The sequence below is a fragment of the Bos taurus genome, chromosome 24 (assembly GCF_002263795.3).
Source record: "Bos taurus isolate L1 Dominette 01449 registration number 42190680 breed Hereford chromosome 24, ARS-UCD2.0, whole genome shotgun sequence".
Taxonomy (NCBI): Eukaryota; Metazoa; Chordata; class Mammalia; order Artiodactyla; family Bovidae; genus Bos; species Bos taurus.
In genome coordinates this window covers 30,219,186-30,497,921 of record NC_037351.1, presented here as the reverse complement: position 1 = coordinate 30,497,921, position 278,736 = coordinate 30,219,186, and the positions used below count along the sequence as shown (strand labels likewise).

General features: G+C 44.1%; 1 protein-coding gene and 2 long non-coding RNA genes across 7 annotated transcripts; 1 reads left to right on the top strand and 2 right to left on the bottom strand.

Annotated features, from left to right (window-relative positions):
- Window positions 1–59,105: 59,105 nt before the first annotated feature.
- Window positions 59,106–271,274, bottom strand: KCTD1 (potassium channel tetramerization domain containing 1). Of its 5 annotated transcripts, none has more exons than XM_024984411.1 (5): window positions 270,979–271,274; window positions 110,664–110,842; window positions 82,848–82,992; window positions 64,438–64,743; window positions 59,106–60,023 (listed from the first exon to the last, which is right to left on the bottom strand). In XM_024984411.1, the coding sequence occupies exons 1-5, from the start codon at window positions 270,985–270,987 to the stop codon at window positions 59,865–59,867; spliced, it is 798 nt and encodes a 265-aa protein (XP_024840179.1). In that variant the 5' UTR covers window positions 270,988–271,274; the 3' UTR covers window positions 59,106–59,864. The 5 variants fall into 5 exon arrangements, with proteins under 5 accessions (XP_024840179.1, XP_005224134.1, NP_001073829.2 ...); XM_005224077.5 differs by lacking the exon at window positions 270,979–271,274 and adding an exon at window positions 162,205–162,714; NM_001080360.2 differs by lacking the exon at window positions 270,979–271,274 and adding an exon at window positions 160,056–162,120.
- LOC132343767 (uncharacterized) lies at window positions 175,328–178,135 on the top strand. Its single transcript, XR_009492711.1, has 2 exons — window positions 175,328–176,443; window positions 177,898–178,135. It is a non-coding gene; the product is annotated as an uncharacterized lncRNA (long non-coding RNA).
- Window positions 209,420–240,393, bottom strand: LOC132343766 (uncharacterized). The gene is made up of 2 exons (XR_009492710.1): window positions 211,976–240,393; window positions 209,420–209,758 (listed from the first exon to the last, which is right to left on the bottom strand). It is a non-coding gene; the product is annotated as an uncharacterized lncRNA (long non-coding RNA).
- Window positions 271,275–278,736: the final 7,462 nt, after the last annotated feature.

Genomic DNA, 278,736 nt, shown 5'->3' with positions numbered 1-278,736 from the left:
TTGATCTGTGTGTCTGTTTTTGTGCCAGGACCATACTGTTTTGATTATTGCAGCTTTGTAGTATAGTCTGAAGTCAAGGAATATGATTCCTCCAGCTCTTGTTATTTTTTCTCAAGATTGTTGTAGCTATTTGGGATTTTTTTGTGTTCCCTTACAAATTTTAAAATTATTTGCAGTTGTAAAAAATGCCATAGGTATTTTGATAGGGATTGCATTGAATCTGTAGATTCAGTGCCTTGAATAGTATGGTCATTTTAACAATATTAATTCTTCCAATTCAAGAACATAGTATATCTTCCCATTTGTTGGTGTCATCTTCAGTTTCTTTCATCAGTGTCTTATAAATTCCCAAGTACAGGTCTCTTACCTTCTTAGGTAGGTTTATGCCTAGGTGTTTTATCGTTTTTTATACAGTGGTCAATGAGCTTGTTCCTTAATTTCTGATAGTTCATTGTTAGTGTATAGAAATGCAACCGATTTCTGTATATTAATTTTGCATCCTACAAATTTATCGAAGTCATTGGTGAGCTCTAGTTTTCTGATAGCATCTTTTTGGTAACGTATCATCTACAAACACTGACAGTTTTACTTCTTCCTTTTTAGTCTGGATTCCTTTTATTTCTTTTTCTTTTGTGATTCTGTGGCTAGAATTTCCAAAATTATGTTGAATAAAAATTAAAGCCTGTATTTCTTGAAATCTGCTTTGAGGTAAATTTTGTTTCATTAGAATGTTGGCAGAACTTTATTTAGAATTAAAACCATTTATACTAGTTATATCGTATTTGCAGCAAAAAACAAAAACCCACAAGCAGTATTAGGGCATATTCTTTAGAAAAATAAGGAACCAAGGTCTCAGGATGATTGAGTTGGACTTCATACCTCCTTGTACAATGAACCAACTAAGTGTGAAACTTTAATGTTAACAGGAGTCAGTGATTCTACAGGAAATAAAACTATAATATAGCCTATGTTTATATATGACCTGGTAGCTAATTTTTGTTTTTAATGTCATTAGCTTTTCAGATATTTTCATATGCCTTGCTGCACTGAAACAGCTTTTTTTTTTTTAAACATTTAGGCACAGTTTACGTCTAATAAGCAGAGTAATTCTTATGTCCATGGCATTGCCGATTAACTTTCTTGTAGGGTTGGAAGTCGGAGAAGGCAATGGCACCCCACTCCAGTACTCCTGCCTGGAAAATCCCATGGATGGAGGAGCCTGGTAGGCTGCAGTCCATGGGGTCACTGAGGGTCGGACACAACTGAGCGACTTCACTTTCACTTTTCACTTTCATGTATTGGAAAAGGAAATGGCAACCCACTCCCATGTTCTTGCCTGGAGAATCCCAGGGACGGGGGAGCCTGGTGGGCTGCTGTCTGTGGGGTCACACAGAGTCGGACATGACTGAAGTGACTTAGCAGCAGCAGCAGCAGCAGCAGGGTTGGAAGTAGTAATGAAGCCATGCTGTTATTTTAAATTTTTTAATTGAAACTATTACAGATATTGTGAACAATCAAACTGTATAACAGAGCATGCCAAAGTAATTCTCCTGCTAACAGACTGCAGAGGTGCTGTGCTCCCCTCCCTGGGTTCACCCACTTTTTCCAGTTTCATATTTCCCTCACCAGACATAGTCTGTATACATATAAGCATGTAGTTGTGGATTCCTCCTTTATTTCTGTATGGGAGCATACTGATCTATCCATTGCCATTTTCACAATCTCATTATTCTTATTCAGTTTATACTGTGTCTCAGCCCGGGAATCCTAGAAAAATCTTGCTGCAAATCTTTGAGAAAACTACACTGAAATTTTCCTTGAGGGGTTTTAGTCTCAGATTTTCTTACTGTTCAGTAAATTTTCTTTTCTCAGTAGAAGAATCCAGTCATATCTGAGTGTGTCAACAATGTTCCTCTAATAAACACACATCATGAAGAAATCAGCAAGGGGAGTAGAGGTTTTCTCTAGTAGGAGGTAGGGAGAAGGAAAGGGAAAAATCACTTAAGCTAAGAATTGAGTGTGCCAGTTATAAAGTTTCACTGACAGGACCCTTCCACCATGAACACTAGGATTGCAAGTTAACCTGAATTGAGGGTCACTTCAACCTCTTTTTTTTTGTAAGATTGATGTTCTTCATTTAAAGGTAATAAGTAGATCTTAATAGGGATGATCTAAATTTGGGTTCCCGGGAGTGATCCCTGAAGGATTGCTTGATCCCGAAATATTCATTTGGCAAACTTGTAAAAATATTCTGCACTGTGGGGAACAAGGGCTTTCCTGGTGGCTCAGACAGTTAAGAGTCTGCCTGCAATGTGGGAGACCTGGGTTCAGTCCATGGGTTGGGAAGATCCCCTGGAGGAGGCATGGCAACCTACTTCAGTATTCTTGCCTGGAGAATCTGCTTGGACAGAGGAGGCTGGCAGGCTACATTCCATTTGGTCGCAGAGTCGGACACGACTGAGGGACTAAGCATGGGGAACAAAGATGCATAAGACAGAGTCCGTGTCCTCGAGGGGTTCTCTAGTCAGAGATACGGACTCAAGATACATAAACACACTAATAATGTGAAGTAGCATATATTCCCTGTCTCATTATTTGCATTGGGCCTCTATGTGAGAAGGTAATGTGGGAGAAGAATTGCCAAAATTGTATATATAAACTACTGAGCAGAATCAAAGCTAGTGTGGAAATGTTACCTATGAGATTTAGACTATAGGACTTATAACTTTATGGTTTGTAATTTTAATGGAGGCTTTACCTGAAGATTAGAGGAAGGTAAAGATTTGCTGGTTGATTTCTTGAAATCTCCTGACTTAGGTTTATGCGTGTGCATGCATGTTCAGTCATGTCTGATTCTTTGTGACCCCATGGACTGTAGCCCGCGAGGCTCTTCTGTCCATGGAATTGTCCAGGCAAGAATACTGGAGTGGGTTCCCGTTTTCCTTCTCCAGGGGATCTTTCTGACCCAGGAATCAAACCCACGACCCTTGCCTCTCCTGCCTTGGCAGACAGATTCTTTACCACTGCACCGCCTGGGAAGCCTGTCTTAGGTTTTTATTTCCCCGAATAGAGGTGTGAAGTTGTGCCAGGCAGTTTCCAAGGAACCTTTTACCTTCAGATGGAGATACGAGTATCTCACAGGGTGCTTCCTGGGAGTGTTAATTCCTGTCAGAGTAGACAGTGGTTGCTGTTAATGCCAAGGAGAGCAATTGAGTAAATGGTGCATCTTGTCTTCTCTGTGTCTTCTGGTGTTATCAAGAAGTGTAAGTTGGGCGTGGTACTGGACAGACCCCAACCAAAGAACTATTCAAGTGCCCTTCTTGATCTCTCCTGAGTTGGAGGAGGCTCCCACGGCTGCCATAACAAATTGCCACAACTGGGTGGCTAAAAACAGTTAAATTCTCTCAGTTCTGGGAGCCAGAAGTCTGAAATCAAGGTCCCATGGCAGTCCCACACTCCCTCCAGAGGCTCTTGGAGAACCTTTGCCCTTCTGACCTCCGGTGGTTTTTGCTGGCCTTGGCTGTGGCAGCAGAACTCGAGTCTGCTTCCCTCTTCACCAGGTCTTCTCTGTGTCCTCGCGTCTTCTTATAAGGACACTAGGCATGGAATTCAGAGCCCACTGTAGTCTGGTCTGATCTCATCTTGACCCTCAGCTAACATCTGCAAAGACCCTATTTCTGTTTGTTTTGTTTTTTTTTTAACTTTATTTTGTATTGGGGTATAGCCAGTTAACAATGTTGTGACAGTTTCAGGTGAACAGCAAAGGGACTCGGCCATGCGTACACATGTATCCATTCTCCCCTAGACTCCTCCCATCCAGGCTGCCATGTAACATATGCTCCACAGGAGACAAAAACCCTATTTCTAGATCAGGTCCCATTCCGAGTTTCCAAGCGGACATGAATTTGGGAGGGGAGACACTATTCACCCTACTACAGGGAGTAGGATGAATACTGTGTATGATTTATATTCCTGATACTTTATTTTCTGCCTCTGACTTGCAGAGTAATGAAAAAACGTCATGGTTATTAAAATGAAAAGGGGTTGGTTGATTTTGTGTCTCCTGGAACAGGTAACTTAGAATCTGGTGGTCTGTCAAGACCCTTGTCTTCCCCTTCTCCCCACGTCTCTCCTCTTTAGGCTCAGAAGTTTCTAGTAGGTGACTCTGTTCTGAGCAACATGTCTGATGTGGTGTAGACTGCCATCCTGCTGTTTACAGAAGTGTCTTCAAGTGACTGTCTTCTGAAGCCTTTTGAGATTTTGCACGTTATGTACATGTTGACTGTTCTTAAGTAAATTCTCCACACGGTGAGCAAATCATAAGTTTATTTCATGTGGAAGTGCAGATTCTAACAGGTGTCAAGTATTAGACATTTTTTTTTTTTTATAAACATGAACTCAGGCCCCCTCTGCAAGAACTTCAAGAGATTACAGGCATGCCTTGTTTAACTTGTTAAAGAATGTGCTTTGCCTTCTGCAACTTTCAAAGGCCAGCCTCTGTCTACTTCTTATGGATTTACTGAATAACTAGGCAAAACAGTTGCTACAGGTTTGGGGGAAAGGCCCTTAGAAGAAGTCTGCATATATTCTAGGTAGAACCCCACAGAAAAATCTATCAAGTGTAATCTGTAAAGGTCAGAAACCAGCAGGATCTGCCTGAAATGTTAATGTAGGATCAATCATCTAGCAGATTCTCAAACTTGTTTTCATGACATAGTCTGCAGTTACCTCAAGGGAGGATTCAAACCTCAGGTTCCAAGGATGAAATTTTAATCCATCTTTTTTTTTTAATTTTATTTTTAAACTTTACATAATTGTATTAGTTCTGCCAAACACCAAAATGAATCCGCCACAGGTACACATGTGTTCCCCATCCCGAACCCTCCTCCCTCCTCCCTCCCCATACCATCCCTCTGGGTCGTCCCAGTGCACTAGCCCCAAGCATCCAGTATCGTGCATCGAACCTGGACTGGCAACTCGTTTCTTACATGATATTTTACATGTTTCAATGCCATTCTCCCAAATCTTCCCGATGCAGACACAGGCATGAGATAAGGAGAAAAAGATATCAAGTCAAGCAACAGGGTAGGGTGTTGCATCCTCTTATCTGGTCTCATTTGTTTCAAGGCTACTGAGTGACATCCATTGCTGAGGTGCAGGCTAGGCTACAAAGGTGAGAGTCCATAAAACAAGGATGTTGATGTGGTCCCGTTTACCACATTTTTGTGCAAATCCCCTTAGAATCAAACCACTTATTTGCAGCCCAAGGTTCTTGATATTTCTGAGGCTATTCAAAGGTTAGCTGGTCCAATATTCAATGAATAAAGGAACTCCATTTGGCCTCCCTTAAGCCAAAGTCCTCTACTTGAATAGCTCCAGTGATGGGAACCTTACTGTCATCACAGAATCCATAATTGAACTATTATTTCTTTGTTTTGTCTTGCTGCTGCTGCTGCTGCTAAGTCGCTTCAGTTGTGTCCAACTCTGTGCAACCCCAGAGACGGCAGCCCACCAGGCTCCTCCATCCCTGGGATTCTCCAGACAAGAACACTGGAGTGGGTTGCCATTTCCTTCTCTTTTGTCTTGGTTTGATCTGAAATCTGTCTCCCTATAATTTAATATTTGGGAACTACATTTGTTCTCCAAAGTTAAGTGATAACAGCAGTTTGTTGAGTGACGACTAACAAACTGGGACTAGACTAGAGGGACTAGACCAAACTCAGCATTCTCTCTGTGCTGTCTAAACCATCACCCTCAGAGCAGCCTTAGGAGAGAAAGCAGCTGGGAGTAGCTGGCTGTTCACCACGTCCGTTTCTTCTTGGGCTTAACCACGTTTCTGAGTCTCCCTGTCACTGAATGTGACCTTGTTTCTGAGGTCTGGCCAGTCATGTGCAGGCAGAAGTGATGTGTCACCTGTCAGAGCTGGCTCCTGACAACCTGCTGTGTGTGACCTGCTTGCTCTTTTCCTTTCTATCAAGACCCTGCAAGGTTCATGATGTTGGCAGAGCCACCACAGGGAAGGAGCAGTGGTCACTGAATTTGCCAATTGGAGCAAAGCTAACTGCTAATCAAAGATACCTCTTTATTTATTTATTCACTTGGCCGCACCATGAGGAATGTCGGATCTTAGTTCCCTGACCAGGGATTGAACCCCTGCCCCCTGTATTGGAAGCTCAGAGTCTTAACCACTGGACCACCAAGGAAGTCCCAAGAACATCCATTTTAGACTATACACAACTGAGAAATAAACACCTAATGTGTAAATCACTAACATGATGTAACTATCATAGCAGTTAATTGCTAATAACTATAAATGTAATATGGGCTTTCCCAGGTGGAGCTAGTGGTAAAGAACCAGCCTGTCAATGCAGGAGACCTAAGAGACGCAGATTCAGCCCCTGGGTGGGGAAGATCCCCTGGAGGAAGGCATGGCAACCCACTCCAGTATTCTTGCCTGGATAATCCCATGGACAGAGGAGCCTGGTTGTTGTGTCGTGTTTCAGTTTGTTTTTCTAATGCTCTGGAGCTCTTCACAGCATTTTAAATATCTAGCAATAGCTGCTATATCATATCCTGCACATGGTGTTTCCTTCTGTCTGCTGAAGCGTCCCAGTTCTTCCATTCTCACCACGTAGATTCTAGATGTCTCAGAATTTTATTTGTTCTCTTGGTCACATTCTACTCCACTAAAGGCCACATTAAAACGTGGTTTTCTGTCCTAAATGCAATACAGCAGAAGGGGCTGGGGCATCAGAGGATAGTAGGGCCATTCATTCGTGTGAAATCTGATTGTGGTCGTGTGAACGTATGGTTGACAAACCGCTCAGGGCTTTTTCAGCCTCGCTATTCATCCCCAGGTCGGGAAGAAGGGCATCATGAAGAAGGGCATCCCGGCTCCAGTATTCTTACCTGGAGAATTCCATGGACAGAGGAGCCTGGTGGGCTACAGCCCACGGGGCACAAAGAGTCGGACACGACTGAAGTGACCTCGCACTCCGAGAGTAGCCAGTGGTCCGGCAGCACCCTCTTCACCCAGCAACTTGTCAGAAAAGCTTTCGAGCCCCCACTGCAAACCTGCTGAGTCAGAACCTGCCTTTTAGAGAGAACCCCAGGTGTGTCCCGTCCTCACTGCTGGTGGAGAAGCACCTGGCTGTCAGTTGCCTCTACCAACCTGAAAAGAACCTTACTCTGCTCTGCTTGCCTTGTGTTGTTAGTTTGGGCCTGTTCTAGCCGGTCCTGATCATTCGTATTTTGATTGTCACTCAGTGAGGACATTTGAGTTCAAGCTCAATCCACTGTGCAACCCATTATCCTGTTCAGCCTTGTGTCACCTACACATTGCATCAGCGTGCCTTCTGTGTTCATTCTGTCTGCCCAGAAGTGTGTTGAACAAGACAGGGCTGGCTTTGAGACCATGAAACTTGTTGCCGCCCTCAAGCATCAGTCTATTTTCTTTATTTTTATTTTTTTGGCTGCGCTAGGTCCTCGTTGCTCTACAGGCTTTCTCCAGTTGCAGCAAGTGGCAGTCACTCCCTAGTTTCGATGTGCAGACACCTCATTGCAGTGACTTCTCTTGGTGTTGAGCGTGGGTTCTAGGATGTATGGAGTCAGTAGTTGTGGCTCGCAGGCTTGGCTGCCCTGTGGCATGTAAAATCTTACCAGATCTTACCAGGATGCTCCCCCACACCGCAATCAGATGCTTAACCACTGGACCGCCAGGGAAGCCCCTGCCGTGGCTTTTTGGTAGAAGTGGTCATCTGGCTCCGGTGAGATGATCTGAAGTGGTACTTTCTGTTTGTGTGAGAAACATGGGGCTTAAGTGACGCTAACTAAGATGCCTCAGGGCTGTTTACTCCAGTAACCACCTAGATGAAATAAAGGATTGATTCAAAGGGCAGGATCACTTCTAGGGTCACAAGGTACAGAGAAATGTTCAATGCGTATGCGTTCATGGGCTTTAATCAAAGCTTACGGGAAACTCCAGAATACCACACACCTGTGGTCAGGCTTCTGGGAGAATGAAAAGTCCTCACCATACAGCACTCTAGCAGTCCTGTCGTCCTGTCCCCTCGACTTCGGCATCCCTTTCTCTGGAATCCCGGTCCCTGCCTCTCCTGCTGACTTTCTGCTGCTGTCTTGCTCTCTGTTCCCTGCAAATGTGTCCTCCCTGCACCCGCGTGCATCTGGGTGTCACATTCAAACCACCCAAGACAGAGGAAGCATGTGGGAGGATTAAATAAATGCTCTTCCTTTTGGACATTCATACCTTTTGGATAATGATTTTGTGCTAAACTATCCCACAGGTGACTGGCCAGCCTATAGATGGTTGCTCTGGGGTCAGGGCTGGTCCCTGGGTCAGAAAGCTGTGTCACAGGTATAACGCAAGACAAGAGCGTGAGGAAGTGCCATTGGCAGTGTTGTTTACCGGAAGGCTTTAGCATAGCGGGCAGGCTATACCCTTGCCACTCAAGCTGTGGTCCCGGGACCTGCAGCACAGGCCTCCCCAGGAGCTTGTTAGATGCGGGACCTTGGCCCCACCCCTGAGCTGCTCAGTCAGAATCTGCATTTTAACAAGATGCCCAGGGGATTTGTATGTGTGTGATTTAAGTTTCAGAAGCATTGCTCTACCTATCACTGCCTTCATTGGTCTTTGGTAAATTACGACTTCTCTGAATATTAAGTTTGCTTAGGGGGCTTCCCAGGCGGCACTTGTGGTAGAGAACCTGCTTGCCCATGCAGGACGCAGGTTCAATCCCTGGGTCAGGAAGATCCCCTGGAGAAGGGCATGGCAACCTACTCCAGTATTCTTGCCTGGAGAATCCAAGGACAGAGGAGCCTGATGGGTTACAGTCCACGGGGTCACGAAGAGTCGGACACAACTGAAACAAATTAGCACACATGATGCAGGTTTCTTAAAACTGCACACCCCTGTGGGTCAGATAAGATCCAAGCTTAGGATTTTAAAGGCGTACTGAGCCTTAGCCTTGCAGTCAGATTTCAGGATGATAAACTGAAACCCTTTAGAGATTAGTTTGCCTGAAGACACAGTACTAGAATGAATTTAATGATGCACAATTGTCTAGAAACACAGGTAGTATTTTTTAAAATTACCTTCTTATGCAACCTATCAACAACTGAGTCAGTTTCAGATCCAGATGAACGTGAGAACCGGGCCTAAACTTATTAAAGCAATGGACAAATTACCTGACTGCGTACAGGAACTGCATTCAAAGGGGTGAGTGCCATGGAGGATTGGAGAGAAGTTGGAAGGATTGTCTGCCCAAGAGAAACATCACCTTGCTTCCAGTTACAGGGGCCAACACTTGGCTTGGAGAGTCACTCTATCTGGTCTTACCCTCTCAGAAGAGATTATTAACATCTATCCCATTTCTAACCAAATTCTCCCACCTCTTTTATATTTTAAATTTCCATTTTGATTTGCATCAGAATGCCTTTGATCTAAATGGCTGCTGCTGCTGCTAAGTCACTTCAGTCATTTCCAACTCTGTGTGACTCCATAGACAGCAGCCCACCAGGCTCCCCCGTCCTTGGGATTCTCCAGGCAAGAACACTGGAGTGGGTTGCCATTGCCTTCTCCAATGCATGAAAATGAAAAGTGAAAATGAAGTCGCTCAGTCGTGTCCAACTCTTAGTGATGCCATGGACTGCAGCCCACCAGGCTCCTACGTCCATGGGATTTTCCAGGCAAAAGTACTGGAGTGGGCTGCCATTGCCTTCTCCGTGATCTAAATGGACACCTTGATAATAAAAGCATTTGTAGTAGTGGCGTTGGTAGCAATAATAGTACAGCATTTCACATCTACTATATGAATGAACTATGTATGTTGCACTGATAGTATGACTCTAAAAAAAAGTACCATTGCAATCCTGTTTTCCCTGATGAATTTTCCACTCATAAATAGATCTTATGGTCTAAAATACTTTTCTAAGGTTTTGTAGTGGTCACTGTTCATTCAATATTTAGCTATGGAAGACTTCGATGGTGGCCCAGTGGTTAAGAATCTGCCTGCCAATCTGAGACATGGGTTTGATACCAGGCCCAGGAAGATCCCACGTGCTCTGTGGCAACTAAGCCTGTGTGCCACAACTACTGAAGCCCACACACCCTAGAGCCCGTTGCTCAGCAACAAGAGAAGCCACTGCGATGAGAAGCTCATGCACCGCAACTAGAGAGTAGCCTACACACAGCAATGAAAACCAGCACGGTCATAAATAAATAAATCTAGCTACAGAATATCCCCTTTGCAGAGCTTTTGAGGGGGTGGAATTATACACGTGAGCAGGCTAAGGGATGTTTGAGAGCCTTTAACAGGCACCTCATTTTACAGATAAGAATAATGCCAACAAATGGTCAGTAGCAAAACAGACAGCTGGTACCCAGGGGGACAGAGGTTTGAATCATTTATCAAGTTAGTAGGGTGTCCCCTTTGGCCATGAACTTGGCCTTGGGAGCCTGAGAGCCTGACATCTGGGCATTTGCTTGAGCTGTCTGGCAAAATACTTAACAGCAACTGTCTTAGCTGTGGCTAAGACTTGGCTCTTGCTTCCAAGTGTACACGTGTCTTGGTTGTAGGCTGCATACACTCCAATGCATTCCACCATTTTCCCTCAACATGTAGTTGCTGCTCCTGTCTATGGATTTCTTGCATTCACTGGTTTTGCCAAACATCCAGCAGACATTTGGTGCCTACTATGTACCAGGCACTACAGCTCATACAGTAGGATTCTAGGATAAAGGAGACACACGCTCTGTCCCTGGAGCTTCCTGTGTAGATGAGACATATGGGAGGCACGTGGCTGGAACACAGTGTGGAGAGGGCTCCGGGTGAACCCAGTGCAGTGGGAGGGCTTTCATTCTTGTTTGTATCAACTCTATTTCTTTCGCTTTCTGTCTTTTCTTTCAGTTTCTTTTCCTTCTTGAAAACAAATATCAAATAGTTCAAGGATAGTAATTTATTGTTTTTTTTTTGTTTAGTTGTTCAGTTGTGTCCAACTCTTCACGACCCCATGGACTGTAGCCCTCCAGGCTCCTCTGTCCATGGAATTCTCCAGGCAAGAATACTGGAGTGGGTTGCCATTTCCTTCTCCAGGGAATCTTCCTGACCCAGGAATAGTAATACCTGCTTTTATTTTATCACATGTCCTTGTCCCCAAGCAAGGTGATGGGTACACAGAGGTGAACTATATCCTTGACAGGTGACAAACTTGTCATCAAGCAGCTGCATGGGGTGTGCTCAGTACTGGGACAGGAGGCATGCAAGGCCCTGCCAGGTGCACAGGAAGGAGGCCTGCTCTGGGAGAGACTTGGGAAATTTAGGAGCTACCCAGGAGTTCCCTACTGGCTCAGATGGTAAAGAATCTGCCTGCAATGCAGGAGATCAGGGTTTGATCCCTGGGATGAGAAGATCCCCTGGAGGAGGAAATGGCAACCCACTCCAGTATTCTTGCCTGGAGAATCCCAAGGACAGAGGAGCCTGGCAGACTATAGGCCATGGGGTCACAAAGAGTCAGACACAACTGGGTGACTAACACTTTCACTTTCACTTTACCTAGACTCCTGGGAGAAGGAAGGTTGTTCAAGCAAAAGGCAAAGGTCCATGATGTATCTTTATTTGAGGACTTATTCATTTCTTGAGGCTGGAGCACATTGGGAGAGAGTGCAGACGGACAGCTTTTGTAAGCCATCTGAGGAGTCTGGGATCAACCCTCCAGTGGTTGCACAGGGCATGCATCCCAGACGCCCTTGCCCCTGTAAATGATATACATGATATACGCCCTTTAAAGGATACATTGATGGTACCCACGCAGGCTTTCTGAGGGGTAAGGCCTGCTCCAATTTAAGCATGAGAGAAACAGCTTTCATAGTCTACCCCTTTGCCCACCAGTCACACACACATACCAGTCATGGCCAACCATGGGTTTTGGTCTTTCACATGCAGCGGGACTAAGGATAGAGCATCTCACGGCCGCCGTGCCCACCTGCCTGCCTGGCACCACCACCAAGAGAGCAGCCAGGGGGTGAGTCACTGCCCAGCTGCCTGAGCCACTGCCATGTCAGACCCTGGAGCCTCTTCTGGGGTCTGCTCTGCCCCATGCCCACCCTCCTCCTCCGTGGTGGTACCGGTGGGGATGGGTGAGGACACAGCTCCGGGTTGTATGCACACGGCCTCACGTGTGGTGGGGCCACTGGGGCCCCACGTGACTTGTGCCGTGGGAATATGCAAACAAGGTGCCCCTTTGCTGCAGCCTCGCTTGGCAGGGGACGCCCAGGTCTGGTTTTAGAGGTATGAAGATCGAGGCAGGGCTTGTCAGCCCTGGTGGGGCTGAGGGGGTGGGGCTCAGCAAGAGCAGAGGTCCCCTCGCCAGGCACTGGGATCTGGGGAGCTTCCTAGCTGCCCAGTAGCCTGAGCCGGGGGGAGGAAGTGCCTATAGATGCTGTCATTAGGGACTTGATCTTTTTTTTTTTTTTTTTTTAGCTGCCTTGGAATGGAATTTCTGGAAGTCAGCAGGAGCAAAGTGGCTGGGCGGGGCCGGGGTGGGGGGCGTTTCTCCTGACTGTTGGCGGCAGCACTCACCACCTCTGAGTCACGGGCACGGTTCCGGGCTCTTCCTGCGCGGGCTTAGGTGAGTCCTCCGAGTTCAGAACCCTCTTGCGTCACTTCCTCGAAGCCAGCGCCAGCAGGTCGCCTGTGCCGTTTAAGCCAGAAACTCTGGTTAAGCACCTCCCGGCGTGTTCTGTAACAGAAGCCTGGCTCCTCTCCTCTCGTCGCCCCTTCCCCTCCTCCCGTCGGGGGCCGTGTGGGGTCCCAGCCATTTCTCCCTCACGGGGTTGGACCTTGCCTCTCAGACTGAAGAACCGAGGAGGGAAGCTCTGCGTTTTCCCCTCTCAGCGCCCTGTCATCCTGGGAGCGACACCTCCAGCTGCACAATCATGATGGGAGGACCTGTCTTACTTCTAGACCATCGATCCATAACCCTGGGCTCCCATTAGAGGCCCGTTAACCACCCCCAGGCTCCCTGGTCACTCTTTGGAAGGAGTGGGGCGGGAGGACCCGTTCATGGCCCAGAAGGACTCGTTCATGGCCCAGAAGCCTAGTCTGTCCACTGTGGGGGTCTTTGAGAGAAGAAATCCCTCCCAGATACCACAGTAGGCTGCTAACAGCCCCAAGAGGGTTATGTGAGATCAGATGTGCATTTACGGGTGCCAGGGGCGAGGAAGATGAGTACCCCGAGATCCAAGCAGCCCTGCTGGTGGTGCCCACATCATCCAGGCTGGAGTGGAAGCCCTGAATTACAAAGAGGGCCAGGAGGTTGTGGTGGGGGCGGGGGGAGGACGGGGGGGGAGTGATGCTGGCGGAGGGACTCACAGCCCACATGACAGAGGACCGGAGGGTAAAAGCAGTGGTTCTGCGCCTCAGTGTGGGACAGGAAGTACTCCCAGAAAGGTCTCCAAGTAGAGCATCCATTCAGATGGGCAGAGGGAACGTCACTGTGGTCCCACACTGCCGTGTCTCCTACTTAAAATCAGGACCAGTGGTTTGACACGGAGGACGGCTGCTATCTAGAGTGTGAGAGCCTGAGGGTCCCCACAGGGTCGGCCTCCAGGTCAAGTTCGTGCTGCATTTCCTGGCTGCCCGTGTTTCTCAAACTCACCCACCTGGATGGCAGAGAGGCCAGAGGGAGGAGAGCTGAAAGCCCTCAGCAACCAAGCAGCCTGTACCCTTCTCCAGCTCTCCTCTCCAGCCTCTGCGGGTCCATCCATGCGGGGTGGGGCGGGAGGTGCCTACTTTTTGCAGGATCACTGGATGTCTCAATATGCAGATGCCCAGGGCCAGCCTGGGATGTGTGAGACGCTTAGGAAATTAACCGATAAGTGAACAAGCAGACTTCCTACTCAATCTGACATCCCATACATATTTCCTTCTGACCCAGGGCAACCTCAGCCTCTAGAATCACAGCTGGAGGAAAGTTTGATGGAAAAGAATTTGTGAAATCTTCTCTGGCAGGAAGCGTGGACTTTGGAAAGCTGTCTTTGTACCTCGATCCGGAAGTGTGTGCCGGAAAATGTTAGAGTCTGGGGCTTGTTGCCTCTGTGCTGTCCCTGTGCAAGCCCCCTGTGTACACCTCCAAGCCACTTCAGGGCCTAAGTAAACAAGATCAAGTGTGCTATACGAAGCAGAATCATGGGAGTATCTTTTCTTCCTGGATTGAACAATTTCAAACTTTCTTCTGATGTCTTTTCAGGGGAGGGTGGAGGAGGGTCTTAACTTTTAATAAAAAAAAAAGTCAGAAATACTCAGAATCTCCTGGAAACCTGAGGCCTCTGGACCTGGAGGCTTTCAGCACTGAGAGTTGACTATAAAGACCAGTGTGGCCAAAACCCACAACTGAGTGCTGTTACTGGAAAGTGAGTGGATGGGTGATTCTCTTTAATTCAGCAAATAACATGGCTTCCCTGTATCTTTACTTCTCATGGGTGCTGGCTTTGCCAAGCCAGTCAGTCTCTTTTATAGATATATATGTGCCTGTTTTATTCAAACAAAAGCCTCTTAAATGCAGATGATACGCTTCCTGCTTGCTAGTCCTCACAGATTCCTTGTTGCAACCCAAGCGGGCGTGTTACTTTGATAGTCGTATGAAATAACCTTCCTTTTGCCTGGGGATATTTATAACAAAACATGCAGAATTATTGCACCATAAAGCCTGCTTCACTGATTCTTGCTGATTAAAAACTTTTTTTTTTTTTTAAAGACTAATGTAATAAAAACCAAAGACCTAGCAGCTGGAGCTCTGAGGACAGCCCAAGTGGAGCCAGCAGCTCACCCTCCGCCCTTTGATTCAAACCCCGCACCCGGGAAGCCAGGCCAGCACCATGGCCCCTTCCCAGAGGCACTTCATGCATCACCGATCTTCCCGCCCCAAGTCCAGGCCAGGAATGAATGGCCTGGGAGGGACAGGCTTGTCTTTCTGCCACGCTGGAGGCCGGTGCCAAGTTTTGCTTCAGGAAAAACGAAGGCAGAGCAATTCCGGGCATTAAGCAAGGCCAGTGTATCTCACCCTGTGCCCTGGAAGGCAGGTCCAACAGGACAAAGCCATTTTTAATTGATGCTAAAAACTTGCAAGCATAAGAAGTTGGCAGGAACTAACACAACCTTTTCTTCCTCCTTCCAAGGTGCCCATTTGCTGAATACATCCTCAAGGGCACTATTAACTGGTGTGAAATCAGATCCAGTGGGTTTTTTCCCTCTGCTATTGGCCAGAGTCAAACTGGTTTCGTCAGACTCCGAGTGTCAACGCTACCTGTGTTAACTGGTGTATTCAGAGTTAATTCTCACTTTCTCTGGGTGCCACGAGGAACTTTCCCATAACCTCTCCCATTGATTTGGGGCCGGAACCGGCACCACCCCACTCTCTTCCCTTCTCTCACTTCCCCTCATCCTTCTTCAGCTCCTCCCCCGGCCACCTACACAGACACACATGCAGAATCCTTAAAACATCAGAGTCAGCCAAGTTCCCTGACTCTGCCTGCTGCGTGCGTGCTAAGTCGCTTCAGTCGTGTCCAACTGTTTGCAACCCCATGGACTGTAGCCCACTAGGCTCCTCTGTCCATGGGGATTCTCCAGGCAAGAAGAGTAGGTTACCATGCCCTCCTCCAGGGCATCTTCCCCACCCAGGGATCGAACTCAGGTCTCCTGCATTGCAGGTGGCTTCTCTACTGCTGAGCCATCGGGGAAGCCCCTCCCTGAATCTAGCTCAGGCGGAAAAAACCTGTTCTGTTTTTTGTTTTTGTTTTTGTTTTTTTAAAAAAAGGTATTTTCTTATTCCTGAGGGGGTTACTGAAGAGAAGGACAACACATTTATCTCAAGCCCCACCCCCAGGAAGTGGGGGCTGAACAGGAATCCCTCTCCTGTAGGGGTGTCTCAGCCACCATTCGCCAATCCTGATGACCCTCACTGTAATGAGGTGGAATAAAGACTCATGGTTCAGGGAACACTCATGTGCCCAACACTCACTCTATTCTTATTTTTTGTCTTGATATCACTCTAGTTGTTTTATTTTAATATGTTACGGTGCTCTGCAGTTAATTATCATGAATAATTTATTCACGGTTAATATTTTAGAGTCAAGGAGGAGGATTTACTCTATTACATGATAGTGTCATTTCATAAAACACACAAGCCGTGCAGAGTCTACAAAAGTATGCGGTTTAATGACAAACCGGAGAAAATAAGTCAGTTTAAACCACTGATGTAGATTATTACAATTATGTTGTAATTCATCTATATAAATTTTATTGAAGCAACCCTAAGAGTAAGAGTGAGCAAAAAACGAAGCCAAAACAAAAAAAAAAGCCTATGACTCTACATTAGAGGCGGAGAAGGCAATGGCACCCCACTCCAGTACTCTTGTCTGGAAAATCCCATGGATGGAGGAGCCTGGTGGGCTGCAGTCCATGGGGTCGCTGAGGGTCGGACAGGACTGAGCGACTTCACTTTCACTTTTCACTTTCATGCATTGGAGAAGGAAATGGCAACCCACTCCAGTGTTCTTGCCTGGAGCATCCCAGGGACGCGGGAGCCTGGTGGGCTGCCGTCTATGGGGTTGCACAGAGTCGGACACGACTGAAGTGACTTAGCAGCTACATTAGAGGGCTAGTTTTCCAATACAAATAAGGACAAATTTTACTTTGCCAACAGTGAATTAAATACAAGGCTGCTGCTCCTACCCCAGGGTCCCCCTGTGCGTCCTCTTTGGTCTAGCTCCTTTTCTCTCCCCTCAGAAATGATCGGTCATCCTGAACTGTGTGTTCACGATTCCCTTGCTTTTCTTTATGTTTTCATGTATATTGAATATCTCTAACTAGAATCTTCAGTTGGCATGTTTCTGGACTTTACATGATGGTTATTCCTTCTTCTGTGACTTTATTTCTGGCAACATCAGGCTCCCGAGAAGCATCACTTTGGCTGCAGCTGTGAGTTGTCCAGCGTCGCTGGTGTATTGAATCCCATCGTATGTTGATGCTGAGTCCAATAGCCATTGAGGTTGTTCCACTGTTTTGTTTTGTTACTATTTCAGACTTTCCTGCTCTGCTATATTCTAGATATGTCTCCTTATTCAGCACTTGCTCTGGAAGTAAAAAGACTGGTTCTAGACAGTGTGCATCTTCAGTTTTCCAAAGTGGCTAGCTCAGTGTCCACTCTGCTGCAGTGTAGTAAGCGTACCGTTCGTTTCCTTACAACCTTGATGTTGTTTTTTGTCTTTGCCAATCCAGTGAGCAGAAAACGATGGCTCAGTGTGGTTTCAATTTGAAATCCCCATTGGTTAATGGCGATGGATATCTTTTAATTTTGCCAATTAGCCAGTATGAAGCACCTATTCAAATATTTTGCCTGTGTTTTTTAATGGATTTATAGGTATTCTTCACATATTTTGGATATTAATCCTTAGTTATGTGTGTAACAAATTTATACTCTCAGTTTTGACTGATTATTTCACTCCCTTTGTGGAGTCTGATGAATAGAAGTTGTTAATTTTAACATGAAGTTCTTTAATCTTTCCTTTAGAATAATTATAATCTTTAATATAAATAATAATCTTTCCTTTTGTATAATTGTGTCTGGTTTCAGGAACCCTTTTCTACTAAATACAATTCCATAGTCTCCTAAGCTGTCTTTTAAGAGCTTTGTGGTCTTATCTTTTGTATTTGGTGCTTTAGCCCGCTTGAAATTCTTTTTGTTTTTTAATAGTATAAGTTCAGGGTCCAATTAAAAATTTCCATCCATATGGATAAGCCATTATTCCAGGAATTTATTAATAGTCTGTTCTTCCCACTGATCTGTAATGCTGCCAATTTCATATCAATGTTAGTCTCTTTGAGGCTCTCAATTCTGTTGTCAATTTCTCTATCTCTGCATTGTTTTATTTATTATGGCTTAAAACAAATATCGATTTAGGTCGTACCTGAATGGTCTAGTGGTTTTCCCTACTTTCTTCAATTTAAGTCTGAACTTGGCAATAAGGAGTTCATGATCTGAGCCACAGTCAGCTCCTGGTCTTGTTTTTGCTCACTGTATAGAGCTTCTCCATCTTTGGCTGTAAAGAATATAATCAGTCTGATTTCGGTGTTGACCATCTGGTGATGTCCATGTGTAGAGTCTTCCCTTGTGTTGTTGGAAGAGGGTGTTGGCTATGACCAGTGCATTCTCTTGGCAAAACTCTGTTAGCCTTTGCCCTGCTTCATTCCGTATCCCAAGGCCAAATTTGCCTGTTACCCCAGGTGTTTCTTGACTTCCTACTTTTGCATTCCAGTCCTCTATAATGAAAAGGACATCTTTTTTGGGTGTTAGTTCTAAAAGGTCTTGTAGGTCTTCATAGAACCGTCAACTTCAGCTTCTTCAGCATTACTGGTTGGGGCATAGACTTGGATTACTGTGATATTGAATGGTTTGCCTTGGAAATGAACAGAGATCATTCTGTCGTTTTTGAGATTGCATCCAAGTAGTGCATTTCAGACTCTTTTGTTGACCATGATGGCTATTCCATTTCTTCTAAGGATATAATGGTCATCTGAGTTAAATTCACCTATTCCCCATTGAAAAGAAATACAAATTCCCCATGGAAAAGAAATGCAAAAAAGCAAAATGGCTGTCTGGGGAGGCCTTACAAATAGCTGAGAAAAGAAGAGAAGCAAAAAGCAAAGGAGAAAAGGAAAGATATAAGCATCTGAATGCAGAGTTCCAAAGAATAGCAAGAAGAGATAAGAAAGCCTTCCTCAGAGATCAATGCAAAGAAACAGAGGAAAACAACAGTATGGGAAAGACTAGAGATCTCTTCAAGAAAATTAGAGATACCAAGGGAATATTTCATGCAAATATGAGCTCAATAAAGGACAGAAATGGTATGGACCTAACAGAAGCAGAAGATATTAAGAAGGGGTGGCAAGAATACACAGAAGAACTGTACAAAAAACATCTTCATGACCAAGATAATCATGATGGAGCCAGACATCCTGGAATGTGAAGTCAAGTGGGCCTTAGAAAGCATCACTAAGAACAAAGCTAGTGGAGGTGATAAAATTCCAGTTGAGCTATTTCAAATCCTGAAAGATGATGCTGTGAAAGTGCTGCACTCAATATGCCAGCAAATTTGGAAAACTCAGCAGTGGCCACAGGACTGGAAAAGGTCAGTTTTCATTCCAATCCCAAGGAAAGGCAATGCCAAAGAATGCTCAAACTACCGCACAATTGCACTCATCTCACATACTAGTAAAGTAATGCTCAAAATTCTCCAAGCCAGGCTTCAGCAATATATGAACCATGAACTTCCTGATGTTCAAGCTGGTTTTAGAAAAGGCAGAGGAACCAGAGATCAAATTGCCAACATCCACTGGATCATGGAAAAAGCAAGAGAGTTCCAGAAAAACATCTATTTCTGCTTTCTTGACTATGCCAAAGCCTTTGACTGTGTGGATCACAATCAACTGTGGAAAATTCTGAAAGTGATGGGAATACCAGACCACCTGACCTGCCTCTTGAGAAACCTATATGCAAGTCAAGAAGCAACAGTTAGAACTGAACATGGAACAACAGACTGGTTCCAAATAAGAAAGGAGTACGTCAAGGCTGTATATTGTCACCCTGCTTATTTAATTTATATGCAGAGCACATCATGATAAACACTGGGCTGGAAGAAACACAAGCTGGAATCAAGATTGCCGGGAGAAATATCAATAACCTCAGATATGCTGATGACACCACCCTTATGGCAGAAAGTGAAGAGGAACTCAAAAGCCTCTTGATGAAAGTGAAAGTGGAGAGTGAAAAAGTTGGCTTAAAGCTCAACATTCAGAAAACGAAGATCATGGCATCCGGTCCCATCACTTCATGGGAAATAGATGGGGAAACAGTGGAAACAGTGTCAGACTTATTTTTTGGGGCTCCAAAATCACTGCAGATGGTTACTGCGGCCATGAAATTAAAAGATGTTTACTCCTTGGAAGGAAAGTTATGACCTACTTAGATAGTATATTCAAAAGCAGAGACATTACTTTGCCAGCAAACGTCCGTCTGGTCAAGGCTACGATTTTTCCAGTGGTCATGTATGGATGTCAGAGTTGGACTGTGAAGAAAGCTGAGTGCCGAAGAATTGATGCTTTTGAACTGTGGTGTTGGAGAAGGCTCTTGAGAGTCCCTTGGACTGCAAGGAGATCCAACCAGTCCATTCTGAAGGAGATCAGCCCTGGGTGTTCTTTGGAAGGACTGATGCTAAAGCTGAAACTCCAGTACTTTGGCCACCTCATGCGAAGAGTTGACTCATTGGAAAAGACTCTGATGCTGGGAGGGATTGGGGGTAGGAGGAGAAGGGGACGACAGAGGATGAGATGGCTGGATGGCATCACTGACTCGATTGACGTGAGTCTGAATGAACTCCAGGAGTTGGTGATGGATGGGGAGGCCTGGTGTGCTGCGATTCATGGGGTCACAAAGAGTCGGACATGACTGAGCGACTGAACTGAACTTAAGTAAAAATAAATATCCATACGTAAGAATGCCAGTTCCTCACTCCTCCCGCATTCTTTTTCAATAGGGTCTTGGCTTCTAGACTGTTCTCGTCTCTTTACACTTCCATATAAATTTTAGAATCAGTTCATCAAGTTCCACAAAAATCCTCCTGTATTTGCCTGGATCTGAACTTGGTAGATGAGTTTGGGAAGACTCGGGATCTGTTGATGAAAAGATTTCGATTACTACTGTCAGGTGTATTTTTAAAACAAGCTTTCTAACATAGTCTGTCTGTACTCATATTTATTTTTTATTTATTTCCCTTTTTCTTAGTTTGGCCATGCCCCATGGCATGCAGGATCTTAGTTCCTGACCAGGGATCGAACTCCTGTCCCCTGCAGTGGGGGCACAGAATGTTAGCCACTGGATCACCAGGGAAGTCCCTTCACTCGTATGTTAAATTCCTTATTTTATCTTTTAAAACACGTATTCTGTATCTGATCATCCCATGGGTTCGATTCTTCTGTGTGTATGTTTTTCCCTCCTGCTTGTACCCGCTCACGCTTTGTTTCCTTATGTATTCTGTGATTCTTGACTTCGAGCTGATACCTGCAGGAATGATTTGAGGCTTTGTTGACGAATTTCTCTTGGGAAAATCTGTATTTGGCTCTTTCAGGCATCTGGGGCACCTCCTGTCATAAACATCTTTACACTAAATATTCAACTTGAAGTCTTTCCTTCCTCCTCCATTCTGTGTTCACAGAGGCAAATCTCTTGCATCCCCTTGGAGGAGGGAAGAGATGAATCTATTTCTCAGTTCACACTTACATGGAAGATATAGAACCCCACTGGGGTTCTAACTTTATGTAGGGGTTTTTCTAGTAGACTTCGCTTCTTGATTGAGCCCGGTTTCCTTCACACAGCAAAGCTGTGGACACCAATATTCAAGTTCACTGTTGCAGCAAATGTCATCAAGGAGAAAGCTGGCTTTGGAATTCCACTCATGTCTCTGGTTTTTCACTGTCAATTAATTTTCAGTCTCCTGCCATTTTTCTGGCCAAACTCAGCAGTGCTTTTTATAGATCAGCGTTGTTCATCATTTCCCATAGGAGGGTAGGCCAGTGTACCTTTTCCAGAAGCAGAAGTCCTCCCAAGAGTCGCTACTCCAGTTCCTCTTCCCAGACTGTTGATTTTTGTTAGACAGAGTTTTCAGACTTTGTGATTTCAATTGAACAAGCCACCTGGATGCTTCGCAGTCTGTGTCTCCATCTCTTTTAAACGCCCTTTTCCTCTTGACCTTGACCCCCAACCCTCTGCTTTCAGAGGCTCCTCTGCTTCCTATCTTACAAAATACAGTGAGACCAGCAGGTATGAGTTCTCTTGTTCTCCCCCCTTTCTGCTTTCCAATACCTGTTTTGTTTTTTAATTATTTATTTGGCTGCATCAGGTCTTAGTTGTGGCACGTGGGATCTTTCGTTGCAGCAGGTGAGTTTCGGCACTGAGGCTTCTCTCTAGATGTGGCATGTGGGCTTAGCTGCCCCTCAGCATGTGGGATCTTAGTTCCCTGACCAGGGATCGAACCTTTGTCCCCTGTATTCAAAAGTGGATTCTTAACCACTGGACTACCAGGAAGTCCCCCCAATTCCTCCCTATTTATTCCTCCATTAAGGCCAGCTCTTCCATCCTTGCATGCTGTCTTTGTAGCAGGAATTGCTCCTTTCTCACACGCTTCCTTTGCATCTTCGGCAGTCGTATTATTGCACATCTTCTAAGGCTGAATATGGTACTTTCTCTTCTGTGATGCCTTCTGAGGTGTCCCTTTCCTTTTAATCCCAAATTTCCTCTCTGGTCCCCAACAGTACTTTACTGCTAAATGAATACAGGGCTCAAACTGCCATGCAACATTACTACTTGGGTAACTGTCACCTCTCCTACTCAGTGGTGGGTTTCTTAGAGGAAGCACTGCTTTTCATTTTATCCTTATTATGCTTACTGTGCTGAGCACAACACTTTGCAGATAGATATTGGCTCCTTGTCCCTGAACTGATAAGTCCCTGCTTGCCTTCTGTAGAAATCAGCTTTTACAGTGAGCTCTCTTCCTTACTCTCCATCTTCTCTAGATCCTTCCATTCTCTAGGGAAGACTTGGAAGGGAAAGAAAAATCTCTTGCCTTGGTCCTGTATTCCCTTTTTTATCCTTTCTCTTCTAAATATCTTAAACACGCGGTCTATGATTTCTGTCTTCTTTCTTTGCCCTGAGTCTTTCTTTAACCATCTGTAATCTGACCTCCATCCTCATCTCTCTATTGAGATCACGGTCTTAACAACGAAAGTTTGCCTTCTGTCACTGGCACATCCTCCCCTCAGCTCCCTGTAACGATTCTGAGCTCGCCTGCTGGTAGGTGTTCTCTGCCCCGGCAGCCCTACAGTCCCTGGTTTTCTCCCTGCCCTGTGACTGCTCCACTCAAGCTTCTCAGCCCACAGCTTCCCTCCCTGTCCTGGGGTTCCCCCGCCTTTGGGACTTTAACCTTAATTAATGCGTCTGCTTTTCACATCTTGATTCGCATCCCTAATTTCCAGACATTTCGTTCCAGTGCTCAAGATGGCTCTCTTTTCTAAATTTTTAACATTCATATCTTCCATCATCTCCCAGGTCATTTAGGTTCATAAAAATTTCAATTTAGCTTCGTACCTCCCACTTTCTTATTCCTCTCTCCCCTCTCTCTCACCTCCCATCAAGTTGGTTCAGCCATCACAGTATCTCTATCCCCTCTGGTTGCCATGGTTGCCATGACTCTGGTTTAGGGTTTCCCCCTCTGGACCAGTGTGTCAGGCTCTGCTTTAGCCTCTTTCCTTCCTTAGCCATGTTGCCTAGTCTTCCAGAAATCCTTCTGTCCCAGGATATGATGGAGGGCTCTCAAAAAAAGAGCGTGGATTTTGGAATCAGACAAACCAGAATCTGAACCCCAAACCCACTGTCAGTGGCCGGGGAGTGCCAGTTTCTTCAGGTGCTATGACAGTTGGACTTGGGTGAGTATAAAGTGAGAGGATATCATAAAGTTACCTACCATATTAACAAAAAATTAACAGATGAATAAGCAGTTTCAGAGCTGTTAAGTAACTTTCCCAAGGTCACAGAAATACAGTCTATAAAGCAGAATACAGTCTATAAAGAGATTTTTCACATATCTCACAGATCAAGGTGAGCATAAGCCTTTAATTGGCCTATGTTACTGAGTCCATATGCCGAAGGTCTAGAAACAAATTCTGGATTCATCTGGTTTTTCAGAATCCAAGAAAGCACACTGACTGTGTAGGCCTGGAGCCAGTCCACTTTGATATCAGGGGCCGAGACCAGGGATGGAAGACAAGGTCATATGGTCAGTGTGGAGGCCAGCACACGGACACGGGGGGGGCGGGTGAGGGGACAGGAGCTCGGGACCAAAGGACCCCTGCCCGCCCGACTGTCACTGGAAAATGAGAAAGGATGTGGAGCTCATTGTGTATTTTTATGATGTTCAGTGAATTTAATCCTTTTCTGCCTAGGGCAATTCACTCTTCATAGGGGTCTTGGGGATTTGGCCAATTGTGAGAATGTCTGTGGTGATATTAAAGCTCATTTTATGAGGTTGGCAGCCATTACTTTCAAACCATAAATTTCATCCTTTAAAACAATGAGAATGACCACTTTGAAAAATTTCATTTGATGATGGAAAGTACAGTTACAAGAAAAACAAAAACAAAACTCAGGATCCCTCCTTCTGGTCTCAGGCCTGGCTGGGAATGGGGCCAGGCGTCTGGGCCATGTGAGGGGCTGGGGCCTCCCCCAACCCAAGCCTCTGTGACCAATGCTGTGGTAAAGCCAGGAAAAGACCCAGGAGCATGTACTCAGAAAGAAGGGAGAGCAAAAGAAGAGGATGGTGCCTCACTCCACCTCCCTTGGCTTGACTGCCTGGGGTTGTGTGTCTGGCTGCTTCAACATGGCGCAGCATGGTCTCGATTTGTCCCCTCCTAAGTCTGGGAGCTGTGCCTTTTCCATTTGCTCACATACCTAGAGCAATGGCTTGAGGGAGCCACTCCTGTGTGCATGCTGTGAGTGCTTAAGTCTCTTCAGTCATGTCAGATTCTTCACGACCCCGTGAACTGTAGCCTGCCAGGATCCTCTGTCCATGGATTCTCCAGGCAAGAATACTCCAGGAGTGGGTTGCCACGCCCTCCTCCAGGGAATCTTCCCCACCCAGGGATCGAACCTGCATTTCTTATGTCTCCTGCATTGGCAGGCAGGTTCTTTACCACTAGCACCAACTTGGAAGCCCATAGTTACTCCCTTAGAACTCCTTGAATAAAAGCATTTTGTGGTGAATTCTGTTTTGGAAAAGCTTCGTGTTATTCTCTCCTTCTGCAAGTTCAGTGACTACCTTCAGTTGGAGTTAAGACTCTTCGTTAGTGAATAACCTTCAGGGCCCAGGTGACAGTTCTCAGGATGTTCCCAGGGCCCACATCCTGCTCTGGAGGAGTTTCGGAGACTCTCACCTCTCTGGAGATTTCCACCATGTCTGTGGTTTGTGGCAGTCACTCCCTGGCAAGGGCGCACTGTGGAAGAGAGGTCAGAGTCTCCTTCCAACCTGCTCACAGCCAGGAGCTCCTGGTTGTTCCCTTTACATAATTTGCTTCCTCATTCACTCCTCCCTCTAATCGAAGGAGGAAATCCACTTGTCTGTGCTGCAGGACACCCTGGCTAGTTTAAAAGTAAAGTATGGTTTAGGGATGGAAAAGCTTGAAGCTGTGTTAGGGGGAGCAGGTTGCATTGTTACAGCGACTAAAGCCATCGGCTGGTATGCAGTGGGGAGGGGCTAAGCTCAAGAGCATCACTGGGAGTCCCACCCATGATCATTATCAAAAGTCAAAGGTCACAGATAAACTCCAGGACAGGGGGTTCAGAATGGCAAACTGGTTCAGCATGCAGGCACTTAAGTTCCCCAACAGGGATCGAACCCGTGCCCCGTGCAGTGGAAAGCGCAGAATCTTAACCCCTAGGCCATCAGGGAAGTCCCTCATTGATCCTTTTAAAATACAATTTCTTTTCTTCTCTCTAACTCTGCCCTCTCCTAGGGATACAGTGAGAGAAGTTCTTAGGGATTTTCAGAGTTAAATTTGATGAAAAACATGTGGAAGGAGGCCACTCTGGTCAGAACTCAAGCCTTACGTGTCGCTGCCCTGTTTTCTGACCCCAGCAGTGAGTTGCCTGCCGCCCGCAGGGGGACCCCAGATGGTTTTCTCCACAGCTGTTCCTATCTGGAGAAGGGAGTTCTGGAAAAGTTGTCTCTAAAATGTTTCTATTAGTGAAATAATTTGTGTATTTAATGGCATATAACATTTTAAACATTGTCAACATCTCATAAAGATTAAAAACTATATTTTAAAATGTTATACTTGAAGAAAAACTACAGGCACACCTTAGAGATCTTGTAAATTTGGTTCCAGACCACCACAATAAAGCGAAAATTGCAATAAAGCAAGTCATACAATTTTTCTGGTCTCCCAGTGCATATAAAGTTAATACACTACACTCTAGTCTATTAAGCGTGCAATAGTGTTATGTCTAACAAAGAATGTACATATCTTAATTACAAATTCTTACTAAAAAATGCTATCATCTGACAACACAGGGTTGCCACAAGCTTTCAATTAGCAAAACAAAAAAAACCAAAAAACCCACATTATCTGTGAAGCAAAATAAAATGAAACCTAATAAAATGAAGGTGTGCCTACAAAGTAGCAATAATACAAAGACATACAAGCACAAGGCTTTTCCTGGTCAAGGCTGGAAAGTGTCAGCTGGTAGGGCTGAATGCCACACCCCCGGCCAGCTGCCCAGGGCTGCAGCCTGGGCGGTCACCCAGAGCCTTCACACGCAGGACCGTGGACTTGGAGTAATACACCCTCGCTGCTGTCTTGAAGTTCCCGACACCCTGTAAACAAGGGGCCTCACGTCTTCATTTTGCTCTGGGCCCCTAACTATGTGGCCGGGCCTGCCTCACTTGTTGCCCATCCTGGTAGGATGAAGACTGCTCCTGTAAACTCCCCAGGCCCAGCCCTGCACCCCTCCTGGACCCCTTATCTGCTCTCTGTGGGGGCTCAGGGTGGCTCGTCCCAGGCTCAACACTCCCCACACGGGCTTTTGCCTCTGGCTTTGCTGAGCTGACCCTGGCTGGGGAGGCCTCTCCCTGCTCCTCAGGTATCCGCTTCTGCCTCCTCCCTCCTCGAGCGTCCCTCCTCCCTGCCACTGGTCCAGCTCAAGCGCTCACATTTCTATGCAGTCATCCACCACACCCATCCCATTACACTCACATCCTGCGTGTCGGTCCCCTCCACCCCGTGAGCCCCTCTGGGTGGACACTGTGCCCAGCCACCCCAGGCCACATGTCAGATGTAATGTGAGATGAATTGTTCAATGGATGGCCTTTAAATTGCCTGGCAGCGGGGTCTCTGGGACCAAGGTGGGAGGGCTGTGCACAGTCTTGACTTGCTCCCAGCACCTCCTTGACCTCTGAGTACCCCGGCATGGTTTATCCCTCCCCTCCAAGCCTCCTTTTGTGGCCAGTAGAAAGAGACAGTTCTCTTGTGGAGCGCCGACATGTTGCTCATGCCGTGAGAACACAGCACTCAGGCTGTTCTTCACCCCGTGCGTCCCTGTGTGCCTCTGCCCCAATGACCAGGACGGTTACCTGTGTCCATTAGCGTAACCGAGGTCAAGCGACCCTGTGGACGGTAGCCTGCCAGTGTCCTCTGCCCACGGGATTCTCCAGGCAATACTGGAATAGACTGCCATGTTCTCCTCCAGGGGATCTTGCCAGCCTAGAGATCAAACACGTGTCTTGTGTGTCTCTTGCATTGGCAAGTTGGTTTTTGTTCACCACTAGCGCCACCTGGGAAGCCTGTTTCTTCATCATGCTGCTGCTGCTGCTGCTAAGTCGCTTCAGTCGTGTCTGACTCTGTGCGACCCCATAGATGGCAGCCCACCAGCCTCTACCATCCCTGGGATTCTCCAGGCAAGAACACTGGAGTGGGTTGCCATTTCCTTCTCCAATGCATGAAAGTGAAAAGTGAAAGTGAAGTCGTGTCCGACTCCTAGCGACCCCATGGACTGCAGCCCACCAGGCTCCTCCGTCCATGGTAAAACAGCCTAAATAGACTGCTTCCTCACCAGGCTCTGGGAAGGTCAAATGAGATAATGTATGCAAAAGCACATTATAAGTCAAAAGCACCATGCTTCCTGGTTTAATACCACCATCACCACGCCCTGCAATCTCATTCACCCCTCTCCATCTTCAAATTCCTTAGTCAAGAGTTGGTTTTGTTGTCTTGATATGAGGCAAGAATGATTTCTGAAAAGCAAAGTTACTGCCATGTGCAAGGTCAAAGTTTTTTAGGCAGCTGCATTTTAGGATGATGCAGTAATGGAAAGATAAAAGGCTGGGACTTCCCTGGAAGTCCAGTGATTAAGACTCCATCCTCCTACTTCAGGAGGCATGGGTTCTATCCCTAGTTGGGGAACTAAGATCCTGTATGTTGTTTGGCGTGGGCAAGGAAAAAAAAGATAGAAGACTGATGTCAGAATGTCTGATCTCTAGTCATGGGAATGTCCTTGTCCTTATTTTCCATCTTTAAACATTAGCACCATCCTTTCATTCTTTAACACTCTACTATAACCAGACTCTGCTAGACACTGAGGCAGGAAAAAAAGTCTTAATTCTGGCCTTCAAGAGGTTCAGCCTAGTCTTTCTGGCAAAACTTGGGCTGTGGTAGCCCATACTGTTGTTTGCAATTATTTGCTGCCATGGCTCGGTGATGAAGAATATGCCTGCTAAAGCAGCAGACATAAGACATGCGAGTTCGATCCCTGGGTCAGGAAGATCACCTGGAGAAGAAAATGGCAACCAGCTCCAGTATTCTGGCCTGGAAAATTTCATAGACAGAGGAACCTGGTAGGCAACAGTCCATGGGGTCACAAAGAATCAGACACGATTGAGCATGCATACACCTTCTTGTGAGAGGATTGTTTTCCTCTGCCTCATTGACATTGGCTTGGGCAGATGACTTCCACTGGCCAGTGAGATGGAAGTGAAAGTGGCGTTTACTGCTTGCGAGTCATTGCATGTCTTCAGGTCCTATGGTTCTTTTTCTCTACCACAAGACCAGCTTGTCCCAGAGAGGGATGTACCTTCAGCCTAGGTTCTGAAATGGAAGAAAACATGTGACTGACTCATAGAAGATATGAAATGGGAGCAAAAAATGAACCTGTTGTTGTAAGACTCAGATTTGGGAAGACATTTGTTATGCAGCCTAACCTAGCAAAAGCTGAGTGATACAAAAGGAAAGAATGGTTTTCTGTTTCTTTGCTTCATCAGTTTGGTGATAAGAACAGTAATACTTGTGACTAAATTAATAGATTTTATGTTGCTTTAAAACTTACTTCATTCTTTTCTTGTCTTTAGAGCCTTGAGGTCTAAGTAGCCAGGGATCCAGGCAACCAGGACAGGTCAAGTGCACAGAAGCCCACTGCCCACTTCTCTATGGCCTTGGTGGCTCTAGCGTCCCAGGCTTCAATGTCTCTTTGCCACTATTTCTGATGAGTGGTTGGTTCTTCGTGTTGAAATCACCCTGAACCGCTTCCCTGACCATACCTGTAAGGCAGGATCCTAGGGTTAGTTGTCCTTCATGAGTTGAATCAGGACTTAACTTTGGAAAGAAATTCCCTATTAGATCATATTGACCTGGGTGCAGAAGATTCAACTGCCTGTCTGCTTTCCTGAGCCCCTCTCAGAGTCCACCCCTGAGGAAACCCCAAGTCACTTCTCTATTTCATCTTCCTGTTTCTTCTGTCCATATAGTCAAAGCTGTGGTTTTTCCAGTAATCATATTGAACGAATGTGAGAGTTGGACCATGAAGAAGGCTGAGCACCAAAGAATTGGTTCTTTCAAACTGTGGTGTTGGAGAAGACTCTTGAGAGTCCCTTGCACTGCAAAGAGATCAAACTAGGCAATCCTAAAGGAAATCAACCCTGAATATTCATTTCAGGACTGATGCTGAAGCTGAAGCTCCAATACTTTGACCACCTAATGTGAAGAGCCGACTTGTTGGAAAAGACCCTGATGCTGGAAAAGATTGAGGGCGGGAGGAGAAGAGAGTGATAGAGGATGAGATGGTTGGATGGCATCATGGACTCAATGGACATGAGTTTGAGCAAACTCTGGGACATAGTGAAGGACAGGGAAGCCTGGCATGCTGCAGTCCATGTGGTTGCAAAGAGTCAGACATGACTTAGTGACTGAACAACCACTGTTTACACAGGGTTACTTTTTTTTCTTTCCCATTGGATGGAACTGAAGGGACACAGCCAGTTCCTTTAGAGTGTCAGGTCTGGAAGACAGACAAACTTTCGTCGAGCTGATCCGAAGTGCCTCACACAGCCTAACTTCATGTAGTAGTAGTAGTGTTAGTCACTCAGTGTCCGACTCTTTGTGACCCCATGGACTATAGTCCTCCAGGCTCCTCAGTCCATGGGGTTCTCCAGACAAGAATACTGGAGTGGGTTGCCATTCCCTTCTCCAGGGAATCTTCCTGACCCAGGGATCAAACCTGGGTCTCCTGCATTGCATGCAGATTCTTTACTGTCTGAGACAACTTCATGTATTAAGCATGTTAATATTAACCCCAGGTTGGTAGGTGCCAAATATGCTACTGGAGAAGAGTGGAGAAATAACTCCAGAAAGAATGAAGAGATGGAGCCAAAGCAAAAACAACACCAAGCTGTGGATGTGACTCGTGGTGGAAGTAAAGTCCAATGCTCTAAAGAACAATATTGCATAGAAACCTGGAGTATTAGGTCCCTGAATCAAGGTAAATTGGAAGTGGTCAAACAGGAGATGGCAAGAATGAACATCAACATTTTAGAAATCAGTGAACTAAAATAGATTGGAATGGGTGAATTTAACTCAGATGACCATTATATCTACTACTCGGGGCAAAAATCCCTTAGAAGAAATGGAGTAGCCCTCATAGTCAACATAAATCTGAAATGTAGTACTTGGATGCAATCTCAAAAATGACAGAATGATCTCTGTTTGTTTCCAAGGCAAACCATTCAGTATCACAGTAATCCAAGTTTATGCCCAACCAGGAATGCTGAAGAAACTGAAGTTGAACGGTTCTATGAAGACTTACAAGACCTTCTAGAACTAACGCCCAAAAAAGATGTCCTTTTCATTATAGGCGACTGGAATGCAAAAGTAGGAAATCAAGTGATACCTGGAGTAACAGGCAAATTTGGCCTTGGAGTACAAAATGAAGCAGGGCAAAGACTAATAGAGTTTTGCCAAGAGAACGCACTGGTCATAGCAAACATCCTCTTCCAACAACACAAAAGAAGACTCTACACATGGACATCACCAGATGGTCAATACCAAAGTCAGATTGATTATATTCTTTGCAGCCAAAGAAGGAGAAGCTCTATACAGTCAGCAAAAACAAGACTGGGAGCTGACTGTGGCTCAGATCATGAACTCCTTATTGCTAAATTCAGACTTAGGTTGAAGAAAGTAGAGAAAACCACTAGACCATTCAGGTATGACCGAAATCAAATCCCTTACAATTATACAGCAGAAGTAACAAATAGATTCAAGGGATTAGATCTGATAGAGTGCCTGAAGAACTATGGATGAAGGTTCGTGACATTGTACAGGAGGAAGTGATCAAGACCATTCCCAAGAAAAAGAAATGCAAAAACGCAAAATGGTTGTCTGAGGAGGCCTTACAAATAGCTGAGAAAAGAAGAGAAACTAAAGGCAAAGGAGAAAAGGAAAGATATACCCATTTGAATGCAGAGTTCCAAAGGATAGCAAGGAGAGATAAGAAAACCTTCTTCAGTGATCAATGCAAAGAAATAGAGGAGAAAAATAGAATGGGAAAGACTAGAGATCTCTTCAAGAAAATTAGAGATACCAAGGAAATATTTCATGCAAAGATGGGCACAATAAAGGACAGAAATTATATGGACCTAACAGAAGCAGACGATATTAAGAAGAGGTGGCAAGAATACACAGAAGAACTATACAAAAAAGATTTTCATGACCCAGATAATCACAATGGTGTAATCACTCACCTAGAGCCAGACATCCTGGAATGTGAAGTAATGTGGGCCTTAGGAAGCATCACTATAAACAAAGCTAGTGGAGGTGATGGAATTCCAGTTGAGTTATTTCAAATCCTAAAAGATGATGCTGTGAAAGTGCTGCACTCAATGTGCCAGCAAATTTGGAAAACTCAGCAGTAGCCACAGGACTGGAAAAGGTCAGTTTTCATTCCAATACCAAAGAAAGGCAATGTGAAAGAATGTTCAAACTACTGCACAATTGCACTCATCTCCCATGCTAGCAAAGTAATGCTCAAAATTCTCCAAGCCAGGCTTCAACAGTATGTGAACTGTGAAGTTACAGATGTTCAAGCTGGATTTAGAAAAGGCAGAGGAACCAGAGATCAAACTGCCAACATCCACTGGATCACTGAAAGAGCAAGAGAGTTCCAGAAAAACATCTACTTATGCTTTATTGACTATGCCAAAGCCTTTGACTGTGTGGATCACAATAAACTGGAAAATTCTAAAAGAGATGGAATACCAGACCACCTGACCTGCCTCCTGAGAAATCTGCATGCAGGTCAAGAAGAAACAGTTAGAACTGAACATGGAACAACAGACTGGTTCCAAATTGGGAAGGGAGTACGTCAAGGCTGTATATTGTCACTCTGCTTATTTAACTTATGTGCAGAGTGCATCATGTGTAATGCCAGGCTGGATGAAGCACAAGCTGGAATCAAGATTGCAAGGAGAAATATCAATAACCTCAGAAACGCAGATGACACCACCCTTATGGCAGAAAGCGAAGAACTAAAGAGCCTCTTGAAAGTGGAAGAAGAGAGTGAAAAAGTTGGCTTAAAACTCAACATTCAGAAAACTAAGATCATGGCATCTGGTCCCATCACTTCATGGCAAATAGATGGGGAAACAAAGGAAACAATGAGAGACTTTATTTTTGGGCTCCAAAATCACTACAGATGGTGACTGCAGCTATGCAATTAAAAGATGCTTGCTGCTTGGAAGAAAAGGTATGACCAACCTAAACAGCATATCAAAAAGCAGAGACATTACTTTGCCAATAAAGCTCCATCTTGTCAAAGCTATGGTTTTTCCAGTAGTCATGTATGGATGTGAGAGTTGGACTATAAAGAAAGCTGAATGCCAAAGAACTGATGCTTTTGAACTGTGGTGTTGGAGAAGACTCTTGAGAGTCCCTTGGACTGCAAGGAGATCCACCCAGTCAATCCTAAAGGAAATCAGTCCTGAATATTCTTTGGAAGGACTGATGCTGAAGCTGAGACTTCAATAGTTTGGCCACCTGATGCGAAGAACTGACTCATTGGAAAAGACTCTGACACTGGGAAAGACTGAGGGCAGGAAGAGAAGGGGACGACAGAGGATAAGATGGTTGGATGGCATCACCAACTCATGGACATGAGTTTGAGCAAGCTCCAGTAAATGTGAAGGACAGGGAAGCTTGGCGTGCTGCAGTCCATGTGGTCTCAAGGAGTCGGACACAACTGAGTGACTGAACTGATTAACCATACTAACCAAGACCCGCCCTGCCTCCCACCTTCCTTCCCTCCTTTTCTTCCTTCCTTCTCTCCTTTAATTCCTTCCTCCTTTCTCTCATTTCTTTCTTACAGCAAATATTTAGTGATCTCCTACAATATTTTAAGTCACTGTCCCGGACACTGGAAAGGTGTCCGTGAATAAAACAGATCAAGAAGCTCCTCCCTAGGACTTCCCTGGTGATCCGGTGGTTAAGAATCTGCCTTGCAATGCAGGGGATCCCAGTGCAATCCCTGGTCAGGGAACTACGATCCCACATCCTTCATCCTGTGGAGCAACTAAGCCTATATTCCACAACTAGAGAGTCCATGTGCCATAATGAAAGATCCCATGGGATGAAACTAAGGCCAGTAAATAAACATTGAAATAAATATGCCACCAAATAAACATTGAAGGATTTTTTTTAATTTTAAAAAAGAAGAAGCTCCTTCCCAAGAGCTGGGGGAATGCATGGGGTGAGTGGGCATGCCAGTCCATCATTCTTTCATACAGAAATCTGCCACATTGGTATAACTTATTATTCTTTTCAGTTATTCTAAATGCAGACCTTTTGGTAGAGATAAGATGGACAGATAAGGAGATGAAAGAGGAACTGGTAACAGTTCCTAACAATTTCTCCTGGAAAAAAATTCTCTGTAGGTTTATCAGGCTGGGCCTTGCTGTCTTCTAAATGTTGGAGCAAAGATGGGAATAAATGATCATTTTGTCCAGTGCTCCCCAGAATTTCCACCAAGTGGCCCTAGGGGCACAGCACCGTGAATCACGGTCCATGAAGGAGACAGATTTACCGTGAAGCTGCCAGATACAAGGGACATTGTTTTGAATTATCTTCTGCAACTTAAACATTAATGTAATTTTTTGCTTGCTTTTTATAACATAGCTGTTTTGTTTTCATATAAAAATTATCCTCCCAAGACCATATATTAATTCCACTTACAGGGAATGCCCAGAATAGGTAAATCTATGGAGACAGAAAGTAAATCAGTGGTTGCCCAGAGCTCCCAGAGCTGGAGGACATGGAGGAGATGGCTGAAGGGTACCGGGTTTCTTTTTCTGGTGATGGAAATGATCTAAAATTGATTGTGTGATGGTCGCACAACCCAGGAATATATTAAAATCATTGAATTGTATGCTTTAAATGGGTGGATTGTATGTGATATGAATTATATCACATGTGTGTGTGCTCAGCTGCTTCAGTTGTGTCCCATTCTTTGTGACACTATGGAGTGTTGCAAAGGCTCCTCTGTCCATGCAAGAGGAGGCAAGAATACTGGAACGGGTTGCTGTGGAATCTTCAGAGAATCTTCCCAACCCAGGGATCCAATCTGCGTCTCTTATATCTTCTGCATTGGCAGGCAGGTTCTTTACCACTAGCACCACTTGGGAAGCCCCTATGTATCTCATAAGATGGCTTAAAAATAAAAAATAGTCCCTCCCAAACTTCCTGTAAAGTTGGCATTCCAGGAAGATAAGTAGCTTGTAGCTTTTCACCATTGAGTAGGCCGTGGTTGAAAGTACCCATTTGAGAAGTCTGCCTGGTCCAAGCCTGTCAGTTTACAGATTTACAGAAGCCTGAGGAGACACGACTTGCCCAAGAACCCGGGAGTAAGGAGCCAAGCCAGGTTTCTGGAGTCTGAGTCCAGGAGTACAGGGTAAACCTCCAAGTGTACTTTGCACTGAACTTGGCATTCATTTTGTTTCCCTTCTCTACGTCATTTTCTTCCCGAGTCAGCTCAGCCACACATTTCCTGGTCCATGTCATGAGCCTTCTTCTCTTGATTTCTCTGGCTTCCCACATCCTGGATGGCCCCCCAGATAAGTGGCTACACCTGCGGATCCCTCGCCCCTACCTCTCCCGGGGGCCGGGTGGGAGGCTGGGCAGAGGAGTGGAGGAGGGGCCCCACCCATTCTTGCCTTGAGCCCCAACTGAAGCTGTGGGAGTCAGAGCCACTATCTGTTTAATCATGGAGGAACCAGCGGTATCTGGATGGAACACCAGCCAGGACACTTTGATCCTAACCTGCCCGACACTGGGCAAGCTGTGAACATGAGCGGCTCCGGTCAGACATGAAGAATCGTGTGCTGACCTGCAGTCCCTATGGACCGGCTGTCTCCAGAACGCCCCAGCCCAAGAACTCCCCAGGTGTGTCTAGGTCAAGGACTCTCCCCGCCAGGCTGACCCTTTTCACTGAGGGGTGGACTCAGAGGGTCTCTGTAACCTTGGGACCTCCTTCTGTATGGTTCTAAAAGTTGCTGGATCCATTCTTTATTATTATTATTATTAATTAATTTATTTATTTCTGGCCAAACTGGTTCCTCACTGCCGCCTAAGGGCTTCCTCTTGTGGCAAGCAGGGGCTGCTCTCCAGTTAAGGGCAGGGGCATCTCTTGTTGTGGAGCACAAGCTCTAGGAGCCAGGCTCCAAATCGTTGTGGAGCAGAGGCTTAGTTGCTCCTTCACATATAAAGGAAATCAGTCCTGAATATTCATGGGAAGGACTGATGCTGAAGCTCCACTACTTCGGCCACCTGATGTGAAGAGCTGACATTAGAAAAGACCTTGATGCTGGGAAAGATTGAAGGCAGGAGGAGAAGGGGACGACCAAGGATGAGATGATTGGATGGCATCACCAACTCAATGGACATGAGTTTGAGCAAGCTCTGGGAGATGAAGGACAGGGAAGCCTGGAATGCCGTAGTCCCTGGGGTCGCAAAGAGCTGGACGTGACTGAGCGACTGAACAACAACCACCTGTGGAATCTTCCCAGACCAGGGATTGAACCTGTGTCCCCTGTATCTGAAGGTGGATTCTTAACCACTGGACCACCAAGGGACCATACAAGGGAAGTCCCTTGTATCCATTCTTTCATGAGATCTTTAGAAAGGTTTTGTGAGGCGGGCAAAGCAGATATTACTGAGCTTTGTTTTTGTGGAAGATGTGGAAACCAAGGCATAAGAATGCTCATTATTTGCCCAGGTGGTTTTTAATGCCAACAAATGAAGGAGCTGGGTTTGCTCCAGACTTCTGGGCCAGGCTATTTCTCCACACTCTGACCCCAGATTAGCAGCAGTTTGCAAGGTGGCCCATGGCTTCAAAGGACGGCATGAGCATTAATCACCAAGCATCTGAAGACCACCTCCAGAAGAATTTCATTTGAAATCCATGCCCAGGGCTGAAATTAGATTGAAAAGATAAGAAACAGCACACAGCAGTCCTAAGTATACTCAGAAGTATTTCCTAATAACTAATTCTCCCCTCCCCTGTTTCATGAATGTGAGAGTTTGAGAAGTTAGTGGTCACAGACAGAGATGACAATGTGAGGTATTTCACCAAGTAGGGGTTTAACCACCACTTGTCCAGCAGAGGAGCAACTGGCCCTGGAGATTAACCAAAAACTAGTCCTTTACAGGGGCTTCCCTGGTAGCTCAGACAGTAAAGAATCCGCCTGCAATGCAGGACACCTGGCTTTGATCCCTGGGTTGGGAAGATCCCCTGGAGGAGGGCATGGCAACCCCCTCCAGTATTCTTGCCTGGGCAGTCCCCATGGACAGAGGAGCCTGGCAGGCTACAGTCCATGGGGTCACAGACAGTCGGACACGTCTGAGCAACTAAGCACAGCACAGCACAGTCTTTACAGAAACGTGGGGGCTCTGGAATTCTGGGGCCAGGCTGTCACACTCTCCCTGCCAGGCAAGATCCCTCACCTTATGTCTGATTGGAGCTCCCATGTCTTACTGTCTTTTAATTAGATTTATAAGATTAAAAATTATCTGATTAGTCCAGAATTTTTAAAGCACTTAAAAAAAAAAAAAAGCTTTAGAATTCGTTTTCCTCCAAATAAATAAGAATTCATACATCCAAGAAAAGCAGAGCTGGAAAAAAGGACCACCTTGGGAACTTCCCTGGTGATCCAGTGGTGAAGACTCCACGCTGCCAATTCAGGAGGCCCAGGTTCGATCCTGGCTGGGACACTAGATCCCACATGTAGCAACCAAGAGTTCCCAGCCCACATCTAAGACTTGATGCAGCCGAATAAATAATAATAATAAAACAAATAAATATTTTTTAAAAAGAAACATCTTGGAGAGTGAGTTACCTTGAGCTCCATCCTTGAATAGTTCTGGTAGCCCTTCAAAGTTTTTGAATTTTTCTGAAAACTGATTTAATTTCTCATTTCACTTACAGGTGAAACTGAATATAGCAGTGGTAATTGTGCTTATATTTAATTGCATCTTATTGTGTACTCGTCTTTTATTCTCCCAGTGATCCCACATGACAGGTCCCATGAGATAGAAAAGGAAGTTGAGACCCAGGACAGTTAGGCAGGCAGCTTGCTTGGAGCCGCCCAGAGAACGTGTGGAGGACAAGGGACTTCTGTCCAGGACTGTCTCACTGCAAAGCCAACATTGGGCCAAGTCCTCAAAACCACAGATTTCTCACTAGACCCAGACTCTAGAGGAATAAGACCTTAATGGAGACTTGATGTAGATTTGTTTTTCCACCCCCAAAAGGGCCAGCTTTCATAATACCTACTTTGAACACTGGAAAGGCACTGACCGGTGACCTTAGATAGGATATGTGGCTTTCGGTGTTCTAGGGGAGGTGTTGGCAGTTTGTCAGTGGCTGAGATGAAAGTCAGACCAAGTTCCAAAAGTCACCTTGAAGCTGGGGCAGCAGAGGGTGAGGTGCCTCCATCCCTGACACAGAATCGCATTGTCACTTGGAATGACTTCTGTCTGGCAGCTGGCATTTGTGCAAGGAACTAGGCATTATAGAAGGTTAAGAACTCTGGAAGAATCTGCTCTGATGTCCTCATTTTACAGATTTAAAAACTGGGAAATGAGTCCTTCCCTGTGGGCCTAGTGGTTCAGAATCCTCTTGCCAATGCAAGGGACACAGGTTCCACCCCAACTCAGGGAAGATCCCACAAGCTGAGGGGCAGCTAAGCTGGTTTACCACAATTACTAAAGCCCATACCCCCGAGTCCATGCTCTGCAACAAGAGAAGCCATTGCAATGAGAAGCCTGTGCACCGCATCTAGAGAGTAGCCCCCACTGGCCACAACTAGAGAAAGCCCACACATGGCAACAAAGACCCAGAGCAGCCAAATAAATACACGCACACATAATAAGAAAAAGGAATAGTTTTTAAAAACGTGGGAGATGGAGTGGCAAAGAAGGAAGAGGAGGAGGAGCAGGAGAAGAGAAGATGGTCCAGGGAAACTGGGGCCCCAGCAATATAGGCTAAAAGCATCTTCATGTAAGGAGAGGGTCAGTAACGGCAGCCGTGGCTCTTTCATCCAACTACTGAATGAGAACTTACCATGTGCCTGGCACAGGGTACAGGATACATGCCTGAACGAAACAAAGACCTCTGCCCTCCTGGAGCTCACAGCCCAGTGGGTGAGCCAAACACTACAAAGTCATCACCACTAATGGTGGTCTTCAGAGTTTGTTGAACAACCTTGGAGTACAAAGCCTTTGATATGGTTCCTTCACTATAATTATATTTATTTATAAATTATATCCATGTGCATCTACACTAGTCTATGGGCTTCCCAGGTGGCCCTAGAGGTTAAGAACCCACCCGGCAATGCAGGAGACATAAGAGATGAGGATTTGATCCCTACCACCCTGGGCCACACGTGTGGATCCTCTGGAGGAGGGCATAGCAACCCCTGCAGTATTCTTGCCTGGAGAATCCCCTGGACAGAGGAGCCTGGTAGGCTATAGTCCATAGGGTCGCAAAGAGCTGGATATGACTGAACCAACTTAGCTATGCTATTCTATATTATGTATATTTAAGAAAGTGAAGTCCCTCAGTCATGTCCAACTCTTTGCAACCCTATGGACTATAGCCCACCAGGCTCCTCCATCCATGGGGTTTTCCAGGCAAGAATACTGGAGTGGGTTGCCAATTCCTTCTCCAGGGAATCTTCCCGACCTAGGGAGCAAACTCGGGTGTCCCTCATTGCAGACAGACTCTTTACCATCTGGGCCACAGGGAAGCCCCATGTATATGTAAATCTACTGCCAAATAGAAAAAATTTAAAGAATGAATTCAAATATAAACACAGAAGTTCTAATATTTTTTGGCCTCTTTCCAGTTGGATTATATTAGAAATAGACTCGAAGCACTCAATGGAGAATTCTGGATGAGCCACCCTACAAGCTGGGGAAGTTAGGCATTCTGAGGTCAAATGTTGTTTTAGGTTTTTTTTTTTACCCTGAGTTGCAGCCCTCTCATAATATCAGTACTCCATTCAACTTTTTAAAAAACTGTGGCAAAATATATATAACATAAAATTTACCGTCTTAACCATTTTTAAGTGTACAGTTTGGTAGCATTAAGCACATTCACCCTGCTGTGCAACTGTTACCCCCATCTGTCTCTAGAACATTCTCATCCCCTCAAAATGAAACTCCGTACCCATTAAACAGTAACTTACCATCCCCCAGGGACCCTGGTACTGTCTGCCTCCATGAATTGACTACCACAGGTCAATAATTATTTTTAAGCTCCTATGATGACTCAGGGTGGTGGTTTGGCACCTAGGAGTCAGTGGTGAGCAAAGCAAACCAGGTTTCCACTCTCCAAGTAAAGTCTTCTTTAACCTAACCTGGTACTGCCTTGGGTCAGTGTCTTTGGTGTGGCAAGGAGTGTATGTATCTATGTATGTGGCCTAGAGTGGTAGGGCAGGTGAGCTCAGAAGAGGTGGGAGGGGTGAAGCTAGAATTGAGTGAGATGTGACCGCTGACCATCTGATAAAGGAATTCCTAAAAAATTGAGAGAGAGGTGGGGCTTCCTGCATTACGTAGGTTAAGACTGTATTTATTTTAATCGAATGACATAGAAAAGGCGATCCCAGAAGGCTGGTGGACATGGGAATATTAGTGTGTCATTTATTGTCAGTAACCTTCAAATGACTTGGGGCTAAGGCAACTTAGCCAGGGCTGGGGAGGATCAGGTTTCCATTACAGAGATGGGGATTTGCACGTGGACTATTCTCCCAGGGTGAAGCTTGGCCAAGTGGCGGAAAGCCTCCCACGCTCTGCCCTTCTGCCTGCCTTTACCTTAGGATAAAATTATACAGTTCCAATTACAGGACTGGTCAAAAATCAATACAAAAGGTGGGAGAGAACAGATCATTTTTCTTATGGAAGTAACTGCTTTCATTAATTTTTCATTAGTGCTGCCTTCGCTTTGCTATCCATCACTGGCGGAGCCGTAGCCTGCCTTTCAGCCAGTGTGCGTGTTTCTTGAATTCAGGAGATAGTGGTTGATAAAACCTGCAGGTTCCTGCCAGGATTGCTGCCTGTGGAACTGGTTTAGGTGACTGTTCTAAGACCATTTTGCTGGTTGCAACGTGCTTAAAAATAGCAGGTTTCCACTCACCAAAACTCAGTCTTAACTCCATCGTGAACATGCTAACTGTAGAATAAGGTCCTGCTTCTGTTGGATTTATTTTGGGGGGGTGTATATAAATCAGTTTCTTGGTGGGCACTTTGGGCATTAATGGATGTGATAGGTCCATTTGGCTGGTGCATTTGGCTAAGGGCTGCCTTGGGGGCCTGGAGTCTTGGGTGGGGAGGAAGAGGGGGCAGGGTCTCAGGTCTTTGCAGATGGGCTTCCCCGATTTTATTCTTTTTTTAAAAAATAGAGATAGGCAGCTTTATTTTTTTTAAATATTTATTTATTTGTCTGCATCACATCTTAATTGCATCATGCAGGCTTTTTTATGGTGGTACCAGGGCTCTCCAGTTGTGTTGCATGGGTTCCAGATGCGTGGGCTTAGTAGCCCTGTGAGAAGTGGGATCTTAGTTCCTCCATGAGGGATCAAACTGGCATCCCCTGCATTGCAAGATGGATTCTTAACCACTGGACCATTAGGGAAGTCCCATCATTTTATTCTTAAACTCCTCCCTCAGTTTCCCCATCCTCAGCCTCCCCCATCCTCTCAGAAGCTTAAAGAAACAGCAGCCCACTCCAGTATTCTTGCCTGGGAAATCCCCTTGGACAGAGGAGCCTGGTGGGCAACAGTCCACGGAGTTGCAAAGAGCTGCACCCGACTGAGTGACTGAGCACACATGAAGACTTTGCAACCCAGAACTTCAGCAGAATTTTTCGACTGGTCACTTTTATCCCCTCCTTCCTCTTAATGCTTTTCATACTATAGTGTGTTGTCTATTCCCGTGGGCCTCCCCTAACCAACCTTGTGTTCCCTGAGGACGGGGCAGTGGCTTTTTATTTTTGGATCTTCGGTACCTAAAAGCACTTGGTCAATGGGAGGTGATTAATTAATGTCTATTAAATGAAGGAAACGACCAGAAATCCTTGCTTTGCGTAAGCCGGGGTCAGAGCCCTCATTAGCTGAGGAGACGAGACTGACAATACTCCTCCAGTTGCCTCTTATCCTATTGATGCTGAAAGAACTAAGTGCTAATCCCAGCTGTGTGGGTAATCAGCTGTGGGACCATGAATAAAACTCACAGGGTCCTTATCTATAAAGAGGGGATTCTCTTCCGGCCCTCATGTCCTTAACCCAAGAACCTCTGAGCTTGGAAAAGAATTATCCCCTGCTCAACCCTCCAGCTGAAATGACACATGAGCCTCGGATGCCAGCCCCCCAGCTGGCCCTTGCCCAGGCCCTGAGCTCACAGGTCCTCCTTCTTAGGACTTAGAGGCTTGTCTGGAGCTAAGCCTGCATCTCTGGTTTCAAACCAAGCCCTTCAGCCTGCTCCCTGGCTTTGGTTCATCAGTTAGCTCTGGACATTTTCCTATTGGCCTTACCACCCCTTATGCACCTGATCTAGTCTGATCTCAGAAGCTAAGCAGGGTCGGGCCTGGTTAGAACTTGGATGGGAGATCACCTGGGACTATCAAGTGCTGTACTCTAGGCTTAAAAATAATAAAAATGATAATAAAGTAAAGTTTATTTAGATATGACTACATTTGGGATGACCACCTTCATAGGAAACATTTTCATTACCCCAGAAATTTCCTTTGAGCCCCCATCCCCTTGCCTCCACCCTAGCTAGAGTCATTACTATTCCAACTTCCATCACTGGAAACTAGCTTGGCCAGTTTTGGAGCCTCACATACATGGATCCATACAGTATGGATTCCTTTGGTTGCTCAATTTTTCACTCAACATAACGTTTTTGCAATCCATTTGTGTTCTTGCGTGTACCTGTAGTTCGTTCTTTTTGATTACTATATTTTGTTGTTGGAATAAGCTAAAATTTGTTTACCAACTTTCTCATTAGAAGACATTTGGATTGTTTCTGGCTCTGGCCCTTTTGTGTTTTTAACTTTCATGTTTAGCCGTTTCCCTTAATTTCTCAATATGACAAAATCATTAAAAAAAATTCACCATCACTACCTAACCTTGTGAACTTGAGTGGGTTTCTTAGGTTCTCTTAGCTACAGTTGCCTTATGTATAAAATGGGATAATAATAGTATCTTTGAAAAATATTTTTTCAGGTATTGTTTTGGGCAATAGTATTTTTTTTCATAGGCCTTCTCAGGTGGCTCAGATGGTAAAGAATCAGCCTGCAATTCGGGAAACCCAGGTTCTATCCTTTGGTCAGGAAGATTCCCTGGAAAAGGGAATGGCAACCCACTACAGTATTCTTGCCTGGAGAATCCCATGGACAGGGGAGCCTGGCGGGCTAGAGTCCAAAGCGTTGCAAAGAGTCGGACATGATGTTTTTTTTTTTTTTTTTTTTCTTTCAAGGGTAAAATTTTTGTTTTGAGGAACTTCATATGCATATTTTCAAAGAAAGTCACATAAGAAAGGAAAAGATGTTATCCTCCCCTCATCCTAGAAACAAATAAGAAGGGCATAAAGTTTATTTACAGTCGTGACTCTGGGAAGTTTAGTACCAGCATCTAAGATGAAGAAGAAAGGAGGGAAAAGCACTTACTATATATTTCAGATTTCATTGGTTAGGGGGTCTTCCTTTGTGGTATTAATATTTCTTCTTTCAGTTCATATTACCAAAACAGCAAAAACAAGGAAAATATATTTCATATATTCGTATGAATGTATACCCAAGTTACAATGATTAGGTTTATATATTGAGGCACTTAGGGTATCGCCTGGAATGTAATAAACACTGTATAAGTGTTTGCTGTTATTTACATTATTATTGAACTGTTGTGAGGATTAAATGGGTCATATTCTGCTCAGAACAACACATTTGTGATGTGAGATTTATGCAAAGAACATGGATTTTGAGCCTCATCTTTATCATTTACATCCCTTTTCCTAAGTAAGCTCACTTGTAACCCTGGTATTAATTTTTTTTCACTGCGAGAATATGAAGTGATATGAGTAGATATGGCTCTCAAGTATTCCAACTGAAAAAATAGAATCACTCTAACTCGCTGAGCCCCTATCTTAGGAATTGCTGGGATAGAAAATATTTCTTGTAATTCTTGGTCTACAGAATGTAGGAAACAATAACTATATCAAATGGTTCATGTTCTGGCATGCCATGTTAATACAGTAAAGAGTTCCAAAAAGAAAAAGACCTCTGGGTATCACTCTGCCATTTCCTTCTGGTTGCTCCCTGAGCTCCCTTTTCCTTCACAAGTTCTTAAAAAGAATAATGGACAATCAGTGTCTTTCCCTCCCTGCCTCTGAGTCCTTTCTCAGCCTGCTGTGGTCTAGTTTCAGGGCCCAGAACTTCACGATGGATTTCTCTAGGGTCAGCCGTGGTCTTGCAGTTACCATACCTGCCGGACCTTGCTCCGACACTGGACACATTCATTCTGTTCTTTGAAACTCTTTCTTCACCCCAGTTTCCCACCCCATCTCACACTGTTTCTCATCCTCCCTCTTGGCTGTTTCTTTTAATTTTTTTTAATTGGAGGAGAATTGCTTTACAATGTTGTGTTGGTTTCTGCTGTACAGCAATGTGAATCAGCTGCATGTGTACAAAGATCCCCTACCTCTTGAGCCTTCTTCCCCCCCCAGCCCCGCGCCCCCGCCACGTCTCACCCCTCTAGGTCATCACACAACAGGGAGTTGAGTTCCCTGCGCTCTATAACCTTTTTCCGCTAGCTTTCTCTCTTACACATGGTACTGTATATATGTGAATGCGACTCTCTCAATTCATCCCGCCCTCTCCTTCCCCCGTTGTGTCCACAGGTCTCTTCTCTACGTCTGTGTCTCTATTCCTTCGGCTTTCCTTCTGAGTCTCCAAATACCCCTAAATGTTGGTGGCCTCTCTATAATGTGGTGACCACATCCCATCTACAGGCCCTCCCTGGGCTTCGTGGGCAGTTTCTTGTGAGTCACCCCTCCAAAGCCACGTGTTCAAGCTCAGCTCTTCCCCGCAGGACTGACCCCCCTACCCCCGAGTCTGGACCTCCGGTTGCCCTCAGGCACCTCCCCATCACATGCTCAAAACCAAACCCTGTTTAGAATCCCCTTTACCTGCCTACGAATACAAGCTTCTGCTTGGCCTCCATTCCATCTTTCTCTTCAGGGCTCCCCAATCCTTAAGAACCTGAGTTAGAAACTTCGGAATTATCCTCGATTCTTTTCTCTCCTTCACCACCCACATCTAATTGCTCATCAAGTTCTGTTGTTTCTGCCTTGGAAATATCTCCTGAATTTACCCCCTCTTCTACCTTCCAATTGCTTTCATTTATCAGAGCTCCATGAGACAGCTGGAATAATCTCCTGATTTATTTCTCGGTCTCTGCCTGATCTACTTCCTTCTCCATTCTGTCACCAAAAGAAAAAAAAAAAAGTATTTCTTAAAAACAAGTCTAGTTGCATCACTCTTAGGATTTAAAATGTCACTGATTCCTTGTTGCCTATGGCTGGTTCCCACACAGGGCACCGGGCCCCAAGGTCACCCGGAGGTAGATTCCTGGGGCCCCACCCCAGGAATTCTGAGTCACTAGGTGGAGCCTGGCTATCTACAGTAAAATGTGCTCTGATCCTAGCTTCCCCAGGCCGCTCTAGAAGCTCTCTTTCCTGCCCCTGCTTCTGCCCCCCGGGAAATGCTATTCTTAGTACACTGGCATCTTGCTTGTTCGAGCCTCTGTGCTTTGCAAACTCTCTGTCACTGCCTGGAAGATGCTCTGCTTCCCACTCCCGCTCCCCCTTCTTTCTGGTGGGATCACCAAGCTGCCGCAAAGTCTTCTCAGGCTTCCCTGGGGTGACTGAGTTGTCCCCTCCTCTGTGTCCCCCAGGGCAGTCTGCACGAGCCCCCGTCAGGGCATCTATTAACTCTGCTGCTGTATGATCAGCCTCCTGCCTGTCTTGCTGGGTGCATCTCCTGAAAGGCAGGACACCGTCTCCTTCTGCCTGCATCCTTGGTGCCTCGCCCCGTGCCTGGCACACCAGCCCCTGTTCTGACTTAGTGTCCATCAAGTAAGAGAAGGAACCTCCCTTCCTCCTCCTTTCTTATTTCAAGCACTGCTTGTCAGATGATGCCATTGGCAGTGCTAATAGTTAGAAAAAGCCCAGTGTGAGTCTGTAAGTGTTGCTCTGGTTAGGACTCCCAGTTTCTCTGAGTCCGTTTTGGTACATTTTATTTCACTTCTTACTTTTCTTTCAGCAGCAGAAAATTAAGGAGAGATTGAGGAGGAGCAGCAGGAAAGAGACTGCAGAACCTCCCACGTGAGGCTTCTCAAGTCTGCCGCCCCACCAAGCTTGTTGGACTTGGGTGTTGTGAGGCACTCCCCCCTCCCCACGATTTCACTGGCAAGAACCACCTTAACTGTCTGAAAAGCCCCACTGAGGCGGCTTCCACGTTTCCTGGGATGTATCATTTATTTCTTTGGCCAACAGGGCACTGCTTTCTGTGGCCTGGGGAGAGCAGGGGCAGTAGCGGGGTCCGCATCCTGCTAAGTGACATCGAGGGTGACGTCTAGGGAAAGACAGCTGATCCGCAGAACACCGATTAGTAGATGGGCGTCCTCCTGGAGAGGAAACTTTGATGGTGTTTCAGTGGGACAAGGACATCTGTGACTTGAAGGAAAACGGACAGGCCATGTTTCAGCCAAACAGAAATGAGTGAACAGCCTTTGGCACATAGCCAAACAGGCTTCCAAGAGTTAAACAATTTTGGCTATTCTTTAGCTGTTACTACTAACAAACAAACGGGCTTCCCTGGTAGCTCAGATGGTAAAGAATCCGGCTGCCATGCAGGAGAACCCAGTTTGATTCCTGGGTTGGGAAGATCCCCTGGAGGAGGGCACAGCAAACCACTCCAGTAATCTAGGGCTTCCCTGGTGGCTCAGACAGTAAAGAATCTGCCTGCAATGCAGAAGACCCTTGTTTGATTCCTGGGTCAATAAGATTCCTTGGAGAAGGGCATGGCAACCCACTCCTGTATTCTTGCCTAGAGAATCCCCATGGGCAGTGGAGCTTGGCGGGCTGCAGTCCATGGGACCGCAGAGTCAGACACGACTGAGCAAGTAAACACGTGTGCACGCACTAACATACACTTGGAGCTGGCCTTGTCCTTCACCAAGCTAATTACTCTCTGACTCCATATAGATTATACTCAGCACCTGGCCTTCTTCTCCCCCTACACTCTCTTGTAGCATCCTGCATTTCAGAAAGAAGGTCATAGGCCGATAACTTCAGGGACACCAGACCCGATTGATGAGTTGCCTGAGCCAGCTGTGGCTGTTTTGAAAATTGGCAGGAGAAAAACAAAAAAGCAAGACCTTCATGAGGATGTAAAACCCCTCCCTATTCCTGAGAAAGTGGGGCACACTTCTTGAGGCGCTAGCCCGCTGCGTTTCCCTTTTGCCTGGCAAAAAAACAAATTCTGTGTCCATACTTCCACTGGGCGGGCATCAGTGGGCGGGGAGCCATGATTTTGGCAATTGCCACGCTCACAGAATTCTCACAACTAAGACTAGAAAGAGGGCAAAGAGCTTCCTGGAGACAGACAAGGATTGCCAAGGCACCCGTGGGGCGGGGATGAAGGAGAGACACCAATCCCATGCAGTTTCACTGGACTAATGGCGAGTTCTTCATTTGGTTACAGGATTCCCAGCCTGTTGGAGGTCAAGATCAGAGTGGGTGTCTGTTTCTGCATGTGAGATATGGCATCAATGTTACGTTTCTTGAGAGCTATGTAGGAGTATGTTCTTTTTCTTAGGAGATACCATGCTGAAGTACTTAGGGGTGGATTGACGTGATGGTTGCAATTTATCTTCAAATGGTTCATCAGAAACCACACACACAGTGAGACAAGTGGGAAGGGCAGATGTGGTGAAGTGTTAACTGATGAATCTAACTGAAGAGTGTGGGGTATTACTTGTACTATTGCTTCAACTTTTCTGTAGGTTTGAATATTTTCAGATGAAAGCTGAGGCAAGGGTGGGTTAACACTGAAATAAGGGCTAATTTGGCTAATTTCAAGAACTGTTTTTGCTGTATTATAAGCCTAAAAATGAAAAGCTCCAGTGGAGAGTAGGCAAGTTAAGGCAAACCATTATTACCTCTCTCCTTAGCCGTGGAAAGCCAGTAAGCTACCGAATAAAACAAAGGCTATTTTGTGTGGTAGGTGAACTCATTTATCAGCGCATTCAGACTGGAGAGGCAGCGGGAAAGATCAGACTGTTTAGTCTCTTTCCTCCACCCCCTATTGCATCGCTCTATTTAACCCTATAGTTACTTCCTGATACTTAAGAGAAGGCAGCCCAACCTCAAGCTAATGCAGCCAGTGTTCCAGCATGTTGCCACACATAGAGCATCTTTGAAATACAAGCCCTAATTATTTTTGACTTTCTGGCAAATGCTCTTAGTTTAAAAGAAATACAGAATTTAACAATCTATTTTAAAAAGTTAATTTTGAAAGTCAGATGGTTTGTCAAAAAAAAGGAGTGTTTTTTAAAAAATTTATTATAATTCACTTACAGAGGAACAAAATATAATTTATTTTTCAACCTAAAAGTACTGCTGGGAAGTGTTTGGGTTGCAAACGTGTAATTTGGAGGGTAATTCAACCTGTTAGAGATACTTTCAGGGGCCCAGGAAATTTTCACACAAGCCTCGTCCAACCTGTTTATCAATCTGGTGAGCCTCCCAGAACCCCACAGAGTCTGTGGGACCTGGGTGTGACAGGTGGCCAGACCTGGCTGGAATGTGGGCTCCGTCATCCATTTACTCTTTGGCTCATCCCTGGTACCGACTATCTGGCTGGAGTTTCTTTTCCTCGGAGTTCACTGAGCTTCTTGGGTCTGTGGGTTGACAGTCATCTTCAGACTTGGAAAATATTTAACCATTATCTTCAAGTACTTTTCTGTTTCTCTCCCCATGCTCCTGAATAGAGACTCCAGTTGCATTTCTAGTAGGCTGGCTGAAGTTGCCCCACAGCTCAGCAATGCCCTGTTCATTTTGTCTCAGCCTTTTAAGAAAGCCATGTTTCATTTTAGATAGTTTCTATTGCTCTATCTTCAAGTTCGCTAATTTTTTCTTCTCTAGTGTGTAATCTGCTACTAATTCTATCAGGTCTGGTTTTCAGGCATGATAACATTTCTTTCTGGAAATCTGACTTTGTTCTTTTTTATGTTTCCCATGTCACCAGTTAACATGTTCAGTTTTCACTTTAGTTTCTTGGACATATGGAATATAGTTTAATGTCCTTGTCAGAGAAGGAAATAGCAACCTACTTCAGTATTCTTGCCTGGGAAATCCCATGGACAGAGGAATCTGGCGAGCTACAGTTCATGGGGTCAAAAAAAGTCAGACACAACTTAGTGACCAAACAACAATGTCTTTGTCAACTAATTCTATCATCTTTATCATTTCTTGGGTGGTTTAGATAGATTGATTTTTCTTCTTACCATGAGTTGAATTTTCCTGCTTCTTTGCATGCCTAGTAATTTTTTATTAGATGCCAGACATTGTGAATTTTACCTTGTTGGGTGCTGGATATATTTGTATTCCTATAAATATTCTTGAACTTGTTTTAGCATTGAGGTTGAGTTACTTGCAAATAGTTTGATCCCTTTGGGGTTTGGTTTTAAGCTTTGCTAGGTGAGATCAGAGCTATGTTTAGTTTATGGCTAATTTTTTCCTACCACTAAGGCATTCTAATATTCTAGCCAATATGCCATTAATTACGAGGTTTTCCACACTGACTGGTGGGAATAGGAACTTTCGTTGGCTCTGCGTCTGCAATAGTTTTTCTAATCCTTCTACATGGTCTTTACTTAGCCTCGGGCAGTTTCCTCAGCCACAGGCACTGATCAGTACTCAGCTGAAGACCCTCTTCAGTTCTTTGGTTTTCTCTCTCTGTGTGTAGCTCTCTGCTTTCCATTACTCTGCTCCATAAATTCTAGATTTCTTGGCTTCCAACTCTCAACTCAAGAAGACCACTGGCTTCTGCCTGGGCTGCCCTTTCCCTGTATGATGCCTGCTGTTAGCCTGGGCCACTGTAGGGATCGCCTTGTTTGTTTTCTACCTCTCAGACCTCATTGTCCTCTACTGCCTGGTAGCTAGTGTCTTGAAAACCTCTGTTTCGTGTATTTGGTTTGATTTTTCAGTTGTTTCAGGTGGGAGAGTAAATTTGTTACTCCATCTTGGTCAAATGTGGAAGTCCTCCAAGACTTTTAATTGGGCAAAATCTGAAGTCCACATTTAAACACCAGTAGTGGGAGGACTTCCCTGGTGGTCCAGTGGTTAAGAATCCACTTTCCAACGCAGGGGATTTGGATTTGATTCCTGGTGGGGGCACTAAGATTTCACATGCCGTGGGGCAAATAAACCTGAGCACTGCAACTAGAGAGAAGATCGCGTAGCACAACAAAGAGCCCACGTTCCTCAACTAAGACCCAACACAGCCAAATAAATAAATATTTTTTAAAAAAACCTACAGTGCTTGAAGAATTTAATATTACTAATAGTGGATTCCCTATTGTATGTCCATTCCTTTACATCTACTTTTCATTTAATCTAGTGTTTATGAGAATTAACAATCTCTCCATTTAATCTAGTGTTTATGAGGATTAAAAATCTGTCCACGTGATGCAGTTAGTAACATGAGACACAGACTCTGCCTTTTCTAGGCATAATAGACATCACTTGTTTATTTCATCTGTCATCAACAAATAATTTATTTAGCACCCTTACCCACTCCAGTGTTCTTGCCTGGAGAATCCCAGGGACGGGGGAGCCTGGTGGGCTGCCGTCTATGGGGTCGCACAGAGTCGGACACGACTGAAGCGACTTAGCAGTAGCAGCAGCAGGTGTGACATAAATATAAATAAGTCAGATTTCTCCCATCGATGATCTTAAGTTTGGCCATTAGATATAGACATATAAATAAATATTTCAATGTTATGTGATATAAATGTCATACTAAAATACAAATAGGATGCTTTAGAGGGGTTGCCCAGCTGAGGGACACATGGGAATGTGTAAAGGGAATCTTCAAGGATGAGGGGAAGGTGATTAAGCAGGTAAGAGGATGTATGTATTCCAAAGCAGGGAGACTTCAAACAATACAACACATGTGTGTGTGCTAAGTTGCTTCAGTTGTCTCCAAATCTGTGTGACCCTATGGACTATAGCCTGCCCAGCTCTTCTGTCCATGGGATTTTCCAGGCAAGGATACTGGAGTGAGTTGACATGCCTTCCTCCAGGGGATCTTCCTAACCCAGGAATCGAACCTGCATCTCTTATCTCTCCTGCTTTGACAGGTGGGTTCTTTACCACTAGCGCCACCTGGGAAATCCATCCAATATGACAAAGGGGAGAGCTAAAATCTCATGTACTTCTGTACAGGCTGAGAGTTAGAGGGCAGAGAGCCTTGTATACCACACTAAGGAAACAAGAGGACTCTGAAAACAATGAGGAAGCAATGTTTGAGCTTTTATCAGGGGAGTGAGAAGCTGCAATGTGGAAGAAGCATTTTAGGAGTGACACACCCAATTCCTGGCCAAAAAAACCTATTAAGATCTTATTGATGCACTTCCCTGGCAGTCCAGTGGTTAGGACTTGACCTTCCAATGCAGGGGGTAGGGGTTCGATCCCTGGTTGGGGATCTAAGCTCCCAAAGGTATTGTGGCCAAAAAACCCCAGGACATAAATAAGAGAAGCAATATTGTAACAAATTCAATAAAGACTTTGAAAATGGTCCACATCAAAACAATTCTAAAAAAAAAGACCTTATGGAAATAGTCCACATAAGAGGAGTTGATGCTTCTCTTGTGGCTCAGACAGTAAAGAATCTGCCTGCAATTCAGAAGACCCCAGTTCGATATCTGGGTTGGGAAGATCTGTTGGAGAAGGGATAGGCTACCCACTCCAGTATTCTTGGGCTTCCCTTGTGGCTGAGCTGTTAAAGAATATGCCTGCAACGCGGGAGACCTGGGTTTGATCCCTGGGTGGGGAAGATCCCCTGGAGAAGGGAAAGGCTACCCACTTCAGTATTCTTGCCTGGAGAATCCCCATGGACAGAGGTGCCTGGAGGGCTACAGTGCATGGGGTCACAGAGTTGGACATGACTGAACGACTAAGCACAAGCACAAGAGGAGTTGATAATATGACACTGAGAAGTAGTAAAAGGGATGGAGAGGAAGAGACTGGTTTGAGAAATGCTCAGGAGATACTTTCTGTAGAACTTGGTGACCAGCTAATGTGGGGAGAACAGGAAATTGATTCCTGGTTTGGATGGAAGAAAGCACCTGAATTGAGATAAGAAATTTAAAGGAAGAAAGGACAGGGCTACGGCTAAAAACAAGATCAGTTCTAGATCATAAAACGGAAACATTGTTCAGACCCTACATTTGTCATAGCTTATCACAGAACACATTAAAGTGATCTGATTACATGCTATTCACTTGCCTGACTGAAGTCGACTGGCAGGACCATATCTTACTTGTCACTGTATCCTCACAGCTGGCTACCCTGCCCGAAGCTCTGGGATAAGTTGAGCCTGAAGCACAGGTGATGGGGAACCCATCTATAGCTGAGATCATCCAGGGAGAAAGAGGAGGCCAAGAGGAGCACTGACACCCCCAAAAAGATGTTCACACCTTGGGGTGAGAAACCGAGAAGTGAGGGACCTGGCTTCACACTGCCATGCAGCTTTCCCATGGACCCGAGGAATACCAGCTGCTTTGTCAGTGTTTTTGGTTTAGGTAAATCATTTTCTTTGTAGATTAACACAAAAGCTTCTAGTGATTGTATAGAAGTATTTGGATCCTTCACTTGAGTATCTTTGCTTGGAAGAAAAGATCCAAGGAGCAAGATTGGGGGTGGAGATGGTTAATGCAGACTGGAGAGAGGCAAAAAGCTACGGGAAGGAAAGATTTGGGGTGTGTGTATGTAGCTCCCCCGACTCCGGAGCTGTAGGAACTAGCTCTGATTTTGCAGTTATGATGGTAGTAAGGAAAAGACTATCTAGGTCAATGTTCTGTTATAGAAATACATCTACTATGCTTAAAGTAAGACCTATAACTGAATTATTTTCATGAATACACAACCTACTGAACAAAATTCCAAATTTTCCGGTATTTATATATACTGTGTCCTAAGTCACTTTAGTCGTGTCCAACTCTTTGCGACCCTATGGACTATAGTACTCCAGGCTCCTCTTTCCATGGGATTCTCCAGGCAAGAACACTTGTGGGTTGCCATGCCTTCCTCCAGGGGATCTTCCAGACCCAGGTATCGAACCCACATCTCTGTCTTCTGCACTGGCAAGGGGTGTTCTTTGCCACTAGTGCCACCTGGGAAGCCCATTTATGTATATTAAGAGGCCACATATTTGAGAATATGACTATAGAACAATATTTTAAATCATATAATACCATTTCAAATATATGGCTTCCCTGATAGCTCAGTTGGTAAAGAATCCACCTGCATTGCAGGAGATCCCAGTTCGATTTCTGGGTCAGGAAGATCTGCTGGAAAAGGGAGAGTCTACCTATTCCAGTATTCTTGGGCTTCCCTTGTGGCTCAGCTGGTAAAGAATCCACCTGCAAGGTGGAAGACCTGGGTTCGATCGCTGGGTTGGGAAGATCCCTTGGAGAAGGAAAGGCTACCCACTCCAGTATTCTGGCCTGAAGAATTCCATGGACTGTATAGTCCGTGGGGTCGCAAAGAGTTGGACACGACTGAGCGACTTTCATTTTCACTTTCAATGGATGCAAAACTTAAATGTTATGGCCCATAGGCAATCCATCTCCCACCATTTCCTGTTGCCAATCCAGCTGTCCATTACTGCTGCCTAATAGGAAAACCAGTGGAGAAAATTCCTTGGCAATCCAGTGGTTAGGACTCTGCACTTTCATTGCCGAGGGCCCAAGGTTCAATCCTTGGTTAGGGAACTGAAATCCTACAAACCATGCAGTGTGGCCCCCAAAAAACCAGTGCCATCAAATAGATGATTTAATCTGCAGATCTGCAAATGATCCTTTTGAGCATCCTCATTTGATGTAATAAACTGTCCCTACTGATCTTGCTTCTTTTCCAACTAAGGGGAGGCTTCCTGACAAAGATTTGGTCTTCAGCTTCCAGAACAGGCTTTCTGAGTCAAGTTCCAGAGTTTTGAGTGGAATGCACAGCAAAGGTTCCTCTGGCTTTTAAGTCCTGTTGTATGTGTGCTCAGCTACTCAGTCATGTCTGACTCCCTGTGGACTGTAGAATCTTCCCATGGACTGTGGCCCACCAGGCCCATTTGTCCATGGAATTCTCCAAGCAAGAATACTGGCGTAGGTTGCATTTCCTACTACAGGGGATCTTCCTGACCCAGGGATCGAACCCACGTCTCTTGGGTCTCTTGCCTTGGCAGCTGGATTCTTTACCACTGAGCCACCTGGGAAGCCTAGTCCTGTTAGCCAACAGTATAATTTAATAGCTGTACTGTCTGTTCCTAATTCTGACAAGCACGATCTGATCAACAGATTGGGAGGAGTGAAATGCTGTGTTTCACACTGAGAGTGAGGGAGAAAGGGGAACGGGGAGCGGGGCAGGGAGAGAGAGAATGAACCTGAAGTCGTGTGAAACAGTCAGACTGAGCTCTCTGAATCTGGCATTTTTAAAGCATATGCCAAGGAGTTTTGTGTTAAAATGGTTAGAGTTACAGATGTACAGACTTCTTCAGATTCTGAAGGTCAAAGCTTCATTTACATTTCAAAGAAACTCACACAAATTAAAATAGATGGGAAATGTTGGATTCCTGCACACCTGTCATCAGCTGCTGTCACAGGTGGCAGATGCTACAGTACTTCTCTGCTGTAAGGTTCATTCAAGCTTCCGATAACTTGTTAAGAGGCAGTGAAAGGATTCTGTAGCTGGTAGACTAATTCCACAGGACTAGGCAGGAAAGGATGAGGACCCTCCTGTTAAATTTCAGTAAAGTACTTCCCCACCCCCAGTAACTCTATTGGGAGTATTCAATCTGGCCCTTCAAGCAAACAGGAGAAGCCAACTATTGTTTAATCAACATCAATGAAGCCATAAAAAGGCAAGTCAAAAAGTACCCCCAGAAGGTTCTCATCTACTATTCTTAGTCTAAGTTGACAGACACAGTAAATTCACCCAGTATTTTCCAAACTTGCTGATTGGAGAGTCGCCTGTGATGGGCATTGTTAAAATACAGATTCCCAGGTTCATCACTTCAAGACTGAGATTCAGGACATTGGTGAGGAGAAGGGGAATCAGGGACTGCTGGGGGTGGGGGTTGGATACAGTAGCTTTAATAAGTGCCTTTTTTTGTGTCTTATGAATGGGCAAGTTTGGGGTACCTGGAACCAATGTAAACTTCTGAGAACTGTTCCCTGATGGTTACAAAGTCAGAGACAGCATCTTCTCAGGGCTTAGTAACTTCTACCCTATAGCCAGTACATAGGGCTTCCCCAGTGGCTCAGTGGTAAAGAATCAATCTGCACGCAATGCAGGAAACGTAAGAGACGTGGGTTCAATCCCTGGGTTGGGAAGATTCCGTGGAGGAGGGCAAAGCAACCCACTCCAGTATTCTTGCCTGGAGAATCCCATGGACAGAGGAGCCTGGCGGGCTATAGCCCGTGGGGTCTCAAAGAGTCAGACACGACTGAACGGCACACACAGTAAGTTGCTGCAGCCGGATTTTTGTCTAGTGCCTTTATAATGAACTTACTGAAGCTGCCAATGACAGAGCAAAGGTTTTGTTTATTAATTAATTGAATTAATTAGTCAACTGATTGCCACTGGCTCTTTGTTGTGACACACAGGCTCTCCGTTGCTGCGCGCACAGGCTTTCTCTAATTGTGGTAAGTGGGGGCTGCTCTCTTGTTGCAGGACACTGGCTTCCCATTACAGTGGGCTCTCCTGTTGCAGAGCATAGGCTCTAGGGTGTGTGGGCTTCTGTAGTTGTAGGACACGGGCTTAGTTGCCCCAAGGCATGTGGGATCTTAGTCCCTGGACCAGGGATTGAACCCATGCCCCCTGCATTGCAGGCAGATTCTTAACCACTGAACCACCAGGGTAGTCCCCAAAATAATTTTTTGGCATAAATTAGAAAACCAGAAAGAGTTGAGTCTAAGGTACTTATCAAATGCGTGTGTGTGTGTGTTTGTGTTGTTACAAGTGTCTTGTGGCATTTGGCATTTTTAACATACCAGTGTTCTTATCTGTAAAACTGGGATAATAATGCCAACTTCACTGAGTTTCTACAAGGACTGAAGAACATCTATAAAACCCCAGCGCAGTGCCTGGCATAGAGTAAGCTGGAATGGAGGTAGACTGAGTCACAATTGTCATTTACACACCAGGATTTACATCGTTATGCTCAAATGATATTATGACTAAAAGCTTGCCTTAAACATCCAGAGGTTATAAAAGTCATGTTCTCACACAATTTAGTTCTGGTGCCATCACTTATGATACAACCTAAATGGAATTTTTCTAGACTATCTCAAACCGTTTCATTATTTTCATAATATTCAGAGTGACACACCGCACAGATGTCTTGCGTGGTCTGTACATTTTGGGGGAAAAAAAAAGTTCATTCTAACACATACATTTAGAGATTGCACATAAAAATCTAGATTTCCAGGTTTTTCCAGGAAATTGAGAGGTTTAAGGATACAGGCCTCTTGTTCTGCTGGAGAACCTGCTGGAGTGGAGGCGGGGCTGTCCCTTTGAACCGGTCACACATGCTGGTGTCTGTCTGCCTCCTGATTCCTGTGACTCACTTGGCCCTTGTAGGCATCTGAGTTTGTCACCCTAACACCCAAAGTGATGTCTTATTTTCTCATACATCTTTGGACTCAGCTCTTTGCCTGGTTAGTAGCTTTTTGAGAAGTACACTTTTATAATCACCAAGGTAATGACTGATTCAGGAAAAGATTACGAATGAATGTTAAAACCATTCCGTGAAAGTGTGAATGAAGTACAGGGCATTTCCAATCTCACAATTTCATCCCATAGACTAGTTGTTGACTACACAGGGAAGAGACGCTTTTACATTGGAGAAATCTGGTGACTGTGACCTCAACTGAGTGTTCAGAATTACCATCCACAAAGGGAAACCACAACTGACATGCAATAAGATCTATAATAGCAAAAAATAAAAACAAAAAATAAACTTATCATCACCATCATGGGCCAGACAGACCCTTGTGATGTGATATATTGAGGAAGTAACATCAGCTATGCAGTCTTCTTGCAAAAAAATTAATCTGACTCTACCAGTGAAGAACCAAGCAGACAAATCCAGATTATGCAACCAACTCCAGAACAACTGACTTACTCTCTTCAAAACCAATCTCATGGAACACAGGAAAAGAAAGAAAGAAAAGATGGGGAAACCTTTCTGAATTAGAGTCTACAAGACATTAGTAGTCAAAGCAGTCCTGAGCCTTGATCTCACCCTCTATGGAGAAAACAAACAGCTATACAGACCCTTGCCTAACCACCCCCCACTCTGCCCCCAGTGGCTCAGTGGGAAAGAATCTGCCTGCCAATGCAGGAGATGCAGATTTCTGGGTTGGGAAGATCCCCGGGAAAAGGGAATGGCTGCTCACTCCAGTATTCTTGCCTGAGAAATCCCATGGACAGAGGAGCCTGGCGGGCTACAGTCCAAGGGGTTGCAAAAGAGTCAGACACGACTGAGTGACTAAACACCACCACCATAAAGATCCTTATTGGGACAACAGGTGAAATATGGATAACTATATATATTGTATAATTAAATGCAGGGCAAAAAATAAGATTGTAACTCCATTACATTTTGATTGACCAGCTCTCTGCTGAAGTACTTTGGTATCCAGGAATCTATTTCACTGTAAGGCCTAAAACTGTGAACATAACTTGTGATGTGTTTGCTCTGTTGAAATAGATCAGAGTTTCTGTAGAAAAAAATGTGCAATTGGGTTGGAGTTGTATAAATGGGCCTAAGAGCTCAGAAAAGAACAAAGGGCACAGAATTGCGTGCAGGGTTTGGTTGGGACAATACTAACTGCCCGGAGAGAGTGCTGGGTAAATGTTAAGTGATGACAATAAGCAGCAGAAAGTCCCAAAGCGGAGCCTTTGCTTTATTGCTTTTAGGAAATTTTACCCACGGAGAGTGGATTACCAGTAAAAAATCATACAGCAATTTCATTCTCCTTTCAGCAGACGCAGATGACCAAGCAGCCAGTGGGAGCAACCCTGGCTGTCTCCACCTGAGACAGTGGTGTATAGTCTCAAATAAGGAGAAATGAAACATGTGAAAGCCTGGCTGGCAGTCATTAGAGTAATTCTGTGTTTGGGCTGCCTCTGTGTTTTGGGGCGGGGTGGGGGGTTGGTGATTGGAGCCATTAACAGCTTACTTTTAGTTTCAGAAGCCACAGATATTTTCATTACTAGTGTCCTCAGGCATAGACTTTTTAATTTAAAAAAAGAAGGAAAGTTCAGGATGGAAATAGCCCATCACCACAGGAACATCTCTGCAGCAGAAACACATTATAGTTTGCCTGTCAATCTTATCATCCGTCACGCCAGGTTTCTTTTTGAGGGTCTGGAATGAGGAGGAGGAAGTGGGGAAGAAAGGTGATGGCAGGGCTGACAGAGGGGCCTCCAGAATCACTACTACGCTGGAAAAGCTGAGGGCTCAATTCCCAAGTGGTATCGACATCTCGGGTTTCTCACCTCCCTGGCTGATAAGAAACTGATCATTCTGAACCTGAGATTTTCCCTACTTCTTCCAAAGCCATTAATACCCTACTTTGAGGATTCTTTTGGACAGGTGTTATGGTAGATTCAAGTTGGCTACAAATTCTTGGTCGCCTCCCCAGTGACCAAGGATGGGTTTCATTCCCCTCCCTTCCTTGAATCGGGGCTGGCTCCGTATCTGCTAAATTAACACATCCCTGCAGAAGTGCATCGAGCAGTTGCAGGCCTGGCCTTCCAGGGGACCTTGGCTTCCTTCCCTCCTCTTAGAACCCAGCTCCCAGGCTGGCTGGGGCCCAAGCCACTCGGGGAGGCCCATGGCCAGCCAGCAGGGATTGGCAGCACCAAGGGGGCCATCATAGCTATCCATGCCCCAGATGACATCGTGTGCAGCCCAAGAAGCCCAGGCCAGGCCAGTCCACACAAAAGGAGCCCAGAATCTGGAGAGAGAATAAAACGGTGCCCTTGGCTGCTACGTTTGAGTGCGGTTTGCTCTGGGAGTTGACTGGAATTGGTAAACTCGCAAGAAAGGTTTATCTTGCTCACCAATGCAGAAGCATGGGACCCAAACCTTACTAATGGGAACAGAACCATTCAGAACAAGGGTCAACATCCTTATTCTCGAGTGGGTTTTGATCTCAACATTGGGTTCAGCTTTTGGATCTCTTTCTGACACTCCACACAGAAAATTTTACAATAGAAAAATTTCATTTTACTACAGCCTCACCCCAACACGTGTGTCTCACACAGACCTTATTTTTTAAACAGAGTTTATTGTATTTAATACATTATAAAATTTGAAAAATTGTAGGAAAGCAGCAGACTCAAACTGGAGCAACTCTAACAAGGAATAATTCTGGCCCCTTTGCAAAACTGATCAGTTTAAAAACAAAGTAATGTTCATATCGGTGAGGCGGACAAAAAAGTGTGACTTCTGTACAAACTATATTTAAAATTTCATGTCTCGCATCTTTCAAATGCAGTGTGCTCATGAGAGTTTTTTTTTTTTTGAAGTTCTGCTCGGTCCCCCATCTCAAGAGAGACATGAAACTTCCCATATGCAGAGAAATGCGATTCTAGGTGTTTTTGTTTTCAAAGGAAAAAGAAAGACAAAGGAAAAAGAAACAATGGATGGCTGTTGGCAATGGAAACCGTAAGGAGATTCGTCCTCATTGCTCATGGCTTGTTTATTGGTCAGAGGCCTTGGGAGGCCCAGGACACTTCACGGCCATCACAGCACCAACTGTAGCTACCACCTTTTTTCTTTTTGCATTTCCTACCTTTTGACATATATATATATATTTATATATTTTTTACACCTTGAGGATATCACTATTCCAATTGTTCCCATATGAATACAGGTGTGGTCTCTATTGGATATAAATGTGTCTTTTATTCAACTTTAGGTCCAGGACTCAGTTTGCTGTCCCAACTGCACATAAATGTCCCTTTTTGTGTTTGCGTTATTTGTGGTGTATGTTTTTCTCCTTTTGGCAGAAGAAATACATCCATCTAGTCCAGAGGCTCTTGCTTTATCCGGATGACAGAGGGTCCACGGGGTGTCCGCCTCAGTTCCCGCCGCAGGACGTATTCGCTGAACTGAGATGAGTCCACGCCTCCCCCACAGGAGCCCACGACTTCAAATCCTCTTTGCTGCAACCTCTCGAGGACCTGTGAGGGGTCGAGACAAGCATCTGGTTAGCGACCAGCTAGGTCCTTTGGCCACGTAAACAGCCCAAAGACTGTCCCACAGTTTGACATCATGCGCAGCTTGAATCCATCTTATCCAAGCCCTAAGTCTCTCTGAGTTTCTGTTTTCAAAGACTCTGGATTCCAAGGCAGGAGGGAGCGAGCAAACGTTTCTAGTACCTACAATGTGCCGTCATAAGCTAGCTCCACAGGTGCCAAGTTATTCACTCATTACAACCACCTGGCAAAACAGGCGGAGCTGGTCCACTTGACAGATGAGAAAACTGAGGCTTACACCTAGTAAGTGATGGAACTGGGTTTCCAACTCAGGTCTCTTTGGCCTCAAATCCCATGTTTTCTGCAATGCCATCTTGTCGGCAGAAAGACAGGGTTCACATTTCAAAGCTCATTTACCACTAACATATCCGGTGAGATGATAAAGACTATGGAGAGACAGTGATGTTATCTGAATTTACTTCATCAGTGATTCAGCCTCAACTCATCCACGCTTGATTCAGCCACTGTTCTAACTGCCTGACACTGAGTTAATATATTTCAGCCTGGAAGACCGATGCAATTTCAACAGCAGAAGAAATGGACTATTAAAGACAGTCAAGCTTTATCTAGAGCTTTTCAAGCTGTGGCATTTGAAATAGATTTATTGCCTAGTGTGCATCCAGAGAGGCAAGAATAAATGCAATGGTTATTTATATATGTCCTATATTAGAAAACATCTAAAAATTTCTCATATAATTAATAGATATTTATAATATAATCTAATTTTGAAACCAAATACCTAATGCCAGAAAGATCCCTAGGTTTGTCATTACTTGTCTGACACTCTTGAATGCAGGGAAGAATTCTTGCAACTCTTACATACACAAAAATATAGGAAACTGATCCACAGCAGTATGTTTCTTTAGGAATCTAACAAGTATTAGACTTCCAAATGTTCCCTGCCAGAATTCTGGATATAGTTAAATTATCTCTACACCACTCTAAAGGCAAGATGATTCAATCATAACTTTAAAAAAATGCCCGGCTCAAATTTTTTATTTTTATTTTGGGGGTTAAGTGAAATATTATCAAATAACTTTCAAAATGTGAATATACAGTAGATCCCTTACTATGTCTTTTTTTTTAACTATTATTTTTGGGGTGCCTACTTTTACATGGAATATAATCTGCTATTTTGCAAAATAGCTAATTAGATGAGACTGGAAAGCAAGAATATACTTTCTAAAAATTAAAACTTCAAATGTTGGCAAATTAAAAAAAACCCAAGCAAGTCCTTATGAGAACAAAATGAACACTCTTCCCTGCAGCATCTACTTCTGTACATGAATTTACAATGCATATGCACACCAGGCAGCAAAAGGACACAATGAAGAAAACAACCTCTAGGTTTAAAAGTAAGACATTAAGATGTGGTGGCAGCTGAGTAAAAAGGTGAAGAACCACTCACTCTAAGATCTCCCCAGTAAAGGCAGGAATGTAGCTTGTCAGCAAAAAAAACACACTAGTTTGCTCGGCCAAACCACAGCCTTGGTAAGGATTCACCTTGATAAGGAGAGGAATTAGGAAGGTAGAGGAAGTTGAGCAATAAAGAACTTATCTCGGATATCGTTTGTCTCTCAGTGTTGTTAGGTTGTTGATTTCCTTTTATAAGGACATTTCTAAGCTGCCTCCCCAGAGGATCTAATATGCATAATATGATAATTATTCAATACAATCGATCCAAGGTTACCTTGGAGGTGGTAAAACTTATTCCCATGTAATGCAGACAGCGTATGCTTCTTGGCCATTCTTCTTTAAGTATCAACTGGTTAACAGCAAAGTTCCTTAAAGTCAGTGATCATTTGGGAATATTGAAATCACTCTGGTAGATACATTGCTCCTGTGCCTTAGCCTGAAGCCTCTGAACACCTAGAGGACTGGGCCTGTCCTCTAGATGGGGCAGGAGCTAGTATGGCCATGTCGTATGACAATGTTAACCCAGATGAAAACCCACCTCTGATCAGACTTGAATAATGGGGCAACATGTCAGGCTTGTGAATGTCTGATAGTTATTCAGGGGCAGGGCCCTGGAGAAGTGATGAAATGCTCCTAGAGAGAGCGGGGGGCAGGGCACGGGTGGGAGAGATTTCAGGGCTCTGGAAGCCCCGCTCAGGAGTGGCACCGGGTGGCTCAGCTGTGCCTCTGCACCTATGTAGCCCAGGGCTGCATCTGGGGTGTGTACCTTCCTCCTGCACGCCCAGCGCTCAGGGTCGGCCAGTCTCCTGCTACTCTGCTCTCAGCCATCTATTCACAAAATTCAAAAATTATAAACAGTTGGGAAACCATCCTTAAGAGGCAGAATGGTAGAGTGGGTGCTTCTAGTCTTGGAGTCTGGGGGGAGTTTTTGTTGGGTCAATACTGAATAAAATCATGGGTCCATTCCAATGAAATCACTCCATGGATTTCCACTGAGTTACACAGACCTGGAGTCAAGACCCAGTTGTGCTTTGTTTTCTCATCAGCAAGACACGGAATTAATAGTGCCTACCTGTTAGGGTTGGTGTAAAAAGACAAAGCACTTGGCCCAGGGCTGGCACACATCAGTTACAACAGTGATCACACCCGCTGGCGTCTAAGGCACGTGGCCCCTCACACTGTGTAAACCCAACTTCTGAATTCTGCCCTTAAGTCTTCTTCTCCTCCCATAAACATCTCTACCTCAAAAGATGCTAATTCCATTCATCTCATTTCTCCATCAAAAATCATAGTCATCCTTGGCTTTGATCCTGTAGCTCACAGCCATTATCAGAAAACCTTGCCAGCTCTACGTTCAAGATATTCACAGTGGTCCAGTGGTCAGGACTGCACTCTCTCAATGCTGAGGGCTTGGGTTCAAGTCCTAGTCAGGGAACTAAGATCCCCCTAAGCAGTGAGGGGAGTGCCCCCAAAACAGAACAAACAAAAATTACTTTGGGAATTCCCTGTCAGTCCAGTGGTTAAGACTCTATGCTTCCATTGAATGGGGGCAGGGGTTCAGTCCCAGGTTGGGACACTGAGATCCCACAAGCCTGCAGCAAGGCCAAAAACATTTTAAAAATAAAAATGAAAACAGAAGCTGAAATTTGTTCAAGGCCATGGGACAATTTTTAAAAAAAGATTTATTTATTGATTTGGCTGCATCTCATCTTAGTTTCCCTGCCACACGTGGGATCTTAGTTTCCCGACCTGAGATCGAACCTGAGTCCCCCTCACTGCAAAGCAAATTCCTAAATGCTGGACCACCAGGGAAGCCCCTCCATACAACAGTTTTAAGACATCATTCAGTACTCTGTTCATCAAGCCATAATGGCACTCGTGAACATGTATGTGCTATGGCAAGTGTGTGCCTGCTTGATTTTGTTAAAGTGTGGACTAGTTTGGGAACAGGCATTGGAACACCTGCATGGCACAGCTAAAAGAAAAAGATATTCAGAGTCGGACACGTCTCAGTTATTGCTCGGACCCACTTTCTAACTGGTCCCCCTGCTTGCCCTGGTTTCTACCTGCCGCTGGAGTATTCATTTTCAAATACGAGTTACAACATGTCGACTTGCTCAAATCCTCAAATGACTTTCCATTTGACTCACACAAGCGAGGGAATCAAGCCCCAAAGAAAGCAACACGAAGAATCCCAGAGTGCTTCCCACCCTCTGTGAGGCCCTCCACTGTCTGTACCGGGGGGCTCGGCACTCCCCACCCCACCTTCACTGCCTTCAAGCCTCACTGGTTTTTCCGATGTTCCTCAATACATCAAGCATGTGCTCCTACCTGGGGAGCCTCAGGACTAGATGCCCCCACCCCTCCAGGATACGCAGCCCCAGGCATCCTCCTCTCACTACCTGCTCAACACTTAGGAGGGTGACTGTTCGCCCGGCCACCCTACTCCATTCTCATAATATAAGCTCCATGAAAAGGCAGCTGTGGTCTGTCTTCTCCCTCTGTATCTCCAGTGCTCATACCAGCACCTGGCACATAACAGGTGCTCAGTAAATGTTTGTGGAATGACTGAATGAAGGCCATGGAGCAGCAGTCCCCAGCCTTTTCGGCACCACAGACTGCTTTTGTGGAAGAGAGTCTTCCCCACACTGGGGTAGCAGACGGTTTCAGGAGGATTCAAGCACGTTACATTTACTGGGCACTTCATTTCTATTACATCTGCTCCGCCTCAGATCATCATGCGTTAGATCCTGGAGGCTGGGGACCCCTGCTGTAGAGGTGTGAAGAGTTTACCAGCCCAGCAGAAGTGCTACCACGTGAGGGCTCTCCAGCACCATGGAGGAAACGCACCCCATAAGGACAAGAGTGAGGAGCAGCCCCGAGAGGGACCCTGGCGGCCACACAGCGCGTGACGACGCGGTACCTGGACTGAGTTGAGGTGACAGTAGCCATTCAGCGGAAACCTGATGACGTGCGTCGAGTCGTGATTCCAGCCCGCGTTGACGGAGTTGCACATCACGTCGCCGATCTCTGGGAACACTTCTTCTATCAAGGATTTGTCTCCGCTGAGCGTGATCCTCTCTCCGAGGTCTGGGGCCACACGCACCACGAGGCACTCGCAGGGCCTTGAAAAGCGACCACTTTCTCTGTCCTGCTTCCATCTTTCCATCTCCAACAGCATGGGCTGAAGCTGAAAATATTTTGCCTCTTCATATAACAAAGTGTAGTCCTTAAAAGAAAAAAAAAAGGTATCTCATACTTAAAAATGCAAACATAAGGTACTGAATATGTCCACATCTAGGGGGGTGAATTTCTTACCTCTGTTATTTTGATATTCAAATCTGGGTGTAAATGTTTTATTTGTAGAGACAATTTGCATTCACTCATTCTTGCAGTGATTGTAATAGGAGTTAAGAGTAATAACTGGGCTTCCCAGGTGGCACTGGTAGTAAAGAACCCGCCTGCCAATGCAGGAGACATAAGAGACAAGGGTTCGATCCCTGTGTTCGGAAGATCCCCTGGAGGAGGGAACAGCAACCCATACCAGTAGTCATGACAGGAGAATCCCATGGACAGAGGAGCCTGGTGGGCTACAGTCCATAGGGTCGCAAAGAGTTGGACACGACTGAGTGACTTGGACAAGAGTAATAAGGGGTAGGTGGGACACTTCCCATGAACTAAGTCCTACCATCCCCAGAGTTACCCAGTGATTTGGGAATCGTTTTTATTCCCATTTTGCAGATGAGAAAACTAGTGTGTGAAAGGATTCACCAAGACTTCTGTCTTTGTAGGAAAATGCCTTTGAGTATTTAAAGCTTGATTGTGTTGTTGAGAATCCACGTTATAACCTCAGGATGGAACATGTACGTGTGTCGAGGTGACAGAGGCATAGCTGTGCCCTATTCACCCCGAGTCTACGCTCCTTGCCACCTGCAGTGGCAGCTCTAGGACTTCTCGAGGAGGGGGAAGGGCTGGCCCACCCTGCAAGTGGGGGTGGAGAGCTAGGGAATGAGCGCCTGCTTTTACTTATGGATGGGTGAGGGTTTGAGAGAGGCTGATGGATGATGCGCTGACCCCTGCCAGCCCTCAGTGCCCCCATCACAAAGCGAGAGAGGCGACAACCTCCGGCCCGGGCTCCTGCAAGACGGTGGTGCAGTCCCCAGTGTTCACCGCCCCACTGTTTACAACAGCCAAGACGTGGAAGCAACCCCAACATCCGTCGACAGAGGAATGGATAAACATGTGGCACATATATACAATGGAACATTACTCAGCCATTAAAAAGCATGAAATAATGCCATCTGCAGCAACGTGGAGAGACCTAGAGATTGTCATACTGAGTGAAGTTAAGTCAGACAAGGAGAAATAGCAAACAACATCCCTTATGTGAGAAAATCTAAAAAAGAAATGGCACAAACGAACTTATTTACAAAACAGACTCACAGACTTAAGAGAATGAACTGGGGGGAGAATGGGGTGCAGGGGTAGTTAAGGAGTTTGGCATGGACATGTACACACTGCTATATTTAAAACAGATAAATAACAAGGACCAACTGTATACCACAGGAACTCTGCTTAATGTTATGTTGCAGCCTGGATGGGAGGGGTGTTTAGGGGAGAATGTGCATGCTCAGTCATGTCTGACTCTTTGCAACCCCATGGACTGTAGCCCACCAGGCTCCTCTCTATGGGATTCACCAGGCAAGAATACTGGAGTGGGTTGCCATTCCCTTCTCCAGGGCATCTTCCTGACCCAGGGATCGAGCCTGAGTCTCAAGTCTCCTACACTGACGGGTGGATTCCTTACCACTCCGGCCACCTGGGAAGCCCTTGGGGGAGAATGGACACATGTCTATGTATGGCTGAATCCCTTTGCTGTCCACCTGAAACTATCACAGTGCTGTTAATAGGCTGTACTCCAGAATAAAATAAAAAGTTAAAAAAAAGAAAAAAGACAGCAGTGCAGGAAAGGAAACTAACCTACTCTGAAAGCACAGGAACCCAGTCTTCGGGAGTAGTTTCTTCTCGTCTTAAAAAACTCTATTAACATACATACAAGCCACAGAACGGGAGGACAAGAGAGGCTGAGCGGGAGGCAGAAGCTTAGGAACAATGTTATCAAGCAGGTCAATATTATGTCTAAACGTAACTATGGCCACAATCATTTCTGGCTGTAAGATACGTGGGTGCTTGTCCAGACACGCTGGCTGAGAACATTTTAATCACTGACAGGCATGTTGCCTTCCTTCCAACTGGCTGGAGCTGGCAGGCGTTGCCCGGGGCCTTGCAGGGAGAGCCAATGCCTGAGCTCAGGGCCCGAGTGCCACCAGAGGCCTCAAGACGGGACAGGGCAGGAGGGAGGGTCACCACGGGGGAATGCTTTATTTGTCACTTTGCTCTTTTTGGCAAATAGCAGCGGTGACATTATTCAAGCCTTCCAGAGAAAACAGTTTGGAGGAGCAGGAAAAGAACAAGCGAGCCCCTGCTGGATCACTGCCTTCGAAACAGAGAAACTCGGGCCAGGTAGAAGACACGATTGTGGACGCAGGTCAGCAGAAGGGGCTGCTGCTCTACTGTCGTCTCCTAGCAACCCCATCACTACGGGAGCCCCTCCCATCATCTCATTTCACCTGCTCTGCCTCCTGACTCACAGGAGCTGCTGTTTCGTTTGGTGTTGAAAACCAAGCTGAGGTGTGGCCGCTCTTAGGGCAGAGCTGAGCCCCTCAGCCCAGCCCAGCCTGAGGGTAGGAGTGGGGTCTGCGGGTTCCTCCCAGTCCACCCGGGGTCTCCACTACCGTACCCTGGCCGTCTTTGAAGGCCACCAACTGTGAGATACCAACCTTAGTACTTACTCATCAAGACGACGGCTCTCAAGGAAATTTAAGAACATTATTGAGAGTTAGTTACACAAGCAATAGAAGCGAGACCTTCTGCTACTGCTTTTTATTTCTCTGTGAGATTTAATTACAAATTTTAACACAAGAAAGAATCTGGACTTCTGAAAGGATGCCATCAAGTCTTTAAATCTTTTCTTTTTCTTTAAATGCTTTTATTTATTTTTGGCTGTGGTGGGTCTTCACTGCTGTGTGGGCTTTTCTGTAGTTGTGGCGAGCAGGGGCCCTACTCTCTAGTTGCGGTGCATGGGCTTTGCATTGCAGTGGCTTCTCTTGTTGCAGAGCGTGGGCTCTAGGGTACAAAGGCTTCAGCAGTTGCGTGAGGGCTCAGTAGTTGTGGTTCCCGGACTCTAGAGCACAGACTCAATAGTTGTGGTGCACAGGGCTTGTTGCTCTGTGGCAAGTGGGATCTTCCCGGATCAGGGATTGAACCCATGTCTCCTGCACTGGAAGGCAGATTCTTTACCACTGAGCCACCAGGAAAGGCCAAGTCTTCAAATCTTAAAGGTGCTCACAGCAATGTTCTTGACCAGCCTTGACCCTGTGCAGGAATCCTTTCTAACATCACTGAGTCATGACCACTCAACCCCTGACTGAATGTTTGATGCTTATAACCTAACAAGGCACAGTATTTTCTTTGTTTGCAGCTCTGATTATTGTAAATGTCTTCATTAGAATGACCTGAATTTCCTGTTAACTTCAACTTACTTGTTCTTAATTCCACCCTCTGGAGTTTCAGCCATCTTAATCTTTGACAAAGCCTTTGACTGTGTGGATCACAACAAACTGTGGAAAATTCTGAAAGAGATGGGAATACCAGACCACCTGATCTGCCTCTTGAGAAATTTGTATGCAGGTCAGGAAGCAACAGTTAGAACTGGACATGGAACAACAGACTGGTTCCAAATAGGAGTACGTCAAGGCTGTATATTATCACCCTGTTTATTTAAGTTATATGCAGAGTACATCATGAGAAATGCTGGACTGGAAGAAACACAAGCTGGAATCAAGACTGCCGGGAGAAATATCAATAACCTCAGATATGCAGATGACACCACCTTTATGGCAGAAAGTGAAGAGGAACTCAAAAGCCTCTTGATGAAAGTGAAAGTGGAGACTGAAAAAGTGGGCTTAAAGCTCAACATTCAGAAAACGAAGATCATGGCATCCGGTCCCACCACTTCATGGGAAATAGATGGGGAAACAGTGGAAACAGTGTCAGACTTTATTTTTTTGGGCTCCAAAATCACTGCAGATGGTGACTGCAGCCATGAAATGAAAAGACGCTTACTCCTTGGAAGGAAAGTTATGACCAACCTAGATAGCGTATTCAAAAGCAGAGACATTACTTTGCCAACAAATGTTCGTCTAGTCAAGGCTATGGTTTTTCCTGTGGTCATGTATGGGTGTGAGAGTTGGCCTGTGAAGAAGGCTGAGCGCCAAAGAATTGATGCTTTTGAACTGTGGTGTTGGAGAAGACTCTTGAGAGTCCCTTGGACTGCAAGGAGATCCAACCAGTCCATCCTGAAGGAGATCAGCCCTGGGATTTTTTTGGAAGGAATGATGCTAAAGCTGAAACTCCAGTACTTTGGCCACCTCATGTGAAGAGTTGACTCATTGGAAAAGACTCTGATGCTGGGAGGGATTGGGGGCAGGAGGAGAAGGGGACGACAGAGGATGAGATGGCTGGATGGCATCACTGACTTGATGGACGTGAGTCTGAGTGAACTCCGCGAGTTTGTGATGGACAGGGAGGACTGGCATGCTGCGATTCATGGGGTCGCAAAGAGTTGGACAGGACTGAGCGACTGATCTGATCTGATCTGAATGTTTGACAAGTTAACCCTTCAAACATTTGAAGACGACTGTTGTGTCTTAATACTATTCAGGCTGAAAATACCCAATTGTTTCAGCTCCTAATCATTTGTTAGGACTTCAAAGTTCTTCAACATCTGGTAGCTACAACTGGCCCTTAAACAACACAGCTTTGAACTACATGGGGCCCACTTATAGATGGGATTGTCCCACTAACTATGTACCATGATGCTACAGGATCTGCGGTTTGGTTGAATTTGTGGATGTGAAACTACAGACACAGAGAGCCAGCTGCACGCAGGCTTGGAGCTCCTAACCCTCACACTGTTCAAGGCGCAATGGTACTTGAACTTGTCAACAGCCTTCCTAAAACCCAGACCAGAACGGAACCTAACGTTTCAGACATGCTCTAATAAGCGCATCACACAACCTTCGTACAACCTGGCTGGACACTGAAGCCACCGTGAACTCAGCCTGTGTTGGTTCTCAGTTGCTGTGGTAATCATTACCGCCTGTTTAGTAGCTTAAAGCAGCACTTGTTTATTCTCCTCCTGTTCCGGAAGTCAGAAGTCCAAGCGGGGTCATCACAGCTGTGTTTGTCCTGGAGGCTCTACGGGAGAATCCGTTTCCGTGGCTTTTCCGGCTTCCAGAGGCTGCACCCCTGGCTTCCGGTCCAGCAGCACCGCCCCCTCTGCTTCCAGTGTCCCATCTCCTGCTCTTACTCTGACCCTTCACCTCCTTTTTTCACTTGTAAGGACCTTTGAGTACGTTGGCTTCATCTGGATTATCCAAGATAATCTCCCCATCTCAAGATCCTTAATCTAATCACACCTGCAAAGGACCTATTACCATGTGAGGTGACATCCTCATAGCTTCCAGGAATTAGGACATGGATGTCTTTTTTTAAAAAAAAATCTTTTTAAAAGACTTTTTGATGTGGGCCATTTTAAAAGTCTTTACTGAATTTGTTACAATACTGCTTCTGTTTTATGTTTTGGTTTCTTGGCCCCGGGGTGTGTGGAATCTTAGCTTCCTGACCAATCTTAGCTTCCCAATCAGTATGGAACCTGTACCCCCTGCATTGGAAGGCGAAGTCGTTAAGACTGGACCACTGGGAGGTCCCCAAGGATGCCTTTGGGAGGCATTATTCTGCCCTCCACACAGCATAAGATCCTATTAGTGTTCCTGGCAGCCCCAAAGTCCCATTATTCTATTCACATTCCCTCAGAGTGAAATTCCTACACCTTTTTTTGCACAGCTGTTATGGAGCTAGATCTGCCTCATTCAGCATTTATGAACAATTTAAAATCCTCTATTACTTATCCCTCTTTAAATTACATACTGGAGGTTCTGGACTTGTTCCAGTGTAACGAGAAAATTCAGATTCTTTTACCCAACGTTCTTGGTCTCCTTCTCATTTTGGTGTCATTTTGAACTGGGTGTTCTGTTTCTATGTGTGAATCATTTTTTAAAGTACAGAGAGGACAGGGCTACCTACAGGCCTTTGTTCAGGCTGACTCTTGGGTCATAAATTTAGTCTCTGGATTCAGAATGCCAAGTGGTTATACAACCTATAATCCAGCTCATAACTGTGGCATCTATTAGACATCTTTTTGAAATACTGTGCATTTGGGTGGGACTTTGTGGGGAAGGCTGGAGGTGTGCAAGGGGCTCCAGGTTGCCATATTGCCAGAGACTCCCCGTTAACTGTTTACGGCTCCAGGCTACTTATCTGTCAAATGAGGGGGATAAATTGCATTCAAGTTGCTTCCGGCCCTGCTAAACTATGAGTCTGTGTCCATGACAAAGCCCGGACCTACAAGTTTGTCTACCATAACCCCAAAGTAATGAGACTAAAGGACTTGGGTTACAAGTCCCCCTACACTGACTCAGACCACCTCTTTTTTTTTTTATCTCTGAGTTCACAAGCTGGGTGTGTAATAATCCATTCTGAAATCTGCCCATGGACTGACAGCCTCTTCCTACCTAAGTTGCTCACTGCTGCTAAGTCGCTTCAGTCGTGTCCAATTCTGCCATAGATGGCAGCCCACCAGGCTCTGCTGTCCCTGGGATTCTCCAGGCAAGAATACTGGAGTGGGTTGCCATTTCCTCCTCCAATGCATGAAAGTGAAAAGTCAAAGTGAAGTCGCTCAGTTGTGTCCGACTCTTTGCGACCCCATGGACTGCAGCTTACCAGGCTCCTCTGTCCATGGGATTTTTCAGGCAAGAATACTGGAATGCGGTACCATTGCTCACAGTTATATTATCTGCTTTGGGAAAATTAGGGAAACACTGGCCTTTATCAGGTTTTTGGCCCTGCTCAATGATGTCTCAAGGATCCTGCTAAGGGTCATTCAAGTGAAGGATTAAAAGGGTTCCTCTGAAGGTCAACCAGCAGATGGGACGTCATCTCACGGACCTAGCCTTGAACCATCTCAAGCTGCCTGGTGTTCTTTTAGTCTCTCTTGACTACCTTGGCTCCATTTCTTCCTTTTCCGCTGATCTGCAGGGCAGAGCCCTCTTGTGCCGCAGGAGCGAAGGCTGGAGAAGGGTTGAGCACATGCGCTTGGTGCAGCTATCAGCTCCCCACGCCAGCTTGCCTCCCAGCATGGTCCTCCATCAGCCCTAGAACCAAAAAGGTGGCTCCTGTTGTTACCATCTCCTGTATGGCTAAGCTCACGCTGGCCATCCTTTTCTAGGTAGGCTCCTTTGTATCAGTCCTTCTCTGCTTCCTGAGTTTCCCTTGTGGCTCAGCTGGTAAAGAATCTGCCTGCAATGCGGGAGACCTGGGTTTGAAAGGTCCCCTGGAGAAGGGAAAGGCTACCCATTCCAGTATTCTGGCCTGGAGAATTCCATGAACGCTACAGTCCATGGGGTTGCAAAGAGTCGGACACAACTGAGCGACTTTCACTTTCACTTCTCTTTGCTTCCCAGCCGCCTCCCATCTCATCAGAGAACTCCCTGCAGAACAGCCCGCCTCTACCGCCACTCTCCTTTCTTTCCTCAATAGCAATCACACAATTATACTGTCTCAATTGCACATTTTTTAGAGATTATCCTGTTTCCTTTTAGGCTTTCTGGCCTTGTGGTTATCTCTTTGGTCTCTCAATTTCTTTTGAAGTCATTTTCCCTGAAGCCTCAGTTCCTATCTGATGATGCCTGCCTTCCTTTTGTCAATTTTTGCAAACTCTGGACGACTCAGCCTCCTGGAGACGGGCAGGTGTTTACGGAACCACAGCAGGTTTGGCCCCAGTTCTTCTTATGAAGGAAGTGAATCCAAAGCATCACCTCTGCTTTCAGCAAAGTGAGTCCAGAATGTTCTAGATGCCGTCACCTTCTCCACTCCCAGGCTGATGTTACCTTCCCTAAGACAGCATCAACCATATCTCTCAGCCTCATAACCAGTAAAAGAGAGGTTATTCACAGACCTTTTCATGCTGAAATAATTTTAAAGTCCTAGAACACACATTTTTTTTAATTAAAAAAATTTTCTGAGATTTGCAAGTTTTGAGAAGCAGAAAGATCAAGATCTCATTTTACAGGTGATTCCACTGACGTTCCCTGAGACGCTGGAGAGAGGTACACAGAAGAGGAAAGTAAACGTGAGCAGACTCTAAGAGGCATATGGGCCATGTTTCAAAAGTTTATTTCTTGATTAAATATTTGAATTCAGAAGACATTTTCCTACAGGGAGGAAAGTGATATACGCAGTACGCTGCTTTCCTACTGCTGCCATCAGAGATTACCACACATTTGGTGGTTGGAAACAGCACAGATTTATTCTCTTAAGAGTTCTGGAGGTCACAAGTCTGAAATGGGTCTCCCGGGGCTAAAGTCGGGGTATTGGCAAGGCCACCTTCCTTCCAGAGGCAAGGGGAAAAAATATTTTTCAGCTTCCAGAGGCGACCCTGTTCCCCTGGCTCCTATCCAGCCACCACACCACTTCCTTCCTCACATCTTGTCTGACTCTGACCTCCTGCCTTCCTCTTTCACTTCTGAAAACTCCTGTGGTTCCACTGGGCCCGCCTGGATTATCATGGATAATCTTCCCAGCTCACTGGCTCTTAAACTTAATCACATCTGCATGGTCTCTTTATGCCAGGTAAGGTGACACTCACAGGTTCTGAGGATTAGAATGCAGACGCCTTTGGGGGCCATTACTCAGCCTCAACACGCAGCTTCCAGTTCCACAAAAAACTTCAAAGGCTTATTTCACTCCTAAGGTACGTGAAGTTTTACGGGTCCTTCCACTCAAAAGGCAACTCAGCCACTCTTTCATGCATTTTAAGACCTGTCTATGTGCAGCTGCCAAGCTAGGCACCGTGGGCATAGAGAAGGCTTTTTGGTGGGAAATGCGTCCAGCTCTCCCCACAGAGATCTAGAAGCCCTCCTCCTACCCACGCTTGGGACATGGGATCCTGCTCCTGGGCCATGGGATCCTGTTCCTGGGCTGTGAGATCCCTCAGCTTGCTTCCCAAGATGGCAGGTCATGTACGTATCAGGGCACTTGCCGAGAGGAGGTGCCAAGAAAATGAGGGGAAATGAAAGTATTTTTTATATTACATTTCATCAAAAGCACTCATGTAGTAGTTATCATAAACAAAAACAGATCCCCATAAAACTTTCCTTAAACAAATTTTTTTTGAGAGCGTGGGCCACCACAGTTTTCTCACTGTTGGAGGTTTGGGACTTCTAAAATTCTTAATTTCCCTGGCTCTGCAACCTTCCCTCCCTTTCTTCCCATATTAATTTTTTAGAGCAGTTTTGTTCAGGGCAAAATTGAGCACAACATATAGAGATTTCCCATGTGTCCCCTTAACCCTACATGAACAGCCTCCCCCAACTTCGACATCCCTCATGAGGGGACCATTTGTCACAATCTATGGACCGACACTGACCCACCATACCCAAAGTCCTCATTAGGGTTCATTCTTGCTGTTGGCCATTGTGTGAGTTTGAACAAATGTCTGATGACATGTATCCAGCATTATAATATCATACAAAGTGGTTTCACTGCCCTAAAAACCCCTCTGTGCCTCGCCTATTCCCCTCCTCACCCGCATACGCCTTTCTTTTCCTCAAAGCCTGGAAGGACTGGTCCACTTACTTCATTCCCCTTGCTACCACTTGGGACTTCTTGCCAGGAGGCTTGCTCCCTGTTCAGTGCCATTGGCTTCTAGCTCCTCCTGACCACTCTTGTTTTCCTGGGGCAAGGATGCCCAGCCTACAATTTAAATGATGGCCAGTAAAGGAAACACAGGCAGTGGCGAAGTCCCTTCTCTCCCTGCCACTGTCTCCACTCTCAACTCTCCAACTTTTCAAAAGAAAGCCTAAAGTGTACACTTAAACCTATCAAGTCTTTAGACATACGTTGCCGTTTATGAGAAATGAGAGGCTAGAGTAATGAGCTCCCATAATCAGGCAAATTCAGATGGTGGGACATTCCATAGGGCAACTGGCCAGTCTCTTTAGCAAGTCAGCATCATATAAAAACAGAACTATGTGTGTTCATGTTCAATCGCTTAGTTGTGTCTGACTCTGTGACCCGTGGACTGTAGCCCACCAGGCTCCTCTGTCCATGGGATTCTCCAGGCAAGAATACCGGAGTGGGTTGTCATTTCCTCCTCAGGGGATCTTCCTGACCTAGGGATTAAATCTGTGTCTCCTGCTTGGTAGGCAGATTCTTTACTGCTGAGCCACCAGGGAAGCCCCCAGAATGGTATTATACGAGATAATAAAAAGGTACGGACATAACTAGATTCAATGAAGTCTTAGATGAGATATCAACTCGGGAAAACCAAATAGAAAGGACATTTTTGGGGTCAACCATGGAAATGTGAATATGGTTGCAAAATTAGAGGAAATAAAATTTATTAAAATGGAAAGATAGAGATATTGTCTGAAATAAGCATAGAAAAAGACCCAGAAGGCTATGCACTCAGGTTTTATCAATAATATCAGCAATCTCTGAGTGGGATATACTGTTTAAACTTTTTTTTTTGGCTTATCTATATTTTCAAATTGTCTACAATGTACATATGCTTTTTCTACAATATTAAAAAGCTATTAGAAACAACTAATAGACGTTTGAACTTAAGCCAGGAAGAGGTAAGTTGGGGACTATCTGCTGAATTTTTCTTTATCTAAGAAGGCTAGACATTCATCAGATACCAAAAGAGATGTCAGCAACATGGCGGACACTTACCAAAGATGTTCAAAATAGAAGCCTAGAGAGGGATAATTTTGTGGTTCTCCATTAAAAAAAGGAACTAAAGCTCTGGACTCCTGATGAAGTGGGAATCACAAGTGTGTGCTTATGTACATGCATGCATGAGTGTATATGCATGTGTGCACCCACACACACCTATGCATGCATGGGTGTGAGCAGAAAAGAGAGCAATGATGAATGAGTCAGTGTAATGGAGGTGGGGGGCAGGAAATGAAGGGAAGATGAACAGACAGTCTTCACAATAAAACCCAGCAGAGAGTTGTACAATCACTTATCTAGAGAAGAGATTCCAACATCTTTCAGTGGGAGCAAGGCACAAGCAGCTGCCACTTAAGTGGTGTTCTGAAGTATGAAATTATCTAAATTGTTAAATGGGTATCTGGCTCAGACAGCACATTTGCAGAATGAGATTTTCAGGGGCTGAGGATGCTGTGATTTCGAGATCGCAGGCATGTGCTCAACCCAGCATCAAACAGCTGGAGATGGGGGGCAGGTAATCAAGGAATGTGTTCCCTGCAAAACCAGGAAGAGAGATGCTCTCCACATGTCGGATGCCACGTCCCTTTCCCAAGGTCAGGAAATAAACTCTGCTGAGGAAGAAAGCACTATTGTACTGCTCAGGAAGGGGCAGACTGAGCCCGTCTGCATGCTCCAGCGCTTGTGATTTGCACGATCTGCAGTACACACACTCCCATCATCAGCCAGTACAGCTCAGGTTCTCCCGCTGCTCCACCAGGATCCCGACTCCCTGTACTTTACAGCCTGTCACCCAGAGGTTCCGCGGGAAACATTTCAGAGCTCTGGGACACGTGAGGTTCATCTGAAGTACTTTTTGTCTTCCCCCAAGCGTGGGCTACAGTTGAATCCGTAGGCAATTAAAGGGTGTGTTCTGTGCTCAGCCTTGATGAACGGCAGGTCTTCCAGGGCTCTGGAATCCCAAGGGAGCACCATAGCGCAGGGAAGCACCCATCCCATCCTCACCAGGGGGGTGACAGGTTGAGTCCTCAAGGAACCGTCCTCTGGAATAGGTCACAGCTTAACTCCCATGCAGTCTTTCTGAACGTCTAACTTGAATGTTCTTGGAGGAAAAATAATGCCTGCCACATTTAAATGTGTTTAAAACGCCTAGCTCTGTTTCTGGAACAGAATGCAACTAGAAACTCATGGCTATTACCAGGTTCTCACTGTGATTCACCATAAATTGCTTTATATTCCCTGGCATCTGTATCTCTTTTAATCATGGAAATTATAAATTAATATATTTGCCACACAAGTAGCTTAGGATGATGTTGCAAACGTACAGGCTTTATGTTTTCCATTTAGTCCTATAAGGTTTTAAAATATTTGTATTTATTTTTGGCTGCATTGGGTCTTAGTTGTGGCACACAGGATCTCTGGTTGAGGCGACTGGGCTCAGCAGTTGTGGCACGAGGGCCTAGCCAACACGAGGCACATTGGCTTGCCTGGGAAATCCCATGGACAGAGGAGCCTGGTAGGCTGCAGCCCATTGGGTCACAAAGAGTTGAACACGACTGATGTGACTGAGCACACACGCGTGCACACAACTGTAATATTAAATATCAGCCACAAGTGTTGAAATAGCCAGTCAACAGCACCTTAAACTAAGGGAGATTTGTTTTTCTCACATGAGAAGTCAGAGGTCCCTGGCTATTGGCAGTGGTATCTGCCTAGTGATGTTATCAAGGACCGGACGCTGTCTTTTTGTTATGTCATCTTCAGTGTTGACGTTCTGGCCTCATGCTTGTCACCTCAGGGTCATAAGGTGACTGTCATAGCACTCACATCTCTTAAGTCTCCTGCATTGGCAGGTGAGTTCTTTACCACTAGCACCACCTGGAGAAGGCAATGGCAACCCACTCCAGTGTTCTTGCCTGGAGAATCCCAGGGACAGGGGAGCCTGGTGGGCTGCCGTCTATGGGTCACACAGAGTCGGACACGACTAAAGTGACTTAGTAGCAGCAGCAGCACCACCTGGGAAGCCCATACAGCTGGGTACATAGTGCTAAACAAGAGAGAAAAATAATTACAAATACACTGTGTGTGACCATGGAAAATAGGGGATACAGGCAAATCTAAGCTAGACTAGGCACAGGATGGCTTAGTGATGAAAATGATGACCCCTAAGTGATAAATAGGGCTTCCTAGGTGGCTCAGTGATAAAGAGTCCACCTGCCAAGCAAGGGATATGGGTTTGATCCCTGGATCGGGAAAATCCCCTGGAGAAGGAAACGTCAACCCACTCCAGTATTCTTACCTGGGAAATCCCATGGACAGAGGAGCCTGGTGGGCTGCTGTCCATGGGGTTGCGAAAGAGTTGGACAAGACCTAGGGACTAAACAACCAGAAGTGATAAATCAAGGTCAGGGAAAGAACATCAGACAGACGGAGCAGTCTGCTCTGAAGGGGGACAAGAAGATGGTGGGGCACAGGTGTAAGAGCCAAACAGGCAGGGGTCTCGGGGGCTCTGACAGGGCTGTGCTGCTTTGCTCCATGAACAATGAATGGGAAGCCCCTGTAGAGGGAGTCTGAAGCAGAAGCAGGTCACAATACAGTTTGTTTTTTGTAAGTGTCCCTAGGTGAGAGGTGGAGTGGGAGATATAGGGAGGAAACGGAGACGAAGGCACGGCCGTAGAAGGGCAACAGGAGGGGACCTGGCCACAGTGGAAGTGTTTTGACCTTCACCGCATCAGGGTCGACTTCCCATTGTGAGGCTGTGGTAAGATTCAGTGAGAAGTTACACCAGGGAGAACTGGGATCCCTCCACTGTTTCTGACAACTTCATGAGGATCTACAATGATCCCAGAAAGTTTAATGAAAAGAAGTGTCTCCTAGTTTCAACATGGAAAGTGGAGGAGAAGGAGTAAGTGTAGAAGAGAGCAGACCAGTGATGAGTCATCTGAGCTGCCGGACCTTGGACCAGGGACGGGGGATAAGAGATGTGGATTGATTCCAGAAGTATCTGGAGCGTTCTATGGGCCGATGGATGGATGGATGTGGGAGGGGCAGGACTGGAGCAGAAAGGCAGATTCTGGCATTTTCCTGAGATAGGACACAAAGGAAGAGGAGCTGGTTTGGTAGTGGGGAGGAGGAGGCGGGCCTGGCCAGCTCCTGGGTGGGCAGCTCAGGTTAAGGAGGCCATGAATGATCCAGGTAAAGGTTCTGAGTGGAAGTGCAATCACCTTAAAAGAGAAATAAAGGTGACATTTCGCCTCCACCCGCTTCCCAAGCCCCAGTGCCTTCCTTCTAGGAAAACATCAGAGACTAAAGCCCCTTTGGTCCCATGGCAGCCCGGACATCACACTTGGCGTCCTTTCTCTACTGGCCCAAGTTGCTCTACCAGCCGTAACGCCTGCCACCTGGGGCTCTGGGTCTGCAGAGAGGCTGGGGTCACCCCCAACCCCCACTGTCCGCCCCCCCACCGCAGCCGCCTCTCCCCTCCCCCACTCCTCCCTTCACTTCTGTGCATCTCCACAGGGGGCCTCTGCCTGCTTTCTAGCAGCAGCCCTCACTTTCTTCCTCTTTTTTTGACCTTCTTCCATGGCAGCTGGTGTGGGAAGTGGGTGGTGATGTTCAACTCTGCAGCTGGTAGGCCCGGAAGCATGGGGCCTGCTGTCTACCATCCACTGGCTGGCTCTGCTTGGTCTAAGCAGGTTGCGTCCCCAGCTCTAGGCTGAGTGCTGGAGACAGAAGACTTGCCGCCTGGGGACCTCCCTGGTGATCCAGTGGTTAAGACTTCACCTTCCAATGCAGGGGCTGTGGGTTCGATCTCTGGTTGGAGAGGTAAGATCCTGCATGACTCATGGCCAGAGCCCCCACAAAAAAAAAAAAAAAGAAGACTCGTGGGCTGGCAGGAAAGGGCACGCGGAGAGAAGCATGTATATCGTGGGCTGGCAGGAAAGGGCACGTGGAGAGAAGCATGTATACAGTGAAGAGCACCCTTGAAAACTGCCTAGTAAGGCGCCATATTACAGATCCGCAAGACAGTTTCCTTTCCGAGTTGGAAGAGACTATCACTGATAAAGCTGCCAACTTTCATTTAGGAGCCACGTTGCACAAACCAACTTCCCACATCTGTAAACGCTGGAACTGGGCTCAACACCAAGAGAGGCCGGCTCTGGAAGGTTCCCAGGAACTGCCACTGGCTGGGGAGCAGCAGGGCCAGGAGAATTCCTCCAGCTCATTCCAGGGCTGCAGGGAGCTCTACATGCTCACTGCAGTTATTACTCTTAGTTTTCTGCCAAGTGTATATTGTTCTCATGGAAGCGACATGTGTACATGACATGACTCTTCTATACTCTTTCCCATGTGGCTAATCATGCCTGGCACAGGCCCACTATTCAAAGTCCTGAAGGAGAGGGTGGATGAGAGGCCCCTCAGATCCCTGTTAATTTTAAGATCTATTCTTCTTTTGGTGCAGTGGTAAAGAACCTGCCTGCCAGTGCAGGAGATGAAAGAGACCCGGGTTCGATCCCTGGATCAGAAAGATCCCGGGAGGAGGAAATGGCAACCCACTCCAGTATTCTTGCCTGAAGAATCCCATGGACAGAGGAGCCTGGAGGGATACAGTCCATGGGGTTGCACAGAGTTGGACATGACTTGGCACTTCTAGATCTTTTTCTATTTACACATATATATGCATAATTTTTACATGAATAGAAACATACTATACATATTCTACAACTTAATATTTTCATTGAATAAAATCTTGTTTTTCCCCCCACATATCAACTAATCCATAGTATGAATATTCTATAATATTTTGTAACCATCTGCCATTGTTAAGCATTTTTGATTGTGTCCAGTTTTGCTATAACAAATATAACTATAGTAAATGTTCTATGTACATGTATCTTTGAATATTTATGTGTTATTTCTAGAAATAAATGAATAGACATGGAATTGTTAAACATTCTAAGTACATATATCTGAATATTTATGTGTTACTTCTAGAAATGAATAGACATCTATAATTTAAAGATTTTGAAACTACCACTAAACTGTCCTCCAGAAGTATTTAATAGTTTTCACTCCCAACCACACTGTTCCTCAATACTATATCTTGGGCTTCCCTGGATTGCAAGAATCCACCTGCAATGAGACAGACCTGGGTTTGATCCTTGCATTGGGAATATTCCCCTGGAGGAGGGCATGGCAACCCACTCCAGTATTCTTGCCTGGAGAATCACCATAAACAGAGGAGCTTGGCAGGCTTTAGTCCATGGGGTTGTAATGAGTCGGATACGACTGAGTGAATAAGCACACAGCACTACCACTAAATTGTCTTCCAAAAATATTTAATAGTTTTCACTCCCAACCACACTGTTCCTCAATACCATATATTACCAACATTTTAAATTTTTGCCAACCTGATATAAAGTTTTGCCAGATTTGCCAATCTAATATATATTTAAGTTCTGCTTCTTTGATACTAAAGAGATTGACTATATTTTCAAAATTTAGTGGCAATTTCTATTCTTTTGAGAAACTTGTTTATATTTTTAAATGTTTTCCATTGGGTTGTTTCCATGTTTCTTGTAGATGTTTCAGTTCAGTTCACTTGCTCAGTTGTGTCTGACTCTTTGCGACCCCGTGGACTCCAGGCCTCCCTGTCCATCACCAACTCCCAGAGTTGGCTCAAACTCATGTCTTTTGAGTCGGTGATGCCATCCAACCATCCCATCCTCTGTTGTCCCCTTCTCCCGCCTTCAATCTTTCCCAGCATCAGGGTCTTTTCCAATGAGTCAGTTCTTCACATCAGGTGGCCAGAATATTGTAGATGTTAAGGAGCTCTTTTACGATGGATATTAATTTTTCACTGTAAATATTTCTCATCTGACACTTGTGTTTTATTTGTATATAGTGTCTTTAAATTAGCAATTTTCTTTCTTTTTTTAAGGATGCCTTCTGTGTAGTTAAGTTTTGCTCAAGTAGGTCTTCTCTGCCTAACAATTATACTTTTGTGGAATCTCTTTTTATTTTCCTCTAATACTTTGATAGCTTTACTTTTTATGTTTATCCCTGGAATTTTTACGAACTTATGATACAGACAGGGCTCTGGCTTTACATTTTTTCCAAAGGTCTTGGTTTCAGCTGTCTCAGTGCCAATTACTGACTATTCTTTTCATTTCCCACCAATTTGAAATACCACATTGACAATATATCAAATTCCAACATACACACACATCTCTCCCCCAATCCTGTTTTTTCCCATTGATCTATATGTGTATTTTAGCATCTATTAGGATCACACTTTCTTATCACTGTATCACTGTAGTATGCTGTGATGTCTGATATGACACATTTCTATCACCACCAAACATTTTTTAGCTATTCTTTTTTTTAAATTGGAGGATAACTGCTTTAAAATATTGTGTTGGTTTCTGCTGTATAATATCACTTTTTAAGCTATTCTTAAGCCTCTTTTTTCTTCTACACAAATTTTATAAATGGGTCAAATTTCACTGAAAAAATCTATGACTTAAGTGGGTTTGCACTGAATGTATAAGATAGTCTGAGCATAGCTGACATCTCAACAATATTGAGGCTTCCCATCCAAGAACACGAACATCCCTTCATTTATTCAATTCTTGTTTTAAACTTGCATGTAGAGATTTATAGTTTTCTTAATCAGACTCTGCATATTTCTTAAGTTTATTCCTGGGTGTTATAATTTTTGTTGCTACTGTAAGTGGTATATTTTCCCATAACATTTTATGATTGGCTTTGGTAGTCTATCAGTAAGCTATCAATTGCAGTATATTGGGATCTTGAATATGGATGCTGTAATGAGTTCTTTATTAGTTTTAATGATATTTAGTTGATTCTTTAGAATCTTCTATTCAGAGAAGTATTAAGGAGCTGCAAAGATAACATTTTTATATATTCCCTTCTAATATTAACCCTTTCTATTTCTTTTTGTTGTCTAATTTCACTGCTTAGAGTTTCCAGCACCTTGTAGGACTAAGTCTAACACTTGTTAGTAATTTTGAAAGGGAACAACTCTAAAATTTTACTGGTAAGCATAATGCTTGCTTTAAATTTCTGGGAGAAAAAGTCTTTATTAAGCTAAAGAGGTTTCCTTTTATTCTCTACCTAAGACTTATCAGAGATAAACTTTGAATATAATCAACTCATTTTCAATGTATTAAAATGGATTGTAATTCTATTCTTCACATAAAAGCCACCCTCTTTTGACCGTAAACGTCAATGACTGTATACTTTATTCCACAAAGACGGTATAACCATGTCAGAAACCTCTGATGCCATTAAAGTTGGTGTATGTTAAAAATGTAGAGCTAGAAATATTTTGGGGAGCACATTAAAAAAAAAAAAGCACATATTTAGGCTGTTGTTAATTTAATATGAATCCCTCACCTTGAAATCATCAGGAATGAGGAGTTTTGATGTTCGTAGAAAATTCAAGATATATCTGAACATCTGTCCGTCTCTGTCAATGAAATAGTGCTGTTTGAGACTGTCCAAAACAATGGGCTCTGTACCATCAAAAAGTCTTCCGATTCTGCGGTAGGAGAGAGGGAACAGTGAAGACAATTAGAATCAATCGTTCGGCCACTAAGACGGAAAGCTACTGTTCTGTGTCACCGTCAAAGGCAGCACTTCTGAAGATGGCAGTCAGGGAAAATCACCCACTAAGTAGTTATGGTTCGCTGAGAAGTACTGGCCCCTGCTTGATAAATATCTCAAGACCAGACAATTCAGAATAGTCACAGCCTTTCTCAAGTAAATTCTATTATTCAATGTCTTTTACCTGTAAAGAAGATGTTCCTGACATGGTGATTAGGGCTAAGTGCTGTCACTGTAATGGAAGATCATGTCTTTCCCTCTGTGTTACTTAAAACAACCTTCTCTGCCATTAAAAAAAAAAAAGTGTGATTGCTCCCAACTGTATTTTAAACAGAGTCTACAAAAAAAAAGTGCATTTTTGTTTTTAAGAAATCTGTTTTCTGAGCTTTCCCTACCTATAAGTCCCATATTTTCTAAAAGTAAAGCAATGTCTATATGCTAACATCTACATTTAATTATAAAAATGAATCTCTGAGAATATCACTCATCTAAGAGTATATGTTTTTCATTAACAATGTGCAGTCTAGTTTCCTAGGTCTCAGCAAAAATCATTTGTAACAGCCAGGAATCATTATAAAATATAAACATTTGACCACCCAAAAAATATGACCTAGTTCTGGAACGTAAGTGGCAACGGGTAATTTTTAAAAACAGGAATCCATAATATGTGTTTCCTGTTTACAGTTAACATTTGAAAAGTGTGCTATAGTTAGAGCATTTTGTATCCAATATCATTCATCTCTTTAAGGCAGGCTGAACCTATACACTTTAGTATACACTCAGTTAATAGAAAATGGTCACATCTATACTATGAACAACTAGAGGGTTGGCTAATGAAAAATAAATATCCTGTATCAGAAAATAGAATTTACACACTTGAAATCTCTTCCTTTGCCAAGAGGTACATTTGACTTTCATTAAAAGCGTAGGCAGGAAAATGGTTCCATTTTTTAAGAAAAGATTTTTGTGGAACTCATAACAAGTCTCTCTCTGATTTGGAACACCATTTTATTGCTCTGATGATGATTTTGGAATCATACATTTCCTAGTCTTATTTTTGAAGTGGGACAGATGTAATGATAAGTTGATAATTCCATCCCTCTTAAAATACAGCAAACAAACCAACAAATAGGAACGCTGCTCCCCTCTCCCCCAAGAAAGACTTGTGAATGTGCTTCAATAACAATCCTTTAAAGATAATTAGAAAACTCCTGTCCTACCTGAAGGTAATAGGTGCAAAGAAGAAAGCAACTATTGAGTCAGATGGTATCCTTAAAACCCAATATATTTTTCTCAACTACTGTTTTCATTCAACTTTCCATGAATTGAGGGTGATCATGTAGGGTGTAGGTTACAGTCATCCAAGGATTCTACCTTGCATGCTACCTTGTCATTCATTTCTTATAAACACATCAATCAAATGGTAGATTATGTAAAGAAGCAGCAGTAAAACTAAAACACCCTTAGTCACTTATTTATAGCATTTCCAGGGCAGTTTGGTGCAGGATGGGAAAGAATGAGACTTGTTTGCCTGTTATTAAAACATTCTACTTTTCACTGTTAATGATAAATTTACAGATGACAGTGGAAGAAAAGGGAGCTATATTTATGAACTGCTTTCTATATACCTTGCCCTCATCTAAGCACTTTATGTAACAAACCCATTATCCTCCTTTTAAAGATGAAGAAATAGGCTCAAAATGATGCGTAACTTGCCCAACTAGTTAAGTAGCACTGGGGGAGTTGGGTACAGTCTGTTTGATCTTAAAGGGGCCTCCCTACAATGACTGGAATGAAAAGAATTACCACTACTGAATGAACACTTTAGGTCTAGAGATTTCAAGTCTATCTTAGATTTGTTTGGCAAGAGTTTATAATGAAATCCAAATGTGTACACTGATTATTTTTGTGGCCTGAGATAAATTAATATCAATGATCACAAGTCACTTTACTAATGAGATGAAAAGTAAATATTTTATTCTTAAATAAATCCCAGGCTTTTAATTTTTAAAAGCTCATTTTCAAAATCTAGGCTTGGAAGTGAGCCAGCACAGAAAGTGATCAAATAAATAAATCTTCATGGAGTGAATGAGTAAAAGAGTGACTGAAAGAGGAGAGGAATGAGGCTTGGCCAGTTACTAGCTGTAATCTGAGCGAATCAACTTCTCTACATCTCTATTCTTTTATAAAATTACCCCTTTTCTCGGGGTTTTTGAAAAAAATCAAAAGGGGTCGTGGCATGCTCAAAAAGACAGCAAAAGAAGGTACCACAAAACAGCAAATAAAAATTTCTAGGGAAACAGCTCTTTGAAGCCTGAGGGCAGTTTAGGGTACAGGGTTTAAAGGAGTAAAAGGAACAATCATGGCTGAGGTGTATTGTTACAGAACTTTCCAAGATAGGAGAAAAGTGTCATGTTAAGTGGCAAGGAGATCCAACCAGTCCATTCTAAAGGAGATCAGTCCTGGGTGTTCTTTGGAAGGAATGATGCTAAATCTTAAACTCCAGTACTTGGACCACCTCATGCGAAGAGCTGACTCATTGGAAAAGACTCTGATGCTGGGAGGGATTGGGAGCAGGAGGAGAACGGGCGACAGAGGATGAGATGGCTGGATGGCATCACCGACTCGATGGACGTGAGTTTGAGTGAACTCCGGGAGTTGGTGATGGACAGGGAGGCCTGGCGTGCTGCTGTTCATGGGGTCGCAGAGTCAGACACGACTGAGCGACTGAACTGAACTGAACTGAAGTGGTTTTTAAGATACTGTCAAAACAAACACCCTACTACCAGCGGATAACAAGAAACTGAACAGTTGCAGTAAGAAGCACCTTTACATCTGATTTAGTGGAAATAGCAAAAGATGCAAAGGCAAGAGGAGGGAAGTCTGAAAGGAGACTCAGCAAGGGGACAGGAAGGTGGCTGTGGCCCTTGGGAGACGCAGTGGGAGAAGAAGCTGGGAGGAAGAACAGGATTCTACTTGGCAGATTAGAAACCCCACCATGGAGCTGTCCCGAGGGCGGGTTAGGAAGGCCTGCATGGCCCGGAACCTTCTCTTCCAGCTTGCTCCAGGCAAGGGAGGGCGCACTCTGCAGACCCAAAGGCGGGGAGGGAGTGGCCTGAAATTGGTGGGAAAACCCTCCCCGCCTCCTGTACCAAAGGCGGAAGCAGCATGGTTGACGTGGGAGCCCAGAGGAGGGGGATGGCAGGCTCGGAAGGAAGAGCTCATGGCCGCGTCAATGCATGCACATTCCTGGCTGCAGTGAAAGGCCCCTCGGAAAAGAAAGAGTCCCTGCGTTTGAGTCAACAAATGTTACAAGTCATAAAAGGAAACACTGGGCTGATTTTTGCTACCTTTAAAAGGAGGAAGGTTTTGAATTTGTGAAAACAATGCGGAAGGGCAGGGTGGTGCCAGCGATCGTAAACTGGGGTCCTGCATTGGTTTCGAGGTTGAATGTGTTGTGGAAAAGCATTGTTTGGCTAAGCAAATAGAGGGGAACACCGACACAGGCTATATTTCTTGTGGACACATGAATGGAGTTACAGATCAACAGTTGTGACTTGTAAACTCTGGTGCCTGAAAACGCTGTGGACCTGATTACAGTTTACCAGCCTTGGAGAACATTCCTGTTTTTCAACTGACCAAGACCCGGCTGGCTCCAGATGATGTATGACTGCCTTTAAAAAAAAAAAACCCACTCACTGAACCAAGTGGCAGTACTGAGAAAAACTTCCTCCCACAGTTTTATTCTTTTGACATTTATTTTTTAACATTCTGTTTTGGACAGTTTCCCTGTATGCCAAAGCAGGGAAAATAGGATAATGAACTCCCATGTGTCCATCCAGCTTCTAAAGCTATCAGTTCTTGTTCAGTCTTATTTCACCTGTACCTCTCTGCGTCCCTCTCCCCGCTCTGGGATTTTTAAAGTAAATTGTAAGCATCCTATCATTTTTATGTACAAATAACTCATTAACTAGAGGATTGGGCTTCCCTGGTGGCTCAGACGGTAAAGAATCTGCCTGCAATGCAGGAGGCCCAAGTTCAATTCCTGGGTCAGGAAGATTCCCTGGAGGAGGAAATGGCAACCCACTCCAGTATACTTGTCTGGAGAATTCCATGAACAGAGGTTACAGGTTGCAAAGAGTAGAGGCTTATAAAGGTTCACTTAAAATACACATTAATAGACATTCAAATGTGCTCCTCTTTCTTGCTTTTTAGAGTTAGAACTCTGTTGATTACTCTATGCCACAAATAATGCAGCCCAACCACCAAGGAAATTAAGTTCCTTTTGGTGAAAAGTTAGTCTGCTTCCTCACTGTGGCTCCCCTTCTCCCCGGCATTAAAGAATGGTCTTAAATGAAAGAGACCTGGCTTAGTGTGAATATTAGTCACTAAGAATTTCTTTTTTCTTGTGTATTCAATCATTTATAAGACTTAGGTTCTTTAATTTAACTGTGACTCAGTTCCTCAAGAATTTTGCTTTCCTGGGAATTCCCTGGCGGTCCAGTAAGTTAAGACCTCCCACTTCCACTGCAGGCAGCATGGGTTCAACCCTTGGTTAAGAAACTATACATCCCACATGCCATGCTGCATGGTCAAAAAAAAAAAAACAAAAACAATTTTTTTTTAATTGTATAGTCACTCAGTTATTTGTTCATTCTTTCCACCAATACTCACTCAACCTGATCATGTGAAATACAGGGAATGCAGTGGTGAATAAACCACACTCTTGACTTTCATGGAATTTAACAGTCTGTGGGGCTGGGAATGCAGATCAAGTGGTGTGACTGAGTATGCAGTGGGTATGCAGAGTGGGCTGTGGGAGTACACAGGGAAGAAAAAGAAAGTTCACAGGAGAGCCTGAATGATAAGCAGAAGCTGGTACAGAGGTGGGAGCTAAGATTAGATAAGAAAAGACAGGTGTAGGGAAGATACAAAGGCTTGAAGGTGGACAAAAAAAAAAAAAAAACACTGCCATATGATTACTCTCCACTAGGGCATAGAGACAGGCCAACTGAAAAATGAGACGGGCAGCAGAAGTCAGACCAGGAAGAGCTGTGTAAGCAGGTCAAGGAGTTTGGGTTTGGTTTGGAGGGCGGAGGGCGATGGGGACTGATGTCAGGCTATGCTCTCAGCAATGTTTAGGAAAAGAGCAAATTCAGAAGTGAGAAAATCAAAACACTATCTCTGAGATCACATCTCCCCACAGAGGCAGCTTGCAGTTTATCCAAGTCCTGTCTCCTTTCCCTTGTTTTTGACTATGTCATTTGTATAGAGTGGTGCTTCTTAACCCTGGTTGCACAGTGGAATTACATAGGGACCTTTTAAAGAATACAGACGCCCAGTGCCAGATATTCTGATGTAATTATTGCTCAGGGTTTAGACCCCAAGCATTTGCATCTCTTAAAACGCTCCCCAAGGAAGTTTAATGAACTGCTGAGTTGGGAACCAGTGCAAAGGCAGATGAGCAGAGAGACTAAAGAGGAGCAAGTCAATGTCGTCAATTTGAAATAATCTCAAGTTGGTCATTCTGTCACCCTGAACTGTCACAGCATGTTTTCTTAATTAGCCACCAACATTTTTAGAGGTTAAGGATCACCAGCATAACATAGATCAACCTCCCATTTTACAAATGGAGAAATGACTCAAGGATGCACAGTTGGCCAGACAGAGTTGGCAGACCCACCATGCTGGGGTGGGGATGGGCAGAGGATGGTCACATTCAAGTCTATGAGGACACCTGCTAGTTATTATTGATTGAATATTATTAGGTGCCAAAGAAGGAGCTGCCTGCTTTATGGGCTTTATTTCATTTCATTCTTACAATGATCCTATAAGGTGACCATATTATTCCCATTTCACAGATGAGAACACTGAGCCCACAATGGCCATCACTTGGCTCAGGCTCCAACCTAGGTCTCATTCTAAAGCCTGTGTTCTTGACCACTAAATATACCTCTTTTTCATTTCTAATTAAAAAAACAAACAAACAAACAAACAAAAAAACCCCTAGAACAAGCAAGAAGAAAACAAATGAACAACATCCAATGGGAAATGCAGTTTTTATACAGTTCAGTAAGATTTTGCTAGTGTTGCATGTTATCTCAAGAAAGCTTGATTATTACCAGCTTTGTGGGGAAGCTATCATTTACTTAACAGCTGAGAAAAAGTTGAAGCTCAGGGAAGCTGAACCAAACCAAAACAAACCGAACTAAAACACCCCAAGACTTCAGAGGTTACTTTCAAACTGTTGGTACAACTATGCCATAATAGGGGCATAAGAATAGATAGGAAAGTCAAGATACTTAGGACAACGAAAACTTCTTCCAGGTTGAGGCGTATACCTGAAATGGCGTATTTCAACTCCGTTTACCTTGAGTTCTTGCGTCCCATTATGTGCGGTGCCCCTATTTAATTCTGCCAATCCCCCTGTGGGAATGGTCACTTTACAGCTAAAGAAATTTAGCTTGGAGATGCTTCCAACTCTTCTGAGCTCCATCCGCCCAGAGGTCCTTGTGCGGTCTGACCCCACACCACGTGAAGCACCATGGCAGGCAATGCAGCACCCGGCCCTACTTTACCAGAGGCAAGCAGGTTAATCCTTTCAACTCTTGAGGAGCTGGTGCACACATGGTAATTACAAGGGAGGGAGGCGTAGGACAAGGGCCTGTGGGCAGTGCCCATGCTAGGATTAACTTGCTCAGGGAGGGTGGAGAAGACCCTACCCAGGGGTGGGGTTGAGAGCTAAGTGCCAAAGACACACGGAGGGATAAAGATGGTGAGAAAAGGCAGGACACGGGTTGTGGAACCTTTCACCCACTCAGCTCTCCTTTGCCAAGAAAAGCCTTTCCTTCTCCACCTCTGGGCTTCCAAGCCATGGAATATATGGTCTGAACTTTAGGAAAATGTTTCCTTTAGTTTTCGGTCCAGATTTATTTTGCTGGTGAACCGTTTCACAGGCAATATCCAAGTGACCTCTTGAGCACTGCTTTTGGTGGATATTTTTAAATTATAAAAGCAATAACTACTCATTGTTAAAAACTAGAAAAGCACAGAGGATGAAGAAGCAGCAAAATAGAAACACAATCTGTGATGAGTCCACCAATCAGTAGGATATTACTTTTTTAAAAAATCTGATTTACAGCCTTTTTCTATTGAATGATTTTGTTTTCAGAAGCACTGTGGCTTCATACTTTTCCGAGCCTACTAACCCAAGTTCCCTGATAGCTCACACTTGGTAAGGAATCCACCTGCAACGCAGGAGACCATGTTTTGATACCTGGGTCGGGAAGATCCGCTGGAGAAGGGATAGGCTACCCACTCCAGTATTCCTGGGCTTCCCTTGTGGCTCATCTGGTAAAGAATCTGCCTGCAGTGCAGGAGACCTGGGTTCAACCAAGCTTCTGTCCTAATATTTGATACCTAAGGAAGACAGCAAATGAGATAGAGGGCTGGGAGAAGGTGTGTGCTTGTGCAGATGTGTAAGTGTATGTGTGGGAGTGAGTGTCTGTGTTTGTAGGTGTGCGTACATGAATGAGAGATGTTTAGGAAGCTGTCCCTGCAGTGGAACCTAGACTTGGAACAGCAGGGAAGGAAAGAAAAGCAGAGAAAAATCAGCACTGGGACTTCCCTGGTGGGCCAGTGGCTAAGTCTCTGAGCTCCCAGTGCAGGGGGGCCCAGGTTCGATCCCTGATCTGAGAACTAGATCCCACATGTAGCAACTGAGTTCCCATTCTGCAACAAATGTTGAAGATCCTGCATGCCAAAACTTCTTAAGACCCCGTGGAGCCAAATAAATTTTAAAAGCTTTTTTTTTTTTTTTTAAGAAAAATCAGCACTGGAACCAAAGGGTCCCCTTTCCTCCTTTCTGTTGGGATGGGAGAGGAGGGAAGTAGAACAGATGGAAGGGAAGAGAAATGCTGGGTTGATTCCAGAAACCTTTTGAAATGCCGGGGTCTTCATTTCATATCTATTTTTGCATATTTTTAAAATTAGTTTTTATTATAGTATAGTAGCTTTTCATATATTTTAAAATGTCCACAATAGGGAATTTCCTGGCAATCCAGTGGACTCTGCTGTCTCACTACCAAGGACCTTGATTCAATCCTTAGTTGGGGAATTAAAGTCCTACAAGTCATATGGCCAAAAGAAAGAATAATATCCATAATAAAAAGTTTTTCTTAAAAAGGGGAGAGGTGATGCTATGCTGGGTATTATTATAATGTAAAAAATCCCCAAAACCAAAAAACACCAGTCAACTCACTGTTAGAGAATCCTTACTTATCGAACAGCATTTAATTTGCATATAATTGTTTACAAAATTTGAGAAATAGTTGTGTAGAGTTTCCACACTTGGGAAGTTTCATCGATATTTCAGGAACACAGATAAAAATGAATTCAGAGCTTGTTACAGAAATGGACAGAAGTAATTTAAGAGAAGAGAGAAAATACCTTCTAAGGAAAAGCAAACAAAACAAATTATATCTACTTATGAGGAAGTAATGTTTCCAGTACCTGTTCCCTGTGGCAGCATCATTTTCTTAAATGATTCACAGAGCTGAAGAAAGCAGGGGAGAAAAAGAAAGGCAAGTTTAAAATATAAAAAAATATATGAGCGCGCCAGGATTCTGGCACTCAGGGTTTTGGAGAATTGCTAGTTGACAGCAATACTGATGGCTTCACGGGGAGCCCAGGGCCACTGGGGGGAGGGGGAGCTAGTCCTTCTCATGACGCACAGGGAAAATTTTTTAAATTAGAGTTACTTTAATTGCTTACTATAAAAAATGTATTATAATTAACTTGATTGCTTTGAAAAAACACCACCGGAATTTACCAAAGTAGGCTTTCTATTCCTACATTTATTGAATGCTTGTCATGTTCCTGGGTACTCTGCTGAATCTCTTATTTTTAAGTTTTTTTAAAGATTTGATTTTTTTGATGTGGAACCCTTTTAAAGTCTTTATTGAATTTGCTATAAGACTGCTTTTGTTTTGTGTTTTGTCTTTTTGGCCCCGAGGCACTCAGGATCTTAGCTCCCTGACCAGGGATAGAACCTACACCCCTTGCATTGGAAGGTGAATTCTTAGCCCTGGACCACCAGGGAAGTCCTAGGGCCCACTCAGATGAGCATGATTCGGGCCAGCTGGGGGCTACAGGACCAAGGACAGGGACTAGCCAGCCTGGGGCAGGCAGGGAGGGCTTCCTGTAGGAAGCAATGCTAGTATTGGGTCTTCAGGACGGCCAGGCATAAAGAGAAGGGCACAAGGGCTTGGAGGAGGGATTTCAGGCGAGAAACAGTGTGATGGGTGAGGTGGGGACTCAACAAATGAGGAGCGCCTCTCTCAAAGCGTCGGCCTGAGTGGAGCAAGTGACGGCACAAGAGCTTGGGCGCCGCGCTTTCAGTCATCTCTCAGGAGCCCCTGGAAGTTCAGCTGTGACTCAAGAGACCTGCTGGAATCCTGGCTTTACCATCTTCAAGACCAAATTGGTTTGAGTTTCGATTTCTTCATCTGAGGAAGGGGATAATAGCCCATCCAAATAATTTTTATGAAGAAGAAATGGATGTCTGACATGAGCTACATTTACTGAGCGTCCACTACCTGCAGGGTGCCGAGTCTTGACAACAGCTCTTCCAGGTAGATACCATCACCTGCATCTCGCAAATGAGGACCCTGCAGTCAGTTAACCAGCGTGGAGGCAGCAGAGCCGCAGGGTCTCGCTCAGGGTGGCTCTCTTACTGCCCAGTGATTCTTCTGCTTCTCAGTTAAGCCTAGACTTAGTCAGTGCTGACAGATTTTCGTACCTTGGAGAAGATGTGCAATGCCAAAACAGAATCCAACTGCACAGAAAATCCTGTTGAGCACCGTGATTTGGAAGACAATGTTTTAGACCACCAGTTCTTTGGTTTGAACAACTGTCTGTTTTCAAATGGTTTCCAGGGTTTACCACTACTTTTTAAGACCAGGCCTGGATTAGAGCATCACTGTGTCTCATGGGAGCCCACTTTGGTATTTTCGGCTCCAGCGGTTTCTGCTTCGCCTTCCCCTTGCTTTCTCTGAGGGCAGGCAAGCCCGCACGTGTGCAGAGGTCTCTCCCCAGCCCACCCCCACACTCCTCCCCACTAGCTGTTCTATATTTGGAGGTATTTGTGACATACTCCTGTTTTCTCTTGATTTAAGAATCTAGAAAATGGTTTTCAGTTTACAATATAATTACTGTTCAGAGAAAAAAAATGTTATAATAGCTAACATTATTTGAGTTTCTGTTAAGTGTGAAAATGTCAGTTGCTCGTGTCCGACTCTTTGCAACCCTATGGACCGGACCGTAGCCCAACAGGCTCCTCTGTCCATGGAATTCTCCGGGCAAGAATACTGGAGTGGGTTGCCATTCCCTTCTCCAGGGGATCTTCCTGACCCAGAGATCAAATCTGGACCTCCTGCATTGCAGGCAGATTCTTTACCATCTGAGCCACCAGGGAAGCCCAAGTTTATGTTAGGAATGCTGCTAAAAACTCTGTGGATTAGCTGATTTAATCCTCACCACAACTCGAGAGTATCTACAGGTGATATTGTGATGTGAGTAGTGGAGATGCTGAGGCGTGGAGTCACCGGATTGCTAGCTGAGGGTGGCTGAACCGTGCAGCCTCCTATCCTGGAAGAGTGAGGGCCAGCCCACCCTTGTCACTGTCCCCAAATCTCAGTGGTCATCTGTCCCAGAACTCCAGCTCCGGCACCTCCTGCCAACCCGTCTGCATCTTGCTCCACCCCAGTTTTCTCGTCACATAAGCAAACCCTTGCACGTGTTCCTGCTGAACTTAACCTACTTTTTTAACATTTATTTTTAAATAATAATAATAATTTTTGGCTGTGCCATACAGCATGCAGGATCTTAGTTCCCCGACCAGGGATCCCACCCATACACTGTGCAATGGAAGCGTGGAGTCTTAACCGCCAGACCATCATGGAAATTCTTAACCTTTTTTCGACTGATCTTATTCCCAGGATTCTGAGTATCAGCAGCCCCAACCATTGAAGGAGTGCCTTCCTCTGTGACTGACTCCTCCATCTGTGTCATCAATCTCCCTCATATGGGAAAGGGACTCAGCCCAGCCCCCTGTGATTGTGGTCCCCCAGTGGCCCCCCATTCTCTCCAGCATACTTGGAGACTATCAGCAACAACAGGATGTGGACTGGAGCCTCTTCCCATTTCTGCTGCTGTCTTACTACCCCAGCCTGTTGGAATTGGCTCAGTATATCACAGCAGTCCTTTCAAATAAAAGCATCCTATTAATTATGTGACACTATGAGAGGGCTATGGTGAAGCCAGCTGTTTTTTTTTTAATTCAATTTAACAGTGTTTTCCTACTTGTAATGGGACGAGCAAAACAGCAGTTTACAACAAAGCACTTACATATTTTGCAGAGTACCCAAATGTGAAAAACCAGAGGCTCCACCCAGTGCTTGATAAAACAAAAAAGAAGGAAGAAAGATACAACTTACCTACGGACCATGTAAATGCTTTGTGAAAACTTAAAAGGAGATGTATGGAAGAAAGTAAGTGAATCTATACTGACTCCTTTGTATCCCTTTCCTGCTCCTACACACACACACACACACACACACACAGCCATTACTGACACTGTTCAAAGGTCTTATAACAGAGCATCATTCAAAAACTCAGGAGGATTGAAAGGTGGTTAGATGAATGAAAATGAATTATTCTATCACTGTATGACTTCAGAGTGACTAGGAGGCTTAAAAACACTTTCACAAACTAGGCTTTGAGATGACACAGCCAAAAGGGAGGAGATTTAGCCCCAGGACTGTGAGTTATACCACCTCAGAAGCTAAGAAGGAAAGAAAGCTGCTAACCGGACGAGAGTCATATTTACACAGCTTCAAAAGCATCTACACGTTTTAAAGAATATATAAAATATCCATACCACCCTTTTGTTGAAAACACCATTCAATTATCTCTTCAAATCATGAAGGATGATGTGCCTGGTTAGCTTTGTACTTTGAGAGGCTTAAGGTTTTGAATTTATGTTGCAAGATTATTTACACAGTCACTAAATCAAAAGTGACATGTGAAAAATATGAAGTTTTTATCAGCTCATGATTCAAAGACAACATTCTCGGGTGTGAGGGGTTGAGAAATCAGGAGGGTGCTTACTGACAGCACCTGCCTTTGGCTGCACCAGGATCAACAATGCGTTGTCATAGGTGTGCGCGTCTTGTGCAACTGTCGACGCCCTTCTGGGACTCAGGCTTGGTTTATCACAGTTTAAGAATTTACCCAAAGGCGCCAAGCCAGTCCATAGACTCGCTGGGCGGTAGATGTATCTACTGATGTTTCTCCTCATCCCTTCCAACAAAAACCAGAACCAAGCACTGACCTACAACACATTTAAAGAAAAAAAAAGTCTCCCTGCTAATGACAAGATTTTCTCATGTTTCCTCTTCCTTACTGTGATCATATAAATGGGACAAACTGCAGATGTCACCTGATACCACTGTTTCCCATATCTGTTGCTCCCATAACTTTTACTTTCGAGTCTTGAGGGGAAGTGCACTAAAACCAAAGCTGCTTTTTACAAATAATGACTTTCTCAAAGTTTAAAAATCTACATGAAGTATTACAAACGTGTTCTTTAAGAGCCTGGCAGGATATATACTTGGAAATACAAACTGTATCATGACTGTTGGGTTTTTGTAATCATCATAGATTGTTTGCCAGAGTGGAGACCAGAACTTCAATTGCACTGCTCACGGCTCCTTAAGTTCACTAGGCTGTTATAACCTTGTTCTAGTTCATTTTAACATGGATTAGACAGTAAAGAATTTAATCTGCCTGTAATGCAGGAGACCTGGGTTCCATCCCTGAGTTGGGAAGATCCCTTGGAGAAGGAAATGGCTATCCATTCCAATATTCTTGCCTGGGAAAGTCCATGGATAGAGGAGCCTGGCAGCTACAGTCCATGGAGTCTCAAAGAGTCAGATATGACTGAGCGACTAACACTTTCACTTAATGTGTCCAGCAATCTTCTCCGAATTCCATCCTTCACACCACCTTATTCCTTTTGCAATGTATCATCAAAATGATTATGTTGTGATGAAGTACCTTCCTCAGGGTCCCTAAGATTATGGGTTAGCAAGATACACTTAAATGTATATGCTTCCTTTTTTTTTCCCCAGGAGGTTAAAAAAAGAGAAAATGACAAAAGGAAGAAACCTGAAGGTGAAGAGAATCTGTAGAAGTTTTATGGAAAAAAAAAAAAACCCTTGATAAAGGAGCTTTATATGTTGTCAGAACTGGTTAAGATTGGAACACATTTTATTTTATTTTTTTTGTTGTTGTTTTATTTTTTGTGTGTGGCCACCCCACCCCCCCCTCCACCCAGCTCTGTCCCCGGAACACATTTTAATAAATAAGGTGGTACAAAGTTAGAATTTGGTTTTCTCTCTGTCAAGAGGATAGTTTTCTTGGACTATTGATCTGATTTTTTCCCTTTTTTATTGAAGTATAGTTGATTTACAATGTTGTATTAGTGATCTGCTTTTTATAACAGATTATAAAATTTCTTTACCTTTTAAGTAGTCTGTATTTGCCTTTGAAATCTTTTCTTGTCACTAGGCTAAATGAATAAGTATTATTTCACAGTGAATAAAAGGGAAAAAAAAATCCTTTTTTTCTTTGACACTGACTGTTTTGTACTGCTTCAAGACTAGAAGTTTCATTTCTGAGGTAAGGTCTGAAGCCCTCAGGGCCTCCTAAGCTGTGTTTTTTTTAAAGTCAGTTTTCGGAGGGGTGGCCGGGGCCTAGCCAAGCCCTCACAAGGCGGGGTGGGAGCTCTGAAGCACGTTTGGTTCAAATCACTGAAACAGGTTTGGGCGAGTTGAGATTCACCTCTAGTTACGAAGCCCTCTGAGCCGGGCGAGGTAGGCCACTGTTTGAAAGTGGCGGTTAGCTGATGTGCACAGTTGTCATTTATCTTCTGAATATGGGGAACACAATACGAGAAGTTGCACAGGAGGAAAAATAATCATTACCACCAAAAAAGACACACAGTGAGGTCATTACTAAGCAAACATGGCATCTACGAGGCAGCAGGAGAACGTTATCCAAGTGATGGTGTCCTTTCTACTGACTGTGTCTTGATTAGATTCAGACAGTCCAGCAAAACCCTGTTACATCTGTGGGACCAAATTTTTTATTTTTTAATTTTTTTTTGGCAAACAGAATTGCCACCCAGTTAGAACCCTTAGGTGTCTGCCTTGGGAATAAGACCACAGGAAAAGCATATGCCCGTAAGAGCACAGCTCACTTCCCACCCCCCGCCACCTCTCACATCCTTCATCCTCCCAAAAGGACCACCCTGGGCACAATCGGAAGCCACGCGTAAAGCCTTATGTACCTACTTCAGCTTGCTGCTTTGGAGACAGATTGTCACAACTTTCTGTCTCCAGGCACCTCGAGAGTTACCATTTGGAAGCAGAGTATTGATAATTCATCGATTTGAGACAATGAATCCTGCATTTCTAATGCAAAGAAGTGGCATTTTAATTTCGGTTATTTATATATCAATAATAGAAAGAGCTGCCAGACATGAAACGGACACATCTAGCACCACAGCTCAGGCTTCGGCCGAGGACATGTGGGTGTACAGCGGACCCATCAGGGATCCTTCACTGTGACTTTCAAAACTGTTTTTGTTTTTAAGTCCTCAGAGTTTACATGCAAATTGTAACACCATGTGCTTTTGTTTTGAATAAATGCTTCTCTTTGGAAGGGAGGAAAAGTTTAGTTTCTGCATTGGCTTCATAGAAAAAGAGCTTCATTCAACTTCAGAATGACTTATACATTGTTTATTCCAGCCAAGAATACATATAGCATACACACCTTGCTGTGTTCTGATACAGGGAGATACAGAGAGTTTTCAACTCTCTGTAGACCACAGCAATTTGGGAAGATGGTATCAAGACCAATATGGTAGACCCAAGCCACGGTGGGGTGTAATATTCTACTCACAAAGCTCCCTACGGAGCCAAAATGTAGTCTGTCTTTTGGAAATTCACCTAAAATTAATGTTCGTTCTCCTTTGCCATGAAAAAGCTCTCGAAGCACTCAACCAGAATCAGAATTATGTAACCAACAGAAACTAAAGGGTTTGGGGAACCAAAGTCGTGGGAGATTTGTGAGCTGGGTTGTGTAAAATTAACGTTGGTAATTTTAAGCCCTTTTAATGGAATTGTTCTCAAGAACACAGTAAAGCAGAGCATATTTTTCACAGGTTAACCTTGGATGAGATGAGTGGACTCTTCTGTGAAATACCTACAAATTAACTTTTTTCAAGTAAGTAAATAGAATATATAGTTTATTATAAACGTACTTTCTTCAGGAAATATGAAAATGTGATTATAAACACACAGCAAAAACGACATTGGTGTTGCTCAATGACATTATTCATTGTGACAGATCAAAATGAGCACAGTCTGTATTATAGTCCCAAGTGCTGAGAATCAAGAAAGACTCAACAAGAAAAGCATCGCACTAACCACGTGTCCCTGGCCACGCCACCACCATTTCCACCAGGCTGCAGGTGGATACGTTCGTGTTTTACAGTCCTCTGCAGATCTGGGGCCCAAACTCTGAGATGTAGGTGGATCACCTGGATGTCAATGGAAACTGCTCATTTCCCTCACATCCTGGGATACACATGGGCAGAGTGGAGGAACCTGCACCATTTTTTCCCCAAGCATCTGGAGATGATCCTGATCTGAGAGGTTCAGGGAGGAAGTTATCAGTGGGAGGAAAACATGCTGAAGGCAGGTGTTACCCTTCTGTTCATCTGGTTCATGGGTGTCTGGGTTACGACCAGACTGATGGATCCCCTTCTCCTTACTTTTTTGATTCAGGGTAATTAGACTAGAAAATCCCTTTCTAGGCTCTGCTTTGGAGAGACTGGGATGTTAATCTTTGCTTCCCAGATTGGACTAGGCCTGCCGTTAAGATCTGACATCACCATAGCATCTGATGATTCAAAATGTGGTTGAGCTGAAGCAGCCCTGAGGTGGTTAAGCTGCTCCAGGTCAAAGCAAAACTCATGCCACTCAACAAAACAAAAATCATTCAACAAATACTTACCCAGCATTGCCAGGCACAGTACAAGTTGCTGAAGACTACTGGTAGACCTATTATTTGGCTTAAAACCTGAAGCATAAGCTTAGGGGGCATGTTTTAGAAACACATTTTAAAAATCTTGAAAATGATGTTTCTGATGGGTGCATGCACGTGTGTTTTGCACAGGGGTGTGAATGTGAGATAGTCTATAGCATCTTGCACTCGGCTTCACTGCTTTAACAGACAAGGAGGAGCCCAGCACAGAGGTGGTGAGTAATGCATCAGTGGGCATAGAGACTCCTAACCTGATGAGCAGCCTTACGTGTCCTGGCATCCCCTAGACCATTCCTCCCCCTGGGCACAGCATGCCGGTGCCAAAGCTGATTCCTAAAAGTTTTCCTAATGGATTTCTCTTCACATGTGCAACCCAGCAGCCATCAGCAGGTGGCACGGTCACTGGTCCAAGGCCAACTTTGCCCCTTGCTATGGGAAGGGTGTGTATGCTGGACATGGGAAATGGAAAATAAAAGTCTCCTGAAACCCAGTGGCAAGGAAGAACAAGACTCATTTATCCCACTATCCCATCTAAGGTGGTGCTTTTCAGGCTTCTTCAAGTCATGACACATAGAAATGGATGGCATGGTATTTGGACAACCCTGGGCCACAAGCTCACGGCAGGAGACCCGCATGGGAGCTCTGGCACCCAGGGGTCCCACATGCCCCAGCTAATGCTGGGTGAAGGCCACTTGAAAATAAAGGAGCTTGAGATATTGTAGATGATCTGCTCCCTTGGCCAAAGCCCACCTTTAGAACACAGTTCCAGAAGGTAGCAAGATGGACTGTGTGGCTGAAGGTGGGAAGCATTAGCAAATCCCATGCCTAGGCCCTGCTCAAGGCCAATGCAATCAAAATCTTTGTGGGCAGGACCAGGTTTTCTTTTTCAGGTCTCAGCTGATTCTAACATGCCACTAAGGTTGAGAAGCACGGCTCTGTTGTGTTGTTATTGTTATTCAGTCGCTAAGTCATGTCCAAATCTTTGTGACCCCATGGACTACAGCACGCCAGGCTTTTTCAGCCTGGGTCTTGGGTCTTTTCCAGCAAGTCAGCTCTTTGCAACAGGTGGCCAAAGTATTGGAGCTCCAGCATCAGTCCTTCCAATGAACATTCAGGGTAGATTTCCTTTAGAATTGTCTGGTTTGAACTCCTTGCAGTCCAAAGGGACTCTCAAGAGTCTTCTCCAGCACCACAATTCAAAATCATCAATTCTTCAGCGCATGACTTTAAAAGAATAAAAGACAGCCGGGAAACTAATCCCACCACCATAAAACCCGAGACTGCAAGCCATGTGACAGAGCTGTTCTTCTGGGTTCCCTTACCCTCCCTGCTCTCCGCCCGGGCGCCCTTTCCTTGCTTTGTCAGCAAAAGTAAATAAATTAATAAATAAAAGAATAAAAAACCAAGGTCCTGGAGCCAGAGGGAGCTGGAATCCTGGTCTTTCCCCATTTGCTGAATAAGGGTGAACGCATTGCTGAGCCTTGTGGAGCTGTGTGTTCTTATCTGTTAAATGAGGTCAATAACAGGCCCTCCTATAATGTTATGGTGGCACATGGAATGGTGGAGGCGATGAACCCAGGCCAGCTTTAAATGTAATTTTCTATTTTGAAAAGCTTCACTTGATTATTCAACCTTCACTGTTTTGAAGCTCTGGCTGCTGGGTACAGTATTTTACCCAATAATTAATTCACATATTAACCAAACTCTTGAATGTCCACTGTGGCTCGCCTGATACTAGGTACCAAGGATTCAAGGGTGAGACCTAAGTTAGAAGGAGCTTTCCGAGGAGGTTTCTATCTAAGTCGAGGCTGAGTGCTTGGCAAGTGAGAAGTTATTAAAAATTGAGATGGGGCTTACAGTCCTGTCCTGAGCTGTTTCACTCTAAACACCCGGTGTTACTCCCCGCCCATGGTCACTGCTCTGCCATCAAAGGCTCCGGCGCTTCTCCTGTGTCTAAGGATTGGGCTAAGGGATCCCAGCCTTGTTATTATTTGCCTGCAAGGGCCTTCTGCCCACGTTTATTTTGAACATCTGTTAACTCTCTACTTCGGTTAATACCAAATAAAACTTCAGTCACCACCAGATGCAAAAATATAGAAAATGTACCAGAAACAGCATTATGGTTAATATAACTAGCGAGGTAATCAGGACATGATGGACGGGGCTGGAGCTGTTCCGTACCCACGGCCCAGACAATAGACATGACCCTGAACATCCCCCGCTGAGATGAAGGGTGAATGTGTGTATCTGCCACATATTATATAATAGGAGTTGAATCACAGAACGCAGAACAGGCCACTGGGACTCCCCCGGTGGTCCAGTGGTAAAGAATCTGCCTGGTAATGCAGGGGACAGGGCTTCGATCCCTGGTCCGGGGAGATTCCACATGCCACAGGGCAGCTAAGCCCGAGTGCCACAACTACTGAAGCCCTGGAGCCCTAGAGCCGGTGCTTCGCAGCAAGAGAAGACACCATGATGAGATGCCCGTGCACCACAGCTAGAGCGCAGCCCCTGCTCACTGCAGCTAGAGAAGGCCTGTGTGCAACAGCAAAGACTTAGTGCAGCCAAAGAAATTAATAAGCAAAAAATAAAATTAATTACTTAAACTTAAAAAAAAAAAAAAAAAAAAGGACAGGCTGTTGATCACAGATCAAAGGTGATCTGTGATACCAAAGTCACAATGACCTGCTTCTGCATCGACCCTGAAATGTGACCTAGATTTTTGTCTAGAAAAATGTAGATGAACAAATAAAGATGTATCCTGAAGAAAGAGACACCAGAATAAAATTATCTGCAGACTTAGCATAGGAAGCAAACTACATCCCAAGGCTACTTACCTGTTTTATTTCTCTTCCTACTTCGCTTATACCACCTCAAATGTTATTTGATTGTGTACTTGTTTATTGTCTGTCTTCCACCCCACTCCCATGTAAACGACAAGAGAGCAAGGACTTTTGTTAGCTAGTGTATGCCACAGTTGATAGACAACACAGAATAAATCTGTGGAATGAATAAAAGAATATGACAGGGAAAACTACAGGCCAGTGCCTGTAATTTGGCTGCACTTTTCTTCGGATAATGCTCTAAGGTAAGACTTGATGAGCTAGATTACTTTAAAACTCAGGCCTATGTTGCTCCCAGCGGCAGAGCAACTTGGCTGAATCTGCTAGTCTAAGATACTGAAGCTGGCTTTTCAGCCTTAAACAGAAAATCCAGCTTCATCGTTTTTGAAAAACAAACAAAAAACAAATAGTCTTTTGAAGCTGGTTTTATTTACTCTTTGCCTATATAACTGAGGAGCAATTTTGGAAAAGCAATATTGTAAGATGAAAAGAAGAAACAGGGAAGAAGAAAAATTTCCCTTATTATCCTGGAGAGACTTTCCATTGTTCATTGGCCAGGTGCTTTTCCTCCTTTTGAGTCACCGCATAAACTAATTTCTTTTTTTAAGTATATTTATTTATTTTTTTACTGTATCAGGTCTTAGCTGCTGCACATGGTCTCAACAGTTGCCTCAGTATGAGGGTTTTTTCTCCAAGGCAGGCAGGATCCTAGTTCCCCGACCAGGGATCAGACCCAAGTCTGCTGCATTGCAAGGAGGATTCTCAACCTCTGGACCACTGGGGAAGTCCCTTCTTTTAGTTTTTTGTAAAGATCAGCCAATCAGAACTGCTCACCAGTAGACTGTCCTCACTGTGTGAAGGTCCACAGGCATTTCCCCAGCAGCTGTCTCTTTCCATTTGAAGTGAAGTGAGAGTCACTCAGCCGTGTCTGACTCTTTGCAACCCCATGGACTATATATAGTCCGTGGAATTCTCCAGGCCAGAATACTGGAGTGAGTAGCCTTTCCCTTCTTCAGGGGATCTTCCCCATCCAGGGATCGAATCTCGGTCTCCCATACTGCAGGCAGATTCTTTACCACCTGAGTTATATTCAGTGCCATGCAGCAATCCCAAATGAATGTTTAGGGAACAGTTTGCGAAACAGGGTACATTAATTTGGGGGCATTTTTGTTGAGATCCTAAAGTGTGAGCCTGTGAGATGACACCTGGGGACCCACTGTGTGTGTCTAGGGACCACAGTGTGAACTGGAACTGTTGACGTCACAGTCAGAGCGCAGAACCCCCAGCCCTGACACAGGATTACAGAAAACTCCCGAGCCCGGCACGCAGAAGTTACCTGGAAATCCACACCGTGAGAATGCAATTGTCCTGAAACTGCGGACCAACCTCTTAATGTTGCACACGCCCAGCTTTCCCTTCAGTGCTGCCGTTGTTGTTTTAGTCTCTCAGTCGTGTCCGACTCTTTGCCACCCCATGGACAGTAGCCCACCAGGCTCCTCTGTCCATGGGATTCTCCAGGCAAGAATACTGGAGTGGGTCGCCACTTCCTTCTCCAGGGGATCTTCCCAACCAAGGGGTTGAATCCAAGTTACCGGGAAGCCCTCCCTTCAGTGCAGCTCCAGGTAAAGTGCCGTGGAATGGCCAGCACGTTGGGGGTGAAGCCTGCCAGAGCCGGCTCTCTGCTGGCAAGGCACACATGCCTAGCACTGCCATCCTAAAGCACCAGATACACACACCCCTTGGGTGGCCATGGGTGTTGACTGCAAGGCTGAAAGCTGAGTCTCTTGGGTTTTGCAATTAGCTACATATGCCAGTGTGCTTAGTAACTCTGCTGCTATTCAGAAGAGACCAATTCAGCATAATCTTATGTGGGAGTTAACTCATATACTTGGTTTAAAAGATATAAAAGCTCTGTGAAGCACACAGATAGGATGGCTCAGGGGACTGTAACATGAGATCTTGTCTTTCACTTCCAGGTTAGCAGCTCTTTTAGCTAGGCATTGCCTCACTGCCACCCGATAGGTTTGCTTAATCAGTTGTATCAACCCACTTCCTGGTTTTAAGAAGTCCACATCAGAATAGCCATCAATATAACAACTGCTGTTAATATTATTTTTGATCAAGGTGACCATTAAGGCTGAAATAGACCTAACTCTGAACTCAGATTTACGTTTTCTTTTAAAGCAGGGATCTCTAGCCTCTAGGATCTAATGCCTGATGATCTGAGATAGAGCTGATGTAACATAGAAATAAAGTGCACAATAAATGTAATGTGTTTGAATCATCTTGAAACCATCATCCCCCATCCCTGGCACAGTTCATGGAAAAATTGTCTTCCATAGAATTGGTCCTTGGTGATAAAAAGATTGAGGACTACTGTTTTAAAGCATGGGCTTCCCGGGTGGCTCAGATGGTAAAGAATCTGCCTGCAATGCAGGAGACCTGGGTTTGATCCCTGGGCCAGGAAGATCCCCTGGGAAAGGAAATGGCAACCCACTCCAATATTCTTGCCTAGGACATTTATTTAGTGGCTAGGTAGATATTTCAGTGTCAACATTCAGTTCAGTTCAGTTCAGTCGCTCAGTCGTGTCCAACTCTTTGCGACCCCATGAATCACAGCACGCCAGGCCTCCCTGTCCATCACCAACTCCCGGAGTTCACTCAAACTCACGTGCACTGAGTCGGATGCCATCTAGCCACCTCATGCTCTGTCGTCCCATTCTCCTCCTGCCCCCAATCCCTCCCAGCATCAGAGTCTTTTCCAATGAGTCAACCCTTCACATGAGGTGGACAAAATATTGGAGTTCAGCTTCAGCATCAGGCCTTCCAATGAACACCCAGGGCTGATTTCCTTTAGGATGGACTGGTTGGATCTCCTTGTAGTCCAAGGGACTCTCAAGAGTCTTCTCCAACACCACAGTTGAAAAGCATCAATTCTTCACAGTCCAACTCTCACATCCATACATGATCACTGGAAAAACCATAGCCTTGACTAGACGGACCTTTGTTGACAACGTAATGTCTCTGCTTTTCAATATGCTATCTAGATTGGTCATAACTTTCCTTCCAAGGAGTAAGCATCTTTTAATTTCATGGCTGCAATCACCATCTGCAGTGATTTTGGAGCCCAGAAAAAAAAAGTCTGACACTGTTTCCACTGTTTCCCTATCTATTTCCCATGAAGTGATGGGACCAGATGCCATGATCTTAGTTTTCTGAATGTTGAGCTTTAAGCCAACTTTTTCACTCTTCTCTTTCACTTTCATCAAGAGGCTTTTTAGTTCCTCTTCACTTTCTGCCATAAGGGTGGTGTCATCTGCATATCTGAGCTTATTGATATTTCTCCCGGCAATCTTGATTGCAGCTTGTGCTTCATCCAACCCAGCGTTTCTCATGATGTACTCTGCATAGAGGTTAAATAAGCAGGATGACAATATACAGTCTTGACGTACTCCTTTTCGTATTTGGAACCAGTCTGTTGTTCCATGTCCAGTTCTAACTGTTGCTTCCTGATCTGCATACAGGTTTCTCAAGAGGCAGGTCAGGTGGTCTGGTATTCCTATCTCTTTCAGAATTTTCCAGTTTATTGTGATCTACACAGTCAAAGGCTTTGGCATAGTCAATAAAGCAGAAATTGATGTTTTTCTGGAACTCTCTTGCTTTTTCCATGATCCAGCGGATGTTGGCAATTTGATCTCTGGTTCCTCTGCCTTTTCTAAAACCAGCTTGAACATCTGGAAGTTCACAGTTCATGTATTGCTGAAGCCTGGCTTGGAGAATTTTGAGCATTACTTTACTACTGTGTGAGATGAGTGCATTAGGAGGTTTTAAAAAGGCTATGTAATTTGTTACCAATATTACTTACTTAGGACAAATTAGATACCTAGATTTTTGTTCCCAATGATGTTAGTGGGGACCTTGGATTTTTGCGTTAGATATAATCAGGTCTGTTCTTAAACTGTGCAGGGCACAAGGCAAGATTATAAGTGAGGTTCACCTCCCATTTGTCTAGATATTTACAACTTAGAAATCAAGCTAACAAACTCCTTGTATATCTATTTAAAATATTTTAATGCTGATAATATTTTTTCTTGACACTTTTTAGTTTTTGGTTCCACTTATTTGATGTAAAATTATTACAGATCCAAACTGGGTGGTTTTCCTGGTGATTCCAATTCCAAAAGCAGCCAGAATTGGAGACTTGTAGGCTCCCATGAGCGGAGAAGGCAATGGCACCCCACTCCAGTACTCTTGCCTGGAAAATCCCATGGACGGAGGAGCCTGGTAGGCTGCAGTCCATGGGGTCGCTAAGAGTCGGACATGACTGAGCGACTTCACTTTCACTTTTCACTTTCATGCATTGGAGAAGGAAATGGCAACCCACTCCAGTGTTCTTGCCTGGAGAATCCCAGGGACGGGGGAGCCTGGTGGGCTGCCGTCTATGTGGTTGCACAGAGTCGGACATGACTGAAACGACTTAGCAGCAGGCTCCTATGAGGGCTTCCCAGGTGGCTCAGACAATAAAGAATCCACCTGCAGTGCAGGAATCGCAGGAGATTCAGATTCGATCCCTGGGGTTGGAGGATCCCTGGAGGAAGGCTTAGGCAACCCACGCCAGTATTCTTGCCTGGAGAATCCCACGGACAGAGGAGCCTGGTGGGCTACAGTCTATAGGGTCACAAAGAGTCAGATACAACTGAAATGACACGTGCAAAGTTCCCCTGAAACGGAACAGTGATCATCACTGAGGTGGTATGGATCAGCCTCTGTCTCATAAACACCTCCAAAGACCTGTTTTGCATCTTACATGAAACACTGGTAAAGACACACCACATCATAGATATATGCAGTACTACAGTTAATTTGAACCCTTATGTCCAGTCCTGTTAGCTAAAACCCACCTGATAATAAAAGTGAATAACAATGTGAGTAATTAACCTTGTTGTAAAATGTAGAAGTCAACTCGCTTACTGAATCCTTACTTAGGGTTTGTAAACCAAAAAAAAAAAAAAAAAAATAGGGCACATCAGTTCGTACCTCAGGGAACCTTGCTAATTAAAGAAATGAAGATGGAGATGTATTTTCAATGGTGGAATGGCCATTATGATATAGCACAAAATATCAAAATATTCATTGAGTAAAAGACCTATATTCACTTGGAGGGACCATATAGAGCCGTATGGTGAAAATCAGGATCGCTCAGGAAAATTGCAGAGGTTCTTGTTTCATTGTCTGGGGTCTCGAATGGTCTTTTAATGCTTCCCAGGTGCTTCTAATGTTTACCTGTGTCCAATTTACCACTTTCTGGGGACAATGTTCTAAAGCAGGGGTCCCAAACCTCTGGAATCTAATGCCTGATGATCTGAAGTGGAGCAGATGTAACAATAATACAAATAAAGTGCAGAATACATGTAATGTGCTTGAATCACCCCAAAACCTCCCCATCCTGGTCTGTGTTAAAATTATTTTCCATGATACCCGTCCTTGGTGCCAAAAAGGTTGGGGACCACTGTTTTAACGGTAATCTTTAGTCTAGAAGACAGTAAATAGAAATAGAATAAAAAATCACCTACGATATTTCAAAATGAAGTAAAGACTCTTGCAGGACCTTTGATTTACAGAAAGACATCATATCTTTTAAGATCACTTGTTACAAACAGCATTGTACTTTTATACTACAGGTCTCCTCTTGAAATCCTTGAAAAGAAAACCAAGGAAAAACCCCTTCCCCTCTGGGCTACACCAAGGAAAAGATGGATAAAAGAGGAACCAGGGGGCTGGGAAAGGTCCCACAGGCTGAGAAGGGTTCAAGACACCCTAGAATCTAGAGAACTTGGCTTGGAATTATTATTTGTCATTCCATGGCCACGGCCAACCTAATATCCTAAAATGTATCCCCCAAACATTGATGATATTGTGAGATTTTCCTAGAATTTGGAAGGAGTATCTGACAGCTATGGAAAAAAACATGAAGAACTATTTCTTCCCTATATCTCTGGCTACTAAAAGTTGTGGTTTTGTGTTCAGAAGTTCAGTCATGTATGACTCTTTGTAACCCCATGGACTGTAACCCTCCAGGCTCCTCTGTCCATGGGATTTCCCACGCAGGAATACCGGAGTGGGTTACCATTTCCTCCTCTAGGGGATCTTCCCAACCCAGGGATCGAACCCGAGTCTTTTACATCTCTAGCATTGGCAGGCAGATTCTTTACCACTAGCATCTCCTGGGATTGATCCCATTAAACTGACTGCTGCTTTGAAATGACCATTTAATTGCTTTCCAAGTCCCTCTGCCCCAAATCCAAGGGGAAGCAAAGCAACACACGGTGACCAATTCAACATCCACACCATTGTCTTCTGACCAGTGTCATCTGCTTTAGGTGTAAGCAACAGAAACAGAAGCTACTTGTAAGGCTTGTTTCCAAAAGTCTGGACATATGGTTAAAAACATCTCCTTGGAATGGCTCAGCAGTTCTACAACATTAAAGATAAAGGACCAGAAGATGCAAGCAAGGAGGCCTTTGAGCCTGTAAGAATCCAGGCAAGAATCCAGAAGTGAGGCTGTTACTGTGGTCTAGGAAATGAAGGAATGGGATATATTTGGAATTTGGAAGGCAGTTTGAGAAGAAACAATTGCTGGGTTTGGCAGAGGATTAAGTATAAAGGCAATACTATGTGTTGGGCACAGGGCCATGGCGTGCTTTCTGTAATCACGTATAATCCTCCCAATAACCGTGGAAGAATACATATTTGCGTCTATTTCACAAGATAGAACATAGGCGCTTAGAAATTGAACCTACCTAGGTCCAGATAACTATTAAATGGGAGTGTCAAGATTCAAACCTGGGAATAATGAACCACAAATTATTTCTGATGTTGCTCTCTGGATACCACAGCTCACTGTATGTGACAAGGAAGCACAGAGAAAGATTGAGAAAAAAAGATGAACACTGTATCTTCTCTTATTAAGTTGGAGAAAGAGATATTCAATTTATGATATATGTTAAGTATCAGGAGGTTGGGAGAGGGAGAGGTTTAATTATGTATATGCTTTTTAAATCTCTGTATATATAGTTCAGTGCTGTCCGACAGTAATAAAGAGCGAGACACACATGTAATTTTGTACTTTCTGGTAGCCACATTAAGAGTAAAAAGGAACAGGTGAAATCAATTTGATATATTTTATTTAACTCAATTATTATTTATGACTCAATATATTATCCTACCCACTCCAGTGTTCTTGCCTAGAGAATCCCAGGGACGGGGGAGCCTGGTGGGCTGCCGTCTATGGGGTTGCACAGAATCGGACACGACTGAAGTGACTTAGCATTAGCATACTATCCTACTGGGGCTTCTCTGACGGCTCAGTGGTAATCCACCTACAGCGCAGGAGACACAAGATACACAGGTTCGATCCCTGGGCCAGTAAGATCTCCTGGAGGAGGGCATGGCAACTCACTCCAGTATTCTTGCCTGGAGAATCCCATGGACAGAGGAGCCTGGTGGGCTGCAGTCCATAAGGTCACAAAGAGTCAGACACGACTGAAACGACTTGGCACACATGCATATTCCTTTATAAAATTATCAGATAGTGAAGTGAGATTAACAAAAACCAAAAGAGCAGTCTTCGTGCAGTTATGACAGTGATTTCATCAGTGCTCTCTCCTTAGGCTGTAAGTTACCTGATACCTGTCACATTATAGGAGGTGCTCAAAAAATGCAATGAGTGCTCTTCTGAAGCCCAAGTGCTCTGTTTCCATTTCATTTGAGCAGAAACAAGTAGGGAAAACTCTTTATCCTGACATCAGCCCATGTGAGCTCATGCCTCTTTCTCTACTCAACAGCCTAACCGCCTAAGATAAACTCCCTAATAGGTTCTGCCACAGCCCCCAGATCCAGATGTGCTGAGGTGGGGGGGGCAGTGGGGTCCGGGGGTGCAAAGTAAATTGTTTCCTTGGAACTCCTTTAGAAATGAGTGGACGGGGACTTAGGAGGGGAGCTCTCCTCAGAGTGGTATACACAGCCTGTCTGTAGAAGAGCCTCCCCCCTTCACATCCTTTTTATATTTGCTTATCTGCCTTGAGCTCTTACAGTTCCACTGCCCTTCATTTTTTTTCAAGCGAGACTATCTTTCTGGACTTTTGCCAGCTGTTCTAAATATACTGCCCTACTGATAAGAGTCTCGATTTTTTTCCAGTTCACAAGTTGGAGGGCCAAGTGATCCCTTATAAAATTCTAAGACTTGATAAGAAAGTGTGTTTTAGCAGAAGAGGACAGAAGAAAGGTCAGGGGGAGAAATTACCATCCTTTGTTTACCATGCTAAGAAATGTGAAGATCTCAGAGGAGTGAAATATCGCAGAACTCCATCCTCGGTGACACTCTCATGCGTACTCGGCTAAGCTCTGGATCAAACCCTGACTCACAGATTTACGTTCGTGTCCCAGGGCAGCGTCTGGGGCAGGGGTTGGAGCGGGGGAAGCACGCAGGTGCATGATGCCTTTACGTTCTACTCCTGGCCGCAGTGAGGCCACGCTGCAAAGCTGGTCAAAGGAAGAACAGTTAGCTCATCAAATACATGCACTTTTGGATTACCTTGACTCGGGGTATTTGGTGAGGGTGGCCAGGCTGCTGGTGTACATGTGGCCGCCCACGTCAATGTGGACGGGTGCGTTGGATTTTGTGAGCTGTGCTGGAGTAGGAATGCCTTGATTGTTCAGTGGAGATGCAGGAGATCTAGTGATCAGAGGTCTTGACATATTGGGCCGACTGTCCTACAGAGAGAGAAGCAAGTTTAGACATGTTTGCTTTATTCAGTGGAGAGAAAGGAAACGCATACCTCCTACAGAATAAGCCAGTGACTAGCGCTGATATTTGTTCACTAATAAATTCTGGAAAATCAACAAGCTCTCACTTTTACTATTACGCGTGTGAAAAAACTCCGAGATACATGACAAAGAAAAGGAAAACTTCCAATGCTCAGAATCAAGGAGCTGAACTAATGTTCATTTCACATAGAACCATGCACTGTGACGGCTTATTTTACTAATGAATTCTTGCATTTAACAACTGGTTAATGGCTTGTGGAGAACTACTATTCATTACAAATGAAAAGATAATCAATACTTGAAACGGTCTCCATCCAGATAAAATACATATGCTTTATCCTTCTCTTGGAAAACTACCTTACTGCTGTGGGCTGGGGATAAATACAGACCTTCAGCACTTGGGTTCTGCAGAATGGTTTCTTCCAAATCAGGAAAAAGGGGGCATGACTGGTCTAACCATCAGTCCACACACTCAAAGCAAGCTTGTAAACAGGTACCAGAAATTCATCAGTCAACAGATGAAACAAACAAAAAAATAACCCCCATCTACCCACTGGGTTCCTGCTTCTCTCACTAGAAGACTATGGAACTGGGCACACTTTGAAAAGCGTGTCCCCTCCAGTGGTCAGGTATGTGCTTGGGAGCCATGAGCCAGCCGCTCTTGTGCGTGCTGAGCTTGTAGTAGAGATCATTTTCCAAGATGGGGCTGAGGCACATGGCCGGGCGCAATGTGCTGCCCCACAAAGACATCCTGGAAGCAAACAAAGCAGAAGGAGGACATCACACGATGGCACAAGAACGTGCTGAAGAAACTGTACTCTTGAGAAAATAAAACCTGCCATCCTTTCCGTGGATACAATACAAATATTTCAAACACCATCCAAACATGGTCAATCGCTTTCAAATTAGAGCCCAAACCACAGACAAGTCAAGTCAGGTCTCTGGCACTCAAAGAAGAGGGTCAAACATTTAGAATCTACAATTAGGAAAAAGCTCAAACAGCACTTATGTCTGAATTCTGCCAGGCGATCGCCACGAGGGTGCTTGTAGATTTACAGTTTAGCCAGAGATTGTTTGCAAATAACGTGCGGCAGAGTCAGTGATAAGGCATAATAAAGGGATTTTGAGAAATGCCTTTGATAGAGATTACAAATGGGAAATCATCTAGTTTTTGTGCATAAAGCCCAGCATGATGAAATATAAATTTGCAAAACATCCTAGATTTTATGATCCAAAACAGCTTCAGGAGTTACCTGGGGCACAACTGTTGGACTAGTTAGCATTAACCACATGTCCAGGCAAGACTGGGAATGCACGTTTCTTCTGAAACTCCGCATCCACTGTGAATGGGGTGGTGACTGAGCTTTTACTCAAAATGTTGACCATCTGTGTGGTGCTTTTCTCCATGCTGAATTAAACAGAGCCCAGGAACAGTCATAGAAAGGGTTCATGCTTTATTTCTTCAACTGGGGGAAGTGGGTTTGTAGACGGTCACCGTGTTATTCTTTGCATGTTCCTGTATATTTTTAACAATGCAAAATAGATATTAAAAAACACAAGGGATGATTGCAACACAGAGAGAAAAGTGAAAGAGGTACTGGATGGGGAAAAGAACTAAAAAAACAAGGACACACGTCAGTAGGAAATGTAAAGCAGTGAAGGCTGAAATAGTCAACAGCATTTTAAAATCTGGGTGTCAGAAAATGCGTTTTTTCCTTTAAAAGTACAATCATAAAAGTACAATAATATAATCCACTTTTAAGAACTATGTACTACCTGACTTGCTTTTAGAAAATGATTTCTTGGCTAAAGACACATACACACACACACACACACACACACCCTAGTCTCTGTTACAATTCAGTCCATCACAGCACTGTAGCGTCTGTAATAGTTTTTCAATTGGACACATTCTATACCCTGCCTCAGGGTGCTGGGGTGAAAATGAACAGATTTGCAGGGTTAATACTGTAGTTAGACTGTGACCTCACTCAGCACAGCTCTAACACTGCCAGGTCTACGGAGAAGGAGGAAAAAAGAAAGCGTAACTGATCGGTTGAAGGAATCCAGATTTCTCAGAATATATACCATGTACACTGGAAATCATATATGTATGGATATTGCTAAATTTAAAATTAAACCAGTGTTTCCTTGTGGGGGGAGGATGGGAGGTGGGGGATTAACCCTTTAGGTCAAAGTTTCCTAATGGGTGGGCTCAGGCAGATTAGTAAGACTTTTTTTTTTTTTAATTGATTTGTCTCTGCCAGATCTTGTGGCACACAGGATCTTCTCTCTCTGTGGCGGCTTCAGGATCTAGTTCCCTTAGTCGCTCAGTTGTGTCCGACTCTTTGCAACCCTGTGACTTTGTGACTGCAGCACGCCAGAATTCCCTGTCCTTCACCACCTCCCAGACATGCTCAAACTCATGTCCATTGAGTGGGTGATGCCATTCAACCATCTTGTCCTCCGTCATCCCCTTCTCCTAGTTTCCTGACTGAGGATCAAACCTGTGCCCCTGCATTGGGAGCACAGACTCTTAGCCACTGGACCATCAAAGAAGTCTCCCCCCATCCCCGTTTTTTTAACTGAAATATAGTAGATGTAACAATGCTGTGTTAGTTTCATGGGCACAGCAAAATGATTCAGCTATAATATCCATCTCTATATCTATACAGCTTCCCTGGTGGCTCCGACGGTAAAGAATCTCCCTGCAATGCTGGAGACCTAGGTTCTATCCCTGGGTCTGGAAGATCCCCTAGAGAAGGGAATGGATACCAACTCCAGTGTTTCTGCCTGAAGAATCCCCATGGACAGAGAAGCCTGGCAGGTTATAGTCCATGGGGTCACAAAAATTCGGATACGACTGACCAACTAACACTTTCATTTCACATACACACACACACACACACACACACACATATATATATGTATATGTATATATATCTGGTCTTCTCAGGTGCCACAGTGATAAAGAATCTGCCTGCCAATGCACGAGCTGTAGGAGACACCAGTTTGATTCCTGGGTCTGGAATATCCCTTGGAGAAGGAAATGGCAACCCATTCCATAATTTTTGCCTGGAGAATTTCATGGACAGAGGCGCCTGGCAGGCTACAGTTTATGGGGTCACAAAGAGTCGGACACGACTGAGCACACAAATGTGCATACACACACACTCACGCATCTATCTTTTCAGATTCTTTTCCCTTATAGGCTATTATAAAATATTGAGTCTAATTTCCTGTGCTATACAGTAGGTTAACTTATACGCAGAGTACATCATGAGAAACGCTAGACTGGAAGAAACACAAGCTGGAATCAAGATTGGTGGGAGAAATATCAATAACCTCAGATATGCAGATGACACCACCCTTATGGCAGAAAGTGAAGAGGAACTAAAAAGCCTCTTGATGAAAGTGAAAGTGGAGAGTGAAAAAGTGGGCTTAAAGCTCAACATTCAGAAAACTAAGATCATAGCATCCAATCCCATCACTTCATGGGAAATAGATGGGGAAACAGTGGAAACAGTATCAGACTTTATTTTTTTGGGCTCCAAAATCACTGCAGATGGTGATTGCAGCCATGAAATTAAAAGACACTTACTCCTTGGAAGGAAAGTTATGACCAACCTAGATAGCATATTCAAAAGCAGAGACATTACTTTGCCAACAAAGGTTCGTCTAGTCAAGGCTATGGTTTTTCCTGTGGTCATGTATGGATGTGAGAGTTGGACTGTGAAGAAGGCTGAGCGCCGAAGAATTGATGTTTTTGAACTGTGGTGTTGGAAAAGACTCTTGAGAGTCCCTTGGACTGCAAGGAGATCCAACCAGTCCATTCTGAAGGAGATCAGCCCTGGGATTTCTTTGGAAGGAATGATGCTAAAGCTGAAACTCCAGCACTTTGGCCACCTCATGTGAAGAGTTGACTCATTGGAAAAGACTCTGATGCTGGGAGGGATTGGGGGCAGGAGGAGAAGGGGACGACAGAGGATGAGATGGCTGGATGGCATCACTGACTCGATGGACGTGAGTCTGAGTGAACTCTGGGAGTTGGTGATGGACAGGGAGGCCTGGCGTGCTATGATTCATGGGGTCGCAAAGAGTCGGACGTGACTGAGCGACTGATCTGATCTGATCTGATCTGATACAGTAGGGTTCCTGTTGGTTCCAGTAAGACTTGAAGGGTTACAATTCGTCTTTGGTGAGCCCTTCTAGCTCTTCTCTGAGGCTCTGTCTTCTCATCCTGGGAGTTTTCTGTGTTCTGCATTTGTCCCCTTAGTTAGATCATTTCTAAGGTATTAACTGCTATTAGCTAATGGAATAAAGGGTTTTCACTCAGTATTTTCCACATTGGTGCAGGCTAAAAGGACTTTTTAAATCCACAGGCTCGGGATAGGAGGGCGTGTTTGGGGCTAGGTGGTCTTAGCGCTTGTAGGAGACACTCAGATCTGTTGCACTGATTCCAGGTGTTTCAGTTGACTCAGCCGTGGCTACCTCCTCCCCTCTCCAGTAACCAGAACTGGCGCTCTCTCTTCTTTAACTGGACACTGAGGTCTCAGATAGGATGTCTGCACCTGCCAGCAGCAGCTACTTCCCTACCAGCCTAAGGATGAAGCCAACACCCAGGCTGGCTGAGCTGGATCCTCCCTGGCACTGTTGAGACACTGGATCCACCGACTCTGAGCCTCCAATCTCTATGTTTCCTGATACTCGGGAAGATAAATTCATCTTTAAAGCTAGACTGAGCTGGGACTTCTGTTACCTACCCTGCTTCCTACCTTTCCTGGATACAGCCACCTCCCCATGGGGTCATTTGGGTTGGTGAGACTTGGTCTGTGATGCCCAGAACAGCTGCTTGCAGACAGACATGGCAAAACTTTCTATCCTATTATCACCATGCTTCAGCTCCACTTTCCCATCTTTAATCACTTTCCCAGCATCATCTCATTAGTTTGTGTGTGTCTTTCAACATCACTTCCGATGAGATGAAAACCATGAACTTTAACCAGAAGAGCGCACAAGTGTTTTGAATGTGCCAACATCGCTGCTGGAGAAACAGCTCAGGGCACTGAGGTGTATTTGGAAAGTGGCCAGACAGAATGGTGGTGTTTCTGATCATTCCTCCTCTGGAACAGACTCCTCACCCGGGTGGTGGGCTGGTGGACGGAACCCCATCCTAATGTTAAGTTACTCGGTTATGGCCCCCTCCTCGTGTAGCCCACTGTTCCCTCCTTCCACAGTCTCAGGCAGTGTCCCTAAGGATGCACATACCCCGGGGGACAGGACAGGCTGGTCCCTGGCCTCAGCAAGCTGGTTCAGTGGGAGAGAGGAGACAGGAAACAATCAAGTACAATAGGCAGGGGGAAGCCAGGTTACTGTGGCAGTTTTAACTACGAGGACATGTAATCCAGGCTTGGGGGCTGGGAGGAGTGGTGGGGAAGACTCCCTGGAGACAGTCTAAGCTGAAATCTGATAGGTGAGAAGTCAGCTCACTGTGGGATGCAGGAAGGAGACCACACGGTACATTCTAGAAATTAATTCACAGCAAAATTTCAGTACACTGTGAGAATTCTCCTACTTGTTTTCTTTCCAAGTACGGAGGGAAAGTGCAGGAAATGGAAGCTTGAAGATGATGGTCTGAGGACCACAGAATTAAATGTCAATTTACAATGAAAATATAAATAAACCCACCAGAATATTATTATGATGGGAAAACGGGGAAGAAGAGGAGGAAGGAAACTCATAGCCAGTTTTCTAAGCAGCTGTCTAACAGAACTTTCTGCAAGAATGGAGACAATGTTCCATACCTGCACCATTTAGTAGGGTGGCCACGTGTGGCCATTCGAGGACCTGAAATGTGGCTAGTGCGACTTAGGAACCATATTTGTAATTTTAATGCATTTTAACTAGTTTAATGTAATGTAGGTAGGTCAAGTGTTGGAGGCAACACTGGAGGCAACCCACTCCAGTATTCTTGTCTGGAGAATTCCACGGACAGAGGAGCCTGGTGGGCTGCAGTCCAAGGGGTCACAAAAGTCGGACACAAATGAGCAACTAACTCTAAGGTTAAGTGTGACTAGTGGCTGTCACGTTGGACAGGACAGCGCAGTAAACCTTGTTTGAATTTTTCTTGATATATGGAGGCCCAAATCATGATAAACTTGACCTTTAATCACTCAGGGAGAAGCAGGGGCATTTTAAAGTGAATACAAATGGTTTATGACCCCATCCTTTCCAACACATTCATTTCTGTCTCCCCTTCTAACTGTACTTCTGCCTTCTTTACTGATTTTATGAAAATTAAAGAGATGAGTAACCACGCAGTAAGGATGCTGCACATACTACATCTCTGGGTCTCAGAGAAGCAGCTGAGACATAAAAGCACATCCTGAATGACTCCGTTCCCAAGATGTTACAGGCAGCAAAAGGAATCTGTGATGACAGAGCTCAGAACACTGGCCACCTTCTTTTTGGCAGGGCGGGTGGCTGGCTAGGAGGGGATAAGAATGAATCTTCTGGAGAGCTAAAAAAGTCCTGAATCTTGATCTGGGAAGTTAAACAGTTATATACATACGTATGCGCATGTGTGTGTTTCAGTCGTGTCCGACTCTTTGAGACCCCATGGACTGTAGCCCGCCAAGCTCCTCTGTCCATGAGGCTTCTCCAGGCAAGAATACTAGTGTGGGTTGCCATTTCCTTCTCCAGGGGATCTTCCCCAACCCAGTGACTGAACCCGAATCTCCTGCATTGGCAGGTGGATTCTTTAACTGCTGGCTGAGCCACATTGGAAGCCCATACATACATGCACCTAAGATTTATTCACTTGACTTTTAAGTTCTACTTAAAAAGAAAATAAACCAGAAAATAATCTCGGAAGAAACTCCTCCAATCCAAACACTTTTCTGTCCAAATAGTCATTTAAATTACTGTGAAATACTTCTTTTAAAAGCCAAAAAGACACTTCTTATTTCCTCGCATCCGATTCCCCAAATCTGACTCTAATACCTGGACATGAAATGGTGCCTGAAATTCTATTTCTAATTCTCCATCCCCTCATTTCTATCCTATATAGATTTTTCAGGCATGTTGATCGGTTTATCTTTAAAATTTCCATTTCTCAGCTGCTTTCAGTCTGCGGCTTCCTTGTACCTTAATCATCCATCTCACCTACCCAACAGAGCAGCAATGATTCTGGGCGAGGAGAGTCCTTCAAGGGATTTGACTGCAGGCATCTTTCAAAAGAAGCTAATGAAAAATGTGCCTCCTAGATCTAACCTTGCTGTGTGCTGTTCAAACAGGAGCCCCAGGGGCACCGCCTGGAACAAATGAGCTGAAGTTTAAACTGAAAGTTTTAATGACTTTATTTGTTAAGAACGTATGCCCCTGCCTCATGTCACGTTCCACTATCAGGCTGGACTATATTATCTCTTTCACTGGGAAAAGAAACACGCTTCTCAGGAATACTTCCAGAAAAGCATGTCAATAGTAAAGTATTTACCTATATTATTTGATACATGCAATAGAGCAGTGATGGAATTTAACACAAACCCTAACTTTTCCCACAAAATTCAGCCTGGGTTTAAAAATACATGTATTTATATCACCCGTACTCTCACATGTACCCAAGTAGCATCTCAATTATATGGAATGCATGGAGAGTGGGGTGTTCTGATTAATTCTGTTTTCTGATACTCAGCCAACCATTTTGGCCATGCAGCTTATAATCAAAGTGTCTTAGACAAGGATCTTGCTTCCTAAGGTAGAAATCCGGTGTTGCCTTGGGAGGGTTAGTTTAAAACTGACACCATCTTGCTGGACTCACAGTAAAGGTTCTTATAGAGAAACATCCCCTAAGTTGTGTGCTGAGACTCGCAACCATAAAACCAGCATATTTTGTAAGGGCCCTCATCGTTTCTTCATTCAAGTAATATTGACTGGGTTCTTGAGTGGGTAGCCAGTGCCTTCTCCTGAGGATCTTCCCCGCCCAGGGGTTGAACTCTGGTCTCTTAGGCTGCAGGCAGAGTCTTTACCATCTGAGCCACCAGGGAAGCCTGACTGAGCTCCTACTATGTGTCAAACTTTAATAGCAGAGTGACACTGGAGAGAGAGAGAAATAAATCGCTTCTTAAAATTTCACATAGGTTAAACAAAAAAACAAACAAAAAAAAACAGGCCCGAGCAATATTTCAAAATTGAAGACTGTTTCTGTCAATCTCTGAAGTCAGTGGAGAAGTAGGCTAAAAAGTCTTCAGAGCATCCAAATTTGATATCAGATCTTCCATTCATTTTATTCACAGGTACTCCCTTCAAACTCACAGAACCTGCTTACTCCTGACTCAGAGATTCATAACAAGTGTGGTCATTGGTTTTCTAGCCTATACAAAAATCACTCCAAATTAATTCATCCCCAGATCAAGCCCCACATTAACTTAGATTGTAAAATATATAATAAAATGAAGAAAAACTTCTGCACAAATATGATTTTAAAAAAACCTTCTTTTTAAGGTAAAACAATTTTGAAAACTTTACATAGCTGGAAAAAATAAACCAAAACAGACCATCTCAAGTGTGCAGGAGAATGAAGCCTGGTTTTTGGAATCTGAAGACCTGGTTTGAGTTCAGGCTCAGTCTTTAGGTCATCTTGGAGAAGTTACCAAACCTACGGGGTTCCAGCTTTCTCATCTCTAAGACAGGATGAATCTTCCCACTCTACAGAGAGGTAAAGCCAGCAGAGGGTAAAATGTTGGTGATGGCTTACAATACAGGATGTTGCACAGAGAAAAGACAGAGGAATTTCTGCAGAAGGAATTCTTTCCTTCTGCACATGAAAAATGAAATTTAATACATCCATACACTCCATGTACAGAGATGTCTATGGATCCAGCAAGACATACAGAGAACGTTTAAAGCAGTTGACGAGTAAAGATTCATAGATGAGAAAGACAGCATTTTACACTGATAAACTATTACATAATGGGGTACAGATAAAGAAGAACAGAACAGTGTTCTATTCACTAATAGTGAATAACACTAATAGTGTTCTATTCACCAGTTCTAATCACTGGTAGTCCAGTGGTTAGGACTTTGCCTTCCAATGCAGGGGCTGTAGGTTCCATCCCTGGTCCGCGAGCTAAGATCCCAAAGGCCTCACAGCAGAAACACCAAAACATAAAACAGAAGCAAAATTGTAACAGAGTCTATAAAGACTTCAAAAATAATGGTCTACATCAAGAAAAAAATTTTTTAATTAAAAAAAAATAGGATGGAACATTACAAGATGAGAGCCGGACAAAGGCTATGAAAAGAAGTAAAGAATGAGATCATCACAGTAGGTTCATAAAATGAAATAGCACGTGAGCTGTATTGATTTTGTTTTCAGATCAAATCTTAATTTCACAGATTAAAAAAAAGGAAATAAAAAATAGGAGGCTTCAAAGTTGTTTCAAAATGACTAGCAACTGTGTTAAATTAATCTGTAATTACTTCCTAATCTGAAATAGCAAAATGTTACTCCTCTTGCCTCAGGCCAGGAGGATGGCTTACTACTGTTTATCTACTTTAATGCACAATATTTACCAGATATGGAGTCTCCTCAAAGTGCCTTCTTCCCTCAAATAGTGAAATATGTATCCAAGAAGTTCCCTTATTAGATTATCAAGCTGGGACCACGAAAAGAAAACTATTTGCCAAGATTTCTCTGCCTTTTTTTTTTTCCCTCAAAAATCAAAGTGAATTTATAAAAAGAACATTTTGATAGAATTTTGCTGTGTTTATTATAGCTGGATTAATTTTTAAATTAGATTTCTTGGACAGTTTCAAATATACTTAAAAAGTCACAGGCTAGTATTTTTAAATAGACATTATAGCTCAACTATGGATATTACTATCTTTTTAAAATTAAAACATACCATTAAAGTGAAAGCAGTCTCTGTTAACAGTTCTATAGGGAAAAGTAATTTTTTTTTGCAAAAATAGGTGTAGGTACAATGAAAATATTTGAAATTAAATGCACCCACATATCAGTAGGGTGTAGGACTGGGTAATGATGTCACAGGCAAATTTTGTTTTTGTTTTTTCTCTTATACTTTATGATACGGAACACTGAAATTAAAAAAAAAATTCTATTAAAAAAAAAAAAACAGGAAAGAAACACCCAGCACTATACTGCCCAATTGAATCAATTAGTACAGTCTTGGCATGCTGTTATATTTTACTTTCATCATCATCAGAATTTTGTGGACATTTTAAAATGAAGAACAGAATGAAGAAATACAGAAATGGAACAGAACTTAGGGGTGAAGTTTCCTTTTCTTTTATTTTCTCACCAGGAAGGAAATGTGTGGAAAAAAAATTAAATGGGCCTCAGGTCATGGTAAGCTCATATTTAGCTGACACGGAAGTCTATTTAGTTTGATCCTGAAAGAAAGGGGCAGAAGCCTACGGTTTCTACACTCTTGGGAACTATCTGGTCATCTGTCCCCGCCCTGGGGTCCCCTCGATTTCCAGGTCTAAAACCTAGCAAGAGCAAGCTGGTAAAAGCCACACATGAACACTGCCTGCTTTTCCAGAAGTCAGTCCGGCACCTGCTTTCTTGCAAGAAGGTGCAGGCGGCAGCAGAAAGGCTGGCAGTGAAACACTCTCTCACGCTCAGAGAGGGCCTTCGGGTCTGAAACCAGAACCCCCTGCGCAATGTTAAGTATTACCACCGTTTCACAGAGAAGGAAGTTGACTCTGAGGTCAAGTGGCTTAGTCTATAATTGTCTAGTAATGAATTTACTGTGATATTTTACACGCTCGCCATTGTGTACCAGTATAAGGTTACCACTCTCCACTACTAAGTGATCCATACCTTGGCTTTCACAAGAGAAAGGACAGATTTGCCTTGCTCCATCTACCTTCTTCCTTTCAGTCTGTTTTGGCATAAAGACAATGGGTTTGAGAGTTTGAAGGATGGATGGTCAGTGGTCATGCAGAAGACAAGTGACAGCTAGTCCAGGAAGCAGACACCTCTCCCCAGCCCCCATCTCTGTTTCCCAAAATGAAACAAATGAACTGGCGTTTCATTTACTCCTCTGTTAGTCCTTGATGCTAACTACAGGGCACATCTGTCTCTAAATAAACAATAAACTTGACTTACTGTTTTCTTGGATGTGGTCATAAAAATTGGTCATAAAAATTCATTGTCCAACAGTGTCAAAAGTTAAATAGGTTTCTTTCAAGGACTTAACTGAATCCCTTGGAAGCTCCTCTTAAGATTCTTAGATGCCTTTCTGCTTACCTTTATGCACTTTAAAAAATAAAAAATTAACATACACAAGTTTTTAAGTATACTGACTTACTCTCATTTACATAATAGGGGTGTTCAAAAGTTCATTTGATCACTTGTTCATTCAGTGAGAAATGATGGCTCACTATTTGGTGAGGGACTAGGGCACTGAGGGCTTTCCTGATAGCTCAGTTGGTAAAGAATCCACCTGCAATGCAGGAGCTGCTGCTGCTGCTGCAAGTCGCTTCAGTCGTGTCCGACTCTGTGCGACCCCATAGACGGCAGCCCATCAGGCTCCCCCGTCTCTGGGATTCTCCAGGCAAGAACACTGGAGTGGGTTGCCATTTCCTTCTCCAGAGCATGAAAGTGAAAAGTGAAAGTGAAGTCACTCAGTCGTGTCCGACTCTTAGCAACCCCATGGACTGCAGCCTACCAGGCTCCTCCATCCATGAGATTTTCCAGGCAAGAGTACTGGAGTGGGGTGCCATTGCCTTCTCTCGACCCCGGTTCAATTCATGGATTGGGAAGATCCCCTGGAGAAGAGATAGGCTACCCACTCCAGTATTCTGGCCTGAAGAAGTCCATGGACTGTATAGTTCATGGGGTCACAAAGAGTCAGACTGAGCAACTTTCCCTTTCACTTTTACTTGGAGCACTATGGATGTGAACAATTCAAGGAGTGAGAGTCTGCCTTGGGAAGAAGCCACATACATGCACAGGGAATTCCTGATGACAAGAGAGCCCCATGGGAATAAAGAAAATGAATTAAATTGTGCTTTAAATGTCCTGAGAACTAGTTATGGACAATCTTAAGCAAACAATAATTTGGTACAGTCAGAAAATAATCACTCTCGGTTTTAAGACTCTAGAGTACATTATTTTTAAATAAGACACGTTTGTATTTAGTAATTTCACATTACCAGGATCATACTCCTAATTTTTCCATTTACCTTTGCAGATAATACCAGCAGCAGTGTTTCTAACAGTGTCGACATCGATGTAAGTTTCTAAATTCAGTCTTTTTCCTGAGGATGTGACAGAGTGGAGGCCCAAGTTTTAGTCTGAGGCATGTCACTGATGAGTTATGTGGCCTTGGCAAAGTATGTCATTTCTCACTTCATTTTTCCCATTTATAATAGATGCAGCTGACCCAACTGATGTATAATGCTTTTCTCAGTCCTCATTTTTAAAAATAATTATGTGATTGTAAAAAACATAAACTGTAAGAGATTAAAATGCTTTAAGAAAGTTAGCATTTTAGGAGGTCAGAATTCAAAATTATTTCGAAAGAAAGAAGAACTGGTCATGAAATGAAAGGCATTTCAAAACTATGAGCGCAAAAGCAGAAAAAAAGAACCCAACACAGAGAGATTTCTTAATAATCACAGCGTTTTCTCTAGCTGATTAGGGAAGATTACATTTTAATCACTACTGCTTTTTATTTGCCTTCACTGACAGGATGAAACAGCCAACAAAATACGGTGCCTGGTGACTAGAATGCCTACTTTAGAGAGATTTTTCCCATAGTGCTGTTTCGCTTGCCACTATTCTGCGATACTGGAGTGCTCTGAAAGCAGCTTACCTGAGATTCCCTGACGGAATAGAAAACATTTATCCTGGTGATAGGAAACAAATGCTTTTTAATAAAGTAAGAATCTCTTGTAAGCCACATCAGCGTCATCTCTTCAGAAAGAAATATTGAGTAATATAGAAGAAAGAAATTAGGGCAAGTGAGAGTTACCATCTCGATGTTTCCGCACCAGAACCAATGGGTGTTGTGTCGTATTGACAGGCATGCCAGAGGGCGAATGGCTTGCCAAAAATGCTTCTCCTAGGGGACATCTCAGGCTTCCCTGATAGCTCAGTTGCTAAAGAATCCGCCTGCAATGCAGGAGACCCCGATTTGGTTCCTGGGTTGGGAAGATCCACTGGAGAAGGGATAGGCTACCCACTCCGGTATTCTTGGGCTTCCCTTGTGGCTCAGCTGGTAAAGAATCTGCCTGCAGTGTGAGAGACCTGGGTTGGGAAGATCCCCTGGAGAAGGGAAAAGCTACCCACTCCAGTATTCTGGCCTGGAGAATTCCATGGACTGTATAGTCCATGGGGTCGCAAAGAATCGGACATGACTGAGCAACTTTCACTCACTCACTCAGGGGACATCTCCTGCCAGGTACAATCTGTTCTCAGAAGATGGAGGCTGATTCTGGCTGTTTGGGTCATCCTGGTTTTTAGTTATTACATGGGTCCCATCTGAGCCGCTGGTGGTATGAAGCAAGAGTGGAGGTGAGTCTATGCTCTGGGTTGGCTTCCGATGATGTGGTGGAACTCAGATCTGGCCGCAGCCAGCTGTGGCCAGTGACCACTGGAGAGGTGACAGTGCTTGTAGCTGAACTACTGGTCCCGGGATGAGACATGTCTCTTCGGAAATTTTAGAGGGGACGTTGACTGATGAAACCTGCTTAGGAGCAGATGGATGAAGAGATAACACTGAAAGCACAGCTTAAAAAGAAAGTGAATGAGCAGTAAAGACAGCATCGAGGCCATCTCCCTCCTCCGATTTTATTGCAACAAGCCGTTCCTTACAGTTTTCATGCTGTAAAGGAGGAGACATCTGTGTTCTTGGAGAAGTATCTTAAAATAAATACCAACAAGAGTTTAAAAAAAAACTAACTTTTTAAAGATCAACCTGGCTGGCCAGAAAACTATGGTACAAAAAAGGGAAACAAATTAGAAAAAAAAAAATCATACCTGGAATTTATATAGTGCCTTATGTATATGAAGCAGTTAATCTATGAAATCCCAGACCTTGTGAGTAATAACAACCCATAAGCCTTCTAAAAGGTCCAGAGAAGGAGGAGGGTAAGGCCAATACTGTCTTTTGCAAAGAAGGGAAATTGAAGCAGGAATATTCAAACTGTCCAATGGTAGCCCAAAGTCATCGAAAGTTAGCTGATGAAAAAAGTCAGAAGCAAAATATCCTGGAATCTAAGCCTGCATTTTTCCTCCTGAAATGTGCCGCTTTGGCCTGGGGCAATCTAGTAGCATGTAACCCACCAGGACTTAAGACTCTGAAAGCAGTCATTTGGTTCGCCTACAACAGCAGACAGGACTTCACCAGAGCATTTCCACTTAAGGCAGTGAAATGTGTAGGAAAGTGTCTTTGGTAGTCTTAAAAGTCCCGGTTTAATCTTATTAGATGGTTATTTAACCACAAGATACAGCATATATGTCTGTCTCACCTAGAGCCAGACATCCTGGAATGTGAAGTCAAGTGGGCCTTAGAAAGCATCACTACGAACAAAGCTAGTAGAGGTGATGGAATTCCAGTTGAGCTATTTCAAATCCTGAAAGATGATGCTGTGAAAGTGCTGCACTCAATATGCCAGCAAATTTGGAAAACTCAGCAGTGGCCACAGGACTGGAAAAGGTCAGTTTTCATTCCAATCCCAAAGAAAGGCAATGCCAAAGAATGCTCAAACTACCGCACAATTGCACTCATCTCACATGCTAGTAAAGTAATGCTCAAAATTCTCCAAGCCAGGCTTCAGCAATACATGAACCGTGAACTTCCACATGTTCAAGCTGGTTTTAGAAAAGGCAGAAGAACCAGAGATCAAATTGCCAACATCTGCTGGATCATGGAAAAAGCAAAAGAGTTCCAGAAAAACATCTATTTCTGCTTTATTGACTATGCCAAAGCCTTTGACTGTGTGGATCACAATAAACTGTGGAAAATTCTGAAAGAGATGGGAATACCAGACCACCTGACCTGCCTCTTGAGAAACCTGTATGCAGATCAGGAAGCAACAGTTAGAACTGGACATGGAACAACAGACTGGTTCCAAATAGCAAAAGGAGTACGTCAAGACTGTATATTGTCTCCCTGCTTATTTAACTTATACGCAGAGTACATCATGAGAAACTCTGGGCTGGAAGAGGCACAAGCTGGAATCAAGATTGCCGGGAGAAATATCAATAACCTCAGATATGCAGATGACACCACCCTTATGGCAGAAAGTGAAGAGGAACTAAAAAGCCTCTTGATGAAAGTGAAAGAGAAGAGTGAAAAAGTTGGCTTAAAGCTCAACATTCAGAAAACGAAGATCATGGCATCTGGTCCCATCACTTCATGGAAATAGATGGGGAAACAGTGGAAACAGTGTCAGACTTTATTTTTTTGGGCTCCAAGATCACTGCAGATGGTGACTGCAGCCATGAAATTAAAAGACGCTCTCTCCTTGGAAGAAAGGTTATGACCAATCTAGATAGCATATTGAAAAGCAGAGACATTGCTTTGCCAACAAGGGTCCATCTAGTCAAGGCTATGGTTTTTCCAGTGGTCATGTATACATGTGAGAGTTGGACTGTGAAGAAGGCTGAGCACCAAAGAATTGATGCTTTTGAACTGTGGTGTTGGAGAAGACTCTTGAGAGTCCCTTGGACTGCAAGGAGATCCAACCAGTCCATTCTGAAGGAGATCAGCCCTGGGATTTCTTTGGAAGGAATGATGTTAAGGCTGAAACTCCAGTACTTTGGCCACCTCATGCGAAGAGCTGACTCATTAGAAAAGACTCTGATGCTGGGAGGGATTGGGGGCAGGAGGAGAAGGGGACGACAGAGGATGAGATGGCTGGATGGCATCACTGACTCGATGGACGTGAGTCTGAGTGAACTCCGGGAGTTGGTGATGGACAGGGAGGCCTGGCGTGCTGTGATTCATGGGGTCGCAAAGAGTTGGACACGACTGAGCGACTGAACTGAACTGAACTACAGCATACAATGCCACAACAACGGCAGTGGTGGTATAGTGAGTGAGGAGGCAGATAGCAGAATTCCATCTAAGAGGAAAAACAACTGCTGTTAGAACAGCAGCAGCAGAAGAGAAAATAGCCCAAGAGTTGAGACCAAGAAGAAATGCGACAAGAAGGGATGCAAGAGAGGTTTAGGAAGGGAGAAAAGGCCAGTGATGTGGGAGGGGGACGGAAAGAGAAACTGATGGAGAGGGAAGCGCAGGAGGGACAGGAAGAAACGCAGATGTGTTGGGAAAGTAGGGAGGATCAGACCAGTTTCACCTTGTTTCCCAACCAACCTGTCGGCTCTTCTATTCAGGAGGTCAGTTTCTAATGCCTGGCTGCTGGCCCCCAGGTCCTCCTTTTATTCCAGGGTAGATCGCATTTGACCCCTCTGAGTCAGGGGTCCCCAACCCCCGGTCTGTGGACTGTTAGGAACCGGGCCACACAGCAGGAGGTGTGCACGGGTAGAAGCTTCACCTGCATTTACAGCTGATCCCTGGCACTGTCATTACCACCTGAGCCCCACCTCCTGTCAGATCACCAGCAGCGTAATAAACGGAATGCGCTTGAGTCACCCCAAAACCATCTCTCTTCCCCACCCAATCCGTGGAAAAATCATCTAGCACGAAACTGGTCCCTGGTGCCAAAAAGGTTGGGGACCACTACTCTAAGTGGACAGTCAAGACAGAGGTTTGTGGGGAAGGTCTGAAGGGTTCTCTAGGTCCTACAATTTGCAAGGGTCTCCTTTATAACGAATCTGAAAGATCCCTCTAGGTACTGCTTCCTTCTGAAGATTATCAGGAGGAACAAGCCTAACTTTCAGAGAACCAGGTAGATAGATCTGTGACCCTCATGCAAAGCTGGCCCCATAAATGAGCTCACAGATCAATGACACCAGCCAGCAGGATGGAAGATCACAGGCATCCAGCGAAAGCTTACAGCCTTCATCGGAGTGAAACCAGGGTGTGGCGAGCACTGCCGGGTTATTTTTCCTACCAGTTCCCCACAGTACTTAATGAAATACATTTTTATTTTTGCACACAGTGGAAAATGAATACACAGTACTGATGATGATAAAGCAAGTCTATAAGGCTCCATAATTGAGGGCTCTGATCGCCTTCCAGTAAACAACTTCAGCGATTTCTTCCTTCGGGCAATGGCCCTCAAACGCTTTTTGATTGTTATCTACCCATTCCATCCATCAAGTGAAAAAGACAAGACAAAACCCACCAACTCGGGGTGTTAATAGGCACGAATGTCAATTAAGGAAAAATCAAACACTAACGAGGCGAAAGGGATTTTGTGAAAATAAAATAAACCCGTACTTCCCATGACAGAAGTCTAACGCTGTCAGACTGCACAACAAAAAGACCAGCACTCGGAGGTTAGCAGCCCACACTCCAAGAAGCAGGGTGCAAGGCGTACTGGCATTGCTGAGGTTTACAGAAAATGATAAGGGCCCAGCTCGGTGGGGCTGACTCTGGGTCCCTGTAGATCTGAGGTACAGACTCAGGGTGGGTGGGGTAAGGCTGCACAAGAAAAGAGAGTCGAACACCACTTCATCCCAGTCCAGGGTGAAGGGTTTCATAAATGAGAGGTACTCAGAGTCACCCAGTATTCTTGCCTGGAGAATCCCCATGGACAAAGGAGCCCGGCAAGCTACAGTCAATGGGGTCGCAACTATAGTCTAAGGGTCGGACACGACTGAGAGACTAAGCACACACACAGAGTCACTCCTGGACATCAACTAGACTGCACCTCCGCAGGGACCGCAGCAGTGCTTTGTTCAGTCTCCAGCACAGAGCCTGGCACTTACCAGGCACTAATAACCAATTGAAAGTGAAAGTGTTAGTCATCCAGTTGTGTGACTCTTTGCCACCCCATGGACTGTACACTTCCAGGCTCCTCTGTCCATGGAATTCTCCAGCCAAGAATACTGGAATGGGTTGCCATTCTCTTCTCCAGGGGATCTTCCCCACACAGGGATTGACGGTAAAGCGTCTGCCTACAACGCGGGAGACCTGGGTTCGATCCCTGGGTCGGGAAGATCCATCCCCTGGAGAAGGAAATGGCGACCCACTCCAGTACTCTCGCCTGGAAAATCCCATAGATGGAGGAGCCTGGTAGGCTACAGTCCATGGGGTCGCAAAGAGTCGGACACGACTGAGTGACTTCACTTTCTTTCACTCCTGCATTGCAGGTGGATTCTTTACAACTGAGCCACCAGGGAAGCCTAATAACCAACTGATTGAGGAACCTGATACTGAATTCCAGGAGGGGCTGTGAAAGGTGGGTGTACCACTAGCTGCTTTCTCGTCTCTGCACTAACCACAGAAGGTGCTCAAAACCGCTTCAGTAGAGAGAAGAGGAACAGAAGGGGAAACAAAAAACGAACCTGAGGCTGGAACAAGCAGAATGCTTCCAGCAACATAACAGAGCAACAGAGAGCAGCACGCGATTTGAACAGACACTATGAGAAATGTTATGAATAACTTAGGTGGACATTTATTCGGTAATAAAAGTAATAACATTTTCAAATGAAGTAAAATATTTTATGGTATAATCTGATGAATTGACAGCTATTCTTTCTAAATTCTATTTGGAAAAATATTACTAACACATCAGCAGCAGTGCACAGAGGCAGAGTCAAACTGAGGGCTCCGGGGCCAGAGTGCTGGGCTTCTATACACTAGTTTCATCACGAGCTTGCTGGGCTTGATTTAACAGCTCTCTGCTTCAGTTTCCCCATCTTTGCGTGCTGCTGTGCGCTAAGTCACTTCAGTCGTGTCCAACTCTTTGCGACCGCATGGACTGTAGCCACCAGGCTCCTCTGTCCATGGGATTCTCCAGGCAAGAAGACCAGAGTGGGTTGCCATGTCCTCCTCCAGGGGATCTTTCCAGCCCAGGGATCAAACCCTGGTCTCCTGCATTGCAGGCATATTCTTTACCATTTGGGCCACAAAGGAAGCCCATTCTTTAAACAAGGTCAAAATAATGCTTTTTTGTGATTATGGAGAAAAATCAGTAATTCATGTTATGGAGTAGACAGTTACAAAAAGCACTTACCTAGTACCTGGAATATAATCTTTAACAATAAGCTATTTCTTTCCTTCTTTCTTTGGGCAGCACCTTGCAGCATATGGGATCTTAGTTCCCCGACCAGGGATTGAACCCATGCCCCCTGCTGCGGAGGCTCGGAGCTGAACCACCAGGGAAGTCCCCAAGTAAAGCTATTATTTTTAATGATGGTCTTAATTTTATAAATTATTATTTTATTTCTAAAGGACTTAATGATTATTTTAAGAGATACTCACAAAATACCTGTCTACATGTATATCACTCACACAACCTTTCTCATTCCCTCTGTTTTCCAGTGGTTCTGAACTTGTTGTGAAGTCCCAGCTTACATTATACTATGTGGTATGCAGTACTGTACAACAACCAGAAACTTAAACTTTACAAGTATTATTATTATTTTTTTGCTGAGAAAAGAGAATATATACTATCTGATACATATAGTATATATTGATGAACTTCTGATATTATACTGCCAAGAATAATAAGCAGTACATTCATTTTTTTCATGTTTTGAGTTTATTTTTATTACTTTGTTCTCCAGTCTGTTTAAGGACAACTTCTAGCTCAGTGAAGACATTTGGTGAATGAAAACTTGCCTGACTTTCACAATAATGTTAAGTCCCACAAGTATCATTTTTCACGTGTCTTCAGAAACTGCTACTTCTGATGAGGGCCTCGGCCACTGCCTAGAGAATTCCCCTGAGACTAGAAGTGCCCCCAGAACTAGAAAACATGCCTCCTTCTGTAACTCTTATGCAAGTGTGGTATAATATTAATGCACATATATGGAATCTAGAAAAATGGTACTGATAAACCGATTTGCAGGGCAGGCATAGAGATGCAGACACTGAGAACAGACTTGTGGACACAGCAGGGCAAGGAGAGGGTGAGATGAATTGAGAGAGAAGCACCGACACATGTGCATTACCATATGCAAAATAGATGGCTGGCAGGAAGCTACTGCACAGCACGGGGAGCTCAGCTCAGCTCTGTGAGGACCTGGAGAGATGGGATGGAGAGTGGGGTGGGAGGGAGGCCCAGGAGGGACAGGATATGTGTATACTTATGGATGGTTTGAGCTGTTGTACAGCAAAAACCAACACAATATTGTAAAGCAATTATCCTCCAACTAAAAGTTAAAAAAACAAAACAAAAAAACAGAGTGATGCTAAATTCGTAACTGCTTGTTTTTAAGTCAGTCAGGTTTATATGGGAAAGTGTTTTGTTGAAACAAATAAACATTCTAAATCTTTACATTTAAAGATGTGCTGCCCTTCTATTAGAAATCTTAAACTAAAAGGTAATTAAATGAAGTTAGTAGTAATGGGGAGGATCTCAGTATTAATCTTAGCATTAATATTCAGCCAACCATTTATATAAACTAAAGACTCAAAATAAATTTCATCACTGGAATTACTTTACCTGCTAATAATGTACTTGATACATCCTGTTTCATGTAGTTGGACTATGGAAATTAAAACATTAAATTAAGCAGTGATTACCACATCTCTCTAAATCTATATTCGGTTGTGGTAATACATTTAGTTGGATAATAAGAAAGAAGGATGTAGGAGGAGGTAAGAAATTAGAGCATACTGTACTTAAAAGGTAAAAGAATAACCATCGTGGAGAAAGAATATGGCTGTTTTAGGTAAAAGTCTCCACACTTAGAGCCAATCGCTGCCACTTGTTACTGTTAATTTAAAAATCTGTAAAAAAGCATCAAAATCAATTCAATTCAGTCTTAATGAGACAGCTCGAGCAGGAGCCTATTCACTGTACCTGTTCTAATTAGCATGAATATATCCTCACTGTCAACTCTGACAATACACTTAACTAAATTACTGTTAGTCCCCTAACGTGGGATCACATTTGAGGCAGCAAGTCTAAAACAGAATTTGCACATTACTGTTTTGATAATAAATACCAAATGAACTCAGGGCTGGAAAAGAGCTGGTATATTTTGAGTGTTCTCCAAAAAGGGAAACTGAGGCTCAAGGAGTCTTGCTCCCAGCCCACAGCTGAGAGGCGCCTGGTAAGCAGGCTCTAAGGCCAGCTCCTTTCGCTCTGCCATCTCCCCAGAGAGAACCAGAGCCCTTGGTAACCCTGTAAAACTAAATGGAAGTCACGTGCTATCCCACCTAAATTATTGATGACGAATAGTATTTGTTCAGACGCCACAACAGAAGATCTTGGGTATGCTGGTGGAGGTTATTAAGTATAATTCTTTGCTTTTTAATTGCCACTTAAGCTGAAATTACTACCTCTTCAAGATGGATAGGAAGATAATTCGAAGATTTAGTTGGAGGTGGATGTCAACACACATGCTAATTGACCTTAATTCACACGCATTTCAAAAGTGATATGAAGGGGTAAGGGATGAGGAAAATATGACAAATTAGAGTTAAAAAAAAAAAAAAAAGGGAAAATGACTGCTAAAAAGATGGTGTCAGCCAATTCCACATTTTAGCTCTAAAAATGTCCCGAACTAATATGTCCCAAACTAGACGCTGTAAGGTAACTTACAATGTCTATGCCTATCAATGTTTCTTCCAGCCTGACTGGCCCAGGAAATGCTGAGATGGGTAAGAACAGTCCCCATTATGAACCGGCATAAAGTTACAATGTTGATGTGGGGCTGGCATCGCCCCAGTTTTAATTTTCTAAAGGCTAGAAATCTGGAGAGCTGGGTTCCAGTGCTCCTGCTGCTCAAAGGTGATAAACCTTGTCCTGTCATTAAATGAGGAGGCTGAACTTCAGGAGAGCACCCATGTTTGTTCATGGGGAACCCTTACTTTTCAGAAGAAAGTTTAAGGTTTTCTTTGTTGTTTTAACGTGGACCATTTTTAAAGTCGTTATTGAATGTGTTACAGTATTGCTTCTGTTTCACGTTCTTGGTTTTTTGGCCATGAAGCATGTGGGATCTTAGCTCTCTGACCCATGTGGAACCCACACTCCCATGCATTGGAAGGTGAAGTCTTAACCACTGGACAGCCAGGGAAGTCCCAGAAAGCTTACACTTGAGTCACAGTTGAAAAGCAAAATAAGGCTGCGCTGCTGGAATGGGGTAGTGGGGGTGGGGGGAGGAGGGGGCAGGGGAGACAGGCTCACCCTCCCCCCATCACACTCACCCCTCCCTAGAGAGGGGTGAACCCTCCAGGTCCCTGAAGGGTGAGAAGCTTGGGCCTGGATTATTATCTAGCTGTGACACCTTGAGCCCACCAATGACCACAGTGACAAGGAGCACTTGGGGGCCCTCGCTGTGTGCGAGGCGTGTATACACAACACTTGACACACACTATCTCATTTAATCTTTAGATCAACCTTGTGATACTTCACTCAAAATATCATTACAGCTATATTCTGATGTTCCACTTCCCTCAACTAAACACATTTACCAGTAGCATTAATCAAAGACCGCACTCCGCCCCCACCCCTCCAACCACCAAATGTGCTAAGAAAATGCCTCTTTTCCTGCCACAGTGGCAGGAAGCAGATCAGTGATGGATTGCCAAGGGGCTGGGCAAGGGCAGGGGGCTGACTGAGGAGGGACCAGAGGAAACTTTCTAGGATGATGAAAACGATCTGTATATTGACTGGGATGGTAGTTACACAGTTATATACGCTGTATAAATTCACTGAACTTAAACTGGACACACTTTGTTCTATGTAATCCTACCTTAGGGCTTCCCTTGTGTCTCAGTAGTAAAGAATCTGCCTGCCAATGCAGGAGACATGGGTTCGATCCCTGGATTCAGAAGATCCCCCTGGAGGAGGAAATGGCCACCCACTCTAGTATTCTTGCCTGGGAAATCCCATGGACAGAGGAGCCTGGCGGGCTACAGTCCATGGGGTCGCAAAGAGTCAGACACGACTTGGTGACTAAACAACAATCCCACCTTAATAAAAGTGATTGAAAAAAAGTAGTTCTAAGAGGGGCAAAAAGTAAGTACAAAATTTTACAACTAAATATGTAACCACCTTTCTTTCTCTCTCTCTTTTTTTAAATATTTATTTGGCTGTGCCAGATCTTAGTTGTGGCATGTAGGATCTAGTTCCCTGACCAGGGATCAAACCCCGGTCCCCTGCATTGGGAGCACAGAATCTTAACCACCAGGGAAGTCCCTGTACACACGATTTTAACTTTTCCCTTAGCAATGATTTGTTTTACTTATGTGAACCCCCCAATTCACTAATGCTCAGGAATCAGTATTCCAATGACATTATTCCACCTTCTTTCTATATTGTCTGATTTTTTCCCCCAGACCTTTGAATAGCTGCCATACATCCAAATATTTAAGAAAGCACTACCTTTCAAAACTCATAGGGGATGCAGACAATATTTTGAACATGCATATTAAATGGCTGAATCCTAACAATTTGTAAGAAAATGTAACAGTGGCTATCTCTAGTGGGGAACCAGAGGTCAGGAGTGGGCGGCAAAGTCATTTTTCATAGCATATTTTAAAAATTTACTACATGCATGTGTTAAATTACAAAACATTTCTTTAAGAAAAGACTCTAAAGGCACAAAGCCACATATGCCCTTCTGGAGTTATTTGTTAGAGCCATGACTTTTACTCTTCGCCTAACAAAATGCCTTGATCTCCCTGTTTATATGTACCGCCTGGATAAATTCTGCCCAAAAAGCCTCGCTGGAAAGAATGCTGAATATCAAAAGAGTTCATTTTCCTCAAAAAAAAAAAAAAAAAAATCCCTCTCCTAGAAAACGCAGCCAATACCAGCCACTAGTCTCGACAGTCTTCCTTTGATGAGGCTGGCAAAAAGCAGAATTACCCAAACAACTTTGCAAATCTTGGTTTATTTCTCACAGTCATCTCTTTCTACCAATAAAGACTTTCCAGAAGGCCTCAGGGGTTAACAGGGAGATTCAGCTAGCGAAACCTTCACCAGGTGCTTTAACATGCCAGGTCTTTCGCCAAGCGATCCCCCTGCAGGAGACAGAGACGCTAGTAAGGCTCCTTGACAGATCAGATGTAGTTAAGAGGTGCAGTAACCTGCTTTCCTGGTGGCTCAGTCAGTAAAGAATCTGCCTGAAATGCAGGAGACGAGGTTTCAGATTCCTGGGTCAGGAAGATCTCCTGGAGGAGGAAATGGCAAACCACTCCAGTATTCTTGCCTAGGAAATCCCATGTACAGAGGAGCCTGGTGGGCTATGGTCCATGAACAGTGTCAAACACGACAACAACTAAACCACCATGACGAACCTGCTTCAAGCTTTAGACAAACTACACCAACATGCACGCGTTGCATTTAGCAATCCGCTTGTGTTCAGTGTTCAATTCTAGGACATGATAAGTTGGTGTAAGCCGGGGTCCCTATTTCCCCATCACCTCCAGGAAGATCCAACCAGCTATCTACTCCATTGCCTTTTTTTGCAGCCCAGCATTAAACTGAACTAACTTGGCATTTCCCAAAGATTTTCCAAAACTTTTACACATACTGTTTCCTCTGCCTGAAGCACTCTTCCCAGGGTGGGCCTTTTGGTGTCCCTTCTAAGCGGCCCCACATCCCCATAACCACCTGTCATGTCCCTGGGATTTCCTCTTCTGTAGAACACAGCCTACTATATAGTATGGTGCTACTTTCTTACTGTTACCTATTCCCCCTTTTGTCTCTTTAGAAGATATAAGCTCAGGGGAGGCCCTTGTCATTCTGACAACAGTTGTCCTTTCCAGACCCCACACAGCACCTGCTGATAGTAACTAAGCATGTTACTCAGTTTAATAGTAACTGAGTGTGTTAGTCGCTGAGTCAGTGTCCAACTCACTGCCACCCCATGGACTGTAGCTCACCAGGCTCCTCTATCCATGGAATTCTCCAGGCAAGAATACTGGAGTTCCCTTCTCCAGGGAATCTTCCCGACCCAAGGACTGAACCCAGGTCTTCCGCACTGCGGGCAGATTCTTTACCATCTGAGCCACCAGGGAAGCCCAACTGAGAAATACAGAAAGGATTTAAGTATCTCTAAGCTCCACCCCCTAGGGCGGAGGCCACACAGTCACATAATCCTGACGGCCAGAGACCAGTTTTTTTTAAGTGCACCATTTTTAAAGTCTGAAATGAATTTGTTACAATACTGCTTCTGTTTTACACATTGTTTTTCTGGCCGGGAGGGATGTGGAATCTTCTCTCCCCGACCAGGGGATCGAACCTGCACCCCCTGCATTGGAAGACAAACAGCTAGCCACTGGACTGCTCAGCAAGTCCCAGGAGACCAGTCTTTACAAGCATTTTTCTCTGGGTGCGAAAAAAACAAAATCCAAGAATGTACAAAACTGTGATTTAGTCGAACGTGAGGAGAGACCAGCAAGGAAGCAGTCCTTCCTTGACACTTCTGGGGACCAGGGAGCAACTGGAGGAGAGACCAACCGTGCCTCGTGTGCACGATGAACCTCCTGGGGCCTTGATTCATGGGTTTCAGGCCATCAGGGGTCCTCCTCCTCTGGGAGACTATCGTCTAGACGGACATTCCCACACAGGGGACCGGTGCATCTTCTTGCTTTAATAAATTAATAAATGCATTAATAGTTCTCATTAATAAATAAATAGTTCTGTGTGTTTTAGTAAGTAGTAGAAAATACAGCCAGCATATCAAAGCTATGATTTCCTGGCTACTGTCACTTGGGATGAGTGTGAAAGTCATTAGAAAAATACTAGGCAAATATGAACCCGGGCGAAACAATAAACATCAAAAGTCACAACGTCCTTGCAAAGTGGCATCGGAGAAGTGATTCCCACTTTACCCCGTCTCCTCCGAGGCATCCTCAGGGATGCTGGAAACCCAGGTGACCTGGGTAAAGCCTTGGTTATGGAAACACAACCCATAATCAAGAAGCTTGAACGCTTGGAGGCTCTTCTCTGAACTGGTATTTGCAGTCCAATTTTCCCTGCACATTTTGGGATTTTTTTTTTTTCCCCAATGATTTTCAAACCACAGAATTTACAATGACCAGTTTCCACAGGCTTTAAGGCAGCATCCTTTCTGTACAAAGTAGCTAAGAGTAAAAAGCAGAGCCTTGAACACTAATGCTTTAACCCCTTAATCCCCACACGACCTTTCTTCATCTTTTAAGGCCCCTGCAGCCAACATTGCTGCCTGTACCTTTAAGAAGCTTCTTTGATTCTCTTACGGGCCTTTAGGAACAGAACTCAAGACTCCGGAGAGGCCCAGGACACAGCCTTAGTGAGTTGCCCTGTTAGTAGTTTAGTAGGGTCAAGAGCAAATCTCTCTGCCCTTCCGGCCACCCCCACCCCCCATGCCCAAAGGAGGAGCAGGAAAAGTCCTTCCTTGAAATGTTAACTGTTGTTGTTTAGTGCTCAGTCATGTCTGAGTCTTTTACAACCCCAAGGACTGTAGCCCAATAGGCTCCTCAGTCCATGGGATTTTCCAGGCAAGGATATTAGAGTGGGTTGCCATTTCCTTCTCCAGGGGATCTTCCCGACCTAGGGATTGGACCCGGGTCTCCTGAACTGCAGGCGCATTCTTTACTGTTGAGCCACCATGGAAGCCCTGAAATGTTAACTACAGGGGGCTTACAAAGTGGGGCAGGGAGAGAAGGATAAAGACTGAATAATTACTATTATTGCTTTAAAGTCATAATTCCAGACCAGGGACTGAATTTTTCTGTTATGTACCAAAGTACTCAAAACTCAAAGCTGTTATTAAGGTTCTATCAAGATCTTCTGAAGGAGATACTGAAAAACTAATTTTTATGTTTACACAGAAGATAACTGCCAAAAAAGCCAACAGACACACATAGAAAGAAACAGGGGAAGGAGGGGTGACCGGGCAGAGCACAGAGGATGTTTCAGGGCAGTGAAGGGACTCTGTCCGATGCTGCATCGGTGGACGCAGACACTGGTCATCTGTCAAATCCTATAGAATGTACGACATCAGGGATGAGCCCCAATGCACACTGTGGAGTGTGGGTGCTCGGAGGTGTCAGCGGAGGTGACCAACTGTAACAATGGACCACCGACAGTGCAGCAGGCTGTACTGTACGTGTGTGTGCTAAGTCGTTACAGTCAGGACTGACTCTTTTCCACCCTGTGGGCTGTAGCCCCCCAGGCTCCTCCATCCATGGGATTCCCCAGGCAAGAACAGAGTGGGAGAGTGGGTTACCATGCCCTACTCCAGGGGATCTTCCTGACCCAGGGGTCGAACCCACATCTGCGTTGGCAGGCAGGTTCTTTACCACTGGTGCCACCTGGGAAGCCCGTACTGTTTGGGGACATGGTATCTATGGGCACTCTGAATTTTCTGCTCCGTTTTCCTGGGAACCAAAAACTGCTCTAAAATATAAAGTTTATCAATTGAGAAAACATTTTAAAAGTCATACTTTTCACAAATTACAGCAATTTTTTTTCCTCCCAGAAAAAGCCAGAAGCCTGAAAGTTAAAAACTGTTTCTGCCTGCACACACACACACACACACACACACTCACACGATACTCAGCATCAGTTAAAGGGATGCCAACAAGTGTCCATCTTCATTCTAAGAAACTTGAGACCCAGCAGTTCTCCTGTAACTCATTCATTCCCTCCCTGAGAAACGGTTTCAGACAGTGTTCCTATTTTACTTAGCTTCCCTTTGGATTAAATGGGCCCCTACCTTGAAAGGGATCCTCCCCTCTGTCACTGACTCAATTAAAACACAATGGATGTTCTCCGGGTGAATGAGGAAGGCACTTGAAGTGGGGATCTTTCACCACCAGGATCCCAGACTCCCTGGGGAACGCTGATGGAGGGGGCTGGGATACTGAGGGCTGGCAGAGGAGGTGAGGTCTCAATGTCATCTGAGTCTAACCTGGGTCACCGTTTCCCTTCCACGATTTTTGAAAAGTACATCAAATGTAAACAAGACCGCCCCAAGCCAGCCACCAAACCAGCCACCCCATCTGTCCTTGGTATGCCCCAACTCTCATCCCCATTCCTTCCATCCTGCTCCATCACCTCCTCCCCATCAGCATGTAAACATGGTCACGTGTCTCCCATGTTAAAAATACATGAAATCCCCTGCCAACTTGTCTCGGCCCTAGCTCCCTCTAGCTCCCTCTCTCCTGGATGGTCAAGCCCGGAAGTAGCTCAGCTGTTCCTGGGTCCTCACCTCTCATGTCTCCTTCAGCTCCCTCCCTATGGTTTCTGCCCGCTGCCCGCCACCCCACAGAACTGCTCCGTGGAGAAGCCAGAGGGCGTAGTACCCCAAGGTCTCATCTTATGGCAATCTCAGGCCCATTAACAAAACCCACCACTCCCTTTGGCCCCACTACACTACACCCCAACCCCCCAGTGCCCCAGGCATCCCCCACCCTGGCTGTATGCCAGGCCACCCCCTTCTCTGTCCTTCCACCCAATATTCAAGTTTCTTCAGGCTCTCTTTTATTCTCCAGCTAGGATTTCTTTCTAAGCAAAACAATCCACCCCAAGTGGCTTCCATTATCATCCACAAACTGGTGAACTTCCAAGTTTTATCCTCCAGACAACTTCTGCCAGACCTGTTTATCTGCCTGCTTATCTGACATGCCCCTCGGGTGTCCCTGAGCCTCTCAAATCCCTAAGCAGAGCTCAACATCTGCCCCCAGGGCTTTCCCCCGCCCTCACCCCCCACCACCCCCTAACCCCGGTGCAGGGGAGGGGTTTCACCCTTCATCTGTCTGTCCATCACCTGAACTCCTGTCCCCACAACACCGACCTCCGTGCCCTGAGGAGTCCACCTCCCAAATATCTCTGGGAACCATCTGCTACTATCTTAGTCCTTGGACACCATCACCTCTCCCTTGCTCCAATTCCTCTGCAATCCAAGGTCCACATCTCTCAACAGAACAGAACTTGTTAACAACAAAAGCACACGCACAAAAAGGCAAACAAGTTGACTCCTGTCCTCCTCTGCTTAGAGCCCATCCACAACAGACCAGACCATCAGTTGTATCCGACTCTTTGCGACCCCATGGACTATAGTCTGCCAGGCTCCTCTGTCCATGGATTTCTCCAGGCAAGAACACTGGAGCGGACAGCCACTCCCTTCTCTAAGGTATCTTCCCAATACAGGGATTGAACCCAGGTCTCCCGCATTGTAGGCGGATTCTTTACTGTCTGAGCCACCAGGGAAGCCCAAGAATACTGGAGTGGGCACCCATTCTCTTCTCCAGGGGATCTTCCCAACCCGGGGATGGAACTGGGGTCTCCTGCATTGCAGGCAGATTCTTTTACCAGGTAGATTCTTTACCAGCTGAGCTACCAGGGCTACCAGACACCTCTTTGAGTGTTGGCAGATAAAGATTTACTTATCTATCTATCTAAAGATTTATCTGCCAGCAATCAAAGAGGTGTCTGGAGTCTATGATCAAACTTCATAAAAGAGAAATGGGATTAGTGACAACAGTCATTGATATTTTCTAACACAGTACACTACGTCCTAATATTGATAAAATTGACACAGGAGAGAAACAAGAGGCCAAATTACCACAAAAGCCCAATGCAGACAGCTGGAGAGACAGACACAGACAGACAGACAAGCAAAAGGAACTCTTTCCCCTAAGCCCAAGTTATCTAACACTGACCTCCCTAAAGTCGGAGTTCCCTCCCTAAGAAATTCGTAGTTGTGCACTGACAACTCTGTAATTGGAGCAAACACTACATTCTGGATGATTCTATGAAATCAAATGGATTTCTTTGCAAAAGGGTTTCTCTTCATTGTTATGAGGTTGGAGGTGGAGCCAGGGAAAGGAGGAGGAGAAAAAATGAGGGCTCTGGGGAAGGGAAAAAAGAAAGGAAAATCTGAGTAGGCCGGAGGTGGAGAGGTGAACACTGTCCAGACATGAAGCACAGAACAGGCGGAAGTCCAGGTGTGGGGACCTCCAGGCAAGGCCACCCTCGTCCTGCCCACCTCATCTGTCATCCCCGGAGGGCACCACCACAGACCTGCATCTCTACTAGGCCAGCACGGCTACCATCACCATATTTAACCTGGAGGCTTGTTTATCTGAGTGTCTGTGATCCCTGTCATGTGCTAGGAAATCAGCGGAAGAGAACGAATTACATCTGCAACATACGCAGTACAGAGCTGGATTTAGTCTTCAGGGCACTGTCTTAATCGTCTGACCTTCGGAGAAGAGAACAGTGCTAGGTACACCGTAGGTGTGCCACAGGTATTTATGGAAATGTGTGTTTTATTTTTTTCCCTTATATGTTGTTGGAGGAGCGTTTTATTTCCAACCTTCACAGTGAAAGAATTCATTTTCATTTTTTCAAATGAGAGCAAAAATATTTAGATCCATTCTGCTCAAGGCTAGGAAGGCAGAGATTATACATTAACCTTTACTGTTATTACAAAATATTTTTATTTTCTTCTACAAATACTTTTGTGCACCTAAAATGTGCCCAATCACTGTGCCAGGAGCTGGGGATAGAGCAGTGAGAAAAGGAAGCAACATGCCAGGAATGATTCTTATACAAAGGGATCTAATGAAACTATCAACTCACTTTAAAAAACATTCAACCATTAGTTCTTGAAGGGCTACCCACTCTGCATACAGCAAATAAAGGAGAAAACAACCCTAAATCGGTTAGAAATTTTCAACCACAGGCTGAGATCATTAAATCAGATATACCACTTTATACATCATATTAACTCAAAAATTATGGGGGAAAAACAAAGACATACATCCTTGAAACATAAACCCAGCCCAAAATGGCAACAGACACTAGAAAGTATAGAAAGGTATCTTTAACATTAAATAGCCTGACCAGATACTGGAGGTCACATTAAGAGAAAATGAGGATTCCAAAACAGAATTCCTTCATGTCTTTGAACTGCGATCTAATTTACAAACTTCTGTACAATTCTGATCTGTAGACATTTTTTGTCCAGGATGAAATCATAGGTTCTTAGGGCAGAAGGGATTCTCAAGGTCACCTGACCAGGTATTCCAGTTAATGCCTGTCTCATCAAGAGCTTCTCATAAATTGGTTTAGGTGACTTGGCCTGATTAACACCCAGAGAGATGAGGGCAGTATAACCAGCAGCCATGCCAGGTGACCTCACTCTTAAACGCTAATCCCACGATCCTTCAGCATCACAAATACGGAGAAGCCAGTGCCCAACCCATGTTGATATTTTCTCCTGCTTCCAGAAATAATATCTTAGCTGCTTTCTTGTACAGGAGTGGGGAGAAAAGTACACATTTTCTGACAAATGTCCTTAGTGACACAGTTTGGGGAAGTGCGTCCCCGAGAGAAAGAAGACCCCAGTCCTTTGAAGGCATGGGAGGACCTTGCCCACAATCAACTGGATAAACTCTGAAGCTATCACATCGTAAGGGTTACACATAACCTAGCGAGAGGGCTTCCCTGGTGGCTCAGACAGTAAAGAATCTGCCTGCAATGCGGGAGATTTGGGTTCAGTCCCTGGGTTGGGAAGATCCTCTGCAGAAGGGAATGGCTACCCATTCCAGTATTCTTGCCTGGAGAATCCCATGGACATTGGAGCCTGGCAGGCTGTAGTCCATGGGGTTTCAAGAATCAGACACAACTGAGACACTAACACTTCAGCAAATAAGGAGGCGGGGCTTTGTTGTCCAGGAAGTAGATTCTGAGCCTTGAATCTGGATCATTTCCTGGGCTTCCGTATCTTCCATCTGCCCTCAAGCTAAGGTGGGAAGATGTGTTGTCCACCCCGAGTTCTTAAGAAAGGAACAGTGCTAACATCTGTTCTATGCAGGTTACGTTCCTTCCCCTAATATTTAAAAAAAATATTTATTTGGCTGTGCTGGTTCTTTGTTGCAGCATGTGGGATCTTTAGTTACTTTACATGGAATCTAGTTCCTGGACCAGGGATTGAACCGGGGCCCCCATCATGGGGAACACAGAATCATAGCCACTGGAATACCAGGGAAGTCCCCCCTAATATTTTAATTGGGGAAACTGTAAGTCTGATTTCAAAGCGCCCACCTGTACCTAGGGGAGTAGACGAGGCCAGTCACAGGTCGATCTGCTCTGGGCTCGCACAGAGCCTCCTCTGGGGCTGGAGGAGCACACGTGCTTAGCATGTGGGACCTGCTCTGGTGCAGGTGAGACCCAAGTGATGGGGAGGTAGTAGCTGCCTCTGGTCACTTTGGTCTATTTCAGTGACAGTTTTGTTAGTTCTAATGTCTGTCTCTCCTATTTGAATGTCAAGTTTATGAGAAATGAGACCTTCCACCTCAATCTTTATTGGATCATCAGTGACTGGCACATAGTAGGTGCTCAATTAAAATGTGTTGAATGAAAAGTTCAAGTGAGAGCCTTGGTTTTGCCATTTACTAACTGAACTTTCTGGGACAGGCTCCTTCATCTCTCTGGGCTACAAGATGGTTATGTGGATTAGAATCATGGAATCAAGACTGTTACGCAGATGGAATCACATAGGCTGAGTATTTACTGTAACATGTTACACACATACGTGTCAGCTACTGGATGGATCATGGGGATGAATATTTTAGGAATGAGATGTGTATCCTTGCTACCAGGCAGTACACTGAAGACTAATAACCTAATGATAGTTCATATTTCATGATACAGACAATATTACTGACTTCATTTCTAAACATGTTGGTATAAACTAAATTACGACTAAAATGTGAAATATTTGATGATTTATCTCAGTTGAGCAAGTACTTTATTTGGAAAAGAGTTAAAAGCATGACATAATCTCTCAAATTAGCACTTTGACACAAAGAGTGCCATTGTTCTCTATAATACATTGCCAAAAAGTTTCATATTCTTTAGTATTTGGATGAGATCTTCTCTGGTTGTAAAGTGGCTGTGAGAATGTTTTCAAAACTATTATTTAAAAAAAATGAAATTAATCATCTGGTCACATGTACTGTTTTTAATGATAAAAGTTTAAAAGACCTTAATTCCATATTCTATATGATTAAGATATTTTATTTATTCAAATAAATTTAGAATATATTTAACCAGAAGCACAACATTCTAATGAAAATTAGAGATCAATTTCCATAAATGTATTGTTTATAATTAAAAGAAATCAGAAAGCAGGAGTAGCAATACTCATATCAGCTAATGTGAAAAGAGACAAAGACGGACACTACATAATGATTAAAGGATCAATCCAAGAAGAAGATATAACAATTATAAATATATATGCACCCAACATAGGAGCACCACAATATACAAGACAAATGCTAACAAGTATGAAAGGAGAAATTAACAATAACACAATAATAGTGGGAGACTTTAATACCCCACTCACACCTATGGACAGATCAACTAAACAAAAAATTAACAAGGAAACACAAACTTTAAATGATACAATAGACCAGTTAGACCTAACTGATAGCTATAGGACATTTCACCCCAAAACAATGAATTTCACCTTTTTCTCAAGCACACACGGAACCTTCTCCAGGATAGATCACATCCTGGGCCATAAATCTAGCCTTGGTAAATTCAAAAAAATTGAAATCATTCCAAGCATCTTTTCTGACCACAATGCAGTAAGATTAGATGTCAATTACAGGAGAAAAACTATTAAAAATTCCAACATACGGAGGCTGAACAACACACTGCTGAATAACCAACAAATCACAGAAGAAATCAAAAAAGCAATCAAAATATCCATAGAAACAAATGAAAATGAAAACACAACAACCCAAAACCTGTGGGACACTGTAAAAGCAGTGCTAAGGGGAAAGTTCATAGCAATACAGGCATACCTCAAGAAACAAGAAAAAAGTCAAATAAATAACCCAACTCCACACCTAAAGCAACTGAAAAGGAAGACATGAAGACCTCCAGGGTTAGCAGAAGGAAATAAATCTTAAAAATTAGGGCAGAAATAAATGCAAAAGAAACAAAAGAGACCATAGCAAAAATCAACAAAGCCAAAAGCTGGTTCTTTGAGACGATTAAATAAAATTGACAAACCATTAGCCAGAATCATCAAGAAACAAAGGGAGAAAAATCAAATCAATAAAATTAGAAAAGAAATGAAAATGGAGAGATCACAACAGACAACACAGAAATACAAAGATCGTAAGAGACTACTATCAGCAAATATATGCCAATAAAATGGACAACGTGGAAGAAATGGACAAATTCTTAGAAAAGTACAACTTTCCAAAACGGAACCAGGAAGAAATGGAAAATCTTAACAGACCCATCGCAAGCACGGAAATTGAAATTGTAATCAGAAATCTTCCAGCAAACAAAAGCCCAGGTCCAGACGGCTTCACAGCTGAATTCTACCAAAAATTTAGAGAAGAGCTGACACCTATCCTACTCAAACTCTTCCAGAAAATTGCAGAGGAAGGTAAACTTCCAAACTCATTCTATGAGGCCACCATCACCCTAATACCAAAACCTGACAAAGATGCCACAAAAAAAGAAAACTACAGGCCAATATCACTGATGAACATAGATGCAAAAATCCTTAACTAAATTCTAGCAATCAGAATCCAACAACACATTAAAAAGATCATACATCATGACCAAGTGGGCTTTATCCCAGGGTTGCAAGGATTCTTCAATGTCTGCAAATCAATCAATGTAATACACCACATTAACAAATTGAAAAATAAAAACCATATGATTATCTCAATAGATGCTGAGAAAGCCTTTGACAAAATTCAACATCCATTTATGATTAAAACTCTCCAGAAAGCAGGAATAGAAGGAACATACCTCAACATAATAAAAGTTATATATGACAAACCCACAGCAAACATTATCCTCAATGGTGAAAAATTGAAAGCATTTCCCCTAAAGTCAGGAACAAGACAAGGGTGCCCACTCTCACCACTACTATTCAACACAGTTTTGGAAGTTTTGGCCACAGCAATCAGAGCAGAAAAAGAAATAAAAGGAATCCAAATTGGAAAAGAAGAAGTAAAACTCTCACTGTTTGCAGATGACATGATCCTCTACATAGAAAACCCTAAAGACTCCACCAGAAAATTACTAGAGCTAATCAATGAATATAGTAAAGCTGCAGGATATAAAATCAACACACAGAAATCCCTTGCATTCCTATACACTAATAATGAGAAAATAGAGAAATTAAGGAAACAATTCCATTCACCATTGCAACGAAAAGAATAAAATACCTAGGAATATATCTACCTAAAGAAACAAAAGACCTATAAACTATAAAACACTGGTGAAAGAAATCAAAGAGGACACTAATAGATGGAGAAATATACCGTGCTCATGGATCAGAAGAATCAATATAGTGAAAATGAGTATACTACCCAAAGCAATCTATAGATTCAATGCAATCCCTATCAAGCTACCAACAGTATTTTTCACAGAGCTAGAACAAATAATTTCACAATTTGTATGGAAATACAAAAAACCTCGAATAGCCAAAGCAATCTTGAGAGAGAAGAATGGAACTGGAGGAATTAGCCTGCCTGACTTCAGGCTCTACTACAAAGCCACGGTCATCAAGACAGTATGGTACTGGCACAAAGACAGAAATATAGATCAGTGGAACAAAATAGAAAGCCCAGAGATAAACCCACACCCTATGGACACCTTATCTTTGACAAAGGAGGCAAGAATATACAATGGAGAAAAGACAATCTCTTTAACAAGTGGTGCTGGGAAAACTGGTCAACGACTTGTAAAAGAATGAAACCAGAACACTTTCTAAAACCATACACAAAAATAAACTCAAAATGGATTAAAGATCTAAACATAAGACCAGAAACTATAAAACTCCTAGAGGAGAACATAGGCAAAACACTCTCCGACATAAATCACAGCAGGATCCTCTATGACCCACCTCCCAGAATATTGGAAATAAAAGCAAAAATAAACAAATGGGACCTAATTAAAATTAAAAGCTTCTGCACAACAAAGGAAACTATAAGCAAGGTGAAAAGACAGCCTTCAGAATGGGAGAAAATAATAGCAAATGAAGCAACTGACAAAGGATTAATCTCAAAAATATACAAGCAACTCCTGCAGCTCAATTCCAGAAAAATAAACGACCCAATCAAAAAATGGGCCAAAGAACTAAACAGACATTTCTCCAAAGAAGACATACAGATGGCTAACAAACACATGAAAAGATGCTCAACATCACTCATTATCAGAGAAATGCAAATCAAAACCACTATGAGGTACCATTTCACGCCAGTCAGAATGGCTGCGATCCAAAAGTCTACAAGCAATAAATGCTGGAGAGGGTGTGGAGAAAAGGGAACCCTCTTACACTGTTGGTGGGAATGCAAACTAGTACAGCCACTATGGAGAACAGTGTGGAGATTCCTTAAAAAACTGGAAATAGAACTGCCATATGACCCAGCAATCCCACTGCTGGGCATATACACTGAGGAAATCAGAATTGAAAGAGACACGTGTACCCCAATGTTCATCGCAGCACTGTTTATAATAGGCAGGACATAGAAGCAACCTAGATGTCCATCAGCAGATGAATGGATAAGAAAGCTGTGGTACATATACACAATGGAGTATTACTCAGCCATTAAAAAGAATACATTTGAATCAGTTCTAATGAGGTGGATGAAACTGGAGCCTATTATACAGAGTGAAGTAAACCAGAAAGAAAAATACCAATACAGTATACTAACACATATATATGGACTTTAGAAAGATGGTTACGATAACCCTGTATGTGAGACAGCAAAAGAGACACAGATGTATAGAACAGTCTTTTGGACTCTGTGGGAGAGGGCGAGGGTGGGATGATTTGGGAGAATGGCATTAAAACATGTATAATATCATATGTGAAATGAATCAACAGTCCAGGTTCGATGCATAATACAGGATGCTTGGGGCTGCTGCACTGGGATGACCCAGAGGGATGGTATGGGGAGGGAGGAGGGAGAGGGGTTCAGGATGGGGAACACGTGTACACCTGTGGCGGATTCATGTTGATGTATGGCAAAACCAATACAATATTGTAAAGTAATTAGCCTCCAATTAAAATAAATAAATTTATATTAAAAAAATAAATCAAATTGCATATTTTTAATAAAATGGGTAATTGTATTGAACACTATAGACATGTTGTCAAAACTTGTAAGTCATTCCAACTTTTTCAAGATCTACTTAAAAGACAGTCCAAAATTAATCCTTAATTTTTAAATTATCCTCTTCATGGTATAAAGGAGAGAATAAAAGTTTGTGGATTTAATTTTATTTTTATATTTTAATGAGTTATACACTGGCTCAACAGGGATATCTAGAATTTAACATGCATTTTTCTATATAAACTTTAAAGTTATTCTTTGCCTTTTGTTTTTCATTATTTTGTCGTTACCACAGATGGGGGTTTTCCAGCTGGTTTATTTGCATATTTCCACTCTTTCACCTGTGTTTATAAATATTTTGTGGGTTTTTATGAGGGGGGATCCTCTGTTTTAGCTCAAAAAGAGAATACTGAGGATCAACTGGAAATTGTATACTGCCCCTCTACTTTTCCTGTACCCTGTCAGTAATCTCTAATCAACTGAAATTTTTAAAATCTATTAGTTGCTGAGCACTTACTATGTATGGGCTTTTACCACTCACAGCAGGAATGCAGTCAATCCTCTGTGTCTATGGGTACCCAGAGTTTCAATCAACTGCAGATCAAAAGTATTTAAAAATATTGCAAAAATCACTCCAGAAACTTGAATTTGGGCTTCCGTCTATGGGGTCACACAGAGTCGGACACGACTGAAGTGACGTAGCAGCAGTAGCAGCAGCAACTGTTTAAGAACATTTACATTGTATTTATAACTACTTACACGGCATTTACATGGCATCAGGCATTAGTAATCTAAAGATGGTGCAATGTTTAGGGAGGACATTTACAAGTTATATGCAAATATGACACCACTTTATATAAGGGACCTGAGCATCCCAGGGGGTTCTGGAACCCATTCTCTGAGGACACCGAGGAACAAGTGGACTGCCACCTAAGAGAAGAGAAACTAAGTAACCTGCCCAAGGATAATTCAGCTTAACTTTAATTTGGTATCTCCTTTGGGAGGTCTAATTAGAACTGATGGAGAATGTTGGTTTTGCTCCAAATGTCCAGTAAGATCGGAGGCACTTTAGCTACTTGCCTTCCGTTTAACTTTTTTGCTACTGTGCCTTTTCCCTTCTCACTAAAGCGTCCTGTAAACCTTGTGTTACCCACTGTCACAATTAAAAGGGCTACATGTCTGTGGTGGTCACTTCCCAGTGAGGTTCCTGCAGGAAAAAGTTGGGTGACTCCAAGACGGCAGTGCCCGGGCACTTCGCCTCTACCGCCTGGGCGGGAGCTGGCGGCCAAGGGCAGCCGCCAGGAAAAGCCTCCATGGGAAGCCTGTCATCCCATGCCAAGAGGTAAAGCCTTGCCCCATAAAGTACCTCAGCATTATTAAACATTTTCTATTTGTCAGGCACTTTATTGTCATTTTTATTGGCTCTTTGTACTAGTCATAACTGCATCAGAACTGTGTACACTCTTTCTTTTAATTAAGTGCTTTGGCTCAAGTGGGAAAAGACAGAACTATACAGCTCTCCGTGGGGGTCAGTCCTCAACCACTGCAGGGGGCGGGGCTCCAGGAGCTGGGCTTCACTGTGAGGAAAGATCCCCCACAGTCAGTCTGGCTGGAGCTGTCAGCCACTGACATCTGGAGCACTGCTGGACCGTTCTACTTCACCCTGATCCAGAATGTTCTTTTGGACTGTCCTAAAACACCAAAAGCACGAAAATCACATTAAGACTCTTTGAGTTCTTAAAAGACACATCCATCCACATACTTGTGCTTCGGTGTACTTTTTTTTTTCTTTCTTCAGTGCCTGACAGCAATGCTTTTATAACTTCAACTAAGGAATTCCCTGGTAGTCCAGTGGTTAGGACTCTGTGCTCTCACTGCCAAAGGCACAGGTTCAATCCCTGGTCGGGGAACTAAGGTCCTGCAAGCCATGAGGTGTAGCTAAAAATTACAAACGAAACAAAATAACCTTCAGCTATACATGACAGCCCCAGAAGTAGCACTGTAAAAGGGCCCAAACCTAGACTTGGAACTTAACTCCTTGGGAACGAGGTGAACTTGAGAAACTGCCTAACCTCTCTAAGGGTCAGTTTTCCTCATCTGGAGGATGGGTATAATTCCAGCTCCTACCTTTCCCCTTCATGTTTTTTTGTATAACATCTTGACTCTGCTTAGATCACCACTCACATCTCAAAGATTGGTTCTAAAATCCATCACTCGAGATACCACAGGAGTTATCACACGTTGGGTCACTTATCTGCCTCCTCCACAAAGCTGAGTCCTCCCAGGACAAGGAGTTAATCTGTGTCCCCACAGTCTGCCCAACCCAGTAACTGACACTAGGAAGGGCCCTGCAAAGCTTCCTTAGAATGAAATCACATATTAAAAAGCTCTTTGCAACCTGTAAAGCATTATTCTTATGGACCTCAGATGTGGCAGCCTACTTCATACTGGGACAGCTAAGACAGCCATGAACTAAGGCTTTCCCACAAAAGGTCACAGCAATGAGAAAGCTTACATTTTGACAAGGCAAGATTTTATTTCTTCTGAGATTTTACATTTTTCTCCTCACACACTGTTAAGGTTTAAATGTTTAGTCTTTCAGTTTGGTCAGGCCACCTTTGGTCCCATTTCTTAGAAAGCAATACACACACTGTTTACTCCCCAGGCTTTACTGGTGAACAGCCAGTAGCTGGGCCAAGACCCTCCCCTCCATCAGGTCCCCCTCCTGACTTGCCCACTGCAGTTTACACTGCAGGTATTCCCACTGTCGCTTCTCCAGCGTCTTCCTTTAACTACGTCTAAGTTATTTTTTACCTTCAAATTCCTGTCCTTGCACACAGTAAGTGCTCAATAAATGAATCCTACTTTCAGAGTTATTTTGTATAACATCTTGACTTTTCCTAGCTCACCACTCACAACTCAAGGAGTGGTTCTAAAATCCATCACTCGAGATAGTAGTTAAATGCACAAAAAGGATCTAGGATTCCACGATCCTCTTTGTAAGTTAAAAAAAAAAAAATAAACTTGAGAGACATACCTGGAAATTCACCATCCCTCCTCCTTAAAAAATAATCCTGAAACTAGTGAAATCACCAGCACTATGAACATCCTACTATTAGTTAAAAAAAAAAGGCAATGTGTGACGGAACATCATGTTGAGAAAAGAAAATGAAGCTAGCATAATCCATTTTCTAATATTCTTGTTACACATTTAGGTCCCCATGTTTCTGCAGCAACATGCTTCCCACTGAAAAATAAATATACTGCCAGTCTCTCCTTTTTTTCTGGAGTAAAAAACAGTGAAATATTTGTTCAAGATGGAAAGAAAATAGCTAAAGTCTATTTATATATAATTTTGTCAGGAAAAAGTCACAAGATAGAAACCAACACTCTAGATGAGCTGGCTTAATGAAATTAATGGAAGTATTAAAGTTATTAATAATTAATATAATTCTAAAACCCACAAACTTATACTATTGGGACTACAATACTGTGATTATTTGAAGAGCAAACTAGAGGTAACAGATCCTGTATCATCACAGCGATCCTTTCTTATTTTATAACAGCGCTCACTCTGTCAAATTAAAACAAGGCAGAAGAGGTCACTAATTGGTCAGAAATGCTGCATCCGAACACCAAGCAATTACCCTGATTCTGCAGTCTATTCAAAACATGTGTTAGTACTAGTACATGTCAACTTTAAGTAAAATTTTGATTGATTTTATATAGTCTCCAAGACCAAAGTCAAGAATTAGAAAACAATAATCCACTTATGCCGGGAGGGAAACACAACAATATAAAGAAGATGTGGGCAAATACAGGCCCTACTTCTAAAATACTGGAATTAAAATTTATGAAAGTTATTGCCAAAACAACCTTTATAACGTTTTAAGACTATGTATTATGACTGCTTCCCCTAATTCCAAACCATTCCAAATAAAATTTACCCTCTTGTGAAAAGCTTAGATTTCCATCTAAGCCAAATCCCCTGGAGTTTGTAAATCCCCTGGAGTCTGGGCGGCAATTTCGCCTCCAGAGGGTGCCTCCTACCCCCTCTAGCAATGGGAAGGGTCTGCAGAACAAACTCAGAAGAAAAGTGTAGAATCTCAAAGAAAAGTAGAGGGGAGGAAAAAAACGGCTTTGGTGTAAAGGACACCTGGATGGACAGCTGGAGGTGAGCGAGAGGGAGGGGGTCTGGGAGAGCCACAGTGCCAGAAGCCTCCGGGGATTGCCCACCTCCTAGGAGACCAGAGGGTGTGCTACTGGCCCGCGGCAACGGACGCCCCAGGAGGCAGAAGGGCCTGTGCAGCATCTGGATGAGCTATTCACAAGAGAAACACTGAAGACTGAGGCTGGGACTTCATCAGCAAGATCAGCTGTTTTTCATGTGTTCATCAAATGCTCCAGAGTTAAGCAATTTTCAAACAGCAATTCGTTTAACACTGATGGAGGTAAGGATGACCACTGTCCCCATGTGATTCAGGAGGGAACCAAAGCGCAGGCTGGTTCTGGGCAGAGCTGAGATTTATCGCTGGCAGTCTGGCCCCAGAGTCTGCTCTTAACATGCTCTGTGATGGGGCGTCTCAAAGAGTCTGGCTGATACTGTCCCCAGATTCGGCAGAGGCTGGGACCACATGCAGCCAAATGGAGGCATGGTAACTGGAAATACTCTGTGTTCCCTTTTTTTTTTTTTTTTTGCTGTATTTTAATAAGTTCTTACATTGCTCTAGCAAAGCACCTAAGGCAGTGATATGAATCTAATGTTATATCATCTTCTCTTTACTGGATTATTTTATATGAACAGTTAAGGGTTGTGGAATCAACAGCCCATGGATTTTAAAAGCAGACTCCGGAATCTGACAGTCCTGGATTCAAATCCCAGCATAGTCACTAACCAGTTTTTAGACCTTCAGGGAATTAAGTCAGCATCTATTAACCTTGGATTCCTCCTTTGTAAAGTGGAAATAATAACCACAACTCCTTGAAGGACTATGTGAGGATTAAATTAGACCAAGTAGCCCACTGCTCCCAAGTGATGCAGAGACTGCCGGTCGGGCGGGCTAGTTTAAAGCCCTCGGTTCATCTTGGTTATTATTAATACTAATGATTACACTCCACTTCCTGACTACAGAGTCAGTTAGAGGTTGAGACAGTTGACATCAGACTCTTTAAGGAGGGAATCACGGTTGTGTCTGGACTGCAGCCCAGTGACATGACAGCCTCGCGGCCTCACGCCTCCTCCCTTCACTCCTGCCTTGATCTGGTCCAACTGTCCACCCAGAACGGCAAAGAAGCCAGGACGGTGAACAAGCTCAACGTCTGTAACTGCCTTAAAAACTACATGCCAAAAAACCACAGCAAGTTTAGGTATCAGAACTAATCCACAAGCTCAAGAGCCCACGTGGGACCCAGCGCTATAAATCATAGTTTCCTTTGTCTTGTGTTAAGAGAGGAGGGATGGAGATGCATGGTGAGAGCCTGGACTGAACTAGGTGAGTTAAGCTGGACGGGGGACACAAAATAAAACTAGAAATCGAAAATTATAAGCTTCCAAACTAGTCTTGACATTTGGGAACCAAATTATTCACAAAGGAAGCAACACTTATCTCTGCCATTCTCCCACATTCCTTTCCGAATTCCTCTCCTTTCTTCCCAGAAGCCTACAGCCGGATGGTCTCATAAATCTGTCAACCCTTTGCAGGTAGCATATTTTTGCCTCCTTCTGTATGTGCCTAGAGCTTCCCTGGTGGCTCAGGTGGTAAAGAATGCAATGGGGGAGACCTGGGTTCAATCCCTGGGTTGGGAAGATCCCCTGGAGAAGGAAATGGCCACTCACTCCAGTATTCTTGCCTGGACAATTCCATGGACGGCTACAGTCCATGGGGGTCACAAAGAATCGGACACGACTGAGCGACTAACACTTTCGCGTCCACTTTCTTTCCTTACAGATCAAATCAAACCACCCGTCTGCCAGGGTTCACGGCCAGGTGACCATCAGAAAGCAGTAATTCAGGGAGTGAAGGAGTCTAGATATTCCCAGGAAGGCTTGCCTTACAAAGATGATTTTCAAAGTCTATACTTGGGTGGAGATCGGGCTGTTGATGGGGGAAAAACTGAGAGAGCCTGGCAGGTGCCCAGGGCTCTCCTCAAGGTCTCCCCAGTTTCTGAGGATTGCAGAAAAGGACTAGACATAGGAGATGCTTACACCACCCCTGCCTTCACACCTTTGGGACCTCACTGTACCCTCCTCACCCATATTACCAAACTCATTGCCTGGAAGGCCCACGGAAGCTGAACTGCTTCCAGCTGCTAAACACAAATCACACATCTCAGAAAGCAGTGGGTTTCCAGAAAAAGGAAGTTGCCACTGGGGTCTGCAAAGCAGCACCAGAGCAAACTGCTGTGACAAAACCTCCAATTAAAGCTCAGACACTCTGGCCTTCCAATACTGGAAGATGTCACCCACACCCATTTGTTTCTGTGACCCAAGACTCGGACAAATTTAGGATATAATAAAAAAGATAATCAGTCTCAGTCTCTAAGAGAGAGTTTGCTGTCAGATACAAAAGGATCTTTTTTTAGGGGAAAAAGAAAAGGTTTCATCAGATTGTTAACACATAAGCCAAAAGGAATAAAGTCTGACTGTAAAGAAAGTGTTGAACAGAAAGCCAAGCAGAATTACTGAAAACCTAAAACACATCTAATTAGGTTGGGTCTCCAGTAGCCCAAGGGGATTCAATGGGGTCTATTGCCTAGTTCATATAGTCATGGGTGCCAGGTAAACCCCACGTGCAGGTTCAGCTTCAGCCCATAGCCCCCTGCTCTAGTGAGGCGTCTCAAAAAGTTAAAACGCCTACTTATTTCTAGACCATAAGCAGCTCATTCTCTTCTCGAAGGAGAATAGACAAAGAGGAACTTTCGCAACTCTGGAAAACCAAAGGGCCTACAACTTTACCCGAAACGTTCGCGCATCAAGCAGAAAGTCACTTCAGCTTGGAAGCCCCTCCTCTGAATCCAGCTCCTCTTGGCAACCCTTAGCAGGCAGCAAGAGGTTCAGGTAACAGTGGCTGAGTGGAAGTCAGCATCTTTAGAAAACCACTAGTGTTAAATAAAAACATCAGCACAATGTTTCAAATTCTAAAGCTATGTTTTCTTTCATTTCTTTCATTTATCAAAGGCAATCAATTTCCCTTCATCACTTCCCACCTCTCTACCCCATATCTAAATTCTCCAAAGGAGGACTTCCCTGGCGGTCCGGTGGTTAAGACTCTGCGTCTCCAATGCAGGGAGCGCAGGTTTGCTCCCTGTTCAGAGAACTAAGATCCCACAGCCCTCAAGGTATGGGGGTGGGGGCAGCAAAAAAATTCTCCAGAGAAGTCTTTCAAATGGCATCCTAACTAATTGGTATGATGCAGTGAATGACTGAATGATCAAAGAGAAGTTTAAAAAAAAAGAAAAGTTCTAGATACCTAGTCTATATGTCTGGTCCTAAGATTTTCAACACAGGTAACCACAGAGCAACTTCTGTATCAACTTTGCTTTTGAAATGGCGATGCAGACACCAAATGATAACTCGAAAGTGAACTTTTCATAAATCACTGAAATGGAGCTTTGGCCTAAATCAAGGTGAAAATGTAAGAGGTCTCATATACAACATGCAGTCCCATTTGAAGAAACTCTTCTTGCTTGAAATCTGTCTACAGTGATGAAAGGATGGCCTTTTACGTAACATTTGTCAGGGGAGCCAGATTTTAAATCAAGGTGATCCAAAGATTTACATTTAGATGACTGGCATCCACTTTTCCCTTTGGCAGCAAATAGTTTTTCTCCCTTTTCTGGATTAGATTCGATAGTGAGCTGACGTGTGTGCATGCACGCACACTCAGTCGCTCGTCGTGTCTGACCCTTTGTGGCCCCATGGACTATAGCCTGCCAGGCTCCTCTGTCCATGTGATTTTCCAGGCAGGAATACTGGAGTGAGCTGCCCATGATATATATGTGGGTTTGTATCAATTTAAAACAACACACCTGAGTACTCATGGCAATATTAATACAAAAGAGTAAAATTACATATTTCTTTCCCAAATCACTTGCAAAAACAGACTTTCAAAACATTGAGTGTTTTACCTTTTAACTGTCTTTATTTTAATCTCCTTTAATATTTAATGAGGCCAAAATCTTGCCAGTGAGACTACTTGCCAAGTGGAAAATGATTAATTTATAAAGATTTCTGGTACCAAAGCCAAAATAGTAGGTGTTCAGCAATTGTTTCCTAAAAGAACGAAGAAACTTCCATTACTTAGGCTAATGCCACTTAGTTCCTTTACCAATTTGAACTTTCTATAAAGGAGAGCAAACATTCCTGCATGAGAAAAAAGAATACAGCCACAAAATATTATTAAAAATCAGGAAAACATCCATTTTACACAAGGTGGTTAATCCTAACCGCTCCAGATAACCTACCATTGACATAACTGTTAAACACCCTTCTGTCTCAACTGAGAGGCTTCCCAGATGGCTCAGTGGTCAAGAACCCGCTTTGCAATGCAGGAGACGTGGGTTCGATCCCTGGGTCAGGAAGATCCTCTCCTGGAAGAAGAAATGGCAACCCACTCCAGAATTCTTACCGGGATAATCCCGTGGACAGAGGAACCTGGCAGGCTACAGTCCGTGGGGTTGCAAAGAGTTGGACATGACTAAGCATGAACGTACCTTTCACATTTACAGAAGTTTGAGTCCACCTTTAAGACAAAAAAAAAAAAAAAAAAAGAGTATCCTGCCTGCCTAGTCTCCAAAACAAAATAGGACTTTGGCAATTATTTCAATGACACGTAAAATGCATGTTTTTTTCACGTAAGGAGTTAGAACGAATATTCCTTCTCTCTTCCCGCATGACAGAACCTGAATGAAGACTGGATTTCCAAGTGCTGTCAGCATCCAGCTTCTTCAAAGGCAAGGTCATGAACCACTGGGTGTGTCCCACGGGGAAGCTGCTCTAATTTTCAGCTTGGAGATTTGAAGGACAGACTCTGGTCCCTAGTGAACTCAATGAAACAGAAAACACTGGACGTGTACCACCAACCCCAGAATCTCGCCACTGATAGGTTTCCTACTTACAGAATTCCTTAAAAGTATTTCTGGAGGTAATTTGGGTTACGGTCAAGAAACTTCAACTGAGGACACCTTTCTCACAAGTTTACAAATGCTGCCAAGTGTTGATGAGGCAAGAAAAATGCCACATTTTCATGCAAAGAGAACAACTATGAAGAGGCTGAATAGGAGACGTGCTAAGCCTTTAAATATGTACCATGTAATCACCTGGGAGTTAGGAAGTTGTACCAATAAGGAGATCATCTTAGACACAACAGCCTTGGGGTGGAGGAGGGGAGAGAACTAAGACCATCTCTTACTTTGAACACAGACATTCAAGAGATTAAAGAGTGAATCAGTTAAGGTAACCATCACAACCACCAAGCCTCCACCCCCTTCAAAATTAAATAAAGCCAGGAACTGCACATGAGTGAAAGAATCACAAATTCCATAATCTTCATTAATCCTTACGTGCATTCATTTGTCAACCAGTCCCATAAGTAATACACTTATGAACACCCTCAAGAAGTAAAAGAGTAAATGCATTTACAGTAACAGGCTCTTCATTTGCTGAGAAACTTCAGATATGATGAAAGACTCAAACAGGGTGTCACTGTGTCATCAAGCAGTCCTTAGTGGAATTCAGTGTGACTCCACTTGATAAGGTCTAGCCTGCACTAAGGTTAGACAGCCTATGTTTTATAATTAAGTAATAATGACTGAACCTCGAGGAACACAGGGTATTTCCTGCAAATTAATGACCAGCCAAAGGAGCTGCCGACCTAAAGTGATGCCTTAGGCCAGCAACCCCAGCCAGTCATTAAACCCCAGGAAATGCCCTGAACCTCAATACTGATTTTAGTAAATACAGGAGGAAAAAGTTTAATATCAGCTTTGTACTTACACTGAACATGCATTTCATACTTAGAATGCTCAGACTTTTGAAGGGAATTCTACAGAAGTTACTAAATAGTTCCCTTAAACTTCTTAATGCTGATGAAAAAAATTTTTACTCTAACATTAGCGAAAGCAAAGAAACTTTTTGTAGTGTTTTAACTGCAAAGGATTTAGCTAAGATACTGTTTGAAAGGCATAGTGATAACATAACCAACATATGGACATATGGACACTCCAATCTATATTTAACTTGGGAGTTACCTAACAAGAACTCAAGAACAAAAGCATCAGTGTCCAGGTTTATAGAAATGACTGATCTCACTCAGTTAAAATAAAAGACTGTGGCGGAGTGCTGTAATTCTTAGAAAAAAACCAAACCAACGAAAACAAAGGTCCTTCATATTTTGCGGATCTTAAGTCAGGATTCCATGTGACACTAGAGTCAAAAAATCAGTAGACAGATGCCAGGGGACCAACTGCTTCACTGTTATTTCAAGCAGATAGGTACTTTAATAAACTCTCTTAGGCTTTTAACTCTTAATCAGGTGCTACCTGAAATCAGGACATTTTAAGGGTTTTACTTTATCAGAAGAATCTGATCATTTATTTTTGCTTTCAAAGAAAAAGTAAATCCAGAGTCTCCATCCTTCCAACTCCCTAAACCACCTCGTGGTCTGTCAGAAACTGTGCACTACAAGCACAGAGAGATACACAGCCTCCGGGTCTCTCGTATCTTAGAGAACTCTGGTGTTTATAGTACCATTCACAAACCCTTTCTCAGTTGGCCTTGAGGCTTGCTGATTAGCCAGTAAGCGTCTGAAAGGGTCAGTTTATCCAGAACTGGAATTTCCACTTTGGAAAAAGCACAGAGGTTCCTGACATCTGTGCCTTGAAAGGCCTGCCCTACACCCCCAAACTCAGGGCCAAGCTGTAAAAACCCAGGGGCTACTCCTGTCTGAAGAAGAGAGGAGGGTCCCCAAGGACCTCTGCTTTTTGACTCCTACAGCACAGTATCCAAAAGATGAACTTAGCTTTAAAAGAATATGAATATATTCTTCTAGGAAAAATAGTAAGACAAATATCCAATTGAACCTCTAATCTCAACCCAGAAGTCTAACCACTTAGAATTAAATAATTTTAATGTTCAAACAGCTCCCTTATCTTTGTTAAGGATCCTGAAGCCCAGAGAGGTGAAGTGATTTACCCGAGGTGGCTCAGCTTCTGAGCTAGCTTACTTCAGACTTCTTTCCACTCTAATCTGCTGTTATCTCAACTGTCTATCTTGCCATCACTTAACTGCGCCCTAGACCAACAGCTCCGTGGCGCTAGGAAAGAGCAAAGTCCCAGTGCCCACACAGCCCAGCACATAAAGCATGCTCCAACTGGGAAACTGGCGGCAGTACAGACACTACCTTTCCAAACCATCAACAAGTGACTTAGTTGATGAAAACGACATCCCAAACGGGTGCTTTACATTCAACTACACCTCACAGTATAAACTGGCACTCGCCCACAACTCTCCAAAATCCGCCCCTTACAGGAAGTGGGAATGGCATGTATGAGTTATAAATAATCATTTATAACTGCTTTTCTACCTTTATAAGTCAGTGTGAATATGTACTAGAGTATTTTAATGGTTGCTTTATGCAAAGATAGTTTAAGTAACTGCTTCATTTAGAGGCACAGTATTCCTGCACGCTTTGCCGTCTAAAACCCAGACATTCAATGGAGGGTTGAGCCGACCCTTTTGTTCTGTGAACTCTGAAGTTTTCAGCGTTACTGCGGCAGCAGGGAGTGTTAGGTAGCTGGCCCTGTCACAGCCTTTATGGTTAGGTGGAAACTTTCCTGAAAAGCGTCAAGAGAGTTAAGCTTCTAACAGTGAAATCAAATCCGATTCAGCTTATCTGCTACTTTGAAAAATTTCCCCCGCCCCCCACCAACCCAGGCCTGCGTGAGCCCAAGTTAGTCTCCAAGTGGTACCAGAGAAACACTTCATGCACAGACTTTGGTTTGGTTACCTGGGTGGGGGAAATAATAGCAGGTGAAACTATTGTGGGAGAATTGCTGCTTCTGTGCCCATTGGCTTCCGGAAGAAGAGGCAGGGGGTCGTGTTTCACCGAAACCACTACCACCGCGTCCACAGGCTCCGAGGGGCGGATACAAAGTCTTTTAGGGGAAGAGGGGCCGCACATCTCCCCCGACCCGAACACCGACTCGTACAGGGCGCGCTTGGGCGCAGCCTCCGATTTCACGTCGGGCCCGACCTGGCTGTCTCTGGGGAGGATATAGGTGTTCCCCAGCGAGGGCGGCTGGGGGCGGTGGTGGTGGGAGGGATGGGTGGGGGGCTGGTGGGAGTGGTGGCGAGCCGCCCCGTTCAGAGCCTCAGCGTAGCAGCCCTGCGGGGCGGGCGAGCCCAGTTTGGTACCGATGCCGGCGATGCTGTTGAGCGTGGCGATGGAGACGGCGCCGATGCAGTGGTTGGTGTAGGTCTTGGAGAGTTTGGCCGCCTTGGAGAGCATCTGCATCCTGGTGCCCAGCAAGTTCTTGCCGATGGCTTTGTTCTCGTACCAAGTCACATCGCCCTCGCTGCAGTGGTCCCGGGGCCGCTGGAAGAACGCCTTGCACAGGGGGTTGCGCTTCGACAAGTACTTTACGAAGCTGGCATAGGGGCAGAACTCGGTGCCCGTCTCATACATGCGCGGCAAGTTCTCCTCGTCGCTGCTCTCGGCGCGCTTCTTGCTCCACGACGACGAGCGCGACTTGTGGTAGGGCCCGAGGGACTTGAAGTAGACGAACTTGCGGCCATCCTCGTCCATGGCCAGCCCGAAGGAGTCCTCCTCCAGCTCGCGCTGATTCTCGCGGCCGCGCGTGCAGAAGTACATGCACGTCTCGAACCAGACCTTGTTGAGCAGCCCGAAGGGCGTGTTGGTGCTGAAGACGCTGGAGGTGTAGAGCTTGCGCAGGTCGGCGCGCGTGATGGCTTGCTTCTGCACCACCGGCCCCGCGCCCTGCTCCTCGAGCTTGCGGATAACCGCGGCCAGCGTCAGGTTGGCGCTGCGCAGCTCGGGGTCCTTGGTGAGGTCGAGCGTGCGGCAGTACGGGGGCTCGTTGAGGTAGCGGTTGAGGGAGCTGCGGATGCTGATGAGCGACGACTTGCTGTAGAGCTGGCCGCTCTTGGAGCGGGCCTCGGCGTAGAAGGAGCGCAGCACGCGGCACAGCGCCCCCTTGTCCATGGTCTCGAAGTCCGGGCTTTGCGCCTTCTCGCTCAGGTATTCCCGGAAGATGCGCACGGCGTAGCGGGTGGCCAGCCGGGTGTTCTCGCTCAGCCGGGCCCGCTCGGGGCGCTGCAGCACGTCGGGGTCCAGCTCGGCGCCGGCCCCGGGCGGCCCGCCGCGGGCCCGGGGCGCCAACAGTCGCGGCGGCGCCTCGGGCTCCAGCGCGCCGCTCTGGTCCATATTGATCCTATGGACCGGCTCGGGCTCCAGCTCCTCCCCGGCCGAGTCCTCGGGCTCTAGGGGCTCGTCCCAATCCAGCCCCATCTCCTCCTCCTCCTCCTCGTCCTCCTCCAGCCCCCCACCTCCGTCCTCCTCCTCCTCCTCGTCCCCCGTTATCTGCACCTCCTGGATCTCGTCCTCCTCCTCGTCTTCCTCCTCCTCCTCGCCCGCGCTGCAGTAGTGCGGGCGGCCGTGGCGGCGGCCGCGGCCCCCCACCCCGCGCTCGCCCTCGCCCCGCTCCCCATTGTTCTCGGCGGCGGCGGCGGCGGCGCTGCCGCCCGCGCTGGTGTTACAGTCCCCGCTGCCAGGCATTCTCGCCATATTGCCGTCTCTCTGCCAGTCCTCGGGCAGGGCGCATGCGCTATATTGGACCGCAGCGCTGAGAGCTTTTGTGTTTAATGACCTTCAGCTACCGGGAGGCAAAGCCGGGCTCTTAAAGGAGCCGCGCGCCAATTGTCAGTTCGGAGCGCGGCTCCGGAGGGGCAGCAGCGCGCGGGGGATGGAGGGGTAGGGAGGCGGGGGTACGTTAGACAGGCAGCGCGTAAGGACCGAGGCTGGCTGGACCCTCTTCCTCCCCCACCCCTCTCCCCACTCCGAAGAAAACTTTGAAGGGGGGGGGGGGGAAGGAAGGGGAGGGAGAGCTGTCGATGGGGGTGAAACACTCCCAACTTACCCTCTGGTTGAGTGGCGCGCGGGCCCGGGCGGGAGCGAGGGAGGGCCGGCTGGGAGGGCGGGGCGGTCTCGCTTCTCTAAGTAATGCCCGAGGAGCAGTGCCCCTTCCACCGCCCCCTCATTGCCCCCCGGAGCCGGGGGTTCGGGGAGGCGGCTGCACCCGGCGGGCCGCGGATGCTGCTTCGAGAAGCCCGTGTCTGGGGCCGCCCGGAACGGAGCGGAGCAGGCAGGTTAATGAGCAGGGTGGAGGAGGCACGGCGAGGCCCCGCACCCTCTCTGCGCCCGCGGCCAGGGCGCAGCGGGCGAGGCTTGGGAGCGGGATGGGGCTGGCGGCAGCGGTGGCTCCCCCACCTACTTGCTGGGGGCGAGGCGCGGGGGCTTGGGGCCAGCCGCAAGGCTCCCAGCTCTCTTTCCGACTCTTGCAAAGGAGCGAAACACGCCCCACGTCAGCCTCATCCCTTTCGACTTTTCCAACAGCCACTTTTAAGCTGTCATTAAAGACCTGGGGCGCTCCCCGTAGGTCTGGGGCAAGTCCGCGCCGGTCCAGCCAGCCTGGGGAAGGAGCAAAGGCAGAAAGACTGGGAGGGGCGGGTGGGAGGGGAGACGCGGGGGAGAGGCGCTCGAGACCCCAGGGACCCCTCCCCACCCGCCCAGGCCACCGCCCTCCTGCCTCGAAGCAAACTAACAAAGCTCCCGACGGCGAGGCGCTCCACCTGGTCGGAGCGGGCATCGCCAGTCCCTAAGACCCTGGGGGCCGGTGGGCGGGAAAAAAGTGAACTTGGGTCTCGGCCGCCCCCGCCGCCGCCACGATTCCGGCAATTCGGATCCTGGGCGCGCTCTGGTTCCAAGTTTGCCAACCGCCATTCGTTCGCCCTCGGGGCTGTGCTGCCTTCGGCGCGCGGGGGCGGGCACCTCCGAAACTGGAAAGGCGGCCAGAGAGCTCGCCGGGTCCCGCTTTCCCATCGGAGACACTGTCCCATTTCCAGCCAAACGCCCGCCCACGGAGCGCCCAGGCTCCGGGCACGTCCTTGTCACCGCCTCCAGGACTCCAGGCCCGGGGGCAGCGCCCCCAGACCCACCAAGACCTCGGCTCATTTCTTTGGAGGCACGGCCGCGGCCGCCATCTCCGGACTTTGGAATGCCTTCTAACTTGCTCCTCCTCGGGGAGCCCGAGTGTGTCCCCCTAGCGCGCTGGTCAACTCCGAGTCCCAGGCCGGCCCGCGGGTGAGGCTGCCTCTGCAGCCCTTCGAGTGCGTCCTCGGATCTCAGTCCGAATTCTCAGCACTTGGGCTGCGAGGGTCTACTCAATTGCTAGTCCCCTGCGACACCCCCCCTCCTCCCCCCACACACACATACACACACACCAGGCCCTCTGTCTTGCTTTCAGGGCAGTTTATAATCTTGCGCATCAGAAGTAACACATGAGGCAATTTGTAATTTAAAAAAAAAAAAGAAGAAAAGAGGAAGGAAGGAAGACTAGGTCTCTGGACCGCATGGGCGTCTAAAGTGGGAGTCGACAGTGTCTCCCCAGCGACCAGTCTCGCCCTCCGCGCGCCTCCTCGGCCCTGGACGCCGCCGCTGAGCTTGGGGGAAACCGCGCGAGGTGTGAACAAGTTAGAGCAAGTCACTGCCTCGCGGGCCCCCTCCTGCTCCTCGGGGAAACACACACACACATACACACACCACACTCTCATCAGTCCTCCTCTCTGCAGAGAACTGTCTGGGGAGTGGGGGGAGGGCTGGGATCCGGAGGTAGCACTCCTCGGGAATCTTTCCCAAGGTGCGGCCCGCTGTGTCCAAACGCCACTGTGCTGGGGATGTATAGAAAGGAGTTCAAGGCAGTAGGCTGCGAAGCTAGTCGCACCCGCGGTCCCGCGCACACGACCTGGCACACATCAGCCGCACCGGCTACTTCCGGAAGGCTGGCCCTATGTCCCGGGATGCTCCCAGGTTTGGGGGCCTCCGGAGCCCTCCCGCCCGGCATGTCAGCCCTGCGGAGAATTCAGGTGGGCGCCCGGCAAGTTCCCCGCCAGGGCTGCTCCCCGCCCGGCGGCCCTCACCGCGGATTCATTGAGCCCGGAGGCCGCATTGGCTCGGGGCTGCGCTCCGGGCTCGGCCCAGGGACTCGGACCACACTCCAGAGGCGGAGCAGCTTCCCAAGGTCTCCCCACTTCTGCGGGCGGCAGGGGTGCCCCCGACTCCCTCCGCCCCGGCTCCCCTCCCAGCTGGGCGAGCTGCTTTGAATTGCTCGCAATTTGCCGAAGGCGGTGTGCTGGGTTGGACGCTCCGGGAAACAAAGCAACCAAAAACAGCTCCCAGTTGACGTCAACTTATTTCCAGAAAAGAAAATAGATTTGTGCTCCCAGGACAAAATCGCCCCCAGGGCAGGTCTCTACTGGCAAAAGCCAGGGGGCGGGGGTGGGGAAGAGAAGAACCAAAAAAAAAAAAAAAAACAAACCCAAGTGCAAATAACTTTTTAACGGAGTTGGGAAAACAGCAGCTTTTGAGGTTGCCTGGATATTTTGCAAACGACGGTCAGGACCCCCGCTAATATTAGATACGAAAAAACGCACCTCGGAAAAGTACGCGTTGGCCTGATTAGCGGGCGACCGGGAATCGGCTTCGTGACATCCGCTCCTGAAACGCTACCAAAATTCTTTGCCCGTAATGATACTTCATCAAATATTGGTAAAGACCTCTTCAGGATAATACTTAAGAGTATTTACCAGGAAGAGCACTCAGGAAAACCAAGCAGTTATAAACCTGTTCACCAACGACACCCTCCCCCGCCCACCCCAAACACATAGACACCGACACCTTCCCCAAATGTTGCTTGATTTTTAAAACCCAATAACACAGAATTACAGCTGAGTTCATAACGGAGTTCAATTCTAGCTTTAATAAATGATTCCTTAAAAACATCCTGTGGTTCACACATGCTCAATTCCAAATTGAGAGGATCAAAAGACCTTTCTTATTATTTTGGTAGCGAAGCAATATTGGTTATCTTCTGCCTATGAGCCCAGCCTCCCTTCCTCCACTTTGATTTTGCCCTACCATGAAGTCCCTTTAGCTCACCACTTGAAACTGACAGCTGCCTCTCCTTCCTTGTAAAGACGGTTATTTCTTGTGCAGGATAGCTTCTGCACATAGAAAACATACAGCTTCTTCATATAAAAGACAATTCCAGCACTGTATAGAGCATTTATTGCAATTATTTAACAGTCAGCTACCCTAAGAGGTTTACAACTTCAACAAGATACTCATACTCATCATCATTTTCTGTCTCTTCATTATCATTATAAAGTATCACATATATATCTGTGCTTCTCCATTTCTTAGATTACTTGAAAGTAGTGGCATGGTTGTTTTGGAAGGAAAAATTCCCAATGTTTTCTCTTCATTTTCTAACCCACCTACTTACTCCCATTCAGTCCATACTTTGTGAGTTTGTGCCATAAAGAAACATTCAACTCTGATTACAGTCTTCTGACCTTATCTATTATATAATAATGTAATTGCTTTTTATATGTTTCCTCTCCTACGTCAATATACCTTTGTCATTTAGGCTGGTGCTCAGGACACAGCACTCCAGTTGTTCACCGTGAATGAATGAATAGGATATATGTTTAGTTAGCCGTTAAGGAATAAACATTTTGGGGAAACATCTGAAATATCATGAGTCTGAATTTCTATACTAAAAAATTTTTGTAGGATGGAAAGTAACTATACGACAACATTACTGTTTGCAGTAATATTTACAAGTTAAAGTGAACGTAATGACTGCTTTGGTTTAATATTTCCTTGAAATTGATTCCCGCTCTGGTGGACCACATTATAGGAAGTTATTGCAGGAGTAAGGGACTGGGGAATGCAGGTAGCTATTTGTCAAGAGACATGAGCTGGGGAGGATTTAAGTGGATAAATTCAAGAAATGTTGTGTGTTCTTGAGGGCAGAGGTCATAAAAAGGAATCAGTTCATCATTGTTTGGAAAGATTGAAGGCAGGAGAAGAAGGGGACAACAGAGGATGAGATGGTTGGATGGCATCACCAACTCGATGGACTTGAATTTGAGCAAGCTCCAGGAGTTGGTGATGGACAGGGAAGCCTGGCGTGCTACAGGCCACAGGGTTGCAAAGAGTTGGTGACTACCAAGCGACTGAACTGAACAGTAATTTTTTATTTCATCACTGTTTTTAGTTTCTCCTTTTAAAGTCATGCTTTCTTGATTTGATTACTAATAAAAGATTTATAAAGCAGTCTGGAGGTTAAATGTGAATTCAAATCAAAACTATTTTGACATATCTTTGTTTCAGAGTTTTACTACTAAATTCTGCTGAATTTAATTGAAAATCATCTTGAGTAATGTTTTTTCTAACTCAGATGAAAATAGAATCCATGTAATCTAACTCTATGATGTGGAAGAAAACTCTGTAAGAGCAGAAACTGTGTCCTTTATCACCTCATCTCTGGTTCATTTCCAGTACAGTTCCTTAGTGTATTTTAGCAGAGTGGCTGGTACATAGTAGACACTCAATAAACATACAAATATTTATGTGTGGGGTGAGAGCTAACCACCACAAAAGTTCACAGAGCAGTTGTTCAATTGCTAAGCCATGTCTGATTCTTTGTGATCCCATAGACTACAGCACACGAGGCTTCTCTGTCCTTCATCATCTCCAACGGTTTGCTCAAACTCATGTCCATTGAGTCAGTGATGCCATCCAACCATCTCATTCTCTGCTGTCCCCTTCTCCTCCTGCCCTCAATCTTTCCCAGCATCAGGGTCGTTTCTGATGAGTCGGCTCTTCACATCAGGTGGCCAAAGTATTGGAACTTCAACATCAGTCCTTCCAATGAATATTCAGGGTTGATTTCCTTTAGGATTGTCTGGTTTGATCTCCTTGCTGTCCAAGGGACTCTCAAAAGTCATCTCCAGCACCACAGTTGGAAAGCATCAGTTCTTTGGTGCTGAGCCTTCTTAATGGTCCAACTCTCACATCTGTACATGACTACTGGAAAAACCATAACTTTGATTATTACAGACCATTGTCAGCAAAGTGATTCATTTTGAAATGAAAACATTCAACTGTTAGCTCTTAGTTACTAAGACTCTAGTATTTCCAGGCTTGAATATAAACAAGAAAACCAGGGCCAGAAGGGCTCCCAAAGATTAAGCCACTTGCCCAAGCTCTCTGAGACCTCTGTAGGTCAGGAAACTTTGGCTCTGTAGCCCAATGTTAAGTGGCTTGCCACAATCAGCTTCTAGGAACCAAAGAATGAAAATAAAAAATAAAAATCTTCAAGGGAACAATTCCCTATCACTAAAATACTTCTCTGTCATCCGATTTGGGAATCTTGGAGAGTTAGAATAGGACTCCCCCAAGACCTTGGACTGTGAGCACAGCAGAAATAGCCCAAGAAGCTGTCACCTTTATCACTTGGCACCTAAAATACTGGGATTATTTTCCAGGGCTGTTGTAAGTAGAGACCCATTTGTGTCTTAGAAGAAATGAAGATTTTAGAGACAAAAGGAATGCCCACAAACCCAATCAGACCAGAATTAGGTGTTTCTGTTGAACTCCTAGGTTGTCCCATATTACTCTCTAGGGAGTAAGAAGGATTTTACCTATTTTTATCTTTGATGTTTTGTCAAAAAAAAAAAAAAAAAAAATAGGTCAGAGTGAACTTACCACAGTGATTCACAGAAGTAGAATTTTTCGTTTCTAATTGCCACCTGGTAACTATAATTCTTGATCTTTCTACCTAATAATCACCTACCAGTCTCCTAGGCTGTTTGTAAAATAAATAATATCTTAAAGGAATGTAGTTTTCCATAAGAGAATTATGTTTTTGTAGAGCCTAAGAGAGTGCTATTTCTCTTTGTTATAATATTCTGATAATGAAACTCGTCTTGGCTAATAATGAAGTCAAATGTAAAGGCTGTCAAAGTTAAGTCAAACATAAAATTAATAATGATAGTAATTTCTCTTCTAGTCATTTATATTTAAAGAGCTTGTAGGATTGAAGTGGATGTTAGTCCTATTATTAAATAACATTTAGTTCAATACCATTACAGTACTAATTAAAGTGGAAAAGGAGATTCAGATATGTGTTAATGTCACATAACTAATATATATATCTTACATGTGCTAAGTCACTTCAGTTGGGTTGCACTCTTTGTGACCCCATGGACTGTAGCCTGCCAGGCTCGTCTGTCTATGGGATTCTCCAGGCAAGAATACTGAAGTGGATTGCCATGCCCTCCTCCATATCTTACATAATGGAAGAGTTATTACAATTGTCTTAGAAGATAAAATATTCATGAAACTATTAGCTATATGCCAAAAAAGTAACTTATTAGTAAAAGCAAAACAAAACAAACAACAAAATGTCATCACTTTATCCCCAAATGTTGGTATGAAAATGTTATTCTCATATATTTTATTGTCAATATCAATTAAGACAGCCTTTTAAGAAAGCAAGTAGGCAACCTCTCAAAAGCCACAAAAATGTTCATATTCTATGACCCAGAAATTGCTTCCAGAAATTCATTTTCATAAGAAATATCTAATTGTATTTGTGTTTTGCTAAAGTTTGGTTTATTTCATCTGAACCATTTGGACAAATGAGTTTTGCAAGATATGTCATCAAGTGTGCTCTGGAACTACATTTCATTGTGTCTTGGACACTTGACCTTTGTTCACAGACATTTAGAGAATATTAGTTGAATGAAAGAAGGAAGAAGTTCAGTTAGGCTAGAATCCTGTCTTCTCATGTTCTACAGCAATGCCAAGTACCCTTTGACAAATATCAGTAATTTGTCAGAAGGTGAAGATAAAGTATATGAACTAATAGGGCAAAGCAAGATACATTTTAAAGCTGGTATTGCGATATCTTCAGGACTTGGAGAAAGTTTAAGGACCAGATTTTGAAGCTCTTGACAGCCTAGTCTAGGTATGTGGTGGCAATTCACAGGACGTGCAGAGGAGTAGGTATGTGCCTGCCCCGTGGCTGTTTCTAAATGAACTAAAAAAGAAAGAAAGAAAAAAATCCCCTTTTAAATACCCAGAAGCACTAACCCACATTTTGAACTAATTGACTTACTTTTTCTTAGGAAAGCTTAATTTAACTGATAGGGGCACATGGGTTTATCTGAATATTTAAAGAAGCCCTGGGATGGGCTTGTTCTATTTCTTTAATTTGTTGCTGGAGATCCAGGTTTTTGCACTTGATGAAGAAGACTGCTTTGGAGAGGGGCGGGAAAGCTGGAAGCAGTGTGACCTAACTCCTCTATTTTGGGATCTAAGTTTGTAGAGCCAGGGCACCGGGAGATACCAGTACAGAACTCACCATTCTATGTGTTCCTACCGTCTGTGGTTAGATTAGGCTACCCCAGGGGTTACATGTTGTTGCTACTCCAAATAAAAACAGGCTCCTCTAAAAACAGATGGCATCTGTTTGTTTCACTATCTTTTCAGCTCATTTTTACTTTAAAGTAAAAAACAGCAACAAAGCAAAACTGATTTATCATTCTTTTCTGATTATAAAAGCAGTGGTTTTTCAGATTCAGAAAGTGTAGAAATCTGGAAAAACATATACGCACCATATTTCATTCTTATTAAGGTTTAGAGAGTGCTTGCTGTGAGTCTTATTTTTTATATTAACACTCTCAAGTCGTTCTCGAAAATATATGTGAGCATTGTTCCTAGTTTCCAGATGAGTAGAAACCCAGAGAGCTTAAATAACTTGTCAACATCGCACAGCTAATGGAGGTAGAACGTGGGCACACACACGCTTAATCCACCGAAACAGGTCCTTCGGTTCTGTTTTCCACAGCACCGCCTCCCCCCGCCCCAAAAAAAACCACTCTTTGATTCAAGTATATTTCCATGAATTCAATCTCAGGTGATCTGCTGTTTAAATTATATATATTTCAAAATCTGTAATTCAAAATATGTAGGCAGAGGATTTTTGGCAAAGTGCCGAGTATATGGTAGGAGGCAAATAAAACAGAAGATTCTCTCCAGGAACACAACACGCCTGATTCCAGGGAGGGGCGAACCTTCAGTAGGTTCATGTGGTCAGGAGTTTTCTTTCTGCCTTCCTCTTAGTTATCTTATTTCCATCTGACACAGGAAAACAGGTTAACTTAGTCTTTATCCAACTCTGGGAAGTTGAGTTGGACTATCAAAACTTGAGGATGAACTCATTTCAAATCTGTTTTTGCCATCCAGATGGTAATACACATAGGAACTAGCTTTATTTTATTTTTATGTTTTTAAATTTCATTTGTTTATTTTTGGCTGTGCTGGGTCTTCAGTGCTGTGCAGGCTTTTCTTTAGTTGCAGTGCATGGGCTTCGCATCGCAGTGGCTTCTCTTGTTTCAGAGAATGGGCTCTAGGGCACGTGGGCTTCAGCAGTTGCAGCACATGGGCTCTAGAGCTCAGGTTCAGTAGTTGTAGTGCACCGGCTTAGTTGCTTTCTGGCTTTTGGGATCTTCCCAGATTAGGGATTGAACCTGTGTCTCCCGCATTGGCAGGCGGATTGCTTACAGATGGATACACTGGGGAAGCCCTGTTGTTTTGTTTTGGTTTTGTTTTATTTCAAGTTTATTTATTTAAAAAATTTTACTTTATATTGGGGTATAGTTGATTAACAATGTTGTGTTAGTTTCAGGGGTAGCAAAATGATTCACTTATATGTGTACATGTACCTATTCTTTTTCAAATTTTTTTCCCACTTAGATGATTAGAGAGTATTGAGCAGGATTCCCTGTGCTATACAGTAGGTCCTCGTTAGTTATCTATTTTAAATATAGTAATGTGTATATGTCATTCCTGGGGCTTCCCAGTGGTCCTAGTGGTAAAGAACCTGCCTGCCAATGCAGGAGACGTAAGAGACTGGGTTCGATCCCTGGGTTGGGAAGATCCCCTGGAGGAGAACATGGCAACCCACTCCAGTATTCTTGCTTGGAGAATCCCATGGACAGAGGATCCTGGTGGGCTACGATCCAGGGGGTAACAAAGAGTGGGACATAACTGAAGCAACTTAGCATACATGTGCATATATCATTATCAAACTCCCAACAGAACCTAGCTTTAAATGATCACTGAACAGCCCAGGAAAATCTGTTCTCTGGTTACTATTCCCAGTTCGCATCGTAAGACTTTTTGTGCTTTAGCACCATGTTTTAATGACCCACATTCTTTCCAAACTCACAACTAATTTAGCTTTCCTTGAAGTATTGGCTTTTTGAATTTAAAGCCTGAAGCAGTTCATGAACCTCAGAATGCATCAGAATCAACCAGAATCACCTGGAGAACTTCTTTAAAAATGCAGATTCCTGGTGCCAACTGCAGAGATTCTGATTCATTAGGTCCAGGGTACAGCCTAAGAAGGTACATTTTCTAACATACAGATCAGATAAATTCTAATACTAGCCTGACCACACTGTGAGAAACATGACCTCAAAAGCTAATATAATTTAGCAAGTAATAACAATAATTTCCTCTTTATAGCAATGATCACTAAATCATTTGGAGGCCATAATTCATTTGAAAATTGAATAGAAGTTATGAAACCACTTCTTCATAAGATGCACATTCACAATGAACTCTGCCTGCCATTTCAGGGGGTGGGGTGTGGTTGGGGGGCTTCCCTCCCCGGTGGCACTAGGGGTAAAGAACCCTCATAAGAGAATCAGGTTCAATCCCTGGGTCGGGAAGATCCCCTGGAGGAGGGCATGGCAGCCTACTCCAGTATTCTTGCCTGGAGAATCCAATGGACAGAGGAGGATGGCAGGCTACAGCCCACAGGGTTGCAGTCAGACAGGACTGAAGTGACAGCAGGCACACACGGAGGTTGGGGGCCACCTGCATTCTTAACACGCTGTTCCGTAGTCTCCAACATCATCTGAGTATTTTTGCTCCCCTGATCAAACGTCTTCACAGCTCCTTTCTTACTTCAGTTTCAAGTCCAGACTCCCCATAGCCTTGCCCCAGGCTGATTTCTCAATAGTTTTTCCTTGTGTCTCCTACCATGAGTCCAGCTCTCTGTGAGGAAGAACCCCAGACAGAACAGTGCTGGGAAGGGAGCAGACGCGGCCAGAAGTCCCCATGACATTAATCCTCAGAGTTGAGTGTGCACCCGAATCCCCTGGCAGGCTGGACTCACCCCCCATGTGTCTGAAGCAGCAGTCCAGGTTCTCTCCCAGGTTCCCAGATGCTGCCAGCTCCCAGACCCCACTTTGAGAACCGCTGGCCTAGGAGAAGGTAGATAAACATTTCTAAGGGGAAGAATCAGCACAGGAAGGAAGAAAGATGAGATTAGAGATGGGGGTTGTGGAGCCTGGAGAGCCTCCCTGAGTTAATTCAGCAGGACCAGGGGGAAGGAAATCTCTCCTGTGACTCCTGTGGTTGAGTCTATAACCAGCCCTGACTACCAGCTTCCTTTCGGATTGGAAAATGCCTCCTCCCCTCCTTTCTGCTGATCTAAATTGTCTGGATTCTTTAAGGCCCAGCTCCAAATTCTACTTCCCCATGAAGCCTTCTTTCATCCTTGCAGCCTGAAGCAGACTGTCACTGCTCTTGACCCTCATGGCCAGGCCCTTTGGTCAGGCCACCCACTGGGGGCTTGCTCTGCTCATTGGTCCAAGTTGTGGGCTCTCAGGGTTGCATTTGGTTTTTCTTCCTTCTTTTTAAAAAAGATTTATTTAGATTTATTTGGCTGCATCAAGGCTTAGTTGTAGCACGTGCGATCTTCATTGCGGGCACACAGACTCTCTGGTTGTGGCCTCCAGGCTTCAGTAGTTACAGCTCAAGGGCTTAGTTACTCCTTGGCATGCAGGATCTTAGTTCCTCGACCTGGGATGGAACCCAGGTCCCCTGCCTTGCAAGGCGGATTCATAACCACTGGACCACCAGGGAATTCCCTGTCATTTCTTCCTTCTACTCATTTCTCGGGGTTCCTTCTCTTTGGGAGGCTTCACAATGCACAATGATTATCAACGTTGGCTACACCTTAGAATCACCAGGGGCAACTTTTAAAAAGTAACAACGCCACTGAATTATTTGAGGGAGAAATCTCAGCCCTCACCTATTGCCCCCCTCACAAGAACAGAGTAAATGTGGCAAAAATTCGAATAAGTATTGTGGCTCAGACGGTAAAGAATCTGCCTGCAATGTGAGAGACCCAGGTTTGATTCCTGGGTTGGGAAGATCCCCTGGAGAAGGAAATGGCAATCCACTCCAGTATTCTTGCCTAGAGAATCCCATGGACAGAGGAGCCTGGACGGCTACAGCTCATGGGGTCGCTACAGTCCTTGGGGTCACAAGGAGTAGGATAGGACTAAGCGACTACACTTTCACTTTTTTCATAGGTCATGTGGGTGCTCAGGTTCTCTACTTTTGTGTATGTGAAACAGTTTCTCAGTGAAAACATATGTATCAGTGCCAGGTCCTCGTCCCTCCTATCTACCCCGCAGTGACTCATGAAAATAAAAAAGTCTGCAGCCATGTCTGAGATCCTTAGAGTCCCTTGTACACTCTGGCTTTCTGTCTTCAAATGACTTCTTTTTACCCTTCTCTAAGCCTCTGCTAAACTGAGGGGGTTCTTGCAACTGAATGCATCTTAGAATCACATGGAAAACTTGCAAAAAACATTCTATTACCTAGATCTTTTTCGAGACAGTTTGATTGACTTGGTCTGGGAAGTGGCCTGGGCATGGGCCAGACCTTTTCAAGGTGATCCAATGTGCAGCTAAGGACTTCCCTGGTGGTCGTGGTTAAGAATCTACCTGCCAAGACAGGGGACATGGGGTCCATTCCTCGTCCTAGAGGATCGTACATGCCATTGAGCAACTAAGCCTGTGAGCTGCAACTACTGAGCCCCCCAAGCCTAGAGCCTGTGCCCCACAACAAGAGAAGCCACCTGCAATGAGAAACGCATACACCACAATGAAGAGGAGCCCCTGGTTACCGCACTAGAGAAAGCCCCTGAGCAGCAACGAAGACCCAGCACCTAAATACATAACAAATGCTCAGCCAGGACTGAGATCCACTCTCCTAGATTGGGAGACCCATTCACACATGTCTATTTGCTGCTGCTGCTAAGTCGCTTCAGTCGTGTCCGACTCTGTGCGACCCCAGAGACGGCAGCCCACCAGGCCCCCCCGTCCCTGGGATTCTCCATGTCTATTTGGAGGACCCTTAATATGAAGTCTTGAGTCTTGGGTGGTCTTTATGTGATCTGTGAACTGGTAGAAATTATGTGGAAAATGTTCTGTGTTTGTACATCTGTGTATTTTCCTACAAACAAGGATTCATAGCTTTTAACAGACTCTAAAGGGGTTTATGATTCAAAATAGTTGAAGAAACATTCATATGGATGTGGAGAAATAAGCACATGCATGCTCTGTTGCTAGAAGTATAAACTGGTACAGTGTTTTTTGAGGACATTTTGGCAGTAGCTATCAGCACGCAAAATGCACATCCATTTCAACCCAGCAGTTCATTTCTAGGAATCTAGGAGCACACAAAGAAAAATGTACAAGGATGTTCTTGAAGCATTGTTTGTAATAAAGGCTCATCAGATATAATCTAACTCTAGCAGTGGATGGTGAATAAATAAATTTGTATCTCATCTATTCAACAGAATACTAGCTGTAGATATAATGAATATGGTAGATGTGTAGGCGATGAGTGGAAAAATTTCCAAGATGTTTTATTATTCGAGTGCCTGTGTGTGTGCCAAGTCGCTTCAGTTGTGTCTGACTCTTTTCGACCCTATGGACTGTAGCCCACCAGGCTCCTCTGCCCATGGGATTCTCCAGGCAAGAATACTGGAGTGGGTTGCCATTTCCTCCTCCAGGGGATCTTCCTGACCCAGGGATCAAACCCTTATCTCTTAGGTCTCCAACACTGGCAGGCTGGTACTTACCACTACCACCACCACTTTAATGTAAAGTACGAGTTCATTTTGGGCTTCCCTGGTGGCTCAGTGGTACAGAATATGCTTGCAATGCAGGAGACACAGAAGACATGGGTTTGATCCCTGGGTTGGGAAGATCCCCTGGTGCAAGGCATGGCTACCCACTCCAGTATTCTTGTCTGGAGAATCCCATGGACAGAGGAGCCTGGCGGGCCCCAGTCCATGGGGTTGCAAAGAGTCGGACACGACTGAAGCAACTGAGCACGCGTGCACATGAGTTCATTTGTTGAAAAAACTAAACCAAAATGATATATGCACATTTTGTGAATGTACCTAACAAGCCTAAAACCACACACAAAAAAGATCTTCTTACCAACCCTTACAAACATTCTAGATGTTTCAGTGACACTGGTTGGCACACCCCAGATCTTTCTAGAGGATGCTGCCTTGCTCACAGCCACTGCTGAAGGGATAGATTTGTCAAGCCAAGTAGTCATTCTATCACATGACCAACACCTTAATGGACTGGATCAAGGATAGGTCCTTACACAACCAACCCCTAAGCTACCTAGAAGCCTGTATTGAAACTCCTGAACCAAACAATCTCTCTCTCTAGGGATTACAATGAAAGTAAGTCAGCCAATAGGGAGAAGACAGGCCATCGAGGCAGCCTGGTCCTGCTCCTGGAGTGAGCATCTGCTGAGAGCCCTGGGGCTGCTCTGTGTCTGGACTCCAGGGGAATGACTCTACTGGAATCCTGACCTTGGGTTTCCGCGAGGTTTCATTTCTGTTACAAGCCCACTACCTCCATACAGTTAATTGCCTCATCTTAATTTCTCTTGCTTACAACCAAGAGCTTATCTACACATTCACTCTCTGCCCTGTCCGGCTCTGGAACCTCAGACTCAAGGCAAGTCACCACAGTTCATCCTCTATCCAAGACTGCAACCTGGACCACATCCCTTCCTCCTGCTTCCTTCTTGCTCTTTCTCACCCTCCGCTTCCATCGAACCAAGACCTGCCAATTCTAAGTCACCATTTGCTTTAAATCCATCTTCATCCAAGTGTGGATTAATTGTGTTTCCCTCTGTATCAGTCAGTTCCGGCTGCTGTAACAAAATACCACAGACCGGGTGTGGATTAGACAGAGATGCAGTCCCTCACAGTCCTGGAGGCTGGAAGTCTAAGATCAAGGTGCCATCAGGGCTGGTTTCTGGTGAGACCTCTCCTCCTCGCTTGAAGATGGCCGTCTTCTCCCTGCATCCTCATCTGCCTGCGTCTCCCTGCATGTGTGGAGACAGAGATGGAGGTGGAGATCTCTGATATCTCTTCTTATAGGGACATCAGTCCTACTGGGTTAGGGCCCCCCCACCTTATGACCTCATTCAACTTAATTACCTCCTTATGGCCCTTATCTCCAAATACAGCCACACTGGGAGTTAGGTCTTAAGCATATGGATTAGGGGGCACAAACTCTGTCTATAACACCTTCCAAACCTGCTCTTCCTCATACCTCCTGTCTCTGCAGGGCACCCAAGCTAGGAACCTGGCAGACACCATTACCGTTCCCCCGCGTTCACATCAGATCTATTTCATTCAGCTCATGCTCCGCAGTTCTAATGCCATCTCCCTAAACCAGGCATCCTCCACTGTTCTGTGACTCAGGGAACAAGGAAGGAGCCAAGACTGAGGCTGTACCAAGCACAGAGGAGGGGGCAGCCTCCTCCCGAGTCCAGGCTGGGATTAGCGTCTTGTCCTTAGATGTCCACGGGACACCTTTATAGCCTTTAGTTTGGCCATCTGTGTAAGCTTTTCTTCCTTGAAAACCAACAAATGTGAGCCACCCACCACTTCCCAACACCCACCCTACCTTCCACCATTGTTGTTGCTGAATCACTAAATCGTGAGTGACTCTTTGCGACCTCATGCACTGTAGCCCACCAGGTTCCTCTGTTCATGAGATTTCCCAGGCAAGAATAACTGGAGTGGGTTGCCATTTCCTCCTCCAGGGGATCTTCCTGACCCAGGATCCAGCCCCAGTGTCCTGCATTGCAGGTGGATTCTTTACTACTGAGCCACCTGGGAATCCACCTCCATATTTGACACGTTCCCACTTATCTGTACTTACCTGACCCAACTCATGTCTTAGAGGCTTTTATGAAGCCATCTCTGATGTTTGTCCTATGCTAACACTTCCATATTATTTTATTATATTAATAGTATCTCCATGTAGAAGCTCCAATGTGCCTGTCTGTGTGTGTATTTTTTAAGGGTCATACAATATACAATATCAATTCAAAACAAGCCTAAAGGCAATATCACAGAACATCAAAAGGAAAAAGGGATACTTGTAACTGTATCCTAGAATAAGAGGATAATGAGAGGTCTGCTAAGAAATTAGACCAACTTTTCATGAAAGAGTAGCTATCTGGGGAGTAGAGAGGAAAGGAGGTGAAGAATTCATTAATATTCAAAGGTCTGATCCTTTGAAGACAAAGACTGCCAGGTGAGACTGCTAAGTATTGGATTACTTTGTAATTAGGTATCAGATCTGCTCCAGATCACCTCCATCTCTGGCAGACTCACTTTTTTCCTGCAAACAATTGAATTCTTTCATTCATAACCTTTCCCTTCATATGGATATGGTTGGTTGGTTCTAAGGGGACCCATCAAAGGGTTTGGAGATCATCACTGAATCAGCTTGCTTCTATATATTATATTTGGGAAATGAAATCTTTATCCTCCATTCTGTTTTTAAAACAGGAGGAAGCAATTCCCTCTTTGAATATGGAGCAAGACTTCTCGGGATATACTCAGGACCTTAGATCCCTGAGAAATACAGAAAGCCCCACAAGAATGTCTCAGGTACATAAAAGTTTGTTATTTCCATCTCCAAGAAATAAATGTACACTCCTTCTCCTGTTGACTTTTATTTTGTGGGCATTGGTTTGATTCTTCTGAGTCCCAGCTTACTTTTTTGAATAAATTAGACTATCTTTAATTTGCTGCTCGATGCTTCTGTGGGGGTGAGCATGCTTTGTTTTTCCAGAACTTCTTCCCTGTGGGATGTTAACTGTTAGTGCCAATTTTTTTTTTTTTTTCCAGAAGAAGTTGGAAGAGTCAGGTTTAGCACTGAGGATTAACTCAGCAGTGGTTGCTAAACTCTTTGAAATCATTAGATGAAAGCAGAATTAGATCTGCACTAAGTATACATGTCATTGTTGTTTTTGTTATTATTGTGGGAATTTGTCATTCTAAGATTATTCTATTATTGAATAATTTTCTCTCTGGATTTCTGACATCCTCAGCTCTATTTAGGAAAAATGTGTTTCTTTCACAAGTATTCTTAGCCTTTTGTACCCCAAATAGATGTTTATCTTAGTAGAGTATGAATCCCATGGGATATAGTATGTTTCTTGTTTTCCTCCTGAATGCCTAACATAAAACCAAGCACATAGTAGGTGCGCCTACGATCATGTGTTGAACTGAACTGAATCTAATGGCTTGCTGTTTCAAAATGTCATCAAACAGCTGTCATTAAATACTGTTTCCTCTTGCATTAAATCAACTCAGAATGTTGGCATTACAAACAATTTTTCTTCCTGAAATTCCAATTTGCAAGCCTTCATAAGTCTGTCCAAGGATTCCAGCGAGGTATCTGTGACCTGGGTAGGGAAGCAGGAAGCCAGGTTCCACTGGGGCACCTGGGTCTGCCTGGGCTCCTGCCCTCTGTTTTCCCTGGCTGCACTTCCTACCCACCCCCAGGTTCACACCTGCACCGCAGAGGCATCGGACCAGTTCCACCGAGCTCCTCCTGGCTGTCCTAAAACAAACCAACAAAAGCTTGCCACTCTAGGTTCACTGCCAGACTCGGAGTTGGTTAACAATTCACCGAGAAAGACAGCTCTGAAATTGCTCCTGCCTACAGAGGGTGAGAGTGGGTATATATAGAGATTTCCAGCTTGACGAATCTGTTGGGGAGATCTGAATTTGCATTTAGGAGAGGGAGCTTGTTCGTGGAGCGACTGTAGGAACATTGTGCTGGAGCAGCCTGGGTGCTGGCACTTGGAGGTTGGACTTGACTCTACAGGCTCTGTGGTTTGATCCCAAAGTCACAGCCCACACAACTGGCATTTCCCCTGGTGGCTTGGAGGATCTTAGATGATAATACTCAAGCTCTGTTTTGGAAGCAAGGTTGAAGGGGAGATGGGAGGGCTGTGGTGAAGCTGTGTTCCTTTCTGCCCAGGAATCTGTGCCCCTGTGTCCTCAGGCTAATTAGGAATAAACTCTGAAGCTGATGCCACAAGGTGCCGCTTCCTGAGACAATACAACAAGGGAACATTTTCCCTGCAGCAGGAGACCCTCTGGGATCCAGGGTCGAAGGGAAATGACTCTGAAGGTCTCCTGCAAACCCTCTCCCAGTAGAGTTGAAATGCTCCTAAGGTTTCCCTTGACAGTAGTTGCCTAGTTGTCCACCATTTTTTTTTTTAAAGATGTATCCAAACATCAGCTTCCCTGGAAGCTCAGTGGTAAAGAATCCTCCTGCCAATACAGGAGATACAGGTTCGATCCCTGCTCTCGGAAGATCTCCTGGAGGAAGAAATGGCAACCCACTCCAGTATTCTTGTCTGGGAAATCCTATGGACAGAGGAACCTGGCAGGCTACTGTCCGTGGGATCACAAAGAGTCGAAACTGTTGTTTAGACTGAGCGACTAAACAACATCTAAACATCAGTGTCTCTGGAGTTGGAGGGTTTCTGCTAATCTTTGTGTAAGGATAAGAAATGTCCAGGCATTTCTCATTGTTTCACGAAATGTGTTACTAATTCTAAAGTGTTGAAATTGGAAAATTATTTACATACAAATTATATAACTACCACCCTGGAATCTATTTGCAATTCCAACGTGCTTTCTTGAGAGTAAGGGGGCAGAGGAATTTTCATAACTCCAAAGAAAGACTCATCTTAGGGGTAATGAGAGGGAACTGCTGTTGTTATAGAGACACAGACCTAGTACTTCTTTTACAATTCCCGCCATATTGGGCAACATAGGGGAAGGGGATTAAGAGGTACAAACCTCCAGTTATAAAATAAATGTCACTGGGATGTAATTGTATAGTGTAAGGAATATATGGTCAATAATGTTGTAATAGCTTTTCATGGTGACAGATGGTAACTCGACTTCTCATGGTGATCATTTTGTATGAGATGAAAATACCGAATCACTGTGTTGTACACCTAAAACAAATATAACATTGTCTGTTGATTGCAATTTTTTAAAATCCATAGCAAATTAGAATTGGATACACACTGAAGATGATGATTTTCTATGTAAAGAAATAGATGTCTTTGGTTGTGTGTGTGTGTATGTGGTGTGACCCCATGAGAAGAAAACCATCAGTGAAATGATATCTTTCAGAAAAATATTGTTTATGAAATTAGTATCAAGATAACCAAGGCCTTACTTTCTTAAACATCTGTAGGACTTTAAATTAGGACATTGTAGATTGTTTTCTTCTCTGGCCACTTGAAAATTCATTCCCTATCAATTTCCTCTCTACTTAATAATGCATGATTAACAGATTCCATAAGGTGATGTTAAATGAAACCCCCCAAACAGCAAAAGTAATATAAGTGGAATTATCAAGGGGGAAAGAGTGGAGAAGTTAACAATATAAAGGGACTAGCTCATGCAATTTTAAATATTCTTTTTCTTCAACATAAAAAAGAAGAAAAAAAGAGGTAGGTAGGGTATAAAGGCAGTTCATTTGTATGATTGCATCTAAAACCATTACACCATAGAATAATACAAGTAAAAAATAAGGTAATTAACAGGATTCATTGAGAGCTTAACCAAGGTCAATGCTGGGTTTGCTCCCTGTTAATTTGTAACTAATTGGCTGCTACTGATAGACTTTTGAGACTGAGCTCAATAGAATGGAAGCTGAACCCTGAAAGCCCAGCAAATATCCCTAGTATCTTCTTGTGCTTTGTTGGTACTATTGAAAAATCAGAAGTTGCATTTAAAATGTTTCTTCTTTGTGACAATAAGCAGTGTTCTTTTTCTTTTCTTCCTTTTTTTCTTTTTGACATAAAAATTTGCTTTGGGTTGAGGGGAAGGGAGACGTATTACTATTTAACATTTTAAAAAGTCAATTAGCGTAGCCTGTTCATGGGTCTTACCTCCAGTGCATAAACAGCGTTTTATTATTCGGACCAGACGGGGCAGGCACCTTTAATAATGTGTAATTGACCTTAGTGTGATGCATTAGTGTCTACAAAGCACTTTCATATGTTTTATCTCATCTCAACTTCACAACAAAGCATGAAGGAGCGCTATTGTTATTCCCCACTTGACACAGAAGAAAACGGAGGCAGAGAGCATTTAAATAGTTTGCACCCAATTATTTAACCCACATATTAAGGATGCAGTAACCCCAATACTTGGACCCCAAATCCTGTATTCCTTCACTATTCCAGATGCCACCTAAAAAATTACAGTATCCCGGGGGTTCTGAGAAATAAGCTTAGTGCTTGGAGCAGAGCTCCACTCAGTAACTGATAAAACCCACTCAAGATCTCTCCCTTCCTGACAATTCACAGCTCAAATGTCAGGGAAAAGAAACACTTCCTACCCCTCTCGCCTTTCTCCCGCCCCCGACAACACTCTTCTATTCCATTCAGGCTGTCAGATTCCTCTTGCAAAGCATTTGGGATTCCAATCGGGGAGCAGAGGGCACTTTGCCTTGATTCTCATGGCAATGACAACTAAACTCTTAACATTCATTGTTGAGGGGGAAGTCGGCACACAGATTATTCACAAGGAACAGAAAATTCCCGACTCACCTCTGGTTATGAAATAATTCCTCTAACTTGATCTTAACCCTCTCCTGACTCAGATCCAATATCACAGATGGAAACTTAGTTTGGAATTTAGGTCGGAACTTAGGAAGCTAGTTTGGAACTTAGAAAGACACATTGCTTATAAAGTTATTCACTCGCAGATAATTGAGTAATATACTGAGAAACTAAATTAATTAGACATTGGCAGTCAATTAACGAAAAGATCACAGGGATTTGGCACCGAGGCCAGCCAAAGTCATGTGCAAGTTAAAATTCTGGGAGAAACCAAGAGCCCATGAGTAAGAACAGATGATCTGTGTGCAGTAAGAATTTAACTTCTCTGAAACCAAAGCTCCTTGACAACAATATTGAGGAAAGACATATTAGTAAAATCACTGGCCCACGATACCTATCAGGCACTATTCATGTGCTAAGGAGTAGAGCAACTAAATTCCAAATACAGTGAGCTAAATACACTTTGGAACAACCCAGGAGGGCCTCTGGAAGATGGTGGAGGGAGCTTTGTGTGCCCACTGAGAAGTGTTTGTTAAGGCCTTTGTAGATTTCATTGTTGTCATTTAGTCACTCAGTTGTGTCCGACTGACTCTTTGTGACCACAGGAACTGCAGCCGGCCAGGCTCCTCTGTCCATGGGATTTCCCAGGCAAGAATACTGGAGCCAGTCATCATTTCCTACCCCCGGTGGGGATCTTCCCAAGTCAGGGATTGAACCTGCGTTTCCTCCATTGGCAGGTGGATTCTTTACCACTTAGCACCCGGGAAGGGGAGGAAGGGACAAACTGAGAGAGTAGCATTGACACACACACGCGCATGTACGCACACACACACACACACATATATATTATAATGTATAAAATAGATAGCTAGGAGGAAGCTGTTGTATAGCACAGGGAGCTCAGCCTGGTGCCCTGATGACCTAGAGGGGTAGGATGGTGGAGGAGTGGTGGGAGGAAGGCTCAAGAGGGAGGGGATATATGTGTACATATAACTGATTCATGTCGTTGTATAGCAGAAACTAACACAACATTGTAATTATAATCCAATTAAAAAATAAATAAATCATAAAAATACCCATACTGGAATGAAGAAGTTAGTGTTGTATTTATTGGTATTCTGGAATCATTTATGGTGATTTTGCATATTAACTAGCAGTCATAATATAACCCATTTCAAACAGACATTTCTTAGGAAAAAAATCACAGGGAAGCAAATGTAAGCTTTGCTAAAACATCCCTGCTGCTGCTGCTGTGCTAAGTCTCTTCAGTAGTGTCCGATTCTGTGCGATCCCATAGATGGCAGCCCACCAGGCTCCCCCGTCCCTGGGATTCTCCAGGCAAGAACACTGGAGTGGGTTGCCATTTCCTTCTCCAATGCGTGAAAGTGAAGTCGCTCAGTCGTGTCCAACTCTTAGCGACCCCATGGACTGCAGCCCACCAGGCTCCTCCGCCCCTGGGATTTTTCAGGCAAGAGTACTTGAGTGGGATGCCATAATATGCCATATTGTCTTTTAAGGGCTTCTCTGGTGGCTCAGTGGTAAAGAAACTGCCTGCAATGTATGAGACTCGGGTTCAATCCCTGGGTTGAGAAGATCTCCTCGAGAAGGAAATGGCAACCCACTCCAGTATTCTTGTTTGGCGAATTCCATGGATAGAGGAGCCTGTGTCCATGGGGTCACAAAGGAATCAGACACAACTTAGTGACTAAACAACAACAAATCATTTTTTTTTTTAATGGGCAGGAAGTGTTTGGTGCATTCTCCAAGAAGAAATTAACTCACTGAGTGCGTTTACACCGAATGCAAAATAGTAGATGGTACTTAATTCTGCAACCATTTAAAGAAATCGAACCTCATACTAGTGGTAAGGTTTTTTTTATTCTTAGATGGCACTGTTAAAGAATGACAAATGAGATTTCTCTCCGCGTGAGAAAATTACCTCAGGTAATTCAAAGAGAGTGAAGTCACAGGCATGCTACAAACCAGTGCATGAGTCAGATTACAACAAGTTCTTTTTATTGGTTCTCATGCTCAGTTGCTTCATTTCGTCCAACTCTTTGAGACCCCATGGACTGTAGCCCGCCAGAATCCTCGGTCCGTGGGATTTCCCAGGCAAGAATACTGGAGTGGGTTGCCATTTCCTTCTCCAGAGGATCTTCCCGACCCTGGGATCAAACCCGTGTCTCCTTTGTGCCTCCTGCATTGCAGGCAGATTCTTTAGCACTGAGTCACTGGTTCTGGGTGGTAATTTATTAGAGCCAGAGTTATCAGAGGGGCTAGTGGATTACTTTACCAACAAAGGTCCGTCTAGTCAAGGCTATGGTTTTCCCAGTAGTCATGTATGGATGTGAGAGTTGGACTATAAAGAAAGCTGAGCGCCGAAGAATTGATGCTTTTGAACTGAGGTGTTGGAGAAGACTCTTGAGAGTCCCTTGGACTGCAAGGAGATCCAACCAGTCCATCCTAAAGGAGATCAGTCCTGAGTGTTCATTGGAAGGACTGAAGTTGAAGCTGAAACTCCAGTACTTTGGCCACCTCATGCGAAGAGGTGACTCATTGGAAAAGACCCTGATGCTGGGAAAGATTGAAGGTGGGAGAACGGGGTGACAGAGGATGAGATGGTTATATGGTATCACAGACTCAACGAATATGAGTTTGAGTCAACTCCAGGAGTTGGTGATGGACAGGGAGGCCTGGCGTGCTGCGGCATGGGGTCGCAAAGAATCAGACACGACTAAGCGACTGAACTGAACTGAGTGGGTGTCACATCAGGATGACTGACAGTACAGTGCTTCTATTAAAACTGATCAGTGTGGGGGAGTCCCGAGACAGATGAGAAAGGTGGGACTTGCGAAGTGGAATATGGATGGATATCGATGAACCTCTTGGGTTAGAGCTGCCAAGTACTCCAGTGCAGACTTCTAAGTGGCGCTAGTGGTAAAGAACCTGCCTGCCAATGCAGGAGACAAGACATACAGGTCGATCCCTGTGTTGAGAAGATCCCTTGGAGGAGGGCATGGCAATCTACTCCAGTATTCTTTCCTGGAGAATCCCCATGGACAGAGGAGTCTGGTGGGCTACAGTCCATGGGGTCAAAAAGAGTCATACATGACCAAAGTGACTTAGTATGTGCGTATACTTCCCTTTAAAATGTCTTTCAGTCAAACACACTGCAACTGTTTATTCAGGAATGGCCGGGCATGCTGGAGAACCCAGAGATACTAAGTAAAGTAGACTATGGTCTAGACAAGGAGCTTCTATTTTTGTGGATTAAATTCAATTTCAAGATGGTTGTCAGATCAGATCAAGCTAGTGTGGAAATTGAAACAATGCTGGAAAAGCTCAAAGAAACAAAGGCCCTCCTCTAAATGGCTTAGGTTCTCAGGAAATGTTAAACAGTTAAGTTAAAGGCTGATTTTCTAAGATACAGACCATGCAAATATACTGCTAGCTGATTCATAGATACTGGTAGTTCTAACCCTATTAGAGTCAAGGCCTCCTTTTCATAACAAATATCTTATAACTCTTCCTTACTGTCCTGCAAAACAAGTCATAGATACTATAACTTATCTACACATAGATTCTCAAAAATCATCATATCATTAGTAGAAGTAGTCAAATTTTTAAAGATAGAAAGTAGCATGGTAGTTGCCAGTGGGTGGAGGAAGGAGGGAGATTTATTGAATGGGTCTAGAGTTTCACTTTTGCAAATGAAAGGAGTTATATGCATGGATGGTGGTGATGGTTGCACAACAACATACGTGTATTTAATATCACTGAACTGTTTACTTCCCCTGGTGGCTCAGACAGTAAAGAATCTGCCTGCAATGCAGGAGACCCAGATTAAACATACCTAAATGTTAAATGTATTTACCACAATTAAAAAAAAAATCATTATATTGACCTATATGTAATGTAAAAGAGAAAGTAATTTATTTTGAAATAATACAATTAACAAAATGTTAACGCCTGGCCACAACTATGAAAACATGAGTTGATTAGAAGCTGGTTATCGGAATTGCCTGATGGTCCAGTAGTTAGGACTCTGAACTGCGGGGGGGCCCAGGGGTTCGATCCTTGGTTGGGGAACTAAGATCCCATAAGCCATGCAGTACAGCCAAAACAGCAACAACAAAAACAAACAGAACAGAACAAAAAGAAACTGGTTCTCCATGGAGTTGCCATGATGTGAGTGGTACAGACTCAGTCTAATATGTATGTGTCCAGAGCAGAGATGCTGAAGACGGCATTTACCAAGTGGTGAAGGACTCTTGGGAAGTTCACAAAATAAAACACAATTTTCTCTCTATGTACATGGTATTGCATTTGGGGGTAAATTCAACATATTTAGAATCATGCAAAGATATGCTGTGTTCCTATGTAAAGTAAGTTGGATCCTCAGGTAATTATGAGCAGATTTTTCACTTACTTGCTGGGTTGAGAAGGATATAAGATACGTCTTAGTGGTTTGAGACTGTTGCTAGCACTGCAGGGCATCTCCCATCCCTGGCTCTTGCCCACCAAATACCTGTAGTATCCCACAATCATTGTGACAACCAAAAGTCCCCCCCAACGATTTCATCATGCCCTTTCTCAACAGCCATTGACAAATGCTGACCCTACTTAGTGCCCCAGACCCAGTCACTCTCTCTCTGATGCTGCATCAAGATTTCTCATTCCACCATGATTTCCTCCTTCTTGGAACTCATAGTTAGCTTGTCTTTTATTGATCATACATAATACAATGGCTTTTAACAGTGTTGCCCACTTAGCTGAAAACCAAATACAAAGGATCTTAAATCAACATGCTCTCTTTTCTACTTTTATAAAGTTTGACAAACAAGCTGATGTCAGATATTGGTTCTAAAAATTAATTATTTGTGTATGTTGCCAAGGGACCCCTCACCACTGGCCTTCAAGCAAGTACAGTGACCTGAAATACTTCCAGTCGTTTAAAGAAGACTAACTGAAATTTGAAATGGATCCGAGTTAACACATACTTTTACTGTAGTCTCTTGACCGCCCGCCCCCTCCCCGGCAAAAATCACAGACTTAGAGAAAAACTTATGGTTGCCAGGGGGGCAGGATAGGGAAAGGGATAGTTAGGGAGTTTGGGATGGACATGTCCACATTTTTATATTTAAAATGGATAACCAATAAGGACCTACTGTTTAGCACATGGAACTCTGTTCAATGTCATGTCCAATGCCTGGACAGGAGAAGAGTTTGGGGGAGAATGGATACATGTATATGTATGGCCAAGTCACTTCACTGTTCACCTGAAACCGTCACAACATTGTTAATTAGCTATATCCCAAGACAAAATTAAAAAGGAAAAAAAATCATTACTTTCAAGAATGCAAATACCCTGAGAGCAGACCTTCTCCATTTTCTTGTTTCTCACAGTGTCTCCCCTGTGGCCTTGAACCTAGAAAGCACTCAATAAATATTCATGAACATGATTCAAATTTGCCCATGTAAGATACTTATGGCTTCCCTGGTGGCTCAGCAGTAAAGATTCTGCTGGCAGTGCAGGAGACGCAGGTTTGATCCCTGGGTTGGGAAGATCCCCTGGAGGAGGAAATGGCAGCCCACTCCAGTATTCTTGCCTGGAGAATCCCATGGACAGAGGAGCCTGGTGGGCTACAGTCCATGGGGTCTCAAGGAGTTGTACATGGCTGAGCGACTGAACAACAAGATATTTATAGTCACTATCAATATTAAATTAATCAAAACACCCTAGCTTCAATCCCTCCTGATAGATGAAACTTTAATGTACGATTCACTTTCAAGTATGTCATCATCTCACAATCAGTGAAAACAATCATGAGTCAGTCGTGATGGAGATCAAAAGTCTTCACGAAGGTATTCTTCCAGTGATTTCACTGCAGATAAAATGAACTACCCTGAAATCTGCAGAGCAATTATGTCAGATAGCCTCACGTCATCACTTTTTCATTCCCAGGATAAAACTATTTCTCTTGGTCCCTACAAGAAATAAGTGTGGCTAAGGCAAGCAACTCCCAATTAGAGTGATATCTTCACTGTGGAAAAAATAAATAAATAAACGTGTAATTAAATTTTGCAGGTGCAACAATCCTGCCACTGCGAACCATAGAGGAAACCTGTGAAATTATCCTGAGCAATTTTCTCTAGTGTAATTTGGAAATTAGCCCACCTGGAGACATAAACCCACAATTTCCTCTGCGATTGTCTTATCACGTTTATCTGGTCTTAAATGATGAAACTCCTATTGCAAAAAGAAACAGGTTTGAACACTGAAATCTCAGCCACAGAGTGAAAGATTTCAGAAGTTTGAGTTCTAGGCCCACTGACTTTCTTGGTGGCTTTAAAGACCATAAAAACAAACCGAGAATACTGCAGGGCATAACTAACCTGCCAGAAAACCCTTGCCGATCGTGGCACCCTGGATACGCGTGCAGACTTGAAATGCTAAGTGTTTTGCCAAGGCCTGCCTTCCTCAGAAACCACACGCAGCGTGTGCTGAAGAACTAGGTGTGCCTGCGAACCGGGCTTAGGGAACGGTGCCAGTTAACACCAGATTCATCAACCCCACTGAGCAGGACCACTTGTAACTTCGTGTCTTCACTGGTGGGAAGGGAGACCTGATCTCAACAGCAGAACCAAGAGGGAAGCCAGAAATGGTGTGGTCTGTTTCTCCAAGTGCCTGTCTGTGTGACTTGGGGAAATGGCTTTCTTAGCCTCAGGCTCACCAGATGGCAGAGGAGAGTCTTTATTTGCAAAAGTGCTTCAGGATCTTCAAAGGAAAGATCAACCATTAGGCAAATATTTGTTGGTCTTTTAGGTTATGCTGGTCACTGTACCCCCTGGATTTCTCGGGGAGTCTGGATCACTTGGAAATTTGAGAATTTATCTTCTCTCCTTTCGACCCTCCCCAAAGCCTCACGTAACACACTATTTGAGGTGGGGGTGGGGATGGGGGTGGGGTGGACACTGGAGCTCCTGAAACAGAGCAAGGGTGGAGGCTATAATGTCAGTCACGGCGAGGTATGATATTGCTCTGTTGTTCGCATGGCTTGCTTGCTTTCACTTCATACAAACACTTATGCATAAAATACCTACAGAAGCACACCCTCCACATGTGCTTGACACTGACACAGCTGTGCTCCCTTTGGATGTCATCATTTCAGGAAGCCTTACTAACACTGCCCCCCTCCCCATCTGTCATTCAGCTCAGTTCAGTTCAGTTGCTCAGTCGTGTCTGACTCTTTGTGACCCTATGGACTGCAGCACGCCAGGCTTCCCTGTCCATCACCAACTCCTGGAGCTTGCTCAAACTCTTGTCCATCGAGTTGGTGATGCCATCCAACCATCTTATCCTCTGTCATCCCCTTTTTCTCCTGTCTTCAACCTTTTCCAGCATCAGGGTCTTCTCCAATGAGTCAGTTCTTCGCATCAGGTGGCCAAACTATTGGAGTTTCAGCTTCAGTATCAGTCCTTCCAATGACTATTCAGGACTGATTTCCTTTAGGATTGACTGGTTGGATCTCCTTGCAGTCCAAAGGACTCTCAAGAGTCTTCTCCAACACCACAGTTCAAAAGCATCATTCTTTGGCACTCAGCTTTCTTTATAGTCCATCACTCACATCCATACATGACTACTGGAAAAAAACCATAGCTTTGACTAAACAGACCTTTGTTGGCAAAGAAATGTCTCTGCTTTTTAATATGCTGTACAGGTTGGTCATAGCTTTTCTTCCAAGGAGCAAGCGCCTTTTAATTTCATGGCTGCAGTCACCATCTGCAGTGATTTTGGAGCCCAAGAAAATAAAGTCTCTCACTGTTTCCATTGTTTCCCCATCTATTTGCCATGAAGTGATGGGACCAGATGTCATGATCTTAGTTTTCTGAATATTGAGTTTTAAGCCAGCTTTTTCAGTCTCCTCTTTCACTTTCATTAAGAGGCTCTTTAGTTCCTCTTCACTTTCTGCCTTAGAGTGGCATCATCTGCATATCTGAGGTTATTGATATTTCTCCCAGCAATCTTGATTCCAACTTGTGCTTCATCCAGCCCGGCATTTCACATGATATATTCTGCATATGGGCTTCCCAGGTGGCTCAGATGGTAAAGTGTCTGGCTACAATGTGGGAGGACCCGGGTTCAGGAAGATCCCCTGGAGAAGGAAATGGCAACCCACTCCAATACTCTTGCCTGGAAAATTCCATGGACGGAGGAGCCTAATAGGCTACAGTCCATGGGGTTGCAAAGAGTCGGACAGGACTGAGCGACTTTACTTTCACTTTCACTCTGCATATAAGTTAAAAAGCAGGGTGACAATATACAGCCTTGATGTACTCCTTTCCTAATTTGGAACCAGTCTGTTGTTCCATGTCTGGTCTAACTGTTGCTTCTTGACCTGCATACAGATTTCTCAGGAGGCAGGTAAGGTGGTATGGTATTCCCATCTCTTGAAGAATTTTCCACAGTTTGTTGTGATCCACACAGTCAAAGGCTTTGGTGTAATCAACAAATTAGGGTAGATAAACTTTTCTTGAGCATTCTGCCTATATCAATCAAAGAACTTATCGCCATGTATTGTAATTGTGTATTTGTTGTCCTTTGAGCAACGTGATTATGGATTCCTTGAAGGCAAGAGATAGATAGTATGATCTATTTCCTTTCACCTGTGACGAGTACAATGCATAGCCCATGGTGGGAATTCAGTCTACGATTGTTAAATGGATGAATGGACATACATGTGTGCAGATTATAATGTATTTTTGCCATTTTCCTAATTAATGTATTCATTTTGTTTTTTGTATAAACAAACATAGTTCTTGAACATTTTCCCACTAAAACCATTGAGTTTGTGTAAACCAAAGATTGGTTCATAAATATGAAGCCATTCAGTTTTGTGTCTGCTCTCCTGCTAGGATACATGTCACTGAGCAAAGCGGGAAACATGAGCATTGAGGAAACATGGAGAGATTATTTGATGGTGTTTTACTTTTGTTTGTTTGTTTCTTTTTTTTTTTTTGTGGAACAATGAAAGAACAGAAGGAGGTGGAAATGGGGAGTGAAAAGTTCAGTGCAGTGTAGAATTGTGGTATTTACTGATTACAGCAGAAAACGTAAGTCCTCCTGCCTATTATTTAAAAATAGATCTCTGAATGCAACTCCCACATTTCTATGATAAATAGCAGCCACTTTAGTGTTCCATAGAAAATCCTGAATGTACTCATTTTAATAAATTGTTTTTATAAGCTTTCAAGAGTTACAGAAGCTCCTTGGAACCATTTCAAATAATTCAGAAGTACATTAAGAGGCAAAAATGATTCTCCTTTCATCTCTTCTCATCAATCCCACTCCATTCTTTGATGGAAACCATTGGTAAAGCCTTTTCTTTGCATTTATAAACACAGATTTCATATATCTACAAAAATTTTTAAGAAACACAACAGGATTATATTTTAGGTATTGTTCTGTGTATAGTTTCTTTTTCTACCTAATATATAAAGTATCTCATTCTTGTTTATTTTTAAACTCAGCATATTTCTGTGTTCAATTATCTATCTTCTTACTCATTCATTATAAAAATGTTCAATACACTTGCTTGAAAAATCCACCAGTCCAGAAAGTAAGAAATATAAAGTAAAATTGTCTTTGTCCATTGCTCCTCTTTTGGACACACCATAAGTAACTGTGTTTTGTCATGCCTAACTCTTTGCAACCCCATGGATGGATAGTCTGCCAGGCTCCTGTGTCCATGGAATTCTCCAGGCAAGAATACTGGAGTGAGTAGCCATTCCCTTCTCTAGCGGATCTTCCCAAACCAGGGATTGAACCTGGGTCCCCTGCACTGCAGGCAGATTCTTCACTGTCTGAGCCACCAGGGAAGCTCTATATCTTAGAGGCAAACACTTGGAATCATGTCTAGTTTTACTACTTTGGTAGTTATCCCAACAACTGCAATTACTTCTTGATTTCTCAACATTAGATAGTATCTATCAACTCCTTGATAAGAAAGTTGAGGAATTTAGGGCTTTCTCTCCTTCCCATCCCCCTTCTACCTCCTGATGTTCTTTCTGTGTTTAGTAATTTTAGTGGTTATATTGATTACCTCATATGAAGTCCTGAAAATTCTGTCTTCCACTTGAACTTTTAGCCAGAAAGTACTGGTATTTTGCTGATGTTTTGCAGAGGTTAGAGCCTCTGCACTTTCCTCTCCCATCACTCCTTCAAATTTCTTTCCTCTACACACTTGCTGTCAAGGTCTAAGATGTTTATATCCAGGCTTTAACATTTCCATTTCTCCTGTGCTCTGCTTTTGGCATCCAGAAATTAAATGAGATTTCTTGTCTGCTAATAACACCTATCTTGTTGTTAGAGATGTTATAAACCAATTCTTTTTAGGATATCTTTTATTATTATTATTTGATGGGGCTTAGATGTCCTTTTCATTATAGGGGACTGGAATGCAAAAGTAGGAAGTCAAGAAACACCTACAGTAGCAGGCAATTTTGGTCTTGGAGTACAGAAGGAAGCAGGGCAAAGGCTAATAGTGTTCTGCCAAGAGAACGCACTGGTCATAGCAAACACCCTCTTCCAACAACACAAGAGAAGACTCTACACATGGACATCACCAGATGGTCGACACCGAAATCAGACTGATATATTCTTTGCAGCCAAAGATGGAGAAGCTCTATACAGTCAGCAAAAATAAGTCCAGGAACTGACTGTGGCTCAGATCATGAACTCCTTATTGCCAAATTCAGACTGAAATTGAAGAAAGTGGAGAAAACGTCTAGACCATTCAGGTATGATCTAAATCAAATCCTTTATGACTATACAGTGAAAGTGAGAAATAGATTTAAGAGCCTAGATCTGATAGACAGAGTGCCTGATGAACTATGGATAGAGGTACATGACATTGTACAGGAGACAGGGATCAAGACCATCCCCAAGAAAAAGAAATGCAAAAAAGCAAAACGGCTGTCTGAGGAGGCCTTACAAATAGCTGTGAAAAGAAGGAAAGTGAGAAGCAAAGGAGAAAAGGAAAGATATACCCATCTGAATGCAGAGTTCCAAAGAATAGCAAGGAGAGATAAGAAAGCTTTCCTCAGTGATCAATGCAAAGAAATAGAGGAAAACAATAGAATGGGAAAGACTAGAGATTCTTCAAGAAAATTAGAGATACCAAGGGAACATTTCATGCAAAGATAGGCTCGATAAAGGACAGAAATAGTATGGACCTAACAGAAGCAGAAGATATTAAGAAGAGGTGGCAAGAATACACAGAAGAACTATACAAAAAAAGATCTTCATGACCCAGATAATCACGATGGTGTGATCACTGACCTAGAGCCAGACATCCTGGAATGTGAAGTCAAGCGGGCCTTAGAAAGCATCACTAGGAACAAAGCTAGTGGAGGTGATGGAATTCCAGCGGAGCTATTTCAAATCCTGAAAGATGACGCTGTGAAAGTGCTGTACTCAATATGCCAGAAAATTTGGAAAACTCAGCAGTGTCTACAGGACTGGAAAAGATCAGTTTTCATTCCAGTCCCAAAGAAAGGCAATGCCAAAGAATGCTCAAACTACTGCACAATTGCACTCATCTCACACGCTAGTAAGGAGAAGGCAATGGCACCTCACTCCAATGTTCTTGCCTGGAGAATCCCAGGGACGGTGGAGCCTGGTGGGCTGCCGTCTGTGGGGTCACACAGAGTCGGACACAACTGAAGCGACTTAGCAGCAGCACCACACGCTAGTAAAGTAATGCTCAAAATTCTCCAAGCCAGGCTTCAGCAATACATGAACCATGAACTTCCAGATGTTCAAGCTGATTTTAGAAAAGGCAGAGGAACCAGAGATCAAATTGCCAACGTCCGCTGGATCATGGAAAAAGCAAGAGAGTTCCAGAAAAATATCTATTTCTGCTTTATTGACTATGCCAAAGCCTTTGACTGTGTGGATCACAATAAACTGTGGATAATTCTGAAAGAGAGGGGAATACCAGACCACCTGACCTGCCTCTTGAGAAACCTGTATGCAGGTCAGGAAGCAACACTTAGAACTGAACATGGAACAACAGACTGGTTCCAAATAGGAAAAGGAGTACGTCAAGACTCTATATTCTCACCCTGCTTATTTAACTTATATGCAGAGTACATCATGAGAAACTTTGGGCTGGAGAAATCACAAGCTGGAATCAAGATTGCAGGGAGAAATATCAATAACCTCAGATATGCAGATGACACCACCCTTATGGCAGAAAGTGAAAAACTAAAGAGCCTCTTGATGAAAGTAAAAGAGGAGAGTGAAAAAGTTGGCTTAAAGCTCAACATTCAGAAAACTAAGATCATGGCATCTGGTCCCATCACTTCATGGGAAATAGATGGGGAAACAGTGGAAATAGTGGCTGACTTTATTTTTCTGGGCTCCAAGATTGCTGCAGATGGTGATTGGAGCTGTGAAATTAAAAGACGCTTACTCCTTGCATGTAAAGTTATAACCAGTCTAGACAGCATATTAAAAAGCAGAGACATTACTTTGCCAACAAATGTCCATCTAGTCAAGGCTATGGTTTTTCCAGTGGTCATGTATGGATGTGAGAGTTGGACTATAAAGAAAGGTGAACACCAAAGAATTGATGCTTTTGAACTGTGGTGTTGGAGAAGACTCTTGAGAGTCCCTTGGACTACAAGGAGATCCAACCAGTCCATCCTAAAGGAGATCACTCCTGGGTGTTCATTGGAAGGACTGATGTTGAAGCTGAAACTCCAATAGTTTGGCCACCTGATGTGGAGAACTGACTCATTGGAAAAGACCCTGGTGCTGGGAAAGACTGAGGGCAGGAGGAGAAGGGGACGATAGAGGATGAGATGGTTGGATGGCATCACCGACTTGATGGACATGGGTTTGGGTAGACTCCGGGAGCTGGTGATGGACAGGGAGGCCTGGTGTGCTGCAGTTCATGGAGTCACAAAGAGTCGGACACGACTGAGGGACTGAACTGGACTGAACTGAACTGAACTGAACTGAGGGAGGTAGTATAGGTAAATACTTGGCCTGCCATCTTGAACTGGGCTCTTCTGCTGAATGTCATTATTTCTTTCAGATAAATTCATTATCATCTCTTAACCCTAATTACCCACAAGTACAATTGTGTATGTGACTTGAATTGTGTTAGAAACAATTAAAGGATTTGGAAAGATGTCAGTAAAGATTATTATTTACATGCTATCACTGTGCTCACCACAGTTTTTTCTGTTGATCCATTTCTGCTTTCTGCGTGCGTGCTAAGTCACTTCAGTTGTGTCTGATTCTTTGCTATCCTGTGGAGCCCATCAATCTCCTCTGTTCAAGGGATTCTCCAGGCAAGAATACTGGAGTGGGTTGCCATGCCCTCCTCCAGGGAATCTTCCCGATCCAGGGATCAAACCTATGTCTCTTATGTCTCCTGTATTAGCAGGTGGGTTCTTACCTACTAGCACCACCAGGGAATCCACTTTGCTTAGCAATAATAGCAAAGTTCTTCTACAAATAATGATACATTTTTGCTCTTCTATAAATCACTTTAACAAACTTTGGTAGCCTCATGCTGTTTATAAAAGACCTGAACTGACTTTAATGAAAGTATAGTTACACTAAAATTAAAACTCTATTGTGGGATGGAATGGGGTGGGAGACGGGAGAGTGTTTCATGGGGGAGGGGACATATGTACACTATAGCTGATTCATGTCGATGTATGGCAGAAACCAATACAATAGAAAAAAAAACAAAACTCTATTGAGAATTTCTGGACTGTCCAGTGGTTAAGACTCCAGTCTTCCACTGCATGGGCCACAGGTTCAATCCCTGGTTGGGGAATTAAGATCCCGCATGCCACCTGGCACAGCCAAAAACCAAAACAAACAGAAAACAAGTTCTATCAAAGAATTGAAATGGCTTGAGTCACAAACTATTGTCATCATTTGATATGGCCAAGTAGATAGTAAACTCTGAAGAATCACAAAGAACTTCTTTTTTTACTGTTGTTGCTTTATTTTTTTTTATTTTTTAATTGAAGCATAGTTTATTTACTATTATGTTAGTTTCAAGTGTACAGCACAGTGATTCAGTTATACAATATATGTGTGTGGGTGTATCTCTTTTCAGATTCTTTGCTCTCATCAGTTCAGTTCAGTTCAGTCACTCAGTCGTGTCTGACTCTTTTGCGACCCCGTGAATCGCAGCACGCCAGGCCTCCTTGTCCATCACCATCTCCCAGAGTTCATTCAAACTCACGTCCATCGAGTCTGTGATGCCATCCAGCCATCTCATCCTCTGTCATCCCCTTTTCCTCCTGCTCCCAATCCCTCCCAGCATCAGAGTCTTTTCCAATGAGTCAACTCTTTGCATGAGGTGGCCAAAGTACTGGAGTTTCAGCTTTAGCATCATTCCTTCCAAAGAAATCCCAGGGCTGATCTCCTTCAGAATGGACTGGTTGGATCTCCTTGTAGTCCAAGGGACTCTCAAGAGTCTTCTCCAACACCACAGTTCAAAAGCATCAATTCTTCGGCTCTCATCTTTCTTCACAGTCCAACTCTCACATCCATACATGACCACGGGAAAAACCATAGCCTTGACTAGACGGACCTTTGTTGGCAAAGTAATGTGTCTGCTTTTGAATATGCTATCTAGGTTGGTCATAACTTTACATCCAAGGAGTAAGTGTCTTTTAATTTCATGGCTGCAGTCACCATCTGCAGTGATTTTGGAGCCCCTAAAAATATAGTCTGACACTGTTTCCACTATTTCCCCATCTATTTCCCATGAAGTGATGGGACCAGATGCCATGATCTTCGTTTTCTGAATGTTGAGCTTTAAGCCAACTTTTTCACTCTCTTTCACTTTCATCAAGAGGCTTTTTAGTTCCTCTTCACTTTCTGCCATAAAGGTGGTATCATCTAGATATCTGAGATTATTGCTATTTCTCCCGGCAATCTTGATTGCAGAGAGTGCTTCTTCCAGCCCAGCGTTTCTCATGATATACTCTGCATATAAGTTAAATAAGCAGGGTGAGAATATACAGCCTTGACATACTCCTTTTCCTATTTGGAACCAGTCTGTTGTTCCATGTCCAGTTCTAACTGTTGCTTACTGACCTGCATATAGGTTTCTCAAGAGGCAGGTCAGGTGGTCTGGTATTCCCCTCTCTTTCAGAATTTTCCACAGTTTATTGTGATCCACACAGTCAAAGGCCTTGGCATAGTCAATAAAGCAGAAATAGATGTTTTTCTGGAACTCTCTTGCTTTTTCGATGATCCAGTGGACGTTGGCAATTTGATCTCTGGTTCCTCTGCCTTTTCTAAAACCAGCTTGAATATCTGGAAGTTCATGGTTCACGTAGTGCTGAAGCCTGGCTTGGAGAATTTTGAGCATTACTTTTCTAGCGTGTGAGATAAGTGCAATTGTGCTGTAGTTTGAGCATTCTTTGGCATCTCCTTTCTTTGGGATTGGAATGAAAACTGACCTTTTCCGGTTGTGGCCACTGCTGAGTTTTCCAAATTTGCTGGCATATTGAGTGCAGCACTTTCACAGCATCATCTTTCAGGATTTGAAATAGTTCAACTGGAATTCCATCACCTCCACTAGCTTTGTTCGTAGTGATGCTTTCTAAGGCCCACTTGACTTCACATTCCAGGATGTCTGGCTCTAGGTGAGTGATCACACCATCGTGATTATCTTGGTCATGAAGATCTTTTTTGTATAGTTCTTCTGTGTATTCTTGCCACCTTTCTTAATATCTTCTGCTTCTGTTAGGTCCATACCATTTCTGTCCTTTATCAAGCCCATCTTTGCATGAAATATTCCCTTGGTATCTCTACTTTTCCCTCATAAGTTACTGTAAAATATTGAGTATAGTACCTGTGCGATACAGAAGGTCCTTTTTGGTTATCTATTTGATATATGTATGCTAAGTCACTTCAGTCATGTCCGACTCTGTGAACCTATGTGAACTCTTTGTGAGCCCACCAGGCTCCTTTGTCCGTGGGATTCTCCAGGAAAGAATACTGGACTGGGTTGCCCTTCCCTTCTCCAGGGGATCTTCCAGACCCAGGGATCAAACCTGAGTCTACTGCATCTCCTGCATTGCAGGCAGATTCTTGACTGCTGAGCCACCAGGGAAGCCCATTTGATACATAGTACTGGAAATGGCAACCCACTGCAGTGTTCTTGCCTGGAGAATACCAGGGACGGGGGAGCTTGGTAAGCTGCTGTCTATGGGGTCGCACAGAGTCAGACAGGACTGAAGCAACTTAGCAGCAGCAGCAGTGTGTATACATTGATCTTAGCTTCCTAATTTATCTCTCCTCTGATCCCTTCAAAAACTTCTGAAGCTGCATCTTATCAATTCTGGGGGGAGTAGGGGGCTATGCCATAGGACTTGCAGGATCTTAGCTCCCCAATCAGGGATAAAACCTGGGCCCCAGCAGTGAAAATCCTAATCACTGAACTGCCAGGGAATTCCCAATTTTTTCTTTTTTTAAATGTGAACCTAGCGAAGCGCATGTCATATAGTTGATGTTCAACTAAGTCCGTGGAACTTAACTGAACTGATTCAAGTAGATTCCCGTGCAACCCCCTCTCCGCCCCCGGAGACTTCTGGACTGTATACCACACAAATAGCAAGACTTCACCCATTTGTTCCGTAGGTCACAGCGTGAAGGAGCCATTGAAATGCCTGAGAAATTCCCTTGTAATCATAATTATACATGACTTCTCTTCCCCTTCTTAGTACACCAACATTAAATGCAACAGGGAAACTGATTCCAATTATAGTGGATGCCTTACCCTTCCAGTTCATCAAATTATACACACACCACTTCCGTGGAGGTTATCCAGTGTAATTCTTCGTACTGGGGAGCATGAACAGGGTGCCAATTACTCAAGAAGTGCTCATTAGGAATTAGAAAGCAAATATAATTACCACATGCCAATTGCATAGGACATAAGAATGCTTTTCAACAAAGCTAGGCTTATTTTATGTGCTCCATATAGCTACCACAGGATCTGCTCTTACCTGCTTTTTTTTTAAACTCCGCTAAATACTGAATACATGTAGAAGACAAAGGCTTAAGAAATCGGAAACACACTAGACCACAAACTCCTTGCGTGTTGTTCCAATATATCTCCAGCACCAAGCTATGTATGCTCTAAGTGCTTTGAACATACTATTGGAGCTTTTTTTTTTTTTTAATGTGGACCATTTAAAGTCTTTATTGAATTTGTTACAATATTATTTCTGTTTTATGTTTTTTTGGCCACGAGGCACGTGGGATCTTTGCTCCCCAACCAAGGCTCAAACCTGCACCCCCTGCATTGGAAGGCGAAGTCTTAACCACTGGACCACCAGGGGAGTCCCTGGAGCTTTTAATTACTTAGAGTAGAAAGGAAGTTAATTTTTTACAGTGTGAGCTTTTTCTTGCCATCACACATCTGCACACAAAAACTTCCAAAGGCTTGAATGTGCCAGTTCTGTTCAGTCAGTCACTCAGTCATTTCTGACTCTTTGCGACCCCATGGACTGCAACACCACAGGCCTCCCTGTCCATTACCAACTCCCATAGTTTATTCAAACTCCTGTCCATTGAGTCTCGAATCAGGTGGCTAAAGTACTAGAGTTTCCGTTTCAGCTTCATTATCAGTCCTTCCAATGAGTATTCAGGACTGATTTCCTTGAGGATTAACTGTTTGGACCTCCTTGCAATCCAAGGGACTTCAAGAGTCTTCTCCAACACCACAGTTCAAAAGCATCAATTCTTTAGTGCTCAGCTTTCTTTATAGTCCAACTCTCACATCCATACATGACTACTGGAAAAACCATAGCTTTGACTAGACAGACCTTTGTTGGCAAAGTAATGTCTCTGCTTTTTAATTAGCTGTCTAGGTTGGTCATAGCTTTCTTCCAAGGAGCAACCGTCTTTTCATTTAATGGCTGCAGTCACCATCTGCAGTGATTTTGGAGCCCCCCAAAATAAAGTCTCTCACTGTTTTCACTGTTTCCCCATCTATTTGCCATGAAGTGATGGGACCAGATGCCATGATCTTAGTTTTCTGAATGTTGAGTTGCCAGAGTGGCATTTCAATTTATAAAGTTTTAGAGCTGGAAATTACTTTAGTGATTAACAATCTGTTCCCTCCTCTCCCTCCACACATTAGTTGCACAGTGGATACAGATAAGGCTAAATTTGATGATGTTACCACAAGGTCAAAAGGCCCCTTTTGTTGTTTATACTCTACTATCTCCACTTGGCTATAATCACCCTGTAGGCAAAGAGTTCATCAGATATTACCCTTGTTTCTGCCCTGAACCTCTCCCCAGTTCCCTGGTGGCTTAGATGGTAAAGAATCTGCCTGCAATGCAGGAGGCCCTGGTTTGAGTCTGATCCCTTGGAGAAGGTAATGGCTACCCACTCCAGTATTCTTGCCTGGAGAATCCCATGGACAAAGGAGCCTGGCAGGCTACAGTCAGACACAAGTCCGGACCAAGAGTTGGATATGAGTGAGCGACTAACAGCGTCTGAAAATGGCTTACACATTTGGCAGTCACAAGCTATTTGATAATTGTTAATTGTTTTACTTACTTATTCATTTTTTTTTGCATGACCTTAGGAACTAATTAAATTGGACAACCATTTTCAAATGACTATAGAGAAAACCAAACCCTACATTTGTTTTTAATAACTGTTGTGTGGAGTGTTCAACCTGATTTACATAAAATTTACTTGGAGTTTTCTGTACTTCTTCCTCTAGGAGGCTAAATTTTCTTCTTCAAATTTAGTTGTGTTCTACTTAAAATATATACATATATATAATTAAAATACTTTGGGGGAAAAGTCTGATTTTCCCATAGATTACTTGCAAAAAAGAGAAATTATTGTCCATCACCAAAATTTCATATTCTCAATGATACAAATGAACTTATTTACACACAGAAGCAGACTCACAGACAGAGAAAACAAACTTATGGTTACCAAGGGGAAATGGCAGTAGGTAGAGGGATAAACTAGGAGTTTGAGATGAACAGATACACACTGTGCTGTGCTTAGTCACTCAGTCGTGTCCAACTCTTACCAAATATAAAATAAACAACAAGCACCTACTGTATAGCACAGAGAAGTGAAGCATTAGTTGCTTGGTTGTGTCTGACTCTTTGCAACCCCCTGGACTATAGCCCACAGGCTCCTCTGTCCATGGAATTCTCCAGGCAAGAATACTGGAGTGAGTAGCCATTCCCTTCCCCAGGAGATCTTTCTCACCCAGGGATTGAACCTGGATCTCCCATGTCTCTTGCATTGTCAGGAGGATTCTTTATCACTGTGCCAGCTGAGAAGTCCATATATATATTAAATAATTAAGATATTATTATAAGCAAGTGTCCAACCAGCGAAATTCTTTTGATCGTCTCCTTCCAGCTTAAGGATAAAAAACAAAGCACTTAGATGCCTATCTGTTGTTCTCAGGCTCTCCTTTGACCCGTTTCTGGACTATTTCATCTTTGGTGCTTAGGTTTTGGGACAAGCCAAGGAGCTCTATTTATTCTCTGATTCACAGAGGAAGTGTAGGACAATGAAGAAAACCTGAGCTGCCCCATTTTCCTCTATCCAACTGTCTGGAGACGCTGGCCAACAGTACCGTGATCCTCACTGATTCTCTCTGAAGCAGATAAGTTCCATTTTTAGTAAGACTTTCCATTGTTTATGAGAGTTCAGGCTCCACCTGGTCAATGCTAAGAAGGTGACTACAGGGAGAGGTGATTCATTTACTCAACAAATTAGTATTGAGCACCCACCCTATGCCAAGCCGGGTTCTAGGTACTTGAAATTAATAGTGAGTAGGGCAAAGTTCTGCCCCCTTTCTGGTGGGGGAGAGGAACAAGAAACACATGAATGTATAATGTATTGTCAGGTATCAATTGCAGTCAGCACAACCAGTAAAAAACAAAGCAAGTTCGGTGAATAGAGACAAGGGGAACCGGCTGGGGGTGGGCGGGGCTTGCAGGAGACTGGGATGCCCAGGACTTCCCTGGTGGCTCAGAGCTAAAAGCGTCTGCTTGCGATGCGGGAGACCCGGGTTCAATCCCTGAGTCGGGAAGATCCCCTGGAGAAGGAAATGGCAACCCACTCCAGTATTCTTGCCTGGAGAATCCCATGGACGGAGGAGCCTGGTGGATTACAGTCCACGGGGTCGCAAAGAGTTGGACACGACTGAGCGACTTCACTTCACTTTGGGATACCCGGCGGCCCCAGGTCTCAGTGAGCAGTAATTACAGAATGAACCTGGAACATTAATCCTTTAACCAGATCTACATATTAACAGCTCCCTAGTGGCTCAGTGGTAAAGAATCTCTCTCCCAATGCAGGAGACATGGGTTCAATCCCTGGGTGGGGAAGATCCGTGGGGAAGGAAATGGCAACCCACTCCAGTATTCTTGCCTGGAAAATCCCATGGACGGAGGACCGTGGTGGCTAAGGCTACAGTCCATGAGGTTGCAAAGAGTCTGTCACAACTTAGCAACTAAACATTTTAGTAAGCACTCCACGCATTATGATAACGAACACTGCAGCACATGCAGTCACGGGGAATAGGCCTTTTGTTTTCTGCAGTTGAGGATGCAATTTATTACTATTTTATTATTACAATGATTGTTCCTGTGTGTGTGTGTTAGTCGCTTAGTCATGCCTGACTCTTTGTGACCCTATGGACTATAGACTGCCAGGCTCCTCTGTCCAGGGGATTATCAAGGGAAGAATACTGGAGTGGGTTGCAATTTCCTCCTCTAGCAGATCTTCCCAACCCAAGGATTGAACCTTCATCTCCTGCATGGGTAATCGGATTCTTTACCACTGGGCCACCTGGGAAGTCCCTGGATAGAATGCTGCTGCTGCTGCTGCTGCTAAGTCGCTTCAGTCGTGTCCGACTCTGTGCGACCCCAAGACGGCAGCCCATCAGGTTCCACCGTCCCTGGGATTCTCCAGGTAAGAACACTGGAATGGGTTGCCATTTCCTTCTCCAATGCATGAAAGTGAAAAGTGAAAGTGAAGTTGCTCAGTTGTGTCCAACTCTTAGCAATCCCCTGGACTGCAGCAAACCAGGCTCCTCCGTCCATGGGATTTTCCAGGCAAGAGTACTGGAGTGGGGTGCCATTGCCTTCTCCGGGATAGAATGATACCATTTGTTAAAACAAAACAACAAAAAAAGGATTTATATGGAGTTCCTTGCATAGACTATTTTTAGGAAAATACAGAAGTGGTTAACAGTGGTTGTCTTTGGAAAGGGGAACTGTTTGGCTGGGAAACAGGGAGGAAGAAAGCCTTACTCCTACTTAATACCTTTTGATTCTTTAATATCATATTTAATGAGTGTAATTAACATTGGAATATGAATTGTATGAACTTAATTTTGAAAAAAATAACAGGAAAATCTGAAAGAATATATATAATTAACATCATATGGAACTTTCATTCTTGAATTATATATTTCTATAATGTTTAATAGTGGCTAGATAGTAATTTTAGAAGTCATAATGAAGATACAGGAAAACAAAAGTGAGCATAAGCTTCTAGTTATTTAGTCAGAGAATAGGACTTACTATGACAGCTACTACAACCACCGAGTCATCTAAAAATGTATTTTAGCTTCATGTGACTTTATTCTATGCAATTAGGTACTATCTAATGCAGTCTACTCTACCTTATATGAATGCACAAGAACTCAGCTATAGATTGAATTAAAATGGATAACAGTTTCTTTCATCTGGTCCTGTAACCATCTCAATCTTTGGCACAAAAAAGATACAGTGAGGTCACTTGTCATTCATGTCGGTTATCGTTTTGATTACATGACATTTTCTTAACAGTTGTTTTAGAAAATTTAGAAATATCTTTTCTGTTTAAGAAAAGCTGTTAGACTTTTCAGTCTAAAATACAATATCAGCTCCTCAGGACCCGGGGGGAAGATGACAATAATCTCAGTAATGGTATCTATTTTCTCACTGCACAGTACAGTCAGCCACCCAGTTTCCCTCCAAATGAACACCAGGCTTTACTCATTGCTGAGTTTAGCTTGTTGCCTTACATCCTCCAGTACATCAATCCAAAGGTCAAGGGGCAAATCCTACACAGTGGCCTCTGTATTTTCCAGATGCCACATGGGTTTGGTGCTGACCCAAAAGGTTGAGATCATTCCAGGATTCCAAGCAATATTGGGATTGGTGTGTGAGCTGTGAGGGGCCATCAGTATCCTGGCAATAAGTTTCTTGGAGTTTATTGGATCTACCTATGCTGTCCAATAAAGTAGCCACTAGCTTTGAAATCGGAGAAGGCACTGGCACCCCACTCCAGTACTCTTGCCTGGAAAATCCCGTGGATGGAGGAGCCTGGTAGGCTGCAGTCCATGGGGTCATGAAGAGTCGGACACAACTGAGTGACTTCACTTTCACTTTTCCCTTTCATGCACTGGAGAAGGAAATGGCAACCCACTCCAGAGTTCCTGCCTGGAGAATCTCAGGGACAAGGGAGCCCGGTGGGCTGCCGTCTATGGGGCTGCAGAGTCGGACACGACTGACATGACTTAGCAGCAGCAGCAGCTTTGAAATATGGCTAGCGGAGATGGAACTGTGCTGTAACTGTAAAATGCACATGGGATTTTGAAGACTTAAGACCAAAAAATTTTTTTTAAAAAGAACCCCAGCACCCATATGGGAGGGCTTCCCTGGTGACTCAGATGGTAAAGAATCCACATGCAACGAGGGAGACCTGGGTTTGATCCCTGGGTTGGGAAGATCCCCTGGAGGAAGGTATGGCAACCCACTCCAATATACTTGCCCAGAGAATCCCCGTGGACAGAGAAGCCTGGTAGGCTACAGTCCATGGGGTCACAAAGAGTCAGACACGACTGAGCGACTAAGCACAGCACATATGAATACAGCCATATGGGAAGAGCTAGGACTCTTCCCGTGGTGTCTGCATGGAGTTCTGAAGTTGGCAAAGACCTTGGTGAGGGGTACTGTGTGTGTGTTTATTAATAACCAGTGAGGGGCAAGCTTGTGCTCATCAGCTCTCTTGGTATTTGCAGAATCACCATTTTTTACCCACCACCCAGTTAATAGTTTGAAAAGAAGCCTGGGGTGGGGTGGGATGGGGTGCTGGTGGTGAAGAGGGCATCCCCTTTCCTTATCCACCTAGAATTCTTTCCTTTAATACACTCATCTTTGTGAAATTTGAAGCCGACACAGACATTGGGATGGGCCAATCGTGGTACCCTACCCACAGGGACTGGTTCCGGGATGGGCACAGGACCCAAGTCCAACCAATCAGGAGCCTTCTCCAGGATGTTTCTGCAGAAGCTGAAGAAACGCTTATCACTTCTCACTTGTTAGGAGCCATTGTGACTTGGAAGCGGCCAGCAGCCATGTTCCCACCCAAATAGGGAAACGTGAAGGCATAAAGTTCCATGGAAAGCCTTCTGAGTTGCAGAAGCCTGACTGTGTATGAGTCACAGTCCATCCTGGGCACATTCATCCATGAGGTCAGCTTCACCATTACTGTGATTTGGTTACTGGAGCCAGAGCTTCACTTTTCACCTTTTGAGTTAATTCACTATGTGTTTCTGTCACTTGCAATGAAAAGAAAATTGACAAGTATAGATAAATTTATGAAAAAACAAGACATGGGTGCTGTCCTCAGAAAACCTGTGATTCATATGGGAAGATAAGGACAATTACATAAGAAAATACAAAATATACTTAAGCATTACCTTGTACTCACTGCATGTCTATGGTGATCACAGCCATCAAATTAAGAGACACTTGTTCCTTGGAAGAAAAGCTATAACAAACCTAGACAGTGTAGTAAAAAAGCAGAGACATCATTTTGCTGACAAAGGTCCACATAGTCAAAGCTATGGTTTTTCTGGTAGTTATGTATGAATGTGAGAATTGGACCATTAAGAAGGTTGAGTGCCAAAGAATTGATGCTTTCGAACTGTGATGCTGGAGAAGACTCGAGAATCCCTTGGACAGCAAGAAGATCAAACAAGACAATCCTAAAGGAAATCAATCCTGATTATTCATTGGAAGAACTGATGCTGAAGCTGAAGCTCCAATACTTTGGCCACCTGATGAGAAGAACTGACTCACTGGGAAAGACCCTGATACTGGGAAAGACTGAAGGCAGGAGGAGAAGGGGAAGACAGAGGATGAGATGGTTGGATGGCATCATCAACTCATGAGTTTGAGCAAACTCTGGGAGATAATGAAGGACAGGGAAGCCTGGCACGCTGCAGTTCATGAGGTCACAAAGAGTCGGACACAACTTAATGACTGAACAACAACAACCTATGCAGTGGCTAAATCTACTGTTAAATGTATGAAGAATATGCTAGAGTAGACAGTTGAGTGGTTTAGAACAATGGCCATTGGCTGGTTCCTGACGGGACTCAGAAGTTTCTAGCTCTTATTTTTCACAATTTCAAATTCTGAAAGTTAGTGGAATAAAGTGGAAAGAATCCAAGCTTCAGAGCCAGACCTGGGATGAAATCTGGGTTTCAGAGAGTAAAGAATCCTCCTGCAATGCACGAGAGCCAGACTCAATCCTTGGGTCAGAAAAGATCCCCTGGAGAAGGGAATGGCTACTCACTCTAGTATTCTTGCCTAAAGAATCCCATGGACAGAGGAGCCTGGCAGGCTACAGTCCATGGGGTCGCAAATAGTTGGACACAACTGAGCAAGTAAACACACAAGTCTGGAGGTAGGGTAACTTTGAGGTGAGTGAATTCAGTGGCTCAATCGTGTCATCACCAGCCCTGGTTCTTCAGTCCGTCCATCTTGTTTCAGTCACAGAGTCATGCAGTTATTCCAGGCATCACACCCAGGAAACATCAAATCCAGAGAGTCTGTCTTTTCAGTGTCCCTTTAGGAGTTCAAATGAAAGCCTTCTCAGAATGTCAACTCCAGCTCTTCCTGCCCTCTCATCTCATTAGCCAGAACAGAGTCACGTGTCAACGTGCAAACTAATCACTGACAAAGGGAATAACTCTGATTGTTTTAAATTCATCAGGACTTAAAAACTTGAAAGGTGGCCTAGGATTGTCTTCCTCTGAAGCATGTAAGGAGTGGGGCAAGGAAGTGTGTTATATACTGAACACAGCTGAGGCTTCTATCTAACTGCAAGCCATCAGCAGAACCAGTAAACACACTGTCCAAGGCTCCCCTTGCCTGAGCCCAGGCACGGGGGGATAGACGGGGACAGGAAAGCTCAGAAGGCAGGCACAGGTATAGGAGGCCATGTCATAATTAAAGGCTCTGACTAGAACCCTGGCTGTCACATAAGGACATTGTGAAGAGTGAAGGGTTAATAACAGTTAGCACTGAAAGCAGTCCTATATACCAGGCATTAAAAATATATTATGTATTTATTAGGCTAGGCCAGATCTTAATTGCTGCACACAAACTCTTAGTTGCTGCGTGTGGGATCTAGCTCCCTGACCAGGGATTGAACCCGGATCCCCTCCTTAGTCTTAGCCACTGAACCACCAAGAAAGTCCCATACCAGGCACTGTGTTAAGTACTTTTCAAGGATGATTTTGTTTAACCCTCACAAAACCTTTATGAGGTTTTGCAACCTTCTACGTTTTATGGAAACTGAAGCTTGAAAGAAATAACTGGCACAAAGCGGGCACAGGTGTGAGCCCTGGAGCCAGGCTTCGAAGTTGGATATGTATCCTGGAGCCCTTGTCCTTGAAAATGAAGTTGTCCTGGTTTAAGAAGAACAGTGATGAGCTCGCTGTTCCTACCATTCCTCCAATCCCCCATTCAACAATAATTTGTGGGCTTCCCTGCTGGCCCAATGGTGAGAGTCCGCCTGCCAGTGCGGGGGACACAGGTTTGATCCCTGGTCTGGGAAGATCCCACATGCCATTGAGCAGCTAAACCCGTGCACCGCGCCTTCTGAGCCCGTGCTCTAGAGCCTGGGAACCGCAACTACTGAGCCCAGGCACCACAACTACTGAAGCCCGAGAGCCTAGAACCTGTGCTCCGCAACAAGAAGCCACCGCAATGAGAAGCCTGCACACCACACCTAGAGAGCAGCCCCCACTCCCTGCAACTAGAGAAAAGGCCACGCAGCAATGAAGACCCAACACAGCCAAAATTTTAAAACATTATTTAAAAAATAAAGCAATAATTTGTGACGCACCTACTAACATCTTGCAGGAGACAGAACAGTGGCCATGGTCCCTGTCCTCAGGCAGCTTAGTCCTCACTATCTAATCTTCAGTGTTTACAGGACATCTCCCTGGAGGTATCCTGAGTCAGCACTGACAGCAGAAGAGAGTCTGAGCTGGAGACACTGCTTTGGAAATGTAGCTAGGCTGTAGCCAAGACAATAGAAGATGATTTTAAAACAAATACTGCATGGTAAGCACACACATTATTTATGTGTGGAATCTAAAAGAGTCAAACTCGTAGAAACAAAGAGTAGAAAAGTGGTTGTCAAGTGCCAGGTTGGTAAAAGAGGACAAATTTTCAGCTCTAAGACCTAATAAGGTCTGAACATCTAATTTACAGCATGGTGATATAGTTAATAACACTGTATTGTACAATTGAAATCTGTTAAGAGAGAAAAATATTTTCACCAAAATAAAAAGAAAAAAATCAGGCCAATATGTGACGTGACAGACGTGTTAATTAACTTGACAGTGGAGATTCTTTCATAACATATATATGCATCAAAATATCAAATTGTGACATTAATCACACTTTAAATATGTAACAATTGTATCCGTCAATTATACCTCAATAAAGCTGAAAAAAATTGTGATTAAAAAAATTCTGAAGTGATGAGTAATTAAAGAAAGCCCTAGGAAAGCCATTTAAGTGTTGTCCTGGTATTTATATTCTCAAAAAAATAAAACAATCAGTTCAGTTCAGTTCAGTTGCTCAGTCATGTCCGACTCTGCAACCCCATGAATTGCAGCAAGCCAGGCCTCCCTGTCCATCACCAACTCCCGGAGTTCACTCAGACTCACGTCCATCGAGTCAGTGATGCCATCCAGCCATCTCATCCTCTGGCGTCCCCTTCTCCTCCTGCCCCCAATCCTTCCCAGCATCAGAGTCTTTTCCAATGAGTCAACTCTTCGCATGAGGTGGCCAAAGTACTGGAGTTTCAGCTTTAGCATCATTCCTTCCAAAGAAATCCCAGGGCTGATCTCCTTCAGAATGGACTGGTTGGATCTCCTTATACTCACCTATTATTAGCACCAAGTTTCTGAAATTCTTAAGGAAAACTAGTCATGTAAAATCTGAAAGACTTTAAATAAACTTGAAACAGGTTATCAAAGACATGGCAACAATGCTTTAAAAGTACTTTAGTCACTGCAGCAGTCACTATTAATGGGTTACTTTTTGACCATTTCATTTATTTCTTGCTAACAAAACTCCAATTTTATTCCTGTATCTGGTGGCCATGTGAATCAAGGGACCATAAAGGGCCACTCTTAACCAGTTTAAGTCGAGCAGAGTGATTCCATCCACTAGTTCAGACACTGGTGGACAAGGCAATTCTGAACAGTGAGATATGATAAGTTTTGTGGGGGACTGCTATATGCTCCTGCTGATAAGCTGCATGGGTAGAAACAGCCCTTTTTTCCCATTCCATGTAGTCACTCGACATGTGATACTGGGATCTGTGGCAGCCATCTTGTGACCATGAGGAGAGCTGATCTGAGGTGGCAGAACTGAAAGAAAGCAAAGCTTTTTATTTCTATTTTATTCTTTATTGCATCAGGTCTTGGTTGCAGCACAAGGGATCTTTAGATGCTGCGTGTGGGATCTAGTTCCCTGATCAGGGATTGAACCTGAGTCTCGAGCTTTCAGAGCGGGCGTCTTAGGCACTGGGCCACCAGGGAAGTCCCGAAGCCTTTGTTATTGAGCTGCTTAATTTTTGAACCCTGGAACAACCCAACCTCTGTCCTTAAGTGATGATACATTTTTCTTACTTAGAAGTGTATGAAATCATTTTTGAGTCTTTTATTATTTGCCTCTCAAAGCATCCTAAACGACATTGTCACTTATGTTGCCCTATTTATATAGAATGGTAGCTGATCAAGCAATATCTTAAAAATAGTCTAAAAACAATCCTTTTGTTTTTAGCAAGGCTTTTCTTAGAAAATATAAACTCAATGAGGCTTTCTTTTCTGCTTATCTGGTACCCTTGTACCTGCCGAAAAATGTATAGCTATTTGCAGATCTATGTTAAAAGGTTACATGATGTAGCTGCAAATATTCAGTTATTTAGTTACTATTTATGTTCCTTAATGGGTGAAAAGTGCCTTTATGCATTTTTGGTAGTTCTAACTTCAGAAATCTGGATCTATTACATACCTCAAGCATAGCATTTTATCATGTGTTCGATTATGACCAGGGCTCACACTGTCCCTTTTACAGAGACTAATTTTAAAAGAAAACCATCTAACGATTGAAAGTTTTTTGTTTTTGTTTTTTACATCTAACTGTCCTGATGGTAAACTCCAGGTTATTGCTGGTTTATTTGAAAGACCAAGAAAGTTAATTGTTGATATTTGTGCTAAGGGAATATAAAGATGAAGCATTCTGGGACTTCCCTGGTGCCAGATTTCCCAGGCAAGAATACTGGAGTGGGTTGTCATCCTTCTCCAGGGGATCCTCCCAACCCAGGGATCAAACCCTGGTCTCCTGCATTGCAGGCACATTCTTTACCGTCTGAACTACCAGGGAAGTTACACTTACATCTTATCAAAAGCAATTGTAGATCCTGGGACAATGGATTATTTTTAACATGAGAGCCTAAAATCACACACTTACACAGTAACCATAACTACTGATTACTCTGTTACTTGAGTAGCAAAGGATTAAGCTCTCAGTTTCGATCTATTAAGAGTGGAGTTATCTTCATTAGTATACCATCCTTTGAAAAAGTACAAGCTGGGATCAAGATTGCTAGGAGGAGTATCAATAACCTCAGATATGCAGATGACACCACCCTTAGGGCAGAAAGCAAAGAACTAAAGAGCCACTTGATGAAAGTGAAAGAGGAGAGTGAAAAAGATGGCTTAAAACTCAACATTCAGAAAACTAAGATCATGGCATCTGGTCCCATCACTTCATGGCAAATAGATGGGGAAACAATGGAAACAGTGAGAGACTTTATTTTTTTGGGTTCCCAAATCATTGCAGATGGTGACTGCAGCCATGAAATTAAAAGATGCTTGCTCCTCAGAAGAAAAGCTTGACCAACCTAGAAAGCATATTAAAAAGCAGAGACATTACTTTGCCAACAGAGTCTGTCTAGTCACAGTTATGGTTTTTCCAGTAGTCATGTATGGATGTTAAGTTGGACCATAAAGAAAGCTGAGTCCTGAAGAGTTGATGCTTTTGAACTATGGTGTTGGAGAAGACTCTTGAGAGTCCTTTGGACTGCAAGGAGATCCAACCAGTCCATCCTAAAGGAAATCAGTCCTGAATATTCATTGGAAGGACGGATGTTGAAGCTCAAACTCCAATAGTTTGGCCAATTGACGTGAAGACCTGACTAATTTGAAAAGACCCTGATGCTGGGAAACATTGAAGGCAGGAGGAGAAGGGGACAACAGAGGATGAGATTGTTGGACATGAGTTTGAGCAAGCTCCAGGAGTTGGTGATGGACAGGGAGGCCTGGCGTGGTGCAGTCCATAGGGTCGCAAAGAGTCGGACATGACTGAGCGACTGACCTGAACTGAAAAAATTCTCATATAACAAACACTTGGAAACAGGGCTCCCCCGGTCTTGGTTGGAAAAATAATTTAAATAATTCTTCAAAACTACCTAGTTCTTCTGCCATGAAGTAAATGAAGATGCCCATGGTCCCGTGAGACTGAAACAAGTCCTTTTCAGAGAAAACCATGAAAAGGATAAAAACTCAGAATCCCGTGTTTACCTCAGGAGTGTTCTCTTACATTCCCATGGCTACCACATCACCAAGCTGTAACAGTTTTGTGCACATCATTCTGTGCTTCTTGTTGTTGTTTAGTCTCCAAGTCATGTCCGACTCTTTGTGACCTCATGGACTGCAGCCCACCAGGCTCCTCTGTCCGTGGGATTCTCCAGGAAAGAATGCTGGAGTGGGTTGCCATTTCCTTCTCAAGGGGATCTTCCCAATCCAGGGATCAAACCGGCTTCTATTGCTTTGGCAGGCAGATTTTTTACTACTGAGCCACCAGGAAAGGCCCATTTCCTGTTTACCAATCCAGGACAAACCCCCTAGTTTGATTTGCAACAGCACATTCAACATAAGCCATCATGGTGACCTTCTCTACTCCAAGGAATTTAACCTTGACCTCCAGTCCACTTCAGCAACCTACCCCAAGGCCATATCCTTGAATTGGTCTTCTCTCAGAACTACTCCAATTTGGGGAGCTTAAACATTCTAATCCTCTTTTCTCTCCAAATTTCTACTCTCTAGTTGTCTCCCATCCCTGGAGGCAGCTGATATAATGGGCAAATAAAACATGGGTTTGGGAACCAGAGAGAACCAGGTTTAAGTATTGGCTCTACCACTTGCGAGCCGTGTAGCCTCAGGCAAATGACTTTTTATTTCTGAGCCTCACATTCCTCATGTATGAAAGGGGAAAAATCCGATTTTGCAGGATTGTAATGTGGGTTATGAGCCTGGGACTAAAAGGCCCTTGCAAGACACTGAGCTGATGCTCAGAAAATCTGGTTTCTCCCCTCTCCTCCATTCTCTTTAGTACTCACACCTACAACCGTGTTCTCAGAGCTCAAAGAGAAGGCAAGTCCAGGGACCTTTCCAGTCTCTCATCCCTCCCTGGGCTTCCAAGTCCTTTTATTAACTCCTCCCTCTGACATCCCACCACCTGGTCCTGGTGAGCACTCACTCCTAGGGAAACGCCACACTTCCGTGGTTCATTCTTGCTTCCAGGCTGCTGAGGGCTTTCAGACTGACAGGGAAGTCCTAGCCATTTCTGTTTTTGAAGCTTCTAGGCAAGCTTCTAGGCCCACTCCAGTACTCTTGCCTGGAAAATCCCATGGATGGAGGAGCCTGGTGGGCTGCAGTCTGTGGGGTTACTAAGAGTCGGACACGACTGAGCGACTTTACTTTGACTTTTCACTTTTATGCACTGGAGAAGGAAATGGCACCCCACTCCAGTGTTCTTGCCTGCAGAATCCCAGGGATGGAGGAGCCTGGTGGGCTACAGTCCATGGGGTCGCGAAGACTTGGACACAAGTGAGCGACTTCACTTTCACTTTTCACTTTCATGCATTGGAGAAGGAAATGGCAACCCACTCCAGTGTTCTTGCCTGGAGAATCCCAGGAACGGGGGAACCTGGTGGGCCGCCTTCTATGGGGTCGCACAGAGTCAGACATGACTGAAGTGACTTAGCAGTGTATTTATAAAGGAAGCGGGAGTGGGGAGAAAGGAGGGGAAGAGGAAGAGGAAAGGGGAATAGGAGGAGGAGACCAAAAAGTTCGAATTGTAGACTATTTAAATGTTTGCATTTGGGGAAAATCCTTTCTCCAGAAACTCCATTAACATAACAAGTGGCCACATATCACCTAGGAGAGTTTGGAAGCGTTCCTCCTTCTCTGTCTTCCGGGCATTTCCCTGGGCTCTCCCACAGAACAACCTTAAAGGGGTTGCTTCTGCACTTCCAACTAGGGAGGCCTAGGTCAAGTGCTGCCAGTGACAGCGCGGGTGAATTTGTCTAAAAGACTTCTGGAGACTGAGGCTGTCTGCTGCATTCCCTGATAGAAGCTTGTGGTCGTTTAGTTGCTAAGTCGTGTCTGACCCTTGCAATTCCACGGACTGTAGCCCACCAGGCTCCTCTGTCCATGGGATTCTCCAGGCAAGAATACTGGAGTGGGTTGCCATTTCTTTCTCCAGAGGATCTTCCCCACCCAGGAATCGAATCCGGGTCTCCTCCATTGCAGGCAGATTCTTTACCGACTGAGCTATGAGGGAAGCCACTATAGAAGCTTATTTAGAGGCAAAGGTATCATTTTAGCATCCATATGCTGACTCATTTCTTAATTGATGCATAGAGAGCAGGTGAAGTCTTCTCGGTTCCCTTAAAAATTCTAAAGTTTGTATTTATTATAACAAATTAAGTTTTTAATAGTACAAACAGTGCATTATGTGGTGATCATTTTGTAATCTATAGAAATAGCAAACCACTAAGCTGTGCACTCGGAACTAGCATAGTGTTGTGCGTCAATTATATGTCAAAACAAACTTATAGGAAAGGGGGTGGGGGAATTAGATGAAGTTACATACAACCTTCCAGCTACACAATAAACAAGTACTGTACAACATGACTAATATAATTGACACTGGGAAGTGGCAACCGGTTCCAGTATTCTTGCCTAGGAGCCCGGTGAGCTACAGTCCATGGGGTCGCAAAGAGCCGGACACGGCTGGGCAGCTAAGCACACAGCCATATGTTATAGGTTATATATCAAAGTGGTTAAAGAGAGTAAATCCCAGGATTTCTCAGTTCAGTTCAATTGCTCAGCACACCAGGCTTCCCTGTCCATCACCAACTCCTGAAGCTTGCTCAAACCCATGTCCATCGAGTCAGTGATACCATCCAACCATCTCATCCTCTCTTGCCCTCTTCTCTTCCTGCCCTCAGTCTTTCCTAGCATCAGGGTCTTTTCGAATGAGTCAGTTCTTTGCATCAGGTGGCCAAACTATTGGAGCTTCAGCTTCAGCATCAGTCCTTTCAATGAATATTCAGGACTGATTTCCTTTAGGGTGGACTGGTTGGGTCTCCTTGCAGTCCAAGGAACTCTCAAGAGTCTTCTCCAACACCACAGTTCAAAAGCATTAATTCTTCGCTGTTCAGCTTTCTTTGCAGTCCAACTCTCACCTCCATATATGACTCCTGGAAAAACCATGTTTTTTTCAGTTTTTCCAGGATTTCTCATCTGAAGAAAAAACATTTTTTTCTCTTTTTAAAAAAGTTTGTATCTTTATGAGATGGTGGATGCTCAGTAAACTTTTGGCAATCATTTCATGATATATATTAGTCAGATATCCTGCTGTATGTCAATTGTTGTTTAGTCACTCAGTCGTGACCGACTCTCTTATGACTGCATGGACTATAGCCCATCAGACTCCTCTGTCCATGGGATTATCCAGGTAAGAATACTGGGGTGGGTTGCCATTCCCTTCTCCAGGGGGTCTTCCCCACCCAGGGATCGAACCTGCTTCTCCCACATTGGGAGGTGGATTCTTTATGGCTGAGCCAATTACATCTAAATAAAACTGGAAGGGGAAAAAAATACAAAAGACGGGCACCCTCTCAAATATATACATATAGTGCATTATGACTGTGCTATCCATGTGCTAGAGAAATTGAAACAAAAATCGCTGTGTACTCTAGGTTCTCTAGGTAGTCTGATCTTGAAGACTGCAGCACAAAACACTGTCCAGTGAGTATTTTATCCTGTCGTGGTAACGTTTTCAATCTGCGGATGATTCATTGTTTTGGTCACTTGGTTGGGGTGTGGGGCTCACCTGTTTGGTCAAACACTAATCTAGATGCTGTGAAGGTACTTTTTATTTAAATTTGGAAGACTGAACAGTGGCCAAGGACTGGAAAAGGTCAGTTTTCATTCCAATCCCAAAGAAAGGAGATGCCAAAGAATGCTCAAACTACCGCACAATTGCACTCATCTCACATGCTAGTAAAGTAATGCTCAAAATTCTCCAAGCCAGGCTTCAGCACTATGTGAACCATGAACTTCCACATGTTCAAGCTGGTTTTAGAAAAGGCAGAGGAACCAGAGATCAAATTGCCAACATCTGCTGGATCATCGAAAAAGCAAGAGAGTTCCAGAAAAACATCAATTTTTGCTTTATTGACTATGCCAAAGCCTTTGACTGTGTGGACCACAATCAACTGTGGAAAATTCTGAAAGAGATGGGAATACCAGACCACCTGACCTGCCTCTTGAGAAATCTGTATGCAGGTCAGGAAGCAACAGTTAGAACTGGACATGGAACAACACACTGGTTCCAAATAGGAAAAGGAGTACGTCAAGGCTGTATATTGTCACTCTGCTTATTTAACTTCTATGCAGAGTACATCATGAGAAACGCTGGGCTGCAAGAAACACAAGCTGGAATCAAGATTGGCGGGAGAAATATCAATAAGCTCAGATATGCAGATGACACCACCCTTATGGCAGAAAGTGAAGAGGAACTAAAAAGCCTCTTGATGAAAGTGAAGGTGGAGAGTGAAAAAGTGGGCTTAAAGCTCAACATTCAGAACACTAAGATCATGGCATTGGGTCCCATCACTTCATGGGAAATAGATGGGGAAAGAGTGGAAACAGTATCAGACTTTATTTTTTGGGGCTCCAAAATCACTGCAGGTGGTGATTGCAGCCATGAAATTAAAAGATGCTTACTCCTTGGAAGGAAAGTTATGACCAACCTAGATAGCATATTCAAAAGCAGAGACATTACTTTGCCAACAAACATTCGTCTAGTCAAGGCTATGGTTTTTCCTGTGGCCATGTATGGATGTGAGAGTTGGACTGTGAAGAAGGCTGAGTGCTGAAGAATTGATGCTTTTGAACTGTGGTGTCGGAGAAGACTCTTGAGAGTCCCTTGGACTGCAAGGAGATCCAACCAGTCCATTCTGAAGGAGATCAGCCCTGGGATTTCTTTGGAAGGAATGATGCTAAAGCTGAAACTCCAGTACTTTGGCCACCTCATGCGAAGAGTTGACTCATTGGAAAAGACTCTGATGCTGGGAGGGATTGAGGACAGGAGGAGAAGGGGACGACAGAGGATGAGATGGCTGGATGGCATCACTGACTCGATGGACGTGAGTCTGCGTGAACTCCGGGAGTTGGTGATGGACAGGGAGGCCTGGCATGCTGTGATTCATGGGGTCGCAAATAGTCGGACATGACTGAGTGACTGAACTGAACTGAACTGAACATTTAAATCAAGACCATTCCTGTGGAAAAGAAATGCAAAAAAGCAAAATGGCTGTCTGACGAGGCCTCACAAATAGCTGTGAAAAAAAGAAGTGAAAAGCAACCGAGAAATGGAAAGATATAAGCATCTGAATGCGGAGTTCCAAAGAATAACAAGGAGAGATAAGAAAGCCTTCCTCAGCGATCAATGCAAAGGGATAGAGGAAAACAACAGAATGGGAAAGACTAGAGATCTCTTCAAGAAAATTAGAGATACCAAGGGAACACTTCATGCAAAGATGGGCTTGATAAAGGACAGAAATGGTATGGACCTAACAGAAGCAGAAGATATTAAGAAGAAGCAGTAAGAATACATAGAAAACTGTAAAAAAGAGAGCTTCACGGCCAAGATAATCACGATGGTGTGATCACTCACCTAGAGCCAGACATCCTGGAATGTGAAGTCAAGTGGGCCTTAGAAAGCATCACTACGAACAAAGCTACTGGAGGTGATGGGATTCCAGTCGAGCCATTTCAAATCCTAAAAGATGATGCTGGGAAAGTGCTTCACTCAATATGCCAGCAAATTTGGAAAACTCAGCAGTGGCCACAGGACTGGAAAAGGTCAGTTTTCATTCCAATCCCAAAGAAAGGAGATGCCAAAGAATGCTCAAACTACCGCACAGTTGCACTTATCTCACATGCTAGTAAAGTAATGCTCAAAATTCTCCAAGCCAGGCTTCAGCAATACATGAACCATGAACTTCCTGATGTTCAAGCTGGTTTTAGAAAAGGCAGAAGAATCAGAGATGAAATTTCCAACATCCGCTGGATCATCGAAAAAGCAAGAGAGTTCCAGAAGAACATCAATTTCTGCTTTATTGAGTATGCCAAAGCCTTTGTGTGGATCACAATAAACTGTGGAAAATTCTGAAAGAGATGGGAATACCAGACCACCTAATCTGCCTCTTGAGAAACCTATATGCAGGTCAGTAAGCAACTGTTAGAACTGGACATGGAACAACACATTGGTTCCAAATAGGAAAAGGAGCACGTCAAGGCTGTATATTGTCACCCTGCTTATTTAACTCATATGCAGAGTACATCATGAGAAACGCTGGGCTGGAAGAAGCACATGCTGGAATCAAGATTGGCGGGAGAAATATCAATAAGCTCAGATATGCAGATGACACCACCCTTATGGCAGAAAGTGAAGAAGAACTAAAGAGCCTCTTGATGAAAGTGAAGGTGGAGAGTGAAAAAGTGGGCTTAAAGCTCAACATTCAGAACACTAAGATCATGGCATTGGGTCCCATCACTTCATGGGAAATAGATGGGGAAACAGTGGAAACAGTGTCAGACTGTATTTTTTGGGGCTCCAAAATCACTGCAGGTGGTGATTGCAGCCATGAAATTAAAAGATGCTTACTCCTTGGAAGGAAAGTTATGACCAACATAGATAGCATGTTAAAAAGCAGAGACATTACTTTGCCAACAAAGGTCCATCTAGTCAAGGCTATGGTTTTTCCAGTGGTCATGTATGGATGTGAGAGTTGGACTGTGAAAGCTGAGCGCTGAAGAATTGATGCTTTTGAACTGTTGTGTTGGAGATCCAAACAGTCCATCCTAAAGGAGATCAGTCCTGGGTGTTCATTGGAAGAACTAATGCTGAAGCTGAAACTCCAATACTTTCGTCACCTCATGCGAAGAGTTGACTCATTGGAAAAGACCCTGATGCTGGGAGGGATTGGGGACAGGAGGGGAAGGGGAGGACAGAGGATAGATGGCTGGATGGCATCACCAACTCAATGGACATGAGCTTGAGTGGACTCAAGGAGTTGGTGATGGACAGGGAAGCCTGGGGTGCTGCAATTCATGGGGTCGCAAAGAGTCGCAGATGACTGAGCAACTGAACTGAACTGAGCTGAACATTTAAATCAGTGAACTTTCAGGAAAGCCGCTTATCCTCCATAACATGGGTGAGTCTTCAATTAGTTCCTTAAATGTAAAGACTAGAAGGGGGCGTTCAACCTCCAGACTGCCTTTGGACTCAAGACTGCAAAGTCAGTGCTTGTTAGAAATTCCAGTCTGTCTGCCAGACCCTCATGATCACATGAGCCGATTTCTCAGACTCTCTTTCTCCCTCTTTCTGCCTTTCTCCATCCTTCTTTCCCACCCAGGTCCTCTCTTCTGTGCTTTCCCCAAATTTCAGTCATTTATCACAGGCTGGCTGGTGTGTTTATACCTTTTTTCCTGTCCACGTATGCCTTTAAAGACTATGCAGTGCCATATTTTCCTTGATTGGGAATTTCCTATATTGGACAGTCATGTTACTTGAAATACTCTCTGAAAACGGCAAATCCTTGGTGGTAGTGGTTTAGTTGCTCAGTCAAGTCCGACTCTTGCAGCACCATGGACTGTAGTCAACCAGGGTTCTCTGTCCATGGGCTTCTCCAGGCAAGAATAATGGAGTGGGTTGCCATTCCCTTCTCCAGGGCTTTCCGAACCAGGGGTGGAACCTGGGTCTCCTGCATTGCTGGTGGCTTCAAATCCTTAAAGTCTCTCAATTATTTGATTCAATTGTCAATCATATGCACCACAATCCTCATAAGCAGACTAAAAATGTATGCATGTGCTGCTGCTGCTAAGTCACTTCAGTCGTATCAGACTCTGTGCGACCCACCAGGCTCCCCTTTCCCTGGAATTCTCCAGGCAAGAACACTGGAGTGGGTTGCCATTTCCTTCTCCAATGCATGAAAGCGAACAGTGAAAGTGAAGTCGCTCAGTCGTGTCCGACTCTTCGAGACCCCATGGACTGCAGCCTACCAGGCTTCTCCGTCCATGGGATTTTCCAGGCAAGAGTACTGGAGTGGGGTGCCATTGCCTTCTCCGATGCATATGCTAATAATACGCTATCATGAGCCTTTTCAAAAAAGTGATTAAAAGTCACCCTGTGTGCTTTGTCATCTTTTTTGCCTCACTAATTTCCTGTTTCTAAGTGAGAGTAGAGATAACTGAGTAAATTGTTCCAGCCACAGGTTTACAGGCAAGGAGATAGATTTTGTGACCTGTGGTTTTCAGTTCTTTAGATTTCCCCCCATTCATTCAGAGCTTCACTTGTTATATGCCCGTTGGATATGACTCAGTTGTCAGTCCTCAGTGCAAACTGATCAAGCTGTGACAGGATGGACCTGAAGAAAGGCATGACAATGATCCTGCTCATCTCTGTCACCTTCCTGGAAGGAGCTTGGGAGAAGATACCAGTCCACGCTCATTAAAGACTTCCTGGGCTGCTCTCCATCCTCTGTACTGCCAGTCCAAACAACGGCCCCCTTCACTATTCTTGACTCTATTTTATGTGTCAGCCCCCAGATGTCTGAAATTATAATTAATTTCACTCTATGTCTTATTAGTGCTTCCCTGGTGACTCAGGTGGTGAAGACTCCACCTCCATTGTGGAAACATGGGTTTGATCCCTGGGTCAGGAAGATCCTCTGGAGAAGGGAATGCCAACCCACTCCAGTATCCTTTCCCAGGAAATCCCATGGACAGAGGAACCCAGTGGGCTACAGTCCATAGGATTGCAAAGTGTTGGACACAACTGAGCAACTTAACACTTTCACTATGTCTTATTATACAGAAAAGCCTCATCGACTTTATATTGAATATAGTATATTTAATTATTTCAAAGAAGGAAATCTACTGGCCAGAAGTGTGCTGTGTGCCTCTTGTAAGATCTGATTTCACCAGAAAGCTTTGCTGTCACAGCCAATCATTTCTGATGTCAAAGTTAACACTCATTTACATGATAATACAACAATAGCATTTAACGCCTTTCATCAAACCAGATTGTAAACACTAATTAGTTATACTCTATTGCATTCTGGTGGGGTGCAGTAATGATGCTTGTTTTATTGATACTGAAGCACAGACAAGAAACAAGTGCCTTGCCCAAGGCTGAGAAGACAATGTCAAAATTGAGGTGATGACCCTTGTGCCCTGTCCACTAGACCTCTCTGGACTCAAGAGCATAAATTTTTAAAATAGTACCAAGATCTCATATAATGCAATGAAAAAGTCCTGCCATATCAGCTGTTGCATTTTTGTCTGATACATTTAAATAAAAATTTCTAAGCATTAAATATTTAAGAAGTAAAAAATTTAATGAAAAGAGGGAACATCTCAGGTGCCTGACGCTACGACATCATGGCCTAATTCTCTCTAAAGAGCTGTAATTTCAAAATAAATTCAGCTCTTGCATCCCTAGCACAGTTCATCACCATGCTGGGCAGACCAACTCAACTGCATTGAGGCAAAAGGCTTCTTGCTCAAGCACAAGTTCAGCCCTCAGAAGGTTGTTGTTGTTCAGTCGCTAAGTCATGTCTGACTCTTTGGGACCCCAGAGACGGCAGCATGCCAGGCTCCTCTGTCCTCCACTATCTCCTAGAGTTTGCTCAAATTCATGTCCATTATGTCAATGATGCTATCTAACCATCTCATTCTCTGCCGCTTCACTCTCCTTTTGCCGTCAATCTTTTCCAGTATCAGGGTCTTTTCCAATGAGTCAGCTCTTCCAATCAGGTGGCCAAAGTATTGGAGCTTCAACTTCAGCAACAATCCTTTCAATGAATATTCAGGGTTGATTTCCTTTAGGGTTGAGTGGTTTGATCTCTTTGCAGTCAAAAGGACTCTCAAGAGTCTTCTCCAGCACCACAGTTTGAAAGCATCATTTCTCCAACTCTCAGCCTTCTTTATGATCCAACTCTCACATCTGTACATGACTACTGGAAAAACCATAGCTTTGACTCTATGGACCTTTGTCAGCAAAGTGCTGGCTCTGCTTTTGAATTGCTGTCTAGGCTTATCATATTAAAAGCTTTCCTTCCAAGGAGCAAGTGTCTTTCAATAAAGAATCTGTCTGCAATGCAGTAGACCTGGGTTCGATCCCTGGGTTGGGAAGATCCCCTGGAGAAGGGAAAGGCTACCCACTCCAGTATTCTGGCCTGGAGAATTCCTGGGAGTTCATGGGGTTGCAAAGAGTCAGATACAACTGAGCAACTTTCACTTTCAACCAAGAGGTTGTGTTAGTCACTCAGCCGTGTCCAACTCTTTGCTACGCTGTGGACTGTAGCCCGCCAGGCTCCTCTGTCCATGGAATTCTCCAGGCAAGAATTGGAGTGGGTTGCCATTCCCTTCTGCAGAGGAGCTTCCTGATCCAAGGATCGAACCTGGATCTCCTGCATTGCAGGCAGATTCTTTACCATCTGAGCCATCAGAGAAGCCCATCCTCAGGAGGTTACTGGGGCCATATTTCCTGGTGATAGACTGCCTGATCTAAACATGTGATCTCACCAACAGTTGAACGGAATGGTGATGCCTCACTGTACATAAAATTCTTGGCTTGTTAAAATTCTGGATACAATTTACTTTTAAAATCATGGACTGATTTTTTTTCTTTTCTTAAAAGGGGCTTCCACAGTGGCTCAAATGGTAAAGAATCTGCCTGCAATGCCGGAGACCCAGGTTTGATCCCTGGATCAGGGAGATCCCCTAGAGAATGGAATGGCAAACAACTCCAGTATTCTTCCCTGGAGAATTTTATGGACAGAGAAGCCTGGTAGGCAGTCCATGGGATCACAAAGAGTTTGACATGACTGAGTGACTTTTCAAAAAATTATTTATTTATTCTGGCTGCACTGGTCTTAGTTGTGGCAGGCTGGCTCTTTTTAGTTGCGACATGTGGGATCTAGTTCCTGGCCAGGGATCAAACCCAGGCCCCCTGCATTCAGAGCTCAGAGTTTTAGCCATGGGACCACCAGAGAAGTCCCCATGGACTGATTTTCTTCGCATTAAGATTATTTCTAAGAATGGTTCGGAAGCCTTGCTTTTGAGCTGTAAATGGGGTAGTTTGGATCAACTCCAGAGCTAAAACTTGGCATGCCTGCCAATCTAACCACCAACAGGAGTTTCTGTTCTCTCAGTGGTTGAAATGAAAATGTTCAAATTCTAGAAAAAAAAAAAAGCCTTCAGAATGTGACTTTTACAAGCATAAAACCAGTTGTATTTCATTTGGGATAGTTCAAAACTCCAGAGGCTCCAAAGATAGACACTTATAAAATGATCAAATGACAAAACTTATAAAATGGTGTTGCTAAAAGTGAGTTAAATTTCCTCACCAAAATACATATAGTGGGTCAACTTGCTGACTTTGGTCTGTAACCTACAAAATGGGGATATTTGCATTATGCCCAGCTCATGAGTATTTTATCTATAATACTAAACGTTGGACAACTCATTAAAAGTGCTTCATTGAAAAATGTATTTTGAGAAGCCAAGTGAATGAGGCACGGCATTAGATGTGTATGGTCCCTGTCTGTATTTGCCTGTAGCCCTGCGTATTGTTGTTGTATTGCTGTTGTTTAGTCGCTCAGTCGTGTCCATCTCTTTTGCGACCCCATGGATGGTAGCCTGCCAGGCTCCTCTGTCCATGGGATTTCCCAGGCAGGAATGATGGAGTGGGTTGCCATTTCCTTATAGATAAATATAAATGCACATGAGCGAGTGTATAGTGGGAAGGGAGGGTGTGGTGGATCAGAGATGATGAGGAGTTCTGAGTTTTCTTCCCAGTGAGAGGTGGGATCTGTTTTCCCTCCTTTGAAGCTGGTCTTAGCCTCTAACCTGCTTCAGCCAAAAGTATGCTGCTGCAGAAACTGCAGGACTTCTGAAGCTAGATCAAGAAGTCTTACTGTTTCCACTTGTGTTTCTTGATTTTTTTTTTTTTTTTTGAGATGCTCCCTCTCAGAACTCAGCTGCCATGCTGTGAGAAGCTCACGCCAGTAGCCAGCCCTAGCTGAGCTTTCTGCCATGCGAGGGAGCCATCTTGGATGGTCCTCACAACCTTCAGGAGAACCAACTCTGCCTCATGGCTTTTCACCTTTAGAATTGAGGCGCATATGTTTCTGTGGGTGAAGGCAGCTGTCTGTAACACTTTGCTAAGGCAGCCGTTCTCCCTGCACTCTGCTTTCAGAACTCTTTCAAGTCGGGATGCCGAAACAATCACAGGGTAAATTTCCCACCTCAGGGAGCACAGTCCTTGGTGGTCTGATAGCCAGTGTCTTAAAAACTAGCATCTGTGATTTTTGTTCCAAATGGAAGGGGAACCCTGGTATTGCTTCATGGAAAGCAGAAGTCCTCAGTCATTTGATTCTTCTTTTTTTTTTTTTTTTGGCCGTTCTAGAGGTCATGCAGGATCTTAGTTCTCTGACCAGGGATCAAACCCATGCCCTCAGAAGAATGGATTCTTAACCACTAGCCCACCAGGGAAGTCGCTTCTTAGACTGATTGCATGGTACCCACTGTCACTTTTAATATTCTTGTGATCCTATCCCTGCCCACGGGATTATAACCCTTGAGAGGAGAGGCCACCTCTAACACTTCTTTGCACTGACCACAACGCCTGGGCTAGTGTTGTGCACACAGTTAAGAGTGCAACACACCTGTGAGTTGACCATTACATTTTCAGTTCCTGGAACTCAGCACACTGAGGATTGACTCATGATGGAAAACCAATGGATGTGACATTTCTTATTCAACTTGCTACTTTTAGCATGTGAAAAAATAGCCTGAAACGAAAACATCTTTGTTCCTATCTTGTTTTCAAAGAATGATGCTTTGACTATTTCTTTTAAAAATTAGTAGCCACATACATTACAGCACAGAGCTGTGGGAGAAATTCTTGGGCCAAAACCACACAGACTGTGAAGTAAAATGAACAGCCTGTCACTGCTCATCTGGATTTCCAGTCTGTCATTTCTGTTTGTCTCTCAGCTCTTTTCAGAGAAGGACAGAACACTATTTGGTATCCAGGCTTTCGGTGACAAAGCCATGAAAGGAAGAACAGAGAATTAGATTTTTTGGTTTCATTCTGGAGATTCAAAATAACTCAGTTTTTGTTGTTAAAATGCTAAAAGAAGGGTTCCACTGAGAGCTAAAGATACTGAAGAAACTCCAGTCTAAGATTTTCCAAGTATAAGCTGTTTGAATCACATAGCTTTAGATTCATGGCTTTAATATATTTACAAGGCAGGCAGGAGTTTTTGTTTCACTTTCAACAGAGAAAAGAGCCACTTTTACATGACCGGACTGCTGACAGAATGTTCTAATAACATAATTTTATACATTGTGCTCTGCAGTAGCTCAGATGGAAAAGAATCTGCCTGCAATGTGGGCAACTTGGGTTTGAACTGGGAGAGAATATCCCCTGAAGGAGGACATGACAACCCACTCCAGTATTCTTGCCTGGAGAATCCCATGGACAGAGGAGCCTGGGAGGCTACAGTCCATGGGGTTGCAGAAGAGTCAGACACGACTGAGTGACTTTCACTTTATACACTTATTTAAGAATCAGCAATCAGGTCCCAATCTCAGGGCCTTTGCACTTATTTCCTCTGGATTGCTCTTCTCCCAGGTATCTATCTGCAAGGCTCCCTCCTCCACTTCATTTGAGCCTGTGTTCTCAGCAAGCCCTTCCTTGATGACTCTATCCAAAAGAGCATTTCAGGGACATTCTTGGTGGTCCAGTGGTTGAGAATCCATCTGTCAATGCAGGGGACATGGGTTCAATCCCTGGTCCAGGAAGATCCTACGTGATGCAAAGCAACTGTACCCGCACGCCACAACTGCTGAGCCCATGTGCCACAACTATGGAAGCTCTCATACTCTAGCGCCTGTGCTCTGCAACCAGAGGAGCCACCACAATGAGAAGCTCGTGCACCGCAACTAGAGAGTAGCCCCTGCTCGCTGCAACTGGAGAAAGCCCGAGAGGAGCGATGAAGACTCACCACAGCCAAAAAAAAATTAATTAATAAAAAATTTTTTTCAAAAAGAGTATTTCACCCCCTCACTCCTATGCCATGTGACGTTCCCTCCCGCCCACCTACCCTGCTTTATTTTCTTCATTCTGTTTATCACTCACCATCTGACAGGCAAAAGTATATATGAATACACATGTATGTTTATTCCACCATATGCGTCTGTTTATTGACTACCCCCTCCCTGGCTAAGACTATAGAATCCATAAGAATAGAAGTTTCTTCTGCTATCGTCTTAGCGTTTAGAACACTGTCCTGCGCACAGTATGCAATCAATAAATATTTGTTGAATAAATTAACAAATATTTGCTGCTTTCCTACTCTGGGCTCCCCATGTGGCTCAGATAGTACTGAATCCGCCTGTCAGTGTAGGAGACCTGGGTTTGATCACTGGGTTGGAAAGATCCCCTGGAGAAGGGCATGGCAACCTACTCCAATATTCTTGCCTGGAGAATCCCATGGACAGAGGAGCCTGGTGGGCTATGGTCCAGGGAGTCGCAAAGAGTCAGACACCACTGAGAGACTAACACACATACTTCGTGCAAAAGCACTGGAGGGACTATGGTATGCATTGCCCCAACCCCTATTTTCGGAGACTTCATTTTCCAAAAGGAAGACAAGTACAAAGATACAGGACTATGCTACAAAGCAGGAGAACGGATTAAATAGCATATTTTGGAAGCACAAAGGAAAGAGGGAGAGTGGCTTTTGAGATGACCCTTCACCACAGGAGTGTGATGGGCAGAGGGGAGGGTTGAGAAGTCCAGGCTGAAGGCGAGTGGCATTTGGAATCCTGGCCATGGAAGGCCTGTTTCGGTTGAGTTTGGGAAGATGTAGCAGGAGATGAGGTGAGAATGGAGGTTTGGAGGCTTGATCACGGAAAGCCAGCAAAGGCTTTTGAATTTTATCTTAAAGGCATCATTAAGTAAGGCAGGATTTTGAAACTATCTTTAGCTGGTCCATCTCCTGTCCAGGAAACCTGGGTGTTTATCAGGGTACCACTGAACCTGAGCTCACTGATTTGGTGATTATGCTTATCTTGACCCCCTAAACTTATAGATTTTCCCTCAGCAACAATGTACCATGAAAATGTGGCCGCACTATAAGCATAATGGCTTTCATGTCACTTTGTTCACTGATTTATCTACTTTTTTTTAAAATAATATACTTACCTTACATGGGCTCTTCATTTATATTTTGGTATAAAAATGAACCCAGCATTTTCTTGAAGAAGCCACCGGATCTGGTTGCACGTGCCCAGTGAATTCAATGCAATCAGTGCAGAAAGGACAGAACAGGGAAGGGGGACCTAAATCATAATATCCTCCCCACCTGAGCAGGGAATTGTTACCGGCTGATGGAAAACTTACAGACTATCAGAGCTTTGTAAACAACTTCCCAGCCCTTCCCGCTCCATCCAGCTCAAACCAATCCCACCAAGAACCTAAGCTTCAGCCAGTTGGAATGGCACAGCCAATGGCTCCCAGCTGCTCAGCATCTGAATCAAACCTGAGTCAGGTCAGGGCTCTTTCTACCCTCATCTCTGTGGCTCAAGCAGGTTATGTTAGGGCTTCTGGAAACCATAGCATCAGTGCGACCACTTTTCTAGTCTGTCAGCTTTACCTAACTGTTTTAGGAAAGGGGTAGTTAGAGGAGGAGGCGAGAGAAGAGTTAAATAATTTCAGAAATTAGTAGTATTGCACATTTTAATGTTCAAATGAGGACCTATTAGGGGCTTCCCTGGTGGCTCAGACAGTAGAGAGTCTGCCTGCAGTGTGGGAGACCCAGGTTCAATACCTGGGTCAGGAAGATCTCCTGGAGAAGGAAATGGCAACCCACTCAAGTATCCTTGCCTGGAAAATTCCATGGATGGAGGAGCCTGGCAGGCTACAGTCCATGGGGTCGCAAAGAGTTGGACACGACTGAGGAGTGCAAAATCTACTTAGGTTTTAAATCTGAAACACGAAATGTCACAGAAAAGTGCATTAGGTAGGTTTTTCCAGGCTTGTTACTCTGTCCCCTGGTACTGGTACTAGTTACTGAAGAAGTTTGAGATACAGTATCCTACCCCACTGTGATTGGAATTGAGTACTCATCTTCCTATTTTTTATTTATTTATTTTTAAACATCAAAAACCTTTTGTATTGGGGGTATAGCTAATTAACAATGTGATAGTTTCCGGTGAACAATGACGGGACTCAGCCACACACATACACGCATCCATTCTCCCCCGAACCCCACTCCCATCCAGGCTGGCACAGAACATTGAGCAGAGTCCCCTGTGCTACAGAACAGGTTTTTGTTGGTTATCCATTTTAAACATACCAGTGTGTTCATGATGTTCCCAAAGTCCTAAACTGTCCCTTCCCCCTCTTGCAACCATTCATCTTCCTATTTTTAAATGGAAGTGTTTTTGCTGGATGGAAACAAAAGGAAATTCCAAGGATACCCCCTGGACTCTAAAGAAAACTTTACGGGGACTTTCCTGGCAGCCCAGAGGTTAGGACTCCATGCTTTCACGGCCGGAGGCCCAGATTCGATCCCTGGTCTGGGAACTAAGATCCCTCAAGCCAAGCAGGGGCGGCCAAAAAAATAAAGAAAACATTGCAGCGTAGCCTATAGCAGTAGAAACTGAAATCATCCACGAGATGGACACGACTGAAGTGACTTAGCACATGTTTTTAATTGTCATGGAAGACAGTAATTTAACCATTTTTTCTTTCTTTCTTCCTCTTCTTCTCCTACTTGGACCTCAAGGGCTGAGTTGAAGTTGATCATGCTTTTCTGCTCTTGACTCATCCTCTTGGGTCTGTGCCAGGTCCTCTCTCAATTGAGTGATCAAGCACTTTTATCTCCATCCTCCCACTTCATCCCTCCTCCCACCACCCAGCACCTTCCCCAGGGGGTTTAAGATGAGTTTTTATTGTTGTTGTTGTACACCTCTTGCCAGATGTCTACCTCTAACCCATTACTTCTAAAGCAACCTAGAACCCCACCGAGTTTTCCTTATCCATTCTCCCAGTCATGAGCTAGAGATTGCCTGGAGAGAGAACTCAATCCAGTCCAGTAGAGTTTTATAGAAATTCAATTCTTTGTATTTCGTCAATGTGGAAAACAACCAAAACTTGTCCTACTATTATTAGACTCTTATGTGTACCCTGTCTGACCTTGACTTGGTGCAGGAAGGAAAGGAAAGAAGATGGGAATTGCTGAGTTTGTCTTTCTCTTCTCCCTTAACACCTTTGAGTGGTAGATCCATGCATTTTAAACAAACTGGCCATTCCATGGTAATCTTTCAAGGTCATTTCTCCAGGCTGAGTCCATTCAAAACCACTGCTCAAGACATAGATTATGTCTGGAGTACTGTTAATTCAGGGTCAAGGAACAGACATTGCAATAACCCACAGAGCTAGTTATATTAGCCAGGAGGAATGTACATTGTCAACCACTGTACAGAGATGCCTATCATAGCTGAAGCTTCTTGACATAATTCTCTTCCATGCTTTGTCCAGGGAGGAAAGTGTTGCAATAGTCAGGGTAACTGACAATTTAGTTTTTGAAATACGATATGGGAAATTCAGGATAAATAAGCAAGTGTCTTTTGGTCCACTGAATACTTACAGAGCTAAAAATATGAGAAACCAAAGGGGATAATGTTTTATAAATGATGAGAGGTATTTTAAGGAAGCAACAATATAATTTTAATGCATTTAATTTTTCAAACTATGCCACAGTCTCCGTGTGGTAGAGAATGGTTTTGGCCTTTAGAATGCAGTGTCCAAGTCTCCCATATGTTGGTTGTAATTGAATCAAAAGTTGAATGAGGTGGCCTTCCCTGGTGGTTCAGTGGTTAAGAATCCACCAGCTAATGCAGGAGACAGGGGTTCGATCCCTGGTCCAGGAAGATTCTATGTGCTTTGGGGTAAGTAAGCCCGTGTGCCACAGCTCCAGAGCTCAGGCTCTGGAGCCCTTGAGCAGCAGCTACTGAGCCCATGCTCCCTAGAGTCCATGCTCTGCAACAAGAGAAGCCTCCACAATGAGGAGCCCACACACCACAACTAGAGTAGCCCCTGCTCGCAGCAACTAGAGAAAGCCTGTATGCAGCAATGAAGACCCAGGACAGCCAAAAATTAAAGAAATCAATTAAAAAAAAGAAGTTGGAAGAGGCAATAAGGAGTGGGTGGAAAAGACAACTTAGCTTAATGTATTTTCTTTTATCCCAAACGCTGAGGCTGTGAGCTTGGTATCAAACAATGACAGACTAGGAGGGAGGGAGAAAAGAAAAAAGAAAGAAACAATAAAAGGTAGGAAGGAAGAAAGTCTATGTGAACTTTTGAAGTATAATCTTCTTCACATGATCCAAGTACCGAGCGCTTCCTTGTGGACGGATTCCCTAGGTCTGAGTATCAAGACTGTGTTGATGAGGGAACAAACCCTGAAACATGGATGAACAAGAAAACCTCAATTAAGAAAAACATACATGGGCTTCCCTGATGGCTCAGAGGTAAAGAATCCTCCCACCAGTGCAGGAGACATAGGTTCGATCCCTGGGCCTGGAAGATCCCACATGCCTCGGAGCAACTAAGCCTGTGCGCCACTGCTACTGAATCTGTGCTCTAGAGCCCAGAAGCCACAACTACGGAAGCCTGTGTGGCCTAGAGCCCATGTTCTGCAACAAGAGAAGCCACTGCACCAAAACTACACTCACTGCAACTAGAGAAAAGCCCGTGCAGCACTGAAGACCCAGAGCAGCCAAAAATAAATGAATAAATAAGAAAAATAGGCTCTGCATTCAAAGCCATGTGATGCTCAGCAAATTTTTTTTTTTTTTTCTAAGTCGTATTTTTTTTCTCATTGGTATAATCGGTTGGACAACTATCTTACAGGGGACTGTGCAGACCAAGTGGATACTCTGGGAAATTTTTAAGTGTTATACAAGTGTGAGGGATTCTCCCAGGTTCAAAAGGAGATATACCTTCAAGGAAGTTAACTGAATGGATTAGGGAGATGAAGCACCTATTTGGTCAGTACTCCTTTATGATAAATCACGATGTCTACGTGATTTCGGAGAACACTGCCTGGTGGACTGGAGTTTGTGCTCCAGAGACTGCATTCGTTCCACCTACCACCTCTCACTCCATCTTGGCTATTGTTGTTTAGTCGCTAAGTCTTGTCTGACTCTTTGCAACCCCAAGGACTGTAGTCTGTCAGGCTCCGCTGTCTATGGGATTTCTCAGGCAAGAATACTGGCGTGGGTTGCCATTTCTGTCTCCAGGGATCAAACCAGCATCTCCTGCATTGGCAGGCAGTTTCTTTACCACTGAGCCATCTGGGAAAGACCTTCCTGAGTTATATCCTTTTAAAATTAATTGATGACCTGGTGAGTATAATGCTTATCTGAGTTCTGTGAGCCACTCTAGCAAATTACTCCAACCCCGGGAGGAGGCTGACAACCTGGATTGTGACTGGCGTCTGAACAGGGGTGGAGGGTGGGGGACAATCTTGCAGGATGGAGCCTGTTCCTGTGGATCCGATGCTGTCTCCCAGTAGAGCTGAGTTGAATTACAGGACACTCAGCTGGTGTCTGAGAGTTGCTTGTTGGTGTCAGGAAACCCCCAAACTCCCTATACTGGACTTGAGTGCAGAACCTTCTAGCTGTTTACAAACAACCACATTCCTTTAGGATAAGAAATATATCCTATGCTACTTGTGTCCCTGCTCCATTCTTCCTGTTAAGACTGTTTCCTTAACAATTGTCCCAAGGTATTGCTTATTTCTTTACTTGACTTTTAAAGTAGATTTTACTTCTGATTATAAAAAAAAGTATATGCTTGCTTTTGGAAATTTAGAAATAGGAAAGTAAAAAAAAAGAAAATGAAAAGCTTCCAGAGTAATAACCTCCCAGCCATGCATCTGATAACATTGTGGTTCATGCTGTCTGCCTGTTGGTCGGGGTGATGCAGATGTGTTGTGGTTGACACTACAGGTTGTCCAAAGACAGCCATTTCTCCCCATTTTCATTGATTTTGGAACCTAGTTGTGTTCAGCTTTTTCAGAGCCACATGCTTGAGGGAGGCTGGCTGGAGTCACTCTCAGGTCTCCTGTTGCTGGGCCAACGAAGCCTTAAGATGAGAGGAGATGGCAGGAGATGCATGGGGGCTTGGAAAATGGAAGCACGGGAGGCATGCCCTTTCGGCACTGACCTGGGCACTCTCTGCATCTTTGGATCATCAGGGAAGACAATGCCAGCCCTGCCAATGGCAGAGCGGAGGAAGGAAGGACACCTCCCTTCTTGATGGGCCACCGAATTCACGGGCCCCTGAATGACATTGCTGCACTTCCTGCTTTGTGAGATAACAAGTGGCTGCCTTGTTTAAGTCCCTTTCAGTCGTGCTTCTGTTACTCACAGCCGAGGCAATCCTATTCATCACGCACTCACTCTCTCAATAGTGTATTGTGCGCGCTTTCCTTGTCGTAAAACAGTCTTCAAAAGCAGACACTGCAAAACTGGGATGACTGGTTGGCTTCTTTTTCACAGGACTTTGAGCTTTTTGAGTGCAAACATCAGAGATTTTGTTTTTTGTTTTGTGAGATTTTTGGTTTTTGCCCTCATGCACGCATGCTAACTCACTTCAGTCGTGTCTGACTCTTTGAGAGCCCATGGACTGTAGGTGGCCAGGCTCCTCTGTCCCTGGGATTCTCCAGGAAAGAATCCTGGAGTGGATTGCCATTTCCTACTCCATTTGCCCTCATACTCAGACCCTAGTACAATATCTGGAACATTGCAGCCACTGAAATGGGTGAAATTGGTGGAATGAGGAAACTGATGACCAAAAACCCACCAGGCTATAGGTGACAATTATCGAGCATGAACACATAGCACTCAGTCATTCTATAGAAAGCTGGGCTTACCAAAGTCACCCTGAGCCTGTGTTTGCTGAAGGTAAATCTTAGCGAAAAACTATAACATTTTAACGTGAAACTGACGATTGGGGTCAAAACTGAAAATGGAATATTTAGCAACATTAAAAGAAGAGAAAAAGGTTGTGGTGTAACCCCGGGTTGGATAGCACTCATCCGTATGCCCATGCCTCATCGAGAAAAGAATTCTTCACAAAGCTGTGTCTAAGAATTCATTTTTTTAAAAAAATATAAGGGTGCTGACTACTAGTTTGGATGAATGTGGAAGGGCCCCCTAATAACCCTTCTCCTCGCCCTTTGTTCTTTTTCTCTCAGAGCAGCAATGTGACCTTCCCAGTGACCTCTTACTCCATGCGTGTTTTCCCTGTAAGACTGACTACACATTCTGTGAAGTCAGGGAGCACATTTGCCCTCAACCCCTGAACTCAGCACTTCACATTTTCCCCACAATTTGTTGAATGATGGCTAAAAAGTGAGGTGGAAAGTCAGGATCACACAGAAATCCAAGTTGTCCATGAACTGATTCTGTAATGAAGACTATAGATGGAGAAACAGGAGTTGAAGGGATGCTGGGAGAAAAGAGGGGGACTTCGAAGACTCTTGAGAGTCCCTTGGACTGCAAGGAGATCCAACCAGTCCTTTCTGAGGGAGATCAGCCCTGGGATTTCTTTGGAAGGAATGATGCTGAAGCTGAAACTCCAGTACTTTGGCCACCTCATGCGAAGAGTTGACTCATTGGAAAAGACTCTGATGCTGGGAGGGATTGGGGGCAGGAGGAGAAGGGGACAACAGAGGATGAGATGGCTGGATGGCATCACTGACTCGATGAACGTGAGTCTGAGTAAACTCCGGGAGTTGGTGATGGACAGGGAGGCCTGGTGTGCTGCGATTCATGGGGTCGCAAAGAGTCGGACACGACTGAGTGACTGATCTGATCTGATCTGATCTAGGCAAAGAAAGAATCCCACTTTCACCCCCACCCACTCAGCTGTTCTAATGAAATGCACGAATATGAGATATGCACCAGGGGGCAGCTCTGAGCTGTGGTGAAGGCCAACTTGTTGAACAGTATGATCCTTGGTAACGTTACTTTTTAATAATATGTTAATACGCAGGTGGTTGCAAATACACCTTCTTTTATTATAAGGCAGTGGAACAGCCAAATCTTTCTTTAATAGTATCATCGCGCATTCCAGAAAGCACATTTAATCTATGTTAAATAGGAACAAAATACGCATTTAGGGTTCCTCATTTGCTTTCTGTGGTTCATCATAGGAGAAATAAATTAGTTCCAGAAAGGAACCAAGAAGTTCATGGATTTTTTTCAGGCAATCAGTTACCAAGGCTTGACCTGAACTTCTGTACTGAGCGTGGGCTAATGACAGGGCAGTGAACTGTAATTAAAAAAAAAAAAAAGGATTCTAGTCCAGGTTTTCTCTCTAACTAGCTGTGTGGCTTTGAGTAAGGCATCTAGCATTTCTGGGGCATATTTTTCTTATTTGCAAAATAAAAGGACTCACTAGGGCCAAGAATTCTCAATCCAATAAAACTGTGGGTTGCAAGCTATCTAAATTCTCTACCAAGACCACAGAAGTAAGGAGAAAGAGGTGAGGAAGGGAAGAGGAACCAAGTCATGACGAGCTACGGGGAAGGGCAGAGGAGGTGAGCGGGCTCGGGCTGAGAAAGCTGTGCACTTGGGGAAAACCTTGGACCAAGGTCTCTTCAAGCTCTCCTTCTGATGTTCTACTACTTCCTACTTTATACTTTCACTTAAATCTCTGCCAGAGACTCAACGGCCTCACATCAAAGCCACCGTCTTCTCCCATAAACCATCTGTCATTCCCATCATCTTTGCTTGGCGATATCTCTGTAAGTTCCCTACTCCTCACCTAGACCCAAATCCAGGCATCCTTGCCAGCTACTAATCCTAGAACTAAAGTCTGGTGAGGGAGGGCATGCAGTTAACAAATACATGATGGTGGTGGTGGTGGTTTAGTTGCTGAGCCGTGCCCCACTCTGCAACCCCATGGACTGTAGCCCGCCAGGCTCCTCTGTCCATGGGATTTCCCAGGCAAGAACACTGCAGTGGGTTGCCATTTCCTTCTCCAAACAAATACACAGGCCATTATAAAGGGTCATATAAGTTTTATTAAAAAAAGATTCTTAATTGAAAACAATGCCAGCATGTGTGTGTGTGTCTGTGTGTGCGTGTGCACACACAAGTGTGCCTGTGAGAGAGAGGTACCAACTTTGGATGGCTAGGAGAGATTTTTCTGAGAAGATGACATTTAATATGAGACCTGAAGCAGCTGGACAAGGGCTGCATGGGCCCTGGGGCTAGAGAGGGGATGCACAAGGAGCATTCAGAGTCAAAAGAAAACCTGGGTGATATGGGGCAGTGAGTGAGCAAGAAAGGGGTGAGAAGTAGGTGGAAGAGGCCCACAGAACCCTCCAGGCCAACCAGGGACAGCTTTGTTCTAAAGGACATGGCAGGTCATCTTTCATTTAATCCTCTTATTCATTGTCTATGTCCAATCAGTCATCAAGTCTGATTAATCTTTGTTTTTTTTTTTACATTTTTCCTACCTCTTACATTCTTACACATTTAATCCTAGACCTGATTTTGATTGTAAATCTCTATGAGACCTCTCCATGAAGTTTCTTTTGAAGAGTGGAAATAAATCTTCATATATATTTTTTGAACAGCTTTATCACACTCTGATTCAAAGTTTATTTTTAGCAAATACTCTTCAGTCGACCAGTAATGTTTTCTTGGTTAAGTGTGAATGCACCCGTTTTACATACATACACACACACACACACACACATATTCACAGACCTGGTTTGAATCCTAATTCCCCATGTAGCATCTCCTTGCAAATTTCTTTCAAAGAGTGGAAATAAATCTTCATATGAGCAACACACGTTCTGTGAACAACTTCATTACAGATCAACCAAATTTCTTCAAACATGCCAAAGGCACTAAGAAGGGCAACTTAAAAGTTCTAAGGGAAGCAGTTTGCATTTGGGGAAAAAAAATCATAAAAAAGTATCGGAGTGATTTCTTAAGTGGTAAAATCTCCCTTTTTGCCCTTTTTCTTGAGTTTTAAAAATAGCCTAAATGGAATCTTACTCAACTTTCTACAAGAAAACATACCTTTAGGCTGAGAGACAGCATGAGAAATTTCATCCTAAAGAATTATTTTTTTTTTTGGAGGGGGGAGGGAAAGGGTGAAGTTATAAGAGCCTCAAGATAGAGGCTTCTAATTAAATTGCCCTCTCAACCAGAACTGCAGAGTATACGCTATAATCACCACAATTCAGTTTAAATCTGGGACAGAATGATAATTTTGTTAGTTCAGAGGTTTTTTAAAACTATGGTTCATAACTGCTGGAGAGTTTCCGATGACTTTCCAAGGTTCTGCGAGGCATGTGTATTTGCTGGGGGACCAGGGGACTTGCAGCAAACGAATAAATAAGGTAGATTTCACAGTCTCAGGAAGTTTAAGTAGGTCTCAGATGAGATGAGATCAGGAAGATGATCGGGAAGTGCTGTCCTTGTCTTTCTGGCTTTGCAGATGACAACAAATCCACATTATTAGTGAGGAAGTTTTGAGTCCTTTTCCTACTAATGGTGATGGATTTGCCCTTATTCACCTGCATCCTTCATCCCAGTTCATCTTCAGTGTGGGCTTGGGAAGTAAAAGCTGATTACTGGAGAGGTAAAGGGGAAAAGGATAAGGTAGGTTCAACCCACAACACTGGCCTCAGCCTTTCAGGTGAACCCACTGAGCTGACCAGTCACCAGCAAAAAATATCATACATTCAACTATCTTAATTGATTGTAACTAGATGAAGGGGCAACTGAGGCAGAAAAGGTGCACAGGATCAAAACGCTTACATTCCTGGCAAGCAGACATTAATGGATAGACATACAAGTGATAGGACTTCCCTGGTGGCTCAGTGTGTAAAGAATTCATCTGCAATACAGGATCCCCTGTAGAAGGAAATGGCAACCCACTCCAGTATTCTTGCTGGAGAATTCCATGGACAGAGGAGCCTGGCAGGCTACAGCTCATGGGTTGCAAAGAGTCTGTCACAAATGAGCGACTAAACTTTCAGTTCAGTTCAGTAGCTCAGTCATGTCCGACTCTTTGCAACCCCATGGACTGCAGCACGCCAGGCCTCCCTGTCCATCACCAACTCCTGGAGCTTGCTCAAATTCATGTTCACAGAGTCGGTGATGCCATCCAACCATCTCATTCTCTGTCTTCCCCTTCTCCTCCTGCCTTCAATCTTTCCCAGCATCAGGGTCTTTTCCAATGAGTCAGTTCTTCCCATCAGGTAGCCAAAGTATTGGAGTTTCAGCTTCAGCATCAGTCCTTCCAATGAATATTCAGGACTGATTTCCTTGAGGATTGACTGGTTTGATCTCCTTGCAGTCCAAGGGACTCTCAAGAGTCTTCTCCAACACCACAGTTCAAAAGCATCAAATCTTCAGCACTCAGCTTCCTTTATAGTCCAACTCTCACATCCATACATGACTACTGGAAAAACCATAGCTTTGCCTAGACAGACCTTTGTTGGCAAAGTAATGTCTCTGCTTTTTAATAAGCTGTCTAGGTTGGTCATGGAGAAGGCAATGGCACCCCACTCCAGTACTCTTGCCTGGAAAATCCCATGGACGGAGGAGCCTGGTGGGCTGCAGTCCATGGGGTCGCTAAGGGTCGGAAATGACTGAGCGGCTTCACTTTCACTTTTCACTTTCATGCATTGGAGAAGGAAATGGCAACCCACTCCAGTGTTCTTGCCTGGAGAATCCCACGGACGGGGGAGCCTGGTGGGCTGCCGTCTATAGGGTCGCACAGAGTTGGACATGACTGAAGCGACTTGGCAGCAGCAGGTTGGTCATATCTTTTCTTCCAAGAAGCAAGCGTCTTTTAATTGCATGGCTGCAGTCACCACCTGCAGTGATTTTGGAGCCCAAGAAAATAAAGTCTTTCACTGTTTTCATTGTTTCCCCATCTATTTGCCATGAAGTGATGGGACCAGATGCCATGATCTCAGTTTTCTGAATGTTGAGTTTTAAGCCAACTTTTTCACTCTCCTCTTTCACTTTCATCAAGAGGCTCTTTAGTTCTTCTTCACTTTCTGCCATAAGGGTGGTGTCATCTGCGTTTCTGAGGTTACTGATATTTCTCCCGGCAATCTTGATTCCATCTTGTGCTTCATCCAGTCCGGCATTTCTCATGATGTACTCTGCATATAAGTTAAATAAGCAGGGTGACAATATACAGCCATGATGTACTCCTTTCCCAATTTCGAACCAGTCTCTTGTTCCATGTCTGATTCTAACTGTTGCTTCTTAACCTGCATAGATTTCTCAGGAGGCAAGTAAGGTGGTCTGGTATTCCTATCTCTTGAAGAATTTTCCACAGTTTGTTGTGATCCACACAATCAAACGCTCTGGCATAATCAATAAAGCAGAAGTAGATGTTCTCCTGGAACTCTCTCGCTTTTTCAATGATCCAATGGATGTTGGCAATTTGATCTCTGGTTCCTCTGCCTTTTCTAAATGCAGCTTGAACATCTGGAAGTTCACAGTTCACGAACTGTTGAAGCCTGGCTTGGAGAATTTTGAGCATTATTTTGCTAGCGTGCAAGATGAGTGCAATTGTGCAGTAGTTTGAACATTGTTTGGTATTGCCTTTCTTTGGGATTGGAATGAAAACTGCCCTTTTCCAGTCCTGTGGCCACTGCTGAGTTTTCCAAATTTGCTGGCACATTGAGTGCAGCACGTTCACTTACCAATAATAAAGGGCACCAAACAGTGCCCACAGTCACCGTTTTTCACAGCTATAGACTCGGTTTAAAAAAATGCCTGTTTGCTTAAGAATGCCCTTGATGAGGCAATAAAAGTCATTAGTTGTATTAAATTTTGACCCTTGAGTACAAATCTTTCTACTATTACAAGTAATATGTTAATTAAAACTAGTAAGAACTATGATAGAAATCTCAAGGTTTCCTGAGAGAACAGAACGTGGGGACTGAGTCTAGCTGAGCAGTGTAGCTGGGCCCAAGGAAACCTGTCTTTTGAAAGAGTAATTTAAACAGACATCTCAAGGATGAGGAGGAAAGTTGACCAGGGGAAGTGTCGTGCGATTAGCGTTCCAATCAGAGGAAACAGCATGGTGTGGGCAAAGTTCCTGGGGTGAGGAAGAGCTTGACCCTTCCAACGAAGCAAAATGAGCCCATGGTGTCTAAGAGCTGTGGTGCCCAAAGGGTGGCCCATGGGGTTCCTGAGAAGCATCAGGAAGTCGGCAAGGTCAAAACTGTGTTCCTCATGACACTGAGATATTTGCTATTTGCTTTCTTTCACTGTGTTGACATTTACAGGAATGATGCAAAAGCAAATTGCTTTTGCAAATTGCTGGTGCCTTACCAGTTACAGGCCTTCCCTGGTGGCCCAGATGGTAAAGAATCTGCCTGCAATGCAGGAGACCCAGGTTCGATCCCTGGGTTGGGAAGATAATGTGGAGAAGGGAATGGCTACCCATTCCAGTATTCTTGCCTGGAGAATCCCATGGACAGAGGAGCCTGGTGGGTTACAGTCCATGAGTTTGCAAAGAGTCAGACACAACTGAGGGACTAACACTTTCCCTTTCCAATAATAAAGGACAGCAAACAGTATCCACAATCACTGCGTTTCACTGTCACACATTCGGTTTAAAAAAACGCCTGTTTGCTTAAGAATGTCCTTGGTGTGGCAATAAAAATCATTAGCTGTATTAAATCTTGACCCTTGAATACAAATCTTTTTATTATTCTGTGTTGTCAACTGGAAAGGGCACAGAGAGCAGTCTTGCTGAGGACGCTAGTATGAAGGCCATCTCAAGACAAAGCATCTGTGCAATCGAGCTGTTAGATGCACTTGCGACTTTTTCAAGGAAAAGCATTTTCACTTGAAAAAACAACTGGCAGGCCAACCATGGTGTGCAAAGACGTGGGAACCGGCAGCCACTTGCTTAAAAGTGGATGAAGGATGCCTGTCACTTCACAGAAAGCAACATACGTACTTGTTGCCAGTGATGAAATTCAAGCTTTCATGTGAAAATTGTAGAATTTTGGAAGACTCCTATGTGCTACCATGATCTTGATATCTTCCCAATACTTGCAGTTGCTTTCTTTTCTTATTGTTTTCTTTCTAGTTTTCGGCTGTGTTGTGGCATGTGGGATCTTAGTTCCTCCACCAAGGAGGGAACCCTTGCTCCTGGAAGTGGAAGCGTGAAGTCCCAACCACTGAGAATTCCCCATAAATACTTTCTGATAAGATGGATGGTGATAATATTCCAGGTAGGTCTCAGACAATATAATCTTTAATTCTTCCTCAGATTTATCAAAACCTCCTCTGTGGAAAACTGTATTATGTTTATAAACACAGATACAAAAATTCTAATTAGAATAGAAGCAAACACTATTTCAATAAGTCAGTTAGCATTTACTCCAGGAATGGAAAAAGTATTTTAATATCACAAAATTGGTTAACATCTTTCCTTAAAAAATGAAAGGAAAATTTAATATAACTTTCTCAACATATACTTAAGAGGCATTTGATTCAACATAGAAGATATTCCTAATAAAATTCTAACTAAAATATGATTACAGGAAACTGCTTAACTATAATAAAAAATATCTCCAAAAAACTCTCCTCCAAATATCTTAATGGCAACATTAAAATTATTTCATTTAAAATCAAGATCTAGACAGGAAAGTCTGTTATGACAGTTTGTCTTGGGAGACCTAGTGAATGAAATTTTTAAAAATGAATTACAAGTAAATACTTGAAAGGAAATGAATACCAGATATTTTTACTGACAATATGAATTTCCAACAGATCCTATTTTTTAAAGCACTAAAATTAATAAGAGAATTTAAGAAAAGGAGTATATTAAATAAATACACGCAAAATATTAGCTTTTATTTATTCTAACAATAAACATGTAGAAATGGAAAAGGGAAAATATTTTATTCATTAAACAGTAAGTAAAAATATCAAGGAATACAGTTAATAATAAAAGTACTAATCTTGTTAAGGGTTATAAAATAAAGCTGAACAAATGGAAATATATATTGCCTTTTTAATGAGAAGGTGAAATATCACAAAATTATTAATTCTCCCCCATGTATATAATGTCATTATCATTACAGTTGCTGGCTTTTTTTGTTTGTTTGTTTGAGTTGAGGAAGAGAAAGGATAAATAGTTTTAAACTTTATATGAAAGAATAAATGTTCAAGTATATAAAAAAAACCAGTAACAAGGGAATTGCCTTACCAGGCATCAGAGTATATTATTAAGTTATTATGAAATAAACATGGTATTGGTGTGAAATGAGACCTAGTTCAGCGGAAAAGAAAATCCAGAAATAATCTTGTATATGAGAATTTAATATATATTATACATCAAATATGGTAGCTCAATTTATTGGGAAAATAAATTATTTTTAAAAGGATACCACTATAACTGCTATCAGAAATAAAATAAATTCTTACTTTATACCATATACTAATATATATTCCCCAGAGATTAATCTTCATAGTAAACAGCAAAACAGAACAAAATATTGCCTTAATATCTAGGAGGCTTTGTGTGCAGTCTAGGGAGAAGGAAACTGTAACAAAATTGGAAAACCAAGAGACCATAAAAGAAAAGATATATCTGACCACATTAAAAATGTTTATGGTAAAAGACATAAACAAACTCAAAACTCAAATGATTGATTTGTGAAAAAAATACTTGTAATGACAAATCAATTTATATTTTTATTAGTTCATATAGTATAGAAACTAATTGTGTGGAAATTAATGACAGAAATTATACAAGGGTTAATTTAATTTATATAACATGGAAATATTTTATAAGTTGGCAACTCAATAGAAAACTGATCAAAAAATATGAAAAAGCAATTTATAGAAAGCACAAATCCAGATAGGTAACAAACATACAAAAAGCTGCTTGAATTTACCATATTTGTGTATGGTGTTCAGTTGTGTTCGACTATCTGCGACCCCATGGACATTAGTCCCCCAGACTCCTCGGTCCATGGGATTTTCCAGGCAAGAATACTGGAGTGCATTGCCATTTTCTTCTCCAGGGGATCTCCCTGACCCAAGAATCGAACCTGAGTCTCCTACAGTGCAAGTGGATTCTTTACTGCTGAGTCACCAGGGAAGCTAATGATATGTCTAAAGTTGTGCACTTGTGTATTTAAAATTTATATTCATAGAGGACTATAAAAGAAAATTCTGGCCTTTTTGTACATATTGATGTTTTAAATTTGATCACTGGATTGAACTAGACCTTTGGAACTATATATTTGAACTACATCATACTGGTCTTCTTTATTTTCACTTGAAAATAAAGTAAATTGAACTTTCAGTTCAGTTCAGTCGCTCAGTTGTGTCCGACTCTTTGAGACCCCATGAATCACAGCACGCCAGGCCTCCCTGTCCATCACCAACCCCCGGAGTTCACGCAGACTCACGTCCATCGAGTCAGTGATGCCATCCAGCCATCTCATCCTCTGGCGTCCCCTTCTCCTCCTGCCCCCAATCCCTCCCAGCATCAGAGTCTTTTCCAATGAGTCAACCCTTCGCATGAGGTGGCCAAAGTACTGGAGTTTCAGCTTTAGCATCATTCCTTCCAAAGAAATCCCAGGGCTGATCTCCTTCAGAATGGACTGGTGGGATCTCCTTGCAGTCCAAGGGACTCTCAAGAGGCTTCTCCAACACCCCACAGTTCAAAAGCATCAATTCTTCGGCACTCAGCCTTCTTCATCGTCCAACTCTCACATCCATACATGACCACAGGAAAAACCATAGCCTTGACTAGACGGACCTTTGTTGGCAAAGTAATGTCTCTGCTTTTGAATATGCTATCTAGGTTGGTCATAACTTTCCTTCCAAGGAGTAAGCGTCTTTTAATTTCATGGCTGCAATCACCATCTGGAGTGATTTTGGAGCCCAGAAAAAAAAGTCTGACACTGTTTCCACTGTTTCCCCATCTATTTCCCATGAGATGATGGGACCGGATGCCATGGTCTTCGTTTTCTGAATGTTGAGCTTTAAGCCCACTTTTTCACTCTCCACCTTCACTTTCATCAAGAGGCTTTTTAGTTCCTCTTCACTTTCTGCCATAAGGGTGGTGTCATCTGCATATCTGCGCTTATTGATATTTCTCCCACCAATCTTGATTCCAGCTTGTGTTTCTTCCAGTCCAGCGTTTCTCATGATGTACTCTGCATACGAGTTAAATAAGCAGGGTGACAATATACAGCCTTGACGTACTCCTTTTCCTATTTGGAACCAGTCTGTTGTTCCATGTTCAGTTCTAACTGTTGCTTCCTGACCTGCATATAGATTTCTCAAGAGACAGGTCAGGTGGTCCTCTCTATTTTACAGGGAAGAAAATAAAGCTTGCCCAAATGAACACAGGGAAGAAGTTGCAACATGAGTTTGAACCCAGGCAGACTAACTCCACAAGCCACACACACAGTTCTCAGCATTTGTTAAATGTTTTCTGAGAGTTTAGCAGAAGTGACTGAGGCACACATCTTGGGGAACAATTTAAAGAGATGCTGAGAAATTCAGAAAGCAGGAGAAATAATATTTCAAAAATAATTCACACTGAACAAAAATATCAAAATTTTCTGTAAAGACAGGACCCCACCCTGCACTTGCCTCTCACAGCTCTGCTCACCTCACCCTAATCCCAGTTCCATGGGATCTTGCCTTTATTGAAAAATTTGATACTTTGCTTTATTCTTACAGTAATTTGGGCCAATTACATTAATATTGCTTTCAGTTCAGTTCATTCGCTAAGTCGTGTCCAACTCTTTGCGACCCCATGGACTGCAGCACGCCAGGCCTCCCTGTCCATCACTAACTGTGGAGTTTACTCAAACTCATGTCCATTGAGTCAGAGATGCCATCCAACTATCTCATCCTCTGTTGTCCCCTTCTCCTGCCTTCAATCTTTCCCAGCATCAGGGTCTTTTCAAATGAGTCAGTTCTTCTCATCAGGTGGCCAAAGTATTGAAGCTTCAGCATCAGTCCTTCCAATGAATATTCAGGACTGATTCCCTTAGGGATTGACTGGTTGGATCTCCTTGCAGTCCAAGGGACTCTCAAGAGTCTTCTCCAAAACCACAGTTCAAAAGCATCAAATCTTCAGCACTCAGCTTCCTTTATAGTCCAACTCACATCCATACATGACTACTGGAAAAACCATAGCTTTGCCTAGACGGACTTCCGTTGGCAAAGTAATGTCTCTGCTTTTTAATAAGCTGTCTAGGTTGACCATAACTTTTCTTCCAAGAAGCAAGTATCTTTTAATTTCATGGCTGCAGTCACCATCTGGAGTGATTTGGGAGCCCCCAAAATTAAAGTCTGACACTGTTTCCGCTGTTTCCCCATCTATTTGCCATGAAGTGATGAGACCAGATGCCATGATCTTAGTTTCCTGAATGTTGAGCTTTAAGCCAAATTTTTCACTCTTCCTCTTTCACTTTCATTAAGAGGCTCTTTAGTTCTTCTTCACTTTCTGCCATAAGGGTGGTGTCATCTGCATATCTGAGGTTACTGATATTTCTCCAGGCAGTCTTGATTCCACCTTGTGCTTCCTTCAGCCCAGCGTTTCTCATGATGTACTCTGCATATAAATATGCAGGGTGACAATATACAGCCTTGATGTACTTCTTTCCCAATTGAGACTTGTTCCATGCACAGTTCTAAAGGTTGCTTCCTAACGTGCATACAGATTTCCCAAGAGGCACGTCAGATGGTCTGGTATTCCTATCTCTTGAAGAATTTTCCAGAGTTTGTTGTGGTCCAGACAGTCAAAGGTTTTGTCATAGTCAATAAAGCAGAAGTTGATGTTTTTCTAGAACTCTCTTGCTTTTTCAATGATCCAGCGGATGTTGGGAATTTGACTCTGGTTCCTCTGCCTTTTTTAAATCCAGCTTGAACATCTGGAAGTTCAGGGTTCATGTACTACTGAAGCCTGGCTTGGAGAATTTTAAGCATTACTTTACTGGCGTGTGAGATGAGTGCAACTGTGTGGTAGTTTGAGCATTCTTTTTTTTTTTTAGTTTGAGCATTCTTTGGCATTGCCTTTCTTTGGGATTGGAATGAAAATTGACCTTTTCCAGTCCTGTGGCCACTGCTGAGTTTTCCAAATTTGCTGGCATATTGAGTGCAGCACTTTCACAGCATCATCTTTCAGGATTTGAAATAGCTCCACTGGAATTCCATCACCTATACTAGCTTTGTTCATAGTGATGCTTCCTAAGGCCCACTTGACTTTGCATTCCCGGATGTCTGGCTCTAGGTTGGTGATCACACCATCATGATTATCTCGGTCGTGAAGATCTTTTTTGTACAGTTCTTCTGTGTATTCTTGCCACCTCAATATCTTCTATTTCTGTTAGGTCCATACCATTTCTGTCCTTTATTGTGTCCCATTTTTGCATGAAATATTCCCTTGGTATTTCTAATTTTCTTGAAGATATCTCTAGGCTTTCCCATTCTATTGTTTTCCTCTATTTCTTTGCATTGATCCCGGAGGAAGATGAGTCTTAACAATCTTATCTCTCCTTGCTGTTCTTTGGAACTCTGCATTCAAATGGGTATGTCTTTCCTTTTCTCCTTTGCTTTTCATTTCTCTTCTGTTCACAGCTATTTGTAAGGCCTCGTCACACAACCATTTTGTCTTTTTGCATTTCTTTTTCTTGGAGATGGTCTTGATCCCTGCCTCTTGTACAATGTCACGAACCTCTGTCTGTAGTTCTTCAGGCACTCTTTCAGATCTAATCCCTTGAATCTATTTGTCACTTCCACTGTATAATCATAAGGGATTTGATTTAGGTCATACCTGAATGGTCTAGTGGTTTTCCCCTACTTTCTTCAATTTAAGTCTGAATTTGGCAATAAGGAGTTCATGGTCTTGGCCACAGTCAGCTCCTGGTCTTGTTTTTGCTGACTGTATAGAACTTTTCCATCTTTAGCTACAAAGAATATAATCAACCTGATTGACCATCTGGTGATGTCCAGATGTAGAGTCTTCTCTTGTAATATTGCATTAGGATATTATTTATCTTGATTATTAGGGTTTTTAAAAAATATTTATTTATTTGGTTGCTCTGGGTCTTAGCTGCAGCATGCAGAATCTTGAGTTGCAGTATTTGAGATCTAGTTCCCTGACCAGGGATCGAACCTAGGCCTCCTGCATTGGGAGGGCAGAGCCTTAGCCACTGGACCACCAGGGAAATCTCAGCTATTGAGGGTTTTCTTGGTACTTGTTTATTATTTTTTAAAACTTTTAAAATATTTATTTATTATTTTTTCAATTTTTAATTTTGGGTTTCCCTGGTGGCTCAGACGGCAAAGAATCTGCCTGCAATGCAGGAGACCTGGGTCAATCCCTGGGTCGGGAAGATCCCCTGGAGAAGGGAATAGCAACCCACTCCAGTATTCTTGCCTAGAGAATACTTGCCTGTCAGGCTTCTCTGTCCATGGGGTTGCAAAGAGTTGGACACGACTGAGCGATTATATTGGAGTAGAGTTGACTTACAATGTTGTGTTATTTCTGGTGTCTGAATGGTTCTTGGTGACTCCTTAAATGTTACACCGGAGCTAAGTGTCTCAATCAGTCATGCTGCCCCCTGTCTGCATATGTATCTTTTAAGCTGGAGCAGCACTTTCCTAACTTGTTCAAAACCATATTTGGACTCCGGTCGGTCTGGGGTGGGGCAAAAGAGGCTGAATTTTTAATGAGCTCCCAGGTGATGCCTGTGTTACTGGTACGTGGCTCTTAACCTGCTGGGTATAAGGAGATGTCCGTCAGGGCATGTGATGAGTGGGTCAGAAGACGAAAATGCACCAGAACAATGAGAGTTGGACCATAAAAAGAAGGCTGAGCACCAAAGAATTGATGCTTTTGAACTGTGGTGCTGGAGAAGACTCATGGCAGTCGCTTGGAGAGCAAGATCAAACCAATCAATCCTAAAGGAAATCAACTATAAATATTCATTGACTGATGCTGAAGCTGAAGCTCCATTACCTTGGCCACCTGATGTGAAGAGCTGACTCATTGGAAAAGACCCTGATGCTAGGAAAGACTGACGGTAGGAGAAGGAGGCGACAGAGGATGAGACGGTTGAATGGCATCATTGATTCAATGGACACGAGTTTGAGCAAATTCCAGGAGACGGTGAAGGACAGGGAACCCCGGTATGCTGCAGTCCATGGGGTCACAAAGAGTCCAACACGACTGAGAGAATGAACAACAGTAAATGAAAGGGCAGCACACATTGGCATCGTTGTGAAGACTTCAATCCTCACGACAGCCCTGTAAAGTAGATTCTGTTATGTTGACACCCACCAGCCAAAGACCACCACAAACATACTGCTAGTTGCAGAAAGATTTATTCAGCTTGCTGCAGGCTGGACACACCCCCAGGGAACGGACAAGGGAGTTGGAGGGGTTTATTATGGGATTTGGTCTTAAGCTCGAGGAGTCTCGGGAGGGTTCAGGGCTGGGGGGCCAGTTCTGGCGTGGGTGCCCTCCAGGCACAGGGCAGCTTGATGACTGGGCTCCTTATAGGGTTTTTTTTCAGCCCAGGAAGATGGAGGGTTAACTTGGGTAGAACTACCATTAGAGAGAAGCCGTTGGTCAGAAGTGGTGGATGTTAATTCTGTTTGTGGCTGCAGAGTGTCCTTCTCTCTGTGTCACAAATGACCTTGTTGCTGGTTTATTCCGAAATAGCCATGGAGTGACCTGTCATGACTATTGTGTCTCTTCTGAGTGATGTTTATGTTTCTTTAGGAACATTGCAGCTACTGCTGTCCAGACCTATCTGAGCTGGGTCAGTGACTCAGGCTCCAAGCCACAGAGGGCACTTCACATGCCGGCAACCTCCTTGAGATTTTCTGAGTCCCCCACGGTGCCTGACACCAGCCAGGGCTGCAGTGCCATCACGCTGGGCTGCCCTAAGCCTGGCCTGGTACTCATGTCTCTCTCCTTCAGAGGACTACCCCGTGAATGGACCTTGCTCCGGGGTCATCCTGAGGCCCTGAGATGCTTGAGGACTCGTGCCCACGTGGTCATCTGTGGCCTGTGAGTGGCCACCTGTCTCAGAAGGGCAGCCTGGTGAGCAGATGATCCCCAGGGACTAAGTAGAGCATTCCTTCGGCAGAAATGTGTGGAGCTACACTGGGCTTCCCAGGTGGTGCCAGTGGTAAAGAACCTACCTGCCAATCCAGGAAAGGTAAGAGACGCAGGTTTGATCCCTGGGTCAGGAAGATTCCCTGGAGGGGGGCATAGCAACCCACTCCAGTATTCTAGCCTGGAGAATCCCATGGACAGAGGAGACTGGTGGGCTGCAGTCTACAGGGTCGCAAAGAGTCGGACATGACTTAGCACACAAGCACGTGAAGCTGAACCTTCGAATCGGTGCCGATTTGGAGTAACTTTTTTAACACTCAGTGTTTTCTTTATTTTTAATGCATATTTTAATTTAAATTTTTTCAGTTCTACTGAGCTAAAACTGACAAAAGATGTTTAAAACGTACATTGCGATGATTTGACACATGTAGCCATTGTGACCTCGGGCGTCGGGTAGCTCCTCCCGGCCCCACCCCTGACCAAGGGTACCCGCCCCCCACCTAGTTAATTAACACATTTATCACCTCACATATTTATCTTTGTGTGTGTGTGTGAGAACGTTTAAGTTCTACTCTCTCAGCAAATGTCATCACACCGTAAGTGTTATCGGTGACAGTCACCATGATTTACATCAGATCTTCAGACCGTATTTATCTTGTAGCTGAAATTTTATGCCCTTTTACCAAACTTTAGGTATTTTCCGCACTCTATCCCCCTAGCCTGCCACCTCCAAAACCACTTTTCTACTCTATTTCTCTGAGTTTGACTTTTTTTTTTTAGATTCCACTCAAATTGCTTATATAGACAGGGCCCCACAAAATACATTTGCCTGGGGTCCCACACATCTAAGTGCTGGACTCCTCACAGCCTAGCTGGCAGTTGCCTAAGGCCATTTTACAGTGTCTCATTGTTATCATCCCCATTACAAAGAAAAGGAAACTGAGGTTCACATCAACTCCCTGGTGAATCCCCAGCTAATGATGGGGTAGTGGGCTCTGGTGAGCCTGCTCTTAGCAGCTGCTCGAATCCACACTCTCCCTTGCCCACCCATCAACTAACTAAGGACTCCTTGGATATGTTCCGCCCCACTGACTGTGCTGACGTCTAGAACACTCCCACGCACCTGTGGTTACCTAATCTGTGACAAAGGAGGCAAGAATATACAGTGGAGAAAAGATACTCTAATAAGTGGTGCTGGGAAAACTGGACAGCTCCATGGAAAAGAATGAAATGGAATACTCTCTAATACCATACACAAAAACAAACTCAAAAGGGATTAAAGACCTAAATGTAAGACTAGATACCATAAAACTCAGAGGAAAACAGGCAGAACACTCTCTGAAATAAATCACTCTCTGAAATAAATCAAGATCTTTTTGGATCCACCCGTGAGAGTGATGAAAATAAAAACAAAAATAAACAGATGCAGAGGCACTCGTTACATAGTAGCCACATGGCCATGATGAGAGAAAGAGAAAGAGTGAGAAGTAAATACAATAATGTTATCAGTGTTTATCATGGACTTTTTATTATCTAATTAATTTTTACTAATCTTTACTTTCTATATTTTCTATATTTTTCCAACTCTTTATGATAACCATGAAACCCTTTTTAGACCATTAATCTGATCTTTCCTTTGGAAATTACACAAAGTAATTGTAATATTGTAATTTCTGCTTTTAAAATTGCATAAATGGCTTACAAAAATTTTTTTCTTCCGCGTGGTACTTGGAAATCTCCTTGCATCCTCCACATTTGGTTCTTTTGCTCCTTTCTCCTCCCCAGCCCACATCTTTGGACTGATACTGTTAAGGGGCTCCAACGTGCTCCTTCTGAGCCCCAGTCCAGGTTCGTCCCAGGACTATGGAAACACTTAAGAGCGTTAACTTGGGCTTCCTGTGAACAGCAGAGACTGTGAAAAACTCAGGATGTTCCCTCAAATGGCACGGGGACTATCCAGATTGCTGGAGGTGGTGCTGAGGTTGGCTGTGAGGAGGAGGTGCCCACGAGTGGGCAGGAAAGAGAGGCGCGTTGTCTTCTATTATGGGGTTGGGCCCATCTAGGATGGTCACACTCCCCACTGCTGGTTTCAACAACCAGAAGCAGAGGGGAGGTGACGCATGACTAAGAGGCACTGTGTTCTTCCAGCAGAAGGAGGGAGTCCTGTTGCTTCTGTGGGGTCAGGCTTGTTTTCTGCCGTGGGAAGATTCCAGAACACAAAAATATTAGGAAGGCTCCCCCGGAACTCCAGCTTTGCTAGTATACCTGCTGTGTGACCCTGTGAAGTTACACAAACCTTCTGTGCCTCAGTCTTCTCATCTGAAAAGTGGGGGTAAAATTCCTTCATCAAATGATTGTTGTGAGGATTACATAAGATGATGCTGGGGGCTTCCCTTGTGGCTCAGCTGGTAGAGAATCCACCTGCAATGTGAGAGACCTGGGTTTGATCCCTGAGTTGGGAAGATCCCCTGGAGAAGGGAAAGGTTACCCACTCCAGCATTCTGGCCTGGAGAATTTCATGGACTGTATAGTCCATGGGGTCACAAAAAGTTGGACACGACTGAGCAACTTTAAAAAAAAATAAGAAGAAGATGATGCTGGGACACTGTCTAGTACAGGGGACACTGCAGCTATTATTATTGTTGTTGAGTTGTTTTATCTTAGATGGTCTTTGTTTTTATTCTTTTTTAATTAAAAAAATTTTTTTAAGATATCCACCAACACTTTAATTTTGAATTATTTTTTTTTATTTATTTCTTTTATTTAATGTGGCTGCACTGGGTCTTTCTTGTAATGTGCTGGCTTTAACTACCCTTCAGTATGTGGGATCTTAGTTCCCCAACCAGGGATTGAACTCGCACTTTCTGCATTGGAAGCTTGGAATCTTAGCCACTGAACCACTAGGGAAGTCTAGTCTTACGTGGTCTCATAGAGGACAGTCTGAGATCATGGACTGGTTCTCCATGGTGTCATTTCAAAAAGCTGGGGGAATACCTCCCATGTATATGTAGTCAGCTTTGAAAAACCAGTTGCAAATCAATCATCCATCGATAGAGCCAAACCTTTTGCACTCATTTTCTATTTCCAGTCTTTATCACCCCTGTGATAATGAAGTTTAAAAGCTCTGCAGCCTGCTGTGTAAAACAGAGGCTTGTTTTACTTCCCAAAAGCTCTCACTCTCACAGCTCAATGGTGTATGGGTCCAAGTTCACTGTCTTCCTGCTAAGTTGCTTCCATCATGTCTGACTCTTTGGGATCCTATGGACTGTAGCCTGCCAGTCTGTCCATGGACTTCTCCAGGCAAGAATACTGGAGTGGGTTGCCACGCCCTTCCCCAGGGCACCTTCCTGACCCAGGGATGGAACTCTTATGTCTCCTGCATTAGCAGGCAGGTTCTTTACCACTAGTGCCACCTGGGAAGCCCCTGTCTTCCTAACCTTCATCATTTCCTAGACACTTAAACATCTTCTTTTCCCTCTTTAAATATTTTATTTATCTCTTACTTCACTTGTTCTGGTGACTTTAAGACTTCCTTAAAGTACACCTGCAAGAATATTCTGGGGCTGAGCACACCTTCCAATTTTCTTTCTCACTCTTGGTGTTTCTGTTCTGAAAGTGCTTTGAGGGCTGCTTAGTGTCTGAGAAGCTTACTTTGTAGCTCTCGTTTGGGCATCAGATGTATCTAGGCTTGAATCATATTTCTCCTGCTTAGCAGTCAGCCTTGTGACCAAATCCTGTTTGTAAGGTGGCTTTATGTTAGCACCTGCCCAAGGCTGGGGGTCCATGTGCCAGTAGGAGGAAGGGCAGGGCCGAGGGGCGCCCACAGCAGGAGCCCAGGACCAGGAGCCACACGACCAGTACACCTGAGAGCAAAGCCTCATCTTTCTGGCTGCCCCACATGACCCACTTTGCATACTATTGCTAATTTCTTTTCCTAAAATGGGACTTTTAGCATGGTGTCCTTTGACTCAAAAAATCTTCAAAAATTCCCTCTTGATTAGTCTTACATGGAGAGTCCTGCCTGGAATCGCCTCACAATTGCCTCCCTCCACCTGTTTTCCAGTATCTGGGGATTCTGCAAAAAATCTAGAGGTACCAACAGAACTGAGACCCAGTCCTCAGACTTAGGGAACACTCCGTCCAGGAGACAGGGTTTGGGGCTGGCCCAGAGTCCCAGGGGAGCCCAGAGGGAGAGACGGACACCCCCAGGTGAGCTGAGGTCTCAACTGGGTCTCTGCCTGTGAACAGGGGGCTAGTTGGTCGTGTCTGAGTCAGAGATGAGAGTCCCTGGGAAGAAAGGACAATAAAAAGAGAGGCTGATAGCAGGACACCAGGTTTGGAGGCACAGAAGCCTGGAGAAGCTGAAGTCTGGGTGATGGGGGCGGTGGGAGGTGATGCTAGTAAATGGAGCCAAGACAGGTGGCACCGGCTCCACAGGCCAGCCAGGGGCTTTGGGTTGTAACCTGTGCGAGGTGGGAGGATACTGAACAATTTTAAGCAAGGGTGTAAATTGTGTAATTACCAAAGAAAAGACCAGATTAACGGTCATAAAAGGGTTTCATGGTTATCAGAGAGTTGGAAAAAATAGAAAAGTAAAAATTAATTAGATAATAAAAATCCAATGATAAACATTGATAACATTATTATCTTCTTGCTATTCCTTTCTCTCACTGTGGCTACTACGTAAGGAGTGCTTACGACGTAGCAGGTATTTTTACCAGGCATTATGTAATTCTCATAAAAACTCTATACTGTAGGCAAATTTATTAACTCAGTAAGTAGCAGACTTGGGTTTCAGACCAACAATGGGGCTCCAGCCTCTGAGTTCTGAACCCCTAGGCTTTTTGGCGATCACACAATCGATACATATACACATACATAATATACACAGAGAGATGTAACGTTTTCTTTAAAACACAGCTTGGCACCCTAATTTTCTGGATTGGGGTTTTAAAAGGAATTTTGATGAGAGCCTGAAGGAGCTGTGTAGGTGGGGAGTGGTTCAGAAAGTGTGGTGTGGGAGGGTGATGGTTGGATGGGGCTGCAAAGGTCACGTGAAAGATGACGAAGGGGGTGGTGATGCAGCCAAGGTGGGGGCAGGGGAGAGGATGCACCTGGAGACTTGTTTTTGCTTTTTGGCTGCGCTGGGTCTTTGTTGCTGCATGTGGGCTTTCTCTAGGTGCGGCGAGCTGTGCTGTGCTGGCCTCTCTTACTGCAGAGCACCGGCTCTAGGGTGCAAGGTCTTCAGTAGTTGCGGCCCCTGGGCTCAGTAGTTGCAGTTTGCAGGCTCTACAGCAGGTTCAATAGTTGTGGCATTGGGCTTAGCTGCCCCACAGCATGTGAAATCTTCCCAGACCAGGGGTCAAACCTGTGTCCCCTGCGTTAGCGGGCAGATTCCGAACCACGGGACCACAAAGGAAGTCCACAGAGACTTTAAGAGTAGAAATAACAGAACTGGATGATTCAGGGTGTGTGTGTCTAAGTGGGAGTTGAGGGAAAGGAAGCCATGAAGAAAAATCATGAAGATTCTTTCCTGAGCACCTGAGTGAGAGGGAAGAGTGTTTGGGAGACCAGGAAGCTATTGAGTTCTGTGAGACCCCCTGAGAGGGTGCTGGCCACCAGGCGGATGTGTTCACTGGCAGGGCTTCCCTAGTGGCTCAGATGGTAAAGAATCCACCTGCCAATGCGAGAGACCTAGGTTCAACCCCTGGGTCAGGAAGATCTCCTGGAGGAGGGCATGGCAACCCACTCCAGTATTCTTGCCCGGAGAACCCCATGGATAGAGGAGTCGGTGGGTTACAGCCCATGGGGTCGCAAAGAGTTGAACATGACTGAGCAACTAACACACACAGAGACCTACATGTGGCAAAACAGAGGGGAGTCGCCACACTTTTGTACCAAAGTCAAGGGACGTGAGGGTCCCTGGGAAGGACAGAATATAAAGGAGGCATCTGCAGAGGAGCTTGTGGACAGGGGCAGAGAGGACAGTGGAGTAGGATGCTCAGATCCTAGAGCGGCCAACACACAGAGACCACAGAGCAGGGTGGGAGGGCAACAGGAAGAGGCTGATGGAGTCAGCGATTTCCTCCCCAAACCACAGTTTTGGGCTAATCCCTCCTTAGCTTTCAAAATGATTTTTGCATATCCATCTCCAGTTCACTTTACTGTCCCAGCTTGCCATGCCATGCCTCTGCATCTCTAAGGCCTAATTACACTCTCACCTCCTCCAGCAAGCCCTCCCAGCCTGCTCCAGAGCCTCTAGCTCTCGGTTCACATGCCCTCCCACAACATCCCCCCTCACTGTCACAGATCCTGTTTGCCCCCAGATTCTAAGCAGCTGGGGCAGGAGCTCTTTCTTCCTCAGCGGCCCATGGTGCCTGACGACAAGGTGCTGATTAGCTGGCTGTTTATAAGCCACAGCGGAGAGCATATTATTTTACTTGTATAGCTTTGGATTTTTGAAAATACACTTTCTCTGCACCAGAAGCTCCTCTACCCTTTTTAGATCAGTCCCAGCTCCGTGGATTCTTCCCATGGCATATTCTCCCCCACTGGTTTGGCATTTTGCTACTCAAACGCTCCAGGCAATCTTGGAGCTGAGATAACTTAAAAAAAAAGTTATTATTTTTTTAAACACCAAAACTGTTTTGTATTGGGGTATAGCCGATGAACAATGTTGTGATAGTTTCAGGTGAACAGTGATGGGACTCGGCCACATATACACACGTATCCATTCTCCTCCAAACCCCCTTCCTGTCCAGGCTGGCACATAACACTGAGCAGCGTTCCCTGGGCTATACAGTAGGTTTTTGTTGTTTATCCATTTTAAACAGGGCAGTGTCTGCATGACCTTGAGATAATTTCTGTTCACGGTCCTTTTCCCATTCCCCCACTGATCTGCATCACAGTCACACCTCAATCTTCCTGACCCCCAGTTTCTGACATCCCCCTCATCCTAGAACTCACAGTGCATTCTTTCCCGTGAGCCATGTTTGCCTAACCCCTGGACTCTTTGTAACCCCATCACTCTCATGAGGTTAAGAAGGGGACTGTCTGCTCTGTGCCCCTTCTTCTGGCACAGAACTGTGATACTTCACCAGTCTTCTAAACAACTGTAACGGGTGGCAGGTAACAGATCTCCACCAAGCCCTTCAAACTTCTTGAGTTCCTTCAAGACTTCTGGGTTCCCAGGGAACTCTGCTAATGCTCTGTGGTGACCTGACTGGGAAGGAAGTCCAAAAAGGGAGAGGATACATGGATATGTATGGCTGATTCTTTCTGTTGTACAGTAGAAACTAACACCACATTGTAAAGCAATTATACTCCAATAAAAATTAATTTTAGAAAAAGACTCGTAGGTTCCATGTGAAGCCAGACAGACTCCTCACTCATATACACGTGTGTATATGTCTATTGGTGTACATGTGTGTATGATGAGCAGCAGTAATACTGAGGATGACAATGGTATTGATAATAATAACTACCATCTTCTGAGCACTTACCACATGCCAGGCACTGTGCAAAGTGCCTTATAGAAATTGTTTCACTTAATCCTCTTTCCCTGCTGCTCTTCCATGCCCTGTGGAATCTCGGGGTGGCTCTTAATCACTGTAATGTGAGATACGAATTTTTGGCTTTCCCTTTGGGGGTGTGATGGGAGAAGACCAGTGCAGAGGCTTTGGAAGAAATCCATGGCAGCTGCGAAGTAAGATAACCTGATCCTGCCTCATCTCTACCTCTATCACCCCTCCCTCGGAGACAGTGACCAGGGCCTGGAAGCCACAGATCGACTTGGGGAAGCAGTGACATTGACCTTCCCCCAGAGACCCAGTGCCTGTGGGGCATGTGACGGTGACAGTATTCCACTAGATAAGCAATGCATGATGGAATTCTAATTAAATTTAAAAGAGAAGACGGCGTTCAGGGAAAGTTTCCTTAAAAAGGAGAAGCCATCTTCCCAATCTTGACTTTTAAACTTCCGATCTTCCTTAGGGCTATTACCATTTCAGTTGGAAAGTGGCAGAAAACCAATAGTCTCGATGCAGAAAAACACAAAGTTGAGCAATAACAACTCCCTATTTCCTTAAATTGTGACAACGTTCAGGTGAAGAAATTCTAAAAAGGGAACTTCACTGAGAAATACAACTGGATCTGGGAGACAAGCAGAGATTAAATCTGATGTTTAAGCAGAGTGATGGTACTTCCCTGGTAGTCCAGTGGCTAAAACTCTGTGCTCCCAAATGTAGGAGACCTGGGTTCGATCCCTGGTCAGGGAACTAGATCCCACAGGCCACAACTAACACCCGGCACAGACAAATAAATAAATATATATCTTTCAATAAGATGTGATTCTTAAGGGGAAAAAAAAGTGGCAAGAAGCACCGGATGACTACAGAGGTTCTGATCTCAAGAGAGGTTAAAAATAAAGTCTTTTAGAACAGCCTAAGCTTTGCAACGCTGTTCCATTTTGAAAAGAAACAGGCGCACACGCTAAAATAAAAGGTAGTTTGAAAAGTACAACCTGCGAGGGAGGAGAGGAAGGAAGGAAGTGTGAGCAGCCAGATTGTGGTGGGCGGAGTGTGCGCAGAAGAGGCTGTGTGCTGGCTGTGAGGGGAGGCGAGGGAAGGAGAGCGCAAAGCAGGGAGGTCTCTGTTTTGTGATGAAAGGTGATGTCTTAGCTCAGGCTGCTATAACAAAACACTGTATAGACAGGGTGGTGTAAGCAGCAGAAATTTATTTCTCTTAGTTCTGGAGGCTAGAAGCCCAAGATCAAGGTGCTGACTGATGTAGCTTTTGAAGAGGGCTCTCTTACCCGCTGGTAGACGGCTGCCTTCTAGCTGTTGCTCACATGGGTTCTTTGTGCTCTAAAGGAAAGAGTGAGCTCTCGGTGTCTCTTCTTATAAGGAAACTAATCTTTTTTCTTTTAACTTTATTTGGCTGCGTCAAGTCTGGGTCATACAGGACCTTTCACGGTGGTGCACGGATTCTCTAGTTGTGGTGCAGGGGCTCAGCAATTGTGTCCTGTGGGCTTAGCTGTTCTGTGGCATGTGGGATCTTAGTTCCCAGACCAGGGATCGAACCCACATCTCCTGCATTGGTAGACGGATTCTTAACCACTGGACCACCAGGAAGTCCCAGGAAACTAATCTTATCAATCAGGGGCCTACCTTCTGATCTCCTTGACCCTTAATTACTTCTATGATGGCCCTACCTCCAAATACAGTCACAATGGGAGTTAGGCTTGAACATGTGAATTTTGAGGGGGACACAGACAGATATTTAATGATTAAAGGCTAAGGGGACGGGGCCAATGGAGAGAGGAAAAATCAAACACCAAGGAAAGGACAGCAGGAATGGGAGAGGACTCATGGAGCCATGGATGGGGTTTGTGGTGTCAGGGAGTGGGCACCTTCTCAGTAAATCATGAGGCAAGTTTACCTGATAATCAGGGATAGGTTTGTAATTTAAAAAGAGTAAAAAAGACCCAGAAGAGCCTCCATGGGAAATGAGATGAGAAGTGCACTGGGACTCCCCTGGTGGTCCAGTGGATAAGAAGCTGCCTTCCAATGCAGGGGACACAGGTTTGATCCCTGGTTGCAGAACTAAGATCCCACATGTCGAGGAGCAACTAAGCTGTTGGGCTGAAACTAGAGAAAGTCCGGGCATTGCAAGGAAGACCCAGCATAGTTCCTCCCCACCAAAAAAGTGAACTGGGGACTGTCATGCAATATCAAAGGGCCAGCCACACTGCGATAACACGACTGTCATCACATATCAGCTCTAATGTCACCCTTATGGAGGTCTCCCCTGACCACCTGTTTGATTAGTAATTTTATGCATAGCACTTAATTGTATCTGATTCAGTTCTTACTCCACCCTAATAGGATGTGAACTCCATAAGACCCTGAAACTTTCAGTTTTGTCTGTTGTTTCATTTCTAAAACTTAGGGTGGTGCCTGGCACAGTAAAACCCAAAGAAGCCTCTGCTGGCTGAATGATTTTGGAAACACTGAGAAGAATTATTTGCCATTCTATCATCATCACTCAGGCTGCCAGGGTCAAAAGTGTGGGAAAAGAAAAGTCTTCCAGGACTGAATATTGGCAATGCAGGAAGGACAGAAGAGGGCAAGATGCAGGAGAAATTAAGGGTGTCATTGGCTGGAGAAGGAGGCAGAGATGACGAGGAAGACAGGCAGGGATGATCACAGAGAGATCAGACAGGCAGAGAAAAAAGAGGAAGCAGGGGAGCATCATGAAGCAGGTTGAGTGGGTATGAGTAGGAGGATGAGATGCTCTGGTCAAAAGAAAGCTGAGTGGGAGACTGCCGAGCTGAAGAGGTGCCGAGTGGTGAAACAGTCCAGTCTGTGTCCAAGGCCGTGGTTGTCAACAGGAAGTGGAAGGTGGGAAGTGCTGAAGTTTAGCCATCGAGGCACCAGGAGGAAGGGTAGAGTCTTCCACCGTGCTCTGGGATAGTAACTCTGAGCTGACTGGTACCCATAGAAGGAAAGGTTCTATGGTCAAAGCAGACATCACTTTGCCAACAAAGGTCCATACAATTAAAGCTATGGTTTTTCCAGTAGCCATGTATGGAGGTGAGAGCTGGACCATAAAGAAGGCTAAGTGCAGAAGAATTGATGCTTTCGAACTGTGGTGCTGAGAGTCCCTTGGACTGCAAGGAGATCAGATCATTAAGAGTGTGGTCCCTAGAACAGCAGCATCAATATCCTTTCGGAACCTGTTAGGAATGCAACTATGCAGGCTCCACATCGCCTAATCAGTAACTCAGGGTGGAGCCAGGAATCTGTGCGTTAAAAAGTTCTCCAGGCGCTTCTAATGCGCCTGAGAACCACAGACCTAGAAAATACTTTGGAAAAGACTGATTCATGTTCATAATTGGGGAAGACTCCTTGTTCAGGGGTGGCTTCAGTCATCTACATTAGTGCTGAAATTATAAGAGTGCAGAAGTTGCAATGGAGAAGAAAATGTGCATACAAAGATTGCAGAATTTAATACTAGCCTAATTACTAAGTCACAACAAAATAGTAATAAAAATGACTTTGGATCACCTATTCCTTTGAATTATTTGTTCTGTTATGTCTGTCTGTTAGCAGGAATCAAGAGCTGACTCCTATCCAACACACTTTGTCAAACTGTCAGTCGGTGGCGGGGCAGAGGGAAAGAAAGGGAAACAAATTTGAAATTTATTTCCCTTTTCCCCTCTTCTCCAGAGATACCGAAAAAAGTAAGCATGAGGCCAAAAGGTAGACAGCAATGGAAAGGAAAAAGAGAAGATAGATCATATGGAAACTAGTTCATCAACTACTAAATCACTCCAAAAGTGAGCTCAAGTATGTGTGGCTATATAAACTCATTTTAAAACTTATTTTAGTAGAGAGCAGACTTGTGGACACAGCGGGGGAAGGGGAGGGGGGGACAAATTGAGAGTAGCATTGACGTATGTACATTACTATGTATAAGACAGATAGCTAGTGGGAAGCTGCTATAGAACACAGGGCGCTCAGCCCGGCGCTCTGTGACAACCTAGAGGGGTAGGATGAGGCGTGGGGTGGGAAGGAGGCTCAAGAAGGAGAGACTATATATACACTTATGGCTAATTCACATTGTTATATGATAGAAACCGATACACCATTGTAAAGCAATTATCCTTCAATTAAAAATTTTTTTAAATTGAAAAAAAGAGAAAACTAATTTTAAAAGCAATTATTTGCAAAGAGCTTTAGAAAATCAATCAGCTCAGAAGAACTGTGTACTTCCATAATAAATGGTTATTGTGTTAACACAGAAATTTATCGAAAGGTATCATTTTCAAGTGATTAAAAAATGTATCGGCCCTATTCCTTAGCAGAATAATTTGGAAATGTGTTTACCGTACACTTAAAGCTTGCAGAAGGGCTGTCAAAAATAACTCAGATATATGAATGCTTAACTGTACAATGAAAAAAAAAAAACTTTGATTATAAAAGGAATTTGGGGTATTTATTCAAAAGAAAAATTTGCAAAGTCTAAAAGTGCATCTGACTCAATTTTTTAAGTGAGAAAAAGAAACAAAGACGACCCCTTGAACAATTATGCAGACTTGAATGACTTTTTAAGAATGCTTTAGCTAGAAATATTCTTATATCTGATGCATGTAGACATAAAGACAAATCAAAAATGAAAGGATAAATTGTGCAAAGATTTACATGAGCACAAAGGGTTATTTGGAAGAAAAAAAGTGATAAGAAATGTCCCTGATTTCTTAAGGTGGAAGTTTGTAGAACTCCTACTCTATCTCTCACTCACTCAGCCCTGGTTCATTGCCTTGGACTGCAAGATCAAACCAGTCAACCCTAAAGGAAATCAATCCTGAATATTCATTGGAAGGACTGATGCTGAAGCTCTAATACTTTGCCCATCTGATGCGAAAAGCTAACTCATTAGAAAAGACCCTGATACCAGGGAAGACAGAAGGCAGAAGAAGTGGATGACAGAGAATGAGATGGTTGGATACTCAATGGACATGAATTTGAGCAAACTCTGGGAGGTGGCGAAGGGCAGGGAAACCTGGCATGCTACAATGCGTGGGGTTGCAGAGTCAGACATGTCTTACCAAACGAACAACAACAAATACATCACTGGTGGGGTCCTTGTGACTTCAATGATCATGAACTCTGTGACTGTGTTTATGGATGATCGCCCCTGGAGGCAGGTCTAGAACCTGTAATTCTTCTTCTTTTTTTAAATATGTATTTATTTGGCTGTGTCCAGTCTTAGTTGCTGCATTCGGGATCTTCACTGCTTCATGCAGGATCTTCCATTGCAGCAGCATGGGCTTAGCTGCTCCGAGGTGTGTGGGATCTTAGTTCTCTGGCCAGGGATCTAACCCACCTCCCTTGCACTGCAAGGTGGATTCGTAACCACTGGACCACCAGGGAAGTCCCCTGGCAGTTCTTATATAGCTGATTTGACTTGTGCAAACTTAGAATGGCCCACTTTTCAGATACTTTGGATTTGTGAAACACAGTTCGTATTACAGGTGATTTTCTTTCACTGTTGTGAGTTCTTGGAACTCACTGGCAAAAGAGCTGTGCTAAGAGCTGGCCCTCATGGATGAGAGGAAGGCGATGGTCATTTAGCAAAGCACCTGGATCTTCCTGTACGTGCGTGTGTGTGCTCTTGCTCAGTCGTGTCAAACTCTTTGAGGCTCCCTGGGCTGTAGCCCACCAGGCTCCTCTGTCCATGGGATTTTCCAGGCAAGAATACTGGAGCAAATTGTCATTTCCTACTCCAGGGGATCTACCTACTCCCTCATAAAATAATGAGCCACGTCTTTCATGAGTGGGACCAACTGCAATCTCCGCTGGCCACCCACCATTTCTGAAAATGGTTCCGAGGCTATAAAATATCCAAGGATCCTGATGGAAAATTTAAAGGATAAGGCATTTAACATTTTGCCACCTGCCTAATCTTATACAATAAGAACATAACCCCATATATTTTCATTGTTAATTTCTCTTATCTCTAAACCATTGTGGCAGTTATAATGGGACTTACCATTTAGTGCTTTAATATAGTACAGTCTCTCCATTAATTTGTCTTCCTGTGTCTTACAGAGTGGGGCACACTTTTCCTTCATTTGTTAAGATAAAGAAAGTAACAGAACAGCATCCAGCTTCTAGGGTGGCTGAGAGGAGTTAATATACATGAAGTTCCTAGCACAAGGCAAGTGCTTAATAATTATTAAGAGACAGTGCCGGGGAGCTAAGAGCATAGACCCTGAAGCCTGAATGCCTCATTCAAATTCTAGCTCTTCCACTCACCGATATGTGACCCTGGGCAAGTTAATCTCTCTGTGCCTTGATTTTCTCATCTCAAAAATGGGGATACTGAAAGTATCCCTTCTTGAATGATGGATGAGGATCCAATGGGATAATACATTGCAAAGTCCTTGGAAAGAAGCCTACCACATAGAAGCACTGTACTATTGCTACATATTTAATTCTGACAATCCTCTGAAGTGGTTGTCAGCATCCTTATTTGTACACATAATAAAGCCAAGGTTTAGGGTCACCCAGCTAACGGTGGGTCCACAGTTTTAAGTGACTTTGAGACCAAACCTCATTTCACGACCCTACATAAGAGGGTTACAGGTGGGGTTTGACTTGCCTACAACACTTCCATTCCCTGGAGGCACAAGCCTACCTAAAATAGATTACCATCTTTACTAGTATTCCAGATTACTAACAGGCATCCCAGACGCTCTCAACCCACAGCATGTGGTAGCATCAGAGATGCTGGAGGTTGACAGCACTTTCTTCTGTTGTTTTGCTTTAAGCAAACAAAACAGACTCCCTACTTATGTCTGGGAGTGAGTGGATTCTAACAGTCCACGGTACCTGCTTGCTCCCCCTTGCCTGGCCCACAGCACAGGGGGAAATGGGAGACTCCGAGGTACGAAATTCTTCCAGCTCCCTCTTGAGCCTCAGTTATTCCTGCAAAGGAGTCAAGGGAGGTTTTCAGAGTTGGTTCAGACCTTCTTTTCCACTGAGGGTGGGGCAATGGTGAGAAATTAGGAGAACGACCAGAGGCTATTCCGAGAAATGGTTTGTAAATGCGTAGCAATGCCATCTGCTGGATGGAATGGGTATCGGACCAGTTCTGATGTTTCTTTGCTGCGTAATAAACAAAGTCACTGATACCTTTTGTGGGTTCAGAACGTAGTGGTTTCATTATTTCATAGCATCATTCCTAAATGTCTGCATATTGTGGAAATCTCATGACAACTGCACATAGAAGACCTTCACATGAATCATTAAAAGATAAATTATGGCATCTTTAAGGCAACATCCTATTTAGCATGAATACTTCTCCAGGTCAAATTTGATCTGTTCCCAAATGGTTGATCCAATTAGTTAGGAAAAGCCCATAACTCTCAGGCAAGGACATCTGGCAGAACTTGGACCCTCTTGTCAGGGGCAAAAAGTAGGTACAGGGAAGTGAAGTCACAGCTGGCTTTATTCTTGTATTCTCTGAAATTCTGTGTTCATGTACCCAACAATTATTTATTGAGCACTTACCCTGTGTGGCAGGCACTGTATCAGGAATTGAGGAAGCAAAGACAAATAAACATAGTTCCTGATATTAACAATAATGATATAGATAATTTCTGAGTGCTTACTATGTGCCAGGCACGTGCATCCCATAAAATCACATTCAACCCTCAGAACAACCTTAGAATCTATTATTACCTCACTTGTAACCATCTCATATTATTGTCTCATTGATAGTGACTATTGATGTCTCAGTTACAGTTCAAGAAACTGAAACTTGGAGAGATTTAATTAGTTTACTCAAGACAACGGAGTTGGGAAGAGTTTGAGTGGAATTTGAATATTGGAGCACCGTCCATGGGGTCGCAGAGAGTCGGACACGACTGAAGCAACTAAGCACGCAAGCATGTAGGTAGAGACAAATGTTGATAACATGGACCAGTTTGGATCTTTAGTTTCACACACATTTTCTGTTCTATTAGCTACAGATTTCCAGCAAAGTGAAAGTGCTACAAAGCAGTAAGTGATGATAGCAATAGATGCTTTGGGAAGATTTATCAGGAAGAATATCCCTTCCTCTAGCAAGCATTTGAAATCTATCTAGTTAACATTCTTTTCAATTCATAACTCTTCTTCTTAATAGCAGCCTTGGTCTTGGCAGCAAGAAGGGCATTGTTGTCACTTCTCATTGGATGGAAAACAAATCTGTATTTTGGTCAGCATGACAGAGGATGTGAGAGTGCTGGATTTGCTCTGCGTGAGCTAGGGAGCAATTCAGGTGTCTGACAGTACCAATCTCAAACTGCTTTTTATTTTTTCCTCTCTTGGTGTAAGAGGAGGGGTGCTGTTGGGGAGATGAGACCAGGGTGAATGCTGATGAATAGAAGCTGATGGCAGAAAAGAAAGCGCCTGTGACAGTACTCAGATGCCATTTACTGGACAGAAAGAACCAGGAGTCTAAGAGGGGCCAGAAAAGTGCCTAATGGCGGGGTAGAGGTTTGTAGTCGGCTTGCTGGACTAGAATCTCTGCTCTTTGCCACCAGCCTAGACTTTGACCGGGCTTCCCAGGGGGCGCAGGTAAAGAACCCTCCTGCTAATGCAGAGGACAAGAGACCTGGGTTCAATCCCTGGGTTGGGAAGATCCCCTGGAGGAGGGCATGGCAACCCACTCCAGTATTCTTGCCTGGAGAATCACACGGACAGAAGAGTCTGGCGGGCTGCAGCCCATAGGATTGCAAAGAGTCAGACACCACTGAGGCAACTTAGCACACACAGACTTTGACCTCAGGCAAGCCAAGTCACGTGGTCTTCCAAATCCTTAATTCTTTCACCTGTGAGATGCAGTTGCCCCACAGTGTTGTTTTAGGGGTTCAGTGAGGTGGTCCAAACTGGCCTTTGCTACTTGCAGTAAGGGGCCAGAATCTGGGGGACCAAGGTGGGAGGGTCCTTCAGGAAAAACTGCCTATTAGGGTTGCTTGAGGCTATTTATTGCATATCAGTTTGCCATACCTACCCACTTTTTTAAAAAGAATGAATGAACCTGAATGCATTGTTCTATGCAGTATCTTTTTTTACATATTTATTTACTTATTTGGCTGCACCAAGGGGTCTTAGTTGTGGCACGTGGGATCTTTTCCTTGCAGAAAGGAAACTCTTAGTTGAGGCATATGGGATTCTGTTCCCCAACAAAGGATCGAACATGGGTCCCCTGCATTGGGAGTGTGAAGTCTTAGCCACTGAACCACCAGGGAAATCCCACCGTACATACTCATTTTTCCTCTCAACAATTCTATACGGCAGGTTGGCGAGATATTAATCATTCCTGTGTACACAGAAGAAATGGATCCCCAGGTGACTTGGCTAAAATGACAATGTGTTTCCAACCAGAGCCTACCCTCCAAGCCACCCACACGATAGAGAACTACCAAGAAAAGTATCTTGTAGAACTGCAGATGTATCTGGAGCCCCAATGAACAGAGTGATCATTCAAATTGTTTCCTGGAAATACTAAGTACCAAATCTCTTGGAAGGAGCTTCTACCTGGACTTGTCTAAAAGGAGGACAGCCAGAAAGGGGAAAAGTGATTATAAAATATTCATGGCAGGTTTTTTTTTTCCTGAAATTTTTCTAATAAGTTTTGATGTTGAAAGAAAAACTGAATGCCTCATTTTAGATTATTTTAAAATTAATTGTTCATCAACTGATCCTCTTTTAGTGTTGAATAACCACCCAAAGACCACTTCCCTATTGTTATGCATGCAAGTGGTGGGCTGCGGTCCATGGGGTTGCAAAGAGTCTGACACGACTGAAGTGACTTAGCACAAGCACACAAACACACAGGTCCGTCCCAAACTCCTTAACTATCTCTTCCCCTATCCTTCGCTTGTGAAGCCAGATGTGAGGGAGTTTTAGAGAAATAAGAACACATGGAAAGGATGGATAGGATATTAGAAATACCAAAAACAGTGTTCACTTAAGAAAAGCATGAAAATGTTGCATTGAAACAAGATTAGCCAAGGATCAGTACAGAAAGTCAGACTTTCTGTACGGGAAAGTCAAACATACTAGAATCTTAACTAATTGGGAGAAAGCAGAGCAGAGCAAATTCAAATCAGACTAAACAAATTTTACCCTGTTAATAAGGTCCTTAAAAGTTTTTTTCAATGAGTGATTCACAAGAATTGTGCCAGTTATTTGTATGTAAATGGGCTTTCAGAAGGCATGATTGAGCAGCTCATTTTTATAGTCATTTAATTCAAGTTCATAATATTTTTAAGCACAATTAATTTGTACTATAAGGCACAGACTTGATTTTTGTTTCAGAAGGTTAAACAAAGGCCTATTCAAATGACTAATTCCAACTTGGAGTTGGAGGAAAGAAACTTCGAGGTGCAGTTTATAAAGGAAAAGACATCTTGGATAAAAGACAAGAGCAGAGCAATCAGTGCCCGGCACACTAGGTACTCCATGAGATTGGGGAACAAATTCCTGCGTGAATTCACTTACACAGGATGTGAATGAGGCTTGTCATTGCTCCTCATTCTGGCTACTACAAATGAAGTGAAAAGCACAAAATCTACAGTCTTCAGAATCCCAGTGTCCACTTAGTGTCCGAAACCTAGGAGTCCACTTGATATCCCTTTCTGTCCTTGATTACCCATCACCAATCCTTTACTACATTCTGTCAGTTTCACCTTGTGACTAGATCTTTCATCCTTCTGTTTCCCCTCCCACTGCCCTAACCCCAGCTGCATCTTCTCCTGCTTGGATGACTTTAATAGCCTTCCAAGGGCTCTACTTCATCTACTCTGGGCTCCTCTATTCACTGCCCACAGTGACATCAGAATTATCCTTGGAAAACATGAACCTGATTATGTTACTGCTGCCCTCCTCCCAATCCTCCTACCAAGCCCCTTCACTCTGCTCTTAGAGTTAGGACTAGAGGCCTGTCCCCGCAACCTGCTCTCTCATCATTGCCTCCTCCCTCTCTCAGCTCCAGCTCGTGCATCCTTGAGTTCCTCTCCCTTGGCCATGCTTTTCCCTGCTTGGCAAATGCCATTCCCTTTTCCCTTTGCCTGGAACTGATTTCCTGTTCTCACTCTGCTTCTCCTGCCTCTTCATTACTTGCTTGCTGCTAAGTCGCTTCAGTCGTGTCCGACTCTGTGCGACCCCATAGACGGCAGCCCACCAGGCTCCGCCATCCCTGGGATTCTCCAGGCAAGAACACTGGAGTGGGTTGCCATTTCCTTCTCCAATGCATGAAAGTGGAAAGTGAAAGGGAAGTAGCTCAGTCGTGTCCGACTCTTAGCGACCCCATGGACTGCAGCCTACCAGGCTCCTCCGTCCATGGGATTTTCCAGGCAAGAGTACTGGAGTGGGGTGCCACTGCCTTCTCCCATTACTTGCTTAGATCTCAGTTTGTAACACTTCCTACAACACCCAGTCTTGGCCACTTTGCCCTTTTGGTTAGTTTCTTTCCCTTCAAAAGCACTATTCTCTGTCCATTGTTCAACTGTTTGATTAACGTCTGTCTACCTGAAACACAAATTCCAGGGGACTGGGGACTCTGCGTAATTTTTTTCACCATCATGTCTCTGGCATCTAGCACAGGGTCTTGTGTACAGAAGCCACAAATAAATATTTGTTCAATGAATGAACTTAATGAATGAATCCTGGCTTGTTGTTCTTAAAGGATAATCTCTGTTTCATTCTCTGCAGTGAATGATCTCAAACGAAAATCACCAAGTAAAATGCAATTAACATTTAGTATGTTTTTAAGAAAAACCAGAGTAGTATTACAGTGCCTAGGAAAATTGAAGTATTTCACACTTCTGTAATAATTTTTTTAAAACATTTTTTCTCATTTCTGCATGAGCTATTAAAATAAGCATATATGCTTGCATCCAAAAATTTCCTTTTTTTCCCCCAAGATGGTTTATCCTAAAGATAAAGAAAATAAAAGTTTCACTTGTTTGGGAAATTATAAATTGCACTTCCAAAGAAAGTTCAGAAATGCAGCTTCAGATTCAACTAAATAAAAGCTTTGGTGAACTGACGATTCACAAACATCCTTTGAATGACTCAAAAGCAATGTAAATGGAAAATAGAAGAAAACATCACATTTCAGGATTAGAAAATAATCATTCTGATTTTAGAAATAGCAAGACAAGAAAGCATTTATGCAATCAACTTTAGTGCTGAACTTAGCCATAAATGAAAGTTTAATTTTCAGAAAGTTCTCTGATATGATACATCTTTCACTAATTACTTTTACATTTTAAAAAACCAAATCGCTCTGGATAAATAATTGTCTGCCAAAAGGTCCATAATGCTATTCAACAAAGTGAATAATCTGTTTTCATCATCATGTAGTGGAAATCTTTTATAGTTTCTTTCTTGGTAGTTAGGTAGTATAATTTATACAATAATTACTGAATATTCTCCAAAATAAATACCTCACATTAGAGTAATATAAATGGCCAATAAATCACTATTACTAAGTAAGTCTGAACCAAGCTGTCATTTCCCACTCCAGGATGCACGCCCTGGCAAAGAATTAGAAACACGAAAATCTTACAGCTAGAAGAGAGACCTCTAGTGTGTGTTGGAGAACTTTATATTGGGCTTTGGGCATAATTAATACAGCAAAATCACTGCAGTCATTTTGAATACTGTGGTGGGAGATTTTTTTGCCAACTCTCATTCATGCCCGATTCATTTCAAAATTTCTTCCCAGCCAATGTGACACTTTTGTCTAATGAGTGGCTTTCTTTTCATAAACACATTTCCTAAACCTGTGAAGTTTTCTCTAGGATGCAAAGTTTTAAAATTCAATGATCACCTTTGCAACCTAATTAGTAAACACGAAACCTACTGTCATTGAAACAATTGCTAACAATTCTTTCCAATGAGCAGCAGCAGGACTCCCGAGCCAAATTGTTGTAGTCAGTGGGCAGTCTTCTGAACACCAGCCCCTCGTGGTAAGCCAACTGCCACACAAATATAAACACGAGGAAGAGATCGGCACATTGCCCATTATCCAGGAGACAAATAGACCCACTTCTATTTCAAATTCACCAAGTACATTGGAGATTGGTTTCCACGAATTCCCATCTAGGCAGGTAAATTCCTTGATGTAAAAGCGGATTTAACACAGCATTGGATGGCATCAGCCTCAGCCTTTCGAACTTTTATTCCCCCCTTTTCCACATTAAAAACACATTTCTGAGACACACAGAAAATGTTTCTCTAAAACACACACATACACACAAAACAGGAGGTCTCTTAAGGAGTCTACTGCAGAGAAGGTAAAAGCATTTTGCTCATTTTTAATTTGCTAAAACAATCCAAGCATGCTTGGTACCCAGAGGGTATTCTCAAATAAACTTGTATCTCTAGCTGCCAGCTTCGTTGATTGAAAACAGAAGGCAAACGTTTCTTAAAGAATGAGTATGTTTAACTGTTACGTCTCTCCCAGCTCCACCACGGGGACACACACACACACGGGAAGACACACACACACACATATCCATCAAGGATTTGCTTGAAAGCAGCCAGTTCTACGATCACAGAGGTAACGCAGCATTTGTACCAAATTACTTCTGCTCACTGCGGTGCACCTCTTAGCGAGGAAGCCGGTGGCGCGGGGACACCGGGCCGTTCCCGCGTGCCTCTCTCCACGCACAAAGCCGACATCCAACTTTGGTAACTTAGTCGGCTCCCGCCCAGCCGGCCCCCGCAGCACCGTCACGTTGAAAACATGTTGATACCAGGAACTCAATTTCCAAGGCGGTGCAAGCGTTCGAAAGCACAAAGGCAGACACACTGTCGACCCGCGCGCTAGCTAGCAAGTTGCGATACTCCGGGGCGGCGGCGCGGAGCCTGCGTCCAGGTAAGGGATTCCTGCATCGCGGCTCCCGTCTCCCCTTCCTGGATGTTCTGCGAGTCCGACCTCACTTTTCACGCGAATTCACCAGGATGCGCCCCCCAACCCTGGCTCTTTTTTTTTTTTTTTCTCTCCAGGAGGCGCGGACTCTTATTTTCCAGCCCAGTCCCTCTGGGGGGCGGGAGAGGAAGCACACATCGTATTTCCATAAAGAGGGGCGGCGGAGGAGAAGTGGAAAGAGGTCAAAAAGGAGCCAAACTGCATCTCTCCCCCACCCCCCAACTCGGCGCCCCCAGCGCCGGTTCAGACGGCGGAGGTCGGGAAACCCTGTCCCTTTAAGGGAGCCCGGCCACCAGCAGGGGAGGGAAGGATGCGGGGCTCCGGCCGCAGGCACCGCGGGTCGAGGCGGGCGCCGCAGAGCCCCAGCCATTACCTGCCGCGCTCCCGTCCTTCCCCAACCCGGTGCCCCCTCCCCGGTCCCCGCCTCCTAGGGAGACTGCTAATCCAGAGCACGTGCCGTGCCCTTTATCAGGGGAGGCGGTGGGGAGGAAGAGGAATGAGAGCTTTTTAAAAATAAATGAAACATTTGCATCCATAGCGCCGGGTGGGGGGTGGGTGGGAGGCTGCAAAAGGGAGGGGGTGATGGTGGGAGGGGGCTTTAAAGGCACCCTGGTGGGCGGAGGCGGCGGATCCGGATCAGCCCGGCCCGAGACAGACGGCGGACAGCGCTGGGCACCGGGCGCTGCTCACAAAGGGGAGCGGGGCGGTCCGGCCCGGGCACCGGGGTGGGGAAGGAAAAAACCGCCCCGGGGCCCTCTCCGCTCGGCCGCCACAATGGCGTCTTTCGCGGGGCGTCCCGCCGAGGCTGCTGCGGGCAGAGGGGGCGGCGGTGCTTCCCCCACCCCGAGGCGGGAGCCGAGCCCCGGGCGCCGTCGCGCCCCGCGGCGCCGTTCTCTCGGCCGAGGGCGCTTCTGCCGGCGGCGGCGGGTAGGGGGCCCGCGGCGCTGGGAGGCTCTCGGTGGGGCCGGTTCGCGGAGCTCGGCGCCCGGGAAGAAAGAGACGCGCGCGGTTCGCCGGGGAGGGCGGGGGACGGAGGGCGGGGGCAGCGCGGCGGCCCCCTGGCCGCCGGGGAGGCTGGCGCGCGAGCGGCCGGCGGGCGGGCTAGCAGGCGGGCGGCGCTGGCACCGGCTCCGAGAGCCGCGGCCGCTCCGCTCCGAGAGCCGGAACCGGGCCCCCAGATCCGGAAGCCCGGCCCTGGCGCGCCGGCCCCCGGCCGCCCCGGCCCCCGCGGCCGCGTCCGCTCCGCCCCGCTCCCTCTCGGGGAGGCACGCCGAGGAGCGGTGGTAGCAGCCCCGGAGGAGGGGGCGGCCGCTGCCCCGCAGCCGGTCCGAGCGGCTCCCGAGCCGCCGCGGCGGGCTGTGTGTGTGCGAGTGTGCCGCGCTCTCGCCCCATGCCTGGCACATGCGTAAAAGCGAGTTGCGCCCAAAGTCCCAGCCATACCCTCCTTAGCAAATAATAACAAACCCAAACCGTCAGATCTTACCTGAAACATTGAAGCACAAAGTCTCTCTCCAAGTCCCCTTTTCCTTTTCCTCTCCCCCCTTTTCCGATTTCTCTCCCAGCGATCTGCTCGGCTCGCCACACCAGAGAGAAATGCAATAGCTTGGCTAAGGTAGACAGAACAAAATACAGAGAAGAGTTGCTCCAGGGCTTTGAAACCCCTCAAGGCAAGGATCAGGATACAATTAGCTCATGCCTCTACCTCCAGTCTAAATCAATCTCCAAAATAAAACTTAAATCAAATTAACTGATCACAGGGCAGACAATTGATCTCCTTCAAAAAATAAAGCTCTACATAGACGTATAGAAAAATATACATATAGGGAAATTTTTTTTCCAGATTTTTTTTTTTTTTTTGGTGGAAAAACAGTCTTATTCCAGCCTCCAACTTGCTTTTTACCCTCCTCTTGCACAGAAAAGCTGATTTTAATCGTTGTGATTAGTTTTGATGTAACGTTTCCGCGGGCGATTTCTGCAAATGGATGGAGTGTTTCTTTGCCAAAAGAGGGAAAAGCAGCAGATGATGATAATTATAAGGATTGTTGGTTGTTTCTTTTTATTTGTGTTTAGGGCTCTCTCTTCACTTTCTCAAGTTGACCTGACACTGCTGTTACACTAAGGTCGCGCAACTTGTTGATGAAGATCACCGCCCTGTCTGATCAAAGGATAGGTGATAATTTGGCAATCGAGCAGCGCATTTTTAGTTCCTTTGGCGACAAAACGTCCCAAATGACGTGGATAAAAATAAGCACATGCAGTGTGCTTTGCCCCAATCAAGTCTGAATCAGCGCCTGGGGGTGATACACAAACTCATTTCAAATGTTCAACCATGCAGAATTGCAAAAAGATTGAAGGAGTTACACCGCATTTTTTTTTTTAAATAGCAAAATTAAAAGAAAACAAAACCTACATTAGGTGTAGCCAGGGACCTACCATTAAGGTTTATTTGATCAACCTTGTAAACATACCTCCCCTGCTCCCTTCTCTTTCCTTCCCTCCACCTGGTCTCTTTTATAGGGGGGTTTGTATAATTCCATTATTTGCTCACCAGAGCTAAAGAGACTCTAACATAAACACATTTCCCCAGATTGCTACTCTGATTCTGACCTCCCCCACTCCCCATCACTTCTCCTTCCTCTCTGAGTCTTTGTTCAAAGAGACTGTGCTCAAGCCCTTCCTTACCTTAATTCTTTTTAGTTAGCATGGGATATTTGGTTGTAACTCGAGGATCACCTCCCATTAGTGTTAGAGCCATGCAGGATACTTTTTGAAATGGTTTTTTTTTTTTTTTTTTTTTTTGAGCACTTCACAGTTCATTAATTCAAAGACTTTGCTGACATTTCTTATGAAAAAGACCAGGCTGTAAGGCCAAGGATACTAAAAAAAGAAAGGGGGGGGGGGAGCACTAAATAGAACCAGACATGTCGTGAATACCTGCAATTGGCAGCATTTCACCGGAAGTATTTTTTCACCATCATTTTACTTAGAAGGTAAGCAACCCCCTCCCAAAATACCAGCAAAAAAGGGAAGGTCCAAGCCTCAAAATATATATATAGTTGATTATATCGGTTCTACTGTGACATGAGATGAATGTCATCATGAGAATCAGAGATGTTGGTCGATTTTTTAAAAAACATAAATTCCTATAACATAGAAATCTGGTTTGAGAATATCAGTACCCTATAAAAAGAAAACAGTAGCTTCCAAAACAACTCAAAACAAAATTGTTGTTCTGTGCATGTTCTGTTTCAATCTCCCCCTAAACACACAGACACACACACACACAAGGTATGATATAGTCTCTGATCTACTATAAAAAAATTTTACTGTCTACAAAACCCCAAATACAATTGAGTAAAAACTTTGTTCTGGTCCCCGTGTGTGTGTGTGTGTGTGTGTGTGTGTGTGTGTGCTGAGTCACTTCAGTTGTATCTGACTTTGCAACCCCATGGACTGTAGCTTGCCAGGCTCTTCTGCCCATGAGGATTCTCCAGCCAAGAATACTGGAGTGGGTTGCCATTTCCTTCTCCAGGGGATCTTCCCTACTCAGAGATTGATCCTGCATCTCTTACATCCCCTGCATTGGCAGATGGTTTCTTTACCAGTAGCGCCACCTGGGAAGCCCCATTCTTGCCCCCAAATGGCACTAAATGTTAATATAGGAGAACATGAGCAGAAAAGACACCATGGAAGAACCAGCCTCAATTCATTGAAATGACTTAATACATTAAAGGTATGGCCTTAAAGTGACTTCATCCAAGTCTGGAGAACTGTGTATCATCATCATGGAATGTGAGAGCCAGGAAGACCATTTGTGGTAGAGCATCTCGTTCTTCCCATTATTTTCCAGATGAAGCGAAAGCTGCTTGTCCAAGGTCATAAGCCAGCCACTGACAGGGCCAAGGCTAGGCCACAGAGGCAGGCCAAAAGAAAGGTGAATGGTGCCCCCTCACTCCTCAAAGGAGCTCACCTGGAGAAGCCATACAGCATTCCAAATTTTGGTGACATGGCTTAAACTGTATTTTTGGAATTCCCTTTCTGGAATTGTCCTAAAAGCCTGTTGAGCTTAGTCACTTCAGTCGTGTCCGACTCTCTGTGACACTGTGGACTGTAGCCCATCAGGCTCCTCTGTCCATGGGGTTTTCCAGACAATAATACAGGAGTGGGTTGCCATTTCCTCCTCCAGGGGATCTTCCTCACCCAGGGATCAAACCCACGTCTCCTGTGTCTCCTGCATTGCAGGTGGATTCTTCACCGGCTGAGCCATAGGGGAAAGCCTATTAGCACATTCTTTTTAACATCTCTGAGGTCCACAAATCTTTGTCCTTTGATGTTTAACTTTTGGAAACAATCCCTCCCACCTCCCCGCACCCCACCAAAAAAAAGAAAAATTAGTACCAGATCTGGGGAATAAGGGAATGATGGAAGATGATTTATGCTATTTAGTCAAAAAAGAATGACCAAAAACCGTAAACAATGAGGCCAGTTTTCTTATTAGCACTTAAATGGATTAAAGACAATTCTCAAAATGTTTTCAGCAGTAGAATTACTGGGGCTTTGTTTTCCAGGATAGCTACTTGTAAAGGAATAATGTTCATTAGAGCAAATTAAGTTCTGAAGCATTCATTTTTAAGATGTTTTCTTACTTCAGAATGACATCACTTACAAAAAGATGCACTTCTTGGACATTAGGTCAGTGACATTTTTAAGTGATCCAATCTATTCAGTTGATCCCTGAATTTGTGGTAATCCAGTGGCAAATAGACTGCGGAATAAGGCCTTATTTTACTGTGGTAAGGACCTTAATGTTCTCGTATTTTGAAGGAGACTCAAAATTCAGATGGTGGGGATTGAGATTGAGAAGTTATTTTGTCCTGTGCAATTTAAAGAGATGAACCAATGTCACAACCTTCAAATGTAGGACAATGTACACTTATTTCAAATTTTAAAATAGATATTTAATGAAATGTCATGTGAAAAGCAGGGTCCATATCTTGCTAAGTACAAGATATGAACTTACTGATTTTATTTCAATCAATCTTGTAATCATAACTAAAGCACTTTTTATCTAATTAATACCTGCACAAGTGAATTTCTGTATTTTGTGATTTCTGCAGCGCTTCCCCCCTCTCCCCCCCCAAGTCATTAAGGAACTGGGAAAAAGTATATTAAAAACCCTTCCAACCTTCTTTTTCAATAAATAGTTGAAGTCAGACCAGCAGCCTAAAAACCATCAGCAACACGGAAAATGATGGCAATAAAATTGTCAGCAAGAAAACAATCAAAAAGAATACACAAGCCTCTGTTTCCATCTTCCAGTGTCTCTCTCTCCAAATGAGTTCCACCAGTTTTTAAAGGCAGAAAAAGAATGATCGAATTTTTTGAGTTGAAGCCAGGAGCTTTGTGGAAAAAAAGTTTAGCACTGGGACCTTTGAGGAAGAGAAAAAGAGATCTTCTACAAGGGGAGCGGCAGCCCCTTCTAATATGAACGTGGAGACAGCTCATTTGCCCGTCTCTGAGTCACCGAACCCTCAAATCACAAGTTTGCACAGAAATCGTGGCTTTGTCCAGGGGAAGCCCTGCGGGACAGTCTTGGTGGCAATTTGACAAGACGTGGACATTAGTTGCTGAGATGAAATGTGAAATTGAAGAGCCCTCCACTGAAGCAGCCAGACACCCAAACCAAAGCTAAAAATTCCATTGCACTTTCCATTAAGAAGAAGGAAGGAGCCTTAGTGCTTGGGTTCAGCCTGAACAGACCTGGGTATCATCACCCTTTTCTTTCTGTATGTAATGAAATGACAATATTTCCATCGTTGCTCCAAAGAGGTCTACCTAAAACTACACTGACAGGCCCTTTAACCCAGGAAGCAAATTAGGTTATGTTATTTTTATCTTCCAGTCAGTTTGGGGGAGGAAACCACCTGTTTTTTATCAGCCAACCTGAAACTCCCCATAACTCTGCGGAATGTGTACATTTTCCTAGAGTTGAATAGAAGCATTAATGAGCTCAAACAAAATGGGTTTGTGATTCCTGGAGGTTTGGCTCCACCACCACCTGTTTATAATTAGCCTCTGGAAAGTAGACTAGTTTTCTGTATCACTGTTCATGTTAAGAGTTTGTATATCTCACTTTCTGAAAAGGTAGACCTTATAATGGCAGACCTGCTAATGGGCATCAGTTTCATCTCAACCATGATTTTGAATAGAAGCAGGTATCAAATCCTTGTACTGAGGCCCTTAAATCAGTTTGGTCTTTTATCAAAGCTTATTGCTTATAATCACACATTATGAAGCAATACAGAAGATGAATGCAGAAATAAAACTTGTGTGTCATGGAATACCCTTACCACCCTTTAAATAGTCTTATTTGATAGAGAAATGCCTCCGTTGGCAAGGAAGTTGATATGTAAAGAAAAGACTTCGGTAGCACCTATGTTTCTTCCTGGCATTTAAAATCCTTTGCTGGACCCTCACATTCTATATTTCAAATAAATAAATGCTACTAAGTGTTACCAACCTAATTAATTGAGTTACACACGCAGCTCTGCAACTTTCAGTGTAACCTGATCCTTAGTTTCTTTAGGCATAAAATTCCAACGAACATTCCCCACTTGAAGCCTTATGTTGAGATTGAATGGGCCCATACATAGAAAGTATTTATAACTGTGCTTGGAGAACAGTGAGTTCTCAAGTGATAGCAATTATGATCATTATGGCTTATAGTAGCGTTTGTTGAATATGTAGTGTTATTGTTGAATAAATAACATATTCCATGAGTAGCACAGGAAGAATGACATTTTTGCAATGAGAGGTATCTCATTTATTGGAATTTCAGTGGCTGATCTTCTTTAAAGATTATTAAATTTCATTTTGTTATTTCATCTAGAAACCATACAGACACATCCCTTTTTCATATAAAGTAATGGGGGAAATAGATTGTCTCCAGGGGAAATTAGCAAGAAAACATCCTATATGAAGGGTGTTCCTCACGAGGGAAGACTCTTTTTGTTCCTTTGAGGAGCCTTGATTTTGACAAGACTGTCTCATGCATAGAAAACAATTAATTAAGCATTTTGTATAATTGCTTGTATTCATATAGAAAATGGGACTCAACTAGAATTCTGCCATGAACCACTTTCTTCCTAATTATTTGCTTTTTCGCCTTTCAGGAATTACAGGATCAGCACAAACAAGTGCTTTAAAAACAAAAGTTTAAGAAAAGAAAATAGCATTTGAAAAATCAGAAGGGATGAACTTCAGGGCTTGATTCACATCTTTAAGAAATAGTCCAGTCAGGGAATCACATCATATTACCCAATTTTCTACACTTTGCCGTTTACGTATATTCTTCTTTCCCAAACTGTAAACAGTATCATTTTCAGACTGTTCCATAGTCTGTACAAAGCTATGCAGTGGTTCTTTGAAGGAAACATTTTAAAGAAGATAAACATTGCGTTAGCTGTTCTGTTCCATTTCGTGTTTTAGCGTCCCATGGCAAACTGGCTGGCATTGAAAGGTACCTCTATTTGCAGCATGATGCGCCTCATGCACAGCTCATCCGGTGGAGGGCTACTTAGCTCTGCTTCACTGTTCTTCTGTCTGAACCAAGACTGTTCATGAGAAACCCCATAATACAACTGAGACCCCTCGGGGGCACCATATACATTTATGTAAAGTTATCTTCTCATGCATCCTCTGGGTGTCAGAACCTCTCAGCTTTGCTAACCATAAAAAATCTGCCTTAAGCACATTACTAACTTTAAAACTATAATGATTTGGATGTCATATTTCAATTTTTAAAAAACCTTTCCCTGGGACTTCCCTGGTGGTCCAGTGGCTAAAACTCCACGCTCCCAATGCAGGGGGCCAGGGTTCGATCCCTGGTGAGGTAACTAGATCCTGCATGCTGCAACCAAGACCTGGCACAGCCAAATAAATATTTTCTTTAAAAAAGTCCAAACAAGTGCTCAGGCTTTGTCCTATTTCAGGACAATGAGAACCTAGTTAAGAAGGTCTACTCAAATGATTGGTTCTAGGAAATAAAACACTTTCCTTGTTCCACTCCTGAAAATGACCCTATAAAACTTATCCAATGACCATCATCCTATGATTAAAAGTATAACATTTATTTAACAGAAAAAAATTCGTGAATAGGCTTTAGTTAAAAATAAACCCAAGAACAACAACAAGAAGTATCTGGTGAAAAAATGATAATTAAACAAGAAACAAATGTATTACTGTTCAAGATGTATAGGAGCCACTATAAATTGCTATGGGAAGCAAGAATTTTGTACTTTCTTTAAAGTTATCAAGAGAGAAAGCAGTTCTAGAGTCTTACTGAGCATAAGCCTGAATAGTTAAACTGGGTGCTGGGAGGTGGGGGAACAAGTTGACAGGACTATTCAGCATGGGGGTTTAAATGATTTCAATATTATTCTTAATAATAACATTAATGATAGTAGTGATAAGAAATAATTATGAATGATGGAAGGGAACTTCAATTGTGTAAAGACCATCTGGCTATGAGAGTCAGACATGAAATTCTAAAATCCTCAATCTGTCCCTCTAAGGTTGCTTTGTAGATAATGGATATCTTAATTTTTTTTAAAAGAAAAAAAAAAAACCCCTCATATCCATTGTACCAAATGTACAGCAGCTCCTGCTGAGAAAACAAAGCCTCTGTGTCTCTTTCTTTCCTAATCGTTGTTGTCCCCAAAAAACAAAGGCTCTGTGAAAGACCTTAGAAGATAATGATAGGAACTCATCAGTCTTTTATGTTATTTGTCTGCCTCTGAAGATTTTTGATTGGTAATTGTTCTGATCATCCTGTGACTTTTCATTTCCCCAAAGTTGGGGGTGAGAATTTCCCCAGGTTTTCCTCCTACAGTAAAAAGCTTTCAGAAAGAAATCTGGGGTGGGAGGTAGAGTGAGAAGGATGAAATTTTTGGTCTGCCACCAATACATAATTTAAAACATTGTTATGTGGGAATGAGAAATGACAAGAAAGAGGAGGCATCTAACTCGGAACCTGGAACATGGTTGGTATTGTTAGTAATAGTATGGTAATATTAGTAGATCTTTTTCTTTTAATTTATTACACCTAGGGTTTAGTTGTTTAAAATTTTTTTGATGCTCTGTCGTGTCAAAATATCGTGGGAATCCAAGGACAAAATATTGTCTGATTTCACCTACATGGGGTACCTAGATAGAGTATCAGATTCATAGAGACAGGACTACA

Bases quoted from the DNA above. Each gene is read 5' to 3' on its own strand.
- KCTD1 (NM_001080360.2), bottom strand. From the start codon at position 161,852: ATGGCGAGAATGCCTGGCAGCGGGGACTGTAACACCAGCGCGGGCGGC. The intron at 82,993-110,663 runs GTAATCCAAAAG...CTCCTACCGCAG, and splicing joins ACCAAATACCCCGAGTCAAG to AATCGGAAGACTTTTTGATG. The intron at 64,744-82,847 runs GTGAGGGATTCA...TTTTCTTTTAAG, and splicing joins TCATTCCTGATGATTTCAAG to GACTACACTTTGTTATATGA.